This window comes from Lithobates pipiens, unplaced genomic scaffold (assembly GCF_037356315.1).
Source record: "Lithobates pipiens isolate NorthernLeopardFrog02 unplaced genomic scaffold, aLitPip1_a1.2 Scaffold_22, whole genome shotgun sequence".
In the NCBI taxonomy this organism is placed as follows: domain Eukaryota; kingdom Metazoa; phylum Chordata; class Amphibia; order Anura; family Ranidae; genus Lithobates; species Lithobates pipiens.
Window position 1 is genome coordinate 123,788,499 of NW_027507784.1, and position 210,948 is coordinate 123,999,446.

At 43.0% G+C, this 210,948-nt stretch overlaps 2 protein-coding genes and 1 long non-coding RNA gene across 3 annotated transcripts; 1 reads left to right on the plus strand and 2 right to left on the minus strand.

Annotated features, from left to right (window-relative positions):
* Positions 1 to 16,071: 16,071 nt before the first annotated feature.
* LOC143924135 (uncharacterized) lies at positions 16,072 to 43,937 on the minus strand. The gene is made up of 3 exons (XR_013261827.1): positions 42,366 to 43,937; positions 18,012 to 18,143; positions 16,072 to 16,339 (listed from the first exon to the last, which is right to left on the minus strand). It is a non-coding gene; the product is annotated as an uncharacterized LOC143924135 (long non-coding RNA).
* LOC143924134 (anterior gradient protein 2-like) lies at positions 38,553 to 45,586 on the plus strand. The gene is made up of 8 exons (XM_077448205.1): positions 38,553 to 38,713; positions 38,987 to 39,163; positions 39,338 to 39,401; positions 39,669 to 39,721; positions 41,413 to 41,489; positions 41,757 to 41,820; positions 43,932 to 44,015; positions 44,843 to 45,586. Exons 2-8 carry the CDS (start codon positions 38,992 to 38,994, stop codon positions 44,890 to 44,892), a joined length of 564 nt encoding a protein of 187 aa, XP_077304331.1. The 5' UTR covers positions 38,553 to 38,713; positions 38,987 to 38,991; the 3' UTR covers positions 44,893 to 45,586.
* A 16,199-nt stretch (positions 45,587 to 61,785) lies between these two features.
* USP40 (ubiquitin specific peptidase 40) lies at positions 61,786 to 210,446 on the minus strand. The gene is made up of 32 exons (XM_077448206.1): positions 210,365 to 210,446; positions 203,704 to 203,910; positions 200,407 to 200,474; positions 198,554 to 198,667; positions 194,135 to 194,299; positions 182,433 to 182,579; positions 170,013 to 170,156; positions 166,083 to 166,211; positions 163,783 to 163,869; positions 162,114 to 162,224; positions 161,285 to 161,558; positions 154,366 to 154,447; positions 147,784 to 147,955; positions 133,445 to 133,529; positions 132,049 to 132,119; positions 129,688 to 130,007; positions 126,787 to 126,913; positions 124,513 to 124,570; positions 123,960 to 124,010; positions 108,051 to 108,139; positions 106,801 to 106,887; positions 92,521 to 92,557; positions 90,922 to 90,989; positions 85,728 to 85,802; positions 85,522 to 85,645; positions 81,833 to 81,927; positions 81,565 to 81,683; positions 78,831 to 78,896; positions 73,950 to 74,160; positions 73,524 to 73,619; positions 70,520 to 70,614; positions 61,786 to 67,245 (listed from the first exon to the last, which is right to left on the minus strand). The coding sequence occupies exons 2-32, from the start codon at positions 203,906 to 203,908 to the stop codon at positions 67,158 to 67,160; spliced, it is 3,660 nt and encodes a 1,219-aa protein (XP_077304332.1). The 5' UTR covers positions 203,909 to 203,910; positions 210,365 to 210,446; the 3' UTR covers positions 61,786 to 67,157.
* Positions 210,447 to 210,948: the final 502 nt, after the last annotated feature.

The following is a 210,948-nucleotide window of genomic DNA, read 5'->3' on the forward strand; positions in this document are numbered from 1 at the left end:
AAGCATTCAGTGACACATTAAAAGGGAATGATTGGTGAACTAATCATCAGCCACATAAACAGGCCCACGTGTGTGCTCGGTGCAGAGGATTTTTATGCCTAGTCCTTGACCTGCCTTTGATCCAGATTAGGCTTTTTAGATAATTATGATACTAGGGGAAAGTCAAGAAAATGTATATAAAACAGCTGCACGGTCAGCAATACAATACCACTGAAAATGTACTACATCACAAATAAAACTAAAGCAATTTAAACAGGAGAAACCCATTAGCTCTTGTACACACGGTCGGACATTCCGACGGAAAATTTCCGATCGGACCGTGTTGTCGGATAATCCGACCGTGTGTGGGCTTCATCTGACCTTTTCTGTCGGAATGTCCGACCAACAAAGTTTGAGAGCTGGATATAAAAATTTTCCGACAACATGATCCGATCGGACTTTGTCCGATTGTTTGTAGAGAATTCCGATCGGACAAAGTGCCACGTATGCTCAGGTCAAATTTCTAGACCAAAGCTATTGGCTACTAGCCTGAAGGTTGTCCCGTCGTAACTAAATAATGTCATCACATTTAAGAACGATCAAATTTTCCGACAACTTTGTCCGACCCTTTGTATGCAACACCAGTTTCGGACAAAATCCGTTGAAAAAAATCAGACGGATTTTGTTGTCGGAATGTCCGACCTTGTGTGCAAGGGGTTACAGGTATCCTATTTCAGCTCAAACACTATATAGAAGTGGGTCCAACAGATGTATCATTATAATCTAGAAGACTGCAAACTGTGGCCTCTACAAGATTTTTTCCAGCCCACAGCTAGGATCCGTGGCATATCATTAATGTGCTCAGATTTAGGATTCAGTTTGTCAGAGGCTGTTTGTGGCCTCCTATGAAACATCCCCCTCACTCTGCAGTCTCCAGTACAGCTATACCCCCCCACTGCACTGTTATAATCCCTGTTCGATGATTGCTAGGATCACCAGTGTCCTAGCATCCAATGTTCTTGCCGCAGCATTCACATGAGGACATAACTTCCTCCATTATTACCTGCTCTGTGCAGTGGATTTGCACAGAGTAGCCGATATCCTCCTCTTCTAGGGTCCCTCCTCGATGCTCCTGGCCCCTACTACCTCCTGTTGAGTGCCTCCATAACAAGCTGCTTGCTGCGAGGGCAATCAATAGGAGGTAGGGGCCAGGAGCATCGAGGAGGGACCCTACAAGAGGAGGATATGGGCTACTATGTGCAAATCCACTGAGCCGAGTCACAGCTTTGTGTCCATTCAGACATAGAACCCCCTATGGCCCCACCCCCTTTCTCTCCTAATTGGCTGACTGATTTTGATTGACAGCAGCGGAAGCCAATGGCGCCATACTGCTATCTCAGTCAATGAGGAGGGATGTCCTGGGCAACTGAGACACTTGTGCAACATTGCTGGATAGAGAGGGGGCTCAGGTAAGCATTAGGAGGGTTGAGAGAGGCTGTTGCACACAGAAGGTTTTTGTATCTTAATGCATAGAACCTTCTGCCTTTACAATCACTTTAAGACCTACCCCACCTCTCACCTGCTGCTACAGCCATGCTGAAAGCCTTACAGTTGTAAGGGGGTTTCTAAAGGGGAAACAGATGTATGATGGGGAGTGTGTGGGAGTGTGCGTGGAACCCTTATAAAGGGAGGGATCTGTCAGGGGAACGTTACATAGTTGATAAGGTTGTAAGGTTGAAAAAAAAAAAAAGGTCCATCCAGCTTAGTGCGTGTGTGTGTAATTATTAATTCTCTAACAATTCCCAAAGTCCTGTATATTACACTTCCTGAGGACGAACCCTTTCCACAACCTAAGGTTTACCCTTCTTTCCTCTAAACTGAAGTCATGGCTACATTTCCACTTTAGGGACCTTAGATTAAACCGTGTATTACAGCTTTTGCAGTCACGTTTGATATATTTCTACATTGTAATTATATCCCCTCTCAAGCACTTTTATTCCAGAGTGAATAACTGTAATCTATGTGTAGATCCCCCTAGCTAGTGTGCTATTTTTGTTGTTAGTGTAGATAAAATGTTCAGGTTTGACTAGCAGCCAAGCCTCTGTTTTTTTGTTTGGGTTTGGGCAGAAACTCAGGGAGTGCTGGATGACTCACAAGCAGCACTTCTGATACCTCCCCCTACTTCTAGAAACTTTGAGAAGATTCTAGAATAATAAGTGGAGGTGAGGAGCTCCCTGGAGTGTTCTGAGGACCCTGACAAATCCCCAACAGGTGGGTTGGCAGGGGGCAGGCCCCCTCAAATACTCAGGGTCAGCCCAGCTTGGGCAGTGGAGTTCAGGTGGAAGATGGAGTGTTAGGAGGCTGTTGGAGTCCCCTAGTCTGGGGGGGTGACCTTGGGTTAGGAAAAGCACGTGTGTGGAAGGGACCCTCTTAATGACACCCTCTTAATGACACACATCCTTCTCCCTATCCAAATTATACTCTCCAACAGTGGTGGCTGGTGCTCAATACTCTGGCCCCCTCACTCACACTACCCCCCCCCCCCCCAGATGGGAAGGTGGTGTTCCATGGCCTCACCTTAAAAGGATGATGACGAGGTGGTGCTGGATCCGGGGCAGGGCTCCTGGAAGAGGCTATTGCTGCTCCTCTGCCCCTCCACCTGCTGCAGCTTGCCGAGGGAAGGGCCGGGGCCGTTGCTTCTCTTCCTGGCCCAACAGGAAGCAGGTCCTGAGACCGATTAGCAGGAAGTCCTAAGATTCCCTGGCCAATCAGGTCTCAAGAAGACATAAGCGAATATTAATTTGCTAATGTCACACAACTGGGTGGGCTCAGGGCGCAGTGCACTGCCCACCCTTTTTGAAGCCAATTAGAGCCTCAGTCTCAGCCCCAAAAATAAAAACCCACATTGAAATCCATACGTCTGGTGCACTGCATAGATATTAGGGGCCGGACGAATTGATTAGGGGGTGGCTGCCACTGCCCCCTAACAAACCCCCCCCCCACAAAGCACTGGACTGTTTCTTGCCTCAAGTGTGTTGTGAAAATGCAGCGTGCTTGGCTGTGCAGGGTGGGGAATCCCTTTCTACTTGTGGCTCCTTAGGGGGTGCGCTACACATGTAATTGATCCTCATAGTTTATATCTTCCATCCCTCTTATTAATTTTGTTGCCCTTCCCTGAACTTTTTCTAATTCAACAACATCTTTACCAAGGATTGGTGACCAAAACTGAACTGCATATGCAAGATGAGGCAAAACCACTTGTTCTGCTTCCACATCTAAACACTGAAAGTCTGATCTCTATAACTGATTCAGTTGTAGTGGGATAGCTTGATTTACAGTCTAGTAACTTGGCAGACAGTGGCTCAATCCACATGATATCCTGCAGATCAAAAATGCCCTATACACACACAGACATTCCGACCATAAAATCCATCTGATTTTTTCTGACGGATTTTGTGCCAAACTTGTCTTGCATACACACGGTCGGACAAAGTTGTCGGAAAATACGATTGTACAGAATGCGGTGACGTAGAACACGCACAATGGGACTATAAACGGGCCAGTAGCCAATAGCCTTCATCTGGTAATTTATTCTGAGCATGCGTGGCACTTTGTCCGTCGGAATTGTCTACAGACAATCAGAATTTAAACGATCGGACTTTGTTGTCGGAAAATTTTAGATCCTGCTCTAAAACTTTCTGATGGAGCCCACACACAATCGGATTTTCTGACAACACGATCCAATCGCACATTTTCCATCGGAAAGTCAGACCGTGTGTACAGGGCATAAAAGTTTTAATCAAAAATATGTGCAGATCATAACAGATTAACATCAGACAAAAATCCTTAAGGGGATTTACTAAAACTGGGGCACACAAAATCTGCTGCGGTTGTGTGGTGTTACCAATCAGCTTCTCACTTTAGCTTGTTCAGTTAAAGCGATATTAAAGCCTTGTTTTAAAAAAAAAAATAACAAACATGTTATACTTACCTGCTCTGTGCAGTGGTTTTACACAGAGCAGCCCAGATATTCCTCTTCTCTGGTCCTCCACCGGCGCTCCTGGCTCCTCCCTCCCGGATAGTGATGGAGGAAATTCCGACGGGACGTTTCGCGAACGTGAAACGCGTAAGCGGGCAAAAGTTCGCGAAACCTCAAGGAGACCCCATTGACTTTAATGGCAGGCGAACCTTAAAAACCTCCAGGTCATATTTTCAGCCACAAAATACTTACTAGCTGTGCATACATAGTCCCACAACATGGACACTGACAAAAAAAAGAATGCTTGTCGTTGTCGATCCCAGATTCACTTAATACTTTTGTTATATCTGTGAAATTTTTACAATTCAGGAGCGCATGAAGGCCATGGAGGAGAGGCAAAGTCAGGTCAGGCTATGAAGGGGGTGCAGGAGATGATCAGTGCCACAGTTAGGGCAGCGCAGTCCTGTGCCAGTGTCCCAACCTGTGCTTAAGCCCCTCCCTCTGCCCAGCCCTTACCCCCACCTATGCAGGGCTCCACTGCGGTGGTCCGGAGGTGCCATTCCAGTGCTGATCCTCAGCCATGGTGCTGGCACTGCCTGCTGATTGGCTTCTCCGCTGCTATCTCCCTCACTGTCTGAAACCAGCACCGCGATAGAGACTGAGCACAGACACCAGCACCGTGATAGAGAGCACAGACACCAGCACCGTGATAGAGAGCACAGACACCAGCACCGTGATAGAGAGCACAGACACCAGCACCGTGATAGAGAGCACTGACACCAGCACCGTGATAGAGAGCACTGACACCAGCACCGAGATAGAGAGCACGGACACCCAGATATTAATAGAGAGCACTGAGCATAACAGAGAGCATAATAGAGAGCACTGACACCAGCACCGTGAGGGCACTGGCACCAGCACCATGATAGAGGGCACTGAGACCACACCAGCACCGAGATAGAGAGCACTGACACCACACCAGCACCGAGATAGAGAGCACTGACACCACACCAGCACAGAGATAGAGAGCACTGACACCAGCACTGATACCAGCAACTCACTGCGGGACCAAAAAATATGACACCGCTCAACCTCTTCAAACAGGAGGGTACAGGCATATAGTACGGTGTGCTTTTTTTGTACAAGTGAGCCAAATGTAGAAGAAAAGGTCAGTGTGCTAGATTAAATAAATCGTTTATAGAGTTATGCATATACATGGTCTACTGGTCACATGTGTTGAATTCCTCCGAGATCCATGCCTCATTCATTTAAAAAAAATGTGAGGTAGTCAACACTGTCGTGAGCTAGGCGAGTGCGCTCATCGGTCATGATCCTCCCTGCTGCACTGAACGTCCTTTCGGACAGGACACTGGACGAGGGGCAGGCCAACAGTTCCATTGCAAATTGGGCAAATTGCCCACCCAGTAGTCCAGGGGTTCATCACTTCTCAGAGCGTCCACATCAGCCGTTAACCCAATGTAGTCAGAAATCTATCGGTCTAGGCGTTCCCTGATGCTAGATCCGGATGAGACCTGTCGATGGGTCGGCTGAAAGAATGACCTCATATCAGAAGTCACCAACACATCTTCAAACCGCCCTCTTCTTGCAGGTGCTGTTGGATTGGTACCCGCAACTCTTTCTCTGGGAGTGGGAATTCCTCCTCTGCCAGTGCACGTAAAAGCAGAATGCAGCATTTCTCCCAGTGCTCCATTCTGACAGCCCTCTGTGATGGTGGTAACATTTCCACCATTTTGTGTTTTTACCCGGGGGTCTGAGTATGTTGCCACCCAGTACTGGTCCTTGACCCTTATGCTTTTTATATGGGGGTCCCTGTTAAAACACTGGAGCATGAAGGCCCCCATTTGTACTAAACTGGAAGTGGTGTGGTGGCCTGGCTCCTGCTCATCATCCAGGATAATGTCCTCCTCCTCGTTTTCCTCTCCCCATCCACACACAACAGGGATCCCAGAAAGGTTTAAAGCATGCTCTTCTTGCTCCTCCTCATCCGCCCCAGCACCATCCTCCTCTGACTCCTCTTCAGACTCCTGTTGTTGACTTGTCTCAGATAGAGTAGCCCCCCCCTGGGAATTCATCCAGCATTGCGACTTCCTCATCTTCCTGCTCCTGCTCCTCCATGGCTTGATCAATGACATTACGCAATGCATGCTCCATAAAGAAGGCATAAGGTACGATGTCACTGATGGCGCCATGGCTGCGACTGACCAGTCTGGTGATCTCATCAAATGGCCGCAGAAGTCTGCATGCATCGCGCATGAGCAGCCACTGGCGCGGTGAAAGAAAAACACGCTCCCCAGAACCTGTTCTGCCGCAGAGTTCATACAGGTAGTCGTTAACTGCACGTTTCTGCTGGAGCAGCCTATCAAGCATATAGAAGGTTGAGTTCCATCGCGTTGGGCAATCGCAAATAAGACGTCTGACCGGCAGATTGCGTCGCCGCTGAATGTCAGCAAGTCGAGCCATGGCCGTGTAAGATCTTCTGAAATGGGCTGAGATTTTCCTTGCCTGCCGCAAGATGTCCTGGACCCCAAGGTATTTGACAACGAATCGCTGCACGACCAAGTTTAAGACGTGTGCCATGCATGGCACGTGTGTAATTTTGCCCTGTTTCAATGCGCTAAGCAGATTGTCACCATTGTCACACACCACTTTACCAACTGTCAAATTAAGCGGTGTTAGCCACTGATCTGCCTGTGAACGCAAAGCTGAAAGGAGTGCAGGGCCAGTGTGGCTCTTGGCTTCTAGGCACAACAGACTCAGCACAGCATGGCAACATCTCACTTGGCATGTCGAATAGGTTCTGGGGATCTTGGGCGGCGCAGCGGAAGAGACGCTAGCAGCGGAAAAGGAGGAGTCAGCGGAGGAGGAGAGGGAGGAGGATGGAGTAGGAGGAGGAGAAGAAGAGCCAGACCTGCATGTAATCCGTGGCAGTAAAACCAAATCTACACGGGTGCCACGGGTTACATGATTGATGGCCGTCAGAAGGTTCACCCAGTGGGCAGTAAAAGTTATATACCTTCCCTGCCCGTGTTTGCTAGACCACGTGTCTGTGGTCAGATGTATCTTGGCACCGACAGTGTGTGCCAGAGATACATTCGCTTGCCGCTGAACATGGCCATATAGCTCTGGGATGCCCTTCTGTGAGAAATACTTCCTTCCTGGGACCTTCCATTGTGGTGTTCCAGTGGCCACAAATTTTCAAAAGGCCTCCGAGTCCACCAGTTTATATGGCAGTAGTCGGAGGGCTATCAGTTCTGACAAGCCAGCCGTCAACTGTTGGGCAAGAGGGTTATCCGGAGTCATCATTTTTTTACGCTCGAACATTTGGCCCACGGAAGCCTGCCCTTTTCCAGAAAAATGTGAGGACGGCATGATGGAAGGTGGAGTGGAGGACAATTGTGAGGAGAGAGGAGAAGGAGAAGTAGAAGACGAGGCTGGACGGTGAGAGCCTGGAGTGTGGCTTTGTGGGTTCCGTTGCTCCCACTGGGCTCGGTGATGGCAGCTCATGTGCCTTATTAAGGCGGTCGTCCCTAGGTGAGTGTTGGGCTTACCGCGACTTATGCATTGACTGCAAAGATTGCAGATGGTAACACTATTGTCAGCAGCGGACACGTTAAAAAAAGCCCACATGTGGAGCCATGTGGCGGCATCCTGGGAGCGCCAGATGTGACCGTACATGGTTGATGCCTCACTCCTGATACATTAGCAGTCTGGTTTGTCCCTCCTGTGCAATGTAAGTTCTGCCTGCTTCTCCTCCCTATCAGCTGGTCCATATCTCCCTCTGAACTCCCCTCCTCTTCCTCTCTTGTGGGCACCCACGTGACACCACTAGACACGTAATCATCGACATCACCTTCCCCACCACTATAATTAGAGATCTCGGAGTAGGCAGCAACAGTGGGGACCAACCTCCTCCTTGGGCTGATCTGGGTACTGTCGTCAGACTGCTGAGTGGTGGTTGTTGCTACCTCCTCTTCCTGACCCAATGCCAATAGTGGCTGCGCATCGGCAATGTTTTGTGATGGATCGGAAAATAATTCCTGTGACTCAAGCGGAGGGTATATGGTGGTGGTGTTGGTGGTAGTGTCTTTGGGGGTGCACACAGCAGAGAGTGAAGAAGAGGGTGCAGATCGAGAGGATGAGGAGGGTGCAGAAGAGTAAGGCTGAGCGAGCCACTCAACCAAGTCTGGTGCGTCCTTTAAAGTAATTGAACGCACCTTCTGCAACTTCCCACTTTGGCTCAAGCCTGTTGCTCCTGCCCTACCCCCTATTACCCCTGCGGAAGGGCCTGCCTCTTCCTCTGCTTGTCATTTTTTAAATTACCCTGTGACAAAAGTCTCTAGAGAAGTGCAGTATGTATGTGGAAGAAGGTTCTTAAAAGGACCTTTGTGGACCTAATAGTAGCTAGCTAGTGAATTGCAGACTGTCCCTGCTCCAAACACCAAACTGTCCCTCCCTACACTGAGAAACGACAGCTGCAGAATCGGTCAGCAGCATGGCAGTGCACTATAATATGCTTTATATATTTAAAAGAAAGTATATTATACGTGTACAACCCTATATACTGTACACCTATACCAGTCCTTAAAATGACCTTTGTGGACCTAGTAGCTAGTGATTTGCAGACTGTCCCTGCTCCAAACACCACACTGTCCCTTAGTTCCAACACAGATAAAAGACAGCTGCAGAATCGGTCAGCACTCAGTAGCACAGCAGTGCACCATAATATACTTTCTATATTTGAAAGAAAGTATATTATACGTGTACAACCCTATATACTGTACACGTATACCAGTCCTTAAAAGGACCTAATAGTAATAGCTAGTCTTAATAAACTGACTGTCCCTGCTCCACACAGTGTCCTTTCCCTACACTGACAAAAGACAGAATGTAAAATGGCTGCCAGATCAGGTCTATTTTTAAGGTAGGGGGTATGTCCAATTGTCCATGTGCTGAAATATCTCAATTGGCTGTCCTGTACCCCATAATGGATGTGTCATGGGTCAAGGTTCTTCACAATGTAAAACGCATATGTCCGCCGCGCGAACAGTGCCAGAAGTCCGCCGGTTTGGCGAATCGCGAACGTGCAAAATTTGACACGAACCGACCGCCGGGCGAACCGCAAGGCCATCTCTACTGCTGGCTGGTCCCACAGCATGCAGCTTGCTGTGGGGGCACCCAAGCAGTAGTGCTCCTGACCTGCGGCTCTATGTGTCCGGTCACACATGGCACTGTGGCTCGGCCCTGCCCCCCCGTCTCCTGATTGGCTCTTTGACTGTGATTGACAGCAGTGGCCCCTCTGCTGCCAAAAGCCAACCAGGAGTGTGAGTGCCTGGAGAGGCAAGGCTCTCATGGATATTGCTGGATCGAGAGGGGGCTCAGGTAAATATTGGGGGGGGGGGGCTGGGGCTGCTGCACACAGAAGGCTTTTTTTACCTTCATGCATAAACCCGGATCCACAGTCTAGTGACCATAGGGCAGCACCACAAGATATGGGACATCGCTCCCGGCTGGGAACATCCACAAAAGCAGGTTGCTGGATATTGGTCAATTATTCAGGCCAGGTGTGTGGGTGCATAGTACCATTGGTATATGACTTTGTAAGCATTTTCTAAAATAACGAAATTTCTGGAACTCTTCGAAGCAGCTTGGACCATAATCTGCCAATCCGCCGATGCCAACTCCACCGTTAGTTCACATTCCTAATGTTGTTGGAAAGGACTCATTGGTGATTTCCTAGAAGATATAATCGAAGCGCAAATCAAGGATATTATACCTGTAGAGTGTGGGTGGGACCTGCATATGCTCTTGAAAGCTGACAGAAGATAAGGTGTCGTGTGGGACCTGAGGAGCCTCTGAATAAAATGATGAAGATAGCAGAAATGTTCACGTAGCGGTATCTCGTGTGAGAAGCGAAGGGCCCGAAAGTTATGATCCTAACTGGAGTGAGTAAAGAGTGAACATCTGAGAATCCTTGGTCTGCCTACCAGCCAAACTGTCCAGCGTTGTCCATACCGGGGGAAAATAATGTGCAGTATAAAAAGCGTGAGAGGGGTAAATGAGGTGATATCAAGCCTGCCGAATATTTAATTGAATCCCAAAGGCGGAGTGCTTGTGATAAAGTAGGACTTATACCTTTTGGACGGGAGGAAGGGGGAGCCATGGTAAGGAAGACACATTTATTTTCATTTCATTCATTTATAAAACCATATAATAAAAATATTTATTTGTTTAATAAAATATTCAATATGGTCCTCATACTGAAGAATTTAGAGAGCCCTAATCAAATCTAAATGCAGGATTATTTCCATAGTTATTTCTTCCAATCCCAGAATTCTTCCGGGTCAATCCAGAGTCTGCCTACTTTTTACTTGTTAGAGAGTACCTATTGCGGAATGAAACAAGCCCCTTAATAGGGAAAATACGATGGAAGGTGGTGAAAGGACCACATAGTTTATCATTCTAAACCATCAAAAACTGTTTACTGATCTTTTGGGTTAGTGTATAAGGTGAGTGAGCACTGCACCTAGAGGGAATTGGTGGCTGAAGCACATCCGGTATCACTATTTTGTTTTAAATGTGGACTATTTTGAGCACATTATTATGGACACTTGCTATACTTTTTAATTAAGAGCACAATTTATAATCTATCACTTGTTGATGCCGGTGTTCTGCCGAGAAAGTTGCCCCTGGCGGATAAGGACCCCCTGTACTGCGCAGGCGCAGCGCTTCCACAGTATGAACCACAATGGAGCCGCCGAAAATAGCTGAAGCTGAACACAATGAGTCAGCTGTACATGGCGCCTGTAAGAGGGCCCCTCACGGGCCCGCTGCACTCACCACACTTCGGGCACAGCTGCGTCCGGCATATTATTATTCTAACTCTTTGTCCACTTGGATGGTGGGGCTGGAACCTGGACTCAGGGCAGAATGTAGTGCGCAGGCGCCGTGTACAGCTGACTCACTGTGTTCAGCTTCGGCTATGTTTGGCGGCTCCGTAGTCATTCGTACTGCGCAAGTGAAACGCTTGCGCAGTACAGGGGGGTCTTTATCTGCCAAGGGAACTTTCTCGGCAAGACACCGGCAGCAGATGTTCACATGAATTATTATGTTTTTATGTTTAACACAGATTTATTAACTTGTGTAGTTATAAGTCACTTATGATATTTACTTACAAAACACACAGTGCATTAGCCTTTCCCAAACTGTTTAACACAGAGGAATCCTTGAAACTACTTTTAGATCTCTTGAAAGCAGTGATGATGCCTGCACTGTAGTAATAATTCACTTGGGCATGCAGGTGTATTGCCCGTCTTTAGAGGGTGCCTATCCCCTTTTCTTGACTCTTGCACGACATGGAGCTGTCAAACACCTTCTCTGCCTGTGTACATTTCCACTTACATGTTTGTATTACATTGTAGCAGGATCTCTGCGTTATGGATAATGAACGACAGTGTGCTGACTGTTCTAGAACCAAACTCCTTACAGACACTTTTGTGGGAAGCCCAATGGTCTGATAAAAAATAAAATAAACTTTTTTTTTGTGTCTGAAATACATCTGGACTGCCTAAATAAATGAAATTGACTTTTTTTATCAGTAAAAAACTTTATTAAAGGTTTCCAAAATACAATATTGTTACCACAGTTCAGATACCTTATGTAGCACCCCCCACCCAATTTCCAGAGGCCTGGAGATGACACCCCCCCCCCCCCCCCCAGACAGGGACGGCCTTCATTTATCCTCAGGGCGCAGGTTGCTAGGCATGGTGGGTGATGTACAAGGTAGAAAGATCGCTTTTATTCTTGAACAACGAGAAGTTTATTTCTCAGGACAGGAAAAATATGAAAGAGAGAGGTAGGGCACCGGACACCCATAGTCAAAAACAGCAGTGGCTAGAAAATTGGCAGACTCCTTAGACAAAAATATGTAGAAAGGGTTTTTGGGGGGGCGCAAACAAGCTGAAAAAAAATCAATTGAAGCCACTGTGCCATTAAATACAGCCACAGTGCCCATCAAACGCAGCCACTGTGCCCATTCAAAGGCTGCCGCTGTGCCATCAAAAGCTGTCGCTGTGCCATCAAAAGCAGCCACTGTACCCAAATGCAGCCACTGTGCCCATCAAGCGCAGCCACTGTGCCCATAAAAACACAGCCACTGTGCCCATAAAAACACAGCCACTGTGTCCATCAATTGGCACTACTGTGCCCCATCAAATGCTGCCAATGTGCCCATCAATTGCCACTACTGTGCCCCATCAAATGCTGCCACCGGCAGACTCCTTCAAAAAAATATATAGAAAAGGTAGACAGCAGTATAGGAAAGGGACCAGTGGCGGTTGGTGCTCAAAATTTGTGTGTGTGTGTGTGTGGGGGGGGGGGGGGGGGGGGCGCAAATAAGCTGAAAAAAAAAATCAATTGCAGCCACTGTGCCAAACGCAGCCACTGTGCCCATCAAGTGCAGCCACTGTGCATATCAGACGCAGCCACTGTGCTCATCAGACGCAGCCACTGTGCTCATCAAACGCAGCCACTGTGCTCATCAAACGCAGCCACTGTGCTCATCAAACGCAGCCACTGTGCTCATCAAACGCAGCCACTGTGCTCATCAAACGCAGCCATTGTGCCATCAAACGCTATCACTGTGCCATCAAAAGCAGCCACTGGGCCCAAAAGCAGCCACTGGGCCCAAAAGCAGCCATTGTGCCCATCAAATGCAGCCACTGTGCCTAAACGCAGCCACTGTGCCTAAACGCAGCCACTGTGCCCATAAAACGTAGCCAATGTGCATCGCCCGGCACTTACCTGTCTCGCAGCTGGTCAGAGGTGGTGTTCTGCATGCTCCTTGATGTCTGTCAAATTAACTAGGCTAGCTCCCACCCAGCACAGCTAAATTTACTTGTAGCCCTGTTTAAGACAGGGGTGCTAAACTTACAGTATTACAATACAATAAAATGTACAATTAATTTAGCCCTCGCAGAGATCACAGCGTATAGACAAAAGATCAGAACAAAACATGGAGCCGTGGCTCGGCCCCACCCCTTCTCTCTCCTCATGTGAGTCAATGGCGCCCGCTACTATGTCATCAGAGTCCCGTACAGGAAAGGTTCTCGTGCAAAATCGCTGGATCGAGATGGGGCTCAGGTAAGTATTAGGAGGCTGAGGGGGGCAGCTGTAAACAGAAGGTTTTTTTATCTATAGATAAACCTTCTGTCTTTAGAACCACTTTAAACAAGATACATGCAATGACTTTGCACATGAATGCACTGAGAGTGATACATCCAGCCCATGGCTTCACCACTTCTCCAAATTTGGCATCCTCAACATGACCCTGCCCCCACAAGTTCACTTCTAAAGCATCCCCAGCAGGGGTCAAGTCCTGGGGAAAAAAAAGTGTGGGAACTCCCACCCAAGATCCACTCCCCCACCAAAAAAAAATGATACGCTCATATGCATATATATTTCACAGAAAATACAGTGCAACATTTATTGTAAAGTGTCAGTTTACAAAAAAAAAATAAGTTAACTTGTCAAACTAACAGAATAATCACCACAAGAATGGAGGGGGACAGCAGAACGGAGGAGGACATGGAGGAAAACTGGAGGAAGACTGCAGCAGAACAGAGGGGTAGTGGGGGACACAGCAGCAGAACAGAGGAGGAATGGGGGGCACAGCAGCAGAACGGAAGGAAGTGGGGGACAGCAGAAGAACAGAGGGGGAGTGGGGGACACAGCAGCAGAACGGAGGGGGGGTGGGGGACACAGCAGCAGAACGGAGGGGGGGTGGGGGACACAGCAGCAGAACGGAGGGGGGGTGGGGGACACAGCAGCAGAACGGAGGGGGGGTGGGGGACACAGCAGCAGAACGGAGGGGGGGTGGGGGACACAGCAGCAGAACGGAGGGGGGGTGGGGGACACAGCAGCAGAACGGAGGGGGGGTGGGGGACACAGCAGCAGAACGGAGGGGGGGTGGGGGACACAGCAGCAGAACGGAGGGGGAGTGGGGGACACAGCAGCAGAACGGAGGGGGAGTGGGGGACACAGCAGCAGAACGGAGGGGGAGTGGGGGACACAGCAGCAGAACGGAGGGGGAGTGGGGGGGACAGCAGCAGAACGGAGGGGGAGTGGGGGGGACAGCAGCAGAACGGAGGGGTAGTGGGGGACACAGCAGCAGAACAGAGGAGGAATGGGGGGCACAGCAGCAGAACGGAAGGAAGTGGGGGACAGCAGAAGAACAGAGGGGGAGTGGGGGACACAGCAGCAGAACGGAGGGGGAGTGGGGGACACAGCAGCAGAACGGAGGGGGAGTGGGGGACACAGCAGCAGAACGGAGGGGGAGTGGGGGACACAGCAGCAGAACGGAGGGGGAGTGGGGGACACAGCAGCAGAACGGAGGGGGAGTGGGGGACACAGCAGCAGAACGGAGGGGGAGTGGGGGACACAGCAGCAGAACGGAGGGGGAGTGGGGGATACAGCAGCAGAACGGAGGGGGAGTGGGGGACACAGCAGCAGAACGAAGGGGAAGAGGGGGACACAGCAGCAGAACGAAGGGGAAGAGGGGGACACAGCAGCAGAATGGAGGGGGAGTGGGGTACACAGCAGAACGGAAGGGAAGTGGGGTACACAGGAGCAGAATGGATGGGAAGTGGGGGGACAGCAGCAGAACGGAGGGGGAGTGGGGGACAGCAGCAGAACGGAAGGGGAGTGGGGGACACAGCAGCAGAATGGAGGGGGAGCATGCTCACTGTAACTAACAAAGTGTGTGTAACACACTAACCTGGAAGTTTGTCAATGACTCTGGCGGTTAGCAAACTCGCAGCAGACCTCGTGGGCAGGAGGACTCGGAGGATCAGCCTAGGAGAGGAGAAGTTGAACTGAAGAAGTCTGGCAGCTCAGAGTTGGGCTGCACTGCTGGCAATGTGCTACAGCGGCTGTGGGAGTAGTTGGCGGCGGCCATGGGACTGTCTGGCACTGACTGGGCAGTGGGCACAGGCTGGATCCTTACCACCAGTAAGTGTGGCTCTGTCTGGTGGGGTGTCTGTGGCTGACTGCTCTCTCTCGGAGGCGCTGTTCAGCCTAGCAACCAGTTACTCAGGCATATGCAGGATGCGGCTGCTAACGGGAACTCCGGGAACGGGAGTTCCTGTTGTGGAAAAAGTATAGGAACTCCATTCCCATGTGTTCCCGCAGGACTTGAGATCTGATCCCCAGCCTGTAAAAGAACACCAACTACAGTATATGTAACTTTTCACCCTGGTCTTCAAATGCCTCTGCCTTGATACTGCCTGACAGGTATTCCACACTTATTGTGTGAATGCCTGCTCACTACCACCAAGCACCCTTGTTTCTCTCACCGGTTTATGCATCCTGTAATGACATCTGAGCCTGTGGGAGAAAATACAGCATGCGGTGGCATGTATTCAAACTCCCAGAAGTGGTGGGGGTTCGAGGACAATGGCCAAAGAAAAGGTAAATATAGATGCTATTATTTTACCCTGTTGTGATAGGGTAACTTGAAAGTGAACTTGTCCTCCATTTTAAACTTTTAAAGGTCCTCCTGAAAAGTAGAAAGAACAAACTCAATGTGAATACCTTTTTGTCACCTGTAAAGCCTATTTTGTGCCCGTCTTTTCTCCATCCCGGTTTAGTTTTACTTGGTAATGGGGCCTGTATCAAGCCTTACCGAAATAAAATGTAACTGTACAAGCGTAGGTACAATTTACAGAAGTGAGCTGCCAAGGGGTACCCAAGTACCCTATTGTAGAGCCTTCTTTTAGGGAAGACTATTACTTGTAAAAGTTTAAAATGAAGTACAGATTAATGTTAACTAGCCCTTTCACCAAGATTCAGAACTTCTATATAATCTATGCACAGGGCTGCCCTTCAATACTCAGGACCTCTCCTCATTCTTGGGTATGGATCTACTGGTCTCTCCTACGGACTGGCAATTACAGATTTGTCAACTCTTACTTCACAATAAAAGCTATTCAGCCTGATATCTTTCACTTGTATTGCATATTTCTCTACATATCATTCTGGATGCTCACACAGGTTCTTTTATAATGATAGAGGTGACTTAAAGCAGAACTATGGTCAAAACTTTTTATTTTCATATTGGATAGAGCAAAGGAGGGTTACAACCCCGGTCATATTTTTTATTTTTTGCCATATGTGTCTCATTGCAGAGATTTCACTTTCACTTCCTGTCCCATAGCCAACTTTGCCATATTACCCAGGAAAACAAAGCAGCATGGCATGTCTGTACACCTTGTTCATTTCCCTCACTTTGCTTGCAGTCCTATGGCTATTACACTTTCCAAGTGATTGTACGATAATAAGCTTTCGAGAGACCATCATGACAGTCATCTGAAATGATCAGATGGGACAAACATGAAAATCTTTATCGTACGATGCCAGAACGTATAATTTTTGTTTAACCAGTACAGCATTCACCCAAAAAAAAAAATCAAAAGAGCGAGACCACGCATACTTGGAAATGAAGAAATACATTACAATACCATGCAAAGCATTACATCAAATCCGAAGTTGTATTCTGTTGTATGAGAATTTTCATAAGTTGAGTAACCTCTTAATTTCAACATGAGACTAGAATGCAAAAAAACAATGGACGATGATTCGTCTGATAATCTCATTGTGTATGTGAGGCTTTAGTTAACAAAAACATCCAGGTTGAGCACCAGGCAGTTCACTACCTGAGGCCTGGAGAGGAAGGTAGGAAACTCACCAACAAGACTCACTGTTTTTTGATCCAACACTACTACCCTCTTCTGCATGGAATAGGGAAGTTAAAATTTATACAAACTGACTAATAAAAAAAAAAAGAGTAATAAGTGGATCTCCAACAGTCAGGTGTGCAAAATCTTCTCAATTATTACAAGTGATGAATAAATTGGGAGCATTATTGTAATCAGGCCATTTATGGCCAAGTTAATGCACTGTACAGAAGTGTTATGCTTTCTGAACTACAGCAAGCCTGCTGACTGTTCTTAATATAACGTGTCCCATTATATCTACAGTTCTCTTGAAAAATTTAGCAACAAATCTTCCCATGTGGATAGAAAACATAAGCAAAACAGGCAAAAATGTTATCACAATTCATAGGTTTGAGGCTTGGTCTTCCCCTCTCAAACCCCACTACCCTAGGCACTAGCTCAAGAGTGCAAGTACTGTATAGTGAATGCAGCCATGGTTTTCACATGTGGCTCCAAATCTCTGACACCTGACAGAACGGTCTTTGTGGTCCTAGTGCTATACCCCACCTCCTCCTGTGGTCTGGATATTCTACGGGGCCAAATTGTAATGTAAATTGCAGCAAAGCAGCACAGGACCCTTTCCCAAAGTCGCATCACAGCTGTGATGCATTGATCTGCATGGGCACCATTGGAAGCAATGTTATTTCTATTGTCATGTGACCAAAGTTGCATCTAAAATTGCATCAGAATACCTCTGGGATTTGGTTATGTAAGATAGCCGCCCCGCCCCCCCCCCCCCCCCCCCCACATACACACTGCTACCCTTTTTCCCCCAAACACTCCCCTTTTATCTTTTTTTTCTCTCATTTCCTACCTGAATGTGCCCATGAGAGCTCTCTAAGAAGTTCTTTTTGGGTACCCTGCTATTGTCCCACTGGTTCAAATGCATTTACTTCCATAATTTTACTATATTTACACCTCGCATCATGGAATGTTGTTCCTCTTTTTTTTTTATTTTATTTCCCCACATGTATCCTACCTACTCTGCCGAGTTGTACATTAGTCACATGCGTTGGTATGTCTCTGTTAAGTTTACATGGACCTACTTATGTCTACTACTTATGGTCTATCATGTATGATATTCTCTTTGTACTTTCTAATGTTGAAAACTTAATAAAACAAAATTAAATATAAAACAGTGTCATCATGAACCAGGCCTTAAAGAGAGACTTCACTTTTGATGATAAAAAACAACCATCCCAGGTTAAATGTATGTATTAAAATATATAGGAAAAGCTCATTAGATTAGATCAACAGATTATCACCTGCTTTTGTTTTGTAAATGCTGGGACAGGCTTTCCCCACTATCAACCTGAAGGAAATGGGAGTGTTGAATGGGAGAGTCTGCTTTCCATAATTTCATGATAAGTCCCAGTGTAGTAATAGGAGCAAACCTGCTGTAAAAAAAGAAAATACAATTAATGAACAATGAATGCAATTTCTGACAAGAGATATAAATCTGTATTGTACCATACAGCTAAAGCTTCACATGCCCCCCGCAAAAGAAAAACTCTTTGCTAACACAACATGAGTCACATTGGTTAGGAGATTTTATTAAACTGTACGCTGTCAGGCCCAGTTACACCATTATCAAGGATTTTCCAGTTTGGGATGTGCAGGGACATAACTAGAAGTCAAAGGGCCCCATTGCAAAATTTTGAAAAGCCCCGATCAGTGGCAGACAGCATATAATTTGTCCCTATTTATAACCTCTATACATTGGTGGGCAGAGGTAAGCAGCCTAAAATACACCTCTATAGGGGTTATTTCTATTCCTTGTAACATTGGTGGCCATTGTAATTGCAACCTTAAGGCCGGGTTCATATATGTGTGGCCGAGGGTTCATGCCTGGGGTCCGATGCGTGTTTTTTCACCAGTTCAGGTGCAATAATTTTGCCTGAATTCGCACTTGAACCAAACCCAAATACGCACAGGACCCTTTTGCAATCCACTCTGCGGCTGCCCCAGACCTACATGAATCGGCTCCATTGAGAGCCAGACACTCGTAGGTCATGCGAACTGGATGCTGCAAAATTCCGCATCCAATTTGCAGCCTTAAAGCTGCAGACAAACAGTTTGAATTAACTGCAGTCAGGGCTGCTGTAAGACTTGCATTCCTCCTCATGAGTCTCTACTGTGATGAGACTTTGTTATTTACCAAAAGCAGAGTCTTGCAGTCAGCTTGAAACTAAGCAGGTATTGGGTGGGCAAATCAGTGTGTAATTAATAAATGGAAAGGTCTACACTTCACAAACCCTGAACCAGAAATTTTATAGTGGATACAATTTTCCAATGAGCTACCATGACTGTAGTTAGGCCCTTAGGTGGCAAAATCCTTGTGCATAGACTTCATTAACAAGTCTTCAGGCCTTTTTGGTTTGCTAATAAAATTACTCAATAAGAGAATGATTGTAAAATTGAAAATATTATGAAATCTATGTTATCCATGGAAAACATTTACTGCCATTACATATAGTAAGACATTGCATGCTTTTTGGTCTTTAACCTGTTGCCCCTCATGCCTCATTGGATATTCTTGTGCATAATGGATATTTCAGGAACACTGAGGTGTAATGCCAAGTACACACGATTGGAATTTCGGTCAGCAAAAGACCGATGAGAGCTTTTCATCGGAAAATGCGACCGTGTGTATGCTCTATCGGAATTCCCGCCAGCAAAAATTTGATAGCATGATCTCAATTTTCCAGAGGGTAAAACTTTCTATTGGAAATTCCGATCGTGTGTATGCAATTCTGACGCACAAAATCTCACGCATGCTCAGATTCAACTACGAGATGGAAGCTATTGGCTACTAGGTATTGAACTTCCTTTTTCTAGTCCCGTCGTACGTGTTGTATGTCACCGCGTTCTTGGCGGTCGGAATTTGGTGTGACCGTGTGTAGGCAAGACAGTCTAAGCGGAATTTCCGTTGGAATTCCGACGGGAAAACCATCAGAGCTTTTTCAGACGAAAATTCTTATCATGTGTGTACGGGGTATAAGAGCAGCTAATTGATATTACCAAGATTAATTTTTCTTGGTAACAAAAAGATATACTTATGGATTTACCCAAATTTCCTATTAACAAATCTTAAACTTTAAAAACTCTGATACTGTGTGATCCTGAAACCTCTAGACTTACCTTCCATTTGTTTTCTGATACTAACATCTTGCCAAAGCCTGGATTTACACTTCATCATTTCTTTGCATTGCAATAATTCATGCATGTTACAGTGCGCTACATTATGTTAAGTAAATCCATCCATTTTAAATGGGCTGCCAATGCATAGGAATGGACCAAGAAATGAATACAGAACATTTTTTTCCAATGCAGCGTCCCCGCTGTCAGCATAGAATGTCTTAGTGGGGAGGATTCCTCTATCCACCTCCATTTTACGGATGGAGATATCCTTTTGTTTTTTTCATTCAGTCCACTGGCTGAATGGAAAAAAAAAACTATTTATCTATGGCCAGGATAAAGCCTGGTGCACACGGAACAGAAACTGTCTGAAACTCAGCCCATGTGTTCACCAGCCTGTCTGACAGCAGCCAGCCAAACAGGCTTCTATCGAACAGGCCTGCTGGAAAAGCAGTATCCAATCCTCAATTTCTTTTGGGGGGTGGGAGGGGTGGAAACCCTGTCAGAACACAATAGCTCAGCAGGGAGGTCACTGTACTAACATTTGATAGTTAGTACGGCGAGCGCCTCCATTTTTTTTTCATTCAGCCTGCTTGTTTGAACGGAAAAAATAACGGATAGTGTGTACTAGGCATAACAAATTCTTCCATCAAAACATATACGTTGAATGTAGGAATTCCCCCCCATGGGACATTGTATTCTGACAGCTGCACCCTCTGTCTAGCTTTATTGTGTGGACGTAGGAATCTGTTCATTTTTGTCGCTCAGCTGATAGAGAAAACATTTCCAACTCGTCCCTTTGACAGAAGTTGATCAAATGATTCACTACTGTTAAGCATGGACTGGCATAAACTGATGGAAGTGTGGCTGGTCCCTGCTGAGCCATCTGAATTTTGATCTGTGTATAGCCACCTTTAGTTTATCATGTTACTCTTCCCAAAAAACAACATGTATGTACAGTATATGAATGATCAGTCAATTGCCACTTGGATTTTACTACAAACTGGAATATATCTTCAAATGCACTGCTAAGCAGGCTGGAATATCTTTTTTTTTTTTAATAATGACATGTAAATAACATTTACTGTAGGCAGAGATATATAACACCTATTAACGAGCGAGGTGGCTCTATAGTACAGGCTTCCTTAGATAATCCTATAAGTACCAATTTAGCTCACAAATGTAATCACAGCCAGGGGATAATAGTTTATCATATTACCTACTTATATTTCAAATCCTTTTTCACTCAATAAAAATGTTCAACTAATGGTATCTGTAGCTTTATGTCACAATTTTGGTCAAAAGTAGCCATTTTGTGCAGTATAAACACGTGTTCAGAAAAAAAAGAAAACGTTCCTAATATTTTCACAAGTTTCATCACCATTTAGTACAGCCAGGAGAAAATAGCAAAACAAATTATATAATTATGTAAACAATGCCATACATTTTTTTCAAGCTTAGAACCTACAGTGCCTTGAAAAAGTATTCATACCCCTTGACATTTTCCACATTTTGTCATGTTACAATCAAAAACATAAATGTATTTTATAGGGATTTTATGTGATAGAGTGATATGCAATTAGCGGACCTCCAGCTGTTGCTAAACTACAAGTCCCATCATGCCTCTGCCTCTGGCTGTCATGCTTGTGGCTGTCAGAGTCTTGCTATGCCTCATGGGAATTGTAGTTCTGCAACAGCTGGAGGTCCGCTAATTGCATATCCTAGATAGACCAACACAAAGCGGCACATAATTGTGAAGTGGAAGGAAAATTGTAAATTGTTTTCAACATTTAAAAAAAAAAAAATATCTGAAAAGTGTGGTATGCATTTGTATTCAGCCCCTTTTACTTTGATACCCTTAAGTAAAATCCAGTGCAGTGCAGTGCAGGCGAACCTTGGCACCCCATATGTTTTGGAACTACGTTTCCAATGATGCTCATGCACTCTGCAGTGTAGTTGAGCATCATATAAAATGTAGTTCCAAAACATCTGGGGTGCCAAAGTTCGTCATCACTGATCTAGTGGAACCAATTGCCTTCAGAAGTCACCTAATTAATAAATGGAGTCCACCTGTGTGTAATTTAATCTCAGCATAAATACAGTTGTTCTGTGAAGCCCTCAGAGGTTTTTTAGAGAACCTTAGTGAACAAACAGTATCATGAAGGCCAAGGAACACACTAGACAGGTCAGAGATAAAGTTGTGGAGAAGTTTAAAGCAGGGTTAGGTTATAAAAAAATATCCCAAGCTTTGAACATCTCATGGAGCACTGTTCAATCCATCATCTGAAAATAGAAAGAGTATGGCACAACTGCAAACCTACCAAGACATGGCCGTCCACCTAAACTGACAGGCCGGGCAAGGAGAGCATTAATCAGAGAAGCAGCCAAGGGGCCCATGGTAACTCTAGGAGGAGCTGCAGAGATCCCCAGCTCAGGTGGGAGAATCTGTCCACAGGACATCTATTAGTCATGCACTCCACAAATCTGGCCTTTATGGAAAAGTGGCAAGAAGAAAGCCATTGTTGAAACAAAGCCATAAAAAGTGCTGTTTGCAGTTTGCGAGAAGCCATGTGGGGAACACAGCAAACATGTGGAAAAAGGTGCTCTGGTCAGATGGGACCAAAATTGAACTTTCTGGCCTAAAAGCAAAATGCTATGTTGCGGAAAACACTGCATATCACCCTGAAAACACCATCCCCACCGTGAATCATGGTGGTGACATTATCATGTTGTGGGGGTGCTTTTCTTTAGCAGGGACAGGGAAGCTGGTCAGTTAATGGAAATATGGATGGAGCCAAATACAGGGCAATCTTAGAAGAAACCCAGTTAGAGTCTGCAAAAGACTTGAGACTGGGGTGGAGGTTCACCTTCCAGCAGGACAATGACCCTAAACATACAGTCTGAGCTACAATGGAATGTTTTACATCAAAGCATATTCATGTGTTAGAATGGCCCAGTCAAAGGCCAGACCTAAATCCAATTGAGAATCTGTGGCAAGACTTGGAAATTGCTTTTCACAAGCGCTCTCCATCCAATCTGACAGAGCTTGAGCTATTTTTCAAAGAAGAATGGACAAAAATGTCACTCTCTAGATGTGCAAAGCTGGTAGAGACATACCCAAAAAGACCCGCAGCTGTAAATGCAGAGAGGTGGTTCGACAAAAGTATTGACTTGGCTTAGAATACAAATGCATGTGGAAAAAATATATTACTACGCAAGATATCAAAAAAAGTGATGCCCCTGTAGATTTCCTCTGTGGATAAAACGCATCGGTAAGGTTTATCGCTCCCCACATTGCTTTTATTAATTGTGATCACTTTTATTTAATTTTATATTATATTTTTAATACTTTTTTTGACTTGCACTATTTGGAGCCCCCCCCCCCCTCTTTTTTCATTTTACATAAATCATATTTTGATGAGAGTGGTCGCGGTGCTATTTTTGGAAAAGTCATTTGCATGTCGGTTGAGATCTATGTTGTCGTTGGAAGACATCTTTGGAGTTTCCAGATTCCTGTATCCAGCCGAGAGAACCATCAATCTGTGTGTTCAAGCTCATACGATTCGGTGTCGCTGACTTCCAGCCGCTCTGTTAAGGGTGTTTAACCTTATTTCACCTTTCGGACTCATTCACCGTGGATGTTTCATATTGCACTAATTTGAAGATTATCACTTCATTGATTTCATCTTCCTTTTTTATTTGGGACTCATGTTATGAGATTTGTGTAGAGACTTTTCATTTCACATATTTGTTTATTCCATTATGTTGGATCCTGGATTTCCCATACACTTTCCGTTGATTTATATATTTTGTCAGCACTACATTTTTTGCACTTTTTTTTTTTTAATACAAATGCACTTTTCACATATTTATTTGTAAATAATTTTGAAAAACATTTATCATTTTCCTTCCACTTCACTGTGTTGATCTATCACATAAAGGTGGCTGTTTATGAAGCAGTGATCAGCAGAGATCCCGAGGATCCCCGCTGACCACAACCCATAAACAGTTTATGAACCAGAGATAATCAGGGGAGAAGTGTTTGTTCTCCCGCCGATTATCTCAGCACACAGGGAATCCTCATTGAATGACACAGTTACAGCCAGTTTATGAAGCTGCGATTTCAGCGCTTCACTGGCGATCTGTGTCAGAATTCACCCTCCCCGATTCACCATCTCAGAGGTGGAGAATCGGGGCGTGAAGAGGGAATGTGGGGGGATCTGAGGAGGAAAGAGGAAGATAATTAACTTCCTTATACCATATATATATATATATATATATATATAAAATATATGTGTGTGTGTATATATGTATATATTATGTAGGGGGACTCTTTATTTTACTAAACATTAATCACGCTGTGTCTCCGTGTACTGAGCGGTGATAATTTATCACTGCTTAATAAACTGACATCTCTGTGCATCGGTGAATTTCTGGTACTATAATCTCGTAAAGTCTCACGAGATTGCAGTATCAGGGGCCGTTCTCCAGTGTTAGAAGCGTTTGTAGATCACTTCACTCCTCCAAGGGTGAAGTGATCTACTCCACTTCATAAACTGGCACATAGAGGCGAAAGATCTCCTCTGTGAATGCCGGAGAATGAAGCAGTGAATAGATTTCACTGCTTCATAAAAGAAAACCAAAATCCCAATAAAATACATTTACTTTTTGGTTGCCACATGACAAAATATGGAAAATGTCATGGGGTATGAATACTTTTTCAAGGCACTGTATATATGTAAAAGTATCAGGGAAAAAAAATATTTCTCTAGACAAGATAAAATGAAAGTAAGTTATGGCTTGACTATATAGGTCACTATATGCTAAGCGATGACAGATCCAGCATACCTGCAGTTCCAGACCTTCTGAATGGTTAAAAGTTACAACGAAGGAACACACTTGCCAAACTGCTGAATGGCTGTTAATAAATTCATGTTGGTTGGGATACCTCCTGCCCTTCACAACTTTACAGAATAGCGATGGTGGGCAGGGGAGTTTTGCAGGACAATGCTCAAAACTGTGGGACTGCAAGATATGTATCAAAATGTGGGGCAGTCCTGCAGATTGCAGGGCTCTTGAAAGGTATGGATCCATGCAGTGCATGACTACGGCTAAAAACAATGAGAGATAGACGGACCTCTGATCAGTCAGCTCACACATAGAAAGCCTGTGGACAGCTGAGACTAATAAATGAGGTATGGTGGACACATAAGACTAAAACATGGACCTAGGGACCTAGGAATGGAAGGCTTTATCCCTACAGTCTCTGGAATCCAGGACCAGAATAGAATTCAAAGTTGAATTCCAGGTATTCTCTCTTTTATTTATTTTTTGCATAGTTTAATTGGTTCAACTTGAACAAGTGTAAGTATGCATATTCCATACCTGGTGAATCCCTATGTAAGAGGAGAATGCGAGCAGCCTTCTGTTGTTAATCTGCAACAGGCCAGTGGCATGCTCAGCATGGGCGTTATTCAGAGAAAGCTTTGAATTTTTTCAATGAATGCAAAATGTTTTTTTGATTGGGCAAGGTGAACAGGTGGGACACTGATATCAGAATCTCCACCTGGTCTAATAAAAGAATTCCTTGTATTCATTGAGCGGTTGACCCCTTGTGTGTACAACGCAGCAAGTTCCAGAAGACAGCAAGGATCACTGTAGTAACGGTGGCTACTACAGTGATTCTTCTCTGCCACATGGATTGGCCAGGTATAGAATGTGAATACTTACATTGGTCCAAGCTGGACCAACGTAACTATGCCAAAAAAGATACCTGGTATTAAACTTTAAGATTGAAAGTAAACAAAGCTTGTTTTTGCCATAGTACTCACAAACACTGTAGCGCTTACCATGTGCAGGTGAGAACCTAGGAGACACATATACACCATCTACAATCCTGGCAGTCAGTGCCTTCACTAATTATATATGTATATATATATATATATATACACATATATATATATATATATATACTGTAAGGGATCTTCCCGGGGTAGGGTGTGTTTGGACACAGTTCACAGCAGACTTGGAATTTGATAAAGCAGATCTTGGCGTTTATTCGTGGTACAAACAGTCCAGCAAACAAAATATACAGCAACACCGTGCTTTCTAAGTACAACAAAAATAAAAGTCCTAGCCCGGCTGGGCGCTTACTAACAGGTTCTGCTCACCTATCTGACACTTACAAACACAGCGTCTTTCGCCTGGATATCGCAGGGTGAGTTTTAGCTCCAGCAGTGGCTGTGCTTGCAGCTTCCTTCAACACACAGATTGTTCATTCCCTGGCTGAGAAGCAATCACCTGCAGACCCTACAGAGCCTTTAGCTTCCCAGGCTAATTAGGATCCAAGCTCACCTGATCCCAAACCCAGAACTGGATCGGGGGATGTGGAATGACAGGTCCCTCTACCAAACCTACCTGCCATTCCATATAAACCCAGGCCCGGCAAAATTAAATAACAACTCAGCAGCATATCGCTGCTGAGAAACTGATCCATCCTGGATTTACCATCTCACACTGTGTAGCAACCTAGGTGAGATGTACACCCCCTCGATCACTTCTCCAGTGACATGTCTACATATCCCCCCCCTCTTTTTCAGACCGGAGGGCTGAGCCTTTTGTCCCCACAGACAACTTACCCTTGACAATGCGTCAGCATTTGCCTGTAATTTCCCTGGCCTGTGTTCCACAGTGAAATTAAAGTTTTGTAGGGAGAGAAACCATCTAGTCACTCTTGCATTTCTCTCCTTGTTTAACTTCATCCATGTTAGGGGGGCATGGTCTGTCACCAACTTGAATTTCCTGCCTAGCAAGTAATACTTTAAAGATTCTAGGGCCCACTTCACTGCCAAACATTCTCGCTCCACAATGGCATAATTTTTCTCGGCCGGGGTTAGTTTTCTACTCAAGTACGTCACCGGATGCTCCTCACCATTCACTACTTGTGAGAGTACTGCACCTAAGCCTGTGCTAGAGGCATCTGTCTGGACCAGAAATTCTCGCCTGAAATCGGGGGTGACTAACACAGGTGGTTGGCACAAGGCAGACTTAAGGCTTTGGAAAGCCTCCTCGGCCTCTGGGGTCCACGTGACCATTGCTGTCTTTCCGCCCTTTGTCAAGTCAGTTAGCGGAGCAGCAACTGAGGCAAAGTTCGGCACAAATCTACGGTAATAACCCGTAATACCCAGGAAAGCTCTAACCTGTTTCCTTGTCAGGGGTCTAGGCCAATTCTGTATTGCCTCAATTTTATTTAGCTGTGGCCTAACCAATCCTCTTCCAACAATGTAGCCCAGATATTTGGCCTCTTCTAGGGCTAGAGCACACTTCTCGGCATTTATGGTCAACCCTGCATCACTTATGGCATCCAACACGGCCTGTACCTTACAGAGGTGACTTTCCCAATCAGGGCTAAAAATGACCACATCATCGAGGTAGGCGGCTGAGTAATCACGATGTGGTCGCAGAATCAAGTCCATCAACCTCTGGAAAGTTGCAGGCGCTCCATGTAACCCGAACGGCATCACTACATACTGGAATAGCCCATCAGGGGTGGAGAAAGCAGTTTTCTCTTTAGCCTCGTCAGAAAGTGGAATCTGCCAATAGCCCTTTGTGAGATCGAGGGTGGTTATGTACCTGGCGTTACCCAACTTCTCAATCAACTCATCTACCCTGGGCATAGGATACGCATCGAACTTGGAGATCTCATTCAACTTTCTGAAATCGTTACAGAACCTCCAAGTTCCATTGGGCTTTGGGATTAGCACAATTGGGCTGGACCATTCACTCTGTGACACCTCAATTACCCCCAGAGCAAGCATACGTTTTACCTCGGCAGATACGGCTTCCCTACGTGCCTCGGGTATCCTATAGGGCTTAAGGTTTACTCTGCTTCTAGGCTCAGTTTCAATGTGATGATGGATGAGGTGTGTACGCCCTGGGAGGTCAGAGAACTTGTTTTTGTTTTTCTGTAAAAATTCCTGAGCCTCCTGTTTCTGTGACACTGATAGAGTATCACCTACCTTGACTGGAGGGATTGGTTGTGACAAATTATTAACAGTATTTGTCGCCCCCAAGGATTCCCTGTCTTTCCAGGGCTTGATCAAGTTTATGTGATAAACTTGGAAAGGCTTCCTTCTACCTGGTTGGTGCACCTTGTAGTTCACCTCACTGATCTTTTCAACAATTTCATAAGGACCTTGCCACTTCGCCAAGAATTTACTCTCAACAGTGGGGACTAGTATAAGGACCCTATCGCCTGGGTTGAATGTCCTGATTCTTGCGGACCGGTTGTAAATTCTACTTTGGGCCTCTTGAGCTCTCTGGAGGTGTTCCCTTACCAGGGGCATTACGGTGGCTATACGGTCCTGCATTTGTGCTACATGCTCAATAACACTCTTGTATGGGGTGGACTCATTCTCCCATGTCTCTTTTGCAATGTCTAGTAGACCCCTAGGGTGATGACCATAGACCAACTCGAATGGTGAGAACCCTGTGGACGCTTGGGGCACCTCCCTAATAGCAAACATGAGGTAGGGTAATAAATGATCCCAGTCACGACCATCTTTTGCCACCACTTTCTTCAACATATGTTTCAAAGTTTTATTAAATCTCTCCACCAATCCGTCCGTCTGGGGGTGGTACACAGAGGTACGGATGTGTGAGATTTTAAATAGTCTGCATAATTCCTTCATTACTTTCGACATAAATGGCGTACCTTGGTCAGTTAGGATTTCTTTGGGGATCCCAGTCCTAGAGAACATATAAAACAACTCACGTGCAATTGTTTTAGATGCAGTGTTTCTTAAGGGTACAGCCTCAGGATAGCGGGTCGCATAATCCAGGACTACCAAAATATACTGGTGTCCTCTAGCTGACTTTACAATGGGACCCACTAAATCCATGGCAATACGCTCAAAAGGCACCTCTATAATAGGGAGCGAAACCAAAGGACTGCGAAAATGTGACACTGGGGCACTAACCTGACATGTGGGGCACGACTCACAGTATTTTTTAATGTCATCATATATGGCCGGCCAAAAAAACCTCTGGAGAACCCTCTCTCGCGTTTTGTCAGTCCCCAAGTGTCCCCCAAGAACATGGTTATGTGCCATGTCAAGCACCTGACGCCGGTACGGCTTAGGTACCAGAAGCTGTTCCACAATCTCATCCTTAACCTTAGTAACCCTATAGAAAAGATCATTAGTCACCGAAAAATGTGGAAATCTTTTTTCAGCATCTGGTTCCTGAGGTACCCCATTCATTACAGCAACCTGCTCTCTCGCATTTTTGAGAGTGGGGTCCTGTAATTGTGCAGCCCCAAAATTATCTCTAGACACCTCTAAGTCTAGTATATTTTGCTCAGTGGGAGGAGCCTCCTCCTCCCCAGCCAGGACCTGTAAAGGAAAACAATCATTTTCATCCTGCATACTTTTATCATTCACAGTGGACAAGGCAACCCCCTTAGAGGTATCCTCACTCCTTTTGGGGATTTTTCTTTTTTCCCAGAGAGCCCAGAATAATGGAAAATCGCGTCCCAATATTACATTATGCATGAGGTTTTTAACCACACCCACTTCATATTGTACGGTGCCTTGTTCAGTCCCGACTTTAGCCAGCACTATAGGGTACATTTTTGTATCACCATGTATGCACACAACACTCATATGCTTTTTAGACTCTAAGTCCCCAGTCACCAGGCTAGCATGCACCAAGGTTACAAGGCTTCCTGAGTCCATTAACGCTTTAACAGGAAAGTCATTGATTGTAATATCGCAGATTTGCGGTTCAGTCTCTAGTCCAGGAACTGCAGCACAAGATGGTTCCGCAAATAGCGACTGACGCCGGCTAGCGTCACATTCCATGGGTTCAGAGGTAAGAGGGCAATGGGCCGACACGTGTCCCGCCTCATGGCATCTCCAACACTGGATAGGGCCTGGTCTCTTTGGCAAGGAGTCCTTTTCAGAGCCCCTTAGCCACCCGGGACCATCACCAGTCTTTTGTCCCTGAGACACCACTTGAGCCCTTTTCCCCCCATCAGCACCCCTCCACACTCCCCCAATAGATGGAAGTCTCTTACCAGCTGACGGCACAGATCTGGCGCTCCGGGGAGGTGAAGATGCTGCAGGAACATCACGGAGGTAGTCCTCAGTCGCCTGGAACCTCTCCACAAGGTTGACAAGTTCGTTTGCATTCTTAGGATCACCTTGTCCCACCCAGCGTTGCAAGTCAGTAGGAAGGGCTCGGAGGTAGCGATCCATCACGACCTTCTCTAGGATTTGTGCAGGAGTAGAAGTGTCTGGCTCCAACCACTTTCTTGCCAAATGGATTAGGTCATACATCTGGGACCTCGCTGATTTGTCCAGACTGTAGCTCCAGTTGCGTACCCTCCGGGCACGGACTGCAGTAGTAACTCCTAGTCGGGCAAGCATCTCCTCTTTTAGCCGAGTATAGTCCTTAACCTCTTGCTCACTGAGGTCATAGTAGGCCTTTTGAGGTTCACCTGTTAAATAGGGCGCAATTACCTCTGCCCACTCAGCGGCTGGTAACTTCTCTCGCTCAGCCACGCGCTCAAATACTGTTAGATAGGCCTCAACATCGTCCTCAGCAGTCATCTTTTGCAGCGCTTTCTGCACAGTCCTTCTCCCAGAAAAAATCTCTGGAGCGGCTCCCATCACCACAGGCGCCTCTCGATTTGCTATCAGGTGCTCAATAAGTTGTTGTTGTGCAGCCATGGACTGTTCATGTCGTCTATTGGCCTCTATCTGAGCCTGCTGTTGTGCAGCGATCATCTGCTGTTGTTCAGCCATGGACTGTTCATGTCGTCTATTGGCCTCTGTCTGAGCCTGCTGTTGTTGCAAACTCACTTGCATAAACTGCTTCAGCATCTCCTCCATGTTGCTGGACTGTTTTTGGAGTGTAGTTGCAGCTTTCACCCAGGACATCAGCAGCTGTAGCCAAGTCTGTCCACACCGTTGCCCCTAGCAACCGCGTTGCCCGCTACCTCCACCAATTGTAAGGGATCTTCCCGGGGTAGGGTGTGTTTGGACACAGTTCACAGCAGACTTGGAATTTGATAAAGCAGATCTTGGCGTTTATTCGTGGTACAAACAGTCCAGCAAACAAAATATACAGCAACACCGTGCTTTCTAAGTACAACAAAAATAAAAGTCCTAGCCCGGCTGGGCGCTTACTAACAGGTTCTGCTCACCTATCTGACACTTACAAACACAGCGTCTTTCGCCTGGATATCGCAGGGTGAGTTTTAGCTCCAGCAGTGGCTGGGCTTGCAGCTTCCTTCAACACACAGATTGTTCATTCCCTGGCTGAGAAGCAATCACCTGCAGACCCTACAGAGCCTTTAGCTTCCCAGGCTAATTAGGATCCAAGCTCACCTGATCCCAAACCCAGAACTGGATCGGGGGATGTGGAATGACAGGTCCCTCTACCAAACCTACCTGCCATTCCATATAAACCCAGGCCCGGCAAAATTAAATAACAACTCAGCAGCATATCGCTGCTGAGAAACTGATCCATCCTGGATTTACCATCTCACACTGTGTAGCAACCTAGGTGAGATGTACACCCCCTCGATCACTTCTCCAGTGACATGTCTACAATACATACACACACATATATTATATATATATATATATACACACACACACACACACACATTATATATATATATATATATATATATATATATATATATATATATATATATATATATATATATATATAACAGGGCTCACAAAAGTCACTCCTAGACAATACTTTTTCCATGGGCCAGAATTGCCAGAGAGACATTTTGGGTAAGTGAAATGGATCTGAGGCACTCTGTTCTTATAATTTATTTTGAGGGAAAAGTCAGTACTTTCAGCTGTCCTGCAAATTAATTATACAATCTGTGCATTGGCACAGGAACATAAGTACTGGGAAGCACTGGCAGCAAACCACTTATATCTTCGCCCCCTCCTCTCCTGTCTGTCCTTTTTTGCAAAAGTGCTGGAAGTACAGTACATTAGTATCTGGTGCTCAAGTATAAACAAATTTACTGAAAAAAGACAAAAATATTCCCTACTCATTAGCAGGGTATCATCTGAGACCTGTACAACAGGTTTAATAACTTTACACATTTTGCAAAATATGTGAAATGGCCTATGTAGTGCAAATACAACAATGTGTAAAGTGCTAAGTAACCTCAAGTAACAAGATTTTTTTAATAATCCGTTTTTAGAGCATTAAGAACAATGAAAGATTAAGACTCTTTATTGTTTTTTATATTTAAGGCCCCTTTCCCACGTGCGGATCATATGTCCGTATTTCATCCATCCGTTTTCGGATGAAATACAGACATACATGCATCCCTATGGGATAGCGGGTGTCAGCGGATGAACATCCGCTGACACCTGATATCATCCGTCTCCGCAATGGTCCGATTCTGCAGACGGAGAAAATCCTATTTTTCTATCCGTCTACAGAGCGGTTCGGATGAACACGGACAGACAGTCCATGTTCATCCGATCCCCCATAGAAGAGAGCGGAGATCTGACAGGGCGGTCCCTGCACAGTATGCAGGGACTGCCCTGTCATCCGCCGGCTCAGTGAGGGTCAATGGAGCGGTCCCTGCTGAGCAAGCGGATGTTCACGGGGTGGATCATCACAGATCCGTCCCATGTGAAAGGTGCCTAAAGCTTAACTCCAAAACCTTTTTTCTGTATTAAGTGAAGGAACAGAACCCAGAGGCACTGCAAGGCCCTGGCACACAGGTCTTCTATGTGTAACAGCTGGAGGAGCGCTGTGCAGTGTGCTGCTATGTGGCTCTTTACCACCCCACTGAGTGTGCAGCTCGAGTGGCCTCACTGTAAATAGCTGAAGAATGGACCATCTGCTCTGTGTGGATCCCTTGTTCCCCCCTAGCCACCACTGCAGAGGAGGGAATCACAGAGGTCCGAATGTGTCAAAGAAAATTGATTCCCCCACTCGCTCCTGTTCCCCCCTTCTTTCCAGGAAAGCACCAGAGGACCAATCTTAATAGATTGGAGGGGGATCAGGGAACATGTAGTGCTATTATAAGTATTTGTAGTGACTTTCATTCAACCAGGTGTGTCAGAGGAGCTGAGGCTGTTCTTGGGGTCAAGGCGCAGAACAGAGAACCCAAATCTACTAAGTGTCTCCTATGGGGGTAGCACTAAATATGCACAATAAACATCTGGAACGCTGTGTAATTTATCTACTTTTCAAAACTATGTTTCTTTATTTTTCATTTTTTTTCTCTAAGCAGTAATAATACAACTGATTTTAAATTTCTGTCCCATTTAGGTCTATGCATTAACATAGCGTGGGGTACTGAATTAAAACTCATGGAGGTCTGATTAGTAAACATTTCTTCCAGCAGAGGTCCGAATCGCATGTTTGTGCAATGACTCGGGTCCTTCACATCACAGCTCCCCCCCTATATTTCGCAATGATTCTTATATCAGTGTCCTCATTCCTTCTGCAAGCTTTGGCCCCCTTCACATCAGTCGCCTGCAGCTGTGGCCCCCCTTCACAGCCCCCTGCAGCTCTGGCCCCCCCTCACATCACAACTGTCTGCAGGTGTGACCCCTGTTCACATCTTATCCACCTACAGCTGTGGCCCCTCTTCACATCACAGCCCCCTGCAGCTCTGGCCCCCCTTGTCTGCAGCTGTGACCCCTGTTCAGATCTCATCCACCTGCAGCTGTGGCCTCTCTTCACTTCACAACCACCTGCAGCTGTGCCCTCCATTCTCATCACAGCTGCATGCAGCTATGGCCCCCCCTTCACATCACTTGCATGGGCTCACAGAGTGTAAGGCACAGCAGCACTGGATGGAGGGAAGGAGCTGGCAGAGTTAACTTTTCATATTAACAAGCTGGTGATTGGTTGCTAGGACTGCCCTGTCGTTAAGATGAGACACAAGGGACATCAAGGTGACCTGGGTCTCTGGAGTTTGAAACACTGAGGTGGCAAAAAAAAAAAAAACTCTGCCAGCTCCTGCCCTCCATCTTGCACTGCTGTGCCTCTGTATACAGAACTGCTCTGCCTCCCTCGCTCCGCTCTGCTGTGATAGTGACACCAGCAGAGACAGGGAGAAAGAACCGGCCTCCTAAATGGCAGGACCGCGGCGGTCTGGATGGGACAGTGACTTAGTCTGGATCCAGATTGAGATCCGCTATTTAGTGATGCTTGTCATAAATGTATGTTATTTTGACAGATTGAGCAGGTGCACGGACAGAATTAGGAGTGGGTGAGGCTTGTTAATACCTGTTGCCAGCCCATCAAAATGCATGTTACAAGCGCTTTGATGCCATTTACTTCTATGGGCTTCACAATGTACTAAAATGCTGAAAAAATAGACATGTGGTATTTTTAAAAATTTGCTGCACTGCAGCACTAAGATGAAAACAGATGCACGTTTTGTTATACCCACAATAAGGATTGTATTTTAGAGCATCAAAACTCAAAATACAATGTATCACGATTTGTGAATGGTGTATCTTGAATCAGGATTTGTAATTTAAGCTCCTTATATTTAAAAACTGTGTAATTTCTGGATTCTAATTACACTCACCAATAATCTACTGATTAGGCCACTCCCAGTTGACTAAAGCTTATCACTTGACTTTATCTGTATCCTGCTCTAGGAGCTTTAAATGACTGTACAGATCAGCCAAAAGGAGCCGAATGCTCCGCCTAGCAGTGCACCTGTAGATGTGATAAATGAAGCATTGCTGGCTTTTAAGAAACTGTTACATAAAAGCTGATACTGTGGATTAAATCTATAGATAACAGCAGGTGTGTGACAGAGGATAATCAGTCTGTGATCTGAAACATTCTTTATGGTGAAGGGAAAGCTGCGTAATTTACTTTTATATTTAAATAATATTAACTCTATTTGGTGACATGACATCAATGGGAGTTAAATTAGCTTCCATCAGAAGTAGATACACGTCATATACAAAAACCATGGCTACATTCACAAGGGCGATTAGCAGACCCTGCGACAAAAATCTGTGAATTCCTGAATCTGGAGTGACAGGGGTGTGTGAATAAGGCTGGCCATAGATGGAGCGAATCTCTTTCAAAATGAAGGAAGGAAGGAAATAAATCGCTAAATTACCCCATCAACACAGTCAGTGTTGATTGGGGGAATCCCTTCCGCGGAGCCATTATTTTCTTCCAGCGGCTGTTATGACACAGCTATAACAGCCGCTAGCAATAATCGCATGTACAATCTTACAGGCTGGTTGCACCGACGTTGATTAATCTACCATCTTGGGTACATTCAGCCTGCCCATACATGGTTCGAACCTCGACCGGTTCCTGCTGAACCGGCTGAGATTCAAACCATCTATGGCCAACAGAACTATTACCTGTGGTTATTGTGGCTGGACACACACAGAATGTGTTCAGCCATGATCACCACAGTAATTACTGGCTGTGCAAGCAGTCGCAAATAGCTGCGGCCGCCATCATTCTGCCATTGCATTGGCTGAGCATGTGCACCTCTTTGCATACATCTGCAATTCCAGGTGCAGAAATACACTAGTTCGTGCCATTGAAAATCCCATGTACAGTAAAACCTTGGTCTGAGAGCGTTTTGCAAGACATGCAACATTTTTGAATAAATTTTGACTTGATATACAAGTGATGTCTTGATATAACAGTAGCGGCATGTCACAACGGAGTATAAAAGAGAAGAGAGGTGACTCTAAGTGTAGAAATATGGTTACATTTAATAAAAGTACAACATATTGCTACACTTAGAGACGCCTCTCTTCTCTTTTATACTCTGTAGCTTCTGCTGGATTTTGCTTTTAATCCCCTTGTGGAGGCTTCCATTTGTGGATGGACATTTTATGGTTACACAACCTATCACATTGCTATAAATCTTTTTAAACTGAAGAACCTATGAATAAATGGTTGTGGATATACAAGTGCTTTGGATTACAAGCATTTTTATGGAACAAATTATGCTCACAATCCAAGGTTTTACTGTACACTATATTGTCAAAAGTATTGGGATCTTTGGCTTTACACCCACATGAACTTTAACGGCATCCCAGTCACACCTCTGACACACAGCACAGCCTTGTCCGGCAAGGCAGGAGACCTGAATTTTGTTTACTGCACTTAAAATGTACATGTGGTCAAAATTTAAATATTAATTTCCATTTTCGCACGGCTGATTAGAATACACTATATTGTCAAAAGTATTGTGACTCCTGCCTTTATACACACATGAACTTTAATGGTCCGTAGGGTTCAACATTGAGTTGGCCCACCCTTTGCAGCTATAACAGCATCAACTCTTCTGGGAAGGCTGGCCACAAGGTTTTGGAGTGTGTGTATGGGAATGTTTGACCATTCTTCCGGAAGCACATTTGTGAGGTCAGGCACTGATGTTGGACGAGAAAGCCTGGCTCACAGTCTCCACTCTAATTCATCCCAAAGGTGTTTCATCAGAGTAGGGTGCAGGCCATTCAAGTTCCTCCACCCCAAATGTACTCATCTATGTCTTTATGGATCTTACTTTGTGCACTGGTGTCCAGTCATGGAACAGGAAGAGGCCCTCCTCAAACTGTTCCCACAAAATTGAGAGCATGAAATTGCCCAAAATATCTTGGTATGCTGACGCCTTAAGAGTTCCCCTCACTGGAAATAAGGGGCCAAGCCCAATCCCTGAAAAACAACCCCACACCATAATCCCCTCTTCACCAAATGATTTGGACCAGTGCACAAAGCAAGGTCCATAAAGACATGGATGAGCAAGTTTGGGACGGAGGAACTCTACTGGCCTGCACAGAATCCTGACCTCAACACGATAGAACACCTTTGGGATGAATTAGAGTGGAGACTAGGAGCCAGGTCTTCTCGTCCACATCAGTGCCTGACCTCGCAAATGGGCTTCTGGAAGAATGGTCAAACATTCCCATAGACACACTTCTAAACCTTGTGAACGGCCTTCTCAGAAGAGTTGAAACTGTTATAGCTGCAAAGGGACACACGTTACCAAAATCAGAAGGGAAAATTCTGAAGACGAGCTGTCAGCGGATTTTTGGATTGTTAGAACAGTGCATTCGACAGACGATTTGACTTTTACATCAGACAAAAGCTGGATGTGCAGGCTATAAAACTTTTGTCCGACGTGAACTCAACGTTTGATTTTCAGATGGTCAGTACAGAAATCCATCACACAAAAGTCGAAAGTACAAACACGCATGCTCCGAATCAAGGAACAACTGGGAAGAGTTTGGTCTTGTAAACTACTGTGCGTAATTTAGAATTCGTGACGCAGCAATTGATGAAATGTCAAAATTCTCATCTTCTTTAATGGGATAATAATGAAGCTGCTTTGCATGTAGTTATGTCTAACGTATTTTAAAATTTGTTTTGTATGATCTGAGAATCGTGAATCAACGCTCACCAAAATTCTACCAACATGAAAATAGCAGGAGCCCAAAGGGTGGCGGTTGAGAAATGAACTTCCTCTTTATACTCTCATAGTAAGTCACTACGTACGTGTTTGGCAAACAACAATTTGCGGATAGTTAGTATGCTAGACCAAATTCTGCACATGCCCTTTTGACAAAAATCAGACGCTTGGTCATCCAACAACCAGACCGTGTGTACGAGGCTTAAGACAGGGATGCAATTAAAGTTCATGTGTATGTAAAGGCAGGTGTCCCAATACTTTTGACAACATCGTTTATTCTAATCACCTGTGTGAACATGGAAATTAATATTGAAATTTTGACCATTTATACATTTTAACTACAGTAAACAAAATTCAGGTCTCTTCTGCCTTGCCAGACATGGGGGGTCAGAGGGGTGAAAATCTTCAAATGGGCAAAATTACAAATCTTTTGGCATATTGAATAGTTTATATAGATGTATTTATTTGTGTATTTAGCTGTCTGCTTTGTGTTCAGCTTTAGGCTCATTAGTTATTGTGCACATTTGGAAAAAGAGAATTTCTCTTCTTGCCATCTCTGAAAAAAAAAAAAAAAAAATCCCTGAATATACTGTAGCTATGGGAACTGTGCATATTTATATGATAATGACATATCATTTTTATTATGTTCATCATTTCTCATCGCAGCAGAGATGACGATTTGTTGAGATAAGCTTTCAGCTTCTACTGCGTAGTTCTATTTTGTACTGTAAAAACACCATAACCAAGTTCATGTGGAGGTGCAATTTCTGTTGCCCCAGGGTCTACCTAGAACATGCAGGCCGACAGCTATGCTGGGACTACACATCTTAGTATGACATCACAGCTAGCCATATTTTGGTATAGACAGTATTGTGCACAGTATAATTATAAAAAAAAATCCCAGAGTGATAGTTTAAAAATGATGAGAAACAGATACAAGTGTAAAATTTCCTGAAGCCGTAAACGAGCAAGAAGTACAGTCATGCTTGTGAAAGGAATGTACAGTCATACATTTTCTTAATTGTTCTTCTTGGTTCTGAATCTCACAAACGCTGTACTCTTCAGCCAATAAGTATAGGACACATCCAGAATAAAGGGCCAGGGACGGGTGTGTCCCCCAGCATATCTCCACTAAACAAACAATGGCAACTTGGAGAAAGGGAAAGGTGTGATGGGGGCAGTTCTTAGCTTTCGTTGAGCTCTGGGTTGGGTCAGTGAGACTGCAGGGATCAGGACATCCTGGTTTTAAGGCTGACGTTGATCTTTGGCAGACTGCTCAGCTCTGGGTATAAATAGATGTTCACCTGTAACCTGCAGTACTGATCATCCTGTTAGACTTCTGACATTGCCAGAGGCAGCCACAAGCCACAGGTGAGTGAGAGAAACAGCCCAGCAATAGGCTCAAAGGATTACTTTTAGTTATCTTCCCCAATTTCTCTGTTTTTTTTTTAACTTTCTATAGTAAACCCTGTGTATACTTAAATTAATAGAAAATATTATATGCAATTTTGGAGTATTTTATACAGCAACAAGAGTTTTTTGTATATTGTTTATACAAGGGTTTTGACAGCTTTGGCACCTTACTCATAGGGAAATCTGAGATCACCGTTCTTCAGTACTATTGGTATATATTTATCTTTACAGACACCATGAATTCCAACCTGTCTTTTTGTTGCCTGCTAATCCTCCTGTGTACTGTGATGAGTGAGGCTGCCACCCGAAAGCCAAAAAGACAGCCAACACCTGATAACGCTGCTTCACCGAAGCCTGATGCAGAATCTAGTGAAGCCCCTGTCGGTCAGCCCAAAACTCTTGACAGAGGTGAGTGTTTCAAAAGATGCTACTGAGGGTGGTCTTGGTGGAAAGGTATACACTTATTAAAATAAGACGTGGAAAGGCTTGCAATCGTGGAGACATTGCAGATTGCAGTGGTGGGAATTTTTTATTTTTTTTATAGTGGGAGCTGATGAATATGATTTATTCTTTTCTTTGTAGGCTGGGGTAGTGACATTGCATGGATCCAAACCTATGAAGAAGCCTTAGCCAAAGCCAGGGAATTGTAAGTAGATCCTTCATGCCATCAGATACCTGCATGTTTTTTTTTTTATCATTCATAAGGTCAAATCCTTACGTGTATGGGTGGATTACAGTTTTCTTGTAACAAACTTGGAATCAGAACCATTCAGTTATAAAATTCTATTGCACTGACGTTAAGTTTTATTGCACTTTACATAGATAATCACTAAACTGTGTTTGCAGCAAAGGCTTAAAAATAGTCATGTAGCTTTTATCATAATTCTTTTCTTTTGTCAATATTTCATTGTAGAAAGAAACCTCTTATGGTGATTCATCATCTGGAAGACTGTCCCTTCAGCCAAGGTAAACTTATTGATTATCGGTTTTAAAATATAGCCAATAAGAGGTTTTTGCAAATTATATAAGTAAAACATAAACACCATGTAGGACCTAAGGGGGAATGTAATATGGAACCAATGTAATATTTGTTAAAAAATGCATTGTCCTCGTGAACCAGCAGCAAAAATAAAGTTTTCTCTGGTCCAAGTAAAGTACAATGTCATCTCTTATGAATACAATTCCAGCTTCTGGTGCCTAAGAAAAAATATAAAGCTAAAAAGTAGAGCTGATAAACTAAAACATTAGTTTGCTGGTCATCATAAATGCTTAAAGTAAGATTCTGGTGTAATTTAAATTATTATTTCTAACCTCTGCTGGTTGCCAACGTATGATGCCAGTCATTGTAACCATGAAAGCCTAATAAGTTTGCTTCTGATTTTGGGACCCAACGGGGGTTGATAACAACCATAGAGTCATGTTAATTTTAAAACAGTCCTAAACATAAGCCCGGAGTTGGATTTTTTTTTTTTTTTTTAAGATTCTAGCAGCAGGAGGCATAAGCTGCTTGGCACCTCTGCTTAGTGATTCATGCTGGTCAGCTCCACCTTGACAGCTGACGTCAATCTAAGGGGCGGACTCTTAATTTAAATTAATGAGCACCGAGTTCCTCCCTATCTTTGAGTTGTTCCTAGACCTGCCCATCTACTGAACAGAGAGATTGGTTTTGAAAAATCATCAAATACTCCGCAAGTCCCAAAGAGTAAAATAAGTGGCATAGTAGTGCATTGTGATTTATATACAGTAATACCTCGAACTGCGAGTAACGCAGTTTAAGAGTGTTTTGCAATATGAGCTATTTTTTTTAAATCCTCACTCAGTTTGCGAGCGTTGTCTTGCAAAACGAGCAGGATTCAAGCCTCTAGGGTGTGCAGTATCCCATTTGGCCAGAGGTGCGGGGGCACGGCGACACTCAGAGCCATTTGAAACTGCTCAGAAACACTCAGTTTCCAAGTGTCTATGAGTGCATCCGATCGGTTCTGAGTGCTCTCCATGTGTTTCCAAATGTCTCTGGTGCCCCCCACCACTGGTTACATGCGGTACTGCATACACTAGCAGTGCACTGGAACGGATTATCTGAGTTTCCATTATTTACTATAGGGAAACTCGCTTCGATATACGAGTGCTTTGGATTACAAGCATTCTTCTGGAACGAATTATGTTCGTAATTCAAGTAACCACTGTAGTTAGTTTAATGAGACACTGGCAGGGTAGAAAATGCCATGCATGCCTTGTTTTTTTAAGGTGCATAATATTCATCTTTTATTTAGTACTAGGAAATTTACTAGCCTAGAATACGACAATCTGACACTTTTGTGGCTTCATGCTTGTTCAGGGTCAGCCACTCACTATGTAGTGGCTAAAGGATGACAGCCATGGAGTAGTTGTGGACAGTTTCATAGTTGTGTGTTGACACATTATTCATATATAGCAGTAACATTCCTATGGCAAGCAAAATCTGATCAGCTGGAAAACAACCCAAGTTTTTCTTTCTAATGGTTATGTAGGCAGTAAATTTAATCCATAGCTGGAATCAGATTGAAACCGTGAATCCCTACTAATATGTACCGAAAGGATTCAGTGCTCTAAATCTATTTGTCTCGTGTCCTACCAATGTTCAATAAAACAGATCATTTCATTTTCTCTCCCATATCCAGAACTGAAAAAAGCTTTTGTTGCCGATGCCCTGGGACAGAAACTGGCTCGTGAAGACTTTGTAATGTTGAACGTAGTTGTGAGTTTTCCAGTATTTTTCTGTAATTAATACATAGTTAATTTGAATATTATATAAAATTAAATATACAAAAAGATTATATATATATATATATATATATATATATATATATATATATATATATATATATATATATATATATATATATATATATATATATTAAAAAAAAATCATTTAATCAGGCACAGGATACTACAGTACTTTTACTACAAAATAAAAAAGAAAGGATACCTGCCTGCAACAACTGTATCTACTCTTTGCTTACAGCACCCTATCGCTGATGAGAACCAGTCTCCAGATGGCCACTATGTACCCAGAGTCATATTTGTGGGTGAGTTGTGTTCCCATTGCCAAAAAATAAAATTTTGTCTTGATTTGGACTGTTTATCTCATCCCGAAAAAAAGTTTAGTTAGTGATTCAATGTAATTCACACGTATTAACCAGCATTTTTTTCCAGGGAAAGCTTGACTTTCAATACTCGTGTAAAAGTTCTTATTTAAGACACTTTGCCTAATTAGACCCACAGTGCCTTATTCCCAGTATCTAGAATGATGATAATATAAAGACTTGGACATTATAGTCTATTTCAGGATAAATCTACAATGTCTAGAATCTAAAATGCAAGCAATGTGTATTCTAGACATTCTTTGGTTCAACTATGGTTAGACTTGGATTTTAATGAATTACGGGAAGAACTTGCATATACTAAATTTTTCGAATTGCATAGTCTTTACATTGTTTTTATATATACATATCATAAGAGATTCGTTTTATGTAAATAATCTTATGCAATAATCAACATGCATAGTTGGCTGACTCATTAAAAACAAAGCCCTCTCTCTCTGGCTGATAATTTAAAGAGACTTTGCACATACCTTCAACATCTCCCAAAACCGTGCTGTCATGGGGGGAATGCTTAGCCCTTCTCACAAACTCTGGCACATTGTAGTAGTGAAGGTTGCCAATCCCTCACTGCCTTTTGTTTCCCTCCTGTCTTTGACAAAAAGACATTTATCAGTTAACAAAAGTTGCCCAAACATATGCAACAAACATATCCCCTAATCAAAAGGCTTCTGGCATAAAAACAAATGATATAACTAGCAGGAAAATTGAACATTTAACCGCATATCCAGTTTTTCATGCCTGTGCACAAACAATACAAGCTGGTCTTCTGTGTATGTGCTTATCAACAAGAGGCTATCAGCATTATTCTTACCTTTGGGGGATAGGGAGACCAACGATCTATCCATTAGGGCTTGTTCATGCTTGCTTAAAATACTGACACTTATCAAATGCGCCTATAGCGTTAATGCGCGTAATAGGGGCAGTTAATAAGCATTTCATGAGCATTAAAAAAAGCTCCCCCCAAATGCCCAATGCATGCTTGACATGTGTTTTTGGTGCATTAAAACTGCACCACAAATGCCTATTATTAACTGTAATGTACTAGTGCACCGCATCTGCATGCTGGTGTGGTTGCAACACGTTATCATAGACTTGAAGAGTTTCAACTCCTTTTAAACTTGACATGAGGCTTTAATTTTGAAGTGAAGCATCGCTAACGCTTCATCTTTTGATAAACAGCGGTGTGTGCTATCCATAGTTCATTTGCATAGGCATTTGAGAACATTAAAAACGCCCCTCAAACACTTGCTTTCAATGCCAGTGTGAAATAGGCCCTAAGCCCCGTACACACAGGCAGAATGTTGGTAGACATTTGCCCGTACAAAAAATACTGGCCAACATTCAGCCCGTGTGTACATTGGTCTATCCGACAGAAGCATCCAGCTTCTGTCGGACGTGCATGCTGGAAAACTATTAGCCAACCAACATCCGATCAGTGCTTTCAGCCAACAGCAGAGAGCGCTGATCAGAGTGTTCTGATGGGGGGGGGGGGTGCCCCCCTGTCAGAACACAACAGCCCAGTGGGAGATTTTGCTGGACTAACCTCACATGATTAGTACAGTGGCTCCAGACCAGAACGGTCAGTTTTTTTTGTGCAACCCGCAGTGTACCAGGCTTTAAGCTATAGACTTCTCAAGATCATTTATAACATTATCTTTTGAGATCCGCTTTCTGCTTTGTGGCCCATTACTGATAAAATTGTACAAAAAGGGCATTCATCTTCATTCATTCATACCTTAGCACCTAGGTTCTATCATATTAAGCCATCTCGTAAGGTATATGTCCACCTTTTGCAAAATAGTTCTTTATGATGAAGCAAATTTGCTGTGTTTAAACCTTATACATACTATTGTTTTCAAACTGTGCTTGTACTGAATTTTACAATAGTGGTTTAATAATTATAGAGATGTTCAAATGAAAAGTATTTTCATGAGTTCTTGCTGTCTTAGTTGCATAGTTAATGAAAGTTTAAATGTCCTAAGCTGTGGTCTTTGTCATTTCTTTGTCACTTCTTCTAACAGATATGTTTTTTACAGATCCATCAATGACTGTCAGAACAGACCTTGCAGGAAGATACTCAAACAGACTGTATGCCTATGAAGCTGGAGACATCCCAGAATGTAAGTATCACTGGAAAACGGTTTTGCGAAAAAGGAAATAATTATACATGTATTCATTAGTTTACTATAAAACACATTTAGTAACTGTAAGGGGCAACAGAGATATCGTTTTTTAGTTAGATCAAAATTAATGTTTTTGTTTAATGGTGTTTAAATTATTTTCTCATTATCCTAAAGCTAAAGTGACAAAGCCTTTAGAACCCTTTTTGACCCAACAATTGTTTACTTAAAAATGTGATGCACAAGAAAAGTAGAGATGTTCTCTATCGTGACAAATCAGAAGCCATCTGATATAATTTAATGTGGATTATAAAATGTAATCTGACTGGTTACTGTGAGCAACAGGCTTAGCCAATAAGAGGTGCAATTTCTATGTTAAATAGTATCCGTTATTTTAGGGGCAGGGCTTACACCCAGAGGTCTGCTATGTTCCCCAATAAACAGTAGGATAAATTGGGTCAATTGGCTATTGCTGATCTACCTCTGAAAATGCTAGTTTCCTGGTAATTTTGTCGATTCAACTGGGAATACGTATGCAAACTGAAATTCTGGCCTTACTACATGCGTGTTCAGTGTCTGTGATTTTGACAATATCGAAGACAGTGATAGCCAGGCATCCAACATTTTCAGAAGGTAGTCAGCAATGACAGTCTACATATTTTTCTCCTGACAGGTTTCTTTGTATTGATCTTACCCTTTCAAAAAATTTGTAATGCTTCAACCACTGTAAATGCAAGTTACTTATCACTTATGGTTTGCATAGTGTAATGATTATTTTACCATCATGATGACGTTAACACTTGCCTTTCCTTATATTTCACCAACAGTGGTTACAAACATGAAGAAGGCTAAAATCCTCCTGCACACAGAGTTGTGAGTGCCCAGAGAAGGGAGTCTTCCAGTGCTCCAATGGTGACCAGGAAAGCACAGCGTAGCACAACCCAGGAAAGACCAGCAAGTCCCTATTTAAACAGTCCCTCACCTATATGAAACATGGTGAACTTGACCAGAAAGAACGCCTAGAATCCTCATTTACAAGGTCTCCTCTGGTTAGGTTAAAGTACATTGGCTTTATTCTTTTTAACTCACAGCTATTTAATATTTTTTCACCTCTGTGCACTCCCCTATTTAATTGAAAAGATACATAATGCACATATTAATTTGAACTTACATTCTATTTAATATAGTGCTGTATAAACAGAGCAACACCCATCAGTCAACATTAGTCTACAATACACACTATAAATCTGTCCCTTATGCAGACGCCAGTACTTTGCAGGAGTCTCTAGAATTTACAACCTTTTACAGGCTGTCAGAACTGTAGGCCTCGTTTTTTTTCCTCACTGAAAATATTTTGTCCAAGTTATTTTATTATTTTGCTTTGTGTTATTTTATACAATCCACCTAATTCCGGTGGGCAATGTCACTAAACATAGGCATTAGGGGCTCCTGTTCAGGTTTTTTGCACACACTTCTTTGGATCAACAGTTCACCTCCTCTTTAACTTTATACATTTTATATGAATATTTACTGTGTATTTTTAACTGTATCAAATAAATATTTTATCGGAAGCATTCTGTCTACTGAGTGGTTGACTGCACATTAATAAATACAAGTTTATTAGTAAGCAAATACTAATTGCATGATGTCTGCAAACAGAAAAGATCAACCTAGTCATAGCTTTGTTTATGCATAACCTAAAGCTATAGAATATTTTTCAGTGAGCACATACATATTTATTTATTGTATTAGATTAATGATATATGAATATGGGGGCATTCAGGTTTGCTCATCAGATACACATGCTCCAGTCCATAATTTGCGTTGCTGCATAATGTACTGCTATTTCATATAAATCAAATCTGAGTCTACTGACTGATTGAAATCAACATGCACTCCTTGGCTATCCTCAAACGACGGTCCTCCAGCTGTTGCAAAACTACACATCCCATGAGGCATTGTAAAACTCTGACATTCACAGACATGACTAGGCATGATGGGAATTGTAGTTCCTGAACAACTGGAGGGCCGTAGTTTGAAGACCCACGTGTTAAAGTGTAATTCCACCAAAAAGGCTTTTATTGCTGCCTATGGTCACATTGGGGAGATATATCCTCTCTTCCAAAGGCAGCAATACAAAGCTTTCTAGACTTTTGACAATCTAAAAAATGTTTTATTGTGCTATGTTCCTGTTAGAGCAAGGGATACAAATTTAGGCCCATTTACCAATCTATTCATAAATAACAAATAGCAGCAAACAAAATATTACAGCAGTAACATGTTACACTCTGAATACAGGTATAATGTGTTATAAAAGGTGAACTTTTATCCTTTAAAAGTCTAAGTTCACTTTTAGTAACATGTTACACTTGTATTTGGGTATGAAACTATGCTCCAACCCCTGTACTATTCAATTCCCTGAAGTTCTTCTCCTTGCACCTGCTGTTACAAATTAAAACCAGCGTGGCTGTGAGGGACTCTGCCAACACAACCATGTCATTTATAGACAAGAATCTGTGAACAAATGAAGGTACAGGCAGAAAAATATAAGCAGTATCTGCTGGATCGTGGGTGCAATGCTCTGCAGACTCCTGAGAAAAACAAGATAACTGCACATTTTTTTTTTACCTGCAAAAAATGTGCAGTTGTTTTTAAAGGGTGAACTTATTCTTTAAACAAAAAAAGTAAATAAAAAAACAAGTAATTGATCTAAGCCAGCAAGAGCACCCTCTAGTGGCTAATCTACACATCTTTCTCTTTTAACTGCTTGCCGACCGCCTCACGCCGATATACGTCGGCAGAAGGGCTCGTACAGGCAGAATATTGTACCTGTACGAGGCCTTTTAAGAGGCGGCCAGCAGGCAAGTTCCTTGAGTCGGGTCGCGGGTCCCACGGACTCGATCGCCGCGGGGCTACCTTCGATCGCCTCACGGGGAGGAAGAACAAGGAGATGCTAATGTAAACAAGCATCTCCCCGTTCTGCCTAGTGACAGTGTCACTGATCTCTGCTCCCTGTGATCCAAGCAGAGATCAGTGATGTGTCACACACAGCAACGCCCCCCACAGTTAGAAACACGCCCCGAGACACACTTAACCCCTACACTGCCACCTATTGGTTAACCCCTTCACTGCCAGTATCATTTACACAGGAATCAGTGCATTTGTATAGCACTGAGTGCTGTACAAATGACAATGGTCCCAAAAATGTGTCAAAAATGTCCGATGTGTCCGCCATAATGTCGCAGTCACAATAAAAATCGCTGATCCCCGCCATTTAAAAAAAAAAGTTATTACTAAAAATGGCATAAAACAATCCCTTATTTTGTAAATGCTATAACTTTTGCGCAAACTAATTATCGCTTATTGCGATTTTTTTTACAAAAAATATGTAAAAGAATACGTATCGGCCTAAGCTGAGAAAAAAATATTTTTTTTATATATTTTTGGGGGGTATTTATTATAGCAAAATGTAAAATATAATGCATTTTTTTCAAAACTGTCTATTTTTTTGTTTATAGCGCAAAAAATAAAAAATGCAGGGGTGCTCAAATAGCACCAAAAGAAAGCTATATTTGTGGGGAAAAAAAGGATGTCAATTTTGTTTGGGAGTCACATTGCATGATCGCGCAATTGTCAGTTAAAGCAATGCAGTGCAGAATCGCAAAAAATGTTCTGGTCAGGGAAGGGGTAAATTCTTCTGGGGCTGAAGCGGTTAAAAGAAGTATGGACAAAACTCTTTTGGCCACTTCTCATGTGGGTCACAAGCGTACACCAAGACTGGCCATATATTCTACAATTTTAACAAAACCATATAATACGAGGTCACACCTAAACACTTTCAATTTGTATGCAATCAGGCAGGCCCTTGCACTACATAGTTGAATGTAAATCTAAAGGAAATTGAATAAGAAAATTGTATAATGTATGGCCAGCTTTACTTGTGCTCTCCTATGACCCAGAATCAGCCAACAGAAGGCTAAAGCCCAACTCTAGAGGGATTGACGACAATGTTGTAATCCACCCAGATGCCTTAAAGCAGGGATATGCAATTAGCAGACCTCCAGCTGTTTCCGAACTACAAGTCCCATGAGGCATAGCAAGACTCTGACAGCAACAAGCATGACACCCAGAGGCAGAGGCATGATGCGAGTTTTGCAACAGCTGGAGGTCCGCTAATTGCATAGCACTGCCTTAAAGGCTTCTGGCTCATCCTCTCATTGCGCTGCCGATTCTGATGAGTCAGCCTCTCACGCCTGATGTTCCAGTGAGCACTGGAGGAGCAGAGCAGAGAACCTGTGATTGACAGTCACAACTCTTTGCTCAGTGAAGACAGAGAACTGGTGGCCACTGGTGATCAGTGGTTACGTGCAAAAAAAAAAGCCCATAAAGACATGGAGGAGCGAGTTTGGGGTGGAAGAACTTGACTGGCCTGCACAAAGTCCTGACCTCAACTGGATAAATGACAGCGGGGGCTGCGAGCCAGGCCTTCTCATCCACATCAGTGCCTGACCTCACAAATGCGCTTCTGCAAGAATGGTCACACAATCCCATAGATGCAACCCTAAACCTTGTGGGCAGCCTTCCCAGAAGAGTTTAAGCTGTCAGAGCTTCAAAGGGGGGGGGGGCAACTCAATGTTGAACTGTACACACTGGGATGCCATTAGTTCATGTGCGTGTAAAGGCAGGTGTCCCAATACTTTTGGTACTATAGTGTGTAAACATGATAGTGCCATGCAGCACAGCCTACATCAGTGGCCAGACTTTTCTCTTCTGCAGTTAAACAATAGTGTTTGCTCACCTGACTGCACCAGTCTAGAAATGGCGACATGGGCAGTGAAAAAGAAGCAAAAGACTAATAACTCACTGCTCTGCTTCCTCTCAGTGTGCCCTGTATGGAAGCTTGTGTGTAATACAGCAAAACCCAATAAACCCCAAGTGCTGCTTCTCCTTCACCCCAAGTGCTAACTTCTGCTATGCGGGGGCATGGAAGAGAGAAGTTAAACTCACATACTAAAAGTCAGCCATAGACAGTTCAAACCATGTATGGGCAGGCTGATTGTACCCAAGTCAAGTCTTCAGTCGTGTCCGATTTTTTTATGCAATTGCCAATGACTATAGCCGCTAGCAATAATCACTGTGTATTCTCCCTGTGTGGTTGTTAGGGGAGCCAACCCTGCAAGGAGAAAGCTCCGCGGGAGGGATTCCACCCTTCAACACAGGCAATCAAGCGATTTTCTTTCCTGCAACCCATGGTTACAGGAACGAAAATTGCACGTCTATGGCAGACTTTATACTAGTTGCATTAACACGAAGGCCCCTTGCACACAGGCATCAAAATTTACAGAGGAACTTGAGACACTCGTTTGCAAGGGGACAAAAACTGTGTGTAAAGACCTGAGTAATGTTGAGTACAGGCAAGTAAAATTCTTCATTGCCAGTATTTTAATATACCGATTTATACTTGTGTAAACATGCTTATAGACATGTAAACAAGTGCATTTGAGTACATTTCTGTACTTGAATGTTTTACTGCTCTGTACTCAACGCTGTATTACTGATTTTTACTCAGTTGTGTGCAATGCCCCTTAGACAATAATACATCTCATTTCAGATCAGTAAAAAACTCAGCATTTTTTGACTCCTATGTGTAATTGGTGTTTTTAGTATCTGTTTGGAGTTCAGCTTTATATAAGGTTAATTTAATTACAAAACGTACATGAAAATGACTTTAAAGTGTCCACTTTTCCCCCAAAAAATTATGAAAAGGTGGCGTACTTAAAGCGGGAGTTTTTTTTTTTTTTTAAAAGCCAGCAGCTACAAATACTGCAGCTGCTGACTTTTAAAATAGTGACACTTACCTGTCCAGCGCGCCCGCGATGTCGGCACCCGAAGCCGATCTCTAGATCTTCTGTCAGGTGCTGCTGCCGCCATCTTGGGTATGGGAATCAGGAAATGGAGCCTTTCGGCTTCATTTCCCGGTTCCCTACTGCGCATGCGCGAATCGCGCTGCGCAATAAGGACGCTCCCCGCTGCCTCTGGGAGCTGTGTGTTTCCCAGCAGGCAGCGGGGCACTTGCGGAAAGGGGCGGGCACTTGCGGAAAGGGGCGTAATCTACGTCCCTTTCCGCAGAGAGCTATCCCGGAAGTGGGTGCAGAATACCTGTACTGTACAGGTATCTGCACCCCCCTCCCCCCTGAAAGGTGCCAATTGTGGCGCCGGAGGGGGGGAGGGTTCCGATGAGCGGAGGTCCACTTTAGGGTGGACCTCCGCTTTAACTCCATGGGTGATTAGCAGTCACTGTCCACTCAGGCGAAGCAGCAGTCCAGAGATTTCAAGGTCCTGCTGTTCCTACCCTTCTTTATTTTAGGCTTCTGGGACAGATCAGAGCGATTCTGATTGGTCACATGACCATTCGGACCAATCAGAATTGCTCTAATTCATTCTGGAAGCCCTAAGGAAAGACAGGAAAGAAAAACAGGGCATTCAAATCCCAGGACAGCTGCACTGGCTGCATGGGCAGTGACAGCTAATCACCCACATAGGTACATGTAGCAGGGACCGGGGAGGAGAAGGGTGTAGAGTGTTAGGTGAATTTACCCTTCAAAGCTATTTTTATGCGACTTTCATGGTGGGGAGGGTGTAGGGCAGCCATTCTCAGCCTTTTTAACACAGAGGAACCTTTAAAATAAAATCTCAAAAAAACCCCTACTAATAATTATTTTATCTAAAGCTTATGGCACATTAAATTGATAATCTCCAGGAAGAATGCTTTTTACATTTGTGGCAAGTGGAAAGAATCCCCTTCCTTACAGATAGTAAAAAGATCATTGGTTTCAAGGATACTTATCTTGGAGGCAGAAGTTGTCCTTTGCCCAAGGAACACCTAGCAACCTCTGGAGGAACCCTAGTTGAGAAAGGCAGGTGTAGGGTGTTCCTTAACCTTTTTTATTTTGTGAAACAGTAAAAGTATGCTTTAAAAGTGATCCATTTTTTTTTAATAGCAAACAGGTTTATGCTTATCTGCTCTGTGCAATGGAATTGCACAGAGCATCCTCAAACCTCTTCTCTGGTCCCCGGCCAGTGCTTCTGGCTCCGCCCCCGCGTCACAGGATTTGACTGTAATATATATACCTAATATATGGAATATATATACCTAATATAAGAATCAAGAGTTCACCATTACCAAGTAAAATTATATTATTTGTAACAGAAGCAACATGAAAATCCTTAGGCCGTAGGGAACTTCAACATGAATTAGAGGGGTGGACAAAGATTGCATGGGTGTTAGGTACTGAGTTTGCATAATCCAAAAGAATAATGAAGCTAAATCATTGGAATTAGAGTTGCCTGGCTATCTCCAAGTTTAAACTTTTTATCCAATGACTGGAAACAAACATGGTGCTCTTTAACGTGACACTAAAGTCTCATTTGTTGCTGCTTTAAAAATAACAAACATGTTATATTTACCTGCTCTGTGCAGTGGTTTTGCACAGAGCAACCCAGATCCTCTTCTTCTTAGGTCCCTCTTGAGGGCACCTGGCCCCTCTATCATGTCCAGTGTTCCCACAGCAAACAGCTTGCTATGGGGGCAACCGAGCCGAGCTGCAGCTCCGTGTGTCCATTCAGACACGGAGTTGTGGTTCGGCTCCACCTCCTCTCTCTCTCCCGATTGGCTGACCATGATTGACAGGAGCAGGAGCCAATGTCTCAGCCAAGTCAGGAGAGAGAGCACCGGCTGGCTGAGACACTCATGCACATCGCTGGAAAGAGATGGGCTCAGGTAAGTATTAGGGGGGCTCCTGCACACAGAAGGTTTTCTATCCATAGAATGCATTAAGATAAAAAAAACCTTCTGCCTTAACAACCATGTTAAGTCAGATAAAAGTCCAATCACATAGTCATACTGTTCAAAACCAGTTGCTTAGCAAACACTGAAGTTAGTAAATCAGCAGGACAGCCAGTATTTATATACTTCTTTGGCAGGAATAAAAAAGTTTTATATTTATCCTACACACCCGTACCTCAGCATTCAGCTGGCTGTATAAGAAACGTCTCCATTACTTCCTGGACAGACCTTGGGACACAGGAAGGAGTTTACCAGCTGACCTCATTAGCACACACCTTGCATCTGCCTTCCCCCAGATCACTACTACCCACCTCCTCAGGTGCACGGTTTTCCATAGCAATCAGCGAATACTGTGCTCACTAAATACACAGCCATAGATCGTTCACTTGGCAGAGTGTGCAGGGGCTGAGCAATCAGATAACGGCCTATGTGGATAGAGCTGTAGTATTGGAAACAGGAGAAGTATGTCCTGGGTTCTGTAAAGCTCAGCATACACTATACAATCTGATTGTACAATCTACTTTCCATCTACCATCAACTAAGTAGTGCAAGGACATGAATAAACCAAAAACTCCCTGTGTCCAGCAAATATTATAACTGTGAAATTGGATTACATTATTGAAGTCATTTGGCTCCGTCACAAGCATGTTTATCGGAATTTGTGTGTAACCACTTGCTTACTGGGCACTTAAACCCCCCTCAGTCCCAGACCAATTTTCAGCTTTCAGCGCTGATGCACTTTGAATGACAATTGCGCGGGCATACAACACTGTACCCAAATGAAATTTTTATCATTTTTTTCCCACAAATAGAGCTTTCTTTTGGTGGTATTTAGTTACAGCTCGGAGTTTTATTTTTTGCTAAACAAACAAAAAAAGATGCAAAAAAATAAAAATAAATAAATCATGTTTTAATAGTTTGTTATAAAATTTTGCAAACGGGTCATTTTTCTCCTTCATTGAAGTGCGCTGATTAGGCGGCACTGATGGCTGCATTGGTGGGCACTGATGGGCTGCATTGGTGGGCACTGATAGGCTGCACTGGTGGGCACTGATAGGCATAGTTAAGGCGGCACTAATAGGCACAGATAAGGCGGCACCGATGGGCACAGATAAGGCGGCACTGATGGGCAAAGATGGGCACAGATAAGATGGCATGGATGGGTGGCACGGATAAGTGGCACGGATGGGTGGCACGGATGGGCACTGATAGGTACCACTGATAGATGGGACTGATGGGCACTGATAGGTGGCTCTGATAGGTGGCACTGCTGGGCACTGATGGGCGGCACTGCTGGGCACTGATGGGCGGCACTGCTGGGCACTGATGGGCGGCACTGGGTCGCAGCACCTTTGAGGCAGATTGTGGGCACTGTGGGTGGCACTGTTGGTGGCACTGCTGGATGGCACTGTGGGTGGCATTGTGGGTGGCATTGTAGGTGGCACTGTGGGCACTATGGGCACTGATGGGGGGCACTTACTTTTATTCAGGATGGCACGGCGGTGGGCAGGTGGGCACTGGCAGGGGGCAGGTGGTCAGCTGTATTGCTGGCCGTGATCGGGACTGATGTCCCGATCACGGCCGCCGGTGATCGGCTTTTTTTTTCTCTCCTCGCGCTGTCAGCGCGAGGAGGAATAATAGCCGATTACTGGCTCCGTTCTATCACATGATCAGCTGTCATTGGCTGACAGCTGATCACGTGATAAGGGGTCGGGATCGACCCCTTGCACGGATCGGTGATCAGGCGAGTCTCACGGACTCGCCGATCACAGAGCGCGCCGCGCGCGCCCCTCAGGGGGCGCGCAGGCCGCTCGTATCCGGGACGACGTCAATAGACGTAGTCCCGGAAATGTAGGTCCGCGCTAATGCCGTCATTTGGCAATAGTGCGGATCTGTAGTGGTTAATGATTATTTGAACTACAGATAAACATACAGTATTTACCATTGGTTTATGTTGTTATATGAATTATATATTAGTTTGGCACTTTTTACTTAAATTTGTGTTTTTTTTCAGCAAAATTTTCTTAGTGCAATTGGTCATTTTCTTTAACCAGAGCGCTGCAAAGGATATCTTTTAGTATGAAGTGCAGGGGCCTGCCTGATTGGATACAGAGTGGTTGGATAGATGGGGTCTCCTCTTATTATATAGTTTTGGTAAATGAAAAGGAGATTGTACAATCGGATTGTATAGTGTATGGCCACCTTTATACAACTAAAATTAACTAAAATTTCAGTGCCATTAATTGTTAATGGCACACCAAAAACGGAGAAAAAAAAAAAAAAAAGCAAACAACGTAACAACACACAGTAAAAAAATTTGCACCACGCCAAAATGTCCTATTAGCCAATTTGCCACATGTAGCGCAGCCTATTGAAATGATCAAGCTGGCCTATGCATGTCAAGGGAAAAACTAGCCAAAAAACATGCGTTCCCACTATCCTAGATGGGAACGAGGCCTGAAAGTGAAATTGGTGTGTTTACACAAGAACAATGAGACTCCATTCACATCTGTGCTTTCCAAAAGCATGGCAAACTGCACAGAAAAAGCAAGCTTTGCCATGCAATGATCCTGTGCAGATAAAATAAAGAAATAATAAATATTTAGAGAGCAGGCACAAAATTTAGTCCATATAATAAGTCTTTAAATGTTGTTCAACGGCACCAGAGGTATTCAGATAGAATCAACTCAGAGAAACAGCAGGCAAAAAGTATTCATATAGCACGGAAAGATATGGGCTCTCAGAACTCTCACCTCCACTCCTTGATAAAATAGCACATCAAGTAAAGTAAATAGCCTCCGTTCTCTCCTTTACCACCAGGGGGTCTTCAACTGTAAATAACTCAAAAATCATGGACATCCACACTGGGCCACCAGGGGGCCATTCATCCCTGTATCAAAAATAAACAGCACATAAAGAAGATGGTGTCCTGGCGTCTTCCGCCAGTCTTACGTCACTTCCGGTATTACGTCATGGCCACTCCCTACGCGTTACGTCAATCACGTGACTTCCTCAGGGGATCGTGATTGGCCACCTTCGCACTCCTTAAATACACCATAACAGGAAGTGCCTTCGCGGCCATCTTAGTTATGGTTACTAAGGAAGATATATGAAAACCGGAAGTATGAATTCCGCCATCTTAGATGTGGTAATCTCGGCATTATAAAGCACATCGATATATGGGCAACAGTTAATTGTAAACATATCAATACGATGGCTCCAATGTCCGCAAATATGATAAAAAAAGATCATAAAACGAAGATAGATTTCTTTTGAAGACGTCAAAAATAAAAAACGGGGATATATGTGAAATTCAAGAAAATTCATAAGAATAAGAATACCTCGACTAGTAAACAGAAACAAATGATGCTAAAAAAAAAAAAAAGTTCTATTATTTAACCAGTTCCCGACCGGCGCACGCCGATGTACGTCGGCAGAATGGCACGGGCAGGCATATTGGCGTACAGGTACATCCAATCTTCAATGCTACCCTGCCATCGCGAGCGCGCCAGACTCGATCGCCGCAGGCATACCCGCGATCGTCTCACGGGGCGGCTGAATGGAGGAAATACCGTGTAAACAGCATTTCCCCATTCTGCCTAGCAACTAGTGACGGTGATCTCTGTTCCATGTGATTGGAGCAGAGATCAGTGTTTACTAAATGAAAGCCCAGCCCCCACACAGTTAGTAACACACCCCTAGGAACACTTAACCCCTACACTGCCACCCACAGGTTAACCCCTTCACTGCCAGTGTCATTTACACAGGAATCACTGCATTTATATAGCAGTGATTACTGTATAAATGACAATGGTCCCAAAAATGTATCAAAAATGTCCGATGTGTCCGCCGCAAAGTTGCAGTCACAATAAAAAAAAAAAAAAAAAAATCGCTGATCGCCGCCATTACTAGTAAAAAAAAAAAATAATAAAAAATTATTAATAAAAATGTCATAAAACTATCCCTATTTTGTAAAAGCTATAACTTTTGTGCATACCAAAAATACGTAGAATAATACGTATCGACCTAAACTGAGGGAAAAAAATGTTTTTTTTATATATTTTTGGGGGATATTTATTATGACAAAAAGTAAAAAATAATGCGTTTTTTTTTCAAAATTGTCGCTCTATTTTTGTTTATAGCGCAAAAAATAAAAACCGCAGGGGTGATCAAATACCACCAAAAGAAAGCTCTATTTGTGGGAAAAAAAGGACGTCAATTTTGTTTGGGAGCCACACCGCGCAATTGTCAGTTAAAGCCACTCAGTGCCGAATCGCAAAAAGTCGTCTGGTCTTTGACCAGCAAAATGGTCCGGTCTGTAAGTGGTTAATGGAGACATGGCGATAAAGAAAGAAACCAATAATTTATAAAACAATAAATAGCCATAAATAAAAGAAAGCAACCTATAAATAAAATAAAAAAAACGAAAAACGCATATTAAAAATTGCGTACTAAAAAATAGAGTCGCATACCGGAAATGAAGTATGACATTAATAATGTGTGAATAAAATACACAGATACCATATCACATAGACCAATCCACAAAATATTAAAATATTATGAAAAAAATATATATTAAAAATTACTCAAAAAACAATTTAAGTCAAATTCAACATTAACCACTTGCCGCCCGCCCTATAGACAATTGACGGTGGCAAAGTGGTTTCATAATCCTGATCGGACGTCATATGACGTGATCAGGATTATGAGCCGCTGCACGCCCCCGGGGGCGCGCATCGCGGCGATCGTTGTTGCGGGGTGTCAGTCTGACACCCGGTAACTACGATCTCGGTAAAGAGTCTGCGACGGAGACTCTTTGCAACGTGATCAGCCGTGTCCAATCACGGCTGATCACAGTGTAAATAGGAAGAGCCGGTGATTGGCTTTTCCTCACTCGCGTCTGTCAGACGCGAGTAGAGGAGAGCCGATCGGCTGCTCCGACAGGGGGGGTCTGTGCTGATCGATTATCAGCACAGCCCCCCCGAGGATGCCCACACTGGACCACCAGGGACGCCACCAGACCACCAGGGATGCCCAGAAAAAGGTAATCCTACCTAGACCACCAGGGATGCCAGTCAGCAAAATGGATGCCAATCAGTGCCTATAATGGATGCCAATCAGTGCCCACAATGGGCATCACTGATTGGCATGCATTATTGTTTGGCACTGATTGGCATCCATTAGTACAGTATAACACCAATTCCGCCTATGAGTGCCCACCTGTGCCGCCTATGAGTGCCCACCTGTGCCGCCTATCAGTGCCCACCTGTGCCGCCTATCAGTGCCCACCCATGCCCATCTGTGCCGCCTATCCATGCCCATCTGTGCCGCCTATCCATGCCCATCTGTGCCGCCCATCCATGCCACTCCGTGCCAGCTATCAGTGCCAATTTGTGCCACCTATCAGTGTCCATCCGTGCCACCTATCAGTGCCACATATCAGTGTCCATCAATGCCACCTCATCAGTGCCACTTCATTGGTGCCACATCATTGGTGCCCATCAGTGCCGCCTTATCAGTGCCCATCAGTGTAGCCCCATCAGTGCCCATCAGTGAAGGAGAAAAGGTACTTATTTACAAAGTTTTGAAACTGAAACATTTTTTTTTTCAAAATGTTCGGTATTTTTTTATTTGTAGCGCAAAAAATAAAAACCGTAGAGGTGATCAAATACCACCAAAAGAAAGCTCTATTTGTGGGAAAAAAATGATAAAAATGATAAAAATTTCATTTGGGTACAGTGTAGCATGACCGCGCAATTGTCATTCAAAGTGCGACAGCGCTGAAAGCTCAAAATTGGTCTGGGCAGGAAGGTGTTTAAGTGCCCTGTATTGAGGTGGTTAGGGACTTCAGGGGTGAAAGTTCTCATAATATATATCCACCTAGATTCTTTTTGGCTAATAGTTCTAATCTTGTGACTACCTCTCCATGATGGATTATATTTTTCAATACCCTAAAATTGCAAGTGAGAGGGGTCCCTGTTGTGTACTAAATCAAAATGTTTAGAGACACTATTCTTTGGAAAACCATTAACGATATTCTGTATGTGTTCCTTTAATCTCACTTTCAAAGCCCTCTTAGTTCTTCCTATATATTGCAGGTTGCAACTACATTGCAAACAGTACACAACACCTTCAGTATGACACCCAATACAATCACAAATAGTGTATGTGTGTCCTGTAGTGGTAGCTGAAAACTCTGATCTCTAACTCTAACATTTTTTTGAATATCGACAGGCAAAGCAATTCCTACAAGGGAAAAAAACCTTTCCCCGTAAAAAAAAGTGTAACCCCTCTTGGGTGGTGGTTCTACTACTGATTTAACAATAATGTCCCTTAGAGTAGGGGCCCTTTTATAAATAATATTAGGTTTCTCAGGTAAAATACTTCCCAGATCTCTATCTTTTTTAAGAATATGCCAATGGCGTCGAATAAGTCTGGATAGTTCTTTGTGTTGAACATTGTAATCTAATATTAGGGAAGGAACCTCATTATCAAATCTTCTTTTGTTTGTCTTCTCTTAAAGAATAATATTCCTATCCAACTGCTTGACTTGTTCAATCTGATCCCTAATTAGGGTATCCTTATAACCCTTTTCTTTGAATCTTCCAGCAATCAAATTAGCTTGCATAAGATAGTCATCGTCTTTAGTGCAGTTTCTTCTTATCCTTACTAATTGGCAACTCTTTATAAATAGATAGCTGTTAGTATCCACACTTTTGAAGTGGGTTTTCGTGATAATTTTATGCTCTCTAAAGAGATATTTAGATCCAAAAAGATAGAAGTTCTTATCATTATTATTCAAATCACTCAAATACTTCTCCAACGAGTCCAAACTGCCATTCCATACAATAATAAGATCATCAATGTATCTTTTACATAGTGTCAATTCAGCAGGCATATTTTTTATATACGGCCTCCTCCTCCCAGTGTGCCATAAATGCATTAGCAACACTAGGGGCAAATTTAGCGCCCATTGCTATACCAATAGCTTGCCTATAGTATGTCTGGTTGTGCCAAAAATAGTTATGCTTCAGACAGAAGTCGAGACATTTGATCAAGAACTTCCTCTGTTTGCACTCCAATATAGTATGTGTACTTAAGAGCCATTTAATTGCCGCACATGCTTCATGATGTCCTACAATAGTATACAGAGATGACACATCTGCCGTGGCTAGAATGGTTCTCCCTTCCAAAACAGAAACGGTCTCCAATAGTTGTAGTACATGTTTTGTAGCTTTCAGATATGCCTTTGTTTTTTGTATTACTGGTTGTATAAAAAAAAAAAAAAAAAAATCGAAATATTCCCCCATTCTTGATGTGAGTGATTCTATACCGTTCACGATAGGTCTACCTGGTGGTTGTTCTCGATTCTTATGGATCTTTGGGATAGTATATATTATTGGTGTTCTGCAAGACTCTGGAACCAGATATTTAGCCTCTTTTTTATTTAAAATTGCCTTTTTCGCATCCAAATGTACCAGTTGTTCCAAATCTTTCTTATATTTGTGAGTGGGATTGCCCAATAATTTGACGTACGTATCTCCATCTTGTAGTTGCCGGTCCAATTCACGTAGGTATGCTTCCTTAGATTGTATGACTACAGCTCCTCCCTTATCTGCCTCCCTTATCCTTATTTATGGCTATTTAATTATTGTTTTATAAATTATTGGTTTCTTTCTTATTTATCGCCATGTCTCCATTAAATAATAGATTTTTTATTTATTTTTAGCATCATTTGTTTCTGTTTACTAGTCGAGGTATTCTTATTCTTATGAATTTTCTTGAATTTGATAAATATCCTCATTTTTTATTTATGACGTCTTCAAAAGAAATATATCTTCGTTTTATGATTTTTTTTATCATATTTGCAGACATTGGAGCCATCGTATTTATATATTTACAATTAACTGTTGCCCATATATCGATGTGCTTTATAATGCCAAGATTACCACATCTAAGATGGCGGAATTCATACTTCCGGTTTTCATATATTTTCTTTAGTAACCATAACTAAGATGGCCGTGAAGGCACTTCCTGTTATTGTGTATTTAAGGAGTGAGATGGCGATCAATCACGATCCCCTGAGGAAGTCACGTGATTGACGTAACGCGTAGGGAGTGGTCGTGACGTAATACCGGAAGTGACGCAAGACTGGCGGAAGATGCCAGGACACCATTTTCTTTATGTGCTGTTTATTTTTTATCAAATGTGAGAGTGATTTGTATTGTAATAAATTAAACCATTCGTTTTACTAAAATACTACACTATTGGAGCCTTTTCCTTCTCCCTATATATTTTCATTGAGTGGCGTATATTCGTGGAAATCGCTACCTGGTTCACAATACAGTTGATACAGGGATGAATGGCCCCCTGGTGGCCCAGTGTGGATGTCCATGATTTTCGAGTTATTTACAGTTGAAGATCCCCTGGTGGTAAAGGAGAGAACAGAGGCTATTTACTTTACTTTATGTGCTATTTTATCAAGGAGTGGAGGTGAGAGTTCTGAGAGCCCATATCTTTCTGTGCTATATGAATACTTTTCACCTGCTGTTTCTCTGAGTTGAATCCTTCTGAATACCTCTGGTGCCTTTGAACATTTAAAGACTTAGGGTCCTTTCACACGGGGCGGATCAGTTCTGATCCGCCCCGTGGATGTCCGTTTGCTCAGCGGGGATCACTCCGCCGATCCCCGCTGAGCAGGGAGATGACAGGTCTGTCTCTGCACACTGCGCAGGGACGGACCTGTCACAGCGCCGCTCTCCCCTATGGGAGATCGGATGACGACGGACCGCAGTGCCCGTCGTCACCCGATCCGATCCGCAGACGGGTGGAAAAATAGCTTTTTCCTCCGTCACACTTTTTCGGATCGGAGCGGGTCGGATGTCAGCGGACATGTCACCGCTGACATCCGACGCTCCATAGAGCTCTATGGAGCACCCGTTCAGGTCCGCCTGAAAAACTGACAGGCGGGCCTGAACGGGACGTTAGTGTGAAAGGGGCCTTATGGACTTCATGGACTAAATGTTGTGCCTGCTCTCTAAATATTTATTATTTATTTTTAGCACGTAGCGCTTTATATATTTATTATTACACATTTTATCTGCGCAGGATCATTATGGATTTTTTCTTTTATTGTTTGGTATTATGTGAATACTACTAGGTCCAGCTGTAGTTACTAGCACTTTATTTGCAATTTGCACGTGCACATTTATTTAGTGTTAACACTTGTTTAGTGTATTTTATTCATTTTAGCACTTATTCACTCATATATATATTTTTCTCTTATATGAGGTCCATCACTATTTTTTCCTATTCGTAGTTTTAGTAGCGTGAAGGCCCTTTTTTATTTTATTAGCATATTCAAGTGATTGAGCTGTAATATGCGTGATGAGTGGAAAGGCTACAAAATTCCAAACCCCCCCCCCCCCCCCCAAATAAAAAACACCTGCAGGAATGTGAAAATGTGAATGAGGCCTGACAGCTGTGTGTCTCCATCCACTCCCTATGTACTTGTGTAAAGACCATATACTATGCAATCTGATCTGTACAATTTCTTTGAGATTTACCAGAACTATGGACTAGGAAGACCCACTTGAACAATCTATTCAATTTGTATCAAATCAGGCAGGCCCTTGCACTACATAGCTGATATAGTGCAAGATGACCTAGAAGGAAGCAATGCAAGCAGAATTATTACATTTCAAACTTTCTGTAGATGAGGCAAGTGAGAGATAAGAGCATTGGGATGGCTGGGCTAGAAATGATAGCACAAAAGGATTCTATTTATTATGAAAAGTGAAATTCTGCCTGAAAAGGTGAACATAGCCTTTAACCCACTGTAGTACATGCTGCCCCTTCCCCTTTATTCTTTCTGCCAAATCTTCAAGCATGCTTCCAGGTTATCTCAAAATGATTAGACTCCTCTTATCGAAGTTGCAGTCAGTTTTCTTTAATAATGTTAAAACACAATTCATAAATGTATAAGCAAACAGACCTTGAAACTAATTTTGCAGAGCTAAAGATCAAAATGAACAAAAGGTTTACAGTCAAACAGAAACAATGAAATGTCAGTCTTCTTTATACTTTTAAAGTTCATCAAGGAGCAAATTTATAAAGTTTCTTTTTGCAAACAACTGACTCCTTTTTTCACAGTACTCTGAAGTACAAAAGTGTCCAGCCTACCTGGGGTGGCAGGTATTTGAGCAGTGTTTGCACATGATCACATAATGTAATCAGCAGTGGACAAGCTGGTAATATTTTGCAGCATGCAAAGGGAACACATGGAAGGATAAAGTTGAAGGCACAGCCAGTATGGTCCAATATCAAGCAGGTCTTTCTGCTACGTTTACACTAGATGATTCCATGTTATGTGTCAGATAAAAAATAAAAATAAACGCAAAAACAAAAATGCCTCTCTTGCAGGCTGATTGAACCAACTCAGCCACTTTATACTAAAAAGTGTTAGGCTGGCCATAGACTGTGGAAATTCTTTTCTGCAGCCACAGTTTGCAAGAAAGAAATTCTCACGATTCTTACATCTGCACAGACAGGGGAATACCTCCTGCTGAAAACACTGTCTTCTCCCGGCGAGGATATTGAGGGGGGGGGGGGGGCAGTGATTATCGCTAGCAACTGTAGCAGCAGCTTGCGATAACTGGAAGTGAATCCGGCAGGCTGATTGTACCCAAGTAGATTGATCGATCAACTTGGTAAATTCGGCCTGCCCATTAATGGTTCGAATCTTGGCCGGTTCCTGCTGAACCGGCCAAGATTGGAACGGAGTATGACCGGCTTAAATCCAATTAAAAAGTCAGCTAACCCAAAATTAATATTTCAACTATAGATGTAGTGTGGGTGTGAGACAGTCCTTGGCTTATTTTATGGATTGAATGCAACAACCCAGAGCTCTTCCTGTTAAAATACAGAGTTCTCGTCTACCTGGCTGTCTGGGTCCGCCTGTCAGTTTTTAGGTGGAACCCATCGAACCATACATTGTCCTCTATGGAGCAGTGGGTGTCAACAGGCATGTGTCCATTGACCCCCCGCTGACATTCGATCCTATTTGCTAAAAACAGATGAATGGGGGATCTACTCCCCATTGGATCGAATGAAAGTCAGATTTAAAACAAACAGGTGGTCTGTTTACATTTGACCGCCCATAGAGGAGAGGGGGGGGTGTAAGTCCACCCTGCATAAGCGGAGTGGACATGGACCTGTCATTAACCTGCTCAGCAGGGATCACTTGGGGAATCTACTGGCAGAGTCTACCAGTGTGAAAGAGGTCTAATATAAAATAAATGTAAAAATATCCAGCAACCAGAGAAGCTGTGTAGACTCAGAAACTCAGGCTATCGCATCAACAAAGTACCTAAAAGATATAAGAAACTGCCAGTGGGATGAATTCCCTACCATCTTATAAAAAATTTTATATCAGTTTTTAGATGGACTGGCTCCTTAAAGCCAAACTCCACAAAGAGGACAGAAAAAACAAATGGAATATTAACCTGTAAATTTCTAATCTGAGTACAGTACAGGGAACAGGACTGGTATTCCTAGACCATGGATTATATGCTGCTACCTTCAGGTGACTGGACTTTTGCTAGGGCCACCCATGGAATGTACCCATATAACTTAATGCAATCTGTGAGGCTCCAGTTTTTTTTAGCAAGAAATAAGTAGTGATGAAAATACAGGGTAAGGGGGATGGGATGGGGGGTGGCCTGTACCCTGTACTGTACACCAAGATAAGGAATGTAGAGGTAAATCAAAATTCCTATTATGTTGATCGCACAGTACGGAACTGGTATACTGGTATTCACAGATCAAGGGGTGTACACAATAATTTTAAAGTGAGGGGTGGGCAACATAGCAATTTAGAACTGCCAACAGGCACACAAAAAATAAAGAAATGTTAAGGAACCCAAACAAATGCTCAGATAACCACTTGAAGGCCTGAGCTCACCTAAGCTGAGGCCTGGTAAAACTTGAAATACAAGTGAACTGAGGAGCAGATGGCGGCTTTACGAATATCAAAGGAGACCACCATGAAGCCCAGAACCCTCATGCAGAAGCAAATTGAAGGGTGGAGTTGTAAACCGAGGGTCCAAGAGTGGCTGAGAGTCAGACTCTGGCCTGGGCTGTGTCCAAGCTTAAATCCAGGTAATCTGTGACTTGGATTGCCCTGAATTCATAGAAGAGCCAGAAGGGGACAAGCACTTTTGTGGTGCACAGGAGAGCCTGAATGGCAGTGCTAGAAAGGGGAAAAGCTGGTTTCCCGCAGGAAGTGTTGATGCGATGGGAAAATTAGATTATGCAGATAGGAATGTCTACCAATGCAAAAAAATCCCCTCGTCTGAGGGAATTAATGATAGCTCTTGTAGGTTCCATTGATTTTTTTTTTTTTATTCAGATTTTATTTAAAGCGGGAGTCCGCCGGGAGTTTGGCCTTTTTTTTTTTTAAAAGCCAGCAGCTACAAATACTGCAGCTGCTGACTTTTAAAATAGTGACACTTACCGCCCAGCGCGCCCGCGATGTCGGCACCCGAAGCCGATCTCTCGATCGTCTCTCGGGTGCTGCCCCCGCCATCTTGGGTATGGGAATCAGGAAGTGGAGCCTTTCGGCTTCATTTCCCGGTTCCCTACTGCGCATGCGCGAGTCGCGCTGCGCAATAAGGATGGTCCCCGCTGTCTCTGGGATCTGTGTGTTTCCCAGCAGGCAGCGGGGGACTTTCGGAAAGGGGCGTAGATTCTGCGGAAAGGGGCGTACCTTCTGCAGAATCTACGCCGGAAGTGGGTGCAGATACCTGTACTGTACAGGTACCTGCACCCCCCCCCCCCCCCCCTGAAAGGTGCCAATTGTGGCGACCGGAGGGGGGGAGGATTCCAATGAGTGGAAAGGTCCACTTTAGGGTGGACCTCCGCTTTAAAGACAAAAAGGGTTTTCACATTAACAGAGACAATCTGTCACAAAGGACAGAAAGACCAAGAGGAGTAAAAGAGCATAGAAAGATAAAAAAGGTACAGCACTAAAGGACATAAAATTCCCATTTTTAAACAAAGATGTCACCCAGATACCTCACAAGAGCAGGCAATTCATCCACAGGTAACATTTCTATTCACTTTAGATATACACTCATCTATGGTTGGCGGTTTAGCAAATACCCAATTTAAAGCAAACAGTGGTAAAAAAACAGTGATTTAATGACCACTAAGGTTAAACTGTCGTCCAACACACTGGAGTCAAAGTTCCCTTGAATATACGCAATAAGATCAGGGGTTAGGCCAATACCATATAAATTGTTTAAGGTGGTAAAAACCTTGCTCCAATAAAGTTTGAGTTTTGGGCATCTCCCTTTTTGTGGATTTCGGTATTGGGGCTTTCTTTGGTCTGAGATTAGCGGATTGGAAGGTAAAAAAAAATCGAGGAGAGAGGTAATAGACATTCTATTTTGAAATGACAGATTAGTCCCAGAGGTCCAAAAAAAGAAATAAAAAAATCTCCAGAGCAGAATAGGTCCATCACCCAAGGACCCTAGCAAAAAAAAATGGAGCCTCGTGGATCAGGAAGGGTTTGCCACTGTCCAATCACTTTAAAGTAGAAGTAGATAATACATGGATCATTAATACCAGTTCTCATATTCCAATTACAATATCCTTTAAAGGAATACTTTCCTGGCAGAAAAATGGAGATTGCTACTGCTGGCCTCTTTCTGAAATTGCTAATTGTCTGGCTATTATACTAAGCTTCTGGCTTCAATAATTTGAGACACTAACCTGGAACCAGTATGCAAAGCAGGAAAGTCAAGGTATGGCCAGCATAACAGCCAGACAACTAGCATTTGCTGCAGAAAAAAAAAAAACACAATAGCAGTCTTTAGGTTTCTTTTATAAAATGTTTAATACAGCCTGTATAAGTACTTGAAACCTGTAGCTTTCTGTAATCCCCCTGAACATCAGCACTCTAACTATCAGAGGGAAAGTACAGTACTCTAGGCCAATCAGGGCTCTCTCTGGTGCTTTGCAAACAACTGTTATTCTAACACAGTGAACTTAACGAGGACAAGACCACATGGATGGTCTCGCACAGCAAAGCTAGTTCGAGGACACCACTTAGTTTGTTATATTTGGAAACTTTACAAGGAATACATGGTTCTTGCTCCACCCTCAGTCTGCTGACTGGAAAATGAAAGTGCAGCAGCATAATTGTTAGGGCATGTAATATATACCTGATTGACTCCCAATATTCGCCCCCCCCCCCCCCCCAGTCCAAATCTTGCTTTACAGGGGGATTGCAACAGGCTGAAATTCAGGTACTTATATTTGTTGGATTTAAAAAGTACTTTTTCATAATCTTTTAATGCATTAGCTTGTATGTTTTGTGTCACAGATCATAATAATGACCTTATAACGGTTCTTACTCACTCCCATTTTGTTGAACAAAGTTTGTTGCCATCTGCGTCCCCACTAGAGAGATTTCCCATCAATTTCTGTCCTGACAGGAAGTGAGGGCAAATCTCCCAACAGACTACAAGTTATGTGCATTACACACATCTGTACCATGAATGTTTGTCTTACTTTTTGTAACACATGAGCAAAACCCACATATTTAAAATACACAAAACTGCACATTAATGCACAAACAAATGCATGTCTAAGACATACAAAATGGCGCATAACTGCATGCAGTAATGTGTATCAAAATTGTGCATTACTGCATACAAGTACTGTGAGTATAAAAAGGCCATCTGAGGCAGCAATCTGAAACTACCTAATAACCCATAACAAAAATACCAGATTAAATCTTTAAAAGAACTGTGCATGATTATCCCTTTATTCCTTGACAGCTGTTGACTCCCCAATAAAGCATGGGAATGTAATGCTATAGGAAAATGAACCATATAGAACTGACAAGTAACATAAAATAATAAAAAGAAAATGGAGGCAGGGTCAACCATGTTTAAACCTGATTGCAAGAAATATAGTTATAGGTTTTCCTTATTTCTTATAGCAGCAGTTTAAAGAAATCAATTCCAGGTAATGTACAGCAGATAATGAGAAAAGAGAAGGCACCTCCATACACAGAAATTTCCTGACTGTTTTGCAGCTGAGGTCAGCTACAAGCACCCATTCTCCTGCAGCAGAAATGCAGCACCTGGTTCTGACCTCCAGGGGGAACTATAGAGTTATACCACAACACCACACTGCCTCTTAGTGACAGTATATTTTAAGTTCATCCCTGAGTTAAAGGGGGAAAGAGATTCTGTATTTCATGCTCCAACCATGGGAGCAAGTTTGTGCTATCTGAACACTCCCACTCGGATGGATAGAGAACTTTCCGGCTTCCGTCGACTTGGCTGAACTTTTTGATTGCAGTTAGATGGTGGACTATTAAAAAAAAAAAAAAGGTGGTTATATATAATTGTTTGAACAAATCATCATCCTTCATGTTTACAAATAGAAGTTAACTAGAGGCTTTAGACCAGGCATTTTTTTGGAACTTTGTTTACACGTGAAAAAGTTGTTTTTTTTTCTAGAAAAATTAGTTAGAACCCATAAACTCTCTCTCTCTCTCATATATATATATATATATATATATATATATATATATATATATATATATATATATATATATATATATATATTTTTTTTAAAGCAGATACCCTAGAGAATAAATTGTTTTTTCAATTATTTTTTTTATGTCACGCGGTATTTGTGCAGCATTTTTTCAAATGCCACTTTTGGGGGAAAACATACTTTTTTAAATTTTAATGCAAAAAAAAAAAAAAAAACAAGAAAACACAATACATAACCCAATTTTTTTGTAAAATATAAAAGATAAGGACAGGTCGGGTAAATAGATAGCAACGTCTTTGCACACTAGCATGGGGGGACAGGGGCACTTTAAAAAAAAAAAAAATTTAATATTTTTATTTCTACACTGTTGCTTTAATTTATTTATTTTTTAATCACTTTTATTGACATGGGACAGGTACTCTTTCTGGAGGGATCTGGGGTCTATACCCCAAATCCCTCCTTTGCACTTGAAAGCATTTAAAAATGCCAAGATCGCCATTTTTGAATGCTTTCAATTAAAAAAAAAAAATGTCGCTGTTAACATGCCGCCTGTAAACCAGAAGTCCTCTCCCATTGCTTGTAATAACAGCTGAGTGGCTGGCAGGCATCATCCCGGTACAACCACTTGAAATCAAATGATGTACCAGGTACTTGATTTGGCGGTAAGTGGTTAAGAAAGATCTACTATAGTGCGTCAAGTCCACTGCTAAAAAAATAAAAAAAATAAAAAAATAAAAAAAGTGATGTTTTCAGATTTTTATTACATTTTTTATCCATTCAGAGCTACAATGTTCCAGTCTGATCATGGAGGGGAGACTGGATAGAGGAAATACATCACTCTATCTGCAGCATAATGATGATATCTCAAAGTCAAGGTCACTTACTTGGCGCTTAAGAACTGTTTTTAGTGACACAAGGTACAGATTTATATGCTTTTAAAACTATTTTTTACATTTTATTTTACTGGTTACATGTAAGGAGTTTATTAATAGACTTGTCAAGTTACTGACAGGTCCACTTTAAAATAATTTTTTTATTCCTACCCATGGTGGGGAAGGACCGACCCCATTGTAATTTTTCTATATATAATGCTGTGTATCTGTCTTGATACTTTGTTTTGTGTTTTGATGCCTTTTTCTTTGTAAATTAAAAAAATATATATAGATTTGACATTAAAAAACGTAACCTTTGTACGTTAGAAAAATGGGCATTAACAAAGCTTGTTTTTAAAATAATCAGATTCTGGAGGTTGTCATCCTAACCCTTGCGCTGCAATCCAACAAATCAATGTTCCGTAACAAGCATGCAGTCAGTAAAGTCTGAAAAACAAACTGCCCAGCATGCTTCATCAGGGTCACTGACTCACAAAGTAATGATGCTAGGACGAAAGTGATGTCCCTGACCCTTTGCCTTTAAAAATGCTAAAAGTTAGCAATAGAAACGCCCATACTTCTATCAGAGGTTCTATTTGATTTTCTACAGGTTATTGTATGTGTATTACTAGGTCATATGTTACTACAACTGTTCCTATTGAAAGAAGAAATTTCGAAAACCTGACTTGCTGGGAGTCCTAGAGAAAATAGTAGGTCAAATTTACATAAGAGTTGAGCAAAGCGTATATAGGAGTTTCCTAAATTGTGTATCAAAATTGAAAAAAAAAAAAAAAACACTAACTGCTGTCAAAAGTTAGGAACACCTAATAAATAATCTCCACTGTTGGATCTGCCAATGATCCAATAAAAACAATAACAGATGACAAAATTTACTCATCTTGTGAACTAACTTTATATAACTTATTGATTTATTGACAAACTTATTGATTTAATGAACTCGTCTGTGGATTAAGTGATTTTTAAATTGTAGTTATCCAGTTTAATACAGGTTTATTTTTTTTAATAGAACTTTTTAGGGCTTGTTCACACAAGTCCATGTGCTAACATGCATGCCTATTGATTCGTTTAATTTTGTTGAAGTGTCACAAAATATACTTTAATAAACTCTATGCACGTGGTGCCGTTAGTCGCACTGCATAAAAATGCTGACATGCTGCATTCGTATTCAGAACACTACTGAGCACTTGTATGTTACACAGCAACATAGAAAAGTGACGGAGGAAAATAGACGGAGTGGTCCATCGAGTCTGTCCATTTTTTTTTATTTATACATGTTTTGTATTTTTGGTTTTGCTTTTTTTTTTTCGTTAACTTTTTTGTCAAAGTAAAAGCCAGGTTTGTCCCAGGCATGTTTGAAGCCACTTACTGTTGACTGGCTCACTGCCTCTGCTGGAAGTTTATTCCAAGCATCAACTATTCGTTCACTAAAATAATTCTAAAATTAGTTTTGAACATGTCAAAGAGAGAACAATTGCCTTCTATGTACCATTGTGTTGAGTCTGTGCTGATTTATGTAGAGCAACACAGCTCAATTGGCATGGTATGAATGAACCCTTAGGCCGCGTACACACGGGCGGATTGTCTGCCCAACTTAGTCCGCTGAACCGTGTTTCAGCGGACAATCCGCTCGTGTGTGGGCTTCAGCGGACAGTCTGACGGACTAAGTCTTTCGGAATTTCCGTAATTTTGTCCGTCCAAACTTGGTTTTGTCCGTCCAAACTTGGTTTCAGCGGACAGTCCGCTCGTGTGTAGGCAAGTTGGACGGACTAAGTATGGCGCATGCTCAGAAAGGATTTACACGGCCGAAGGTTGCATTGCAGTGTATTGGACGTTGTTTTTCTAGTCCCGTCGTACGTGCTGTACACGTCATCGCGCAAGCTTTCAGCGGACTGTCTGTTCATCGTGTGTGGTCAAGTCCGTTCATTCAAATGTTGGACGGACTGTCTGTCGGATTGTCTGACGAACTTAGTTGGGCAGACAATCCGCCCGTGTGTACGCGGCCTTAGTTTATACACTTGACTAGTTTTTCACTGTATCCCTATCTAGGAATATCTGAATCATTGTGCTGGTATTGTTTGTAATGAAAATCTATTGCAGTTAATACCTTACAATGAGTAATGGTATTTTTGCATAACATTATATGTTCTATTCCTTGAAGTCAGCATGAGAACAATCATAAAAGAATTCCTTACATATTTTTCTTGCTTTCTGCACGTCGTCTTTGCTTTTCTTTTGCAATGTATTCATTCTCTGAGCTGAAGTCTATCTTGTCATCCAGTAGAAGGTTCTGAAAAATACAGTTTACATATTTTTATATACGATGTACATGTCACTGCTTCCTTCCCACTGTTCAACTAATATTTCTCATCTGTAGGCTCATTAAGGTACAACTAAGGTCAAAACTGTAGTCACAAAAAGGAAAGAGAAGGCATCTATCCAAAGTGAGGCAAATGCCCTCTTGGGCAGTTAAATGGGTGTCTACATGGAAAGATATTCCCTTTGCTTCTGCTAAAGTGAGAATTTAAGATTTTGGATTTTCTCTCGCTTTCAGTGGTCAAATAGGGAGGGTTAATCCCTAATGGGCACACAGATATGGGTTGTTACATCCTCATCTCTCTATGTAAAAAAACAGTTTTGGCTTTAGATACACTTTTAAAAGTTACATATACAGTAGGGCTGCAACTAACGATTATTTTCATTATGGATTAGTTGGCCGATTATCGTTTCGATTAATAACCTTACAAAAAGAAAAAGTGTGTATAATTTACTTAATATGTAAAGTTAAAAAAAAAAAGGCAATTTATTCTTAAACATCTCTATGCAGTGGTAAATATAAATAAACAACTATATGGTTAGGGAGCAAAATATCTAATCCACTCTGAGAATAACAGACAGAAGAGATATACTATTAGAGGAGATATACTGTATAACCCCTTAGAGAGACATACTGTATATACTATTAAAAGGTCTGGTAAATATCATCAGACATCAATTTTTTTTTTATCTAAAAATCAAACAATGTCTTCCTTCAAAAAAAAAAATGTAATTTTAAGGACGTTTATTCGATTTTCTAATCGTTAGTGGGGTAAAATCGATGTTCATTTTCAACCACAGTGACAGGAAAATTTGGAAATAGAAAACTTCTAGGTCAAAGGGATTTTCAGACAGTGTATGTGGTTTTCATTCAGAAATTACATTCGTTTTAAAAACAGAATGTTAAAAACAAGTGAAAATTTCAAACAACATTCTTTCATTCAGTGAATGTACAAAGATTTTTTGTCTGAAAATTGATCCGTGTGGCCAGCAGAAGGCTCAGTACACACCTATGCAGTTTGCTTTTGATCTGTTTCTGCAGTGCTTTTTGCTGTGCGTTTTGATTTTTGCGCATGTGATTTTGCTGCGATTTGCATTTTTGCTTTTTTTTTTTGGCCAATTTTTTGTTGGGCAGATTAAAAAAATAAACATAAACATGCTTTTCTGCAGCTTCTCCATTGAAGTATATTGAACCAAAACAGCACAGTTTTGTGTTTAAAAAAAGTCCCTGACCCTTTCCAAATACGCAGCGGCTGAAAAAAGCATATATGTGAATGTGTCCCATAAGAAACCATGTATATGAACTGTAGTGTGGTTCTGCAGAAAGCACCAAAAAACAAAGATGTGAACCAAGTCTAAGATCTTTAGTAACATAATGGGGTTAAAAAAAAAAAAAAAAAAAAAACTAAAATTAGCCCTTTATAGTTTAAAAAAAAAATTAAATAAAAAAAAAAAAGCAGATAATCACTACTGTAAGGGGTTCATTTTTTTTTTACTGTAGAACTGTGAAAGTAACATTTACAGTAGCGATTATTTGCTCTTTTTGTACTATAAATGGCTATTTTTTTTTTCTTTTAACCCCATTAGGTTACTGGCCGATTAATCAATTATGAAAAAAGTAATCAATTAATTTCATAATTAATTAGTTGTTTCAGCCCTAATATGCATGAGATAAAAATCTGCTTGCTGCAGTCTTGAGCAAAATGCACCTTCAATAAAGAATACACCTTCTTTAAAGAATGAACGCATATTACACAAAACTGTTAAAACATGTAAAAATATGTACAGGACATGGCTAAAATGTATTGCAACACAACATTTCCCAGCTTTCATCTATATACAGACCCATCGAAAGTGCTTTTCACCACTACCCTTGTCTAAACCCTCAAATCCATTTCCCACGTCAGTGCCCATTTACACCATCCTGGTCTGTCGCAGCATGTTAACACACATTGCTAAAAGGCAGCCCATTCGTCGGAATGCACTACAACTGGCCAAAAATCATACATGTATCATTTTCTCCAGCATAGCACACTTAAGTGCATGGTGCACTGCAACACAAGTGTAATAGGAAAGAATGGAACCTCAGCAACTTGCTTGTTACCACAGTACACTATGATGGGTGGGCCATTAATCTCGACTCTCAATTTAAACTTTGAACATAATGCTGTGAAACTCTGTTGTATGTAGAATGCCTATAAATCTCACAAGCAGGTCAGACAAGGAAGCTCAATAGAATTGGCCACAGGCACCCCAGTTACAGGGCGTACACATAAACAAGAACATTTCCATACTCCTAAACCTCTTATCTAAGTTTCTCCATTTAAATTTCTAATCGCGCCTCTATCTTTTCAAACCTCCACCAAACTCCCTCCGCATACAATTCTGACACCCGAAAGTGTCTGCAAACAAACCAGATGCTCTGGTTTTTTTTTTGGTTTTTTTTTGGTTTTTTAGTTCTGATACTTTCAATTTATTTACTGATTAAAATTAAATTTGATTGCTTTCTTAAATATAAAATTATTTTCAGGTTAAAGGAAAGGATAGGGCAGATGGAAAAGTGTTTAGATTTGTATTCATGAGGTTGAAGCAGGTGTAGCATAATCCGGTCTTTATTTCACTTTAATTGTGCAATAATAAAGCAAAAAATAAAAATAAAAAAAACAACAATTAAAAAAAATGATGTACCAGTGATACATTGCAACTAGAAATCAAATTGACAAAAAGAAGTGACTTAATGCATGGAACCTTTTAAAATTGAAAAAAATGCTTATTGCAAAAAAGACTAGAAATTCCTTTAGTTTTAAAAAAAATATAAAATAAATGTGTGACCAGCACTACTTTTATCCAATTAAAATATTGCTTAGTCCAGACATTACTCACCTTTACACCAATTATATCCCCATCCTTCAAATAGTATGGTGCCCCTTGCAGGTTCTCAGCTTTCTTTTTCTTCTTCTTTTTGGAAACATGTTGAGTCTAATGTAAAACAATAATGAGCAATATCAGATAAATGACTTCAGTTTAAATCATTGTATGTTGGTTTGTGGATACTTTTTTTTTGTGACGCATGCAACCCTTATTAATAAGGATTCTGAATATTGCTGAATTCTGAATTTGTAAAAAAAAAAAAAAAAAAAAAAAAAATGTTTATATATATATATATATATATATATATATATATATATATATATATATATATAATGTGTGTGTATGTATGCATGTGTGTGTATTATAGTATTCTATAACAACATTTGTCATTTGGCGTATCTAGAATAAAGCAAACCACATGCTAGGTTAAAGCCTCACCCAGCTTGAAATTGGGAGCCATTCATGTTTCTCTGAAAAGTATTTTGCAATCTCCAGTTTGTCCACTGAAAGCACACAGTGGGTGGCAATTCTCTGAAGAAGAGCCGAGGAGGTACATCCACGAGAGATATTCCATGTAATGTCCATTGGGGGAAAATAGCGATATTCTCCTGGCACAGAAATCTGGACTCTCAGTAGCAGATCCTGGGGGCTAAGAGATCAAGCAGGAAATTATACTGAAACACATTATCCATATATTGCTTGTTTTTGTTAAGAAAATTATTCCTCCTAAACATATGTCAATGCATACCATACAGAAGTGAATCATTGTTAATGTAATAGGTGTATACTAGTTTGCCATAATTATAGGTATATGAGAAATGCAATAGCTAAGTGAACAATTGTTTCAAATATTTTCTGCCTTTTCCCACCCTAACTCCCAGAGAACGAAGCACGAACCCAATGTAGCTAAATTAGCACACAATAGATGCACATGCAAGGCTTTCAAGAAAAAAAACTTTGGACAAATTATGAAGGGGCCATTTATTTAGCCTACTTCTGTTGGAAGCAGCAGATGAGTGTGAAACTGGCCACAACTGGAACAAAATTTGTCTGGTTCAGCAGGGGCTGGCCAAATTTCGATTCATGTATGGCCACCCCCATTCGACAGAAGTTGATCTTTAGAATGGGAACGTTGGAATACCCAACACCGGCTGATCAAAAAAAGGAGTAATCCATGCAGGGTTGGGACGGACGGATCAGAGTGCAGACGTGATACATTATCCCATGTAGCGGCTGCATGTAGAGTAGGGGGCATGCTTGGAGCTACGGGTGCTCTCTTCTCCCTGCCACTCTCGGACAAAAATGACGGCAGTGTAACTTCTGTTAGTAAGGCTTTTTTTTTTTTTTTTACCTCCACCTCCGGTACTAACCCTGCGCTGCCTACTGTAGCTTGTAGCAGAAGCTGGCTCCCTGTGCTGGCTTCTGTTTACAAGTGACAGTGCCCCAAACCTCCTCAGTGCAGGATTGGCTGACAGGAGATTGGACTATCATGGTGCAGAGCAGAGAGCGCTCACAGATCAGGACAACCCAGCCTTATGGCAATCAACTTTTCAGTGCTGGGGCAATACAAAACCATCAGTCTGGTTGCTGCTGCTGTTACTGGCTGTTGCTAAAATTTGCACTTTTCTTGATACTTTATGAAATTCGCATTGCATGTATAAACAACTAGGCACAAACATTTTTTTTCATATTGCAAACATGAAGTTGACAAAAGCAGTTCCAGTGATGCACTTGACACCGCACTACAGCTCCCTGACAAAAATATAACTTTTTTCAGTACTGGTGGCCTGGAATCAATGCTAATATAATCTTGTGATTAAAACCATAGTGATGTGCAAAACTGCCACTTGTTAGTTATATTTGTGCTTTTTGACCAGCAAGCACATTTTGCTGCTCACACAGACCATGAAAGCCCAGCCTCCGGGCAGCCAGACCTGGATAAGTAGCTGAGCCTCTGTACTGGGATTGGGGGGGGGCAGGGAAAAAGGGAGCACTGGGGAGAGAGCTCTGTACTAGGGGTGGGAAATGGGGGTGAGTATTGGCGAGTTAAGACACGCCCAGACACGAGTCCAAACCTGCCTGAGCTATCCTACTGGAGAGCTGTCAAATCTGTCAGCCAATCGTAGGCAGCAGAGGCATTTTCACCCTGCGGCCGCATATATGGAAGGGGCATGTATACATAATATTTGTGTATCAATCTTATACTTTTCAGTTTGCTGAAGTGTAACACTAACAACGGTACTATTTCAATGCATGCTACAAACATTTTGGCATGCGCTACTATTGGCCCCATCCACTTCAACATCCGTGGCCCCATCCACTTCTACATCAGTTTCCAAGCCACTGGATGACCTCGTCCTTGCACTGCTGAATCTGTGTCCGTTTTAAGAAGACTTGTGCATAAGAAAATGCTGCAGTAAGGCCCAATACACATTTGTTTTAGAAGCTGTACTTTAAAATCAAAAAAATCCAGCTTGAGGCATCTTTGATACCCCTTCAACAAAATGCACAATAAAAAAAAAGTTAAATGGCAATGTAACTTAAAGTGGAATTTCACCCTAAAGATGAAGGTCCAATTTATGTCCTCCTTCCCCCCTCCTCCTCTTATTTTTTTTTTTAGTTTTTTAGTTTTTTTTTTAGTTTTGGTAGGTACTGTCTCCCACTTCCAGTTGGATCGACGCCTCCTGAGAACACGTTCCGGGTCACAGCAGGCAGCAGACCATGCACACAGTGCAGCGTGGCTCATGCATGCGCAGTGGAAAACCAAACATAAAGCTGCAAGCAGTCACAACCGTCTTCCCACACTAAGCATGCTGGGGCCAGGGACCCAAAAAACGGTGAAAAACCAGCCTGGGTGAGGATGGCATCAGATCGATCCTTGGATAGGCAAGTATTCTTTTTTTTTTAAAGTCAGCAGCTACAGTATTTGTAGCGGTTGAATTTTACAGTATTTTTTCAAGCAGAGTGCAGAACCTTTTTTTTTTTTTTATTTTTTTTTTTTATTCCTTTATTTAGTTTTTCAAGGCAGTCAACTGTACAATACATCTGGGTGTTACATTTTATCTATACAAACCAGCTGCCAAAAAATTAAGAACAGAGAACAATACATCTCTAGACACATTAAATACTGCCATGTAACTTCAAAGAAAGCTGTCATCTCAATGATTTGGGTAAACATTAAACCAGGGGGTCTATGGAGTCCACGGGGACCCATCCCGTAGGCAACTGTTCTCCCACGTGTCCCAAGGTCTATGGTATACGGTTGGGTGTACAGGACACACCCGTACCACCGATCATAAGAAGGTAAAGAAACAAGTTAACAAGAAAAAGCAGGGTGGGGGAGGAATCAGAGCAGGACGGGTGGCAAAAGGGAAGGGGGGGGGGGGGGGAAGGGGGAAGGGGGAAGAGGGACGAAAAGGGCACTGGATGTGTTTAAGGCAGTAAGGTGGTTTCCAGGGTAGCAGCACAGGCCATCTCACGCAAATACTCTTGTGTGCCGTGTAATACCTCCAGGGCCTCCATTTGTAAAAATTTGTAAAGAGTAGCTGTCAATTCCTTCATCCGGAGAATGTTGTTAACTTTAGAGTACCACAGGACCTTCGACGGAGGCTGAGGTTGCCTCCACATCGCAGGGATGCATGCCCTTGTCGCGTTGAGGAGTTGCATCGTCAACGTCTTTATACTTCCTGATGGGCCTCTCCGTTAGCTGGAGGAGGCACGCAGCTGGGTTACCCCTTAATTCCGCAGAGGTTATGCTCTTAATCGTCCCTGTCACCCCCCCCAGAATGCCCCCAGTGCTGGGCACACCCAGAAGAGATGACCCGTGGTTCCTACTGCTGAGTTGCACCACCAGCATTTATCTGGGATTGTTTTACTCAACTTATTGAGCAAGTACGGAACCCTGTACCAGCGAGACACTATTTTGTACCCTGATTCCTGGAAGTTATTCGCAATGGAGGCTTTGTGCGCTAGCACCAGAATTTTTTTTATCTGCTGTGGAGTGAAGTGGGTTCCCAAGTCTTTTTCCCATAGATGGATGAACGTCAGGGGTGTCTCGTCTTGATTAGTCAGGAGGTTGTACAGTAGGGAAAGGGTATGTCATACAGGCTCGGTTTTGTGACACACAGTCTCGAAGCAAGTCAAGTCTTGTGGTGTGTAGGGGGTCTTTTGTATTGTTTGCAAGAAGTGTTGGAGCTGGTATGCGCTGAATATATCAAGTGGTGGGTCAGTGAGCTCTGTGATGGCCTGCAAGTTCAGGAGCTCTCTAGATAGTCACACCTCCCCCAGACGGTGTCTCCCAACTACTGTCAATTGTCTCCGTTTTTTGTTAGTAAGGCCCGGGGAGAAGTCCGGGTTTCCGATTGAAAAACCATTTTAAACACACTGAATAGATGTGAGTTCTAAGATCCTGTCAACAGAGGTTGATGAAATGAGTATCACTTCCAGTGCAGCAGAGATGCCTAGGAAGCATAAACAGGCCTAGACAGCTCTGCTGAGTTTGTCTCAACATAGAGACAGAGAGAAAGTAACAATGAATAACTATATTCTGGTGGGATGGCCAAGTGCCAATGAATTCCTGCATTGTAGGTGATGGCAGAGAGCAGCAATTGGCTGGGGAATGAAGTGAAGTGGCTTTAAGGAAATGAAAAAGAATATTTAACCAAAGTCCTGCAGGGATTGGGGCCCACTGCATGGGAACCATTTAAGAGTAGAAGTAAAAATGTTTTTTGTTGTCCTGTTCCTTGTACTATATATTTGCTACTTTATTTGCTAATTCTATTTATCTTACTAATCCTACATACAGGTTAAGTCCCAGTTCAAACTGGTGCGATGCGAGAAACCCTGTGACTCAGTGCCGGTTCCGCACATTGGTTCACACTGACATCTGCGAACTGCTGAGGGTGTCAATGAAAAGTTAATGACCCCCCCAGATCGGTTTGCAGATAGCAGTGCAAATTGTCAAATGGTGCAGGAATGGGATCGCATAGGTATGAATACCCATGCGATCCGATTCCTGTACGAACCAAAATGGGTCCTGCCACAGTTTGTATGGCTGAATTCGCATCACACAGATATTGCATGTGATCTGCACAGCAATGCGTTGTGAATCACATGTGTAGTCTGTGGTCATACAAGTGTGAACCCATCCTGAAATAGACTTCTCTTGTGAGGTGTAGAAGAAAAAAAGGTTCTTAGTTTACTTTGTTAATGAAATCTAAGCAGTTTGCTGTTAAAGCTACAGACTCAGTTATAAATAAAGTACTTCTAGGAATAAAGAGGAAAATTTATTGCTGTTACATAAATAAACACAAGACTCACCCTAGACATTCCTCTGCCTGCAGAGGCTCCACACACAGTGTTGTCCTGATTCCCAGTTTGTGGTCACTAGCCAGAGAAAAAAAAATATTGCTAAAAAAAAAAATCATACAGTGGACTGCTAAAGCTATACAGAAAACTGCCACTATGTTAAAGACAAGCATTCACAAGTGGGCATTTTTCACAATTTGAATCTTCCATGCTTGAGTCTATGGTTGACAGCCCTGTTCTTTACTTTTATTTTCTTGTTCTCCAAGCCAAACAGTACTGGACAAAGGCTCTTCAATAATGACAACTCGGTTTTATGCTGCTACCTTAGAGTGATTGGACACTGGCAAAGAAAAGAGGGCTGCAGGGACATTTATAACCCCTCCCACCCAGCTACCCTTGGTTTTTGCTAGTATCGTAGTATAATGAATCTCTTCTCTCTAATGCGAGGCCCTTATATTCTTACTAATGAGGTTTCTCTCTATTTTTGTATGAATGATGATATTCCACCAAGCAAATTCAATCATCAAGATTCCTGCTTCGCTATAGCCACATCAGCTACTCCCAGGATCAGTTGACCCCCCCAGAAGAATCTTGGGGGACCCAGCCTGTAATGTTGCTGTTATGCATTGAATCCTGCTGCATGCACTCTCCTTGGTAAGTAGTGCAACACATGGAGTTAGTTGCAGGGTGCTTTACAGGTTCAGGGGCATGGTTTGCCAGTGGCGGAGCCATATCCCTGAAGACAACTGTAGGGGTATGATCACTGATAAGAAAAAACCATGGAGCAAGTAACCTGCTGACCTTGGCTGTAGATGTTTCAGGTTTGAGGTACAGGGCAAAAGCCCTTTAAAACAATCATGTCCAGAGAGCCCCTTTTCTTATCGTAATCCCCCTTGGGGTGTATAGAGCCCGTCAGCCACCCATCAGATCGTCATGGCTGGGAGCCAAGAGTACTGAGGTTTCTTTAAATTCAGTGTGATCTGTCTGTATTTGTGCCCATGTGCCGGCGCTATTGTGCCTGCATGCTCCCCTTTGTCATTTATTTCCCATTTATAACGCCTGCTTGGACTGAGCATCTACTGCATCTCCCTTTCAGTGGGGGGGGGGTTTCTATAGGTGTGCACCCTGCCTCTTCCTCTTTCTGGACATGACTGCTGTGAAGTACAGAATACACAGGTATCTCGGATATATAGCATCAAAGTGGACAATAATAACAATAAATTTCAGCTCTCCCGTGATGCTGTAGCTCCAAGCTCAGTGTTTCAGAGCTTGCTCCTGTGATGGTGGATATGAACAGTAACAGCTGGGAGTGTCTTAACAACGTCTTAGCAAGAGGGAAGGATGGAATGTCATCTCAGGGAGTTTTTCAGTCAGGCTTCAGGAGGTACAGTACTTAAATGTCCTACACCTATAGCAAGGGCATAATTCAACTATGGTCAAAGTTACACAGTTTGTTTTTATCTACAGACATCCCTTACTTGCAAAGGCAACTTTCAGGTGAAGGTGAACTTTGCCTTTAACCCTCTCGCTGCTAGGTACGCATGTTATCCAGACCTGACAGCAGAGGGTGTCAGAACAATATGGTGGCTACAGCCACTGGTATTGTGAGTAAAACTGACAGGCAGGCTCCTGTCTGTCAGGTGAAAGCATTTGGTCGGCTGTGCTGCCACCCAACTGCTCTCACACCCCCCCCCACCCCCGGTATTGGCGCCCTGCCATGTTTTCCAGGCTTTGCTTGCCCACCTGCGGGCCTGGGAGTGATATGGCAGGTGCTGGTGGCTGGAGGGGAAGGAGAAGAGTGGACAAACATCCGCTCTCCTCCCCTTTATGTTATAACCCAGAAAGTGACATCTATGACATCAGCCTTTCAGTGTTCCAGGCTAGTTTATCTGAGAAAGGATGTTTTGCAATGCGATCTACATTGCAAAACATTCAGTGGAGTCCAAAAGGAGACATGCAGAGTCTTTTGGACCCTGCATGTCTCATTATAGAGAACCTGTCACCTAAAAATAATCACACAGGGGACTTTTTGTTCCCTACGTGATGAAAAAAAAAAAAAAAAAAAAAAAAGTGAGAGCAATAACACCCTCTCCATAACAATAAATACCGATACCTATACGGAGCTTTTGCCTATAGAAAATATAGGGTGCTGAAGTTTTCCATCATTTAACGGGCGCACACAAAGTTAAGGTTTGACATGTTGGGTATCAATTTACTCAGCGCAACCTCATATTTTACCAAAATTCGGGGTAGTTTATTGTGTTTGCTCCAAAATTAACTTTAGTGTGTTTTTTATGGAAATTTTGCATTTCCTAGACCTCTGTGGTAACGTATGAACGAAAAAATTGGCACTGCCACTATTCTATTCCCTAGGTTGTCTGCTTTCAAAAAGTATATGTTTAGGGGTTTTGTGCAATCTCCAGGCCTAAAATTATTTTTTTGAACTTGTGTGCAAAAAAATAAAAATAAAAAATAAAAAGTATCTGGCAGCGAAAAGGTTAAAGTAATAAATTTACACACAACAGTACAACATTCTTGCCTAGCGACTCCCACTTTTATAGATCAGCTTTCTGTTTTGTTTAGATGTGTATAAATAGCAATATATGGGACAACTACATTATAATAACAATAATAATAATGAGCCTAACAAATTCCATCTTCTTACCGTCTATGAAAAAGTGCACAGATTAGAAAGGGCAAGTATTATTACCATGGAATAAGTATAAATGAAGTGATAATTAAGCACCTGATCTGCAATTGATTGAAGCGCAATATTTTTGCCAACCGTTTGTTTTCTAAAGTCCAGACACGGAGAAAATCAGGAGAAGGAATGCCAAGGGCATCAAAAAGTGGTAGCGTCATAACCTGCATAGGGAGAACAAATGCACTTACATTGCCATGACTACAGACAATTCATACTCCTTAGGCATAAGAAAACAACTGGTGTTGAACACCAAATATAGCATAATGTCACAATGCACAAAAGTACCTAGGTATTGGTCTTATACACAAACCTGAAGTTTAAGCTCTTGAAGAGATGCCTCTTTGGATATCTCTATATGACCCACAAAAGAATATTCAGAGTCTGGCTCTTCATGAGAAGAAGCATCTATGAAATAAATAGATGCATACATGTGAAAAAAAAGCAAAAAAAAACTGAGATTCATGAATCTTCTGATAAACAACATCAAGGTCGATTCCGGGACTACATGAATAAATCAAAACTAAAGCACCTGCTTGCCTTTTCATCTCAGACTTATCTGCCATTTGCTTTCCCCCAATATATTTGTTGTTTCTCCCCTTTCATGAGAAACTAGTACCCTAAAAGCTGTACTAAAAACCACACCAAAATGTTGGCTTGAATCACCTTGATTACAGCTGCTAATCAAGCACAGAGCAGTTTACATTAGACTTAAGCCAGCCACAGATGGATAAAATCATGGCCAGTTCAGCAGGGACCGCCCAATATTCGATCCCTTTCTTAGGAGTTCTGTGCAGTAAAGCCCCATACACAGATTTTCTGCTTTTTCCTTCAGATTTACCAAAACCATAGAATATGAGGTCAAACCTTACGAGTTTCAATTTGTATGCAATCAGGTAGGCCCTTGCACTACATGGTTTTGGAGAATCCGACGACAAAAATCAGCAGAAAATCTGATAGTGTGTATGGGGCTTTAGAGCATCGTCATCCAGATACCTCAGTTAACACTGGGCATGGTTACATATATTGGGTAGCTGGAGCACAGAACCAGTAATATCTGTAGAGATGTGTGAACAACGCTCTAGGTTAGTCTCGCATCTCCACCTAACACACAGACCAGGTGTTGGCCCCGTCCATCACAGATTCCAAAGAGCAAAAAAAGAATTCAGCAAGTCCATAAAAGCATGTCCAAAAACACAAAAAGAGGGGAACAGCATCATCAGCTAACGCATTTCACGCTTCATTCGTTTAGCTGTGACGATGTTCCCCTCTATTTGTGTTTTTGGACATGTTTTTATGGACTTGCTGAAATAAAGGTGATTTTACTGGACAAGCAGCCAAACAGAATTATTTTTTGCTCAGTAAAATCTGTAACTGCAGACCAAAAGCTATGTATAACCTGGACAATCCCACACCATATGGTATTTTCCTCCAACCCATTGACAAAGACCTGAAATACTGGAGTCAAAGCATAATATTTCTGCCAAAGGCTCTATTGCTGGGATAAACAGTAGGGGTGAAAAAGGACAGTCCTGCCTGGTGCTTCTGGCGATAGCAGATGGAGCTGAAATACAATTATTGACCCCATCTTGGGGGTTGTGATAGAGTTTAACCCATGTATTACAATTTCCAATGCCACATTTTGCAAGAACATCCTATATGGCCATTTAGATTTGTTTTATGCAATTTGCAGAATTTTCCAGCACAAGGCAATGCATTGGCATGAGAAAACTCATTGTCTTCCTATACATATGCCTGTTCACACTGACGTGCTGTGTAGCAGAGTTTTGAAAAAAAAAAAAATTTAAAAATAATAATTCATTTTGGGACCTGCACTTTACCATTTAATGTAAAAGTGGAACTTCCGCTTTAAGCACACCTAGCCCCCTTACATGCCACATTTGCATGCCATTTTTTTTGGGGGGGGGAGTGGGTACCTAGTTTAGACAGGCACCCAGCTCCCACTTCCTGCTCCTGTCACCTCGCTGCCTAGGCGACTCCTCCTCTCACCCTCCCTCTTTGCAATCATCTGGGACACATTACAGGTCCCAGAAGATTGCCTGACCACTCACAGCCGGGTGCCCACACTTGCAATGACGGCACCACGGAGTGGAGCGAGGCTTCGGGCGGCCGCATAGCTGGACCGTGGGACAGGTAAGTGTCTGTTTATTAAAAGTCAACAGCTACACTTTTTGCAGCTGCTGACTTATAATAAAGACTTACAAAACGAGTGGAACTCTGCTCTAATGTGTTTTGGATGCCTTTTGAGTTTTTTAAAAATTTGGAAATTTTTGAAATTGCTTAAAGCGGAGTTCCACTTATTTGTACGTTTAAAAAAAATCAGCAGCTACAAAATGTGTAGCTGCTGCCTTTTAATAAACAGACACTCATCCGTCCCATGGTCCAGCAATGCAACCGCCTGAAGCTTTGCTCCGCTCGCCCTCCTCTCCTTGGCTCCATCATTGCAAGTGTGGGCACCCGACTGACAGCTTGTGGCTTTATAGGCGGGTGCACACTGCGCATGTGCAAGTTGCACTGCTCTCTCTTCGTGGCCAGGCAATCTTCTGGGACCTGTAACATGTCCCAGAAGATCGCAGAGAGGGAGGGGGAGAGGAGCCGCCACCAAGGTGGTGAGAGCAGAAAGTGGGAGCTGGGTACATGTCAAAACTAGGTACCCACTCCCCCCACCCAAAAAATGACATGTCGAATGTTGCATGTAAGGGGGCGAAGAATGCTTAAAGCGGAAGTTCCACTTTTGGGTGGAACTCCACTTTAATGCATTATGCTTGATACACAAATGATAAGGATATTTTTTTAGCCATGTAACTGAAGTTTTCAAATATTATTGGGCTCAACTGAAAATAACTTACTTGCCTTAAAAAAACAATCTTTATTCTTATCTGTTCGCGAAGAATATTAATAATATCTAATATTCTTGTATCTCAGAGGTGTTTCCGGATGAATAGCATTGATAGTCAAACTGACGTAAAACAAAGTGTGAGTTTATTCGTCACACATACAATGTAAAAAGTATAAGAGTTCAGTTCAGTGTGGGTAAAAATATATGAAATAGAATAGTCATAAAGCTGCAATAAGCTTATGAAAGCATGTGTGCTTCATGGCAGTTGCCATCGGTCTCCATGCTGTCTTGTGTCCTCCAAGAAGAAGCAGGAAATGACGTTCTTAGACTTCTGGCAGAATTCAGCTGTCCCAACTTATCAGGTCTCTGTGTGAATATGTCAGTCATCTCTCCAGTGGGTGCGTGTGTCTGTCTGTCTGTCTGTTCAATCTGGAACCATTGGCTTATATGTTACATGTGAACGTCATAACCTCAAACTCAGAACCTTGTATGGCACACATTCATTTCTGCTAACTTCAGCAAAATGATATATAAAAGTAGATACTAACTCAGAGTCATATGGAGCTTGATTGACAAGCTTACATGTAACACTCCATACTTGAAGTAATGTGCTGACCATGTAATGCCATATAACCAAACATACATACATAATATGAACACATATTAGCAACTTTACATTAAGTAACTCACTCTATACTAATATGTATTAATATGACGGAGACTACTCTAAACTTATCTTAACAGGATATAATCCACAATGTATTATTGCTTTAGCTACGTAGACACGTGTCTATTTTTGTCTTCTCATGACATTCTTTACCAACATACCATATATGTCATACTCAAATTGGCTACACCAGAAACTTATTACTAACTCAGCTTCAGATGAGGATATTTTTCACTGAACACTTGATCAAGATCATTCACACATGCTATTTATTATGATTAATCATAAAACCAGATACGTTTTGCAAGCTTGCCATGAATATATTATTAGAACACCTATAAGTGCCGAATTATGAATTTGGAATAATATTCTTACAGTTGACTTTTAATTAAAGCCTAATGTGTTTTAAGGCATGCAAACGAATGCAAGTAAGAAACACCCACTTAGCAGGTCATCAGGAACTACTAGGACATACCATCTATTTGTCTCTCATCCCCCGATTGAGATATCTGCAGGGTTCCCCGGCAACTGAAGACATGATTGACAGAATTTTGTTCCATTTGTGGACAATACAACCAAACAGGTAACTTTAGAAATCCCTATAAAAATGATACAATATATAAATAGAAATTAAATATTTACATGCAGTGTCAGATATGGACAGATATGGTAAATACATACCTTGGGTGGAAGTCTTCCCTCTGTAATTACAAATGTGTCTCCAGATTGTATGTTTAAATTCTTCAGTGAGGAATCCTAGAAAAAAAATACAAATTAAGAGCTTCTCATTTGTCTTTTCTCACAATTTATTTATCCTGTCTTAAGTCTGTTAGTCAAACAAGAATGTAGCTCCAAAAAGAGACTTGCCCATTTATGTGTATTAAAGTGATACTAAAGGTTATTTTTTTTCTTTAAAATAAAGTGAGAATGTTATACTTACCTGCTCTGTGCATTGCTCACAGCGGTACCTTATATCCTCAGGTGACCCTACTGTCTGCTCCTTCTTAATTTGGGTTCCCCCACACATGCCCCTGAGCTGAACCGTGTGTCCAAAGACACACACAGTGCTAATAAGCCGCCATGTCCCCGCACCCTCCACCGCACAGGCGATTGACTATGGCTCCCACTGCTCACAGTGTCTCTTGTGAGACCAGGAAGTGAGAGGATCAGTAATAGGAGGCCAGGCAAGTGTTTAGGAAAGGGATGGGTAGAGCAGTTAGTGGTATATATATATATATATATATTTTTTTTTTACCTTAAAGTGGATGTAAACCCACCACTCACCCAGTATAAACTAATGGCACAGTATATATACATTATAAAATCACACACACATACATATACGCACACATGCAAGCCTCTTCCATGTATCCCTACCTTGCAAATATCACCCCCTTCAGCAGTAGGAGCCCCAAAAAACTCTGGAATCTGTGGGTTTGTTTCTTTGCCAGAGTTTGGTGGGTGGAGTCGTGATGTCACAAGACTCCCCGCTCACGTCTACACTCTCCTACGTTTCAGTCATACTGATCATGCTCCATGATGAGTAACATCCAGTCAAAACTCAGGAAAGGCACCACATGACTTCAACATGCCCAATCATGCTGAGATGTGGAGCAGTCAATCCTGAGAGAGCTGGAGAAGAAAGGAGGAGGAGTGTGAAGCTGGAATCTAACACAATCTCTGCTCTAATGCTGTGCATGAGATAAAGAAATGAGATGACACAGGAGTGGGGGATGTCGCGACATCGACTTATCTGTATGTCCTTTTTTTAATCTTGCTACAAAAAGGATTTCTCAGAGCTGGATTAACTCTTCGTGGCAAGACTGGGCACAGATGACTTGACATCCTCTACTGTACCAGGCAGACGTCTTCATTACAAAAAAAACATTTTCAGGTTTACATCCACTTTAATGCATTCCCTGCATTAAGGTAAAAAAAATTATGTTTAACTTTAGAACCACTTTAAACCTTTAATCTTCCCCAATGCCCGGAGCATAAACTCTGAAGACATGACCATTCCATAACATACAAAGTGGGAGAACCATGAATCCTCATGCAAATCACAGAAAGACAACATATAGTACATATCGTTCTATGCAATGGTCAAAATGAAAAGCAATTTATCTTGCACGTTTCATCTTGGGTAATCACACCCAAATTCCTGCATGTACATTATCTCACAAAAGTGAGTGCACCCCTCACATTTTTGAAAATATTTTATTATATATTTTCATATGACAACACTGAAGAAATTACACTTTGCTACAATGCAAAGTAGTGAGAGTGTACAGCTTGTATAACAGTGTAAATTTGCTGTCCCCTCAAAATAACTCAACACACAGTTATTAATGTCTAAACCGCTGGCAACAAAAGTGACCACACCCCTAAGTGAAAATGTCCAAATTGGGCCCAAAGTGTTAATATGTTGGCATTCATGGTTCCCTCAATAAACTGTAGCTCCCCAGTACCATCAGAACTCATGCAGTCCCAGACCATGACACTCCCACCACCATGCTTGACTGTAGGCAAGACACACTTGTCTTTGTACTCCTCACCTGGTTGCTGCCACACATGCTTGACACCATCAGAACCAAATAAGGTTATCTTGGTCTCACAAGACCACAGGACATGGTTCCATTAATCCATGTCCTTGGTCTACTTGTCTTCAGCAAACGGTTTGTGGGCTTTCGTGCGCATCATCCTTAGAAGGGGCTTCCTTCAGGGACGACAGCCATGCAAACCAATTTGATGCAGTATGCGGCGTATGGTCTGAGCACTGACAGGCTGACCCCCCACCCCTTCAACCTCTGCAGCAATGCTGGCAGCACTCATACTTCTATTTCCCAAATACAACCTCTGGATAGGACGCTGAGCATGTGCACTCAACTTCTTTGGTCAACCACGGCGAGGCCTGTTCTGACTGGAACCTGCCCTGGTATACTGCTGTATTGTCTTGGCCACTGTGCTGCAGCTCAGTTTCAGGTTCTTGGCAATCTTCTTATAGTCTAGGCCATCATTATGTAGAGCAACACTTTTTTTTCAGATCCTCAGAGAGTTCTTTGCCATGTAGAACTTCCAGTGGCCAGTAGGAGTGAGAGCGATAACACGAAGTTTAACACACCTGCTCCCCATTCACAGCTGAGATCTTGTAACACTAACGAGTCATATGACAGCGGGGGAAAAAATAGCTAATTGGGCCCAAATTGGAAATTTTCACTTAGGAGTGTACTCACATGAGGGGACAACAAATTTACACAAGCTGTACACTCACTACTTTATATTGTAGCAAAGTAATTTCTTCAGTGTTGTCACATGAAAAGATAGAATAAAATATTTACAAAAATGTGAGGGGTGTACAAATTTTTGTGAGATACTGTATGTATGACTTGACCTATAAATTCCTTATCTTGGAGTATAGTACAGGACTTCATAGACAATGGGTTATATGCAGGCTACCTTCTGGTGACTGGACATTGCAAAAAACTGGCCATCCCAAGAGGATGCTTATAAAACACACCCACTCTGTGAGACACCAGTTTTAAGCAAGAAATAAGGAGTGATTAAAACAAGGTGGGGAGGGGCCTGTACCCTGTACTGTACTCCAAGATGAGGAATATACAGGTAAGTAAAAATTTGTACGATACAAGGCAAAGGGACTGTATTTACAGACCATGGGATGCACCCAAATAGTAAACTGAACTGTCAAGGGGCCAACAAAAAACAAGGGTTAAAGAACCTAAACATAGGTTTCTTTCTTAATATAAATCAAACCTTTCTTTATGCTAGTGGAACTGCCCTATTTGTCTACTGTGCAGAGATCCTACTCTCATGATACTTCTACTTCCCCTTAGTCCCTATTATATAACAGGATAGTTGGATACTATACCACCGGAAGAGATATGTGAATATATCTTCTAATTGCTTCTTAGATGTTATAAGGCCAATATCTTATATTTATAGAGTATTGAACATTTCTTTTTTTTGGGGGGCTAGCATACTTTCTACTGTGAATTATTTGCAGGATATATATTTGTATAACACAAATTAGCTATCTAAAATTCTACCGGCTTGTACTTGTATTTGTATAGGTAACCCCACTGTTGTGGTGTCTGTAAAGGGATGGGGGGGAATGCCTTGTTTCTTTTTTCTTTTTTTTTTTTTTTAAGTCAAAACTTCAATAAAAATGTATCGGATTAAATAAAAAAAACCTGAACAAAGCACTCAGATAATAGTTCAAAGCACTTTGCCATCAGAACTTACATCAGCTGAGGCCTGAATAGCCTATCCACTTGGCAAAACTTAGAGAATGGGTAAACTGAAGACCAGGTGTTTGCATTGTAAATCTGAGAGCAAATGCCTTAAAGTACAACTCAAGGCAAAACTTTTTTTTAGTTTTGGATAGAGTGGAGATGGATCAGAACACACAGTTTTTACTGCTCTCTGTGCCCCCCGTAAGGGAGATTCACCCTCTCTCTTTGTCCTGTTTACCATTATCTCTGAAAGTGAAGGTAAAGGAAAAAAATCGCAAATTTTGGGTTGTCCCCATAAAAGTGGGGACATTTTCCATTGGGGACACTAGTTATAGTTATAGTGACCTGGGGGTCGCCAAGGGATTTCCTTAATTTGCAGGGATTTCCTCTCCCCACTTCCTGTTTTGGCCACAGGACAAAAAGTGAAGGTAAATCTCCACCCGATGGGACGCAGATGGCAAAAAATAAAATGACGGGTTATAACCCTTCCTTACTCTATCCAAAAAAAAAAAGAAAAAAGAAGAGATTTTGCCTATTGTTCTACTTTAAAGCTGAAAAGCCCAAGCAATATCAACAGCCCTGCCAGACTGGGCTCTGAGGAAAGGAGGAAGTCTGACTCTAAAGGCATAGGCACGCAAAATAAGTTGTCTGATCCTCTATGGAATTAGAAGCAGGTGTGTGTATATCTGACAAGCTGACTTTTGACGGTTGGATGGAAGCAGTCTGGGGCCTCTACAGCTGCCAGGAAACAGTGCCCCCTTGCCTATCTGTGGACCTGGGACCAGCATGGTGAGTGCCGCTGAGTCCACTCTCCTCCACTTCTTATTGCTGACCGAGAAGTGATGTGTATGGCATAATTTCCGGGTCCCCCTCTCACTTTCACTGCATTCGATTTATTGGAGCACAGGGGAGACCATCCAGGGTCTAATGTCTTATTTACCCACCCCCACATGTATGTATGTAAATGCACATCAGAGGAGTCTACGCATGAAAATGTAGATTGTGACAAACATGTTACATATCGATACACATGCCTGAGTGAGAGCAATATTTATAGTACCGTAATGCTAAACTGATAACGTGTAGGGGGCATTTAAAGTATCACCTATGAAAAATACAGAGTACTGAAGCTTGTGGCCATTTCACGTGCACACACAAATTTAACGGTCAACATGTTGGGCATCTATTTACTCTGTGTATTTGTGTGCACTATAATTAACTTTAGTGCATCTTTTACAAAAATGCTGCTTTCCTAGAATTTTGCGGTAATATCATGTAATATAAAAATGTTGGCACTAGTACTATTATTGGGGGTTTATGCAATCTTTAAAATTATTTTTTTACACACGTACAAAAAAACGGCTCTTGCGGTGAAAAAGAGAACAGTATTTCTGTTGTGTGATACTTTTCTAAACGACAGCTGCGACTGTATGTAACTCTTCCATTATGCAGCAAAGCCATGAATTAAAGTGTATCAGTGGTTAATGCCCAGAACAGTATTAAAAGGGAAAGAAATACAGGGATTTTATACAATATTGTTAAAAAGAGGTGCATGAGTGGAATATGGATAAAAGGGATGAATTGGTTATTGTTTTATACATAAAGGACAAGTTTTTAGTTAATACTTCTTCAGTTAGGGGATCTCCAGCTTCATAACACCAGTCCATTTTCCTAAGGTGCCAGCCAGCTTCAACTGAAAGAGACAAACAGATACATTTTGACTGTGTGTACACTTCTACAAAAAAGCTAACATATCTGATGAAAGCTTTCAAAAGACTATCAGTAACTGCTTTCTGAAATCTTTACAAAAGAGCTGAAATCAGTTTTTTCACCTTTCATAAAGGTACTTTACACTAATTCTACATCAAATTAAACTATTTACAATCATGTTTACCAGTGACATACTGTATGTCTTGACTAGAGCTTTCATTTTAAAACAGTTTTTGTTTGTTAATAAACACAAACACACACATATACAGATAATGCACCTGAGCTCCTGGCCCAAGGTCACCCCCCACCAGACTGGGGAGCTCCCTCAAAGGCAATGACAGCCTAGTACTCCATCTCCAGTTCTTCCACCAGACAACCCCCCCTCCCTCATCTTGCCTAAATCTAGGTATTTAAGGGGGCCTACCAATCCAGGTTGGGGATTGGTCAGGGCTCCTTAGAACACTTAGCAGCTCCACCTCTCCTCTCCTTCTAGAAACCTCTAGAAGAAAGCAGGAGGTCTCAGTCAGGCTGCCTGTGAGTCACCAGCTGCTAAACTCTGAGCCACACCCAGCCCACACAAACCAAAACAAGCAGGCCTGCTGCCAGCCAGGCCTGCCTAAATTTACCTACACTACAGAACAAAAATCCTATTCTAGCACCTACCCAAGTAGAGGGCGCTACATGTATATTAAAAACACACTACATCTTAATATGTGTTATACAGCAGTGTTACCTTTATTTTATTTCTTTTTATCATAGTTACCAAAAAAAAAGTTAATATTTTTTTTCTTTCAAATATTCTAAGAAACACTGCATATTCGATTTATTCCATACAGGCAGCAGGCGGAGTTCCTATCTCATTTATACATGTTTATGTCTCTTCTGCCATTTGTTGTAAAGACCCTGTTTACCGAGCTCAGTAGCTCAAAGAAATTACTTTTTCCTCATATGATTGACTTCAGTCAGACAAAGCAAGCCTAAGTCCCCTTTCAATTTTGCTTGCTCAGCAGGGAAAACTATCTGCTGATCCCCACTGAGCAGGTGGATGACAGGTCTGTGTCCGGTCCGCTATGCAGAGCGGACACAGCCCTGCTCTCCTCTATGTGGCAATCGTTCTGATCTGCTGCACAGATGGGGAATAGGACCACCACCCGTCTGTTTTTGGTGGACATGATTGGATCAGATGGTGGCAGGTATCAGAAGACACCCACTGCTCCATAGAAGAGACTGAATCGTCTTATCAGGTCTGCCTGAAAAACTGACAGGCGGACCTGATCAGACAGCCCATGCGAAAGGGGCCTAAAAGCAGGCAACTACAGCTGTGCTGTCCTTATAAAAGAAAATCATAGTGCTCTGGTGTAGAAAATATTTGTAATACACAAAAAAAATAATCAGAATTAAAAAAATTATAATTAAAAAAAATGGAATAAAATTAAACCAAGGCCATTATAATTTCCTTTTAATACTTTTTTTTTCATAAAAACTTAAATAGACAAAAATAGATGGTTTCTTACTTGGTAAATTCGCCTTCTGAAGCATTTGTTGTAAACACTGAAAAAAATAAATAAATAAATAATCTGTGTTGGGTTAACAGGTAGCAAACTGCATGTACCATGGATGCAGACAATTTGACAATGCAGCCCAAAATATCACTAAATCAGGAGTCTCACACTGATGGCCATCCAGCTGTTGCAAAACTACAAGTCCCATCATGCCTCTGCCTGCGGGAGTCATGCGTGTAACTGTCAGCCTTGCAAAGCCTCATGGGACTTGTAGTTTCGCAACAGCTGGAGGGCCACCAGTTTGAGACCCCTGCACTAAATTCAGAGCATCCTAAGGACACAAAAACCTTACCCAACTTTTTTTTTCCACAAAAAAATGTTATTGAAACATTTTAGACAATTCAGAAAGTACCAATATAAACATAACCGACATAAATGGACATGGTTCCAATGATTAAACCGAACACAACCGATAGTTGCTGCCCTATACAGTCTGCAAATTATAAAACCGACATGAAGATATAGGGGTTCTTTCAAGAGTTGTCGATGCATAGTCATTTTAGGGAAATGATAATGCAGTGAATTATAAACCTGTCAGAGTTACCATGCAAGGAGGGCCTTCAAAAATGCACTTAATCCAGTTTCTGATTGTACTGCATGTCATGCGAGGAATGGGAATAGGACCCACAGGTCAGATTGCTAGCCCATACCCTCCTTATGCAAGAATCTAGTGAAAAAGGAAGAAAAGAAGGAGCAGAGAAGAGGGGAAAGGGGGTGGGATGACCACGAGCTACCCTCTTCATACTTCTCTGGTTGCTACCTGTATAGAATCCACCATTCCCTCAGATCGCCACCATTAAAGGAGTAAAGAACCTTATAACATAAGTCAAATGTTATCTCGTATCAGTTCTTGATACCGCTGAGAGTTTTGGTACTGTCCATGTAGCTGAAAAATGGGAAATTCTATCCTGGGTGGTGTATATCAGCTCCTCCATCACTGCTATATGATTAACAAGTGACGCCCATTCTTTTATTGAAGGGGCAATTTGGACCTCCAATGGACCGGTAAACATAACCTAGCAGCATTAATCATGTGAATAGCCACCAACTAGTAGTATCTTTTTGGGGACATTTTTTAGAAATGAAGGAGGCACTGTGCTGGTGAAAACTCCAATGGAAGTGAAGAGATCTCAGTTGTCGCCTAATGCACCTTACGCCAGTATGGCTGAATCAGTGGATATGTCCACCATATGTGGAGAAGAATACCCAAATCCTGTTCACACCTCCAGCACCGATCCAAGAAAGTTGTAATAAATTTGTGAAGCAGTTCCGGTGTCTTATACCACCTCGTTTTAATTTTATACCCATTTTCCTGTGTTTTTACATTCATAGAGCCTTTGTGGATATCCAAAAGATAAAAAGTGCAGCGCTAATAAAGCTAAATAGCCATTAGAAAATACTTACAATTAAATGAATATAGTAAATAACCATGAGATATTTTATAGTGATAGGAAAAAATAAATAAAAAAATAAAAAAATTCACATGACTTCCCTGTAGTGGTGAAAGAACCATAGTGAGTAAGGCTAAAGCAGGCAACCAAAAAAGTATGAATAAATAAAAAATTCATATAACTTCCTTGTAATGGTGAAAAAAACCTTAGTGAGTAAAACTAAAGCAGGCACCCACCAAATTAAAAGCTAAATGAGTAAAAAAAAATTTACTTCTTGATAGAAAATAAATAAACAAATGAATTCATTCAACTTCCCAATAATAGTGAGAAGAGCCTTGATAAATAAAACGAAGGCAAACAACCACCAAGATGTAGTGAAAAGGACAAAATAATTGGTCCTATGAAAATACTGCATAAATTCAGATGATCAATAAAAAAAGACAATCCTCAATAGTGATGATACACAATAAAAAAAATCCATGCAATAAGTGTGTAAAAAAAGTCCAGTATGAAATAAATGTGGAGTAGATATTCCTTAATCCCAACCAGTGATTCAGTCCAGAAGAAAAACGTGATCCACCCAAAAGTTAGGGTACCCTTACCGACTCCATATGACCACAGACGGTCTCTCCAAGCACAGGGAAGCTTCACGGGTGTTCCCAAAAACCTTATGGTTCCTCTAGGCTGCTTACAGGCTCAGTATAGATAGTATAGCTGTGCCGCTCCTCTGCTGTTACTTCCAGTAATGTCAACCCTCCAGCTCTGGGGTTGGCATATAGAGCTCCAATAAAGGCCTGCATATAGCTGCCCAGTCTCAGGGACTCCAAGACTGTGTCCATATAGCCCCAGGCCACTCGGTCAATCGCCTTCTCCACATCCATTGCCAGAAAGAAACCTTCACGTTGGGTAGAGGTGAGCCAGTGGTGCAAGTTTAGGGCCTTGATGGTGTTGTCCCTGGCTTCTCTGCCAGGGACAAAGCCAACCTGGTCCAGGCCCACCCAAGCAGGCACATAAGACAATCGGGTTGCCAGAACCTTGGAGAACAATTTAATGTCCACGTTCAGAAAAGAAATGGGTCAAGAATCAGCTACATCAGTAGGTTCTTTATTCTCTTTAGGGATTACCGATATACATGTCTTTAATAGGCTTCCCGAAGAGCAAGGGGAGTGAGAGAGGGTGTTGAAGGCCTTAAGAAAACCTGGCGCTAAGAGAGCTGCAAAGCATCTATAATATTGTGCAGAGAAGCCACCCAGCCCTGGACTTTTCTCAGGCTTCGCGGCCTTCAAGGCCTCTTTCCACTCCTCCAAAGACAAGGGTGCTTCCAAGGCCTGCCAATCAGTAGCAGAAAGTGGACATGGGCTATATTTGCCAAGAAAATCTCGTATGAGATCCGATTATGCATTCATGCATTCTCTGCTACAGGTCTGAGTTCATGTGATCGAATGTCATACAGTTTGTGGCAGAAGAAGAATAAGTTTACCCACCTTCATCAACTACATGAAGGCTATTTTGTCAGTCAAGGCTTGTATCAAGTATTGGTGTTACTTTTTTTTTTCCTGGCTGCGATGGCCAACAGATGGCCTCGCACAACACACTTTTGTGTCTCCCATTGAGTCATGGGCGGATACACGTGGTGTGTAATTATGTCAAAAGTAGTCCCCAATATTCCGTTTAATGTCAGCTAAAACCCCAGGATCAGCAAGAAGGGAGGCATCCATTTTCCAGATCCTGGTAGATGTTTCCCTCTGAGGGAATCTTAAAGTCGGTGTGATCGGGTGATGGTCAGAAAGTACCATGTTTTCTATAGTTGCATCAGAGTTAGGACAGGTATGCCTGGTGAATGAATAGGTAATCCAGCCTCGAGTATTGGTTATGCGAAGACAAGAAAAAAAGTGTAATCTTTCTCCCATGGATTCAAAGTGCGGCAGGTGTCATGGAGCGTGAGAGAAGCCAAATGAAGCTTCATTTGATGTAAAGCAGGAAACTGAAATGAGGAGGTACCAGTGGAGGTATCAAGAAGCGGGTCTAGGGTAATGTTGTAGTCTCCCCCCAGGATTAGAAGGCCCGTCTGGAATGTTGTGAGCTTCAGGAGTACATCCTTCAAAAAGGTCACCTGTCTAGGGTTGGGACAATATATATATATTCGCCGAGTCACCGGTCTGTCTTTCTAGATGCCTTTCAGAAAAATAATCTGTCCTCTGGGTCAAGGATCTAGTCAGTAAGGCGGAATGCACACGACTTAGCAAACACTATTGAGACCCAGGGCGTGCCAACAACCTCAGAGGGGTTTAGCACCCATGTGGGACAATATGGGGTTCGTGAGAAATATACCGGGAGGTATAGTCAGACCAGCTGAACTACCTAAAAGGGGATAGTATGGGGTACAAGAGTTAGGAAAGACTATTCCGGCTAGTTTCAAAAGGGGAAACTGCCTCTTTGAGGTGGGGAGATAAAACCCAACACCAAAACAAAAATATACATCCTACCATCCAGAAATCTCAAACTATAAGCAGAAACGTTAAGGAAAAGCCTCAGCCATGAGAGGTGGAGAGACACCGAGCAGCCCCATGCAGAATAGACAAAAAGGGCCCCTCTCGGCGGACCGCCATCCAGCAAAGCCGAAGATCCCTGACGGGTCAAAAATAACCATAGCATCAGACAGCAATATGTAGTAACAAAGCAGGAACACTAAAAGAGCGCACCAGCTACAGTGTTAACTACACTGGTCAATCAGTACCTCCTCCTCCGGCAATACCTAAACCAGGTGTATACCCAGGAACAAGAGATTCCATTGCCCAGCTCTCCTCCAGGGTGAAATCCCTGAGATAACTAATAAAAGAAGATTATATAGCAATAAACCACAAGACCATGGGAGAACTCCTACAGTCCATTGTGGACAGGGTAAGCGTAACCTGACTCCCAGCTCTCCAGGTCATCTAACGTATAATATGTATAACACACTATAAGGCCATGAGCCTGGGCTCCTTCGCCTCATATTAAACTTTGAGTTGTCTTAGTGATGAGAAAACGAATGTATTGAAAAGCAACACGAGACAAATATTAGGATTTTTTCTACAGCTTACCTGTAAAATTAAATCCTTTTCTTGGAGTACATCACGGGACACAAAGCAGCCATAATAACCAACTGGTTATACGCCACCTATAGGTGAATGTACTCTGGCAAAAAAAAAAAAAAAAAGACAGGAAGTCCTCCCCTATATAACCCCTCCCACACAAGAAGTACCTCAGTTTTGTAACGAGCAATAAACTTCTCAGACAAGAGGGGTGGGATCTTTGTGTCCCGCGATGTACTCCAAGAAATGGATTTTACAGGTAAGCGGTAGAAAAAAAATCCTAATTTCTTTATCGCACATCACGGGACACAGAGCAGCCATAATAACCAAATAGGATGTCCCCAGGAAATGCTTTTTGAGGAGAGGGAACCCATTGTGACCAAGGAAAAAACCATCAGAACAGGATCTATATTTCTGCCTGCAGTACACTGCGTCCAAATGCAATACCCTCCTGAGTCCTAATATTCACTTGATAAAATTTAGTGAATGTATGTACTGAAGACTAAGTAGCAGCCTTGCAAATCTGAGCCATCGATGCTTGATGACGAACTGGCCATGAAGCACTCACTCTTCTGGTAGAATGTGCCTTTACTGGAAAAGGCGGAGCCTTACCCTTTAAACCATATACCTGAACAATCACTTGGCGGATCCACTGAGAAATAGTTGACTTAGGATGCTGCCTGTCCCATCTTGGGACCTTCTGGCAATATAAACGGAACATAAGTCTTCCGCATCTGAGCTGACATTCTCAGATTCTGTTAGCCCGTACTACATCAAGAGAATTAAATAATATCTCTCTTCTGCAGAACGTGCATTCGAGAAAAAAGGAGGGTAGAATAATATCCCGATTTAGATGAAAACTGGACACTACCTTGGACAAAAATTCTAGCTGTGGTCGCAAAATCGCCCTATCCTAGTGCAAGATCAAATAAGGTTATTTACAGAAAAGAGCCACCAACTCTGACATCATCCTGCCAGACGTCACTGCCACCAAGAAAACAAAATTTTCTTATCAAGAGGACTAAAGGAATCTGCCGGATAGGCTCAAAGAGCTGCCTCTATAAAACCCCCAGTACTAAATTTAAATCCCAAGGGCACACACACGGTCTGACCTGTGAAAGCACACGAATCATCACCTGTACAAATGTTCTTACTAAGGAGTGAGAAGCAATAGGCCTCTGAAAAAAAGATTGCCAAGACCCTTAATTGTACTCAAGGCCAAATTCATATCCATCTCTTTTTTGCAGAAAAGCCAAAACTCTCCCGATGACATATATACGGGGGGTGGCACCTCCTGGCCTCACATCAGGCAATATAGGCTCTCCAGACTGTATAGTAGATACTTCTGAAACTGACTATCTAGCATTCAATATGGTAGACAATACTGACCCAGAAATGCACCAGTCCTTTAAGATCCTGGTTTCAACAGCCAAACCAATAAAATTAGAGACCGTAAAGCAGGGTGGAATATTGGACTCTGTAAGAGCAGATCTGGACAGAGTGGAAGAACCCAGGAGGTTTCCCACCACCAGTTTTACAATCTGTGCGTACCAAGTCCTTCTGGGCCAGGCCGGAGCTACAAGGATTACGGGCTCTCTTCCCGGATCCTGCGCAGTAGCCTAGGCAACAGCCGGATTTGGGGAGGGGGGGTTGTAGGCATATATCAGGGAAAACTGATCCCACAAAATTATCAGGGCACCTGCCCCTAATGACAGCGGGTATTTGGTTTTGGACACAAAGCTGTCTCGTTTCCTGTTGAACCAGGTCTACATCCGGAACACCCCCCATCGGCGGCAGATTGAGGCAAGGATCTCGGGATTTAAGGACCACTCCCTGGTAACATCTGCTGGTTACTCAGAATGTCTGCCTGCCAATTCTCCACTCCCGCAATAAACACCACCGATAGGGATGGAACAAATCTTTCTGCCTAGGTCAGCATGTGATCCACTTCCTTCTGGGTTGTCTGACTCCTGGAGCCCCCCTGCTGATTGATATATGCTGCAGCCATGGCATTGTCCGACTGGACCCTCACAGAACATCCCTGTAGTCTGGAAGTCCAAAAGCTTAGAGCCAAGAGAGCTGCCCGAATCTCCAAAACGTTGATGGGCAAAGCGCTTTCTCCCTCCAGGACCACTCTCCCTGGACAGTGGCCTCCTCTAAGACTGCTCCCCACCCAGAGAGACTGGCGTCTGTTGTCACCACCTTCCAGACCACAGGTAAAAGGGACCTTCCTTTTATCAGATCCCTGGTTAACATCCACCAACTGAGACTATGACACACCCTCAGTCGAAGAGTCTGGACAGTCTTGTTCCAGACAGACAGAATGTTTCTCTGAAGTGGTATGGAGTGGAACTATACATAAGGGACTGCTTCAGATGAAGATACCATCTTTCTCAATAACCTCATACACAGGCTAATAGAGGGACATCTTTTCCCCTTTATGACCTGGACGAGGTTTTTCATGACTCTGACCTTCTCTGGTGACAAGAATACCTTGACTGTGTCTAGTATTAGCACCAGATACTCTAGGCGCTGAACCAGCTGCAGGGCCAATTTTGACCAATTCAGAACCCAACCCAGATGCTCCAAGGATTGAACCGCCTGAGCTACATTTATCCTCAGGTCTGGAACCATTTAATCTATCAATAGTAGATCGTCCAAGTATCCTGCAACTGGTATTCCCTGAGATCTTAGAACTGACAATACCAGAGCCAATATCTTTGTGAATACCCGAGGTGCCGTGGCTAACCCGAAGGAGAGTGCCACAAACTGAAAACGTTGGTCGCCCACCACGAATTGCAGAAACCGTTGATGGGACCTGCAGATTGGCACGTGTAGGTAGGGGTCCTTGAGGTCTATGGATGCCAGGAATTCCTCCCCATGTAAGGAGGCTACTACTGAATGAATTGACTCCATTCTGAAAGAACGAATGACCAGAGATTGATTCAGAGCCTGGAGGTCAAGAATAGGCCTTACATCTCCATTTGGCTTTGGGACTATGAAAAGATTTGAGTAAAAACCCTAGAATCTTTCAATGATTGGAACCTCTGAAATAACTCCTTGTGACCTTAGTTGATCTATTGCCTGAAGAAAAGACCTCTTCTTTACCGGGTCTATGGGGACGTTGGACCTTAGGAACTGAGAAGGGGGATGCTCCCGGAATTCTATTTTGTACCCCCGAGACACGGTAGAAATAACCCACCTGTCTCGGATCACATCTTCTCAGGCGTCTGAGAACCCTAATAGGCCCCCCCCATGTGAGTGGGGATGCCCCATTCATAAGGAAGGCTAGGGACTGACCTTAGGGGGTCTCTAGGCCCAGGGCTTTTTCTGCCCCTGGCATGGAGGCTTTCCCCTAGAACCAGATGACTGAGGCCGTCGATACTGCCTGAAATTAGAAGTGCTGGGTACTGAAGCACTAGACACCTTGAAGGAAGGTTGACTGCTCCTCCTCTTAACTGGTAAGAGGGCACTCTTACCCCCTGAAATCGTCCGGATATATCTGGAAGATATAGCCGCTCCCCATGAAAGGGAAAACCAGCTAGTAATCTTGCAGGGTAACTCTGCAGCCCATCTTTTTAACCAAAGAATCCTGTGCATATGTACTGACAGCAAGGCCAACCAGGACATCTGTATGGAATCCTTAAGGGGATCTACTGCAAAACATAAGGCCCGAGGTAATTCTGCCAAATCCTCCGCAGGTACCCCTTGATTGGGAACAGCCTTAGTTACCTGCTTCACTTCGTCCTTTAAAGACTGACCGATAGTGGTAGCCGCCACTGCCGGTTGTATAGCAGACCCGGCAATAGCAAATTAAAGACTCCAATCTCTTATCTGCTGGATCCTTAAACACCTGTGGACAGGTAAGACTCTTATTCACAGATGAAATGGCAGCCTCAACACACCATTTTCCTCCATAGGGTACAAAAGGGCAAACCTCTTAGGTGGAATAAACCGCTTATCCGCGTGATCCCAGATAGCATACATGATTTGCTCTAGCAACGGAAGCAAGGGAAAAGCCTGCAAACTCTGTGGAGGCTGTAGAGATCCTAAAGAAGAAAAGGAAATTTCAGGGACCTCCACAGGTGGCAATTTGAGACCTGATCGGACCATCTACACAAGGGACTAGATCAGCAGTCTCTGGGATTGAGAGGCTGAAATGGTTCTTCAGAACCTGACTCCTCAGAAGTGGAGTCTGTGGCCTGACCTTCCTCCCAGTCATTCACTGCCACTTCTTCCACATCTTCTGCCTAATCCTGTTCCAATGCAGGTGGGGGCTCAGGTGAAGGGGATCTATCCCGTTTCCTTCCCCCTTGGGAAACTGAAGCAATCATACCTGCTATTTTCCCCTCTAGCCCGGCTAAATCTGATGCAAAGTCATCCTTGGTAACTTTTGTAACAGCATTAGCTGTTGCTAGAATTCCTGACAACCGTAATGGCTCAGACTGGCCAGTTGCCTCATGTCTTTCATCAGCGTTAAACACAGCAGATGTTAGGCTAGCATCCCCCAATACCCATGGTGGTGCATTTGCACCCCTTCCTGCTGCATCTCCCCACTCCTCTTCTGGGAAGACATGCCTGAGACAAAAAATTTGAGGTAAAGGAAACCCCACCTTGGGGTTTCACTTCAACCGCTCTGTAAATACTACAGCTCTTACAGGAGCTGTGGTGCCCTGGTCCATCTACCCACAGTGAGTCATGTGCCCAGCTAACGCTGCTCTGTGTCCCCCCCAGCCTGCTTACAGAAGCCTAGGGCTGGAACAGCTCCTAATATGGCTTCTTCCACCCCACTGCGCATGTCCGGCATGCACACTTTACCACGTGCATGCTTGTAGCATCCTGTGCAGCTCTCACACCCCTGGCACATGATTGTCCCTCGTGCACATTCTTTAACGCCATTCTCGCGCACATGCGCACCCCCTCCGACCAAGAACTAGATGCACAGGGGCAGGGGAATAAGAATTGTCCGCCTCCTGATAGTATCAACCTGGCTGGAAGCTCCACAGAGAAGCGCCGCCGTCCGCAACACCACTGCTCCCCAGTGGACAAAAAAATGATGACACCTGGTTCTAAAAAAGGTAAGAGACCGAAAATACATCTTACAGTTTAACAAGTGAAAAAAAGCTTTTAAAAAACTCTTACCAGTCCCGCCACAGGATTCTGCTAAACAGCTAGATTCCAATCTTCACCCATCACGGCAGGTCTCGGTCTCTTGGACCTTCAAGGACCGGGTCCCCTTAAAAATGGGGCCACTCCCTTGGACTTATAAAGCACCCTGCCGGAACTCCTTTGGGATCTTTTTTCTTACCAAGGATCCGGATCCCCAGGGTCCAGTGCCCAAAGGGTCGCATTACAGGCAATACCATGTAATCTTTGTGTAACAAGGTTTGGGTACCATCGATTTTAGTGTATCACTGTCCAGATGGATCTGATTATATAGCCCTTTAAATCCTTCAGGATCTGTTCCAGGACCAGCTTCTTGGCTAGCTCAGAGTTTTTCCAAACCGTGGCCATCACCTTACAAGACACTGGTGAAAAAAAACAGAGGTACTTCCCGTGTAGGAGCAGTTATATAGGGGAGGACTTAATGTCTTTTTTTGTTTGCCAGTGTCCATTCACCTATAGGAGGCATATAACCAGTTAGTCATTATGGCTGTTCTGTGTCCCGGTGATGTACGATAAATAAAACAGTATACATTCTTGGTAAGCTGAGCTGAACACCCTTCCCTCTAGAACCTATTGAACACAATTATGGATCTTTGTAATGCCATTGTATTTCCTGCAACAGCAATATAGCGAGCCTAAGTCCCATAGGCTTAACTACGAACCCATGCGAGCTAGCAGAAGAAAAAAGAAAAAAAACACACACACACACACACACACACTGTTCTCCTGCAGAGATGATCAATGACTCATATTATAAGGCAAACGCGAGCAAGAAAGAGCAGGACATCTTTAGTCTTCTCATGCAGCAACTGTCCAAGATCTGCCAGGCGTCTCACTGTAGCAGGGTGGGGAGAACAAGCATCTCCCCAAGGCCCAACTACAGCCTTGTTTGAGAGAGTTCCCTTCGATAGTTGGCAAGAGTCGGGGATGTAGCATAGGGAGTGCGGGATCTTTGGAGATAAGACCCTACCCCTGTTCTCTGCTGGCTCAAGGCTCCGTCACGAGATCACCTGTCATACACTTGAGCTGCAGCAATGCCTGATCTAGCAAGTGAACTCCCCAGAGCATGGAAGAGATCTCCAGTAACAATGTAATGTGTGGCACCTATCAGTGCAAGAGAGAACACGTGTGCAAATGTCAAAACCCAGCAACACCTTTCCAGTCGGTCCCCATATGCTAGGAATCAGGAGAAGCGGTATAAACCCTTTCTATAGTCAGTGAATACCAATAAGTAGAGGTAACAACAGTGATAATCTAAGCCCTTGTACACACGGTCGGACATTCTGACAACCAAATCCGCTGGATTTTGTCCGACGGATTTTGTCCGAAACTGTTGCATACACACGGTCGGACAAAGTTGTCGGAAAATCCGATTGTACATAACGTGATGACGTTATTTAGTTACGACAGGACTACGTTCAGGCTAGTAGCCGATAGCTTTGGTCTAGGAATTTGATCTGAGCATGCGTGGCACTTTGTCCGTCGGAGTAGGCTACACATGATCGGAGTATGTCCGATTGGAGAATTTTGGCGGAAAATTTTACGGACAAGTTGGAAAACTTGGTCTGTCGGATATTCCGACGGAAACAGTCCGATGGAGACCACACACAGTCGGATTATCTGACAAAACGGTCCGATAGGACACATTCTGTCTGAATCTTCTGACCGTGTGTACAAGGGCTAAGGGCCAGCTCACCAAATCGTGTACTCAGTGATAAGTCCTGCGACGAACAGATGATGGAGAGACTCATGAATTTTCATCGGTTTCCAAAACTCCATGACGTCTTGGTGGAGAGTTAGCCGAGGGTCTGTGGCGGCGTTGTCTGCTTCTTTGTGACATCGGGGTGTCATCAGGCTGAGTAGAGATCCACTGATCTGAGTGCAGGAATGTGCCATACCAGCCGCATCGTGAACCACAGGGATACCAAGGTGTCACAGAAAGGTTGAAGGTCCACTGCTGTTCACAGCTGCGCTGTGCGATTTCCATTAGTCGATTGCAGGCAAAACGGTAATTTCCACCGATATGGTATACTTCTTTCACACAAGACTTGCAGGAGAGGGCGCAGATCTCTTCTGTGCTGCGGAGTAATAGCAGTGGATCAGTGTCTCTTTCCCTAGGCCTCAGAGCTCTGTGACACCTCTCCATTTCAACAGGGGCATCTGGCGGTCTACCTAACAGGGTATTGAAAGCCCACACAGCAGTTTGCAATAGGGGACCTTCAACAGTCTCTGGTATACCCCTAACACGCAGATTGTGTCTACGACCCCTATTATCCAAATCTTCCATATGCCTATGCATTTCCATAAGATGCTGGGTATGCACATTTGTGACTCTCTGTACCTGTTGGATGGCCGCTCATGGCTGCTGATTCCACACGTTCCAGGCAACAACTCTGGTTTCCATTTTTAGGTCCGAGATTGCAGCTGACAAGGTGCTCTTGATGTCTAGAAACACTTTCTGGAGGTCAGCCAGACACAGGGGAGGAGAGGTCTGTGAGGCTGCTACACTCGCCAAAGAGACTGCTGGGGAGTCAGCAGTGGCGGTGTAGCCCGCTGTACTACGGTCCGCGGCTTGAGATGCGGTCTGCCAGTCAGCATGCTGGTTACGTAACATCGTTGGAATGTTCCTACTCAGCCGGGTAGACTGGTCCCAGCTGAGACCGGGTGGCTGACTAGCTTCTCCCCGTCGTCCTTGCATTGTTGGGTCAAGGTTTTCCCGCTACTGAAGTGTCAAACTGAAGCTCTGGATGGCAGAGCTCCTTCTCTATGCTGCCATCTTCCTCCGATGCTAGGCCACGCCCACCACCTGAACTTTTTTACTGTCCTCAGCACAATTTTGATGTGTTTTAACAGAGATGCTTACAATTACTTAGGTAAAATAGTGAAAACACTCACAAAAAAAAAAAAAATATGAACTTACAAATATAAAAACAATCAATAAAGAAAACAATAAAATAAATAAATGACAGAAAGATTAAAGAATCAAAAAAAGTGCGGCAAAGAAAAGACTTTAGAAAAAAAGATAAATACAAAGCAATGTGACAAAAAAAATGTAATGGCAGAAAGCAGTGGATAGGTTTTACTCACTCTAATGGCTATACACCATGTACTATATAATCAGGCGTTGTATGTGTGAATTAACATAATGAGAAGGAACAGTGGAAATGTGCTTTAGAAAGAGATTACATTCTTTGGCACTAATTGCAGAAAATTCTTATCATATTGAAAAATCACTAAATGACCTGTCCAGCAAGATCGTGCCTGGGATAATATTTAACTACTTCAGCCCTTGAAGGATTTACCCTCTTAATTACCAGGCCATGTACCCAAATAAAACTGATGTCCTTTTGTTCCCACAAATAGAGCTTTCTTTTGGTAGCATTTGCACTATAAAAAAAAAAAAAAAAAAAAAAAAAAAAACATTTTTTTACTTTCTGCTATAAAACAAATCCAATAAAAAACATGTAAAAAAATCAAATTTCTTAATCAATTTAGGCCAATATGTATTCGGCTACATATTTTTGGTAAAAAAAAAAAATTCCAATAAGCGTATATTGATTGGTTTGTGCAGTACAAGTTTTATTGTCTACAAACTATGGGATAGATTTATGGACTTTTTTTTTTTTTATTGTTTTTACTAGTAATGGTGGCAATCAGCGAATTTTAGCGGGACTGCTACAGCTCTGCGCTCAGAAAGCTCGGGGGTCTGAGAACAGAGCATTCAATGGTGCTAGATTGCTCGGCTCTCAGCGTTAGAGCTGGAGGAGGGACAGATGCAGCATTGGACCAATGTGGCATCCACCTAGGTAAGTACGATTGGGGAATTTTTTATTTCTATACTTCTCTTTTAATTTTTTTAAAATAACAAACATGTCATACTTTCCTGCTCTGTGCAATCGTTTTGCACAGACCAACCTTGACCTCTTCTCGCGTCCCCTTCTGGTGCTCCTGGTTCCTCCACCTTCTAGTACCCCCTAACAAGCTGCTTGCTGGGGGTTTACTCATGCGGGCTCGATCCCGAGCCGCACTGTGTCAGTCTATTGACACACATAGTTCTGCTTCCCTGCTGCCACATCACTGGATTCTATTGGCTGTGGCAGGAGGCAATGACTCCAGCAGCCCTCAGTCCAGTGAGGAGGGAGAGACAGACCAGCCCCACTACTGCACAGTGCTGGATTGGCATCGGGCTCTGGTAAGTATTTGGAAGGGCTGCAGGAAAAGCTGCACATGAAAGGATTTTTTTAAAAACAAAAGGGCATTAAGGTTACCCTTTAAAATGGAAAATCCTGAATTAGTCACTAGATGGTGCTATCATATCATTCCTATGACACTTGCTGCCATCTAGAGGTCAAATTAGGTGTTTTCAGTTTTTAATAAAAGAAACATTTATGACCAGCACAAGTAATAACATTTTTTTTGCCCCGTTCACATAGAACAGCAGTACATGCACTTTTACTGGATAAAATGCTATGAATTTGTTTTCTTTCTTTTTTTTTTTTTTTTTAAAGTACATCCCTTTATAATAGTAAAAAGTGATTAAGCATCCTAAAGAGATAAACATGTTTCCATTGTGGAATGCTGGATTGTTTTGGCGCACATACCTCCTTCACTGTTAGTGTTTCTTCCAGGATAATTTCTTGCTCTTGTCCTTCTTGAAGTTCAGTGCCAAGAACAAAGGACAGGAAGATCTGTGGATGTACATGAAGTATACCATGATTTATTTGCAATGCACTTAGGTAACACACCTCTGACTCGCATACTTTGCAGCCCCTTCACAATGCATGGAAATATGCACTACCACGCACCTTGAAAAAAAAAAAAAAAAAATGCTACCTGTCCCATTTTTTGTCGGTTCTGGCACTCTGGCAACCCATTCATTTAAATGGGTTGTGTTAATGCACAGCACATTAGCGTGGGTTAATGCAATTTACTAAAATGCATAGATGTAAATAAACCCTTAACCTCCCTGGCGGTATGATTCATTCTGGTTTTAGGCGCTGAAAGTGGTACAATTATTTTGCATGTAAATTTGGCGTTTTATATTGTAGTCCTGTAATTCTTAGGAATAACCCTCTTAAATCTGTTCAAACCAGAGTCTAGCAGACATCCCGGGTATGATAAAGTTTATAATATAATAAATAATAATAAAAATTATTCAATAATGTAATCAAATCCAAAAAAACACTGAAATTTGCTCAGTTGCAGAATTGTCGCTGTCATTAGATTTAGTGTTTGATGACGAATTTCCCCACAAATCGCTATCGCTCAATTCTGCAAGTGATTCTAATTTATTATTGCTGTTTTCTAGTTGTTGTTTCTAACTGTTTTCAAAATCACTTTTGACATAAAGGGACACTTTCTGGTTGCTATGGACAATCTCCAAATTTCAGGCAGAAAAAACAGTATTTATAATATAAAAGTGCATGCAGGGCACTGCATAGACCACTAGGGACAAAAGGGGGTGTGTCATTTTTTTTATACAGTACTGTAATCTGTAAGATTACAGTACTCTGTGTGTTTTGTGTATTTTAACTTTTTTGAATTTGGCACTGATCTCCGCTCCCGTGCGCCGTAACGTCACTCGGCGGCACTCGGGCACTGTCTGAATCGAGCGGAGGACAGCTCGATCACACAGCGCGGAGGACATTGCTGGATCCAGGGGACAAGGTAAGTAACCTCTCCCTGTATCCAGAGATGCGATCCCGAGTCAGGCTCGGGGTTACCGCTTATGATAGTAAAATCCTAACCCGAGCCAGACTTGGGATTACCGTCAGGGAGGTTAATTCAATTTAAAATAAAGCAAACCATTAGAATCTCATCACTAAGAGGTTTAAGTTTCGTTAATACCCACTTCTGAGGCACCAGGTGCTTTTCCTCTGAACACTCCCAGGGTACTTCCAGGTTTAAGTTCTGCCTCTTGCATTGTGACATCCTCTGGTACTGTAAACACAAAGACATAAAACCACTTCATAGATGTCCACTGCAGATCTCAGTTAAAAAAGGACTTAGGCTTGTGATAGATCTACTGCTTACAAGGACATTCACCATGGTATTTCAGAGTATTGATTAATTAAGATGATTGATTGACGAATTACAACCAAAGAATGTTTTAACAGGACCAAAAAATGAATGCCCAGACCACTTAATAGGGCATGGTTATGCCATTTTAGTCTGTAGTAGGGAGTAGCATGATTTTTGATCTACTTAAACACTTCAGCCCCCGAAGGTTTTACCCCCTTCCTAACCAGAGCACTTTTTACAATTTGGCACTGCATTGTTTAACTGACAATTGCGCGTTCGTGCGACGCGGTATCCAAACAAAAATGTGACAATTTTGAATTTGAAAAAAAATAATATATATAAAAAAACAAAAACAAAAAAAATCACACACACAACATTTCTTCATCGGTTTAGGCCAATATATATACTTCTACATATTTTTGGTTTAAAAAATAAAAATAAAAAAAATTTGCAAAAAGGATATATTGATTGGTTTGCGCAAAAGATAAAGCATCTACAAACTATGGGAAAGATTTATGGCATTTTTTTTTTTTTTTTTTTTACTCGTAATGGCGGTGATCTGCGATTTTTAGCAGTTTTGTGATGGACAGATCGGACACTTTTTTTGGGACCAGTGACAATTATACAGCGACCAGTGATAAAAAAATACACTGATTACTGTGTAAATGTCACTGGCAGGGAAGGGGTTAACATTAGAGGGGAATAAAGGGGTTAATTACGTGTTCTAACTGTGTGGGGATGGGAGTGACTAGGAGAGGAGACATATCGTTTTTCCTACTTCGTAAGAACAAACGATATAGCTTCTCTCCTCTGACAGCACAGGGATTTGTGTGTTTACACGCACAAATCCCGTGCTGGTGCTCGTGCACCTTATTGCGCGTGGCCGATAGCGATCATGCCCGCCAGCCACGTGCATTGCGTCTCCCCGCCACGTTCGTGCCCTCTGGTGGCAAAAAAACGGTAGGATGTACCCGTACAGGGTTTCACCCAGGAGAGACATTCTGTTGCAGTATATCTGCGTGAGCCGGTCGGGAACCAGTTAACCACCGCATGACCAGCGCAGGACGATGTACGTCCCTTATTTGAAGGGGGATATCTTGGTAACGGTATCCATCTCTTCAGGCGTCGGTTGCGTTTACGATAATGGTGGTCACTCTGTGGCGGATTCGCCGCGAGATCACCGTTATCAGCCACCTGCTCTCCCGCACCCTCCGCTGCTTACTGGTGCCGTCGGCAGCAGTGAAGGTGATCAGGTCCTGTCTCCTGCTTGGTATGGATATGAGTGAGGGCAAGATGGCCCCCACCCATCTCCATACCATGGCGGAAGCGCCGTCAAAACGTCACTTCCGCCCCTACCTCTTAAAGGCACATTTTTTTCAAAGGATAACATTTTTTTTCCTGTCGCATCATGGCAGCATACACTCTGGGGTTGTGACTCCGCCCCCACAACCTGATAGGACCACATAACTATAAGTTGCCGAGAAGGCCCCCACCCCAGTATTCTCTTATTTTTCCTCATCTGTCAGGACCGAATGGATCAGCACCCCTTTACCGCTTTGCCCCAGCCAGGTTCAAGCCCCTCCAGGGTGGAAGTCCTTGCCTGTACAGCCTCTAAATCAGCTAGATGGAAGGAACCCCACTCTGGTGATCTCAGGGGTATGTCAGTGGCTTCAGTATAAGCCTTAAATAGGCTTAGTTGATTTTTCAGCGGTCTCCAACCCTTTTCTTTCATGCATGGGGGTTCCCGAGCCTTGTAGTCTCATGGTGGGGCTCTCTGGCTTGCGCCGAGCATCTCAGCACTTCCGCGCATGTGTAATGCATGGCCTCAGGGTGTCCTCTTCGATTGCCAGGCTCCAAAATGGTGCGGCGCTTCTGCGCATACGCGAGCAGGGCGTCATCACAGCGGCAATGGCGGCGGTTTTAAAAACGCCTAGAAACCCTCCTTCCCTGCTCCTCAGCGTTGTTTGTCTGCTCCTTGATCTGATTTAACTTGGTGTACCCCCCTCCTTTCTGAGTAAGTGGATTTCCTATTTGCATGTTAATTCCTGCTTACGCTGCATGTACCTTACTTACCTGTCTCTCCTAGGTGGTTCACTACTTCCTCTCTATGGAGGCCACTGCGCCAGCAGATCACCGCCAGCCTAATAGGTAAGGGGGGTGGAACTATTTAGTAAGTAGTGAAGATTGAAAAAGAGAGCAAGAAATCCACTAACGCTGCCTAAATTGGTCAGCCGTATCAGGGCCTCAAGATCGTCAAACTCAAGACACAGAGAGACCTCGCACAGGAGAAGCTGCTCAAGTCACTGAAGAAGTCGCTCAGGCCACAGGGGAAGTAGCAGAAGGAGTAGATCCAAATCCTATTCACAACATAGCCACTCCTACCACAGGAGATCCCTTGCACATAGGCATCAGTCACCAATGCATCACTTCCGCCCTGTCGGGAACTCTTGCTGCCCTACTGCATCACTACCGCCCTTCCAGATAAGCTGTCCTGTTGCAGATGCTTCGATGAAGCCACTAAAGGGAAAGAGATGAACACCAGGGAATCCACTGGAATCTCAACTTCGCAAGTCTCAACTCCTGATACGGAGTTTACAGCCCGAAGTGCCTCACCTGCTCCTCCCAGTACATCAAGGGAACAAGATTCCAAGTTAAACAATAAAGAACTGGAAACTTCAGCTGGGTTCGATTTCTCACTGATGGAACCTTGCCTTTTGTGATAGGGACAAGGTGCATGGGGGGGAGGGGAGTGAAAAGGGATTTTGATTAATAAAGGGGTGACTGTACGTAAATTTTAATTGTCGCTTATCGCTTGTATGTTGAAAATTTCTAAAATTAAATAAAGAATAATAATAATAAAAATAAAAAAAAAGACTTGAGGGTGGCTTACGTCCCGGGAACCCAGAACCTCTTGGCCGACTCACTAAGCAGGAGCTTCATATCCAACAACGAGTGGTCTCTAAGTCCCCAGGCCTTCACCCTCATATCTCAGACCTGGGGATCACCGGATATAGACCTTGCAGCAACACCGGCAAACACAAAGTGTCAGAGGTTCTTATCAAGGATTCCCTTTCCATTAGCGGAGGGAACAGATTGCCTCCAACATCCCTGGAATTTCCGGCTAGGCTACATCTTTCCCCTGACTCCCCTCATAGCGAGGTTCCTACCCAGATTCAAGAAATCAGCAGCATTGGTAGTAGTTGTGATTCTCTTTTGGCCCAGGAGGCCATGGTTCACCACCCTCCTGCAATTGAGCACGGCAGGCCCGCTTCCTCTCCCGTTATCAGCGGACCTGCTCTCTCAGGGTCATCTACTTCACCTGAATCCGGAGAAGCTGCATCTGACTGCTTGGAAGCTGAAAGGGCTAGGTTTCCAGATCAGGGCTGTTCCCAAAAGGTGGTAGATACCTTACTCCAGGCCAGAAGGCCTACCAACAACAGCACCTACAGGAGGGTCTGGGAAAAATTTGTTGCCTTCACACAGCAGCAAGGCTGGGACTCATCTTCCCCATCATTGTCACAGATCCTGGAGTTTCTGCAGTCAGGCTTAGAGAAAGGCCTTGGGTCAAGCACCCTGAAGTTTCAAGTGTCAGCCCTATGTGCCCTGACCGGAGTCAATTGGGCCCAAAATCCCCTTGTTATCAGTTTCAAAGGGCCTGCCTAAAACGAAGATCCCCCTAGAAAGCCTTCCTTCCCAGTCTGGGATCCCTCAGGTGTCCTGGAGGCTCTGTCTAACAAACCCTTCTTCCCGCTCGAAAACATCTCTTTGGGACCCAACGCTGAAAGTCTTGTTTCTAATTGCCATAACATTGGCTAAAAGTCTCAGAGATGTCGGCCTTGCTGGCTAAGGAACCGTACCTGATTGTTTACCCAGAAAGAATAGTCTTGAGGCCTTCAGATCACTTCACCCCCAAGATATCCTCATCTTTCCACTTCAACCAGGAAATTAACCTCCCGGCGCTTGTCACGGATCAGGGAAACCCTCACCCATTAGACGTGAAGGGAAACATTTTGGCATGCCTTTCAGCAATCAAGTCTATCAGAAGAACAGAAAACCTTTTAATCATCCCACACGGCTTTAGGAGGTCAAGCGGCATCCTCTCACACCATCACTTCATGGCTAGTGAAAGCCATCAAGAAGGCTTACTCATTAAGTACGTCCGAGATACTGGAGAGCTTAAAGGCGCACTCCACCAGGGCAGTGGCAACCTCCTGGGTGGCCTACTGAAGAGTCTCCATTTGCAGAATGGTCACCTAGTCTTCCAAAAACACCTTCATGTCCCATTACAAAATGGATTCTTCCAAAAACACCTTCATGTCCCATTACAAGATGGAGATTTTATTATATATATATATATATATATATATATATATATATATATATACATACATACATACATACATACACACACACATATACACACACAAACACACACATATACATACACACACAGAATACTGGGGAGGGGGCCTTTTCGGCAACGCTACCCGGCCGGCCAGGAAAGGGGGTGGGGATGAGCGAGCGCCCCCCCCCCCCCCCTCCTGAACCGTACCAGGCCGCATGCCCTCAACATGGGGGGGTGCCTTGGGGAAGGGGGTGGCAGCGCGCCCCCCATCCCCAAAGCACCATGTCCCCATGTTGATGAGGACAAGGGCCTCTTCCCAACAACCCTGGCCGCTGGTTGTCGGGGTATGCGGGCGGGGGGCTTATCGGGATCCAGGAGCCCCCTTTAATAAGGGGGTCCCCGGATACCGGCCCCCCAACCTATGTGAATGAGTATGGGGTACAATGTACCCCTACCCATTCACCTGTGGAAAAAAGTAAAAAAAAAAAAAACAAACACAACACACAAGGGTTAAAATAGTTTATTGCACAGCTCCGGGGGTCTTCCGTCTTCGGGGGTCTTCTCGCCGGACTCCTCCGCTATCTTCTGCTAGCTCTCTTGCTAGCGGAGGAGCCCGGCTTTCTTCTTCCGACTTCGGGGGTCTTGTCCCCCTCTTTGGTTCTTCTTGCCGGGCCACCGCGCCTTCTTCTAGCTCTCTTACAGGCGGTGGCCCGGTCTTCTGTCGCCGTCATCTGTTCTTCTCTTCAGATGTTGCCTCGTCGCTCTCTCTGCTCACAATGATGGGGACGCGGCGCGCGGCAACTTATATAGGGACGTCACCGGATGATGTCCCTGCCCAGTATGATGTCACAGTCCCAGAGGATGCTGGGACTGTGACATCATCCGGTGATGTCCCTATACAAGTCGCCGCGCGCCGTGTCCCCGTCATTGTGAGCAGAGAGAGTGACGAGGCAACATCTGAAGAGAAGAACAGAAGACGGCGACAGAAGACCGGGCCACCGCCTGTAAAAAGAGCTAGAAAAAAAAGACACGGTGGCCCGGCAAGAAGAACCGAAGAGGGGGACAAGACCCCCGAAGTCGGAAGAAGAGGGTGGCGGCGAAGAAGAAAGCCGGGCTCCTCCGCTAGCAAGAGAGCTAGCAGAAGATAGCGGAGGAGTCCGGCGAGAAGACCCCGAAGACAGAAGACCCCCGGAGCTGTGCAATAAACTATTTTAACCCTTGTGTGTTGTGTTTTTTTAACTTTTTTCCACAGGTGAATGGGTAGGGGTACATTGTACCCCATACTCATTCAAATAGGGTGGGGGGCCCCCTTATTAAAGGGGGCTCCCGGATTCCGATAAGCCCCCCGCCCGCAGATCCCGACAACCAACGGCCAGGGTTGTCGGGAAGAGGCCCTTGTCCTTATCAACATGGGAACAAGGTGCTTTGGGGTGGGGGGGCGCGCTGCCACCCCCTTCCCCAAGGCACCCCCCCATGTTGAGGGCATGCGGCCTGGTACGGTTCAGGAGGGGGGGGGGCGCTCGCTCATCCCCACCCCCTTTCCTGGCCGGCCGGGTAGCGTGCTCGGACAAGGGTCTAATGCGGACCCGATTTTTCGGCGTAGGGGTTCCCCTTTAAGTCCATACCAGGCGACGGGGCCAGCAACGCCTTCTCCGCTGGCCACGGCTACCTGGAGACGTGTTCAAAATGAACAGACTTTTCTCCAGGTGGGAAAAGTCCGTTCATTTCAAAAGTACGGCGGACTGGCACACACACGGCCGGATTGTCCGTCGAAATGCGAGTCCGACGGAAAGATTGGAGTGCAAAACTACTTTCTAAGTCCGCCGTACTTTTGGGTAAAAAAAAGTCCGCCGGAGGCTACACACGGGGGGATTGTCAAGTCCGCCGGACTTTTCCACCGGATTGTTTGATCGTGTATACGCGGCATTACTCTTTGCAGAGAGATGATCACATCCAGACCCAAATTTCAACCTTACAATGTCAATCTATTTTTTTTTTTATTCTTTATTATACAAAAGAGCCTAGAGTCCATTACAACATCAATGTTCCACAAAATAAGTACATAAACTCCTATAATATAATGCATTACAAAATAACTCAAAATTCCATGACTAAGTACACTACAAACATGATACTCCAGCATCAATAAAGCTCATTCTTGTTATCATGTTTTAGCAAGTAACTACCGAGAATGCACGAGGGTTTAATCAAATGGACCCCTCAGCTCTCTTTGTTATTTTTATTTAGAAAAAAAAAGGGGGGGGGGGCAGGGACAAGTCCCAGAGGAGATGGATTGCTTACGTGCATTACTAAAGAAAAAGGCGGGAATGAGCCTACTCCCCAGGACAACTCTCTAGTAACATCTTCACCTCTTCTGAATATACAAACAAATCCCAATAAGACCATGTTTTAGTATATTGTCCCCTGCTATCTTGAGCGGTAAGCACTAAGTTATCCAGGGCACCGATACTTCTGACCTTGTTAAGCCACATAACGATGGAAGGAGGGGGAGAATCCTTCTAGCACAAAGTAATACAGGCTTTAACAGCATTAACCAAGTGACAAAGCACTGATTTTTTTTTTATATTTCTGAAGTGGAAATTGTGAACGACGAAGAAAAAGACAGGGTCCTCTGGTATTGGGAAATCTGTGAATTTTTGAGAAATCTTCTGCATCTCCAACCAATACTGTCTAATCTTTGGACAGGACCAATAGATATGGAGTAAAGTCCCCTGTCCCTCTTGGCATCTCCAGCAATGGTCAGAGGCCATTGGAAAAAATTTGCGAAGTATAGTACCAACGCGTTAGTAATTTATAATTAGGATTCCTGAATTTGTGTACAAATAGATGATGTCAATGAAAGGTGAATAATATTCTGACGCTGAACAGGTGTAAAAGTCTTAATGAGAACTCTCCCATTTACTAAGACCCAGCATCAAAAAATCATCTGAAGGAGCTATTAACAAGGCATACATCTTAGAAATAGTACAGGAAAGAGTTTCCTTTTCCTCACAACACAATTCAAATTTTGTACGCTGATCGTTCTCTGTTGATCCTAAAGATCCAAAATAATGGCGTAATTGCAACGCCTACCAAAAGATTTATTTTGAACCGCCCCCCCTGGCTACATCAATGAATCTACTGTGGACAAGTATCAGAAGTCAGAAAATGTGAAGCCTGAAAACAGCCTTTCCCCATAGGACTACCAAACGCACCCGGTTCCATACCTGGGAGGAAAACCAGGGTTCCCTAAAATGGGGAACAATGGTGATGGTAAGCAAGAAAATGTAGGTTTCCGACAAAACCTAGAACCAATTCACAACGTACGGCCTATAATAGGGTGCGATTTAAGAAAGGCCTGTAAGGTTGCATAACACCAAAGTACCCTATACAATGGAAAGGGGCTAAATTGTTGTTCTATGGTCATCCAGAGTTTAAAATCTGTGTCTGCGCCAGTCAATTATTCTGCCAACATGGGCTGCTTGATAGTATTTGAATGCATCTGGAGCAGCTAGGACAACGTCAGAAGACATTTACCAATCCTTGGAAGTTTATTCGCTCAAATAAATTTAGTAAAAAGGGCACGGATTTGGGGGCGTGGCCTAATGCTGCATGGGGTAGGATGTGCTGATCAGAGCTCCAGCTATTAATCCTGCAAATTACTCCTGTGGCACCTGAATCGATCACTACATCACCTGTAAAGGTACCTGGGCATCTTCACCATCTCCCAGCTAACCCCCGGAGGCCCTTTGTTTAGCGGTGACCCGTGCGGAGCCGCGATCTCCTTCTCGGCACCCGGCAGAACTAGGAAAGTCCCCGGCTTTGGCCTACTCCTGGAGTCGGCGGCCATCTTGGTACACCCAAATCACTGGACGATGCTGTATTCAAGCCCTGCGGCCTACAGGACCACTCTGCGTGTGATTGGCATTGATTGCAGAGTCACCCCAGACCCCAAAGGTATGTCACCAACAAAATCGCAAAAGGCGGCAGCGGGAAAACTAGATCAATTTCGCAGACAGGAAAAGAGTGCTATGGAGGCCGAGGACACTTCACAGAAGGTGAGGGGGGTGAAAAACCAACAAATGACACTGATAGACTGTTGGAAGCAATTGCTTTATGAAGAACTTCACTTATAGCGCAAATTGAGGAGGTGAAAATGGATATTTCCCTCATTAGGCAAGACTTTCAAAAGCTCAGAGACCGGGTGACTGAGACAGAAACCAGGCTGAGCATAGTGGAGGACACTGTTCCACCCTTGCAATCACCCTCCGACCGCATGCAACAACAGATCCGCCAACTCCAGGCTAAGCAGGATGACATGGAGAACAGGCTGAGAAGATGCAATTTACGTTTCATTGGCCTGCCAAAGGGGACTGAGGGGAGGGACACTACAACATTCCTGGAACAACTCCTTATTACTGCCTACGGGCGGGAATCCTTCTCCCTCATGTTTGCAGTGGAGCGGGCGCACCGCATACCAGCCAGACCCTCACTGCAGGGCCCCCCGCACCTTCATAGCTAAACTCCTCAACTATAAAGACCGGGATGCAGCACTGAGAATGGCCAGAGAGAAGGGCAATATTCCAGTGGGCAATGTTAAAGTGGCCATTTTCCCGGACCTTTCAGCAGAGATACAATGCCGCCGCCAAACCTTTATGGAGGCCAAACGCAGGCTAAGAGATCAGCGCTACAAATACTCCATGCTTTTCCCTGCTCGCCTTAGGGTGGAACATGAAGGCCACCCAATATTTTTTGAGGATCCGGATAATGTTATTTCTTGGCTGGAGCACTGAGCCCCACCTGAAAGTTGCATGATCACGACCCAGGAGCTCAGCCCAAACCTGTCCATTCTTCGCAATTACCCCTTTGTTTTACTTTTTGATTGTTTTTTTTCCCCCCTTTCTCCCTTATCTGTGCTCACAACAGTTCCTAGTATGGATCCCTACTTTTCCAGAATTGCATGACTGCGTGGTTCCTACGGCTGGATGGGAAGCTTTCTAGGATATGCACGTTTACAGCCAGGGAACACTCTAAAACATGCACTGTAGGCCCAAGATGGCATTGGGAAACCATTGTTACCTCAATGTGAGTACAGAACATAAATCTCAGGGATTTAAGGCACGGGAGCCATATTGATCCTACCTGTTTTATTGCTTGTATTTACATACTACTCAAGACCACATTGAATGTGGAGCTGTCGGGCAGCGGAGTCCTACCAACTTCATGCAGAGTGAAACGAGACTTTACCCCACACACCACTGGGAATCGCTATAATGCTGACTGGACATTTTTCTGGAGATGGTTGGTTATTGACGGTAAAACTACAGGGTAGTGGGAGACCTATCCTGATCTATTGATATGGCTGGCATCCCCGGCTCGATACATAAGCCAGGAACTCAGTATATTGTATTACCATATATGCATATATTGGAAGACAGCTTTTTCATCAGTTAGGACGCAACAATTCAGGGAAAAAGCCCGCACCAGTTGGGTGGGGTGCAGGGCAGGGAAGGGGGACGGAGTTATTCTAGTTATAGTTTTTTTTTTTTTTTTTTGTGCATACCAAATTCGGACAGCAGGTACCGCCTCGTGGAAGGGGGTTATGTGAATCGTTATATATGTTCTGCGAGATATTCATATTGAAATACATGATTTTGCTAATTGATTTCCATGACTTTCCGCCATGACGTCTTTAACCACTTGCCGACCGCCTCACGCCGATGTACGTCGGCAGAATGGCACGGGCAGGCATAAGCACGTACATGTACGTGATTTGCCTCCCGCGGGTCGGGGGCCCGATCGGGCCCCCGCCCGGTGCCTGCGGCGGTCGGTTTTCGTTCGGGAGCGATCCCGGACGAGGGGACGGCCATTCATTCATGGCCACCCCCTCGCGATCGCTCCCGACGAATGGAAATCCCCGGTGACATCACTTCCTCTCCTGTAATGTAAACACAGGAGAGGAAGTGATGTATTCTCTCCTCCGTGTCGGTATTTTTCGTTCCGACACGGAGGAGAGCGGATCAGTGAGTTGCACCAACACATCCCACACACAGTAGAACATGCCAGGCACACTCACACCCCCCCTTTACCCCCCGATCACCCCCCCAATTACCCCTGCCCCCCCAGTCACAGTGACACCAATGTCATTTTTTTTTTTTTTTTTTTTTTTTTTGCATTGGTGTCATTTGTGACTGTAATAACTGTTAGGGCAGTTAGGGTTAGCCCCCTTTAGTTCTAATGTACCCCCCTAACCCCCCCAATAAAGGTTTAACCCCGTGATCACCCCCCGTCGCCAGTGTCACTAAGGCTGGGTTCACATTGCAGCGGTTTATGAGAACGAATGTGATTCGCACCGCACTGCAGTGCAAATCACATCCGATCTCTGTGCGATTCGAGTTCAGCCATTCGCCGCACCCGCCGCACCCGCCGCACCCGCCGCACCCGCCGCAAATTCGCACGGGACCCTTTTTTTGGCCCGCAGCAGAATCGGATCGCATGGGTGTTCACACCATGCGATCCGAGTTTGCAGATCGCACTGCGATATGCGAACTGATCTGGGGGTGTCAGTAACATTTCACTGACACTCCCAGCAGTTCGCATAGGGCAGTGTGAACTGCCGCCGGGAGGCATGCGATGCGGGAACCCGCCGCGGATTCGCGGCGTTTCCGCATCGCTCCAGTGTGAACCCAGCCTAATAAGCGATCATTTTTCTGATCGCCGTATTAGTGTCACAGGTGACGCTAGTTAGGCAGGTAGGTATTTAGGTTCGCCGCAGCTTTTTATAGCGCTAGGGACCCCCATATACTACCGCATAAAGCCCCCTGATTGCCCCCTAGTTAACCCTTTCACCAGTGATCACCATATAACTGTTACAGGTGACGCTGGTTGGTTAGTTATTTTTTTATAGTTTCAGGGCACCCGCCATTTATTACCTAATAAAGGTTTAACCCCCTGATCACCCGGCAGGTGTCATTTGTGACTAATAACTGTTAGGGCAGTTAGGGTTAGCCCCCTTTAGTTCTAAGGTACCCCCCTAACCCCCCCAATAAAGGTTTAACCCCGTGATCACCCCCCGTCGCCAGTGTCACTAAGGCTGGGTTCACATTGCAGCGGTTTATGAGAACGGATGTGATTCGCACCGCACTGCAGTGCAAATCACATCCGATCTCTGTGCGATTCGAGTTCAGCTATACAGATAGTATGGCTGAATTCGTGTCGCACCCGCCGCACCCGCCGCAAACTCGCACGGGACCCTTTTTTTGGTCCGCAGCAGAATCGGATCGCATGGGTGTTCACACCATGCGATCCAAGTTTGCAGATCGCACTGCGATATGCGAACTGATCTGGGGGTGTCATTAACATTTCACTGACACTCCCAGCAGTTCGCATAGGGCAGTGTGAACTGCCGCCGGGAGGCATGCGATGCGGGAACCCGCCGCGCATTCGTGGCGTTCCCGCATCGCTCCAGTGTGAACCCAGCCTAATAAGCGATCGTTTTTCTGATCGCTGTATTAGTGTCACAGGTGACGCTAGTTAGGCAGGTAGGTATTTAGGTTCGCCGCAGCTTTTTATAGCGCCAGGGACCCCCATATACTACCGCATAAAGCCCCCTGATTGCCCCCTAGTTAACCCTTTCACCAGTGATCACCATATAACTGTTACAGGTGACGCTGGTTGGTTAGTTATTTTTTTATAGTTTCAGGGCACCCGCCATTTATTACCTAGTCTCACTAGTGTACCCCTAAATTTAGGGGTGTCTACTTTCTAAAATGGGGTCATTTGGGGGGGGGGGTTTGTGCCATCTTGGCATTTTATGGCCTTCAAAACTGTAACGCCCTTAGAAAGCCTGAAGGCGGTGCTTGGTTTTTGGGGCCCCGTACGCGGCTAGGCTCCCAAAAAGTCCCACATATGTGGTATCCCCGTACTCAGGAGAAGCAGCAGAATTTATTTTGGGGTGTCATTTCACATATGCCCATGGCATGCGTGAGCAATATATCATTTAGTGACAACTTTGTGAAAAAAAAAAAAGTTTGTAATTTTCCCGCAACTTGTGGCAAAATATAAAATATTCCATGGACTCAACATGCCTCTCAGCAAATAGCTTGGGGTGTCTACTTTCTAAAATGGGGTCATTTGTGGGGGTTTTGTGCCATCTTGGCATTTTATGGCCTTCAAAACTGTAATAGGTAGTGAGAAGTGAACTCAAAAAATTACGCCCTTAGAAAGCCTGAAGGCGGTGCTTGGTTTTCGGGGCCCCGTACGCGGCTAGGCTCCCAAAAAGTCCCACATATGTGGTATCCCCGTACTCAGGAGAAGCAGCAGAATTTATTTTGGGGTGTCATTTCACATATGCCCATGGCATGCATGAGCAATATATCATTTAGTGACAACTTTGTGAAAAAAAAAAAAAAAAAAAAAAAGTTTGTAATTTTCCCGCAACTTGTGGCAAAATATAAAATATTCCATGGACTCAACATGCCTCTCAGCAAATAGCTTGGGGTGTCTACTTTCTAAAATGGGGTCATTTGTGGGGGTTTTGTGCCATCTTGGCATTTTATGGCCTTCAAAACTGTAATAGGTAGTGAGGCGTGAAATCAAAAATTTACGCCCTTAGAAAGCCTGAAGGCGGTGCTTGGTTTTCGGGGCCCTGTACGCGGCTAGGCTCCCAAAAAGTCCCACATATGTGGTATCCCCGTACTCAGGAGAAGCAGCAGAATTTATTTTGGGGTGTCATTTCACATACGCCCATAGCATGTGTGAGCAATATATCATTTAGTGACAACTTTGTGTAAAAAAAAAAAAAAATTTTTTTTTTGTCATTATTCAATCGCTTGAGGCAAAAAAATAAAATATTCAATGGGCTCAACATGCCTCTTATCAATTTCCTTAGGGGGTCTACTTTCCAAAATGGGGTCATTTGGGGGGGTTTTGTACTGCCCTGTCATTTTAGCACCTCAAGAAATGAGATAGGCAGTCGTAAACTAAAAGCTGCGTAAATTCCAGAAAACGTACCTTAGTTTGTAGATGTGACAACTTTTGCGCAAACCAATAAATATACAATTATTGACTTTTTTTTTACCAAAGACATGTGGCTGAATACATTTTGGCCTAAATGTATGACTAAAATTGAGTTTATTGGATTTTTCTAATAACAAAAAGTAGAAAATATCATTTTTTTTCAAAATTTGCGGTCTTTTTACGTTTATATCGCAAAAAATAAAAATCGCAGAGGCAATCAAATACCATCAAAAGAAAGCTCTATTTGTGGGAAGAAAAGGACGCAAATTTTGTTTGGGTACAACATTGCATGACCGCGCAATTACCAGTTAAAGCAGCGCAGTGCCAAAGTGTAAAAAGACCTCTGGTCATTTACCAGCAAAATGGTCCGGTCTGAAAGTGGTTAAAGTTTATCACATGGAATGTGAGGGGTGTACGCGAGAAAATCAAGCGTGCGGCGGTCCTCGCTTTCCTCAACATGCAGATGTAATAGCCTTGACAGAAACGCATGTTGAGGGGAGCATTCAGATGGCACTTCGCCGACCATGGGTCGGTTGGGCGTTCCATTCTACCCAATCATCTCATGCCAGAGGGGTCCCAATTTTGGTTGCCAAATCAGTACATTTTGAGTTGGGTGAGTTATCCACTGACATACAGGGGCGGTATTGCATTTCTCTCAGCTAAATTATATGGTGAACCCCTCCTTATATTGGCTTTCTACATACCTCCCCCATTTAACATCACCGTAATTAAGGAGGGATTGTCCTTTATTTAGCCATTTAGAAATCTGAGGTGCACCTGTCTCCTTCCAGCATGTGGTGATGCAGCTTTTAGCTGCATTCACCAGATGACATAGCATTGAATTCTTATATCCCTCTAGTGGGATTTGTGAGCATTGTAATTGAAAAAATGCCGGGTCCTCCGGAATCTGATATTCCGTAAATAATTGAGTGATTCTCTGAACTTCTTGCCAAAACTGTCCAATTACTGAACATGACCAGAAAATATGAGCTATGGTACCCTCTCTCTTGACATCCCCTCCAGCACTTATCCGACACCTCTGGGGAGAATTTATTCATTCGTGACTGGGTATAATACCAACGTGTTAATACTTATAATTTAACTCCTGTATCTTAATACATCTGGATGAATTAAAAGTTAGATGCTACGAGAACACTGAAAGATTTTAACATCAAGTGATATCAAGAGTGCCATTCGCTTTTTGCTGCCCAGAGCCATGACCAAACATGCCTTGTCGAAAGACAACAAAGCACTGGGCAATTACAAACTGAAAAAGTCAAATCAAATTAAAAGGCATCACACAGCACCAGCAAATGATAGGTAACTCAATATATTACAATTGATCTCAACTTTAAAAAAAAAAAAAAAAAAATAAAAAAAAAAAAGAAAGAAAAAAAGGAAAGTAAATAAACTATTAAACACTTTTATAATATTGATCATGTAATTGGGAGCCAGTCCTAACAGTTACCAATCTTTCGTATGAGACCTGGAGCTACTGGCCACAGCTCAATCTCTGTGTGGGGGCACTGCCTGTATAAACACAAGTGGGCATATTCTGTATGTGGCATCACAGAAGGAGGCCCACCTCAGTGATGCTGGTGGGAACCAGTTTGGTTGCTTCTAGACCTCAGGTGACAGTGAGCTTATTTATTCAAGTAAAGTTATTCAAGTAAAATCTTTATTCAAAAAAAAAAACCTGTTGATATAACTGCTTGTTTAACTGTCGTGTGAGCTGGAGCTGTTTGGCTTCAGTTTGCTAGTACATCTAAAGCCTAATACACATGGGCCGCATGTCTGGCGTCATCAGCTGGTTCAATAGAAGCCGGCCGACATTCAGCCTGTGTGTACTGCAGCCAGTCCGACAGAACCCGGTTGTTCGGAAGAATCATGACCGAAAAGATCTGCTGACCAGCTCCCGATCGGTGCTCTAAGCCAATGGTTGAGATCGCTCACCGGAGTGTTCTGGCGGGGGGCTGTTCCCCTGTCAGAAAACAATAGCACAGCATGGGAGATCGCTGTATCAACATTGGATTGTTAGTACAGTTGCTCTGATATGAGCTGACAGTTTTTTTTTTTCCGTTTAACAGGATTGAATGAAAAAATAAATAAAAATAGTAGTGAGAATGAGGCTTTACACCCCCTTTCGACCAGACTGACAATACTGCTGTCTAAGGGTGCCTGAGTGTCTTCATCCAGAGTGGTGGAGGCACTTTAATACATGGGGTGTGTTACTGACCAGCTTACCAGGTGAAAACAGAGGTGGAAAAAAACAAAGAGGAAACAAATGCAGCCACCACGTCTAAGGACTGGTAATCTATAATATATTACATCTTTCGTTTGAGGGTTAAGACAGTTTTACGTTTCTCAGTATCCTACCTGGTGGAAGCAATCTCCCACTTCTGTGGATGGGTCTTAGGCAGGTATCATCTGACAAAATATAACAGAAGAAAAATGTAAGACTCACTTCCCTGCACACAGTCCAGAATAAATTACAAGAAAGAGTTTCTATTGAACTCAAGTCAAACAGTTATACACATCCGAAACACATATGTATATGTAGTTATTTTACTTTAAACTAATTTGCAAAATATATACATAGATCTTCTTATCCACACACCTCTGCTGTTTTATGAAGCTACACAGCATAAAGCTGGCCATACACTGTTTTTTTTTTTTCCACTGGCAGGCACAATGAGAAAAAACGATTCCTCCATCCACACAAAAGGAAGTGGATGGATCTCCCCAGCTAGGACATTGTAATTTCTGACATGGAGACCAAGGGATGGCAGCAGTGTATAGCACAGTGCACATTCTGCATAAACCTGCATCTTTGAGAATAAGGAGATGTGCTGCCACAATATTTTTATGCATTTGGTTGGAAATGCTCTCTCATAATTCGCCACAGGACAGTGCTAGAAAAAATTCTTACCAGTAAGTTCATGCAATTCCAACAATTCAACAGCTTTCTGGTGGACACATGACACAGCCTGAAGACACAAAATAGTAAAAGAAAAAAGCTTTTAAAAAAGGATAACCGTTCGCACATTTTCCCCAACATTTATGTGGGTCACACTCATGTACTTTTCATGGTAGTTTCATCCTACTTTCAAGAATGAAAACAAACGAGGGAATAAAGGCAAGCTACCACCGGCAGTCTCTGTCAAAAAACATGAAACTATAAGGCTAAGGGGACGCTATTTCAGGTCTATTGGACTTGCCCTCTACTCACCCCCTATTGTCAGATGGTGCACTCCCTGCTTCAATCCATATTTGGTACTGGGGTGCCCTTCGACCCGAAAACCTTCATTCTAGGCCTACCACCTACCTCCTTCTCTAAACTGTCAAAGAAGCTTTTGTCACACGTGCTAACTGCAGCGCGGTGCTTGGTGGCCCTGAAGTAGAAAGAGGGAACCCCCTTCACTATTTGAGTTGCACTCTAGAGATGTTAAAAGAATGAAGTACCTGACAGCCTCTCTAAATGATATGCTTGATAAGCATAAAAGAGTATGGGAGCCCTGGGTCCTGCTGGAGACTTCCACAACCTAATGCTCCATAACCCTTGATTTCGCAGAGACTGCCGGTACTTACGATTGGTGCCTCCCAGGTGGTGCCGGGGCTTCTGGGGTGGGCGGTTGTCCTCTTCTCCCCCTTCTCTACTTTCTATCCCGCTTCTTTTCTCTAAACTAGACTCTTCTCAACCTTTTCATTATATCTTTCTCTTCCTCCATTGGTTAATGCGCCTTTATACAGGCTAAACTCTGTCGCATTTTCCGAGTAATGTGATCATTCTGTATACTACCAATGGTTGTAAACTGCACAAGCCTGTACCAAACTATGCCTTTGGCCAAAATGTTTGTTGTTTATATGCCTGAAGTATTATCATTACTACATGTATTGTCCTGTATTGTATGTTGGGAATTCCTTTTTTTCCTTGAAAAATCAATAAAAATTGTCAGTTTTCAAAAAGAAAGAAAAAAAAAAGAAACAAGGCTGTTGGTGGAAGGCTGACTTGAGCTGACTTGAGCCATTCATAGCGGTGGAAATGACACAAAATATGTCCAAACAGCTGGAAAAATTTTGGCCACACAAATTTTTAGTCAATTTAAATTCACTTTTAAAATAGTTTTCAATCACAAACAATTTAAAGAGATCAAGGCATCCTACACTTTACATTAGTTTAAGGCAAGGGTCTCTAAACTTTCTAAATAGAGGAGCAGTGGTCCATCATTGGAGTCAGTGGGAGGAATAGCGCCCCATCATTGGTGTCAGTAGGAAGAATAGCGCCCCATCATTGGTGTCAGTAGGAAGAATAGCGCCCCATCATTGGTGTCAGTAGGAAGAATAGCGCCCCATCATTGGTGTCAGTAGGAAGAATAGCGCCCCATCATTGGTGTCAGTAGGAAGAATAGTGCCCCATCATTGGTGTCAGTAGGAAGAATAACTGACCATTGTTGGTGTCAGTGGCAGAATTATGCCCCACTGACAGTTGGGAGAATAGTGCCTTTTACCAGAGAGAAGAATAGGGCCAGATAAAAATAAACAAACAAAAAGGCCACATCCGGCCCCTGGGTCACAATATGGAGACAACTGGTTTAAGGTGTCAATAGAAACTGTTGGTGGTAGTTTACATCTGTCTATTTTACCATTTTTGCAGTCAAGCTAGTTTAAAATGGCTGAAAATGTACATAAGCATGACCAGCACATTAGTAGCCACTTTCAATGTTTTGCCTGTCTTTATCAATTATGCCAGACTCTAATGCTGCAAACTTGGGTCTCTCATAATTTATACAGTGCTAAAAAAAATAAAAAAAATAAAAAAATAAAAAGTCTGATGTGCCCCTAATATCTGGCCACACAAATTCATTGTTATACGTTTGTTTACTTTGGATGCCTACCATAATTTAGTCACATTTTTTTTTACATGCAAAGTATAATCGGCTGGCTTGTGTTGGACTGGCTACAGTACACACGGACGAATGCCGGTCAGTTTATATTGAAAAACATTTGGCCCGTGAGTACGGTGATTAACTTCTCACTACTCTCCCTTCAGCCATTTACTTTCTCCAGCTGACTTATTGTTAAAATGGTACAACCACCTACTAATCTCCAGCAAAGGCTAAATTTGTTAGTATATTGGAAGATGGTCCATCCTGGAGAAAAGCAGATATGTTTTACCGAGTACATGGTATCATTAGTTACTTACAGAGTTAGGATCTACAGATATTTGAACCGTTTTCTTTTCTCCTGCAGATGTACAACAATCCTGGATGTGAATGTAGTAAAGGTTCAGATCTTCAGCTGAATTGTTTTCTGTAGCAAGAACCATTTCTCTGAAAAGCAAATACAAGGTCATTGCAGTTTTCTATATCTGAATTCGTTTGCAAAAGCAAGCTGTAGGATGCAGGACTGCCTGTGATATGAAGAAACTACAAAAGAACAAGTCACATTAGCATCAGAAAAGACTGATACGTCACACATACAAAGGGATTTTTAATTGAGATATAGACCGTCCCAATGCTACTCTATTAGACCAGAATTTCTAAAGTAGATCAATTCTGAAGAAAAAAGCAAACTGGATATTAAAAACAAATGACAAGCTGGGTTGGAAATTTAACCACTTGACCACTGGGCACTTAAACCCCCTTCCTAACCAGACCAATTTTTAGCTTTGGTGCTCTCACACTTTGAATGACAATTACTCAGTCATGCAACACTGTACCCATATGAAATGTTTGTCCTTTTTTTCACACAAATAGAGCTTTCTTTTGGTGGTATTTAATTACCACTGGGTTTTTTATTTTTTGCACTATAAATCAAAAAAGACAGAAAATTCAGTAAAAAAAATAAAAAATCCTTTGTCACTTTTAAAATTTATGGCAGAGTATGGGCACTGAGCAGCGCTGTGGGCACTATGGAGCCAGCCCACAGTGCTGCTGCAAATAATCTCTCCCCCTCTCCCCTCACACTGTACAGATCGGTACAGAGAGGGAAGGGAGGAACCGGTGTCATGACATGATGCCTGTTTGTTTACAAATGATCGCTCCATCATTTGACGGAGCGATCATGTGGTAAGCGGGCGCTACCAGAGGCCATTTACTGTGATCCGTTGGGTCTTTCCGGACCCGGTGGTCGCGGATTTTTCTGGGAGCGTGCCCCAGGGGGCGTGCAGGAGCAAGATTCTGGGAACGTCCTCCCAGAATAAGCCGACCACGCTTTAGTCGTCTTTTGGCTATGGCCAGGTCTGCAAGTGGTTAAAGATAACAGAGCTGGACTAACATAGGGGCTATTGGAGCTGCAGCTCCAGGCCCCTTACCTTAAGATAGGCCCATTAAAAATAAAAAATAAAATCCCCACTACTGGTCAAAATTTGGGGCTCATATCACCTATGGTCCTGGAGATACGGGGCTACTTGCGCAGCCTGTCAGAAGCTACATACAGAGAAGCCAGTTTAAATACAAGCTGGCACACTCTGTTTTCAGCAGACCAAGAGGATGAGCTCACAGTGCCTCTCCTCACTTCTTGTCAGAGGCACTGAGCTCAATGGACAGTGTGGAGCCTGCAGAGTTTGACACAGGCAGCACCGCCTCCCAAACTAGCTCGCAGTAGCAGCATAGTCCAACAATGTAAAACTGCCATTCAGCAATGTTAAAAAAAAAAAAAAAAAAAAAAAAAAGAAAGAAAGAGGGGCAGTAGCACCTCATGAAAGCCTGTCAGATGCTGCTATACCACTCGTTGAAAAGCAATACACCACAGATCACTTTTCAGAGGGCAGTAAGCATTACTGAAAATGTGAAAAACTTGAAACATATCATCCATTTCACACTCACCACCAATCAGGTCACTCCCCAGCCACTTTCCATGTTAGCCATCTCCCTTCAACTTATATCACAGGTTACCATTTCCCAACCTACAGATGACAGACCCTACTCCAAAAGATATCGCTCCAAGTTACTCCCCCAACCCGCTGATATCCCTCCATGACGACCTCACACCCCCCTGCTGACAGACCTCTCCCCAGCCTATCCCTACACACCTTCTCACCTGCTGACCTGTGGATGGTGGAATCACTTCCACAGTGTTATTGTGTTCTGCCAGTGGGGAGCCTTCCCAACCCACAGAATACAATGATCAGTGTTGCTAACTATAGCTGGCAGCACTGATTGTTTTGGGAAAAACCTGACAGGCTGGTTGTACTCAAGTCGATTGATTGACTTGTGTACAACCAGCTAGCCCATACATAGATCAACTATGGCTGGTCTCTGCTTAATCAGCTTAATTTAAATTCATGTATGGCCGCTTAACCACTACGCAGTCCCTAAACATCCTTCCACAGACCTTTTAATTTTTCCTTTCCGAATTCTTTCATCCTCCTCTCGTATACATAGTGCCCATGGCCATACCCTCCGCACTCCTCTCCTGTACATACTGATCACTGCCATACCCTCCACACTCCTCTCCTGTAAATAGTGCCCACTGTTATGCCCTCCATATTCCCCTCCCTCACTTGCACATACTTCCCACTTTTATATCAACCATACTCCTCCCCTATGCCTCTTACCCACAAAAACAGTTCTTAAAAATTATATTGAATATCCTCAATGTTACCAGCTCTAGAATGGGCACACTTTTGTTCCATCTTCACCCTGTCTTCCTTCCACGTTCTGTGCCTTTGGTCACTTGCCTTGGCTGTGCTGTGTTGCTGTCACTTCCACGCATGCTCATTCGCATCCTCACTCTCTCATCCCCCCGCTCTCGCTCATCCCCTCTCCCTTACCCCTCACTCCTCTCTCATCCCCTTTCTCTCTCTCTCATCCTTCCTCTCGCTATTTAATTTGTTAAAACAAAAAAAATTGTTTGCAATTTAATTTTTTTTTTTTATATATATAAAAAGCCCCACCATAATCCTCAGCACCAGGCCCATGATGTTCTTAATCCGGCCCTGGATGACAATGCAAAATGTAGTAATCTGAGACAGAGGAAGGCTCATCAATCACATAGCAAAATAGTTGTCACTGTATGCCTATACTGGGAGTAGAAAGAGCAGTCTACTAATACCGTGCTACTAAGTACCTCCGCTCCTATGTACAGGCAGCCAAATGCTTACCTTTCATCACGGAAATCTAACAGCAGCAGAGAACTTCCGTCCTTAAGCCCCAACATGTTAAGTGTTTTGTCCAAGTCATCCAACGCAAAAACACTCCAGCCTTCACTATTTTCTGTGGATGGAGAGCACAACAGTGACTCCAGTGAAGGACTACCAGACAACTTGTTTTGCACGTCTCTCAAGTGTAAATTCGATGGGAAGACTCTCTGGCTCTCCAAGTACTTTTGTGAGGAGCCATTGCTCTGGTCTTTACATGGACGTACGATGGTTAAAAGTACTGGTGTACAGTCTGGACCGATGTGTACAGGCAGACCACCGACCTGCATGGCAGTTACATAAGGAAATATAAAAATAGTAACTTGTATGAAAAATATTAATACTGGACAACACATACTTTCTATACTGTTGCAATAACAAATCAACCCAGGATCCCACTCCTGCAGTTGCAGCACAATCCAGTTTTTAGTGCAATTTAAGTAGCGTGACAGCACATTTTTTATGCAATTTTCATGCTGTTGCGATTTTTGTTTTGGCCAATGGTAAGCATATCTTCTGTGACAAAAATTATGTATGCAAAGTCCATTTGCAGTGGTCCTTATACATTGGGCATCATACAAACGAGGGCAGTTCACGCACAAGGAGTATCAACTCCTCATAATCAATGTTGGCTTTCTTGCCTGGTCTCTCCATCTTTTCATCATGACAAGAGCACATGTTGCTGGGAAGAGGAGACTACCGGTAAATAGGGGGAAAAAAATGCACCGGACCTAAAAACACATATAGATGTTTTTTTGATGCGTTTCCTTTAAAGTCTATGGGGCACAAAATCACACCGCATCACACCAAAGTAGCGCCTTTACCCTCCCCATGGCTGCATCAGAGTCCGGACCGGGCACAATTAAAATCAATGTAATTTCCAATATCATGTAATTTTGTACGACCCAAAAACTACTACTAACCAATTGCCACCCCGCCATAATACATTTACTGTGGCATGTGCAGGCTCAGTGCATAACAGTACGTCGCTGTGCACATGCGCACCCTAGGGCACGATCCTGTGCCTCATAGCAAATCACATGATTACAATGTAACCAAAACAGCCATGAATGGCTTCCATTCATGATTTTTTTTTTTTACCATTGTGATCGGCCCACAGCTATCACATGGTACCTGGGCCAATCACAGCAATCTGTACCACATGAGTAGCTGTAGCCAATCACAGGTCACAAACTGTCATGGACAAAATTACAACCTTCTGGAACTCATTGTATTCTCAATATTCATTTAGCCAACAGGATCACTATGCATTATAAAAACAAGATTAAATAGAATATTGTGCACGTAAAGATTACACTTTTTTTTTTTATGAAAAAAGGCTCCTCTGCAAAAGCTGATGAGTTAGTTGTTGCTATGCCGATTTATATCAAGTAACTTAACAAAAGGGTTCAAAGTCAAGAATGTTCATTCAACAAGCAAAACAAAATGGTCATGAGATAAACAAGGGGCTGCCGTTCCTGACCTGCTAGTGTCTCTGACTTTACGCAATTTCTCAAAAAAAGAAAAAAAAAACGATTTTATCAATTTGGATACAAAAATATTCAGATGTGCATTTAAAAAGGTCAGCTTCATTACAGGAGTGAATGCTAAATAATTACATGAACAATTGCATGTTATAACACCTGCTACAAAAATGTGTATTTATGAAAAAAAGAAATGGTCTTATTTGTCGTGTGAAACTGTATGACCATTTGCACTGGGCACATAGGAACAAAAAAGAATGGGCAATTGATTCCTATTGCTCCTCTGTACTCATGGAGGCCTGTCCCCAATCATCAGAAGGAGTATGGCTCCAGCTATAGAAGTCAACAGAGCAAGTGGCCTGCATGTGCAGTAGGAGCTGAGTGGTCAGAATTTTTCCTTCAAAAGGCAGTATTGAGCTGGGGAGGTCCACACAGTAAAGATCTTGGAAACAGGGATGAAGGTAAGCGTTTAAATAGGTGCTTTCACCTTTGGAGCGGGTAAGGGAGCCTTTAAAAAGGACAAACTTCACTAAAAGCGAAGGTGTGCTTTAAAAAGCAGTGTTTTTTTTTTTGTTTTTTTATGTTAGTTCCTTAGCAACAAGCCTGAGTATCTCAGAAAAAAATTGAGGACAGCCATATTCTTCTCTTCTTCCCACACCATTTACCTGATTAAAAAGAACATTTGTGTATATTGTTCTAATTATGCTTATATTAACAAGACAAAAAGGCAAACTGGTGGTATAATCACTACCAGAGAACATCAAGTCGTTGTGTTCTTTGACAAAAGAACAAAAGTAGTGAAAGCCGATTTTCCAATGATTTTCTTAGGTTAGAGCCATACCTGCTTCCCATCCCACACAAATATGTCACATCCGTCCTTTATTCCTGCTTTTGAAAAAGTCTGTTCATCATCTGAGGAAAACAGTAAAATAAAAAGATAAATATTTTTGCACGAATGTCTTACAGCAGGGGTGTCAAACTCCATTTCATTGTGGGCTGCATCAGTATTATAGTTGCCCTCAAAGGGCCAGTTGCATCTTTAAGACTAGATGTCGAGAGCACCCCTACCCCCCTTACATCAGATGTCAAGAACTCCCCCTCACCTTCAGAAGTCAAGAGACCTCCACCCTCCCTTATATCACAGTGCACCCCCTCAACTTGTGCTGCTGCTGGGAAAAAGCTGGGGGCAGATTTGGGAAGCAGAAAGTGCATGTTCTGGAGGAGGACCAGAGGAGGGCTGGAATCGGCTGAATGCTAAGACCAGGGGAGGCCGAGATAAGGAGGTGCTGTGGCTACAAAGAGGTGATGGATCTGTAGAAGGAGTTCTGTCATCCCCTCTGCTGTGACTGATAAAATTGGGGGGGGGGGCTGAGACAAGCCTCTCTGTGGCTGCATGGAGAAGTGCAGGATCTGGCAGAGGAGTTCTGTCTTCCTCTTTGCTGCTGACACAAAGTGGGACAGAGACATGGAGGGTGCCACAGCTGCAGGGGAGGTGCAAGGGCCACATGAAAATTCCTGGTGGGCCGGATTCAGCCCACGTGCCTTGTGTTTGACACATGTGCCATACAGGATAAAGCATCCAACCACCTACAGCCTGAATGACAATGCAACTACTGCACTCTTTAACATCAATGAGTATGATCACGGAGTGTAGCTATGGGAACATGCTAACTATGCTCCTAAGAACATAATTTATATTACATCAACAATCATTCCTATACATAAACACGGAACAAGTAAACTATTTTAAAAGAGTTTTCCTCAACTACTAACTTAAAATAGGATCTAAAATCGAACATAACCCCAGACAATTAACCATTCAAAAGCCCCCCTCCTCTGTTGCCCTATATCCTAACCCAATAGGTAAATACTTAACCCACAGCTCTAAGCTCCCTTCAGCTGTTGCCACTCAAACAGTCTTGGAAGTGAGTCATATGGTCACTGTCAAAGACTGATAATCAAGAGTATTAGTGGCTCTGCCCAACCACAGATCACACTATCTGACAATGCCCAGTAGTCCTGCTTCCAGGCATATCTTAAGCTGAAGAGACCCTTAAACTGATGATCAGAAAATATTAAACAGCTTTGCAAAATAAATTAGGCAAGAGGACAGAAAAAGGAGAAGAGATAAGATGTTGATCAATAATGTGTTTTGCTGAGGCTCTCTCAAAAACCCATACATTTTTTTTCAAGCAATGACAGATTGAGAAAATTACTGATTTCTTTCAACTACTCACCGCACAATGTCTCAAAGATATGGAACCCTGCTGGCAGAAGCTTGGCGATGCTCAGCACTTGTCCTTCCAATGCTTTGTCCACAAGCTGTAATAGTAATCAGGTAAGATGTTCAATAACAACTCTAACTTTGTCAATTTTACATGACAGATATATACTGTATATTTATGCAATCATTTGATCAAGATCCAGGCTACTCTCTCTTCTCACAGGATTCAACTGACAACAGCAGGAGCCAATAGTTTCCGCTAGGGATGCACCAAAATCTCGGTGGCCGAAAATGGTGTTTTTGGCACATTGCCAAAAGAAAAAAAATTGCCTATAATGGCTCTGAAAATTGCACATACACTGTAGCGGTGGGCGCACCAATGGGTGACATCATTAGCTGTTGACGGCGTGCATGTTCCTCATGGTTAAAACACTGGGATTTGTGAGCACGCTCCCAGCGGTTGAGACGCTGGAGTTAAGAGCACTTTGCCGGCAGACATTCCTTGTGGTTGAGATGCAGTTGGGACTTGGGAGATGGGAGCATACAGGGCTGCATTGGAGAGTGGCCACCGTCCCTCCTGGATGGCTATTGTTACTACTATTTGCTGGTGAACATTGCCACTGTCCTCTTAAACTAACTGAAAATCCAACTAGTATTAAAAAAAAAATAAAAAAAATAAAAAAAAGGGAAGAGGATTGGTTAAGTTTATTTTTTTATTTTTTTTATTTTATAGTTGCCTAGGGTTTAGTTTTTAAATATATTTTAGTCCTTCCAACAACCCCCTCTAAGATTCAAAATCCCACTACTATAGATCATTCTATGCTATTCTTCTGTGCTACCAGCAAAGGTGGACCATGTCTGCAGTGTGGAAATGATTTAAAGTTTCTGATAAAGACCCCAAATTTGCAATCTGCAAGTCTATGCTCAGCAGAAATTTTAAGAGGGGGTACAGTGCCAAGGCATTTTTCCAACAACAGGTTTGATACACCACCTAAAAACCATGTCATCCAGTTCAGCATACAGAATACAAGAAAACAGAACCACTTCCAAAAAGTTAATCAGGCTCAACACCATCTGTGGCCACAGTCTTCGAAAAGTTAAAAAATCTTCCAAGTGACAGACCCAAAGCCCGCGGCATTACAGATAAAATTATGGAATTTATTGCATTAGAGACAACCAGCCATTCTCTGTTGTGGAGGACATTGGATTCCTTAGGCTCATGCAACATATTGAGCTGCGTTACACACTTCCAAGCAGACGTTACTTTGCAGATACCGTCTACCCGAATTGTTTTGCAGTGTTAGAAAACGCGTTCATGAGATCATGACTACCGACATCATAGTAATTAGTTTTACTACCGACATTTGGAGTTCAGACGTCAGTCCAACGAGCATGCTTAGCCTGATAGCGCAGTGGATAGATGGCAAATTTCAATTGCAAAACATCCTACTTAACGCACGTGAGTTTGTTGGATCACATACTGTAGCAACAATATCTGATGCTTTAAAAACCATGCTTGACACTTGGCACATTGAGAAATCTAAAGTGTATTTGATTGTCCGAAATAATGTGCGGAACATGGCAAAGGCAATGGAGGACAGTGAACTTAAAAGCATACCGTGTACGGCACACACGCTATAATTGGCTGTGAATGGAGGGATTGCTGAGTCAGCGCACCATATCTGATAGCGTATCAAAAAGGAAGAAAAAAAAAGCACTTTTGTAACAGCTTACCTGTAACATCCTTTTCTTGGAGTACATTACGGGACACAGAGCCACAGTAATTGTATGGATTATAGAGGCACCTACAGGTGATGGACACTGGCACACCCTAGACAGGAAGTTTAACTTCCTATATAACCCCTCCCCTTACCGGGGGTACCTCAGTTTTGTAGCAAAGCAATACATGTGTAACCAGAAAGAGGGGAGGGACCTCTGTGTCCTGTGATGTACTTCAAGAAAAGGATTTTACAGGTAAGCTGTTATAAAAATCCCAATTTTCTTTATCGTACATCACGGGACACAGAGCCACAGTAACTACTGTATGGAATGTCCCAGAGCAATGTTATTTGAGGGGAGGGAGACACAAACAAAAGTATGTGCAATCAGACCTAAGGACCTATACGGCTGCCTGCAGCATACTGCGCCCAAAGGCGATATGCCTTCTTACATCCACCTGATAGAATCTGGTGAATGTATGGATTGAAGACCAAGTTGCGGCCTTGCAGATTTCAGCCATGGAGGCTTGGTGGTGCACTGCCCACAAAGCACTAACAGCTCTGGTGTTAGGTCCCCTTCAAACCATAAGCTTGAATAATTACTTGACAAATCCCCTTAGCAATAGTAGATTTCGACGCTGCCTGTAATTTTTTAGGACCTTCAGGCAACACAAACAAAACATCCGTCCAAATCTGAGCAGTCACCTCCAAATAGATTTTGACCGCTCTCACTACATCCAGAGAATGTAGAGACCTTTCTTCCGTAGAACCGAGTTCTGGAAAAAATTAAGGTAGAACAATATCCTGGTTTAGATGAAAACCTGAAACCAACTTCGACAAAAAGCTAGGATGAGGACGCAATACTACTCTATCCTTGTGAATGATTAAATATGGCTCTTTACAAGAAAGAGCAGCCAATTCTGATACCCTTCTTGCAGAAGATATAGCTACCAGAAAAAAAAACTAGCTTCCTTGTCAAAAGGACCAAGGGAATATGTCGTGTCGGCTCAAATGGCCATTTCTGTAATGCCAACAGAACTAAATTCAAGTCCCAAGGGTTCAGGGGTGACCTACCCGGTGGATTAAGCCACATTATACCCTGTATAAAGCTACGGACCAAAGAATGCATAGCAAGCGTTTGTTGAAACAATACCGATGCCAACCCCTGGATTTACACCAGGAAACATATGCCTTCCAGACTCTATAATAAATTGCAATGAAGCCAGCTCACAGGGTATCAATGTAGATATCACTGCCTCAAAGCCCACAATTCTTCAGAACGTGGGTTTGAATAGCCATATCGTTAAATTTAGCATTTGTAAAAGTAGGATGGAACACTGGCTCCTGCCATAGCAGGTCTGGACGTGGTGGTAGGTGCCATGGGTCCCCTACCACCATCTGTACGATCTCTGCATACCAAGATCTTCTGGGCCACAAGAACTACTGACTTTCCTGCTTGATCCTGCAAAGAAGTCGGGGTAGCAGCAGAATAGGAGAGAATGCATAAATCAGTCAGAACTGATCCCTCAGGGTCACCAACGCATCTGTTCCCCATGCGAGTGGATCCCTTGGTCTCGACACAAAGTTGTCGACTTTGCTGTTGAACCTGGCTGCAAACAGATCTACATCCGGGATCCCCCATCTCTGGCATATAACCAGGAAGATGTCAGGGTGAAGGGGCCATTCCCCCCGGGAACAACTGCTGGCGGCTCAAATAGTCCGCCTGCCAATTCTCTATCCCTGGGATGAAGATTGCAGATATGCATGGCACACGCTTTTCAGCCCAGGCCAGGATATGGTTTACCTCTTCCTTGGCTGCATGACTTCTGGTGCCCTCTTGGTGATTGATATAAGCCACTGCTGTGACATTGTCGGACTAAATTCTAACCGCATAATTCTGCAACCTGAACGTCCAGTCCCTTAGGGCTAGCTGCGCTGCCCAAATCTCTAGAATACTGATGGGCAAGGTTCTTTTGGTCCTGGACCATTTTCCTTGGACAGTTGCTTCTTCCAGGACTGCTCCCCAACCTGACATGCTGGCATCGGTTGTTGCCACCTTCCAGGTAACTGGTACGAAGGATTTCCCCTTCTGCAGATTCTTGGATATCCTCCACCAACTGAGGCTCTGGCGCACCTTTGGAGACAGATGCATTGGAAAATCTAGCGCTTAGACCTTCTTGTTCCAAGCAGAGAGGATACTGTTTTGCAGCAGTCTCGAATGAAACTGCACATAGGGTACCACTTTGAATGAAGCCACCATCTTTCCCAACAAACTCATGCGAAGACGGATAGAAGGACTCTTCTTCGCCCTGACAACCTGAACCAGCTCCTTTATGGCGCTGATCTTTGCCTGGGGTAAAAACACCCTCTTCTGGGATTTATCTATAACCATACCCAAGTACTCTAGTCTTCTTACTGGCTTTAAAGAAGATTTCTCTAGGTTTAGGACCCAACCTAGGTATTCCAGGTAGTTGACTGTGGTGACCATGCTTTGGTCTAAGCCCAACACCTAAGACACTGGCGAGTCAGTGTGCCAGTGTCCATCACCTGAAGGTGCCTCTTTAACCCACAGAGTAATTACTGTGGCTCTGTGTCCCGTGATGTATGATAAAGAAATTGTGGGTCACTTTAAGCATTCTCTGCTTGCTTATTCCATATTACAAGCTTTGCAGATACAGTTTGGAATGCCACCAAAACGACTGCAGCAAGATGTAGCCACTCGTTGGAACAGCACGTACTATATGCTGCAAAGTGTTTTCAAACTAAAGCACGTTTTAGCTGTATACATTGCAGATTACGAGCTTCCAGCGACACTGAGCGAACATCAGTGAATGTTAGTTGAAAATAGTTTGTCTCGATCTCCATTTAAACACTTAACAAAAGAAATAAGCTCAGCTGATGCTTGCATTGCTGAAGTTATTCCCTTGATTGCTTCACTGAAGCGTCTGCTAGGAAGAGAGGAAGAAACAGACCATGGCGTAAAAATGGCTAAAACCACTCTACTGGAGGCCAACCCTCTGTACTGCATTGCAACAGTTCTAGATCCTCTATTTAAAGAGCATTATCTTAATATGGGTAAAAAGCAGCGTGACAACCTGACTTGAGCAGGGAAAAGGCACTTTGGTGCCGCTATTACGCAGGACTGCCCCCATTCCCCCCGCACGCGGTCGTCTAGGAAGCTGTTGGCCCCACGTGAGTTACCTTGAACGTTAAAGCTGACCAAGTGTATCACGCGTGAGAACCTCTTACAAGAGGACAGACCAGTCCTCTACTGCACGAAATAGACTGCGGACTGGGATTACTCAGCCCAACAATCAGTTGACCTACCGTGCTGACCCGTCACCTGGTAAATACTCTCTCAATAACCTAATCAGTACCAAGTTAATTTATGACTGTTGACTATTCATGTTCTTGTTCCCACTACAAGTGAAAAACAAAAAAGGAACGACTGGAGTATTACGTATCAGCATTACCTACAGCAAATGTTTATCCTCTCTGTTCATTTTCATTTTTTTTCATTCTTTTACTGTATATCAAGCTGCAATACCTTGTCTCCTATAAATAAAGATTGTTTAAAAAAAAAAAAGCAGCGTGCATGGGAAAGGATACAGGCGCAAAGAGGTGATGGAAGCATCTGGTGAAGGAGTTTCGGGGAAAGTATACCAGAGAAACGGTCGCATACATGTGATGAGGGACACACTCCCTCAATATCTGATATGTTTGAAGAAATTTTACATGAATGCACCCCAGACCATAGCAGTGCCACAACTGCAGCTACCCAAAAGCTGGAGATTTATTTAGCTGAACAGCCTATTGCCTTTAGCGACAATCCCCTTGAGTACTGGCGCATCAACAAACAATGTTTTCCTTTGCTTGCACAGATTGCACGCAGATATTTATCTGCCCCAAGCACCAGTACAGAGCGCAAGAGACTATTCAGTCTAGCATCTCATATTCTTGATGAGAAGCGGAACCATCTCTCCTGTGAGAAAGCTGAACAACTTTTCTTCTTAAAGCGAAATCTGCCAATTTTACTGAAATAGATTAGAAATCAGTAGCACAAGCCAATTCATTTACTGAATATTCCAATTGGCTAGTGCCATTGATTGTTCATTGTAGTTCTTCTACAGTTTTTTTTTTTTGCACTTCAATTTAAAAGAGAACTCCAGCTTTTGAACTACATAGTTTGTTGTTGGGCCAAACTATGTCTCTAACTGAGCTGTCAGCCCGCTGCATATGCAAAACTGTATGTATCTGTGGCTGGCTTACCTACCGGGTTTAGGGGGAGACTTCCAGGAACATGGACTAGTCTACGGTCTGGTCTACAGCAGCAGCGCTCAGTCAATCACAGCAAGCAATGTGTTCTAATGAAATTGCTTGCTGTGATTGGCTGTGCGCCGCTCCTGAAGACCAGACTGTAGACTAGTCTGTGTTCCGGGAAGTCTCCGCACATACCCGGAACACAGTGCGGAATACTGTATGACTATGTATGCAACTGCAGCTACATACATATGTTTTATCACACATGCAGCACACTGACACTTTAGGGAGAGAACTTAGGGAAATTAGTTCTCATTTAAGTGGAAAAGAATACAATTTAAAAAAATAATATAGAATATACAGTGCCTTGCGAAAGTATTCGGCCCCCTTGAACTTTTCAACCTTTTGCCACATTTCAGGCTTCAAACATAAAGATATAACATTTTAATTTTTTGTGAAGAATCACCAACAAGTGGGACACAATTGTGAAGTAGAACGAAATCTATTGGATATTTTAAACTTTTTTAGCAAATAAAAAACTGAAAACTGGTGCGTGCAAAATTATTCGGCCCCTTTACTTTCAGTGCAGCAAACTCACTCCAGAAGTTCAGCGAGGATCTCTGAATGATCCAATGTTGTCCTAAATGACTGATGGTGATAAATAAAATCCACCTGTGTGTAATCAAGTCTCTGTATAAATGCACCTGCTCTGTGATAGTCTCAGGGTTCTGTTGAAAGCGCAGAGAGCATCATGAAGACCAAGGAACACACCAGGCAGGTCCGTAATACTGTTGTGGAGAAGTTTAAAGCCGGATTTGGATACAAAAAGATTTCCCAAGCTTTAAACATCCCAAGGAGCACTGTGCAAGCGATCATTTTGAAACGGAAGGAGTATCAGACCACTGCAAATCTACCAAGACCTGGCCGTCCCTCTAAACTTTCAGCTCAGACAAGCAGAAGACTGATCAGAGATGCAGCCAAGAGGCCCATGATCACTCTGGATGAACTGCAGAGAACTACAGCTGAGGTGGGAGAGTCTGTCCATAGGACAACAATCAGTCGTACACTGCACAAATCTGGCCTTTATGGAAGAGTGGCAAGAAGAAAGCCATTTCTCAAAGATATCCATAAAAGGTCTCGTCTAAAGTTTGCCACAAGCCACCTGGGAGACACACCAAACATGTGGAAGAAGGTGCTCTGGTCAGATGAAACCAAAATCTAACTTTTTGCCCACAATGCAAAACGATATGTTTGGCGTAAAAGCAACACAGCTCATCACCCTCAACACACCATCCCCACTGTCAAACATGGTGGTGGCAGCATCATGGTTTGGGCCTGCTTTTCTTCAGCAGGGACAGGGAAGATGGTTAAAATTGAGGGGAAGATGGATGCAGCCAAATACACGACCATTCTGGATGAAAACCTGTTGGAGTCTGCAAAAGACCTGAAACTGGGACGGAGATTTATCTTCCAACAAGACAATGATCCCAAACATACAGCAAAATCTACAAAGGAATGGTTCACAAATAAACATATCCAGGTGTTAGAATGGCCAAGTCAAAGTCCAGACCTGAATCCAATCGAGAATCTGTGGAAAGAGCTGAAAACTACTGTTCACAAACGCTCTCCATCCAACCTCACTGAGCTCGAGCTGTTTTGCAAGGAAGAATGGGCAAGAATTTCAGTCTCTCGATGTGCAAAACTGATAGAGACATACCCCAAGCGACTTGCAGCTGTAATCGCAGCAAAAGGTGGCTCTACAAAGTATTAACGCAAGGGGGCCAAATAATTCTGCACGCCCCACTTTTCATTTTTTTATTAGTTAAAAAAGTTTCAAAAATCCAATAGATTTCGTTCCACTTCACAATTGTGTCCCACTTGTTGGTGATTCTTCACAAAAAATAAAATGTTATCTCTTTATGTTTGAAGCCTGAAATGTGGCAAAAGGTTGAAAAGTTCAAGGGGGCCGAATACTTTCGCAAGGCACTGTATCATATGTTATGGTTACAGAAAAACTGAAAACAGAATAACGGCTTTCTGCCATAATTCTGTTATGGTTTTGTCGTTATTTAATAAGGGCGGCACAGTGGTGTAGTGGTTAGCACTCTCACCTAGCAGTAAGAAGGGTCGCTGGTTCGAATCCCAATCATGACACTACCTGCCTGGAGTTTGCATGTTCTCCCTGTGCCTGCGTGGGTTTCCTCCGGGTACTCCGGTTTACTCCCACAATCCAAAGACATGCAGGTAGGTTAATTGGCTTCTGTCCAAAAAAAAAATTGGCCCCAGTATATGAATGGGGACCTTGGATTGTGGGCTCCTTGAGGATAGGGACCAATGTGAGTGTGTAATGTACAGGGATGGGGATAACTGTACACACTCAGGTTGAACTGGGTGGACTGGTGTCTTTATTCAAACTTACTAACTATGAATAACAGTTTGTTTTGCACAGTAACTTTGCAATTAAAGGGATATGAAACGGAATAGGAAAACACACAGAGGTTGATTTACTAAAACTGGAGAGTGCAAAATCTGGTGCTGCTCTGTGTAGAAGGCTAGGTTAACCAATCGGCTTTTAGTTTTTTTTGTCAAAGCTTTGAACAACCCGAAGAAATTCGAAGCTCGTTGGCTAATATACTCAGCTGTGCTAAATTTTTCACTCTCTCCAATTTTAGTAAATCAACTCCACAATCTCTGGTGCTTGGAAGTGGGCCCAGACTTTTGCCTACATTTTTTCCCTGTTGGCTTCACTGGACATGCCTTGCCTTGATGCGCTCTAATGACTAGGAAAGTCAGTGGATATGCTGTCTAAAATAAAACAAAGACAGAGGGCGCACCGGCCTAGTAAATTATCTTAAGAAGGACCTCTCTTTGTTAATATTGTAAGTAATATACAACAAACCAACAGGTGTACTCTATCAACTTTGTCGTCAAAAGTACGTTTCCAGTCTACAATACATCATATTAAAGCTCAGAGTTCTGAAAAAAGGAGGGCAGAGAACTAAAGTCTTATTCCGCAGGGCTCAGCGCAGAGATCTCTGACAGCTGACACACCCCCTTCATGCAGTACACAGGAACAAAGCTGAGGCTGTCAATCAGATGGAACGCCCTCCCCTGTCACCATTTTCCTCTTGGTGTCAGGAAAACTTGTTAGAAGTGATTCATGCTGATGGCAGAGGAATATAGCAGCAGACAGAAACGACACTTAGTGCTTTTAATTGAGTACACACAATAGAGGGATATGCTTTTTTTTATATTTCATGTCTGAGGTTTACAACCACTTTAAGATAAGAAAACCTTAAGCCTTTACAACCAATTTAATGCAGCAAAGACAATTCCTCTGCTTAGGAAGCATCACCCAAATGACCCCCTAACAGAAAGGCATACTTTTTTAAATACAAACCCAATTCCAAAAAATTCAGGACACCGTGTAAAATCTAAATACATACAAAATGCAATGGCTTTGCAAATCTCATAACACATTTTATTCACAAAAGAAAACTTATCAAATGTTTAACCAGTTCCCGACCGGCGCACGCCGATGTACGTCGGCAGAATTGCACGGGCAGGCATACTGGCGTACAGGTACGTCCAATCTTCAATGCCGCCCTGCCATCGCTCGCGTGCCGGTCGGGACCCCGTGAGTCTGGCCGCGGGTATGCCCGCAGCGATCGAGTCCGCGGGACGGCTGAATGGAGGAAATGCAGTGTAAATAGCATTTCCCCATTCTGCCTAGAAACTAGTGACGCTGATCTCTGCTCCATGTGATTGGAGCAGAGATCAGTGTTCACTAAATGAAAGCCCAGCCCCCAATAGTTAGTAACACACCCCTAGGAACACTTAACCCCTACACTGCCACCCACTGGTTAACCCCTTCACTGCCAGTGTCATTTACACAGGAATCACTGCACTTATATAGCAGTGATTGCTGTATAACTGACAATGGTCCCAAAAATGTGTCAAAAATGACCGATGTGTCCACCATAATGTCGCAGTCACAATAAAAATCACTGATCGCCGCCATTATTAGTAAAAAAATAAAAAGATTAAAAAAAAATTATTAATAAAAATGCCATAAAACTATCCCTATTTTGTAAACGCTATAACTTTTTCGCAAACCAATCAATAATCGCTTATTGCGATTTTTTTTACCAAAAATATGTAGAAGAATACGTATCGGCCTAAACTGAGGGAAAAAAATGTTTTTTATATATTTTTGGGGGATATTTATTATAGCAAAAAGTAAAAAATAATGCGTTTTTTTCAAAATTGTCACTCTATTTTTATTTATAGCGCAAAAAATAAAAACCGCAGGGGTGATCAAACACCACCAAAAGAAAGCTCTATTTGTGGGGGGAAAAAAAAGGACGTCAATTTTGTTTGGAAGCCACGTCGCACAACCGCACAATTGTCAAGTAAAGCGATGCAGTGCCGAATCGCAAAAGGTGGTCTGGTCTTTGACCAGAAAAATGGTCCGGTCTGTACGTGGTTAAACTGAGAAAATCTGCCAATTAAAAAAAAAAAAAATAATAATAATTAAGGTAATTTTGAAATTGATGGCAGCAACGCATCTCAAAAAAATTTGGGACAGGGCAACAAAAATGGGCAAAGTAAAACCCCAATTCCATAAAAAGTTGGGACAGGTCCACGTTTACCATGGTGTAGTATCACCTCTTCTTTTAACAACACTCTCTACACATCTGGAAACTGAGGAGACCAATTGATGGAGTTTTGGGAGAGGAATGTTATCCCAATCTTTCATGAGCATATACTGCACTAAAACCTGGATAAATTAGCATTGACAGTGCCTATACACACATCAATGCACCCCCATACCATCAGAGATGCAGGCTTTTGAACTGAGTGTTGTTAACAAGCAGGAAGGTCCCTCTCCTCTTTAGTCCATAGAAAGCATCGTCATAGTTGCCAAAAAGAATGTCAGATTTTGGTGCATCTGACCACAGAACAGTTTTCCACTTTGCAACAGACCATTTTAAATAAGCTTTGGCACAGAGAAGACCGCAGCATTTCTGGATCATTTTCAGATATTGCTTCTTTGCATGATATTTATTTCAGGTTCTTGTATAGTGCTGTCAATTTATGCAGCACTTTACACCTATATATTGTACATTCACGTCAGTCCCTGCCCTCAAGGAGCTTACAATCTAAAGGTCTCTAATTCACATCCATACACATACTAGGGCCAATTTAGACAGGAGCCAATTAACCTACAGCACGTTTTTGGAGTTTGGGAGGAAACCGGAGTAACAGGGAGAACATGCAAACGCCAGGCAGGTAGCGCTGTGGTTGGGATTCAAACAGACGACCCTAGTGCTGTTAGGCAGAGGTGCTAACCACTTAGGTCACTCACTGTGCTGCTTTAATTTGTATTTTTGGATGGCACGGCAAACTGTGTTCACAGATAGTGACTTTCTGAAGCATTACTTAACCACTTCAGGACCGCCGTATTGCCAATGTACGTCAGCACAATGGCACAGGCAGGCACAATCACGTAGATGTACGTGATTGCCTTCCAGCGGGTGGGGGGTCCTATCGGACCCCCTCCCGTTGGATACGACGGTCCGGTTCCCTCCAGGAGCGCTCCGTGATGAGGGGATGGCCGTTCGTTTTCGGCCACCCCCTCTGGATCGCTCCTGGCCAATGAGAAGCTTCCTCCCACTGTGTATTGTTTACACAGGAAGGAGGAAGTGATGTCATTCTCCTCGGGGCGGTCTTTTTGACCGGACTACGAGGAGAAGACTAATAGTACGTGTGCACCAACACTACACTGACATGTAGGTACACACAGGCACACAAACCCCCCCCCCCCCCCGATTCCCCTCCCCCCCCAGTCACAGTTTCACTGATTGCATTGATCATTTCTTTACTGATCAATGCATTCAGTGTCAGTTGTGACAGTAAAAACTGTCAGGACAGTTAGTGTTAGGTCCAGGGTAGCCCCCTATCACCCCCCAATAAAGATTTAACCCCCTGATTGCCCCTAGAGTTAACCCTTTCACCCCCTTTTGCCAGTGTCACTAAGCGATCATTTTTCTGATCGCTGCATGTGTCGCTAGTGTCGCTAGGTAGCTAGTTATTTTTTTAGGTTCACTGCCAGGTTTTTATAGCGCTAGGTACCCCGATATACTACCCAATAATGGTTTTAACCCCCTGATTGCCGCTAGTTAACCCTTTCACCCCCTTTTGCCAGTGTCACTAAGCGATCACTTTTCTGATCGCTGCATCAGTGTCGCTAGGTAGCTAGTTATTTTTTTAGGTTCACCGCCAGGTTTTTATAGCGCTAGGTACCCCGATATACTACCCAATAATGGTTTTAACCCCCTGATTGCTGCTAGTTAACCCTTTCACCCCCTTTCACCAGCGATCACAGTATAAGTGTCACTGGTGACGCTGGTTAGCCAGTTAGTTATTTAGGTTCCCCGTCAGGTTTTTATATAGCGCCAGGGACCCCCATATACTACCTAATAAAAATTTGAACCCCCTGATTGCCCCTAGTTAACCCTTTCACCACTGATCACCGTATAAGTGTTACGGGTGACTCTGGTTAGTTTGTTTTTTATAGCATCAGGGCACCCACCATTTATTACCCAATAAAGGTTTAACCCCCTGATCACCCGGCGGGTGATATCAATTAGGTTTTAGGGTCAGGGTCTGCGTCGCCCCAGGCAGCGCTAGGTTAGTGCCAGTACCGCTAACACCCACGCGCAAAGCATACACCTCCTGTAGTGCTATAGAATCTGAACAGATCAATATCTGATCTGATCAGATCTATACTAGCGTCCCCAGCAGTTTAGGGTTCAAAAAAAACGCATTGTTAGCGGGATCAGCCCAGATACCTGCTAGCACCTGCGTTTTGCCCCTCTGCCCAGCCCACCCAAGTGCAGTATCGATCGATCACTGTCACTTACAAAACACTAAACACATAACTGCAGCGATCGCAGAGTCAGGCCTGATCCCTGCCATCGCTAACAGGTTTTTTGGTAGCATTTTATATTTAAATCCGGAAGGCAGTGCTTGGTTTTCGGGGTCCCGTACGTGGCTAGGCTCCCAAAAAGTCCCCCACATGTGGTATCCCCGTACTCGGGAGAAGCAGCAGAATTTATTTTGGGGTGTCATTTCACATATGCCCATAGCATGTGTGAGCAATATATCATTTAGTGACAACTTTGTGCAAAAAAAAAAAAAGTTTGTAATATTCCCGCAACTTGTGGCAAAATATAAAATATTCCATGGACTCAACATGCCTCTCAGTAAATAGCTTGGGGTGTCTACTTTCCAAAATGGGGTCATTTTGGGAGGTTTTGTGCTATTTTGGCATTTTATGGCCTTCGAAACTGTGATAGGTAGTGAGGAGTTAAATCAAAAATTTGCACCCTTAGAAATCCTGAAGGTGGTGATTGGTTTTCGGGGTGCCGTGCGCGACTAGACTCCCAAAAAGTCCCACACATGTGGTATCCCCATACTCGGGAGAAGTAGCGGAATATATTTTGGGGTGCAATTCCACATATAACCATGGCATGTGTGAGCAATATATCATTTAGTGACAACTTTTTGTAAAAAAATTTTTTTTTTTTTTTGTCATTATTCAATCCCTTAGGACAAAAAAAATAAATATTCAATGGGCTCAACATACCCATCAGCAATTTCCTTGGGGTGTCTACTTTCCAAAATGGGGTCATTTGGGGGGATTTGTACTGCCCTGCCATTTTAGCACCTCAAGAAATGAGATCGGCAGTCATAAATTAAAAGCTGTGTAAATTCCAGAAAATGTACTCTAGTTTGTAGACGCTATAACTTTTGCGCAAACCAAAAAATATACGCTTATTGACATTTTTTTTACTAAAGACATGTGGCTGAATAAATTTTGCCCTCAATGTATGACTAAAATTTAGTTTATTCGATTTTTCTTATAACAAAAAGAAGAAAATATCTTTTTTTTTCAAAATTTTCGCTCTTTTTCCATTTATATCGCAAAAAAAAAAATCGCAGAGGCAATCAAATACCATCAAAAGAAAGCTCTATTTGTGGGAAGAAAAGGACGCAAATTTCGTTTGGGTGCAATATTGCATGACCGCGCAATTACCAGTTAAAGCAGCGCAGTGCGAAATTGGAAAAAGACCTCTGGTCCTTAAGGTGTTTATTGGTCCGGGGCTGAAGTGGTTAAGAATGGTACATCGTCTCAGTTTAAACATTTGCTATGTTTTCTATGTTCTATTGTGAATAATGGGTTTATGAGATTCGTTAATATTTGCATCACTTTTATGTAGATTTTACACAGTGTCCCAACAAAAGAAAAGCAACAGGAAACAGGTACATGAAAGTGTAATGAGCCTGCAATGTAGAACAACGAGATCACCTCAAAAACTGTTTTTCTCAGGTCTGCCACAGTCCCGCGTCGATCTAAAATTATCTCCAATGTGCTGTCTCCTTGGGAGACCATCGGGTGTAAAGCACCATTTTCGAAGTAATAGCAAGATGAAAGGTGAAGATGCAGGTTCATCCGATGGGCTTCTGCGTCAGCATCCTTCCTGCATGGGTGTAAGATATAAACAACATTCATTTTGTTGGCTCCACACTTAAAGGGAAAACCCATGTTTGTGAACCTTATTATTATTACAAATTCTGTCTGCTATCATTTACTACAACTTTTATAGCCTTTTCTATACCTTCCAAATAGAGTAAGTTTTAATAACTGAGAAATTAAAATTACATTTCAAAGGTTGGTAATATGTATACCAATGTATCATTTTTTTTAAATGAGGTTTCATGAAGAACTGTCAATAAAAATGGAAATGCATATTTCACTGTGAAATATAATTAAAATTTTCCATTTAGTGTCTCCTGTTCAACCTGTGCCGGAGGTGGATTTCCTTCCCCCCCCCCTCGCGCCCCCCCCCCCCCCATAGCAGTCATTAGGCTGTGGGGATGGGTATGGCTCCCAGGTGCTGTGCCTTCTGTATCGGTAGGCTCCTCTCAGCAATGATATTTGTGCGCCCCCCCCCTTGGGTTGCTAGTGCTCATACCCTATCAGATGCGGTCAGGAGATCCTGCCGTCCCCCATGGGGGGTGGGGGGCTGTTAAGGATGGATATTACTGTCTGTTGATGTTAAAGATTTGATGTCCTCTCGGATACTCATGCTATGATATCTATGTGCCTTACGATTGTATTATACATGACTGTCATGCTGCTACTGTCTTGCTTTGTTATCACCTTGTTAAAAACAATAAAAATCTTTCTGGTAAAAAAAAAAAAAAAAAAAAAAATTCCATTTAGGATAGAGTAGAGACTAGTTAAAACCCAGTCAAAATGTTTTTTTTCCATTTGTGTCCCATTCAGAAAATTTCTCTTCACTTCATGTCCTGTGGACACAATAAGGTACCCCTGACGTTGCAAAAACATAATGCTTAGGGTGGAGTTTGTGGAGTGATGACATTATGCCATAAACCGTGAGTTGGCTGAACTGCAATCTAAATAAGATAGTGTTGCTTACATTGCTGCTTACATATGCTAAGCAATTTTCACTTAGTGCACAATTATTTTGTAATTTTGCAAGTGCTTTTTTTGTGTATGTGCATTAAACTTTTTTTTTTTTAAGCAGAAACACTATGGTCTTGTCTTGTGTATTTGCCTTATATGATGATGGAGTTTTAAAAGACAATTCATACTACACGGTGATACATTATTGTATGTACTAAAGCGCTGTAAGACCTTGTATAACATGAGGCCCACCACAGAGGGCGAGTCTGTATCCAAAAAGGTTAGAGTGATTACTGAAGGATGAGTGTTAGAGGACTGTTGCATTCTAGTTGATATTTGTGCAATCCATGTATTAAAGGAAGGCATTTTTTGCACAATTGTGTGAAGCACATGAAGCACTGTGTATAAACGTTGGATGATAACATTTTATAAAAGGTCATATGCACTTTATTTATTTTTTATCATTTATGCATTCTAGGTATAAAGTTATCACTATCTGTGCTCTAAGCCTAAATTAATAATTGCACAAGGTTGGTTTATATAATATATACACATATACATATATATTTATTTAGTTTTGTAAGGTAGGTACTATTGCACAATATATTAATATTTTTCTCTCAATCTTTTGTTTTTCGCATTAGGCACATTGTTGCATTTCATCTAACATAATTAGAGGTGGAATACCTTATTATTGGGAATCATACAATATATTAGGAATGCCATTAATTTGGGTATTATACAATTCATACCAAGCACGTATCCTGTTTTGTCTATTATACTGTAATAATTGTTTTGCTGCTCCATTTGTGATTAATGCGGCCAACGTCAATGTTGCAGTACAAAAACTAAGCTTGGAAGGGGGCCACATACAAAAAAGGGTAAGGAATATTGGTTTCAGGCTGGGTTCACACCTATGCAAATTGGATGTGGGTTTCCCTGCATCCAATTCGCATAGCAGGAGATTGTGACCGGCTCTCTATGGAGCCGGGTTCACACATCTGTGTGGATTATGTAACTATAACATTTATGGTAAAAGCAAAAATGAAGATAAATATAAGAGCGGTCACTGGTGATCGCCTCCTGAAAATGTTTGTTGCCTGGCTGTCTCTGCATTTCCTGTGTTTTGAGTTACCAACCCAGAATAAGCATGCAGCAACAGAAGTCAGAACTCTTAATCTTCATAACTGTCGCATGCCAGTGACTCAACATATTGTAATCAGAGGATGAGCCTAAAAGTAAAGTGTCTAGCATTTTCAAGATAAATCATCTATCTCAGAACAGTAAATAAAAAATAGAATGTACTTCTGCGCTACGAATAATGAATAGCTGTGTGATTATATATTTAAGGTTGCTGCTGGACACCAACTGTTGGAAAGGTGGAGAAATATCAAAAGATGAGACGCTACCTTATATCAATCATACATATAATAATGATTACCTAGCAATATGAACAATAAGTGCACAGCGGTGAGCCCTAGTGGGAGTAGCAAATATGATACTTCGAACTTTATATAAACAGAACACAGTTCATATGAGAAGTGGAATCAGCAAGCTATCCAGCCGTGAATAGATGGCAAGTAAGTGAAAGATTGCAAATAAGGGCCAAACACCAAGTGGACCCTCCACCAGTCACATGCGCTCACCTTCCCCTCTTAGGGTCACAATTTAAGATGTCTTTTTATGCTCCCATCAATGGGCTCCTGCAAGAGTGGTCTCCCGTAGGTGATGGCAACAAATGGATAAAGAAGGAACTAACATAGTGTAGTATTGTAAAAGTTTAATAAAAACAAAACAAAACAAAACAAAAAAAACACACAACTGTTCCACTCACATGCACTAGTCTTGGTGCATACAGGTGATGAACTTAGGCATATACAGATCAATCCCTGGGGTCACAGGATCATCCGCAAGTCCTCAGCTCTGCTGCCCTCCTGGGTGATCGTATGCTTCCTAGGACAGCGCAATAATGTCACAAGCCCCGCCCTGACGTGTTTCATCACCGCACATGTGACTTATTCAAAAGTTCATCACCTGTATGCACCAGGGCTAGTGCATTTTTAAACGTGAGCGTAACAGTTGTATTTTTTTTTTTTTTTTATTAAACCAAGTTTACAGTACTACACTATGTTAATTCCTTCTTTACCCATACAGTTGCCATTGCCAACGAGAGACCATGCCCATACAGTTGTGCTCATAAGTTTACATACCCTGGCAGATTTTATGATTTCTTGGCCATTTTTCAGAGAATATGAATGATAACACAAAAAACTTTATTATCACTCATGGTTAGTGTTTGGCTGAAGCCATTATCAATCAACTGTGTTTACTCTTTTTAAATCATAATGGCAACAGAAACTACCCAAATGACCCTGATCAAAAGTTTACATACCCCAGTTCTTAATACCATGTATTGCCCCCTTTAACATCAATGACAGCTTGAAGTCTTTTGTGGTATTTGTGGATGAGGCTCTTTATCTTTTCAGATGGTAAAGCTGCCCATTCCTCTTGGCAAAAAGCTCCTGGAAATTCATGGGCTGTATTGCATGAACTGCACGTTTGAGATCTCCCCAGAATGGCTCAATGATATTGAGGTCAGGAGACCTCAACCTGTAGCCAATGACAGGTTGACTTGGCCTTGTGTTTTGGATCAAGGCTATGTTGGAATGTCCAAGTACATCCTATGCACAGATTCCTGGCTGTTGAATGCAAATGTTCCTCCAGTATTTTTGATAACATACTGCATTCATCTTGCCATCAATTTTGACCAACTTTCTTGTGCCTTTGTAGCTCACACATCCCCAAAACATTAGCGATCCACTTCGGTGTTTCACAGTAGGAATGGGGTAGTTTCCATCATAGGCCCTGTTGACTCCTCTCCAAATGTAGCGTTTATGGTTGTGGCCAAAAAGCTCAGTTTGGTCTCATCAATCCAAATGACTGTGTCAGGATGTTTGAGGCTTGGCTCTGTGCCGTTTGGCATATTGTAAGGGGGATACTTTGTGGCATTTGGGTAGTAATGGCTTTCTTCTGGCGACTGGACTGAGCAGCCCATCTTTCAAGTGCCTCCTTATTGTGCATCTTGAAACAGTCACACCAATGTTTTCAAAGAGTCCTGTATTTCACCTGAAGTTATTTGGGGTTTTGTTCTTTGCATCCCGAAACTATTTTCCTGGCAGTTGTGGCTGAAATTTTAGTTGGTATACCTGACCATGGTTTGGTTTCAACAGAACCCCTCATTTTCCACTTCTTGATTAGAGTTTGAACACTGCTGATTGGCATTCTCTATTCCATGAATATCTTTTTATATCCCTTTCGTGGTTTATATAGTTCAACTACCTTTTCCCACAGATTCTTTGACAATTCTTTTGCTTTCCCCATAACTCAGAATCCAGAAACGTCAGTACAGCACTGGATGAAAGATGCAAGGGTCTGTCAGGAGTCCAGAAACTCATTGACCTTTTATACACACAACTAATTACAAGCAAACAGATCACAGGTGAGGATGGTTACCTCTAATAGCCATTCAAAACCCTTTGTGTCAATTTGTGTACATGTTATCAGGCCAAAATCAACATGGTATGTAATCTTTTGATTAGGGTCATTTGGGTAGTTTCTGTTGCCATCATGATTTAAAAAGAGTAAACACAGTTGATTGATAATACATGGCTTCAGTCAAACACTAACCATGAGTGAAAGAAAAGATTTTATTCAAATTCTCAGAAAAATGGCCACAAAATAAAATTCTGCCAGGTTATGTAAACTTATGAACACAACTGTATGTTGCCATCAGGGACAAGGGATCTAGCCCTGTTGCCATCACCTATGAGAGACCACGGTTGCAGGAGCCCATTGATGGGAGCGTAAAAAGACATCTTGGATTGTGACCCCAAGAGGGGAAGGTGCTACTAGGCCTAATTGGGGGCCACTCTGGGAAGGGAGTGCATAGTGTGACTGGTGGAGGGTCCACTTGTCACTTACTTGCCATCTATTCACGGTTGGATACCTTGCTGATTGCACCTGTTCACAAGAAGAGTGCACTAATCATATGGATCTTGTTTTGTTTATATAAAGCTCCAAGTGTCATATTTAAAACTCTCACTAGGGGTCACTGCTGTGCACTTATTGTTCATATTGCTAGGTAATCATTAGTATGTGTGTGATATAAGGTAGAAAGTCATATTTTTACATTTTATCTCAGAACAGGTTTCTGTTCCTTTGTACCCTACTTTGCAAAACATTAAAGCGGGAGTTCCGCCGTTTTTTTTTTTTTTTAAAGCCAGCAGCTACAAATACTGCAGCTGCTGACTTTTAAAATAAGGACACTTACCCGCCCAGCGTGCCCGCGATGTCGGCACCCGAAGCCGATCTCTCGATCGTCTCTCGGGTGCTGCCGCCGCCATCTTGGGTATGGGAATCAGGAAGTGGAGCCTTGCGGCTTCATTTCCTGGTTCCCTACTGCGCATGCGCGAGTCGCGCTGCGCAATAAGGATGGTCCCCACTGTCTCTGGGATCCTTGTGTTTCCCAGCAGACAGCGGGGGACCTTCGGAAAGGGGCGTAGATTCTGCGGGAAAAGGGGCGTAGATTCCCAGCAGACAGCGGGGGACCCGCAGGAAGTGGCGTAAATACCCGCAGAATCTGTGGCTATCTATGCCGGAATGGGGTGCAAATACCTGTACTATACAGGTAGCTGCACCCCCCTCCCCCTGAAAGGTGCCAATTGTGGCGCCGGGGGGGGGGGAGGGTTCCAATGAGCGGAAGCTCCACTTTAGGGTGGAGCGCCACTTTAAGTAGCATCTCATAGAACAGAGACAGGGATTCTTAGGTCACAATCACATGGGCCGTTTGATCAGGTCCGCCTGTCAGTTTTTCAGGTAGACCTGATCAGACCCTCCATTCACCCCTATAGTGCACTTGATGTCAGAGGTTACATGTCCGCTGACATCCGTCGTTAGCAAATCCGATCCTGTCCGCAAAATCCAGACGGATGGTGGTCCTATTTTCCATCCGTCTGGCGTTTCTGTTTCTGGACGCTTTCACCCGATTTACTCAGAGAAAAGAGGGACTGGGTCCATCTCCGCTCTGCACAGTCAGTGGACATGGACCTGTCATCCGATCACTGTCATCCGAGGAGTGATCCCCTGCTGACCAAGTGGCATTTCACCAAACAAACATCCATGTGAAAGGGGCCCAAGACATATGCTGCTTGACTTGACCATGGCCAAATAGTGCTTCTCAGTCCAAGAAGCCGATAATGGTACACATGCTGGCTCCTTGGCCTAAAGTATGATGGCCATCCCAAAGATGATGGGCTTTCCATAAGTCTGCATATAGTGTGGGGTGCTACTCAAGCGAGGGTGGGTTAGTCAGAATATATTCAAGACACACCAGCTCTGATGCATGGAATTTGAAAATGAAAATGTATTAAAAGGTTATATGCAAGCAAGAAGCAAACTTACCTTTTCTGCTTAAGTTCCTCATTTATTTGATTCATCTGGCGTATCATATAGTCAGGGATCCCAAACTGTGCATTGCCTTTAGCTGTCAAAAAAATATCATTACAAAGAGATTCTGTTGCACTGATGTGGCGAAGGATTGGAACACCAGGTTTTCATTATCTCTGTCTGTTTTGTTTAGTTATCACCAAGAAGGAAAGTGAAAGAAAATCCCCAAACTTTGAGCCTCTCTTTTATTGCAGGGTATTCATTGCTTTTAAAGGGACACTGACATGAGAGATTAATGAAGGTTGCCATGGCTAGTTCTAACAACTTTGACATTCACATACAAAAAGCTTGCTCCAGAACTGTGACTGCAACATATTTAAAGAGAAGTTCCAGCCTGGGAAAAAAAAAAAAAAAAAAAACCACGAGAAAAGTCAGCAGCCACTCTGCCTGTCCAGAGAGCCCATGATGTCGGCACCCCAGCCGATCTTCAAATCAGCTCCCGGGTGCTGCTACCGCCCCAGAGTGGCCCCTGGTAAGGGAAAACGGCAGTGAAGCCTTTCGCCTTCACACCTGGCTCCCTACTGCTCATGCATGAATCACGCTGTGCTTTCCAACTGTCTTGGAAGTGGAGGAAGGAGGATAGGGGCGGCTCCCTGCCACAATTTCCCCTCCCTCCTGAAAAGGTGCCAAATGAGGTTCTGGAAGGGGGGGGGGGCAGATAAGCGGAAGTTCCACTTTTGGGTGGAACTCCGCTTTAAGTCAGACACAGACAAGCTCCTAGCGTTTGCAGAAGGAGGCCTGCAATAACAGTCCCCATACTTCTCTCATGACAGGGACACTTTAAAAGTACATTAATACTTTGTTTTACCTATGTTAAAAGACAGAGTCAGTGCTGTGCTGTGCCTTTTGTTCATTTTATGAGCACCTCAGGACCGATGAAGTAATTAGAGCCCTCATATGCAAATCCTGATTTTTGCCTGTTTTTTTCTGTTTCTTGTTTATTGAAAATATCATGGATATACAGGATTGTCAACTGTACAAATGTATAAAGAAAACCCCTCAAAATGGGACTTTAATGGTACTGAGTCATTATAGTGTCAAGTGAATGAACAGTATTTCTAGGTAATATAAAAGTGAACAAATCTTTATTAATACAAAATTGTGTAAAACATTACAATACATCTTAAAAAATCATGGGAAACGGGTTCTTGATACTGTACTTAACATGGAACTAAGGATGGGAATTGCTGAAAGCCAATGCGTTGCCAATTAGATTTTCTTCTTCAGTGGTGCATAAACATTATAGAAAGGAAATTACTTTCTCAATAGGCTATGCGTACATCTTGAATGAAGAACCAAAATAAAAATATTAGTTGCAATTGTCCTCCAATGTCAACAGGGGGTGTCTAGACCAGTGCCTGAACAGTGTGCCAAAAAAGTTTTTCCCCAGTCATTCACCACAAACTAGTGGAGATATGTGCTAAAGCAAGGGAGTCCATACATAACCAACAGCTCTTAAAGGATACATAAAGCTTTTTATTTATTTATTTTTTTTAAAAACAAACACCACATACATTACCGCGTCTGTGCAGTTGGTTTTACACAAAGTGGCCCCGATCCTCCTCTTCTGGGGTCCCTCGGCGACACTCCTGGTTCCTCCACTTCTCGAGTACCCTGTTGGAGAGCTGCTTGGGGCACTTGTGCGGGCGCGCTCCTGTGTCCAGGCTGCTGTGTCCATTAATACAGACAGTAGGACTCGGCCCCACCCCCACGTCATTGGATTTGATTGACAGCAGTGGGAGCCAATGGCTGCGCTGCTATCAATCCATCTAATCAGGACCCGAGGGACTGACTGGAGTTGGTGTGCTTGTCCCTCTCACTGGAAAGACTGGGTTCAGGTATGTAAAAGGGGGCTGCTTCATCACAGGTTTTCAAGGTGAAAAACCTGGAGGGTTTACAACCCCTTTAAATGCATAGTTACCAGGGATCATGAAGTGACCTTTTTTGTGACATATACACACACACACACACACACACACACACAGATACTCCTCGTTTAACGACTACTCGGACTTACGACTTGCTCTCCCCAGTATAACGTCGCGTATATACATCATTGTATTGTACAGTACAGATTTTTTGTTCTGTACTTATGCAAATACATTAACGAACTGGAGTTTTGTGTTTAGTACTTTTTTACAATACAGTACAGTAGTTAAAATTGCTTAAAATATTGATTACTTGCAATTCCTCGTTTAACGTCCTGGTCGTCATTGGAACAGAACCTGTTCGTTAAGTAAGGATTACCTGTAGTATATTACATTACCTGTATATCTTTATATGTGAATATCATTCATGACAATCCATTCAATATCTGTTTTGGGCAATATAGAAGGATAGGAAGGTCACTAGAAAGGGGAAGGGAATCTATCCCACAGACTGCATTAACCAGTTCCCATCCAGCCGCCGTGGTTATACTGTGGCAAGATAGCTCCCCTGGGCGAGCCGTCGTAGCTGTACATCGGCTCTTTAAGACACTGTAGGAGGCGCGTGCCTGCAGCCTGTCCCCGGTGCCAAAGTGAGTGCCCGGCGGGGCGTGATAACCGCCAGGCACCCGCAAACACTCGTGACAGAGTGAGAACCAGGATCTGTGTGTGCAAACACACAAATCCTGGTTCTGTCAGGGGAGAGGAGACAGATTGTGTGTTCCTACTAACACCGATCGGTTTCCTCCCCTAGTCAGTCCCATACCCCTACAGTTAGAACACATCTAGGGAACACAGTTAACCCCTTGATTGCCCCCTAGTGTTAACCCCTTCCCTGCCAGTGACATTTATAAAGTAATCGGTAAATTTTTATAGCACTGATCGCTGTATGAATGTCAATGGTCCCAAAAACGTGTCAAACTGTCCGATTTGACCGCCGCAATATTGCAGTCCCAATAAAAAAAAAAAAGGAAAAAAAAAAGAAAAAAAACGCTGATCACCGCCATTACTAGTAAAATAATAATAATAAAAATGCCATAAATCTATCCCCTATTTATTAGATGCTATAACTTTTGTGCAAATATATACACTTATCGCGATTCTTTTTTATAACAAAAAACATGTAGAAGAATACATATCGGCCTAATCCGAGTAAAAAAAAAAAAATTTTTTTTTTTAAATTGGGATATTTATTATAGCAAAAAGTAAAAAAATATAGTGTTTTTTTCAAAACGGTCACTCTTCTTTTGTTTATAGCGCAAAAAATAAAAACCGCAGAGGTGATCAAATACCACCAAAAGAAAGCTCTATTTGTGGGGAAAAAAAGAACATAAATTTTGTTTGGGTACAGCATTGCACGACCCTAAAATTATCAGTTAAAAGGATGCAGTGCAAAAAATGGCCTGGTCAGGAAGGGGGTAAATTCTTCCAAGGCTGAAGTGGTTCAAGAGAAAGTAAACCCCCATGGGTTTTACTTCCTCTTTTTCCCCTGCAAAGTAAAAACATAATGGGCTAGTATGCAAGCGTATATGGTAAATTTTTCCTAACCCGTACAGGTTTAGGAGATATTTCCAGTACCTACAGGTAAGCCTTAATATAGGCTTATCTGTAGGTAAACTTTAAGCTGTTTTTTTTTGTCCTCTGACTTGATGACCATCCACACAGCTTAATTCAAACACCACAGCTTAATTCAGTCTTAGGGATAGACTCCCTTCCCCTAGTGACCTTCCTATACTTATATAATTGACCACAACGGATATTGAATGGATTGTCATGAATGATATTCACATATAAAAAGATATACAGGTGTTGTAATACTAGATTATATCTTTCTTGGTCTACCTGACCTTGGCTTGGTATCAAAAGAGCCCCTCATTTTCCACTTCTTAATAAGCAATTAAACAGTACAGACTGGCATATTCAAGGCTTTGGATATCTTTTTATAAATCCTTTTCCATCTTTGTAAAGTTTCATTACCTTGTTACGCATGTCTTTTGACTGTTCTTTTCTACCCCCTCATGGCTCAGTGTCTAGCCTGCTTAGTGCATCCATGTAAGAGCTAACAAACTCATTGACTATTTACACACAGACACTAATTGTGATTTAAAAAGCCACAAAATGTAGGAAATTAAACTTTAATTGCCATTTTAAAGCGGAGGTCCACCCTAAAATGGACCTTCCGCTCATCGGAATCCTCCCCCCCTCCGGCGCCACAATTGGCACCTTTCAGGGGGGAGGGGGTGCAGTTACCTGGATAATCCAGGTAACTGCACCCACTTCCGGGATAGCTCTCTGCGGAAAGGGGCGTAGATTACGCCCCTTTCCGCAAGTGCCCGCCCCCTTCCGCAAGTGCCCCGCTGCCTGCTGGGAAACACACAGATCCCAGAGGCAGCGGGGACCGTCCTTATTGTGCAGCGCAACTCGCGCATGCGCAGTAGGGAACCGGGAAATGAAGCCGAAAGGCTCCATTTCCTGATTCCCATACCCAAGATGGCTACAGATCGGCTTCGGGTGCCGACATCGCGGGCGCTCTGGACAGGTAAGTGTCACTATTTTAAAAGTCAGCAGCTGCAGTATTTGTAGCTGCTGGCTTTTAAAAAAAAAAAAAAAAAAAACGCGGAGTTCCGGTGGACTCCCGCTTTAACCTGTGTGTGCCACCTTCTGTGTCTGTACCAAGGACAAACATTCCAGGGTAAGTAAAATTTTTATCAGGGCCATTTGGGTGATTTCTTTTATCATTACGATTTAAAAGGGATCCAAAAAACTGTGCGATAATAAATGGCTTCATGCGATTGCTATACTTAAATAAAAGTCAGTTTTTTGGCATGATCCGTCATATTTTCAATATTAATGCCAAAATGTCATAATTTCTGCCAGGGTGTGCAAACTTTTGAGCAGGACTGTATATATGTGTCACAAAAAAAAAAAAAAAAAAACACACAACACTTCATGATCCCTGGTGACTATGCATTTAAGAGCTGTTGCTTTAGCACATATCTCCACTAGTCTGTGGTGAATGACCAGGAAAAACCTTTTTGACACTATTCAGGCACTGGTCTAGATGCCCCCTGTTGTCCCTGGAGGGCAATTACAATCAATATTTTAATTTTGGTTCTTCATTTAAGATGTACGCATAGCATATCAAGAAAGCAATTTCCTTTCTATAATGTGTATGCACCCCTGAAGAAAATCTAATTTGAAATGCGTTGGGTGTTAAGCAATTCCCATCCTTCTGTATTGATTCCATCTTAAGTACAGTATCAAGAACTTGTTTTCCATCATTTTTTAAGATGTATTGCAATCTTTTACACAAATTGTATTAATAAAGATTTGTCAACTTTTATACTACCTAGAAATACTGTTCATTCACTTGACAATATAATGACTCAGTATCGTTAAAACAGGGAGTAAACCCTGATGGTTTTACTTCCTTTTTTCCCCCTGCAAAGTAAAAGCATAAAGGGCTAGTATGCATTACATACTAGCCCATTATGTTGCACTTACTTGCAAACAAAGCCCACGATGTCCCCGCTGGTGGCCACATCCATCTTCACTCCTCTTCCTTCCGGGTCCATGTCCTCTGCTATGTGACTGTCTGGAGTCACCCCCGTGCATGGGTGCGGGAGTCGCCATTCATGCCATGGGCCCTTTCTAAAGTGTGCATGCGCCAATGACGTCGGCACAAGCGTGTAAGGTAAATAGATCTCCTAAACCTGCACGGTATAGGAGATATTTCCAGTACCAACAGGTAAGCCTTATTATAGGCTTACCTGTAGGTAAAAGAGGTGTAACTAGGTTTACAACCACTTTAAAGTCCCATTGTGAGGGTTTTTCTTTATATATATATATATATATATATATATATATATATATATATATATATATATATATATATATATATATATATATATATATATATAATTCAGGGATGTTGGTACTCCAATAGCTACCATTTCCATATTGAAATCAACTGTACAAAAGGTATATAGTGCTACACGATTGTGTTTACAGCATGATAATAAGCTTACAGATAAAATAAAACCAAACATACAACAAGCATCCATTCTCTTGTGCCTCCATAATACAGGGTACTACCCACAAAGCCTACTGCGTCTCATAAAAGTGAGTGTTGATTTACTCCAGGCATCCGAAATTTTTGGACGTGGTGGACTGTATCCATTAAAGGGCTATCATTTTGCATACCATAAACAATGTTGTTTGCTTAGAAAAGTTTAACATTGGCTTGTCCTATCCCCCTACTCTCATTTCGTTCTTTAAGTTAGGGGTGACAAAAGGTAATTGCTGTGGGCAGGAGGTAGTAAAGTAACCTTTAACTTATTTGACAAAACTACAAATTTGTAGGTAAGACTGCCCAGGTTTTGGGAATACCTGGCTGCTTGTGAAGGTAAAAGTATGAGGGTGCTTGTATGATACTCAAGTGGTCAGTAAAGGCGATTAGAGTGGTTGTAAACCTCAGACATGAAATATGACCAAAGCATATACCTCTATAGCGTGTACTTGTCTCAATTAAGAGCACAAAGTATCATTTCTGTCTGCTGACAAGTTTTCCTGACACCAAGATAAAAATGGTGGCAGGGGAGGGATCGCCAGCTGACAGCCTCAGCTCTGTTCCTGTGTTCTGCATGAAGGAGGGGGGCGTTTCCCTTCCCTCCAATCAGCTCACAGAGCTCTCCTCGCTGAGCTCTGCAGTGTGTTATTTCAGCTCTCTGCTCCTTTTTTTGTCAGCTCAGACAAGCTTTATAAATTCTAGACTTTGAATGACTGTAGAGAATAGAAGACTGCAGATAAACAGGTACAACGTATAAAGAAGGATTTGTTTCATCTCTATGTAGCACCTGAGGCTAGTCACTTCACTGGGCATACATAAGGCTTTCTAACCGCTTTAAACAAAGGAAAGGTTTAATTGTAAATACCCATTACAGACTTACCTTCTTTAGGTCTCTTTAATTGGCTTTTGCGGTAGAAGAGCATATATGCACTCTCTTTTCCCTGGAACTGTTTCTCAATTTCACGTTCCTGGATACATTTAACCGTTGAGTCATTGAAATCAAACCAGTGACTAGCACCTCTTTGTGGGGCTTGAATTTTTCCTGAACTGCTTGGCTTACAGCACTGAGGATCAGTGGAATTTTCTGTATGAGCTAACCCCACCAAAGATCCATCAGAGCTCAACTGAAAGACAGAGGGATGATTCTGCAGGAACTGTAAAAAAATATAGTATAAAATAAAAAAATAGATTAAAAAGACTTCTGAATTGCATATTTTAGTTGCAGTGCCAATAAATATATGAACCTTAATATTTCCAGTGCATACCATTAAATTTACTTTTCTTGACACAGACAAAAAGATGCAATTCTGACAATAATAGTGTTTTTGGACAGAGTGGCTGAGAGTTAAAGCTGAACTGCAGCCTGACCTTCAGTTTGTACAATCCATTGATCGACTTGGGAACAGCATGTCAGATTTTTTACATGCGATTGTTGCCAGCGACTATAGCCACTAGCAACAATCACTGTGTTGTCCCAGCAGGAACAGCTCCCTGCTCCCCTCGCCAGCAGAACACAATAGATCTGCAGGAGGGATTTCAGTCAGTGTTGATGGGGGAATCAAGCAATTTTGTTTTCTGCAGCCTGTGTTGCAGGAAAGAAAACCACATAACTTAGGGCCTGCCTTAGTTTCATTTGTCAACGAAGGGACTAGGGGAATGTGTTTGCCACAATTTACCCTTACTTACTCTTATTTACACTTGTCCCGTACCTTACGGAGAGCTCCATGTTTCTTCCTATAGACCTTATTCCAAGAGGATCCTGTGTGCTCCAGCAGTTTCTGGCTCAGTTGATCCAGTTGAAGCATTTTATCTGCTCCAGCCTTTAAAATTAGAATGATGATACCAGTTATTGCAGGTAAATAGTAAAGCTTGTTGGCTGTATTGTGAGGGGAAAGGCATACATTTTCAAGAATTCAGCTGAAGCTCAATAAATGTGTACTGTATCTAAAAACCTAAATCATATAATGCATATACAGTAGAGAAATATGCGACACTATTAAATGAAGTGCTCGTACAAAGAATTGTAAACAACATATACAATTTATATGGGCTTTCCAGCAACTGGAGAGTCTGTAATCATGCAAAATAGATATCTACCCTGATACTATAAAACACCTAGTACTTGGATTTGTCTTTAAGTTAGCCTCCCATATTTCCCTGCATGGCTGAACCTACAAATGAGAGAGTGAGGGCCAGCAATAGCAGTAAATTAGGCTTTTGTGTATTTACCAGTGCGCAGAATATTATGTTGTACAATGGGATCTTAAAAGAGGTTGCAAACCTCTATCTGGAAGTTGTACCTATAGGTAAGCCTTATTCTAGGCTTACCTATAGGTACTGTAAAGATCTCCGTGCGCCATTCAGGAGATATTTACTGTTTACTGAGCAGATGATGTCATTGGCGCATGTGCTCTGAAGGAACTGTTGCCCGTGCCACCTTTTCAGGCGAGTGTGCAGTGGCCAGCGGCTCCCGTGCATGATATCACACGGCTCTGGGCAGTGACAGAGCCAGAGTCTGCGGCCCCGGAAGGAAGACAGGCGAAAATTAATGTGGCCTGCAGCAGGGATAATGCAGGCTTTGTTTGCAGGTGTCACATAATGTGCTAGTAAGCGATGCATACTAGCAAATTATGCCTTTACTTTTCAGGAAAGAAGAAAGGAAGAAAAACCCACCAGGGTTTACTTCCTCTTTAATGACACTAGAAGAGAGAAGTATGAACAAAGCTCATTCAATGTCCTTTCAGCAGGGGGTGTACCCTGGATGGGGGTTCACTGCTCAATAGCAGTGGAGGTGCAGGGCTACACTGTCTGAGAGGCGTGCCTTAATAAGCCTGGAAGAAAATCATGACAAATCCATAGGTAGGCAAGATAGTTTACATACAAATATTTCAACTGCATATTTAGCTGTTTGACTGCAGATCAGATTTAATGGGTCATTTATTCATGTAGATCTGTGCTTTCTACATCTCTCACAATGGCTAAGTGGTTAGCACTTCCACACAGCAGCGTGAGGATTGCTGGTTTGAATACCGACCATAACACTCCCTGTGCTTGCGTGGGTTTCCTTTGGGTCCTCCAGTTTCCTCCCACAAGCCAAAGACATTCTGGTAGGTTAATGGTCTGTTGTCCAAATTGGCCCCACTATGTATGAATGTTAGGGACCCTGGATTGTATGCTCCTTGAGGGTTAGAGACTGATGTGAATGTATATTACATGTAAAGCGCTGTGCAAATTGATGGCGCTATAAAAGTACCTGTAATAAATAAAATCTCTCCTGCTATTTGGCACAGATTTTTCTCTTTAAGCAGGGTTAGAATACATTTTATGAATAATGTTCATGCAATAACCTAGCAAGTAAATTTGTGGGTATCCACCTACCTCCGCTATGATGACTGCAAGTGTAACAGCAGGACAGTCCTGTTCTTCCCCAGCACCCCCTGTCATTGGTACGTTTTTTTCCTCTTCCTGTTAAAGGTAAAAATATGTGATCAAACAAGTCATCAACAGAAAACAGTGTTTGTTGGATGTTAACACAGGGCTAATAACCTTGTATTGTACTTGGGGGGGGTCATTGTTTTGTTGGGCTTTCAATTGATAGGCACACTTGAAAGCTGGATGACAGTCAGCTAACAATGCAGGAACAGTCAAGCTTTAAAGCGGTGTTTCACTCAAATTTTTTTCTTTATCTTACCCCAATCAGTTAACTTCATATATGCTATTAAGCCACTTAAAAAAAAAAATATCGCCATAATTACCTTTTTATTTTTAGGGCCACTTCCTGTCAGGACTCCCGTGGGAGTAGGCGTGTTTTACTCCTTTGCCCGACCTCGCAATGTCTCCTGGGAGCTTACTGTGTGGCCTCCCAAGAATCATTGCGGATCGCCGTCATTCACAAATCTCAAGAGATCTTATAACAATGGACACTCAATGCTGGTCTCTCCCGTAGTGAGCATTTTTTTTGTTCTGCGTATGTTTGGTTGCCATCACAAAGTGGCGGGAACTTCTGACGCCGCCACCGTTGCGATGGCAGCCCGGAATTTGACGACGCTGCTCACTGTTAGCAATGAGCATGCGCGGGAATGAGCGGTGAATGCTGGAAGCACAGCATTCACCGCCTCCCAGAAAGAAATGCTTGTGGCTTCAATTGCCCACAAGCAAAATGATAACCGCCAGGACACAATTATATAACTTATTCTGGCGGACGAAATATGACTTATAGGGCAATTGAAAAGCGAAACTGTGAGTATTGTATTTGGATGATGTCAGTTGATAAATGAACTTAAAGTGGGAGTTCCGCTGTTTTTTGTTTTTAAAAGTCAGCAGCTACAAATACTGCAGCTGCTGACTTTTAAAATATGGACAATTACCCGCCCAGCGCGCCTGCGATTTCGGCACTCAAAGCCGATCTCTCGATTGGCTCTCGGGTGCTGCTGCCGCCATCTTCGGTATGAGAATCAGGAAGTGAAGCCTTCACTTCCCGGTTCCCTACTGCGCATGCGCGAGTCACGCTGCGCAATAAGGATGGTCCCCGCTGTCTCTGGGATCCGTGTGTTTCCCAGCAGACAGCGGGGGACCTGCAGGAAGTGGCGTAAATACCCGCAGAATCTGCAGCTATCCATGCCGGAAGTGGGTGCAAATACCTGTACTATAAAGGTATCTGCACCCCCCTCCCCCCTGAAAAGGTGCCAATTGTGGCACCCGAGGGGGGAGGGGGGAGTTCCAATGAGCGGAAGTTCCACTTTAGGGTGGAGCTCCGCTTTAAGAGAAAAAAAAAAAAAGATTGGTCGCTGGAATCCCGCTTTAAATTGATGTCTGAATTGCCTAATGGGTAAACAGACCCAAAGTCTCTAAAAAAGTAAAAAAAAAAAAAAAAGTCATAAAGTATGTTTGCAAAATAATAATAGTTCCAAGTGTGTCTAAACCAAAGCGCAAACATTTTATTTACTGCAGCATGCCAGCCCTTGGATGTAGTGGCTGCAATTTTTTTTCTTTTTTCCAGGCCCTGTCCCTATATTTTCAACTGGTATCCCTGCCAGTAACACACTTAGGCCCCTTTGTACGACCTGAAAGTCACGCAACTTCAATGCGACTTGAAGTAATGTCTGTGTAATCTTGAGATCTATGGACCTCACGTCGCATCAAAGTCGGACCAAAGTGCAGGAAATACTTTGAAGTCACTGAGACTTGACGTTGCAGATATGAATGGCACTCATTGGAAATCATGGAGTACGACTTGTCATGTGACTTTGTAGTCCCAAGTTGCACAAGTGAAAGGGACCTTACAGTTTTTGATGACAACCCTCACTGAATGTACTGCATTTATATAGAAGCAGCAATGCCATGCTAGGCTGCTTGCTACAAATTAGAACTACAGAACACTTTTCTCGATCCCCCACCATATGGAGGTGTTCTGTAGTCCACAGAAAACCCTGATAATACGAACAAGCATAGGAAATTATCATTTTCTAAGATTTCTATCAAGATTAACATGTAATTGTTTTGTTACGTATGAAACAAAATATACTTACAATGTTATATTCAACAGACCAAACCCAATTAAGGCATTCAGAGTCAGGGTTTACAGACACTTTAAGACTGAATGTTTATAATATTACATAAACTTAGTCATACATATTTTATTTTAGGTTTGTTAACAGTCTAGCAAGGGAGATAGTCACCTGGTATCCCCAGTGCCCTAATTCATCCACATCCCGGATATAGACATGATAATGGCCTCCATAGCAACTGCCTTTGTGTATAATAACCGAAAAGAGCTCATACATTTGTACAGCATCATCCAGGTTTTGCTACAAAGTAAACAGACACATGCAACTTGAATATAAAGCAATATTTACTAATATTATTTATGATATATTTAATATTTACAAGAAATGTGTATATTTACATTTTTTATGACTATGTAAAGGGGGTTTATAACTCTACTTGTCAAATATAGTTAAAGCGGAGTTCCAGTCTCCTGTGGAAAAACTAAAAGTCAGCCACTACAAAAACTGTAGCAGCAGACTTTTCAAAAACAACCACTCACCTGTCCCATGATCCAGCGGTGTGCTCACCCCAGTTGGTCTCGCCTGCTCTCTTCCTTCCTCGGCACCGGCATCTGCACTATGGGCAACTAGCTGTGACAGCTTCACAGCCGTAACCCACTGTGCATGCACGAGCTGCGCTGCACACAGCTAATGGCGGATGCAGTCTTCTGGGACATGTTATGTGTCCCAGAAGACTGCGGGGGGGGGGGGGGGGGGGGGGGTGTTGGAAGAGGGGAGGATTACTTTCCTAGGTTGTCGGAGAAGTGTGCTGTACACAGGAGATGCTCTCGCAATCTGGCATATTTGGAGTGTTTTTGCAAAGAAGAGTGGGTAAATATTGCCAAGTCAAGATGTTCCATGTTCCAAAAAGGTGCTTCAACAAAGTATTAGTTTAACCACTTGCCGACCAGCGCACGCCGATGTACGTCGGCAGAATGGCACGGGCAGGCAAATGGGCGTACCTGTACGTCCCTTTAAATTTGCCGCCCTGCCATCGGGAGTGTGCCGCCGGCGGCGCGCTCCCGCGGACTCGATCGCCGCGGGCATACCCGCGATCGTCTCACGGAGCAGCCGAATGAAGAAATGCCGTTGTAAACAGCATTTCTCCATTCTGCATAGCAACTACTGACACTGATCTTTGCTCCATGTGATTGGAGAAGATATCAGTGTTCACTAAATGAAAGCCCAACCCCCCACAGTTAGTAACACACCCCTAGGAACACTTAACCCCTACACTGCCACCCACTGGTTAACCCTTTCACTGCCAGTGTCATTTACACAGGAATCACTGCATTTATAGAGCAGTGATTACTGTATAAATGACAATGGTCCCAAAAATGTGTCAAAAATGTCCGATGTGTCCGCCATAATGTCCCAGTCACAATAAAAATCGCTGATCGCCCCCATTACTAGTAAAAAAAAAAAAAAAAAAAAAAAAAAAAAAAAAATTATTAATAAAAATGCCATAAAAACTATCCCTATCTTGTAAACGCTATAACTTTTGTGCAAAGCAATCAATAATCGCTTATTGCAATTTTTTTTACCAAAAATATGTAGAAGAATACGTATCGGCCTAAACTGAGGGAAAAAATGTTTTTGTATATATTTTTGGGGGATATTTATTATAACAAAAAGTAAAAAAATAATGCGTTTTTTTCAAAATTGTCGCTCTATTTTTGTTTATAGCGCAAAAAATAAAAGGTGATCAAATACCACCACAAGAAAGCTCTATTTGTGGGAAAAAAAAAACGTCAATTTTGTTTGGGAGCCACGTCGCACGACCGCGCAATTGTCAGTTAAAGCGACGCAGTGCCGAATCGCAAAAAGTGGTCTGGTCTTTGACCAGCAAAATGGTCCGGTCTGTAAGTGGTTAAGGTTGTGCACACCTAGGCAACCATATTATTTTATTTATTTTTACTTTCCTCCACCTAAAAGATTTTAGTTTGTTGTTCAATTGAGTTGTAGAGTTTATAGGTCACTAAAAAGGTGAAAAAAGTTCTGAAATGATTTGTCTCAATTTTTTTTTTACATCACAGAAACCTGACATTTTAACAGGGGTGTGTAGACTTTTTATATCCACTGTATGTATAACTTTTATTTTAGTGAAAAAATGTGTACTTTACAACCTCTTTAAATGGTTGAAGCATTATGGTCATAGTAAATAGTAAAAAAAAAAAAAAAAAAAAAAAAAAAAAAAACAAACACACACACACACACACACACACACACACACACACACACACACACACACACACACACACACACACAACAATAATGAACAGACTTCTCCATCGACACAAGGGATTTGTATAGAGGAATCGTCCCCGCTGAGGAATTGTATTCTGACAGTGGGGACTGTCCGCTTTCAGAATATACTGATGCAGCTGATAATTGAGAAAATATTTCCAACAAGCCCATTCAACAGGAGTTGATTGTTAGACTGACTTCTGATGGGCGGAAGCAGGCAAACATGAAACAAAATTTGTCTGGTTCCCTGCTGAACCAGACAATTTTCAATCCAACTATGGACAGCTTTACAATCAAGCAACAAGAATTCTCTTAAAAATAAGCCAAGCAATAAAAAAAAAAATAAATAAATAAAAAAAAAACCTCTAATGACAACATTTCTGTCTGAAAAATCTTAGATGTTTTTTCTGACTGAATTCCACTCAAGCTTGGCTTGCGTACACACGATCACACAAAAGTTCGCTGAACTTCAACTGTCAAGAACGCAGTGACGTACAACACTATGACGCGCTGAGAAAATCGAGTTTAATGCTTCCGAGCATGCGTCAAATTGTTTCCAAGCATGCATAGAAATTTTTGCACGTCGGAATTGCTACAGACATTCGTAATTTCCGATCAAAACTTTTTCCAACCGAAAAATTGAGAACCCGCTGTCAATCTTTTGTGTGTACGTGGGCATTACAATACCCAGAAGCAAGAAAAAAACAAAAAAAACTAAATGACTTGGTAATTATATATTTCCAACACCTCAGCTGTCAGTCAGAAAATTAGTTCAGTTAATCGTATCTGACTTCCCTGCAATTCACAGCAGAATAAGTCATATAGGTCTCAAGGTGGGGTGGAGGGATATACTTCCTGCATCTTTTGTGCAACATTCTCTCTCTGCTTCATGATTCAACAATCAACAATCAGATCCAGCATTCCAGCAGATTTAAAAATGAGGCAGATACCCCAAGGGGTTAAATGCTTGTTTTTGCCTGGGGTATAGTTAAAAAGAAAAATTTTACTTGCCTTATCTCCCGTTTCCACGGCAACCGGGGCTCACTTCTTCTAGGTGCCATTGGCATCCTCACTCGTAATGCAGGACTACCGGTACTACATTGTAAATTATGATGGCAGAGCTGCAACGGCTGAGCAGAGCACCAAAAAGGCTTCTGGAGAACAGTTGCATAGAAGAAACAAGCTAGTACCCATCTCTAACCCTTGCAGTGCGGGAGTGTGGAGGTGAGCCCCACTGAAGGGTAGATTTTCTATTTCCCTGGAGTTTACTGTGTAAGAGTCAGGAAAGAGTCTACAGTGCAGGTGTGTTGTAGAGTATCCTTCTGCTTTAGGGATTGTTTTGCTGGTAAAAGCATTTTATGTTGTATTCAGCCTGGATTTGGTATAAGTTTGCAACAATTCTGAGATCATTCAACATATATTCACATGTTCAATTGACCTGAAGTGGAGCTTCTTCTGTTTGGCATTTGAGCTCTATCTAAATTACATCAGCCTGCTTTTGCATTCCTACTGACTTGAATAGGAAAAGAAGCTGTTCTGATGCAAGCAAAAGCCCATGTATACAAGCCCTTACAAATGGCTAAGCTAAAAAGTTTTCTGAAGTCGCATAATAAATCAGACTCCTAAAAGGGTATAAAATACGCTCAAAATCATTGCACAGCAAGCATGTTAAAATGACCATATTACCTGCACTAAAAATTTGCTATAGCTTCAATTTCACTTAGGCAGCATGAAGATCATTTTCAGCAGTTAAGACAGAGAATATCAGAAAAAAAAAATTCATCCACACTTGTGGATGAACAAAAAAATTCAAACCTGCTCACAAAAAGGCCGGATGTTTAGCCGGGTGGGGAAGGCATAACGTGACGTCTCTTTGTAGCGCTCACACTTACTAAAGTCAAAATTAAACCTTAGAAGAGAGAGTGTGAGAAACGGTGGCAACTTTCCTAGCTTTGCTGACTGAAAGACACAAAAAAAAAAGAAAACATGTAAAAAAAAAAAAATTATAATAATTAAAAACACACAGTTAAAGCATCCACTTCATTTATTTAATGTTACAAGAGCTTTTTAGAAGGATACAACAAACAAAAGATTTCAAAACATACATCCACACAAAAAAAAAAAAAAGTCACCAGTTGCCACTAAACTTTTGTAGTAATCGGAATCCTCAAATTGTTATAACAGTGCCGATTTACCTCTTGTTGATTACATTTATCTATTTACTGTACTTGTATTTTTATTTTTTTGGATGGAGTGGAGAGGGATTATAACCCCTATCAGGTTTTTATTGCATTCTGTGTTCCCCTTATGGGAGATTCACCCTTTCGAAAATCCAAAATTTTGGCATGACATCAGAACAGTAATAGAGGAGAAATCTTCCAATAAAGGACACTAGTTCTGGTGACACCCCAGGATTCCCTCACCTTGGAGGGATTTCCTCCCACCTAGGGCCAGTTTACACTTGCTTCAAAACAAGGCTTCGGACACACTTTGTTAAAGCTCTCCGAACGCCAGTCAAAGCTCCTGTCACTAAATAAGGTTAGCTTACAGTCCCGTTTACACCTTGCGTTTGTTTTGCTTCAAAAATTATACCCAGTCGCTTTAGTGTTGCTTCAAAGGCTCCATAGAACTCCATGACAAAGCTCGCTTGAAGCACCTGCAGCTTTTGAGAGGCTTTAATTCAGCTTCAGCTTCACTTTGTTTTGGAGAAATTGCAGGTATGAGGTATAATAGGATTTTTGCACTCACCGTAAAATGCTTTTCTCTGAAGTTCATTGACGGACACAGCACTTTTACTGACCTTAGGTTATATCACCACCTTCGGGGGAGGACTAGGCAGAACATGGAAAAACAGCAAAACTGCACAGTACCATCCAGGGGGCGGTCCTACTGGCTATAACCCCTGACTCTGCTTCCAGCAGCTCAGTTTGTCAAAAAGCAGTACAAACATAAAATAGGAGGGGTGGGTGCTGTGTCCGTCAACGAACTTCAGAGAAAAGGATTTTATGGCAAGTACAAAAATCCTATTTTCCCTTTCGTTCATTGAGGAACACAGCACCTTTAATCTTGACCTTAGGGACGTCCCCAAGCAGTGTCAAAAACGAAGGGTGAGAACAGAAACAAAATGAAACTCCACCCATAACAAGAACTCCACAGAGGAGTTGCAACCTTAAAACGGCCACCTGCAAAACCTTGCGGCCGAAGCATGCGTCCGTAGATGGGCTCACATCAACCTTGTAAAATTTAGTGAAAGTGCAAACGGGCGACCAGGTCGCCACCTTACACACCTGGGAAATGGACGCTTGATGTCGGAAAGCCCAGGGAGGCACCAATTGCCTTGGTAGAATATGCCATGACAGGAAAGGGGGGCACCCTTTCCACGATCTGTCGGATCCACCTAGAAACTATGGCCGATGAGACCGCCAGGCCCTTCTTCGGACCAGCCACCGATACGATCAGGAAATTTGACCTCCGAAAAGGAGCTGTAGCAGACAAATACACCCACAGAGCCCAGACCATGTCCAAAGAATGCAAAGCAACCTCTTTGGGATTTGATGGCCGAGGACATAAGGACGGAAGCACAATGTCCTCATTTAGACAAAAAGCTGAAGCAACCTTTGGAAGAAACTAAGGCTGTGGGCGCAGCACCGCCTTATCCTTGTGGAGGACCAAGTAGGGAGACTTGCATGACATGGCCGCCAACTCAGAAACCCGTCTTACAGATGTAATAGCCACTAAAAAGACTACTTTCTGAGAGAGTGTCAATAAGGAAATCTCCCTAATGTTTTCAAACTGCGGTTTCTGAAGCATCGAGAACACCAGATTCAAATTCCACGGAGGCAGCGGTGGTTGAACCAGAGGGGCCACATGTCGAACCCCCTGAACAAACGTACTCGCCAATGAGTGAGTCGTCAAAGGTCACGAAAAAAGACAGCCAAAGCTGATATCTGCCCCTTAATTGTGCTTAATGAAAGTTTATGATCCACTCCTCTCTGCTAAAACAGCAGGATCCTGGAAACTGAATATGTACACGGACACAGAGATGTAGGCCTTCCATGTACAATGATAAATCTTCAGAGAAGAGGACTTCCGTGCCCTCAGCATAGTGGGGATTACCGAATCCGACAGTCCTTGGTCCCTTAGCACCTGGCCAGCTATGCCATTAAAACCAGTGACGACTATGTCGGCATACCAAGGACGTCGAGGCCAATCTGGTGCAATCAGAATCACCAGAATCCCATTGGCCTCCACTCTGCGTAGCAGAGGGAGTAGGAGCTGGGGGGCATAAATCTACCGATAATGCCCTCATGGAGCCACCAACAAGTCGGACGCGCCCGCCCAGGGGTCTCTTGACCTGGCCACACACCTATGTACCTTCCGATTGAGTCGAGAGGCGGAACGAATGACTAGCTGGCTCACCCGAATTTGACAATCCAGGGATGTTGGAGATTTGTCCCATTTGGAAAGGATCTCTTTTTGCAAGACTTGAGTGTGGAATGGAGCATACGGTACCGCCTCATAAGTGCCTGCCATGAAACCAAGAACTTGCATGCAAAAACGCAGCGACGATCACCTGTGGGACACCAACAACTTCACCGCTTGAAACGTCTGCAGCTTGTCTGAAGGGAGAAAGACTCTCTCCTCTGAGGAGTTCAGAATCAAGCGTCGAGTCGGCACCAACACAGACTTCTGGAGGTTCAACACCCAACCAAACTCCCAGAGAGTTTGTATGGCGCTCGCCACATCCTCCCTTAATTCTGAAGCGGAAGCTGCTCTCAGATCTTCCAGGTAACCCACAATTGCGATCCCTCCTGGTCTTAGCAATGCCAGAATTGGGGCTGGCACCTTGGTGAAGACCCTTGCAAACGTCTAGGCCAAAAAGGGAGAACTACAAATTGGTAGTGCTCGTCCCCGACCACAAATCATAGAAACCTCTGATGCCTGACACATATGGGGACATATAAGTATGCATCCTTGATGTCCAAGGACGCGTAGAAATCCCCCTGGTGGAGTGCAGCGACCACGGAGCAAACTGATTCCATCCTGAACCTTTGTACTTTCACAAAGCTGTTGAGGGCCTCGAGATCCAGGACCGGACAGATCCCTTCCTTCTTTGGGACTACAAACAGATTGGAGTAGAATCCCCGAAACCTTTCCGGCGTCGGCACAGGTACTATCACCCCGTGCAGCAGCAGGTCCTGTACTGCCCGGAACAGGGCCTCCCGACGACCCGGAAGACGATGAAGGTTGGAGGGAAAAAATCTGTTTGGCGGACAAGAAAGAAACTGTCTTGTAGCCTGATGAAACCAGTTCGCAGACCCACTGGTCAGAAAGGAGGGAGGTGCACTGGGCAGCAAACTCGCAAAGACGACCCCCCACCCAAGAGTGGGGCGAGGGCAAACCTTCATGCGGCAACAGATTTGCTTGCAGGCTTGTTTGGCTTGCGAAACCAGGGACGCTTTTGTCCCTCAGCAGGCACCTTATTGGACTGGAAACGCTTATCTGCCGACCCAGGCGGATGAAAAATCCGCTTCTGAGCGGAAAAGGAGGGCCTCTGCCTAAGGCATGGCTCCTTACCCTTTCTGGACTGTGGGAGCCAAGTACTCCCCCCCCCCCCCCGGTATCATCCAAATAGCCTCTCCGCCTGGAAGGGCAAATCAGACAGCTCTTTCTTAGAAACCTGGTCTGCAGACCAGCATTTAAGCCAAATCAGGTGACGTAGCACCACAGCTGATACTGAGGCTCTAGAAAGCAAAGGGGCCGTATCTAGGGTCGCATAGCAAACATACTTCAGGCCCTGCACCAACTGGTCTGCCAGTTCCACGCAGACCGGGGAAACCTGTTGCTTCTCCAACTCAAGGTGCAACAACTTAGCCCATTCAGTAAGCACCTGTGACACCAAGGCCGTGGCTAACACTGACCGCAATGCTGACCCTAACACCGTAAATGTGGACCGGGCAACTGCCTCAGCCCTTCTGTCGGCAGGGTCATTGAAAGCAGGTGTCCCTTCCACCGGAATCGTAGTTACCTTATTTAACCTGGATACCGGGGGGTCAACAAGCAGAGGAGATGTCCATTTTTTCAGGAAACTCTCTGAAACTGAAAAGGCCCGCTGTGGGCTTCCCCAATCCTTGTAAATAAACGTATATAAATAAGTTAGGTAGGAAAATACCTTAGCAGTGCGGGCCGGCTCGTGGGACCCAAAAGGGACCGACACCTCTGCAGATGCCCCCGCCGTATTATCCTCTATCTTTAGGGTATCCCGCACCACTGTGATAAGTGCTCCTACTAGCGCTGACCCAGACACGGAGTCATCCTCACTGTCCAAATGGTCCTGGTCCGCGTCCTCTGAAACATCAGAACAGAGGCCACCTGTCACAGCAGGGCCCGAGTCCGAATCAGTGCTTTCCCTGAAAACGGTGGAGGGAGGGGGTGTTTTTTTACCTCCCTTGCACCCACACGCCGCTTCCACCCTGGCAACAAAGGACTCCAGGACCGCTGACAGAGCGTCCATAGGCACCGCAGGTGCAGGGAGGATAAGAGAGAGAGAGGCGCCTCTGAGTGTAGACTGTAAAATTCTTATTTAATGCACAGGTGGTTAAAAACACTCACATTAGGTAGTACATTAACAGGCAATGTAAAGATTCCAAACCGGAGGGAGACCCTCGACGTGTCATCTGTATCCCTTGCGCTGGGGGAGTCCTGTTGACGTGTGTCCGCTCCTGGGGGCTGTATTAGATGTGCAGAACCGGCCGATGTAGAGCCGTGAGCGTTAGTCCGAGGCGTGGAACGCACGAGGAACTCCGGGCGACGACGTCACAGGGGATGCAACGCGTTTCCTGAGCTGGCAAGACCGTGTATGACAGGACGGCTGCGCTCCTTTATCAAGCACGCAGGTGCAGGGGAACCAGTTGCAATAACAGGGATGTCTGGGGAAAAAGCGCCAGATTCTGACTCCATGCTGACCCACTCTTGCCTGTCACCACTAGGGACCTAAGGCAAGTCACAAAAATTGCCCACCCTCCTAGCTGCCACAGACTGAGGGGCCCCCCCCCGCAGGACTCACCAACCCTGACCCAGATAATGTGCTGTGCTGCCACCATCCGCTCTCCCCTGTGCCAGCCACAAGGTGTTCTGTGTCAGTTTCGCATTGTTCCACACTGAACCAGTGCCCAGTGCTAGAGTAAAACAAAAAACGGAGGCTACTAGAAAAAACGCCTGAGAGTGTGCGGGGAAACAGGCCGTTGGACTTAAGGAAAATGGCCGCGGTTAAGAAACTGACCACGGCTACAAGAAAATGGCCGTGTTTAGCATGGCGCCCAGTCCCCACATGGCAACACACAGATACACAAAACAACGGCCTAAAAACAGGGAGAAACTGAGCGGACCACCAACCGCCCAGCGCAGCCCCCAGCCAGGAACCAGAGGACCCCCTGCCAGGTACGTGCACTGCATCCCTTATGCCCAGTCACGGAGCAGCCCATTAGCATGGGGAGAAGGGAAAGGGACAGGGAGAGAAGAAAGGGAGAGGGAGAGACCCCCTAGTCGACCTCCCGGGGAATGCCCAGCTGCTCCATCCTGCCGAAACAGGTGGAACCATACTTACTCCTCCTTCAGGGACTGCTGGACGCATTCCACGGACAGACCCATCACCCGAGCAGTACAGGGTGGCTGTCAGCCACAGCACACTGTGACAGACAGCAGAAGCCCAGTCATATGTGTGCCCCAGAGCATATAGTTAGCCGGCTGATGTTGAAGTCGTAGGCGCTTTAATGTGTGTTGAAGCCAAAGCAAGTGTAAAATTAGCCCTTTCTGTTTTGGCTATGGGACAGGAAGTAAAGGGAAATCTCCCCAATGGGGCACAGGGGTTATAATCATCCCTTACTCTTTTCAAAATAAAATAAAAAAAATAAATGTTTTGACTTTAGTTACACCTTACCACTTCAATACCGGGCACTTTCATCCTCTTGCTGCCCAGGCCAATTTCAGCTTTCAGCGCTGTCACACTTTGAATGATAATTGCACGGTAATGCAGCACTGTACTTTTTTTTACACAAATAGAGCTATCTTTAGGTGGTATTTAACTGCTTGCAGACTGCCCACTGTACATTTACTGTGGCAGAACGGGCGCTCTGTGCCAGGTCACATACCTCGTACGTGATCTGACACTTAAGGGTTTGATGCATGCGCTGTCGGCGACCAGCTCCCACTGATTGTACACAGCGAGAGCCCAGCGGTGGGTACTGCAGACTCGATGTACGGTAGATAGTACAGACAAGGCAGATTGTCGTTCTGTCAGAGGGGAAGGTACTGATCCTGTGTTTCTGCTAAGCAGGAACATGGATCTTTAGCTTCCCCTAGTCAAAAGCACCTACCCCACAGTTAGCAAGCACAATTTAGGCACACAGTTAAGCCTTTGATCGCCCCTAATGTTAACCCCTTCCCTGCCAGTATCATTAGCACAATGACAGTACATATTTTTAAGCACAGATCACTGTATTAGTGTCACTGGTCCCCAAAAAGTGTCAGTTCGGTGTCAGATTTATCTGCTGCAATATCGCAGTCCCGCTATAAGTCGCCGATTGCCACCATTACTAGTAAAATATATAAATAAATGAAAACATCCCATAGTTTGTAGACGTTATAACTTTTGCGCAAACAATTCAATATACTCTCGTTTTAAATTTTTTTACAAAAAATATGTAGCAGAATACATATCGGCTAAAATCGAAGAAATTCGTTTTTTTTTATTGGGTATGTTTAATAGCAGAAAGTAAAAAATATTTTAAAAAAAATAAAAATTTTCCCCCTTTTTTATCACATCCTTTTTAATTTTTTGCAGAAATCAGCTTTCCCTATTGGTCCTTTCCCATTACTTTTAACTTTTTTCCTTAAAATTAGGCTCTCCAGAGCTGTGTGATCGTTATGTCTTTAGAGTATAAGCAATCTGCACTCTCATCAAGTGAACTGGATTGCATTTCATCATCCTGAACGAGACTTGCACTATACATACACTGACGCCTTGTATTCCATTTGTTAATGTAATGTTCTCAGTGCTTGAAAGGTGTACTGTTTTTGCACCTACAACTGTATAGAAGCATACATAATTGCTGTAGCTCTGATTTTGTGATCTTGTTGTAATACAATGATAAAAAAATAAAAATAAATGAAGTCTACTTAGAAGTGTCAATTTTTACAGTATAGTGTGCGTCTTGTTTTTCAGCTATACATCTGAAAAAGATCTTAATGTAAATAATCTTAAAGCATATTAATGCATTAACCTTGCATAATGTATAACTACGATAACATTATTTCTAAGTACAGTTCTAATGAGCGGTCACTGATTCAAAACAGGTGTGCGGTCACCGAATTAAAGCCCTTGTTCACACTGAAGGCAGGTTTGAAATCGCGCGAGTTCAGCTGAACTTGCATAATTTAAACCCACATTTCAGTGCGACTTCGGGGGGCGATTTGAAAGACATTTGTGCGGGTTTCATGCACAGACATCTACTGAAAAATCACCCCTGAAGTTGCCAAAGTAGTGCAGGAACTGCTCCTGGGAATTGGTGCAGCGCCGCAAAGTCGGCGTCGCACCGATTTGGACAGTGCCATCGCCAGCAATAGGCTGTCATTTCATTTGACATGTCAATTCCCCCAGATGTGAATAGGGGCATAAAAGTGATTGTAAACGAACATCTTTTAAAACAGCCATTTAGTTTAAAATAAACAAAAAAGCAAAACATTTGTGTATAGATAAAAAAAAAAAAAAAGGGAGCATTTTAAATACCCTTTCCCCCCCTTTTTATAAATGCTCATATTCCATCTGTTCTCAGCTGCTGTTTTTAATAGGAAAGCACATGGACTGGCAGGAACACCTGAGATTTCACACTAAGGAAGCAATACAAAAGGGAACAGGAGACGTTTTCATACAAGAACATGGTACAGCAGGCACAATATCATTTGTAAACTGGAATGATATTGTCTTTTAGACCCCCGATCCCTCCTTTACACTTCAGTGTATTCAGATCACTGAAAACGGCAATTCTGAATACTGTATATTTTTTTTAAACCGGCAGCCGAGTAAACGGGAAGGGACGTCATGACGTCGCTTCTGTGTTTACTATTAGGATACTGGAATGAAGCCGCTTACGGCTTCATTCCAGTCCCTCCCTAGCCGCTGGAAGCGGCAGATGTGAGATCGGTGCTCCCGATTGAACGGGAGCCCCGGTAAGAGCGGCGGGAGGGGGGGGGGGGGAACATCCCCTCTCACTCCTCCAGCATAATAGCCTCATTAGCCACATTGGTTGTTATGGCTGGATAGCCGATCACCCGCTGTGAAAAACGGTACCGGGGTGATGCCTGCAGGTTATGGGCATCATCCCAGTATAACCCTCGGAAGCCGAGTACGCACATCTGCGTAGGCTTGACGGGAAGGGGTTAAAAATCCTAATTTTCTTGTTCATACATGACGGGAAACAGAGACTTTGATAATTACCTAGTATGATGTCCCATATCAATGCCCAAATTGAGGGGAGACACAGATCAGAAACATAGACCGCCAACGGACCAGAGGAACTATACTGCTGGCTGAAGAACACTGCGCCCGAAAAAGACTTCCTCATGCCCTCTTACATCCACCTGATAGAATCTAGTGAATGTATGGACTGAAGACCAAGTTGCAGCCTTGCAGACCTGAGCCATGGAGGCCTGGTGATGCACTGCCCATAAAACACTAACTGCTCTAGTTGAGTGCGCTTTAACCTGAAAAGGAGGAATCTTCTTCTTTACACCATAAGCCTGAACAATAACCTGTTGAATCCATCTAGAAATAGTGGATTTCAATGCTGCCTGGCCCTTTTTTGAGCCTTCTGGCAGAATAAGAGCGGTTGCCTGCAGATACATACTGACTGCTCTTACAACATCTGTAGAGTGCAACAACTTCTCCTCCACAGACGGCGGATCTGGAAAAAAAAAAAGGGGGGGGGGGAGGGGGTAGGACCACATCTTGATTCAGATGGAATCCTGAAACCATTTTAGGCAGAGTGAGGATGCAACACCACCCTGTCTTTGTGAATAATCAAATACGGCTCTTTACAAGAAAGTGCTGCTAACTCCGATACCCTTCTAGCCGAGGATATGGCTACCAGAAAAAAAAAAAACTATTTTTGTCAAAAAGATCTAAAGAAGCATGTAAAACAGACAAAACCAAATTCAAATTCCATGGGCACACAGGAGGCTTAACCAGCGGATTCAAGCGTAAAGCCACCTGAATAAAAGCCTGGACGAGGGAATGAGAGGCAAGAGATCTTTGAAAAAATACTGACAAGGCCGAGAGGCCACAACCCTTCAGAATGTGGGTCTCAACTGCCAAACCGTCAAATTCAGACTTCATAAGGCAGGATGGAATACTGGACCCTGTGAGAGTAGATCTGGGCGCAGCGGAAAAATGTCTATCTTCTGCCATCTTTATAATCTCTGTATACCAAGGTCGCCTAGGCCAAGCCGGAGCCACCAGAATTACCGGCTATCCTTCCCTCTTGACTCTTCGCAAGAATCATGGGAGAAGCAGAACTGGAGAAAAAGCTCGATGGCCAGGCTGGGGAGACTATAAGGATCTATATTATCCAGCCTGTCACCCAGCCGGCTGTTGATAGAAGATCACAGGATCTTAAAATCTTGCTCAAAAGGCAAAATAACAGAAATAATTCCCAGGACCGATAGTCCCACAGGGAGCCTAGGTCCTTCTCCTTCACTAGGCAGAAAAAAAAACTGAGCTGCAGGAAGCAGGCTGAGGGGTTATTGCCAGAGGGACTGCCCCCTGAGCAGAACTGTACAGTTCAGTTGTTTTTCACATGTATTACATGTTCTGCCTAGTCCTCTCCTGAAGGTGGCGTAGTAACCCTACGGTCGAGATTAATGGAGCTGTGTCCGTCAACGAATGAAAGAAAGAAAAAAAAAAAAAAAATAAGGTTTTACCTATAGTTCTACTTTAAGCCCAAAAGCAAGCATTTTTTTATATTACAGCTTACAAATTTTTCAATTCGATAGCTATATTAGTCTCCTTTTTTAGGCTTGCTTTCTTCTATTTTCATCTGGTAATCCAGCGAGCAAATATATTGTTTTTCACAGCACAAACACTCCAGCAGAATGTATCAGTTTACATGGATGAGACAAACCACTCAACTCTGGCAGGGGTGATTAAAATGATCAGTTTTATTCATCTATTCATGCAAAATCTTTATCCCAAAAAGGAAAAAAAATCTGTTTGCTGTAACTGATTATAAAAGTGTGAGCTGCATTTGGCTTCAATTTGTTAGTAGTTCTAAATCAGCTAATCCATTCAAAACTCCCCTCCCCACAGACTGACAATGCTGCTGTCTGATGTGCCTCCTGTGTTTATTTCTCCAGAGTTGTCTCTCACTAATTCTGGAGTGTGTTACTAGCTAGGTTAAAACAGAGGGAAAAAAGCCAAAAGAAAAGAAAACCGGATGCAGCCACCAGATCTAATGATTGGTAACCTGCCATAAATGAAATTTTTTGGTTTTGGGTTTAACTACTTGCCAACCGGCCCATAGCCGAATGATGGCTACAGGGCGGTTGCATAACTCTGGGAGGGCGTACAGTGACGTCCTCCCAGAATCCCGCTCTTGCGAGCCCCCTGGGGTGCGCACCTGAGAGCATCTGTGACCATCACAGATCACGGTAAATGGCCGCTGATAGCGGCCGTTTACCGCGCGATCGCTTTGTCAAATGACAGAGCGATCACTTGTAAACAAACCGGCGTCATGTCATGATGCCGGTTCCTCTCTCCCCCCTCTGAGTACCGATTGTATGGCAGCAGCGCTGCGGGCTGGATCTGTAGTGCCCACAGCGCTGCTCAGTGACAATTGCAGTCACATCCAGCCATCCATACCTCTATACTCAGCCATACCCTGCCATACCCAGCAATACCCAGCTGTACTCGGCCTCTGGATGTGGCCAGGCTGTGGAAGTCTCACACATGAGGTATCGCCGTACGCGGGAGGAATAGGAGAATCTATTTTGAGGTGTCATTTTTGGTATATACATGATATGTGTTAAAAATATTGTACAAATGGACAACTTTGTGTTAAAAAAAAAAAATAACCACTTCCCGCCTGCCGTCATTTGACGTCCTTGACTTTGTGCAGGGACATCTCAATGATGCCTGCAGCTACAGGCATCATTCATATATCAGCTTTTTCCGCTGGCGATTCCCTACACCATAAGAATGATCATAGTGGCAGTTGTATTCTCTAGGGTCTTTGCTAAATTATATAATGTATATATATTTTGGGGTTCTACTTAATTTTCTATAAAATAAATCATGATTTTTACATGTAGGAGAGAAATGTCAGAATTGGCCTGGGTGTCCAGAACGCCTGACGGGGCTCCCTACATGTTGGGCATCTGTATGTGGCCATGGTGTGTAAAAGTCACACATGTGGTATCACCATACTCGGGAATAATAGCAGAATGTGTTTTGGAGTGTAATTTGTGGTATGTATATGCTGTGTGTGAGAAATAACCTGCTAAAAAAAAAAAAAAAACCTCACCATGTATCTTTCTATATATCTTGCCATGTCTTCTTTCAAAAAAAGGGGTCATTGGGGGGGGGGGGGGTATTTGTACTTTTCTGGCATGTTAGGGTCTCAAGAAATTAGATAGGCCGTCAGTACTTCAGGTAATTTTCAGATATTGGCACCATAGCTTGTGGACTCTAACTTTCACATAGACTAAATAATATACACTAATATGTACTTATATTTACCAGGAGATAGGTAGCAGTATAAATTTTGGCCAAAATTTATGAAGAAAAATTACTAGATTTGCTAAATTTTATAACAGAAACAAAAATAAAAATTCTTTTTTTTAACAGAATTTTCAGTCTTTTCTTTTATAGCACAAAAAATAAAAACCAAACGGCGATTAAATACCACCAAAAGAAAGCTCTTTGTGTGAAAAAAAAAAGGATAACAAATTTCATATGGGTACAGTGTTGTATGACTGATTAATTGTCATTCAAAATGTGAGAGAACCAAAAGCTGAATGAAAATTGGTCTGGTTAGGAAGGGGGTTTAAGTGCCCAGTGGTCAAGTGGTTAATGCCACTTTTAAAAATCAGTAACAAAACAGGTACGTGTTTGTAATTTGTGTAAAGTTCAGTTACCCCAGACCTTTCAACAGAATAAGAGTATTCATCACACTTTATAGCTACCTTGGCTGCAGGGACAAGCTTATGACAAGCTCCACAACGATAAAGGTTGTCTCCGTAAAATATTTCTTCCTCCACAAACATGTTGTATAAAGACTCCTCCAAGCTGCACATTTCTTTCACAGCCACTGTGAGGTCCAGGAAATCTTCCTACGTGAAATATATTGAATTCAGAATTACAAAAGGAGTTATCAGAAGGCAGATAAGCGGTGAGACATAATTTATTATTTCTTCATTTTGTATGCCACATATCTCACTATTTATGTCTGTTTAAATCTGTTGTCAGCTTGGATCAACAAATAAATTACCCATTTTTTTTTTTTTTTTAAAGGGTAATTTATATTAACATTCTTTTAGTTACAAAAGAAAAAAAAAAAAACAAACACATCTACACAGACTGCTCATAGTATAAAAAGGCAAAAAATCTTCACAACCAATATTGTAACCCGAGCAGATAATGCGGCACATCCAGTGAAGAAAAAAAACAAACAAAAACAGATTAAGAATGCAGACTGATGACAAGCAGCCATATAAAAAAATAAAATCACATGTGTGGTGGCAATCAGCATTTAAGAAAACTGCGAAAGGTATGGACTCCAATAGGTTTAGAGCAAAAGGACATTTATAGCACGTAACATGAGATATAAACATGGAGTATATAACTCCTCTGAAGCAATGGACATTGTTGATAACCACCCTGATCATATTTTGTCAAATTTCTTCAGACTCCAGAGGAATATGTAAATTTATACTGGAGTAAGACCTTGTTTATAAGATCTATCCAAACTTAGATAATGGGAGAATCTACCCCTTTCCATTTCAGAGACAAAGCTTTTTTAGAATAATAAAAAAAAGGAGTAATGTATAAAAAATAAAAAGTATATATAGTAAAGCACTCCTCAAAATTAAAAAAGTTAAACAAAAGTAAAAAAAAATAAAAATAAAAAAACTATACAAAAATATAACTGTATATAACAGGGGTCCAAAAACTTTTTAAACAGGGGGCCAGTTCCATGTTCCTCAGACTGTTAGATGGCTGGACTATAGTTTAATATCACGCGAGCTGGTCTAGGAGAACTTTTAACAGTGAGCTCCGTGACACAGCAGTCTCCTGCTGTGTTACAACCAACTGTCGGAAATCCAGCCCTGGGTGGGGTGGGCCGGATAAATGTCCTCGGCCGACTGCATGTGCGTTATCCAAACAAATAAATATTGCATGTTCTAGCAATAAATTGCATGTGCAATAGTAAACCACAAATATAAATAAAAAGAAGTTTAAAACATCAAAAATATCCATGTTAAGGCCATTGGGAAAAAAAAAAAAAAAAAAAAAAGAAGACCGAAAATTCAGTTTGCCCCTGCCCGCCAATGCCGCCTACCTGTGCAGGGGAAGAGAGAGGAGAGCCGCCATGCAATCCTGTCCCAGGATTGGACGGGTGATCTGTCTATCAAAGTTCCCCGGACAAGGGGGAGGGGCTGTATGTGACGGCACGTGGTGGGAAACACAGAGCTATTGAAATGAAAGGTATTCCCAGCTCTCTGATCAACCAGGCGGCGGCTCTCCTCTCTCTTCCCCTACAATTGCTGGGAGAACAGCTCCCATAAACCCTGGTTGCCAGCAGTGCTCCCCACTCCCAGGCAACCCACTCTAGCCAGCCCTCAAAATCCACTCGCAAAATGCAAGCAGGCGAGTGGAAATTTTGGAGGGCTGTACTAGGGGTATAGTAAACTCAATTAAATATTCAAGTTGGATTAACTTGTCTCTGCCTGAAAGAACTGTTGAGATTTGATTCTCTATTACATCTTCCCAGATATCCTCATCTAGTGAGGGGATATCAGTTATTTTCTTAATCCTTGAGGAGGACAAGGATAGTAAAGCGAAGTAATATATTAGAAAGTTTTCAGTGATCTTTCTAAATCAAAGATTCTCAGCCATCGCTTCGAAAACCATCCTTGGATAAAAACTGAAGATTGATAAACAATCGACAAATGTTAATAGCACTAGAGCGACTTGGTATAAACCAGTCTGGTCTGAATTGATCATTGTGGCAATGATGTTATTCATTCTATTTGCCAACACGTTAGCTAGGATATTGGCATCAACATTGACTAAAGGATAGCAACAATATCGACTCACAATATTTGGGATCTTTGTTTGGCTTTGGCATCAGCACAATCAACTATTTTCTTAGGGAAGCTGGCAAATTGCAGTATCAAAGCCATAAGAATACAGAGATAATAACCAAGGTATAGGAAATTCTTTGTATATTGATTACCATTCAATTGGATATCCATCTAGGCCAGGGGTTTTATTCAGTTTAAAAGAAGCAATGACCTAATTTTCTTCAGCTGTAATAAAGGCAGTGTCTTTTGTGGTATATGCAATTTGAGATTTATAGAAGAGAGCAGAAATCAGTGCATGCCTGGGTGATTCCCCCCCCCCCCCCCATCTGGGTCCTTAGGGCCTGGGAGCTATCATATACAAAAGGCATGGATGTGGAGGTGCATTCCACTGTGGCTAGATAGGCAAACATTTTACTATTCATGTCCTCAAACTGAAATGTTTTTGATACAGTAATTTGTTTTGGGTCTTTTCAACCAGGAGCAGGTTGAGTTGTCTAGGTTGGTCCCTCCACACCTGATAATTATCGGATGTGGGGTTTTTGATGTATTCGGCATCTAATGTTTTATCCTTCCAGAAATGGTACCATGTAGAGTCCCCCCAGGTGTTGGTCTCAAAAAAATAAAAAAATAAAATAAAAAAATAAACATAAAAACTTCATTTAGCTATGACAGACCCCAAAGTCCATCATGGAGTCTGTTGAAGCTAGTAATTGTCCTAGTCTCCGAAGTCTGTAACCCTCACAGTCAAGTTGAGAACCCTTGAGTTTGCCCTAAATCTATCAATCAATAACTGGAGAAAGAACCATATTTAGGTCACCCGCCAAAATAAAAATCGGACCCTCCGCCACAGGGAGCAGCAAGAAAGCATAAATGGAAACTGGGAAACGCCAAACCTGCCTGTCTCACTAGTAATTAAAGTGTAGTAAGGGAGATTCTAGGAGGTTTATTGTTCCATGTGAATGAGGAACAGAGGGCGTCAATTTATTTGAAATATTTCAAAGTGATATTTCAGAGTCATAGTGCACAGAGAATTTGCAAATATGTAAAGAAATCTAGGTAGAAAATGCATTAGAATGACCTAACCCATGAGATCTAGGGGCAGAGACACCCATAATTTAAGATCATCTCTAAAAGGTTCAATGAGTGGCAGAAGATTGTGTAAGAATTAGGAGGCATGTTAGCGATGGCTTTTGGATCTAAGGGAAAGAGGGATTTTTCTAGATTTCTAACCTTGAAGCCTAAAAACCTCCCAAAAGTACCCAACAGTGCTAAAGGGTGGGAGAGGGAAGAGAATGGAGTCCTCCATGTAAAATATGTGGCCCATTCACACTGCAACGCAGCTTAGAGCTGTGCTGCAGCATTCTGTGATAAAATGCAGACATGCTACATTTTATTACAGTGCAGGGCCAAATCGCACTGCAGTAGACTGCTGTGAATGACGTGTATGTTTTGTACACTTCAAATAAAGTTAGTAGAAAAGACAAAAAAACAAAAAAAATTTAGTATTTTTTCTACAGCTTTCCTATAAAATCCTTTTATTGGAGTACATCACAGGACACAGAGCCAGTTATTATATTAAGAACTACTTGGGTTATTACGCCACCTATAGGTGAATGAGCATGGGTAGACCAAACAGGAAGTCCATACATTGGATATGGTGTATTCCAATATTAAGTAGGCCTACAGAGCCATTCCACTATCCCATTTGGGTCAGACTACCTTTCTTTATTCCGGCATATATTCCTATCAGGCAGAAAATAGCTCCAGAGTGGAAAATAAGCAGAATTTGTCCAGAGGTCTTTCTCTCACGGCTACAGGATGGTTTTGAAAGAACAAATTGGGAGATATTTGAGCAACAGGATTTAGATCTGTATACAGAAACAGTTCTGGACTATATAAAAACTTGCGTGGACAATGTTACTGAGGATAAAAGCATTCAGGTCTTTTCAAATCAGAAACCCTGGATGAAGCAAATAAAGAGTCTTCTTAGAGAACAGAATAGAGCATTCAGGGTCGGAGATAAAGCAATGTATAGTATTGCAAGAGCTAATCTGAAGAGGCATAAAAGAAGAAAAATTAGCCTATAAAAAGAAAATTGAGGACCATTTTAATGGAAAAGATGCAAGGGAGGGCTAGAGGGGAATACAGTACTTGACACAACATAGAGGAACTACAAAAATGGAAGGAAATTCTAGTGCTTCACTGGTTTGAGGTTGTTTTACCAAACCAGGATATAGGGTGTCCCAGGAAACTGTACACTCACTATACAGGAATGTGAGATGAGGCAGACATTTAAGGCTATGAATATGGAGGAAATCATCAGGTCCAGACAGAATCCCAGGCAGAGTAGTTAAGGCCTGTGCTAATCAATTAGTGGAGTCTTTGTCAAGATTTGTAATCGATCACTATCATATGCTGTTGTGTGGGCATGTTTAAAATCAGCCACTATTATTCCAAAAAAGTCAACTGTGGGAAGTTTAGACGATTATAGACCAATAGCACTGACCTCACTACTAATGAAGTGCTTTGAGAGGTTGGTCTTGAAATATATCAAAACTAGATTACCGGGTAGTTTAGATCCTTATCAGTTTGCGTATTGGGAAAACAGAAGCACAGAAGATGCGATCGCTTTAAAGTTGCATGGGGCACTAAGTCATCTGGAGCATTCGGGACACTACATAAGGATGTTGGTTATAGATTACAGCTCTGCCTTTAATACCATCATTCAAGATCGGTTTGAAGAAAAAAAATGCAAAAAAAAAAAAAAATGCAAAAAATTAATTGCCGTCCTTTGTTTTGGAAGAGGGATTTTTTTGGTCCATCTCTCACAGATGGTCAAATTGGATAAGTTTGTTTCTTCAAAGCAAGAAATAAGTACTGGAGCACCGCAGGGTTGTGTGTTAAGTCCCTATCTCTATGCGCTGTACACATATGACTGCACCCCCTATTATGACACCAATAACATAGTTACGTTTGCCGATGACACTACCATAATCTGTTGTATCACTGGAGATGAGGAGGAGCAATACAGGAGAGAGGTTGATAGGATATGGGAATGGTGTACAGCGAATAGCCTGATCCTAAACACAGGGAAAACAAAAAGCAACGGATTGTAAATTTCAGAAGGAACAGGCGTGAACAAGCACCGCTTTTTATTAAAAGCGTGTGCGTGGAGTGGGTCTCTACCTTTACGTTTTTGGGAACATGCATTTCTAAAAAACTTATCGTGGACAATCAATGTTAAATCCTTTATTAACCACTTTCAGACCGGACCATTTTGCTGGTCAATGACCAGAGGTCTTTTTACAATTTGGCACTGCGCTGCTTTAACTGGTAATTGCGCGGTCATGCAATGTTGTACCCAAACAAAATTTGCGTCCTTTTTTTCCCACAAATATGAGCTTTCTTTTAAAGGTATTTGACTGACTCTGCGATTTTTATTTTTTGCGATATAAACGTAAAAAGACCGCAAATTTTGAAAAAAAATGATATTTTCTACTTTTTGTTATTAGAAAAATCCAATAAACTCAATTTTAGTCATACATTTAGGCCAAAATGTATTCAGCCACATGTCTTTGGTAAAAAAAAAGTCAATAACTGTATATTTATTGGTTTGCGCAAAAGTTGTCACATCTACAAACTAAGGTACGTTTTCTGGAATTTACGCAGCTTTTAGTTTACGACTGCCAATCTCATTTCTTGAGGTGCTAAAATGGCAGGGCAGTACAAAACCCCCCCAAATGACCCCATTTTGGAAAGTAGACCCCCTAAGGAAATTGATAAGTGGCATGTTGAGCCCATTGAATATTTTATTTTTTTGCCTCAAGCGATTGAATAATGACAAAAAAAACATTTTTTTTTTTACACAAAGTTGTCACTAAATGATATATTGCTCACACGCTATGGGCATATGTGAAATGACACCCCAAAATAAATTCTGCTGCTTCTCCTGAGTACGGGGATACCACATATGTGGGACTTTTTGTGAGCCTAGCCGTGTACGGGGCCCCGTAAACCAAGCACCGCCTTCAGGCTTTCTAAGGGCGTAAATTTTTGATTTCACTTCTCACTACCTATTACAGTTTTGAAGGCCATAAAATGCCAAGATGGCACAAAACCCCCACAAATGACCCCATTTTAGAAAGTAGACACCCCAAGCTATTTGCTGAGAGGCATGTTGAGTCCATGGAATATTTTATATTTTGCCACAAGTTGCGGGAAAATTACAAACTTTTTTTTTCTCACAAAGTTGTCACTAAATGATATATTGCTCACGCATGCCATGGGCATATGTGAAATGACACCCCAAAATAAATTCTGCTGCTTCTCCTGAGTACGGGGATACCACATATGTGGGACTTTTTGGGAGCCTAGCCGCGTACGGGGCCCCGAAAACCAAGCACCGCCTTCAGGCTTTCTAAGGGTGTTACAGTTTTGAAGGCCATAAAATGCCAAGATGGCACAACCCCCCCCCCCCCCCCAAATGACCCCATTTTGGAAAGTAGACACCCCTAAATTTAGGGGTACACTTGTGAGACTAGGTAATAAATGGCGGGTGCCCTGAAACTATAAAAAAATAACTAACCAACCAGCGTCACCTGTAACAGTTATATGGTGATCACTGGTGAAAGGGTTAACTAGGGGGCAATCAGGGGGCTTTATGCGGTAGTATATGGGGGTCCCTGGCGCTATAAAAAGCTGCGGCGAACCTAAATACCTACCTGCCTAACTAGCGTCACCTGTGACACTAATACAGCGATCAGAAAAATGATCGCTTATTAGGCTGGGTTCACACTGGAGCGATGCGGGAACGCCACGAATCCGCGGCGGGTTCCCGCATCGCATGCCTCCCGGCGGCAGTTCACACTGCCCTATGCAAACTGCTGGGAGTGTCAGTGAAATGTTAATGACACCCCCAGATCAGTTCGCATATCGCAGTGCGATCTGCAAACTCGGATCGCATGGTGTGAACACCCATGCGATCCGATTCTGCTGCGGACCAAAAAAAAGGGTCCCGTGCGAGTTTGCGGCGGGTGCGACGCAAATTCAGCCATACTATCTGTATGGCTGAACTCGAATCGCACAGAGATCGGATGTGATTTGCACTGCAGTGCGGTGCGAATCACATCCGTTCTCATAAACCGCTGCAATGTGAACCCAGCCTTAGAGACACTGGCGACGGGGGGTGATCACGGGGTTAAACCTTTATTGAGGGGGTTAGGGGGGTACCTTAGAACTAAAGGGGGCTAACCCTAACTGCCCTAACAGTTATTACAGTCACAAATGACACCCGCCGGGTGATCACGGGGTTAAACCTTTATTGGGGGGGTTAGGGGGGTACCTTAGAACTAAAGGGGGCTAACCCTAACTGCCCTAACAGTTATTACAGTCACAGATGACACCAATGCACAAAGAAAAAAAAAAATGCAATTGGTGTCACTGTGACTGGGGGGGGCAGGGGTAATTGGGGGGGTGTGAGTGTGCCTGGCATGTTCTACTGTGTAGTGTCGTGTTGGTGCAACTCACCGATCCTCTCTCCTCGGTGCCGGAACGAAAAATACCGGACACGGAGGAGAGATTACATCACTTCCTCTGCCTGTGTTTACATTACAGGAGAGGAAGTGATGTCACGGAGCATTTCCATTCGTCGGGAGCGATCGCGAGGGGGTGGCCATGAATGAATGGCTGCCCCCTCATCCCGGATCGCTCCCGAACGAATACCGACCGCCGCAGGCACCGGGGGGGGCCCGATCAGGGCCCCCCACCCGCGGGAAGGCAGGGACGTACAGGTACGCCCATATGCCTGCCCGTGCCATTCTGTCGACGTATATCGTCGTGCGGCGGTCGGCAAGTGGTTAAGAAATCTCAACAGCGTTTATTTTTTGCGACTCCTTAGGAAGAATGGCTTGGGAAGAAAGGTACTAGAGACCTTCTATCGCTCTTCCATTGAGAGTACATACGTAGTGTATTCTAATTTGGTATCCTAGTTGTACGCAGGTAGATAAAAATGCTCTAAAGCGAGTGGTTCAAATAGCGCAGAAAATTGTAGGGTGTGAACTTGTTTCTCTAGAAGAAATATATACGAGACTCGTTGCCTTTGTAGAGCAGGAAAAATAGCGAGAGACCAGACTCATCCTGGTTGTCAATTTCTTTGAATTATTGCCATCAGGGAGATGTTTTAGGGGGATTAAAACAAGGGCAAATAGATTTAGAGAGATTCTTTCCCAGGGCTATTAAGGCTATCAACGCAGGAATGAAATGAAAGAGGTCAATCTTATTTGAATGAATAACTTGTATAGTGCTACATATGCAAACTAAATCCCCACAGGGCGCTTTAGCTGCCAGTGTCAGTCTGGGTTTTCAGAAGAGATGGGTCTTGAGTTTCTTCCTGAAGGCCAGATAGTTTTCCTCCGAGCATTCCATAGCCGTGGTCCTTGTACGGCGGACCATCATTTGCCTTTTAATTTTTGATGCGTCTTGGGGATGTGGAGGAGGTTCTGGTTAGTTAACCGGAGAGTGCGACCTGGGGTGTAGTGCTTTATTTTGTCGCAGAGGTATTGCGGGGCTTTTCCTTGTGCACATTTGTGAGTGAGGCAAAGGGTCTTGAATGTACCTCGATCCTTCACGAATAGCCAATGGAGGTTCCTCAGGGATGGGGCGATTGATTCCCAGGGTTTTTTTTCCAGTTACCACTTTGTAGACGTGAAAGTTGGTATTTCGGAAGTCCTAGATAGAAGGAATTTGCGTAGTCGAGTCAGGAATTGATGATTGTTCCAACTACTGCTGCTGTATCTCCTTCCGGGATGAAGGGGATGAGTCTACGCAGTAGGCAAAGAAGGTAGTGGGATCCGGTAACTACGGATCCTATTTGTGCATCCAACGTCATGTTTGAGTCAAAGATGACTCAGAGGCTTTTGGCTTTAGTGCTGGGGGTGATGGGTTGTCTGAGAATGGTGAGTGGTGTGGACATCGGGCCAAGGTTTTTGTTTGCATGAAGGAAGAGGAGTTCTGTGTTGGATCCGTTGAGTTTAAGGGTCTCTCCGTCATCCAATCGTCGATCAATGAGAGACAGTTTTTCAGTGCCTGGTATTGGTCTTTTTTGTTGGTGATGCATAGGTAGAGTTGGATGTCATCCGCGTTTTTAGTTTTAGTTTTTAATATGAGGATACGATTTACACTGGGACGCTTTTATATATTTTTTGGTATAATTACATTTTGTGTGGTATTTGTATGGTTGATAATTGTGATGAATAATGTGTGGATTAGAAATGTAAATTTCATTGTGAATTTTTTTTTATACAATGACAATAAATCTTATCTTATGCCCTCCCAAATATATTCCCAAAAGAGGGGAGGGACCTCTGTGTCCTATGATATACTCCAAGAAAAGGATTTTACAGGCAAGCTGGAGAAAAAAAAAATCCTATTTTCTTTATTGTACATCACAGGACACAGAGCCGGTTATTATATTCAACTTATAACAACTTAGGACATCCCAAAGCAATATCCTTGAGGGGTGGGAGACACCATCATAGAAACTGTAACCAGAGAAGGACCTTCTCTGCTATTTGGAATACGATGAGGCCAAAGGCAGTATCGTCTAAGTTATTGACATCCACCTGGTAAAAATCCTGAAGCTGTATAAACCAAAGACCCAATTGTGGTCTTGCACACCTGGTCCACTGACACCCAATGACGGATGGCCCAAGATACTCCCACACACCTGGTAGAGAATCTCTCCCCAGAAAAAAAAGAAAAAAAAAAAAAAGGGGGGGGGGGGGTTGCCATTTAAACCATAGGCATCGATTAACTGGATAAACTGGATCTGCCAGTTTATCCAGTTAAATATTCGACCTGAATGCTGCCTGCCCTTCCTGGGCCTTCTGGCAGCACAAACCAGGATTCCTGACCTGTGTTGACAACTAAAGTAGATCCTGAGCACCTGAACAACCTCTAGAGTATGTAGCGATCTTTCTCCTGCCGACTGTGGATTAGGAGAAAAATAAAAGGCAAGACACTGCCCTGATTCAAGTGAAAACTAGAAACCACTTAAGGAAATAAAAGTTGATGAGGACACATCACCTTATGATGCAAGACCAAGAACGGCTTCTTGACTGAAAGAGCCGCCAACTCTGACATTGCACAGTGAAGTGATAACAACCAAAGAAGCCACCTTCTGAGATAAAAGGACAAACAAAATCCCCTGATTGGTTCAAAAAGTGGCCCCTGCAAGGATAATCAAGATCAAGTTCCAAGGACATAAGAAGGGCCTGACAGGTAGGACTGTCTAAGTTACATTCTTTATGAGGTATGTACAAGGAGTGAGAAATAATGGCCTCTGGAAAAGAATGGTCAGGGACGAACTCTGACCCTTAATGGTATTTAAGGCCAATCTCCTTTCCCCTACCAATTGGAGAAAGAAAAAAAATCTCCCACTCACATATTTCTGCGGGTGCCACGTCCTGGCTTCACCCCAGTCAAAAAAATTGGCCCCAATTCTTGCTTTTGGGGCAGTGTATAGGCCGGGGTGTCACCCAGGTAAGGAACCTAGGGCTGGTTCATTGGTGTCTTTAGCCTGCAAGGAAGTGTGTAGGTATTGAATCCAGTGGACCAGCATCATCATTGGGCAACTAGCACTTTAAAGTAGATGTAAAGCCTAATGGCCCAATTAAAGAAACTGAACAGTATCAAAGTCAAGTGGGAAACTTCTCTTTGGGACAGGAAATGATATGCCAGGGAGTCTTGGCATAAAGTTTCCTGTCCCAAAGAGGATTTAGAGTCTTTGTTTAGGCTGAAGAAAGACTCCAGAAAGGGGGGTTTCCCACTTGACTTTGGTACTGTTCAGTTTCTTTAATTAGGCTTTACATCTACTTTAAAGTGCTAATGCAAGGAACATGAATGCAGAAAATGATGCTTGCTAATTTATTGGCACTATGTCAGCATTGTTACCCTATGCACAGAGTTGACTTTGGGGTAGTGTTTCTGGCAAAATCATCAGGGATCAACAGGTTGTCATTTCTGTATCCAGTGCTGACTGGGCAGGAAACATGACCAGTCTCATAGGAGGAGGGGCACACCTTTCATTCATCCACCAATTATGGAATGATTTGCACTTTGGGAACCTAGTTCTGGTGCTATTAATGTAGCACAGGGGTGGAAAAGGTGGGTATAGTTGGTACTTTAACAATTGCCATGCACGGGCGGCGCTGCTGATATTAACCCTCATAGCACCAGAGGATCATTGTTGCGAGGGTATCTGGGGCCAGAGGACTCGGGATTGCTAAAGTAAACAGCAGACACCAGTAGACATGACATACGTAACTACTGGTAAGCATTCTGTTCACATTTTTTTCACCAAACTTTAGCTTTAATAATTTGTTAGTGTGTATAAATTCCTGCTTTATACTTACAGCAGTCAGCCAGATACCCAATAAACAGACCTGTTATCTAGCTTTTAAAGCCTTGGCTACTAGGATGTATTACATTATATAAACTTTAAAAAAAAATCATCTGCTTGTACACATTTAGTGGCTAATTACTTTTTTTTTATACACAATAAAAAGTCATTTGGTAACTCTTACCTGTCTCTCGCTAACATAACCGCACTCCCGGCAATTAATACGGTTTACTACAGTGCCATGGTATAAATTCTTGATGAGGTTGTGACCAGAGGTGCCTTCCAAAGAGCTTTCCAAGGCACTAAACAATATCCGATTCAACTCTTGGACATCCTGTTGGCCAGTCTCCTGCAAGGGTTATAGGTACAAATGAAAAATAATTAATAGAATAAAACCTAAAGTGATTGTACAGGTTCAATTTCTATTTTCCTAAAATAATAAACATGTTATAGTTAGATGCTCTGTGCAATGGTTTTGCACAGAGCAGCGCCCCAGCCTCTTCTTTTGGGTTCCCCCGCCGATGCTTCTAGCTGCTCCTCTTCTCTGAGTGTTCTATGGGGCTTGCTATGGGGGCACTTGTTTGGGCTCAGCCCCGTCCATGATCTCTGCTCACAGAATTTGATTGCTGGGTGTCTGGTGAGAAGAGGAGAGAAGAGCAGCGCTGCTGCAGACAGGCGCAAATTCAGGCTCAGGCAGGTAAGTGTTGGGGGGGTGGGGGTTGTAGGAAACTGACATGGAAAGAAACCTTTACCTTTGTAACCACTTTAATGATAATTAGGAAGGTTTTGAACAATATTAGCGTGAGGTTGTTGGTACAAGCAATTCCTAGCACATCTCTCAATTTATAAATTAGGTCAAGGCAAATAAAAATAAAACAATAAAAATCATGTATAGTACATTTTCTGTGCAATAAATAAACCTTTTCCAATATCACATTAAAAACCCTACAAGTACAGAAAAATTTTGATTTTTTGTACCTGTACCTCACCTGTAAAAATCTATGTCTTGGAGGACTGGGACTGTCTTCGCATGTTGTGCAATTGTCAAAAACTTTTTAGATATTGGAATATTGCACAGAAGAAGCATGTCAGTAACCATCCCCAGAAAATCAAGAATGTGTCTTGATGACTAATTGAGGAAGACTGGTCAATAGCTATTACTATAGACTTTTTTTTTTCTTCTTATCAATGATCTCAAGGCACTTGGGACCATAGTCACCAAGAAAATAATTGGCAACACACTACACCATGAAGGAGTGAAATCCTGCAGCGCCCGCAGGTTCCCCCTGCTCAAGAAAGCACATGCTCAGGACCATTTGAAGTTTGCTAATTAACATCTGAATGATTCAGAGGAGAACTGGGTGAAAGTGTTATGGTCAGATGAGACAAAAATCAAGCTCTTTGGCATCAACTCAACCTGCCATGTTTGGAGGAGGAGAAGGAATGCTGCCTATGACCCCAAGAACACCATCCCCACCATCAAACATGGAGATGGAAACATTGCGCCTTGGGGGTGTTTTTCTGCTAAGGGGACAGGACAACTTCACCGCATCAAAAGGGATGACGAACGGGCCACGTACTGTCAAATCTTGGGCGAGAACCTCCTTCCCTCAGCCAAGGCATTGAAAATGGGTCGTGGATGGGTATTCCAGCATGATAATGACCCAAAATACACGGCCAAGGAAAAAAATAAATAAATAAATAAATAAAATAAATAAATAAATAAAAAATCAGTGGCTAATAAATAAGCACATTAACCTTCTGGAGTGGCCTAGCCAGTCTCAGACCTTAATCCCATAGAAAATATGTTGGGGGAGCTGAAGGTTCGTGCCTCAAAACCTTAATGAGGATCTGCAAAGAGGAGTGAGACAAAATCCTTCCTGAGATGTGTGAGATTGCCAACAAGGGTTTTGCCACCAAGTGCTAAGTCATGTTTTACAAAGGGGTCAAATACTTATTTCACTCATTAAAATGCAAATCAGTTTAGAACTTTTTTTAATGCTTTTTCTGGATTTCAATGTTAAAATAAACCTATCATTAAAATTATAGATTGATCATTTCTTTGTCAGTGGGAAAATGTAAAAAAAAAAAAAAAAAAAAAAAAAAAATCAGCAGAGGATCAAATACTTTTTTCTCTCAATGTATGTATGTATGTATGTATGTATGTATGTATGTATGTATGTATGTATGTATGTATGTATGTACATATATTAGGGATGCACCGAAATTTCGGCCGCCGAAACATATCGGCCGAAAATGCCCTTTTCGGCAATTTGCCGAAAGAGAAAAACGGCCGATAATGGAGCCGAAAATGGGGCGTGGCCTGGACGGGGCTCTGCCCCCCGCCCCTGGTGACGCCCATCATGGGGGATGTATAGCGCAGGAGAGCTGCCTCCGCCGCCTGTTTGATCACAGCGCCGGGAACATCACAGCTTTCATTTCAATAGCTGTGTGTTCCCGGCCGCGCGCCGTCACATACAGCCCCTCCCCCTTGTCCGGGCACTTAGATAGACAGATCATCCGCAGGACTGGACGGATGATCTGTCTTTCAAAGTGCCCGGACAAGGGGGATGGGCTATGTGTGAAACGCGCGGCCGGGAACACACAGCTATTGAAATGAAAGCTGTGATGTTCCCGGCGCTGTGATCAAACAGGCGGCGGAGGCGGCTCTCTTCCCTGCACAGGCTGGCTGCAAAATGGCACACAGGCACACTGGCTGCAAAATGGCACACAGGCACACTGGCTGCAAAATGAGACTGCTGCAATGGGGCACACTGGCTGCAATGGGGCACAGGCACACTGGCTGCAATGGGGGACACCTCTTGTACCGTGTCCCCAGTCTCTGACCATCTCCTGTACCGTGTCCCCAGTCTCTGACCATCTCCTGTACCGTGTCCCCAGTCTCTGACCACCTCCTGTACCGTGTCCCCAGTCTCTGACCACCTCCTGTACCGTGTCCCCAGTCTCTGACCACCTCCTGTACCGTGTCCCCAGTCTCTGACCACCTCCTGTACCGTGTCCCCAGTCTCTGACCACCTCCTGTACCGTGTCCCCAGTCTCTGACCACCTCCTGTACCGTGTCCCCAGTCTCTGACCACCTCCTGTACCGTGTCCCCAGTCTCTGACCACCTCCTGTACCGTGTCCCCAGTCTCTGACCACCTCCTGTATAAAAATATTTTTTAAAAACAGTCATTTTCGATATCGGTTTTCGGCCAAGTGTATTTTTCATTTTCGGCACCAAAAACCAATTCGGTGCATTATATATATATATATATATATATATATATATATATATATATATATATATATATATATATATATATAAGGGGTTGACAAATTTGCTTGGAATCTAGGAGCCAGCTAAAAAAGTTAGGAGCCAGGTCCGTGACGGCGATCTGGACCTGTCCCTGGCCTGACATGGAGACGAGTGAGGGGAAGATAGCCCCCAGCCCCCCACATATGAGATCACCTCTCATTGGACACACCGCTCGAGTGCTAAATGGCCGCTGTGATTGGTCATTTAGCATGATCTGTGATTGGCTGTATCCAAGGGACACGGCCAACACAGAACTTCCCCGATGCTCGCCCATGGCAGCGTGCAGAGGGGAAGTAAACAGGAGGATGTCTAGGGACGCCCTCCCGGCAATTGGTGTCCGCGCTGTAGACATCTTTCGTCTATAGCGTGGGCACGAAGTGGTTAACAAAAGAATGTGACTATTATTTCCGACATATTCCCGCTCATTTACTGCCATTTCCCTGCTAAGGGTTCGATCAGGTCCGCCTGAAAAAAATATATATATATAAATAAATTTAATAATATATATATATATATATATATATATATATATATATATATATATATATATATATATATATATATATATATATATATATATATATATATATATATATATATATATATATTATAATGAGAAGCCATTTACCAGCCACCACACTCACCGTTGGGCAAAAAAAAGGCAGGGGAGCTTCACTCCATTAGGAATTAGCATTATTGGAATAGGGTGTAATTTCTACATCCACCACAAGATGGCGCCAGACTACCGAAAGATTTTAGAAGGCCGCAAAGCCGCGGCCTCAATTACTGGCCGGCGCGGCCCGATGGAATTGCGCGGCGGAGTTCGGGGTCCAAATGGAAACAGGATACCCCAGCAGCGTTGCCCCAGTCGCCAGGACACGAAATCTAGGCGCAAATGCGACCTGGCGACCGGGTTTGTCGAGCCCTGTATGTATATATATATATATATATATATATATATATATATATATATATATATATATATATATATATATATATATATATATATATATATATATATATATACATATACACATACATATATACACACACACACACACACACACACACCACTTTTTTTCCTCTGGTAATGGGAGACCGGGTAAGAGGTGAATATATGCACGGGTATATAATGGGTTGGGGGGATATGGTAGAAGGAAAGGCAATTTCTAGGAAGAGTAGGGTTAATGGACTGAATTCTAGCTAACTAAACTAAGTACTGCGAGTTACGGATTGGGGGCATTTTTTTCTGACGGTATATATTAACCCGAAAGAGATTTACAGACCTCACTGTTATCCCAGCCAAAGCTGCTTGTGAGGTCAGTGGTTGATGCGGCCTGTTGATCCACGAGGAGAAGCTGAGCAAACAGTCGTTGTAACTGTAATGGAATGATCCGAACCTGGAAGAAGAGTGCATAGTGAGCAAGACAGGTGATGTATTAAACCCACCTCCAATTATATATTTGAAATAGATTAACTTCTATAGTCCCAAGGCTATTCTGACAGTTCTCACAATGTACATCTGCATTTTTTTTGCTAGAAAATTTATTACTTAGAAGCCCTAAACATTATATATTTTCTGAAAGCAGGGGCCCCTAGAGAATAAAATGGTGGCTGTTGCAAATTTTTATGTCACATAATATTTGCGCAGCCGTTTATCAAATGCTAATTTTCAGGAAGAAATACACTTTTTGAATTATAGTACTGACAAACGACATAATACCCATTTTTTTGTAAAATATAAAAGATGATGTTACACTGAGTAAATAGATACCCAACACATCACACTTTAAAACGGCGCATGCCTGTGTGGAATGGAAACAAACTATGGTACAATAAATTATCCTTAGGTGACCTCACATTTGCGGTGTGATCATGGTTTACATGTGTGTGCTTTTGCATTTGCGTAAAAGCACAGGGGACGAGAGAGGTTTAAAAAATAAAACAAAACAAAAATAAAAGGTTTAATGTATTTATTTGTTTTACATTTTTCTGTTTTACATTTTTACGGTCTTAATTTTTTATTTTTTTTTAATTCAACTTTATTACTATCACAAGGGATGAACAACATCCCTTGTGACAGCATGGGCAGTGACAGGTACTTTTAATGGCAAGATCTGGGGAATTTTAGACTCCAGATCTCTTCTCTGCCGTTCAGAGCAGTCAATCAAACTTTACTGAATGAATGAATGAATGACTTGTATAGCGCTAGTTGGTAACGTTTATTAAACGAAAAGCTGAAACCAGAAGGTACAAAATCATCATCACTTCCAGTTTCTAACGTCACAGAAGAAATCAGAGAATGGAGGTTCCATCCACTCTTCGCAGTGCTTCCGATGCAACAGGTCGCATAGGTCCCTGACTTCCCAGAGGAAAGGGAGAGGACAGGAAAGGCAATGGGTGGCATCCTTTCCACCCTCTGTAAAAGTGATGGGGTGATTATAGCCATCCAGATCACATTTATATCGCCACTAAAAATGTTGATAACAATATCGTGGCTGCAGCAATTGCCATGATTCTTGTTATAACCACTTAAACTCTAGGATGTACCAGTATATCCTACTGTGGGAAGTGGATAAGCAATGGCTTTTTTTCCATCAGTCCACCATGGAACAATGCCTGTAGCCATACCTGGGAAGTCCCCTGGAAACTGGAAATCACTGTAGTAGGCATTGCCACTACAGTGATTGAAACTAGCTTTCGGGTCCTGTGCTTTCAGAGAAAACTTTCTATTTTTCTTATTTAATGCAAAGTCTCCGATTGGACAATGTAAAAAACGTGATGTCATCTCCCCACCTCACCCCATTGTCCACCCAAAGAACGCTTTGCATTCATTGAGAAAATTCAAAGTGCCACATGAATGGCGCCTGTGCCAAGCAACCTTGTGTTCACAATGCAGCAGAACAGTCGCTTGACACAGGACCCAGAAGCAGGTAGAGATTTATGTAGTAAAGCAGCCTACTTCAGTGATTTTAAGCCTCTACGAGTCTACAGGGTTCCCACAGGTATGCAAGCTGGTCCAATGTAACCTTTGTAAAGATTGCCATACCTAGAATAGATAAACTATGGTACCATAGAATCAGATACTTACAATCATATCCACATAATAAGAAAAAGGACCTGTCCTTCAAACAAATACCTTGGAATCTGGCACATCTTTATCTTCCAGGGATCCAAGCTCTTCGGGGCTCAAGGCAAAAAGGGCTTCTACAGAATGGGAAATAAAAGGATTTTTTCATACTCCCTCAAATGATTTTCTTGCAGAATTTGTTGAGGCACACAACATCATAGGTATGATCTCTGCTTACATGAGGATGGACACTTAGAAACTGGTTTTCTTCCTGAGAGGCTACTCTAAATTAGATTTGTAGAACAGCACATACCTTTTTAGGACCTTATGGAATTTAAAAACCTTGGTTAAGCTCCATCTATGCTTTTGCCCTTGCCAATCCTTTTTATAAAGTTGTGCAAACCCTGGCAGCAGTACCGATTAGCATGCACACACAAGTATTAGTTACAGGCAGCATCGACTGTTCATCAGGTGTATACATGAACACCCCTTTTTTATGTTAGTGGGTACTAGGCCTTAAAAGGAAACCTGTCAGAACATTATATAAAGTCACTAATCTGGAGTTCTAACTGCAGTGGCTGCATAATATACAAGTACAAGTCATTTGGGTGAAGGTGGTGAAGCTTTGCTTTGTAAAAAAAATACCCAATCAGGTTCAAGGAAAATATCATTTTTGCTTGCACATGCTTGGATGATGGAAATCAGCAGAGTTTGATCACATTTAAAAATGAGTGCAACTGCACTTGAAAAGTGCACAGTCTGATTTTAGTAACGTAACCCTACTGACTTATTGAAGTATAGATGACACTTTTGAATGTTCATGCAAAGACTGGTCTCTGAGTCTAAGAAGAACGCTCCAGAGATAGCCAGGGTCAGGATTCACAGGGAAAAAAATGCTATTTTATTTATTTTCAGCTGAATGTATCTCTGGATCTGTTGATATTTTACTAATTGCAACAGTTACTTCTGTATTTTGAATTGTGTCAAGGTTCGCCAAGCTTAAGATTTACTTTTAAGAAACCTGTGGCAAACATGATCAAAACTGCATTAGCAGAGGTTACTTTCAGCAAAATCTGCATGTAAAAAAAAAAAAAAAAAAACAGCAGATGCAAACAGCTGAAGTTATGTGCAGATTTAGACTTTTCCTGCAAGAGTAAAGCGTGCCCTTCTCTGCCTCATGAGCCTCCTGATTGTTCAGGGAGGTTACCCATCACAGTGACAGACCAATTAGGAAGCTTGAGGATAGAGGCGATAGTGCTAAGCTGGACATTTACATACATAACATTTTTTTAAAAAATGTAAATAAATCTTCAGCAGAATGGATGGATGGATACACCAATCATGACAACATGGTTTTCAATTAAGGCAACATGTGCTGATGCATCACAACCAGTTTGAACTGGCCATATGAGCAAAAAATTTACTATTCAAGTACTGAAGAGAGAATAAGCACAATAGCCCTAGAAATAGAAACATTCAAAAGCAAGTCAGTAAGGCAACTCATAATTCTAACCTGACTGTTTCCTTTAACCACTTTCAGACCGGACCAATTTGCTGGTCAAAGACCAGACCACTTTTTGCGATTCGGCACTGCGTCGCTTTAACTGACAATTGCGCGGTCGTGCGACGTGGCTCCCAAACAAAATTAACGTCCTTTTTTTCCCCACAAATAGAGCTTTCTTTTGGTGGTATTTGATCACCCCTGCGGTTTTTATTTTTTGCGCTATAAACAAAAATAGAGCGATAATTTTGAAAAAAACGCATTATTTTTTACTTTTTGTAATAATAAATATCCCCCAAAAATATATAAAAAAACATTTTTTTCCCTCAGTTTAGGCCGATACGTATTCTTCTACATATTTTTGGTTAAAAAAAAAATCGCAATAAGCGATTATTGATTGGTTTGCGCAAAAGTTATAGCGTTTACAAAATAGGGATAGTTTTATAGCATTTTTATTAATCATTTTTTATTATTTATTTTTTTTACTAGTAATGGCGGCGATCTGCGATTTTTATTGTGACTGCGACATTGTGGGGGACCCATCGGACATTTGACACATTTTTGGGACCATTGTCATTTATACAGTAATCACTGCTATATAAATGCAGTGATTCCTGTGTAAATGACACTGGCAGTGAAAGGGTTAACCAGTGGGTGGCCGTGTAGGGGTTAAGTGTTCCTAGGGGTGTGTTACTAACTGTGGGGGGGTTGGGCTTTCATTTAGTGTACACTGATCTCTGCTCCAATTACATGGAGCAGAGATCAGCGTCACTAGTTGCTAGGCAGAATGGAAAAATGTTGTTTATACAGCATTTCCTCCATTCGGCCGCTCCGTGAGACGATCGCGGGGATGCCCGCGGCGATCGAGTCCGCGGGTCCCGCGACCGGACTCACGGGGGTCCCGACCAGCGCGGTAGCGCGCCACCGGCGGCGCGCTCCCGATGGCACGGCGGCAACGAATATTGGACGTACATGTACGCCAATATGCCTGCCCGTGCCATTCTGTCGACGTACATCGTTGTGCGCTGGTCGGGAAGTGGTTAATCATAGCAATCAGTGTGTTGTGTTATTACTCTTTTTATAGACAGCACAGATGTAGCCATAATTTTACAGAATCAGTATTTCCAACTGGCCTACAGCTGTTTCAGGCTTCTTAGCTCTTATTAGTGTAGGATGTGGTTTTATGATGTCTGGCTTGTGAGTCCAGGGACCTGTGCAGCCATTAACGTCAAGGTGAGAGATGGTACAACAGGAATCTTTACTTTTCAAACAGCCAGCCCAAAGAAAATGGTATTTTAGCTGTATGTGAGGTCTGATAGGCTGAGTCAACAGGAAGCGAAAAAAAACAAAAAACTATTTTCTTTGGAAATACAGGAAAGATAGATATAGAGAGACACCAAATATAAAAAAAACATTAGAGCTAGTATTTCTGCATCTAAAATGAATAGAAAGTAGGTTACATGGTTTTCTATGGCATAGTTCACACCAGTGCTTGCATTTTCAGTGCGTTCCAGTAAAAAAAAAAAAAAAAAAAAAAAGTAGAGCATGCTGCATTTTTCCTGCACAGAGCTATACTGAAATGCATTAAAACACACCAAAAACACACCAAAATGTGCATACATGCATCAAAACGCACTGGGCCCCAGTACAGAGAAAGAAAACAGGAGGAAGAAAAAAAAAAAAGCATCTAGAACGCATTTGGAAATGCATCAAAAATTTACTGGAACGCAAGAAAAAACGCATATATGCAGAAACTTACCTAAGATGGATTCTGGAGGACATTTTTGTGCTGTGAACTAGCCCTTACAGCCAGAAGTAGAAACAGTAAGTCAGAAAGGTTTTAAGAAAAAGCATGCCAACCTTACCTCTAAATTCTGGGGTGAAAAGCAGAGTTTGTAGCAGAGAGTTAAGGTAGCATGTACCTCCCTGGTTCCTAAGGCCACTTAGTTTGGTCTCTCCACACGGTTCCAGTACTTCAAAATCTTTGGCTCTTGCCTTTTTGCCATTACTAGTTGTGCTGTTTGATAGGAATGAGAAATCTTCCTCTTCTTCAAACAAGTCCCCAAACATCTCTAGTCAAAGAGTACAATCATGAGAAACAAAATGAGTTGAAGAGAGAAAGAGAGAGAAGTGCTATGGCTTACTACTGCTACCTCAATCTCTGTCATGTTAGTAATGTTAGTTTCACATTAACAAGAGTAGGATCCTTTATACATAGGTCACATCAATGCCAACTCTTGAAATACATACTGTATTTATTGACGTATAACACGCACTTTTTCACCCTTAAAATGGGGTGCAAAGAGTGTGCATGTTATACGCCGATACTGCAATTTGGGCTGCCTAGGAGGGAACGGGGGGGGGGGGGGAATGTAATGGGGCGAGCACATCAGATCTCCCGTTTACTCAGCAGCCTCTTTAATAGGAAGTCCCGTCTCCTGGACCAGCAACCACCAGTGTTCTGTCTATAATAGAAGCTGGTCCAGGCTTCTTAAAAAAAATAAAAAAAAAATAATTGATCACTTTTATTCCTATTACAGTGAGATATGGGGTCAATAAGTAATGTCACAGCCCATCAAAGTACCCGAGTACCTGTCACAGCCCATCAGAGTACCCAAGTACCTGTCACCAGCCCATCGGAGTACCCAAGTACATGTCACCAGCCCATCGGAATACCCAAGTACATGTCACCAGCCCATCGGAGTACCCTAGTACCTGTCACCAGCCCATCGGAGTACCCAAGTACCTGTCACCAGCCCATGCCTCATAGAATATATGTTGTTTGCTTTTCAAAATGGGGTAATTTTGTGGGCAATTCCACTGTCCTGGTGCTCAAGGGCCTTCAAAAGTGTGATAGGTAGGAATGAAATGAGATGTGTAACTTATGATCCTAGAACGCCTGAAGGTTTCAATGTTGGGCCTCTGTATGTGGCCAGGCTGTGTAAAAGTCTCACACATGTGGTATCGCCATACTCAGGCGGAGTAACAGAATGTGTTTTGGGTGTAATTTTTGCTATATAGATGCTATGTGTCAGAAATATCTTATAAATTGACAACTTTGTGTAAAACGATTTCTGAAGACTTGTGTAAAAAAAATAAACTGTTCAAAAGACCCATAATGCCTCATGGAATAGACGTTGGGGTGTTTGTTTTCCAAAATGGGGTAATTTTTGGGGTAATTCCATTGTCCTGGTGCTCCAGGGCCTTCAAAATTGTAATAGGTTGTTAGGAAATTAGAGGTGTAATTTATGCTACAAAAATGCCTAACGGTGCTCCCTACATGTTGGGTCTCTGTCTGTGGCCAGGCTGTGTAAAAGTCACACACATTTGGTATCGCCATACTAAAGAGGAGTAGCATAAAGTGTTTTGGGGTGTCATTTTTGCTATATACATATTTTGAGTTAGAAATCTCTTATAAACTGACCACTTTGTGTAAAAATAAATAAAATTAAAAAAAAAAATGTATTTTCTTTTCGTGTTTTCCGAAGACTTGTGGGAAAAAAAAAATTTACCATTCAAAAGACTCATTATGCCTCATAGAATAGATGTTGGGGTGTTTGCTTTGCAAAATGGGGTCATTTTGTGGGCAATTCCATTGTCCTGGTGCTCCAGGACCTTCACAATTGTAATAGGTCATTAGGAAATTAGAGGTGTAATTTATGCACCTAGAACCCTGGGGTCTATTTGTATGAAAACATTTTTTAAAAATGTTGTTTGGGTACAGTGTTGCATGAGTAATTGGCAAAGTGGGAGAGCGCGGAAAGCTAAAAAATTGGTCTGGGCAGGAAGGGTGTATAAATGTCCTGTATTGAAGTGGTTAAAAAGTTATAAATATAAAAAAGGGGTATAAGTAGCGAAGTTCTATCCATTTTTTGCATGATAGATTTTTTTTCAACTTTCCATCTAGTAAATCTTCTGCCCTTGTTGTTTTAACTTTGGATAGTAAAACTTTTTTTCTGCCAGTAAATACCTTATACAGCCCATTTCCTGTTTCTTCTCTGGCTTGTCTGGTAAAGTCTAGACTTATGAATCATGCACAGCTCGCTCTTTCACTCTTGTGAGAGTTTGCCAGGAAGGGAGGGGGGGGTGAGTCATACAAGGGCGAATGAGAGCTGCAGAGCTGGAGGTGTGCCTCTGAGCGTCTGTAAATTCAGGAAGTGAGCAGGCAGCAGCTTCAGCTGCCCACAGTTAAAATGGATACAGCCAGACTTAGTGGAGGGAGATTTCTGCAGCATATTTGGCAAGTGCAGAATCACAGTATATATAAAAAAATATGTAAAGTGGTTGGAGAGAAGCTTCAGAACGTCAAAGAGGTTTTTATTGCAAATGATGTGAGCAGACTGCAGTTCCTCTTTAAAGAGGGATTCCACCTGCAAAAAAAATATTAAAAGCCAGCAGCTATAAATACTACAGCTGCTGACTTTTAATAAATGGACACTCACCTGTCCCAGGGGTCCAGCGATGCCGGCAGCCGAGGCCGATCGATCACTCGGCTCTCGGCTGCTGCCGCCACCATTCTAGGTGAGGGAATCAGGAAGTGAAGCGAATCGGCTTCACTTCCCGGTTCCCTACTGCGCATGCGCGAGTCGCGCAGCGCAATAGGAATTGTCCACTCTGTCTCCGAGACCCGTGTGTGTCCCAGCAGACAGCGTGGCAGGACAGGAAGAGGCATAGACTCCCACGGGAGTCTATGCCCGGAAGTGGGTGTAAATACCGGTCTTTGACAGGTATCTCCACCCCCCTGAAAGGTGCCAATTGTGACACCGGAGGGGGGGGGGAGGGTTTCCGATCAGCGGAAGTTCCACTTTAGGGTGGAACCCCGCTTTAAGTAGCTAGTGAACACTCTCCTACTTTCTGTCTCACTGCATAGCTTGATATAATTGCTAGCATTTTAAAGATTTTGATTGACTTTAAATCTCAAATGGTCAAATAGCATATAGTATAGGATGAGGAAAGATTTTTACTTTGCTGTGTCCCTGCTGGGGAAATTCAGCTCATTAGTCCTGGTGACTAGTGATGAGTTTAGGCATCCTCGGACTAGGATCTAAAAACGTGTACAAGCGTATCAGGAAGTTGTCACCTGTACAGGCCAATCATCAGAGCAGGGCACTTCATACCATGTAGCTACACATACAAGGGATGTGTATCCATGTGACTATGAGGCAGGGAATGCTCTGACTGTTGATGATTGGCCCGTACAGAAGACAGCTCCTGGCTGGCTCCCCATATTTTGGATCCTGGTATATACATGCCAGAGTTCATCACTGCTGGTGACCATATTTACTGGGACTGAAAGTGAGGTAAAATCCAAAATGTTTAAAATTGTCACCAAGACAGGAATAAAGCATAAAAAAAAAAAAAAAATCTCCAATGGGGATACTGGAGAACTGTTCAAAGGTCCATTTACAGCAGAAAGCAGTACCATGTCTGCGGCCTGAAGCACATTGTGTTAGCCAGCCCATTCAAGATAAATAGGTTGCTACACACCTCAATGCACCAAAAACAAAACAAAAAAGGGGGAGGGGGGTCCTGCTATCCTGCTACATTTTTTCACCGCAGTGCAACACATATTAGGAAGCAATTTTCAATTCTGTCACACAGTAAAGGAATGCTTAAAGCTGAATTCCAGGAACTCAGCCACTTTGTAAAAGGTTCTGGGTGCTGTCCGTGGTGCCCTTTTTTTACTTGCGTGAATGCCTGGGATTTTGGGGTGGCTTTTGGGGTGTGCCCCCTTGTAAGAGAAGGGATACCCCGGGGACTTATCCTATTGATTTGGATGCTGGTGCAAAGGGGGGGGGGGGGTATCGTGGATGGTGCTCAATTGTTTTTCTACAATCTGGGCATTTAGCCTCATCTGAAGTCAGCTTCTGATATAAGAAGCCTTGGGCAGGCACTTTACAGCTTTGGTGTTGTCATTACATCAAACGCCTCTGGGTGTTCATCTGTCTATCCCACAGTGGGGTTGCTTTGACCAGCCTTGGGTTAAGAACTCGCTCAATACATCCAGATCAAAGATAACACACTGGTAAACAATGGTTGTTTAGGTAGCCAGAACAGCTATATGTAGTTCCTTATTAACCAACAAGCATAGTAGGTGCCAGTTGTACAATTGCTTTGCAGTTCCTAAAGCCCACTATACAGCTGGGCTGGAGCCAACGAAAGTAATTCCTGCATATTCCACCAGCAGCATATGAACATCGTGGGTAGCAGAGACTTCAACCAATACGATAGGCAGGACAGCCAAACAGGTTCTTTTATGGAGCATTCCTTCAGCACTACAACGGTCGTAATTTTCTTTTCCTGGTGCCAATCCATGGCAGCATACTAAACTCACCCAGTTCGTTCATAGTGATGTACAGGGAATGGGCTGCTGTGTGGGAAAAAATACTTTACAGCTATGCACTGGTCCTGTGGGCAGAAGTAGGCAAGGGTACTACCACCAGTATGTTGCCATGGATTGGTGCCAGGAAAGGTAAATTATGTATTTGATACAATATTCAGTTTTATTTTTTTTTAGTGATCACATGACTTCTGTTCTTAGCTGCATATCGGGCTTAGAGAGCTGGGGGTGGAGAAACAGCAGGACACTAATCTTTCTAGTGAAGAGCTGTGCAGGGGAACATGTCAGCACAAGTCTTGGCCCTTGGAGGACAGGCAGGTTATCTCTCCACACAGCCAGAAAATGGACCATACTGGGATGGATGTGCTCTCATGCCTAGCATGGTCATTGAAATAGGAAAGTAGAAGGACTGTCAGGAACAGCAGGGACTTCACACAAATGGAAGAATTACAAGGTACATGGTACAACAACCACATATAAGGAATACGAAATGCTGGGGTAACAAAAATTTTATTTTGTGTGTCTTATATTTGTCTGGAGGTCAGCTTTAACCACTTCCTGCCTGCCATATAGCAATATGACGTGAACAAAGTGGTTAAGTTATCCTGACTGAACGTCATATGACATCCAGCGGGATAAGCCGGGGGGCACACAGCACGGTGGTGTGTCAGTTTGTCACCGCAACTCCTATCTAGGTAAAGAGCCTGTCTCGTAGGCTCTTTACCACATGATCAGCCGTGTTCAATCACAGCTGTTCACAGTGTAAACAGGAAAAGCCGTGTATCGGATTTTCCTCTATCGTGTCTGGCATAGGCGAGTAGAGGAGAGCTGAACGGCTGCTCTCCTGGCGGGGGGAAAGGGGGGGGGTGGCTTGCACTAATTATCAGTGCCAACCCCCCAGGATGCCCACCCATGACCACCAGCGATGCCAATCAGTGCCCATAAATGATGCCATCTATCAGTGTCCATTAGTGCTGCATATTAGTGGTCGTCAGCCAGGGGTCAAGTCCTGAGGAAAAAAAAAGTGTGGGAACTCCCACCCAAGATTCACTCCTCCACCAAAATAAATAAAAAATGATACGCTCATATGCACGAACACTTCAAAAGTGGTATTTTTCATCCAATTTTCATATTGCTTCTCCTCTGGGTTCTCTCAACATATGGCACTGATGATAGAGGAAGGGGGATTCAGCGGGACACACAGAGAAAGTATGCAGGAGACTGGGGGGGGTGAGGAGACAGAAAATCAGGAGGGGCGGGCGGGGAGGAGCGCATCACGAGAGGTCTGACTAAATACAATCTCTTAGCAGCAGGGACCTGATCTACCCATCAGCTAGCTGTGATTGACAGGTAGATCGAAGAGGAAGCTGTCATGGGGCCCCCTACTGGCAATGCCTGAATGGTCAGGTGTGCGGCACTTACTATTGCGAGCTGTGTCGGCAGCTGCTGGTGTAGCACCTGCTACACAGCTCACATACTTCAAAATCTTGCAGGACTGCTAACGGGAACCGAGTTCCTGTTGTGGAAAATGTACAGGAACTCCGTTCCCATGCGACTAGAGCCCTGCCGTCAGCGAAGGAGAAAACTTACAACATTTTCAAAATTTTCGGTTTATAGCGCAAAAAGCTCAGTGGTGATTAAATACCACCAAAATAAAGCTCTATTTGTAAAAACAAAATGATAAAAATGTTGTTTGGGTATAGTGTTGCATGGCCGCGCAATTGTCATTTAAAAAGCGACAGCGCTGAAAGCTAAAAAGTGGTCTGGGCGGGGGTATAAGCGCTCGGTATTGAAGTGGTTAAAATGACCACAAGACCGGTGTGAATGGCAGGAAGCCAACTGATCACTGCTATTATCAGGGTGAAAAAGATTCTGGGAATTCCATAGCTAATGGGAATACCAATCAATACACACAGTGATACAGCAAAGACACGGGGGTCTTCTCTTTATTTGCTATGAACACTCTGTAACCTGACACATGGCATCAGTGAATATAGACAGGAAGGAAGCGCGCGCGCGCGCGCACACACACACACACACACAGGGTTAAACGATAGGAAGCCCGGGTCATCTCCTCACACACAACGATCAGCCATGGCTCCAAAGACACACACAGCAACCCCAAGCCCACCTCGGGGAGCAGAGCTGAACATTTCCCACACACCGCTTACACGACCACCCTTTACCTGTCACCAGAAGGTTTTCTAACCAGGGGAAGTGCTACATGGAAGCCGCCATGTTTATTGTGTACTCTTGTCTAGGTGTGAGGAATGCTGGGGTGTGTAGTTTCAGTAAATTCAAATCAACGACACGAAGAGTCTAGTGAACTACAAATACCGGCATGCTCTGCTTCATTCCGGGAAGGAAGCGGAGCTCTTTCATTCGGAATGATACAGCTTTATTTAAAGTCTTATCAGGGCACACAAAATCTGTTCACACCACAGACACAGGTTTAGGATAGGGGCGTGCCACTGTGTATCCCAGCTTGTTCATTTATGCTGTGGGCGGGGCCGTGGTCTTTGTGAGTGGCTAGGCACTGGCAGTCAGGAATCAGGATATTCATACAGTATTTGAAGTTGTGGTGTAATGTAGGAATGTATTTGGCTGAGAAAGTTAGGTGATTTATAAAGTAACACATAAGAACTATCAACTTATGCTGTTTAATGCTTCAAAAAAATACTTAAAAAAACAAGCAGAGCCATGACTATAGTGCCAACCTAGTGAGGTAGGTGTGTGTGAGCTTGTCTACAATTACAAGCTACATAGTCAC

Coding starts and splice junctions, on each gene's coding strand:
- LOC143924134 (XM_077448205.1), top strand. CDS start 38,992: ATGAATTCCAACCTGTCTTTTTGTTGCCTGCTAATCCTCCTGTGTACT. Junction 39,164..39,337: donor GCCCAAAACTCTTGACAGAG/GTGAGTGTTTCA, acceptor TTTTCTTTGTAG/GCTGGGGTAGTGACATTGCA. Junction 41,821..43,931: donor ACCCAGAGTCATATTTGTGG/GTGAGTTGTGTT, acceptor TGTTTTTTACAG/ATCCATCAATGACTGTCAGA.
- USP40 (XM_077448206.1), bottom strand. CDS start 203,908: ATGTTTGGGGACTTGTTTGAAGAAGAGGAAGATTTCTCATTCCTATCA. Junction 106,888..108,050: donor AAGCACCTGGTGCCTCAGAA/GTGGGTATTAAC, acceptor GTACATCCACAG/ATCTTCCTGTCCTTTGTTCT. Junction 85,803..90,921: donor GAGATCCCCTAACTGAAGAA/GTATTAACTAAA, acceptor TTTTTTTTCTAG/GATTCCTCACTGAAGAATTT.